The sequence below is a fragment of the Camelus ferus genome, chromosome 9, assembly GCF_009834535.1.
Source record: "Camelus ferus isolate YT-003-E chromosome 9, BCGSAC_Cfer_1.0, whole genome shotgun sequence".
Taxonomy (NCBI): domain Eukaryota; kingdom Metazoa; phylum Chordata; class Mammalia; order Artiodactyla; family Camelidae; genus Camelus; species Camelus ferus.
The window spans coordinates 70,150,805-70,439,162 of NC_045704.1; the positions used below are offsets into that span (position 1 = coordinate 70,150,805).

General features: G+C 38.1%; 1 protein-coding gene and 2 long non-coding RNA genes across 6 annotated transcripts; 2 read left to right on the forward strand and 1 right to left on the reverse strand.

The window, feature by feature from the left end:
• Positions 1-39,873: 39,873 nt before the first annotated feature.
• On the reverse strand, positions 39,874-138,466 carry LOC116665903. 2 transcript variants are annotated; one of them, XR_004322685.1, is made up of 7 exons: positions 138,335-138,466; positions 135,798-135,889; positions 132,393-132,534; positions 99,582-99,781; positions 78,255-78,352; positions 77,188-77,266; positions 39,874-41,994 (listed from the first exon to the last, which is right to left on the reverse strand). It is a non-coding gene; the product is annotated as an uncharacterized LOC116665903 (long non-coding RNA). The 2 variants fall into 2 exon arrangements; XR_004322686.1 differs by lacking the exon at positions 77,188-77,266.
• SNX7 (sorting nexin 7) lies at positions 138,458-226,169 on the forward strand. 3 transcript variants are annotated; one of them, XM_032487160.1, is made up of 9 exons: positions 138,458-138,928; positions 163,240-163,422; positions 168,626-168,736; positions 169,097-169,261; positions 171,297-171,495; positions 176,055-176,254; positions 179,063-179,149; positions 201,284-201,436; positions 225,567-226,169. In XM_032487160.1, the coding sequence occupies exons 1-9, from the start codon at positions 138,587-138,589 to the stop codon at positions 225,804-225,806; spliced, it is 1,680 nt and encodes a 559-aa protein (XP_032343051.1). In that variant the 5' UTR covers positions 138,458-138,586; the 3' UTR covers positions 225,807-226,169. The 3 variants fall into 3 exon arrangements, with proteins under 3 accessions (XP_032343051.1, XP_032343053.1, XP_032343052.1); XM_032487161.1 differs by lacking the exon at positions 225,567-226,169 and adding an exon at positions 217,131-217,559 and having other exon boundaries at positions 138,480-138,928; XM_032487162.1 differs by lacking the exons at positions 179,063-179,149; positions 201,284-201,436; positions 225,567-226,169 and adding an exon at positions 177,185-178,985 and having other exon boundaries at positions 138,465-138,928.
• LOC116665904 lies at positions 164,311-165,734 on the forward strand. Its single transcript, XR_004322687.1, has 3 exons — positions 164,311-164,341; positions 165,195-165,256; positions 165,697-165,734. It is a non-coding gene; the product is annotated as an uncharacterized LOC116665904 (long non-coding RNA).
• Positions 226,170-288,358: the final 62,189 nt, after the last annotated feature.

Sequence of the window (288,358 nt, forward strand, 5' to 3'; positions counted from 1 at the left end):
AGGTGAGGGGAGTGGAATCAGGTAATTGTCTCTCTTCTGAAAGTGGATAACACAGTGTGACTGAAAAGTTGATGTAATTTGATGGTAAATTTGCATTTTCATTGTGTATCTGATATTCAGGGGGTTATAGTCATAGTTTATACAATGTTTTAGGTGGATTATATTATTTAAATCATTGTTGGATTGCTGAAAAATACATATTGGCATTTGGAAATCAAAACCATATTTTACATTTATTTGGGTGGTTTTACTATTTTAAATAACTCTGGTGAATTCTGTCATAAATCACATCAACATTTTGTAACCCAAATTATTTCTCCCTAATTTATCTTAAATTTGGAAACTTGAGTTCTCATAAAATTCTTAAAAAGCAAGTGCTAACTCTGGATCTTCCTTCCTCCATGCTGTCCAATAAGCTATGATTTGTATTACTGTAGTATGAAATAGTGTGTAATTTTCTATATTACCCAAGTAATAAATAGCATCCATTAGCTGCTGTATGCATTTGTTCCTGCTCCTCTAAAATTTAATTTGTTTCTTGTATTTCAAGGAGGAAGAGCCAGAGTAGTATAATCAGCAGAAGTTTGGGGGGAAATTATATTTATTTAAGCCATGCTTAATCTTGTTGACATGTTTCAAAATATGTAGAAAAGATAATGTGAAAATTTAGTCAGATTAGATCTTCAACTTCCAAATGTTGCCAGAATTAAAGAGTTAGGATTAGAAGGCAGAATAAAGCCTCCTTAAGTTTCACTGAATCCCCTTTAATAGGACTATTTTCAGTTACTTGGTGGAAAGGAGAAGGAGGCAGTTTATGGGGCCGTCTGGGAAGACTGGAAAGATATTACAGTTAAGAAATCCAAATGTCAAGAGATGGTTTAGGCTAGGTTAATCTATAAACTTAAAGGCATCTGCTGACCCAAGATAGGAACAGAAATTTGTAAAAGGAGTAATTAACACTTGTATCTTTATTAACAGCTGTTAGACTGAAGGAGATAGGGCTGAAAGCAATGCAAAGGGCCTGAGAAAATAGTGGTCAGAAGAAGAATCAAGTCAGGATTTCTTAAAAGACAGACCCCTTGGAGCAGATGCTCACCAGCGTTGTCAGCAGGAATCCACAGAAGCAACTGCAGATAAGAAACAGTGGATGTCAGGAAGCTTGAGCTATCCCAGTTAGATAGTTACCCTGGCAAGAGCCTGGGGCCAGAATCAGACAATAGGTGGATGTCCAAGCAGGCTGGCTGGCCGGCCAGTCTCTGGGCTGAAACCATAAAGAATAGAGTTCTTGCCAGAATTATATACCAATTAGAATACAAGTTGTTTATGTCTGACCCTACTCCCTGGCTGTCTTCCCAGAGATGCGAACCTTACCTTCCCCTCAACATTCCTGTAAAAAGCTGCTCCTGTTTATTCAGTGTATTTCTCCAACTTTCCCATTTTATAGCTGCTCTGACTTTCCATACACCCACTCTTTGTGCTACAAGAACTTGGCTTTGTCTCTCGATTTTACTTCTTTGCTCTGCCTTAATTTAAATTTGGTTACTCAGCTCCATCCTATTTCATGATTGACTCAGAGTTCCTAGAGGGTGCTCTCTCTTGTCCCTAGACTCTGTGCCAAAAACCTGCAACTGAAGTATTATCTAGCACTGGGTACCACCAACCTACCCAACCTTTCATTTAAGGAAAAAAAATTGAGGATGGATCTAACTTAATTAGAACTGGCTCAGTTAACTTGAAGTGTAACTGCATCAGTTGAATACCATACAAAACTTAAAAAGACAGAGATGAGAATTTTTGTGATACAAAGAGCTCTATACGCATTATTTTATTTAATCCCTAAAATAGTAACACAAGGAATTATTACATCTGTTTTGCAGGGGTAAGAATTTATGATCAGAGAGAGTAAATAGTTGAATGTAGGTTGTGACGCTACTAAGTTGTGGAAGATGGGTATAAACCCCATGTTTATTGATGTAATCAAATAATCTTTTGTTTGTTTGTTTGTTTTTCCCCTACTTCTCTGTAGAAATGAGGTTTCTTCTATTAGGGCCCTTTGCTTTGGATTCTGGTAAACAGTAAAATGAATTCTTCTAGACTAGGAAGAGGGTGATCTGACATATTAATCCTTTATCATGTCTCTTCTGTTCTCTACCTTCAAGCGGATGGGAAGTTTGAGCAAAATGAAGAACTAAGTGCTGATCTCAAAACCAGCACTCTCACTTCTGAATCTATAACCAAAGGAAATAAAATCAGTGTCTTGAAGAGATACCTGCACTCCCATGTTCATTGCAGCATTGTTCATACTAGTCAAGATATGGAAACAACCTAAGTATTCATCAGTGAATAAAAAGATAAAGAAAGTGCTACACACAGACACACATGCACATGGAATATTACTCAGCCATAAAAAGGAAATAATTCCTGCCACTTGTAATAACATGGATGAACCAAGAGTATGTTACGTTAAGGAAATAAGCGAGACACAGAAAGACAAGATACCATATAATCTCACTTACATGTAGAATCTAAAAAAGTCAAAAAATTTATAGAAGGAGTGATTAGAATGGTGATTAGCAGGAGCTGAGGGGAGTGGAAGAAATGGGGAGATATTGGTCAAAGGGTACAAAGTTCCAGTATAAGATGAATAAGTTCTGGGGATCTGATGTACAACATGGTAAGTATAGTTAATAATTGTGTACAAGAAGGTTGCTAAGAGTGGAGACCTTAAGTGTTCTTACCAGACACCCCTAAAAGGTAAGTATGTGAGATGATGGATGTGTTAATTAGCTTGATTGTGAGAATCATTTTACAGTGTATGCATATATCAGCTTGTCACATTGTATACCAAAATATGTACATGTTTTTGTCAATTATACCCCAGTAAAGCTTGAAAAAAAACTGTATACAGTATATATAAAGAAATATATATAAATATAAAGAAAAGAGTGTTCTCATGCTTACTTGGTCCTATTCTACAACATTCCTGAAGAGGAAGCCAGGAGAAGGGGGATAAAATCTAAGGTAATTGAATTACAGTTTAGCTACTTAGGGAAGTAAGGCTGTGTATCAAGATGATTAAGAGCAGGCACTATCATCAAAGTCACTTGGTTTATAAAAAGGGGTCTGATTTTACCCGTTTAGGGCAGGGGATGCAAACTGTCATATGTCTGATTTGACCAGAGATAGGTTTTGTTTGGCCCACAGTGATTTATTTTATTTTTTATAAAAATATCTTTCGTAGGGTATGCATTCCCCAGTTCACCACAGTTTCCGTGATTTTCTGTTGCCTTACCCTGACTGCATAGCTTTTATATTACCCACAGGCTTGGCCTTAAAGGCATTTGGGATTGCATCTCTGGAATGCAGACTGGGTGGGGTAATGAATATAGAATCAATAAAGGGCTAGAAGAAAGTAAGATGCGCATTTGTATTTCTAAGCCCATGCAATCTCCTCAGTAAATTTATGAGGGAACGACTACCACCATTTTACAGAGCAGTCCAACTCAAGTCCACTCCATCCAAAATCAGTATTCTCGGTAATAACCCTGTGCTGCCTGCTTGTCCCCACCTCCCCATCGTCACACCTGGCCGTCAGGGCACAGCTCTTCAAAATGAAAGCATATGGCCTCTGGGGGAATGCGATATTCTTTTTTTTTTTCTACAACACTTCTCCAGCAATTTCAAACAGTTTTTAGCAGTGGTTCTCAAATTATATGCTACATAAATATCACCTGGGAAACTTATGGGAAGTGCAGATTCACCACATAACCACACTTGGAGAGACTGCAGTACAGAAGTTGAAGTAGAGAGTGGAGTGAAGCATCATCATAGGGTCATAGGCATAACGAAGCAATGGGAAAATCTACCATGCGTGTTAATGCCAATCCTTTCTCTGTGTGGGTGGCTAATGTTTCCACACTTCTAATGAGATATGTGTTGAGTTCGGTGAAACTAGAATTCTTTCTTCAGCAGTATATTATGAGATTTTAGAACTTCTCCTATTCAGCTGAATTATTTCATTAGTATATATAATTGCAGATGAAGACAGTGAGAGTCATGCCCAAATACATCAAAACTGATATAAATAAAATCATTGGAAGAGTTAAAGGCTTGAGCCAAATAGTGACTTTAACTGATTTTAATGAGACAATATGTGGCCAAATCAAGTTAGTATATATGGTAATGAAACCAGTCTATAATAAATTTATCAGAACATGCCCAATTAAATCCTATTCATCAAAGTACTCTCTAGGTTAATGCCTGACATGCAGTGGAATCTCTATACATTTTTGTCAAATGAATTGAATTTGACAAATATATTGAATCAAAAAGGTCATGCACTTATTCCAATATTTTTCAAACAGCAAACATTTAGGGACCCTCTAAATAATCCATAAGTCAAAGAGGATGTCTCAAGTGAAACTTAAAAATGTATTGAAATAAGCATATGAAAAGATGCTCAACATCACATGTCATTAGGGAACTGTGTATTTAAACAATAATGAAATGCCACTGCATCGTACTAGAATGGTGAAAATCCAGAACACTGGCAGGATCAAATGCTGGTGAAGATGTGAAACAGCAGGAACTCTAATTCATTAGTGGTAGAAATACTGAGGATACATATATTCATTTTCATATTCTTTTTTCACCATAAGTTACTACAAGATATTGAATATAATTCCCTGTGCTATACAGTATAAACTTGTTTATTTTATATATATTAGTATCTGAAAATCCCAAACTCCCACTTTATCTCATCCCATCCCTCCCCCTGGTAACCATAAGTTTGTTTTCTATGTCTGTGAGTCTGTTTCTGTTTTGTAAAGAAGTTTGTCTTTTTTTTCCCTTAGATTCCACATATGAGTGATCTCATATGGTATTTTTCTTTCTCTTTTTTGCTTACTTCACTTAGAATGACAATCTCCAGGTTCATCCATGTTGCTGCAAACGGCCTTACTTTATCTTTTATGGCTGAGTAGTATTCCATTATATAAATATACCACAGCTTCTTTATTGAATCGTCTGTCACTGGACGTTTAGGTTTCCATGTCTTGGCTATTGTAAATAGTGCTGCTGTGAACATTGGGGTGCATGTATCTTTTTGAATTAAGGTTCCTTCTGGAAATATGCCCAGGAGTCGGATTGCTGGATCATATGATAAGTCTATTCCTAGTCTTTTGAGGAATCTCCATACTGTTTTCCGTAACGGCTGTACCAAACTACATTCCCACCAACAGTGTAGGAGGGTTCCCTTTTCTCCAAACGCTCTCCAGCATTTATTGTTTGCAGACTTTTGAATGATGGAGATTCCGACTGGTGTGAGGTGATACCTCATTGTAGTTTTGATTTGCATTTCTCTGATAATTAGCAATATTGATCACTTTTTCATGTGCTTATTGGCCATTTGTATGTCTTCATTTGAGAGCTGCTTGTTTAGGTCTTCTGCCCATTTTTGGATTGGGTTGTTTGTTTTTTATTAGTTGTATGAGCTGTTTATATATTCTGGAAATTAAGCCCTTGTCAGTCTCATCTTTTGGAAATATTTTCTCCCATTCTGTAGGTTGTCTTTTTGTTTTGCTTATGGTTTCCTTTGCTGTGCAGAAGCTTATGGGTTAAATTAGGTCCTATTTGTTTATTTTTGCTTATTTCTATTGCCTGGGTAGACTGCCCTAGAAGAACATTGCTAAGATTTATGTCAGATAATGTTTTGCCTGTTTTCTTCTAAGAGGTTTATAGTGTCTTGTGTTGAAACCATTCTGAGTTTATTTTTGTGCATGGTGTGAGGAAGTGTTCTGACTGAATGACACTATAATGCTGGGTACATGTCATTTTTTAAAAAGTCAAAAAGAATTGAAGTGAAAATAACAACATATCAAGATCTGTGGAATGTAACTAAAGCAGTACTTAGATATTTATTGCACTAAATGCTTACATTTAAAAAAAGAAAGGCTTAAATCATTCATCTAAGTTGCCACCTCAGTAAACAATAAAAAAGACAAAGTAAACCTAAAGCAAGCAGAAGAAGGGCAAAATTAAAATAAAATCAGAAGTCAATGAAATTGCAAACAGAAAAACAATAGAAGAAAAGTCAGTGAAACTAAAAACTTGTTCTTTGAAAAGATCAATAAAATAGTAAACCTCTAGGGCAACTGCCAAAGGAAAAAAGAGAGAAGATACAATTTGTCAGTATCAGGAAAGAAACAGGAGGTATCATTATAGACCCCACAGACATTAGAATAATAAGGGACTTTTATAAACAACTCTGCACACATTAACTCAACAACGTAGATGAAATGGACCAAGTCATTGAAAGACACAAACTAACAGCTCATTTTCACAGAATTTTAGTCCAAATGACAAATACATTCAGAAAAATCATAGCTCGGAATGCTTGTTTGACTAACCAGGTTCAGCCTTTTCCTAGATCTAGATTTTTTCCATATTATTTCTCAATAATATATATGTTTTCTATATAAATACATAGAAACTATAAAAACTACTATGTGCAATTCTGAGGCAGTAAATTTTTAAATCATATATATGTATGTGATATGTGTATATATACGATGTATATATCGTATATATATATATATATATATTTATAAAGAAGATATTTTTATTATATGTCATCCAGAATCTTTAGTTGGTCTTTGTAGGATTATTTGAATAACTTATTCTGCCACATCTGCTTGAGCACTTGATTCTGCTCTATTGTGGATTCCTGAACTCAGTAAAGGCAGACACTGTGTCATATTTATCTGTAGATCTGGGAGCTAACTCAGTGTCCTGGCCACAGAGCATGAAGATGTTTATGGGATTGAATTTTTTAATGTTCTTGTTACAAATTTTTAATTGTCTTTTATAAGCACTGTACAAATTTACATTTCAACTAGAAGTCTATAAAAGTTGACCTATAACTGAATGTGCTCCAGCACTAGGCATTATCATTATTGGAAATTGTTTTCGATCTAACAGGAGAAAATAATAATTTTTTAAAATTTCCTTCATTAGCAGTCATGTTGAACTTTTTTTCCTTATGTTCTTTGTAAATTTATATTTCTTCTTTGATAGGGGGCCAATTTATATATTTTTAACCAGATGGTACGTCAAACTGATGCCAAAACATTAAGAACAAAATAAACAGGACAAGGATTAACAGAGAAACACTACTTACAATATACTTGACAGAGGTTGATGTCGTTAATACAAAATACTCTTATGGATCAATAAGAAAATGACACACAAAATTAATGGAAAAAATTGATCAAGAATATTAACAGTCTATTTTCAGAACAATAAATACAGTTTATAAATGAACATACTTAAAATGTTTAAGAAGGAAATACTATTAAGACAGATGTTTTCTTTCATTCTTTCTTTCTCACCATTTCTATGATTCTTTAATTCTTTTGTGTTTTCTTCTTTTACGTTTAGGCTTCACCATCCTGAAATCATAGGACATGTCTGCCTTTGATGCCAGTATGTTTTTGGCTTTCTGTTTTTTTTTTCACTTAACTCTTCAATCTGAATAGAATTTTTCTAGCATATAAATTATACTACTTTATAAATTTTATGTTTATAGTGTTGTTTTCTTCTTTACAATGACATTATTACCAGTGTCCTTTGCTTTCAAATAGACAGGATATAAATTAGAGCAGGTAAGTGAAAGTCAATGCTCTTTGAATTCATTTTAATATCTTGCACCATAATCCTAGAACTTAAGTATCCCACTTAACCCTTATTTGTAAAAATTGGATTAAGCAGCACTCACTATAGTAATAAATTAAATCACTGGGACGTCTTAAATAATCAGCACCTTTCTGAAGGGTTTAACAGCAGTAGTAAAATTTAGGTGCAAAATATCTCAGTTCAAAGCCCATCTTCCACCTTTCCCAGATGTGTGACCTTGGAAACTCATTAACTTTCCCTGGGCCTCTATTTTCTCATCTGTTATATGTAATGTAATATATTATAATAGCCTTAATTTTTTTGGTTATAGAACCGTTGACTTGCCATGATCTAGTATATCCTCCACGGAAGCAGAAGTTTTGTTTTTACTCTTTTTTTATTTTTGCCAATATAATAAGTAAAAATGGGTATTTTCTTTCTCCTTTAATTTGTATTTTATGACTAATAGTGAGATCAAGAATGCTTTCTTAAATTTATTGTCCTTTTAACTTCCTTTCATGTCAATTATCTTTTACTATTATTTGCCCAATTTTCTATTGGATTGTATCCTCTTTTTTTTTTTTAATTTTTTCTTTCAAAATTAGATTCAGAGAGGGCAGGAAGAAGAAAAGAGTTCTCATCTCACTCTTAGGTCATATGGATATGAAATCCTTTCTCTAATCCAAGGTTAGAGAAGTGTATTCCTTTTAAGTAACCGTCATTTCAAACAATTACAATAAATAAAAACATGACAGTTGCTCTCAAAATTGTATTTGAAGTCAGTTAGGTTATTTATATTGTTACATGAACTGCAATGGTCCAGAACAATGCTACTCAAATTGTGATGCATAAACCAACAGCGTCAGCATCCCACGGAGCCTGCTGGAAACGCACACTCTCGGGCTCATCTCTACTGAAGTACACCTTCATTTTAACAAGATCCTTGCTGATTAATATGTAGGTTGAGAAACACCAGTGTAGATAATGCAGTAAGATGAAATCTCAGTATAAGAAACACCACATATCTGTTAATATTTATATTAGCCCCTTCTATGTCATATGGGTGGCAAATGTTTTCCTAGTCTATAATCTGGAGGCATTTTTAAAATTCACCATGTCTTTGCCATACATTTAAAAATTGTTATATATTCAAGAATATTTATCCTGTTCTTTATGAATTCTTAGAATCTTGGCTCCTTTTTAAGAAGCTCACTCAACTTAAAATTATACCAATATTTTGCTGTATTTTCTTTGGATATTTTCATTTAAAAATACTACCTATACATGTAGGTAATTTTTTAATAAGAAGCAAAACATGATAAATTGTAAGAGATCTGAATGTGGAGTTAATTTATTATGCATGATAGGCTGCTTTATCACCAGGCAACTTTTTATACCTCATGTTCACTGGATTATTCAAGGATATTTTTCCAGATGCTTTCAAAGCCATTCCAGCCAAGAGCCTGAAGCTGTCTGGAGAATAACTGTTAAAATGAAGCAAAATATCTTAAATTAACAGATCAATGAATTAAATGTTAGCATGATATTAGTAGGATGGGCTCTGTCCTTTTTTTGAAGGGGGGGGAATTAGGTCTAAATGTGAGAATTTTACAGGTTTTTCAATAGTAACAAAAAAAATTGCAGAATCATGATTTTCATGTTCCAGGCATGGATGCACATCCATTGCTGTTTGGTCATCCTTGAACCAGTTGAGAAGACTATTCTGAGATCTGATCATTGATGGACCATGTAGGTCTGTGATATGTTTATCTTCAAAGGCATTATGTTGCAATATTTAAGAGCTCAGATTCTGGACTCCCAACTGCCTGGGTTCAGATCTCAGCTCCACCATTTAACCAAGCTGTGTGACTGGCCAGTTAGATAACTCCTCTGGTTTGGTCCTTCATCTGCAAAATGAGGATAATAATAGTACCAACACCACAGTATAGTTAGGAGAATTAAATCAGTTAATATTTATAAAGTGCTTAGTTCAGCAACTGGCACGAGTATAACCTAAGGGCTATTATTTTGTCTAAATATAAATGCAAACCATACTTATGGTTCGACAATATAGACATATGTAGGTAAAAAATTATTTAATATAAAGGAGAGTTTCAACATTCTGGAAATTTTTATATTAAAAATCAGCAGACAGATAAAAGTTTTTCCCCTTGGGGTAAATCCATATAGAAATAAAAAGAAGTGAGAAATTTCTTAAAGTATCAGTTACTAGTTTCTCAATCATTTCTATTGGTTTTATCTTCCTCCGTTCAACGTCCCTCCTTATGAAAAACAGGACATCCAAAAATATAACCTCCAATTAAATCTCCTGAACTTTGTTTGTTATATAACAAATAGGTTTGGGTATGCAGAGCATATTTGCTTATTATATTGTACAGTCACCAATAAAGCTTCAATAATAAAAACAAATGAGGGCTTCACTGTTAAAGTGAACATTACTTTTTATAATGAGGAGATATAGTCTTCCTTTGACTTTAACATTTTGTCTTGTTAACATCTCTGTTTCCCTTCCTTCCACTTGATCATAATAAAGCTTTTACTGGAAAGGGGGAAAAGAAATAACAACAACAAAGAATCACTGCTCTTAAGGGAAGTTGGAGACAATGACTGTTAAGGATATCAAACTGGATAGCATGTTTTATGTCCAGCCTCTTCCTGCTGCATTTTATTGTTGCTGAAATAAATATTGGCTGCTAAAGCCTGATGAAAGTATGCAAGTAGCCACATAAATCTGGCTATGACTACGTAATCCATCTCTTTAGAGAGAAAAAGAATGGTCCTCTAAGAGTTGTACAAATATTCTGCCTTTTAACATCTTCAGACATTGGTAGACTGCGCTAGCAACAAATTTGAAAATAGTTTTGTGGCTATATTTAAAGTTTGAAATTGCACCCACTTTTGTTCCATTTCACAGTAGTTACTGTGCAGATTGTTCCATTATTTCCAAGTTATAAAGCAATTTTAGTGAAAATTTTCAAAACACTTCATTGGCACAAGCTAAAACTGCATTTTGCTTACAACCAAACGAAGCAACATTTTTGCCATCCAAACCCATTATTACTTTCTTTCCTAACCTGTGAAAAAGAATCAGAAGGTGTATTTTCCCCTTAGAATATGAAACTTTTCCCTTAGGTATATGTCTAACGTTTATGTCTGATTTTTCAAGCAGAACACTCCAATTGCAGTCCCCAAACCAAGTGCAGAGCCAGATTATGTAATTTCTTATCTCTATGGCATGAGCACTACGCACACAAGCCCAAGCATAAAATAACAAGATGAAAATATTATGCACGTGGCTCATTTAGAGAACAGAAAACTCGTCTTCTAGTACCATATACGCTTTCATGGAAATAAAATTGAAAACGAAGACTGGATTTCTCATCATGTACTAATACAGAAATACCACACTGATACAGCGACAGAGAAAAATGCCAGGTTCCAATGCCTCAAATTTGCTAGTTGTTTGTTATGTGCCTTTTACACCATAGGTATGAAAGACTTAGCAAAATACATTAAAAACATAACGTGTTTAAATTTGGATTCTTTTGCACTGTGAACCCTAGAGATTCTTCTAGGTACAGACAGTTTCTCTAAGAACAATGGTTTTTATAGACCCTTTCACGCTTTCCTTTTTTTTCCCCCCTTTGTCTGGGTTATTTATTTTTTTTTTAAGTATTTTCTTTTTTTATGATTAGCTTATAGCTCTGAAGTTCCAGCTGTTTCATTCTGTAACTCTAAAACCCTATCACTGGGGAGTTCTGTGTAATTGCCCATAATATGTACCACATTATCCATTTCAGGAACTGTGCTGAAAGACAGCAGCAATAAGGGGTTTCTAAAGGCAGTCTGGTTTACACTAATGGACCTAACAGGAAGGAAATGCGATTTGAAAGAAGCTGATGCGTATGTTCTATTGCTGAATATAATGTTTGATTTAATTATTAACTGTCAGTGATGGAGAGGCAGATCCTGTTCAGACCTACTTAGAGTGCAATGCTTTGCAGTCAAAGAAAACAAATGACAAAAGTTTTGTCTTTCAATCCATGACTTAACAAAAGAATATGGGATTTCTTTCCACTAACAAATCAGTTTTCCAAATTACCTTTACTTTAGGTATAAATTCAGCAATAAACATTTCTGGCTAGCATCTTCTGTTTTATTTTATTTATTTTTCTTTTTTTCAGGGAGGGGAGTCTAGCATCCTACACAAAAACTTCCTGTGATAAGTGGTTTTGAATTGAAGACAGAGTCCTGGACCGAATAACTTTCTAAATCTAGTTGAGGATTCTGCCGCGTGTTGACTGGCAGAAGACATTTTAGGGAAGAGGGCTGAAGTGCCTAGTTCTCTTTGTCTTCCTCTTTTTCCCAGAATGAGTGATTTGGCACTCAGCTTCTGTCCATTTCTTTTAATTGGCATTTTGTGACTTCCACGAAGGCTGTCCCTTGCTTTAAAAGCCCCTGATTGTGTGTGAAAGGCAGAGGCAAGATGTAAAGAACAGAATCATTAGAGAGCAAACATATTCATGCCTCTTCTTAGTTACTTTGTGCCTACATTGGTACAAAATGACTTAATGCATACAAAGAAATGGGCATCAGCCCACTGAATTTGCAAGGGAGCTCGATGGACAAAATGCTCTGTTGGGTCAGTCAGCTGGAAAAGAGTGGTTTAGTCGTGTGTGTAAACAGAATAATGGGGCTATGTAATTTTAGTTGTGCATTTTATATCTATCTGGTGAGATTATTATCTTTGACACTAGCCTAGGCAGATGCGTAGCTGGGGCTGAAATGAAACAATAGTGCTGATATTTGGAGCTCCTCCAAAATGCTCTCTATTGTTTACATAAGTGGCTCCAACATCATTATTTGATCCGTAATTTCTCATTTTTTATTACACATATGTTCTTGCGTATAACAGTGCACAACATCAACTCAAGTGGGAGGCATTTTTCTTTACAATTTCAAAAGGAATTGTTTATTTTTGTCATGAGGATAATAGAAAGCAATGAAGCTTCCTGGAAATACAATACCACAATTCAAATGTCTAATTGATTTAGACAGATTAAGTAAAAAAATATAGGGCCATCTATATTTTTGTTCTCTCTAACAGCCCAAATGTCTTATTTGAGTGTTTCCATTCTTATTCTAGGCTGAGGGATTCACTGTTTTAGTTATGAATGACTGGGATCTGGCTGGCATAGAATTATTACTAAACTGATAGAGTTTAATTCAAATGTTCTCAATTCTGAGGAATTTAGAAGAATATAATTTATCCACCCAAGTGCCTATGAAAGCAGTGCTTGATGAACTTGAAAAGATTTGAAAGCTCAGCTCCTAGAAGCATATTAATCATAAATACTGAATTATGCTACTCAAATTCCATCATTTAAATCAAGCCATGTAATAGCCACGCTTTCATTTTCCTCCCCAAACTGTATAGTTATATAGGTTTGATACATTCTCAAAGATTTTAATTGGACCTGAACTCTTCTGCATTGTACTCCTGTAGAAAATCGTTTTCTGGTAGGCACTATTGTCCTTAAAAACAGCTACCTGATCCACATACATAATATAAATCTTATATACACTATAAATGTGTATATAATGCTTAAAAATAAAATCATTCTGAACAATGATAAAAAAGTAAAGTTAACTGCCATTTGTCGTATTTGAGTTGTCATTTGTTGTAATTTTAAATAATTACACATTTTTTACTTTGCTCTGAAAGATAACTATTTCATATTCATAGTTATAAGCTTAACCTTAATTTTCAAATGATAAATGTTTTAAATATTTTTAAATGTCCAAAGAGAAGTGCATATTTGGATCATGGTCTGATTGTCTTTTTCAACATTCAGGAATAGCATATATAGTATCTGTCTTATCCTGTTGCCAAAGTGGAATGTTTGTTCCCAGATTTGGACACTCACCCGTCCCGTGCACACAACACACAAATGCTGAATAATCCCTATGGAAAGTCTAGCTCACAATGCAGTTTTTTTTTTTTTTAATGGTCATGAAAATCAACAAAATGAGACTGAGGTCATTTCAGAGGGTATAGCTACATACCCTTGGACCGATGGGAAGTTGCTCACTCCAACACGAAGAGCGCTGTTAATAAATACAATGCACACATTTGACTGTGCAGGTGTATCTTCATTCACTTTGAATCTGATTCCACCAGGCAGCAAAACAGGTGGCCTGGCTGCATGCTAATCAGAAAGAAAGAAGGTCTGAAATATGCCTCTGCACACTGGCGTCTGGACCGAGACTGAGCGCATCCTCAAGTGCAGAGGCTTAGCAAATGGACCTCTTTTGCTTAACTTAGCACTGTGAGGTGTCTTCTGCATATGGAAAAACTGAAATGTGCCACCCATTAGGGACAGCTACTGCGCACGGTGGAGGAGGCAGCCAGGATGCAGACACAGACTAACAAGCTGCCTAAGTTTAAGACAACTTGTGAAAGTTTCCAAGTTTTCTGGAAGTTTCCGAGTGCTCCCTGACAACAGGATTGGATCTCCATGAAGGCAGAGGGCAGGGTTGTTGGGAGGAAATCACAGAGATGGGTGATGTTTGTGAAGAAGTTTCCTATTTTGGCTCTTTCATTTAGTTCTATTCACTTTTTAAAATTTTAATTCCTCCCTTTTTCCTCCTCAGGGACCCCTCTGCTCTTTTCTTCTTCAGATGAGAACTGAATTTCAGTTGATGGGATTTTCAGAATACAAGAATATGGTGAGTCGGATTAATTAGAATATTTCACAGAAAACTCACTGCCTTCCATTATCCTCTTGACAAAGATAAATGCAAATTCTTACAGGATACATCAACTCAAGTCACATTTCCTAGATACATTCCTATAGGTGCTAGACAGCTCAAGTAGCATAATAAAGAGGAAAACAGCTTTAAAAAATGAACAAATCGAAAATATGCCATAAAATGTATTCATAGCTCCTGAAATTTGTTCAGTTCTGAATTTTTATTTGGTCCATCTGCCCTACCGTATATTAATCCCACAACTTGTCTCAAAGATAGGCATTTCTCAATTTAAGTATTTACTTGGATTATTATGTTTCAAATGGGTATTTGTGCCTACTGAAGTTTCAAATGAAAATTATCCAGAAAAATAAATAATTGCACCCTTCAGTCCATAAAAAGAAGCTACAACTTCTGAGCAAATATTAAATTCTCTGACTTTTATTCATTAACGAAGGAGGAAGCTCTGTGGGAAACGGTCACAGCCATGGTCGTCTCTCCTTCACCAGAGCCCGGAATAGCGCTCCCCCTTCTCAGAGTCAGCCCCAGCTTTCTATCATTTTGGTGGCTGAGAAGATTCCGTGGACAGTAAAATCTACATTTTAATGCCCTTTGTTAGATTTACCCAAATCCATCACCGATTTTTTTTTTTAATTTTTAAATTTTTTTTAATTTAATTTAAGCACCATGTGCTCTAGCTAAAGCCAGTGTTTCCTCTATTATAAACTTTCACTGTTCAATTATCGAAGAAGAACATAAGATCTTAAAAGAAACACCTTCCAAGATTCTACAGTTTTCCAAAAGCCCGCTACGACAGCACCCATAGTAGGAGAGTTTAGACATTATAAGGATAATGACATCAGGGAAAGGGAAGCGCCTTGTCACTACCTTTCCTGCCCCCTCAGGCCCGGGTGGCAGTTCCCGCATCCGCGTGCCTCGATGTCTCCTCCTACTTCAAGACCCAATTCAAATGACATCAATTCTATAATTTTTCTCATGATAACTCTAGCTGGAAATCAAACCAATTCATCCTTATTTGAAAACGTATGGCATTTAATTCACAAGAAACATTGCTTCGGTGACTCTATAACATCCAAGAGAGAGACTTCAAAAGAAAGAATTTTAAAAAAGAAGAACCTGGCATGGAGTAAACTGAAATCACAATTAAGCTGGCTCAGTTGCTTCAAATCTTCTTCTTAGAAGAAGCTGCATAAAAAATAACGAGAAGTTTTCTTTCACTAATTTCATTCTGAAAAATGTCCTATTCTCATTATTTGATTAAAACGTGTAAAGAGGATTTGAAATGAATGGGCGTTAAGTTGGGAGCGCAGGCAAATCATCCCTACAGAAAGTTTGGTGTGACCTTCTATCTTGACTGTCCTTTCCATACAACTTCTGGACTGCTCTGCAGATGGCCAAATACCATGGGTATGTCCCATGTAAGTATCTTTAGATAGGTTTGTGGCAAGAAAGTCCTTTCCTATGTCATTATCTTGTAAGGGGGATAGTCACCTGAATTCTTTGGCAGCAGATGGAATTGGCATCTACTAAGTTATCGTCTGCAAGTGGAAGAATATTGACTGGGACTACTTTGCTGGTGAATAAAGGTAAAAGACACAACTGACATGATCAGAGCTCAAATCGAAACTGAATACAGTGTTTAGCTTCCGTATGAGGAGCTGAAGTTACTATGGTAAAGCAATATTAAGCTCGTTTGGGATTGGTTATAAGGTTCCTGAAATGAACTTTATAAATGAACATGTTCTGTGAAGGAACACATCACAAGTCGATAGATGCCTATGTGTTTTAACCATGTCTATTCTCATAAATTAATTTGAGTAGAGAGAGACTGAAATCAAGTAATCATTTTCTTTAAAATAGCCAATTAGTTTTCTGCTGAATAGCTTAACTTCCTCCGCCACCCCAGACTGCTTTACCTACTTTCCAGCAGCCAATTTAAGTTCAGAAAGAGAGTAAAGTGTAAGAAAAAGAGAAAAACAATCATCGTTCCAGAAATCCTCAAGTCTACGTGGTATAAGAAAATTTGTGTTGTTTGAAGCTTTCAAGAAGGAAAAAAAAGGAATAAATTAAGAGTCTCAGAGCAAAGGAAAAATGTCTCTGAGTGGTCCTGAACACTTCTTGCCGAGAGCAATGCTTATCGAGCAAGTGACCTTTATGGGATTATTGTTTATGACCACTCGGCGGGTGCCGAGAGTAGCAGGAAAGAATATTCCAATTTATTTCAAAGGTTACATATCAAAATTGAACACGCAATACAGCTACATTATCATATGATGTAAGTTTACATAAGAAGTTGGAGTTGAATCACACCATTGTTTCCCTTCAACCCAGTGTGTTTTGATTTCTGTTCCGCAAAACATGCTCCTTCTAATTCTTAAAATAGAATATAATGCAGTGATGCAGATAAAGGAAAAAAGGTTATTTTTGTTGTTGTTGTTGTTGTTTCTCCGATGGAGACACTTGGTTCTAGTGTGAAAGGTCTATGGAATTATTTCCTCTTTGTTTTCCATCCAAAAGTAATAGGTGTTTAGCAATAGAGTTTAATTTTACTTTAAATTTTTTTTAACCCAGTAATCACTGTCATCTCGCAAAGCACTTATAGTAGTTGAAATGACAGTATGAAAAAGTCACATGGTGGAGGGTGGGGCAGCAAGGGAGAATCCTGTTTCTAAGGGAGAAGGGAAATTGACCGACAGGGACATGTGTTTTCCCTGCCCACAAGCGGCTTTTAGGGAGAGGCAGCTGTACATTTTGCTTTCTTCTGTGTATGCAACTTAATGTTTTAAGTTCAGTAAGTCAGCTCATGCTCAACGTTATCACTCGCAGTGAGTGCAACATGAACCGGAGAGTCTCTTCTCTTCCTTTCTTCTCACTGGTCCAATTCAGTTGTCAGAGAAACTCCAGTATGAAGTGTCCCACAGCTAACCTCGTGTCTTTCTTTAAATTTGTAACTTGGAAAAAGCATATCATTGTCTCATAGGGTGCAGAAGCAATTCATGAAATCAGCATATCAGTCTGCAAATATTTGCTTAATGTCTTCTAGACCCACAAAAACACTTTGGTGTCAAAGTTCAGCACTGAGGCAATGACCTTATCCTAGGAGCAAGAAAAATAAATAGAGCCAACATCTCTCATTTTCCTTTTGTCTCCTGTCTCCTACATCCTCCCCAGGAATTGCAGACATGGAAGAGAAGCATGACATATGGCTCCTCAGGAAGGGCTGCTGCATCAGATTCCAGAACAGAAAACACTTTCCCCCGAAACTGGGAATTTTAAATCAGGACTCTCTATGATTAAACTACAAATACATTTCAAACTGGTAGCACAGAAGAGTCTAACACACCATCTTCTAGCATCAGAGCCCCTTTAAATAAGAGAAACTGAATAACTCCTGCAGCGTTTGCAATGCCCTCTGATCTCCACTGTCTCTAATGCCTGCTTTCACGTGTACTTCCGCGGGTTCTGAGGTAACTGACAACGCCGCTTCCCACAACTTCAAAGCCAAACTTTTCACTTTGGCGAAAGGGGATTTAAAGAAGGACAACAATGAAGCAGACATAATGCTGGAAACTGGATAGTGAGGTAAACAAACCCAGAGGACTTTATGCAGAAATAGAAAGTTGCATCATGACAGGAGAAAGCCAACACAGACACTCAAACTAAATGGCTCTTCCTACATGCGACTTGTAAGTTTCACAGGCCTGTCACTCATCACTGATCTTGTAAGAGATCCCTTATCAGAACGTTTCCTCCTTCTATAGCTGGAAAGCAAGGATGAGTGATTCCACTCTCCCCAGACAACACTTAGTTTGCAGCATCATTAGGGAATCCATCCATCTAGTTTTTTTCCTTCATTCATTCGCCTACTCAGATGTTTGTCAAGTACCTCCTCTGTGTCAGGTACGATGCTAAGGGCTTTCATACACTTTACCTCATTTAAAACTATCTTATTCCCATTTACAGGTTAAGAAACTGAGGCTCAAAGAAGTTAACTTCTTGTCCTGAATCACAACGAATAGGTGAGGGCTAATTGTGAACCCAGAACTTTGGACTCTAAACCCACTGCAAGCGCCCAAGTGAAAATAAATACAGCAACAAGCTGCTGCGGAAGCAGCGTGATGGGAGGGGTTAAAGGGGAAGAGGGAGGGGAGTCTGAGCAGAATCTGCAGATCATCAGCTGAAACAGGATTTGATGGACAGTATCACTGGCTCCACAGTTATCCAAAATGAAAGGGCAGGTCGTGTTGGTGAGTGAGAAGGCATTGAGAAGGGAGAGTGTGGACTGAGTTCTGAGACATACGATGTGTTTGCAACCAAGCAGGACCCTGTGGGGCCTTCCCGGGACAGACCCTCCCTCCCTTCCCCTGCATGTCCTCCGCTTACTTCTTGTTTGTAGAAAAACTTTAGTCTCCTAGGCTTCCCTGAGTTCCAAGGAATAAATCTAATCAGAGAAGTGACAACACGCAAAAACAAAGGAAAATAGTTAAGGCAAAATAATACTAGTTTAGCCATTAAACAAAGTCAAGGACCTTTAGTTCCCCCTCAGCAGCTATAGATAATATTCTTGGTCATGTCCTTTGAGCTGTTTTTCGGACACTGAAACCCCCACCAGGTGGAAGAAGTTAACTGTGTGCTGCCCACAAGCACACAGACCCCAGACTGGGGTGGACCAGAGGTGGGTGATGTTGGCTCCCGATGACCTCACCACCAACCAATCAGAAGATTGTCCACGAGCTGATTGCACACCCCACAAGCCCCATCCCCCAGCCCTAGTTTTAAAAATCCTTCCCTGAAAGCCTTTGGAGGCTCAGGTCCTTTGAGCACTAGCTGCCTGTACTCCTTGCTTGGCCTTGCAATGAATAAACCCTGCACTTTCCTTCACCACAACCCAGTATCAACAGATTGGCTTTACTGCGTGTGAGCGAAACGACCCCAGTTTGATTCAGTAACATGTTCAGAGTGAGGGTGAGGTAATGAGATGAAGGACTGGATGTGTGAGTTGGGTTCAGATCATCAAGAACCTTGAAAACCACACAAAAAGCTTGACATGCCTGACATCAGCACAGGGCGTGCCGGACGGAGTGTTCTGAGCAGGTGAGTCACGTTGTGCTTCAGGGTGATTTTGCAGCACCGTTTGGAGCTGGAGAAAGGAAGACACGGGAGGGAAAGACTACTGTGCTTAGAAAGCCACTGAAATTTTTCAGATTGGAAGGAAAGAAAGCCCAACCTCGAGGGAGGGGTGTGGAAAGAAAAAGGTACTCCAAGGATTTCCACGGAGGTGCTGTCCCTCTCCTCTGAAAATAGTCCTGCCTGCGCAAAACAGCAAAGGTCAGCGTAGATAAAGAGAGCTCAAGTGCAGGACACGTAGGATGTGAGTCTCCCTGGTTAGCTTCAACATCTGTAAAGCGGGACCAGTGATGCCCTCCTCCCCACACGCACACCTGGAGGCCCTGCTGCCACTCGCGCAGAGCTTCTGTTCTCAGATTACAGGCAGCTCCTTCTGGGTGGATGCACAACAAGACCCTCCTTCCAGCAGTGCTCAGATAGCTCCTGCAGGTGTCTTTTTTTTCTTTCCCTCCCCCTCGCTGCACTTCACTCGTTCCACCTCGTCTCCCTAGTCCCCAGATGCCCAGACATGCCTGCTAACTTCACTGCTCTCCTCCCTGCAGTCTCCCTCCCACAGCCAGTCACCAGAAAGCAGAGCACGCATCTTTGGTTGGCTGCGCATAGCAGCAGCTGAGTCCCAGCAGAGACGTAAGTTGGAATTGACTCTATCCATTTAGAACCTTAGGTATCGTTTCTGGACTGTCTCGGAGCACTTACTGGTTAGGATTGAATAAAATATATGCATATATGTCTTACCTACAGCCTTTCTTCAAAGCATCTTTTAAAGCCTGAATAACAGCCAGTCTTTCCAGGCTCTCCGTGATGAAGGAGGGGTGTGGTGACTCTTGAGAAGCCTACTTTCCAGAAAAGAATCCTAAAGGGAAGAGCTGTAGTGACTTGCCCAGAGTCACATGGTGAGTCTGTCCTCTGGGGAGGATCAGTGCAAGTATTTCACGGCCCTCAAGACGTGTTCTTGCTTTCCACACAACTTCAGAGGGCACGTTAATGTAAAACTGAGATTTGAACCCTGGTTGGTTGGGGGGGGGGGTCAAGTCACTACTTACAATCCCCTTTTCTTGAGGGCAGTGAGTTTCAAACAGTTGCTTAAGGAAATTCAAGGGTCCACAACGGTGCTTCAGGGGGAAATAATAAAATGTCTTCTGCTGAACAATGAGTATTTAAACTGTCAGGGAATTCTGACTTTCACCTCATTTAGATATTGAAGTTGTGTGTATGTAAGACTTCATTTTTTAAAAGTTTGAAGACCACTGTCTCATGCTGTTGCCCCAGGCAGGCTAGGGTACAGTTCTTGAGAATCGGCTCTCCAGTAACCTTGCACGCACAAGGAGCAGAAGAACGTGAAGGTCCAGGCGGACTGTGTGGCACAGAAATGGTTTCTCATCAAGAGAAGTGCAGCTTATTATGCTCTGAAATAATTTGAGATCGAAAGCTTTTCCTTTTTTTTTTTTGGCCATTTGCCTTTGATTCATATTGACCAAACAGGCAGGGAAAGAAAGTTTCAATCCACAGCACTTACTAATATTTTGTGTAAGGGTCCTTCGCTTTGTGATTTCATACCATACCTCAGAAAGGACACTATTTCCCACTATTAGTCTCACCTTGGATCTAACTGGAGGTGTTCAAACGGTCTTCTAAAGTCTCTAGACTGCGGGAGTGATTCTGCTGGTATTCACAAGAGCTTTAGGTCAGTTCCCAGATTCTCTGACCCTGTTACATTACTTTGCTATTAGCTCATGACAGTGAAAGCATGTTTGGGGAATCTTCTAAACAAGTAGACAAAGTCTACCTTTTCCAATCTATGTAGAAACCCTCCTGTCAGACTCTCTTCAAACATCGTTCCTTCTCTGGAGCAATCCAGTTCATCCGACTAGCGCACTGCTGCTCAGCCTCCAAGCTCTCGCTTGAGGGTCTCCTGCCACCGAAGACGTCTGCGTTGGCTCTATTTTGTTCACCTGGCCACACTGACTCATGGTTCTTCTCCCCTGTGCTCTGCCGCCAGGGAGGCTGACCTGTGTCGACTTTATCAGTGGATGTCCTTTGCCTTCTTTTGGGTTCAGCCAGTATGAGTACTTGCAGAAGATCAGAAGAGTGACTCGAGGGTTTTTATCTCCCCAGTTCTCTCCCTGGGAGCAAGCTGGCTAGCCAGCACCCCTAAACTGCACGGGCTAGCTGCATCCCCGAATTGAAGACCACAGCACCTGGTAAGCAGTTTGTTTGCTTGTTTGTTTTTTCCCAAACAGCTCTTTCTGTCCCAGGACCCAGAAATTTCTATCTCCCTTTACTCCACGAAGCCTGGGAGCATAAGGACCTCCAACATACTGCACTGTCTTGTTTCCCTACATTTGCCCACCTTTAGGTAAATAGTCACGTTAAAAGCTTTTTTTTTAAACCACCCAGTTTGAGGATGCCTGGGTTTCTTGCTAGGATTCTAACTGGGACACTTTCCCTGACCCCAGCCTCTCCGAGTGGATCTCTGTTTCCACTGCATTTCCACTACAGCTTAAGGACGGATGGCACTTACACTGTTCCAATGATCTGTTTATAAGTCTATTTCCCTTCCCAAATTTTGAAGATACTCTTGAATCCCAAGCTTTGAAGATATGCAATGTTTGGCGTACTCCAGGGACTTGGTGAAAGTCCGTAAAGACATTTTCGGCCACTGCTTATTCGTCAGCCTACTAACGTGCTAGCAAAGCTCTGAAGAGCAGAGCCTCCTAGCACAACTGCATTTAAGTACACATTGTCATTTTCATTCTAAGGCTCAGAGAAAAGAACAACCAAAGAGGCTTAGTGGTGTCTTTATCTCTCATTCTTAAATGTGAACTCTTCTGGGACAGAATTCTTTTTCCCCCCAGTATTTTGCAAGTGTCTGACATAGAACAAGCACTCAGCAAATGTTTGCTGGATAAATGAATGAGTCTCTGTTTTCCTTCTGTGTGAAATCCACATAGTCAGGAAAGAAACTAAATAGATATGATACCCTTTTTTATTTTCTTATTGTTAGTATTTGATAGATATATATATAGTTTTTGCAGCTTAATTCTGGGAACAAGAGTATACGGGCCCTGTTGTTTTCCAAATACTCAGAAGTTAGAGAAGAGAAACCCAGTAAAGACAGTGAAAGCAGAGATTCCTTGTCTATGGAAGATTTGCATATTTTTATTAAGTCAGTCATCTTTATTTATATTTAGGACTCACTGCCTTTTTTCATAGTTTCTGAGAATGTGGAAATAGGAAGGAATCTTAGAGAGGACCTCATCCAGTCTTTAATAGGTTAAAATATTTATTGTACACCTTCTATGTACCTGACACAATCTTAAGTACAGGAAATGCAGTAATGAACAACATCAGCTAAAATCTCTGCCTTCGTGGAGTTGATACGTGAGAAAGAGTGAGAGAGACCGGAAAACAAATAACTAAAGTATATGTTTGGTTAATTAGAGAGAACTATTAAGGAAAGGACAGGAAATGTCAAGGATTGCGTCTTCTGGATGAGAAATTTCACCACCATACCCTTAACAGAGTGGCACTGGCTCTACCATTCTAATGATAATGTTGGGACATTCTAATGATGGGATGCTCTGCCCTGGAAGGTAGGTACTCACTTGAATGGATTCCTCTAGTTGCTAGACTTTTTTTCATACATTGAGACCAATTCTTAGTTGTCCATATCAAATGAGAAAATGTCACCTTAATGGCAACCCTCTAAATTATTCATTGCAGCACTATATACTGTAGCCAAGACATGGAAGCAACCTAAATGTCCAGCAACAGATGATACAGGATAAAGAAGATGTGGTGTATATATACAATGGAATACTACTCAGCCATAAAAAGAATAAAATAATGCCATTTGCAGCAACATGGATGGACCTGGAGATCATCATTCTCAGATCATCAAAAAAGAGAAAGAAAAATACCATATGATATCATTCATATGTGGAATCTAAAAAAAGAAGAAAAAAAAGGGACACTAATGAACTCAAATACAAAACAGAAACAGATTCACAGACATAGTAAACAATCTTATGGTTTCTAGGGGGAACGGGGATGGGAAGGGATAAATTTGGAAGTTTGAGATTTGCAAAAATGTTAGCCACCATATATAAAAATAGGTTAAAAAAATAAATTTCTTGTTTAGCACAGGGAACTATATTTAATACCTTATAATAACCTTTGATGAAAAAGAACATGAAAACAAATATATGTATATATATGCATGACTGGGACACTGTGCTGTACACCAGAAATTGACACATTGTAACTGACTGTACCTCACTTAAAAAAAAAAAAAGATTAGTGTTTACCAGCAAAAGAACAAAAAGCCCTTTGAATTAGAAAATAAACTGTTGAGTTTCATTACTCACAATATCTAAGGGGATCCCAAAAGTGAGTTTCTTGTCTTTTAAACATAGTTGATCCTGAATATACACAAAGCTGTGACAACAACAATAGTATTCATGTGTGTTCCTGCTTCACCCTTTGAAAAGTACATTCACATATTTTATATTGCCCTTTACTCCTCAAAGTAACTTCAAAATAAAGCATCTTTAGACTCCAAATGAGGTGACCAAGCCTTCGATGTTGAGTGAGGGGTTTGGCAGATGTCTGAATTACATATCAAGGAGACTTGAAAAATCTGAATGTACACCAGTATATTAAAAAATCAGGCTCCCAGGCTGAGTAAGAAGGTGGTTATATCTGTTTTCCTGATGATCTGGCCTTTATGATCAGCATTTACCGTTGTCTTTTGATGGTGTCAGCATCATAATTTAGCAATTTATAGTCCTGTATGTCTTCTGCTGATCATTGAGGAAAAGCTTCCTAAACATTTCCTTCCTGTCCAAATTAAACCATCCAGTTACCAAGAAATTAGCAATATGCGTATGAAAGAGAAAGCAAAAGCTTTAATTTCTAAGATGTTTAAATTTTTTAAAAAGCACATCACCCATATGTTTGGGGGACAAAGACTTCTAGATGCTCCAAGTAGGACTGCTTACTCATCTGGGCCCTTGGGCTGCTTCAAAATCTTCAGCATTTTGCTGAAAAGAAAGGATTTTTCCTTCATGTAAAATCTGAATTCTCTGACAGCAAAGGTCATGGAATAATGTCAATCTAGCAAAGAGATGGAAGAACCCACTTAATGTCCTCGGGTGTAATCAGGCCCTAGAAAAGTCCCCCTTTAAACAGAGACTGTTCTTCCTGAACCGAAGGCAAAGCCATGGAATCCAGTCCTGTGAAATGCCTTGTTTAATAGAAAAGGGAGCTAAAAGCCTGAGTTTACAATGGAGAGACCCTAGCTGTGTCCGCTCTACATTCTAGGCAGCATCTCCTCCCCTGGGCTCAGCAGCCCAGACATCCTGCCACCTGTACTAAATTACAATTTTTAAATCTTAAGGGAACCTAAGTAGAAAATCATAGGTACCTGGGAACAGATCCACATCTTTTAGGATTTCCTCACTATCCATTTGCTGTGTCTTGTGACCACCTAGATAGGACATACGTAAAAACTTTCGTCAGAAAAGTAAGTGATCATAGATTGTAGGTAACATCAGAAGGAAAGGATGAAGAGGGAAATGTGAGTGGAGGCTGGAGGCAGGGAGATGGATTACCCAAGATATTTGGCTAGAGATAGAAAAAAAAAATGAAAAGGTCACAAATATCTATGAGCTTTTTTTCTCTCTCGCAATGTCAGTGAACAGTGGATTGAGAAGTGATGAGGCCTTTGTCACTGGGCGGTTCACGCACCGATCTCTCACCAGAGGAAGAATATCAGCAGGGCCTCACTTCCAGAGCCTCCAAGATGGAGGATGTCTTCATGAAAATGCTCTTCATATCTCCGGGCCCATCAGCTAATCTAGCGGACATGCTTTAGGTCCAAAATTTGGCACCAAGATCTATGTATGTCGGGGAAGAGGAGGAGTATATGTCCCGTTTCATAAACAACTACTGAATTCATGTTGCCTTTTTGCTAAACATATGACAGTAATTCAATGATAAGAGGTCCAGACTTCATATTTCAGACATGTCCATGCATGCTAGGACAGGGGACAATGCAAAGGCAGGTGTATTTCAGATCTCAGAGAGGACACTGCATTATTATTGGGACTAAATTTATTGTGTTTATGCATTTAATTGCACCTCTGAGTCTTACAGATACTGATGTAGACTTACACGTGTCTGCCGAAACATACACTAATTTTCCATCACGCTTGGTCACCCACCTACAAAAGCTCACAATGAGCGATGTATAGTGATGGGTGCTCCATGGTTCCTTAAATATTTGGGGAAACCCGTCCCTCATTTTCACCTTCACACACACTGAACCTATCCAAAGGGTGAGGATCAGAGAAGTGCCCTCTCACTGCTGTCGTTAAAAAGTGGTAAAAAGTGATGGAACTGGTCAAGAGTGGCGTCCCTTCCACTTCCTCATTTGGAATCAATTGTTTTCTGTGGACTCTCTTGCAATACCATAGGATACAGGTTCTGTAATCTGTAGATCAGCTACAGTCTGAATTAAATAAGCTTTTGATAAAAAAAGCTTGACTGAGGTCCAGCATTACAAACCTTAGTGCTAGAGAAGTCGTATTTGCTCTCCTTGTAAAGTGTTAGAAGAGAGACTTGGCCTAATGGCAGTGGAAAGTGGAACTTTAATAGGCTTTACCACTTAGGAGCCAAGGTACCCAGGACTTGACACCTGATGTCTGTGAGCCTCAGTGTCCTCCACTAGAAAAAGTAGATGCTAATGAAAACTCTTCATAGAGGTTTTGTGAGAATCAAATGCGAGAATGTATACACAGTGTCTAGCACCCAACATTCACCTAAGAACGGTAATTCCTCTTGTCATAATATCGTTCCTTTTTCATCCTCAGTTTTGCGTGTAACACCATTTCCAGATTCTCTTCCCTCCAGCATGGAGATATGTTTTAGTTTCTTTCAGTCCTGGTCCAGCATTGAATTGGATTCTTTCCTAACACCCACCTCCTTTGAAGATCCCCCTCCCTTTTTTAGGATGCTTTCTACAGATCAGCTTTTTCTGCACGTGGACGGTATGTCAAAAAACTTGCGTGTACTTCACAAATATTAGGATCTCATTTAATCTTCATAATAACATGTGTAGAATTACGTACGAGGTAAATCTGAGGCTCAGTGAGTTTATATAAAACACCCGGAGTGGAAGAGCAGGTGTGTAAAAGTCCTTCCATCTATAATATACTTTTCAGTTAAGAACAGAGGGGATAGCTTTCCCTTCGGAGCAAGCAGAGGATAAAATCAAAAGCAGAAACAGACTCTGAGAAGTGGAAAGAAAGGAGGGGAACTTAATCACGCCTGAGGCTTCACCTGATCCAGATTCCCATCGTCCACCAATTTAAGAGGATGTCCGGGAGTTGAAGGACTATAACCATGTCTTTGAAAACAAACTTTAGTCTGTGGGTCCCTTTCCTCTGCCTTGTCACGGATGCAATGGCAGGATGGGATGGTTTTGTTCACCAGCCACGCTGACAGCACAGTCCAAGTGGAAACTCAGCACCAGAGGCGCGGCCAGTTCCGGGGGGCGCAGATCCGCAGCAGGCGGGGGCCTCACAGGGGGCCTCTGCTTTCCTAGTTCCAGCAGGCCTGGCTTAAAAACAAGAAAGACAAAAGCAACAACATGGCCTGCCTGTCGCTTCCCTCTGAGCCATGTCACTTGCCATAAAACACTTCTATTGCCACGTGCACTTGGAGTAATTTCCTTTCAGGCCTGGCTCCTCCTCCGAGATTTTCAGGTAAACAGCATGAGATTAGCGTACGTACTGCGTAGCTGGGAGCATGACTGCTTTTCCTTCAACATTCTTATTAAATTGAAGCCACGGCAAATGAGCTTAATGTAACGGTGATTTTGAACGTCAGAGGAAGAACGAGTTACTAGGAAGGAATGAATCCTATCATCAGCAGAAATCTTACAACAAATCTCCCAATGTCGAATTTTACAGGGAGAAACCTCTGTGTGCAGAAGTGTGTGTACACTTCCAGGTGGTGGGGTTTCCTGTGATGGCTCTGTCTACACAAGTGTGTCTACACCGTGTCCGTTTCACCGGCTTTTCCTGAGGCTAAAGTTTCCCCACTTGGCAATGACGGGGCACAGAGGCAATTAGCTCTAGACAACTGATTCTTCTCCTGATTTTGGCGCTGCTCTGGAAGGGCTCCCAGTTCAGAATGAGGAGAGAGGAAAAAGAGAATTGAAGAGACAAGAAGGGAGGGAGGACACGGGCTCGGGGAAGGGAGAGAGAGAGAAAAAAAAAAGACTTCTGACAAAACACTACTTGAAAACCAGCATTATCAGTACAATCATTGTACTCGATGTGAAATGGCGCAATTTAAAATTCCTAATGAAGTCGATTTTAACTGTGAAATATACAGATTTGGAAAGATGTTTCTATTGTAAAAATTATGGACCCTGTGAAATAGATGTTTCTTTTTTTTCCCTCCATTTTAACCTTTGAGGGTAACTTTACTCTAAATTATGTGAAGTTATCAGCCATATCCAATTAAAAATGCTAAGCCAGTTTCGTCTTGAAAGAGAGACACTGACAATATCTAAATATATATATGATAAATTATTGTCAGAGCCACGGCTTCTCCCTACTGTGCTTATACAACAGTGTCATCTAGTGGACACTGGTCAGGCAAGTTGTAGCCAAGACCCTCGCAGGAGCCTATTTAAAATGAGCTAGTATTACACGAAAATATGCTTTGTCTTTTTCAATTTCCTGAAACTAAAGCAATTTAAATAATTATTTCTAATCCAGGCCATCATTTCATTTTTTTCTCCAGAATAGTCAAGGAACTGAGAACTTTCTTATGCCTACAGAAAGAAAAATAAGACAATTTTTCTTTTTTAAGATAGCAAAGAACAAAAGAAAATAACTAAATTACAGTAAAAGGTAGATGTCAGCAAATGGATAGCAATTAGGAGGAGGAAGTTGAAGCTGAAAGATTATTAGTGAGATTCCAGTCTAAATTTAAATGAATAGTGGCCACATCACAATGACAAAACAAAGGCAGGGTATGGGAGTTCTGTTGTCTTATTTCCAAAGCCTTGTCATTTTTCTAGTACTTATTTTGTGTATTGGTATAGAAAATGTATCTCTTTAAAACAAAATTTTTCAAAAGCCCATCAATTTCTTTTAAAAAGCATAAAATGTCATTCATTTTGAGCATGAAATGTCTGTTTTATCACAGCCGTTTAGCTTTTAATTTTTCTCTAAATAATCAAATCCTGGAAATACATAATGGGCACTGAAAGATATTCCTGTAATTTTGCTGATTCCCTACATGTTTTACTTGAAAAATATGAAAAATTGTACTTGCTTAAAATGGTACAAAAGTTAGGCTTTTCAGCATTTCATCAAGATAAATGTGAACAGTAATTTTTTAAACCACGGTACACTATCATGTGACTGTTTTTATTAGACAAGTGGCTTTTAGTACCGACATGCCCTTGTGCTTTGAAACTACCTGAAGGTAGGATTTTTGTGTTAAAGCTTTTTATTTTTGTTTCAGAGGAAGAGGGAAAAAAGGCATATTAAGCCTATGGTTGAGTATAGAGTTCTATTTTCCAAGTATCTAGCTCTAGTTTCATATTCTACTTCCTCTAAATGAAGGTTTCATGCCAATTTGGTATCTTTGATAGTATTGTGTTACTTGGTTTGAAAATGTTAAAGTGATGGTGTAAAGCAGATGCTGCTAAATTCATCACCCCTTGATTGGACACAATGTAGTTTTTGCTATCGCTTACTGATTTTTAAAGTATCGCTGGCATGAAATACCTAATACGATACAGTATGACCCAGTGCTCTATTGATACGTTACACTGGAAGTTCTTGCCCGAATCTTCTGCACATATTATTAAGAAAACGTTTGGTTGTTGAGATTAGTCAATTTGAAGGAACGTAAATGTTTAGCAAATTTGACCATTCATTTGAAACAGACTTTTTTTTTCCCTTAGCAAATGGAAAATACTCAGCCCTGCCTTAATACTGTGCAATTTTGCCTTTATTTTTTTTATGTGATACAAACAAATTAAGTGAAAATTCCATATACCTTCTGGTTGTAATTTTTATTGAACATTAGTTCAGAATTAGGAGGATGTTGGTGTTTCAAGATATAATATTTACCTTGATTGGTTCATAATCCACATGTAAAATTCACTCATCTTCTGTAGTATAAAACCTGTTATAAGTAAAAATGTCATATTTTAAAATATGTATGCAGGATGTGTTCATTTGAAATACTGAGTTTTTACCTTAAATTACCTGTAAATTAACTTGTGCAAATTATTTGGGCCTCTCAGAGAGAAAGAAAAATCTAGAATTTTGATGTTACCAGGAGAAGATAAATTATTTCTAAATATGCACCTTTTTTCATGTTGCAGAATAAGTGAGCACTTTGCACTCAATCAAAATTAAATTTGCAAGTCGTAGAATTGAACTGGTAGCTAATAGGTAAGGCTCAGGTTTGGTATTTTCAGCCCATTCTTACCCTATCCATCAAAATTTACTAAGTACCTGCCAAAGACTGTGAAAGGCACTGTGGGTAGGACAGAAAATGGCAAACATGTTCTATGACCTTCCTAAACCTTACGATTCAGTTGAAGAGATAAAGCATAGGTAAGTGAGAAACTCAATGGCAATGCAAGATTTAAATAACAGTTCAGTTCAATAATAGGCATGTGACAGAGAGGTTCAAGCTAACTTATCATATGAATGGGCCAAGAACTGAGAGTCCCCTACCAACAGAGGAGGATATTTTATGACAAATCCTGGAAAACAGATTCCTAATAAAGGTCTTTGGAGAGCAGATGTACAATTAAGAGGGAGCAAATGGTACCTGTGACTTCACTGGCCATTTCCCCTTTTGTCTTCCATGGATATTTTAGTGATAAGTAGAGGCCAACACTGTGGAAGCCAACCTTCCACTGCAGATGAATGGAATTTACTTGGTTTCCATGAAAATATCAACATTCTCAGGAAAATTGCTCTCAATATCTGTCCCTCTGGGTAAATGCTACTCAGTAGGTAAGTAGCATACTCTGTTGTTTTGCACTCAAAAGAGGCAAACTCTGTTTCCGACACCCTAACGGGCCACCGGCTACCAAGGAACCAGAAATCTAATGAACTTCAAGCAGTCATCCTGACTCCTTTTTAAGTCATAAACTCCTTGGAAGTATCAAATCAGTACCATGAACACTTTCTTTTTTTAAAAAAAGTTGACATCTTTATGAAATATTACGCTACTCAAATTGCTTCTTTCAGCTGTTGTTTATACTCTTGAAATACTAATATATAATTGGTAATGCTGTCTTCTACTACATGGAAATAGATAAATAAATTTTAAAAAGCAAAAACTCTGTGTATTATTCTATGTAAGTTATGTAATATCACAGAAATTTTCATATTATTTTTAGTAATTCGTAAGTTCTGTTCCTTGATGACTTTATAATTGAATTATCTAGGTAAACACACTAATATTTTATTAAAAGATTCGCTAACTTTTATATCACTACTTCACTGGATCTAGTTCAAGATAAGGTTTTATGATGAAATTTGGCTTTTTTTTCCCCCAATCTACACTAACCGTAGCTATTTTGATTCCATTGGGCTGATTGGATTTTATAAATAAGCTTTCTCAAGTGTAATGTCTGTTAATCTATGCTTTGTAGTACTGTATGCCTACCTAAAACTCCTGTCCTACAATAGAATATAAAAATAGATAATGTATTACAATTCCCAGGAAGGAATAAAGAAATTTTTAAAAAACCCTCACTTTGACTCTGTTCCCATTTTTCTAAAGCAGATTTTGAATTTTAATGGTGGCAACTAAAATTGTTAGAAGATAGATTGTAGAACGTTTAGAAAACCTCACGAGTGGTTGTTGGGAAATTCAGTCCCTCATACATGCTTTCGATTCACTCATTCCTTCAATCATTTATTCAGTGAATAGGTATTGATTTGTACCAGGTACTTTACTGGCTCTCCATGTTTACCTCAAGGTCAAAGACCAGTTGGACACACATCTAAGTCAGTACATAGACCCACGTACACTCTGTGCTGCACTCTGTACAGCAGCTGTGGGGGTGTCGGGCAAGGAGTCCCACCTCGCCCTGCCCCTCTGAGAATACCTCAGTCTCGACAGACCTGTGTTAGTGACGTCACTGTGAGCCAAGGGGGGCACACGCCACTGATCTTTCCCCAGACTGCAAATCAGAATCTCCAATGATTCACTGGTTCCCTTTTTAAAAATAACAGTTTGGTTTCACTTCTGGTGTCAGAAGTAATATTGCTTGATGTATAAAATTATAGATGACTTTAAGAACAAAATTCATATTGATTAACAACCCAGAAAGAAGAGTCAGCAGTCATATATTTTTCTCTCTATACTGTTTGTGTGTATGTATATATATTCCTTTCTCTGAAACTACATATAGCTTTTGTTTTGTTTTGTTTGGTTTTGTTTTCATTTTTTCCATTATTGAGACCATACTGTGAAGTTAGTTTATTTTCAACATATCCTTCAAATGAATCTAAGAATTAATGTTTTACATGATATCGGGCTTGGAGAAAGCAATCCTCCCTGAGGCAAATCCTGGGACAGATTATCCCAAAAGGCACAGAGGAAGCACTTTCTCTGAGTTGCTGAGGGAGCATCCATTTCCAGGACTCAAGGGAGAAGAGGTTCGTTCACTCTGCGCCATTACGTTAATGTCATCATATTATGTTACTTTAGTGCTTGAGCTCAACCGCATATGGGTTCTTTCTTTATTGTGCTCTGGGGGGCTCGTCTTAAAAGCACACAGTCCCCTTCCTGACCAGACCTCTCCCCCACCATGACTCGGGAACATGAGTCCTTTGGAGTTTAGATGTGATTCAGACTGTTGTTTGTTCGAAACCAAAACCAGGGTGCAGTGAGAGCCAAATTCCCCTGTTCTTGGAACGTCATGCAATAATAGCATAACCTCTGACCGTTCAGTTTTATGTGGGAAGCAGTTTTCTCCAAAACTGGTTGAAGTTTCTTGAGAATATTTGATGGGAAACTGTTCTGGTGATGGTGTGAGGACAGATAAACAACTGGTTTCCTGGGCTGATTCCACAGTAAAGTCAGGAATGGCCAGTTATAGGAACAAGGAGCCCGTAATAGAAAGCATGGCCTAATGAGAGCCGGCCTGAAATACAAGGCTCTGGCTGATGAGACCCAAGAGATGAAGCTGATTCTAAGGCAGGCAACTGTTTAACAGAGTGAGGACCACTCTGCTTTCAAGCAAGACGATTGACAAAGGGCATTACTTTTCCACTGAGTATAAAGCAAGACATTTCTGAGAAAGAAACAGTGTATCATAGTCACCAGGTCACATACATAGTCCTTAAGGCTGTTCAACCTTTCAGAGACAACTGTTGGACCTACCCCACCCAGCTCTGCAACCTAGAAGCCTTTTTTCACTCGGAAACTCAAGTCCAGGCAATCTGTAACCCACAAAAAATTGCTTCCTAGTGAAACTTCTAGTTTTGTGACTTCTCATCCACATGGAAGAGTAGCTTTAAAACTCAGCCCTCTGGTACACTTCTCTGCTCCATTGCAGTTAATTAATAGCTCTTCCTCCAAAAAGTAACCCAAGAGTGGTTAACTAGGAGCTTTACCATCATGGCCAAGGCCCAGGTCTTCTTCTTCAACCCATCTTTGGTGTGATTTAAGAGGTTTCCATCAGAGAGAGGATTATGAAGATCTGCATTTACCCATGAGATAAATTTATCACAATAACGGAAATATAAACAGCTTTGTTTCCACCAACCTGAAAGAAAGCTATTATTAGAATCATTTTTCAGAGCCTAAAAATCTTTTTCGGAGCCTCAATAGTGACTCTATCCTTTGTATGAAGCCAGATAAGCGCTTCCCTTTGTAAGACTCTGCTATCGTAACTCAGAATCCATTTACTATGTGCTGGTATATGTCCATATGTGGCATTAGGTTTTCGGTTATGTGTTACCTCTTCTATCAGATAAGCTTCTGCAGTGTCAAGACTGTATCTTTTCTACCTTTGTAACTCTGCAGAATTAAGAATGTCTATTTTTTAATGTGGTTATAATGTATGCATTATATAAGCAATAAGTTTTAAATATAGTCAACATTTCAATTACTGAAAACAGGCAAAAACTAAGCTGTGTTTTTAAGAATCTGAAATGGGGTTCAAGTTGCAAAAGGGCTCCGAACAGGAGAGGAAATAGGGGTTTTGGGGAGCTGGTAATACGGTATGTTTGAACTGGGAGCTTAGGTATGCTGGTGAGTTCAGTTGAGCTGCACACTTCAGTGTACTTCCCTTCATTAGGTACTATACGAAAGACGTAATTGTTTCCTTGCCTTGGTTAATATTTTAATGATACCATTTTTTAAAAGAATATGCAACTTTGGCAGGTGGCTAGATAGGGGGTATATCTGGTAACTTTTATAATGAAATTAAATGTTTATTTAATTATGTAATTAAATTCCACTCAGATGCTCTCCCAAGTGCCTCATTTAGTACCTCAAATGAAGAACATGTTCAACTAATTACAGATACAGAAATACAGATATGGATATATACATATACACACATTTAACTTCAGAATAATATCACAATTTTTATAAATGGAATTAATAATTGCATACGTAAACTAGCTATTTTGAGTGAATTTTAGCTCCTTAAAATTATGTAATTAGTGAATCAGTCAAGAAAATTTTAATATAATACCTTACTGAGCTCTCTTTTGAGAATGTATTTACTCTCTTATTCAACAAATATTTATCACACCGTGCTGGGAGACTGCGATACAGAGAGAAGTAAAACGTGAGCGCCTGCTGAAGAATTCCTAGTCTATACGGGAAGACAGGTATGTGGAAACTAAACTTCAGTGAGATGAAGTGTAATGAATGAACCCTATACAAGATATTTGTAGTAGAATGGGAGAAATCACTTCCTTTTTCTAAGGGGAAACAAGCAAGTTTAGTGAAGGATGAGCCTCCTGAACCACGTGTCGAAATGTAAGAGAAAATCAGTTGAATTGAAGGTTTGCAAAGAAGTCATTCCAGGTAGAGGTAAAGGCAAGAGCCGAGAAAAAAGCCTGGAATCCGTTTCAACAGAGGCCGCTGGGTGGATGGCTAGAAAAGGCCAAGCCTCCAAGCAATGCTTAAGGGTTGAGGAGCTATAAGCTCACGACTTTTTTTTTTTTTTTTTTTTTGCAAGATATCTAAGATGATACACTTAATTTTATTTTTTTTAATCTTTTATATATTTTAATTGAAGTATAGTCAGTTTGCAACGTTGTGTCAGTTTCTGGTGCACAGCACAGTGCTTCAGTCATATGTGAACATACCTCACAAATCTTAGTGTGCCTCCCTCCTTCCCTACCTCTCTCTCCCTCACTCCTCATCCTAGCCCTCTGCTCCATTTTATTTCCTCTGCTCAATCTAACTGCCCAGTTGGCATTTCCTTAGCGCATAAATTGTGTCTGCTTATCTGCAAATGTTTACACATCACACCCACAGCTGGGCATCTCAATGACCCACATCCTCTCCAGGTTTAGATAAATCAGAATCGTTTTGCAATAAATCATGTCTCTGAAAACCTCAGTAGCAGTGCCAACTTCAATTCCAGTTCCAGATCTCTTCTTTAGCTATTTGAGTATATCCACGGGACACCACAGAAGAGGGTAGCCAGGAGTAAATACTCTACCGCCATCTGAACGATGGATTCTGTTCTTACCTATCCATCTGAATCTCAAATGCCTGTTGGTGTCCTTACAAATTGGTGACAACCTCAAAAGCCTATAGGGGCCAGGAAAGTAATATATATAAGTAGACATGAGAAAAACAAGGACACGAGCTTTACAATGAATGTCAGCCCTCACTGAACTTCAGTGTGAGGGAAGAGTAGGGATGGGGAGAGTACACACCACTACTAAAGGGAAAATTTTCATTCAGCTTCAGCCAGTTGTTGCCAAATGGGAATAAGAACTTTGTGTTCACAAATATTTGTTGTTTTTTTTTAAACAAAGATTCAGATTTTATGGTTGAAATTAAACATGCCTAGGGCCACATCAATCATCAGGCTGCTAATTCATAACCTCTGTCTTATCGCTAAATATATATATATATATATATATATATATATATATATATATATATATATACTCACTTCTAAATAGATGAATCCCTGCTTTGCTTGTTGACGGTGTTCTCCTGGGTAACTGACAGATTCTTCTGGAATAGAAACTGGTGTTTCAAAAGTCCTTTTATACTTAGAGCATACACTAAGAGCTCTATAAATGCTTATTGTTGAATTCAGTTTGCAAAATGGACTCCTTTTTAAGGCACAAGAATCTCTGCTACCTCACCTCCTTAATCTTACCTGATTGGTTGTGTTTTGTAGCTTGGAAAAGGATGTTTTTACAGTAATGACAAAAAAATACAATTTTTCCTGGTTACTAGTAAATGGCTTAGGCATCCCCTGCTTCATCAAATTTTGACACAGTGAGTCCTGTTTAATAACACATTAAGATCTTGGCTCTGGGTTCAACAACTACATTTCCTTCTTACAGATGATCGACCTTAGCCCAGTTACATTTTCTGTGAATTTCCCCCTTTTCATGTACAAAATGGAGTTTTGTATCTACCTTGTAGGGGTGTTTATGAAGAGTTAAAGTGATATTAATCAGGAAAAAATGTTTGACACAATGCCTGCAATTAGATTCTAATTGAGGTTGTTTTTTAATAAACAATTGCATTGATTATAACCTCTGAGAGGACGGTCTATTTGGAAAGAAATGATGTTAGGGGAACTAATAAATCTTCCTTCTCCATCAGAGATACTCAAACCTGGGATTCTTTCACTTCTGATGCCTAGATTTAAATGATATTTTAATATATCGAACCTCTGTTGAATGTAAAACAAAACAACACAGCCACCACCACCACCACAACAAAACATATCTTCATTCTTTCAGGAGCCAAGGTCTTATCATCTTTCAGTTTAGACTAAATATCCTCCTTCAAGTTGTACTTGTGCTTAGAACCGTGGCATTGCCAATTTCCCACTGAAGCCAGAGAGAAATACATCCCAGGGTTTCAATGAAATCTCAGGACGACACCTCCCCAGCCAGCCATCCAAGTACGCTGGGGTGGCATTGCAAGATGACGCCATGTTCTCTCTTCTGGAGAAAGAAAGATGAGAAAGTTCTATCTTCTTGGCTTCAGCTATGTCTTCACAGCCACCACACCTTTTCATATAATTCTTTTTAGAACGTACTGTCAGGATGAAGCCAACAGAGAAAAGTGCCAGCGAACGGAATTGCCATAGCAACACCCTACATTTCTCATCAAGTTTGGCCTTGTGTGGATCATCACACTGAAGCTTGTTTTTCAGCTTGGTGAGAGCCATGGCTGCAATCTTCAGTGTGAAAAATCTCTTCGGCCCATCCAGAAGTTAAAAATAGAAGAGAATAATTTGAATTATTTCACGAAACCTCCATCTGGAATTGCAGCTCCTTCACAAATGGAATTAACTCAGAGAACACTGGCATTTGGGACCACTTAAATTTCCCCTACGGTTTCAGATTGGATTCAGTACTTGTCATTATGACTTATTATTTGTTGAGTGCTAACCAAGTACCCATTTCCTCAGTTCTGAGCAAAACAAAGAGTACAGTACTCATCTCGTTCAAGGGGACAAGATACAGAAGCATAACCCTGAACAAGGATATGGCCAAAGGCTGTGTGTGTGTGTGTGTGTGTGTGTGTGTGTGTGTGTGAGTGGGTGATTTAGTTTCTTTTGATAGCTAATAAATTAGTCTACCTGAGGTCTTCCCTAGACTTATTTTAAAGCATTATTTTTTTAAAAAGCTTTGCCTTTGAGAGTTTTGCTTTGTGGTAAATTAACAATGTTAAAAAAAAGAATTCTAAGAAAAATAACAATATATATACATTAAATACTTAAAAAAAAATGTTCTTCCAGGGTTGTAAAACTAGTCTTTATTTTGGAAGCCTACTTTTCACTTCAAATTCCTGAAAAAAAAGCAGGACTTCCGAAAATGTAGAGATTATGAGTATTAGAGATAATTTTCAACTTATGTTCTACAGAAGTTACCAGTAAAAATCAGATGTATTCTTAGAATAAATGAGTCACACACTCTTCATTTACCCCAATACGTCGTTTTGTCATGTGAACACTTTACATGTTGTAATTTAAGGTTATATACGGTCGTTAGTCACAAAAACCCTAAACCTATAAATAATACTGAAAATGTAATTTGCCGTCTTTCCTACAAATAGGATATTACAAATTCATCATCATTATCATTATCAAGCAGTATAAACTTGAACTACAAATATTAATTCAAGGACTAATCAAATACTCTGGATCATAGCATCGTTGCCTAGAATTTACAGAATTACTTAAAAAAGAACTTGCAGATATGCAACATTAGGTTGGTTGGCATAGGTTTTAAATAAAGAAATGACTGAAAAACTGCCTATCAGTTAGTACATAAAAATAAATGTATAATTAAAGTTGATCATTTTCAAAAGCAGATATCTGTAGAATTCATTTGTTGTTTGTTTCATACAAGAAAACAGAGCAATTATTAAACTTTAAACGTTCTTCCTCTGGCAGCTGAAACAGACATAGTCATGCAATTGACATATTTTCACAGCCCTTGGCAATGATACATGCAATTTTAATCATGGATATTAATTCTCGTCTTTAAACCACTAGCCCACCCCTTTAACTACTCTATTACTTCACCCTGGTATTTATTTCACTGCCACAAGCACTGATGCATGGAAATTAAACTACAGATATTCATTATTTTCGGCTTTTGCCTCAGTGCATAACATTTTCACTTGTACATTTTTAAGAGGTAAAAATTTCATCACAGGCTTACCATCATGTGACCTCGACCTTGTGGTGATTAAATGTTATGAGGGTTTGGGCATAAAGATATCAGCCAGCAAGGATGAGCTACAGAAACTGGTGACAGGGGAGATGGCTGTGTGACGATGACAGCTGTGAAATAACCTGTGCTCTTAAGGAAAAGTCAGCATTATACACTATAACCCTAACCATCACTTTGAAAGTTAAGGGTCCACAATGAAAAGACCAGAAATTCAATTGTTTTCAAATGACACATTGGGTTACAATATTTTTGTCAGCAATTACTTTGTCACAAAATCGTTTTCTCTTCTTCTTTTTTTCCCCCCTGTGGAGTTAGTGATTGGGACGCTGGATTTTCCCAAAATAACCTTTAATTATAGTGTTTGATCTTGACATTCTTGAGAAGTGCCCTACTGGCTCGTCTTCTGTAAGTACCATCTGTAAGTTTTGATCACAAACTAACTAGTCTTAGAATCGGCCTGGCAAAAAGCATCACGAGTCATTTTGGAAAAAGTCAGACATCGTCAGTGTTCACAGCCTTGAAGCTTGAAATGATTTCTTCCAGCTTTCAGAAGAAGAAAAAATACTTGCTGGCATGAGAGCCTGTGTTAAAATTTTCAAACAAAAATAGGGGAGAAAGCTAGAATATACCAAAAACAACAACAACAACAACAAAAATACAGCAGACATCTGAATGTACCAGACACTGCATTTGTCAAAATAAGAAAAGAATTTTCAACCTTATTTTCGTATTTAGACCTAATTATTTACACCTAAAATATGACGGATTCATCTTTCTGAAGCACACATCTAAGAGTGGAAGGAAAAGAAAGAAAATGTACAATGTCAGTAATGATGAAGTACGACACAGCCTCTTAAATCAATCAGTGCCTTAATAAGCAGCTGAAAGATGGCCTCAACTAAGGAGGGTGAGCAATACAATATTCACGCTCCTCTCGGCCTGTTAACGCTGGACGATGCCGACCTGCCAAGACCCGGCCATGGCTTGGAGTTGTTAGTGTCACAGCACCACACAGTCACCCTAACAATGAAACACTTAAGACATTAACTTCTTTTTAAATTTTTTTCCATTATTTTTGTGTGTATATATATATATATATATATATATATATATATATATATATATATGACTATTAAAGTATAGTCAGTTTACTATGTTGTGTCAATTTCTGGTGCACAGTACAATGCTTCAGTCAAACATGAACACACATGTATTCATTTTTATATTCTTTTTCACCATAAGTTACTATAGGATATTGAATATAGTTCCCTGTGCTGTACAGTATGAACTTGTTGCTTAACTGTTTTATATATATTAGTTAGTATCTACGTTAACTTCTTTGAACAATCTCAGTGCCTAATTAAGTTCTTGACAGAGGAGGGTGTAGCTCAAGTGGCACAGTGCGTGCTTAGCATGCACGAGACCCTGGGTTCAATCCCCGGTGCCCCTCTAAACATAGATAAACGTAATTACCTCTCCCCCTTAAGAAAAATAAATTTTTTTAAAAAGATCTCGGCAGAAAGTCCATCTTGCAAAGCTGCAATGGTGTCTGTGTTAGTGGCATTTATCATAGGTGGACTGCCGCTTGTGGTAAACCACTTCATGTGCCTTTATTCTCTGTTAACCATGGATTCCTGAAGGATAGTCTGATATGAAGTATTCTTTAAAGAGCAAAACGTTTCCTCTCTGCTGATGTTTTATAAAAACATATCCCCTGAAGAAGCCTGAAGTATTTTATGTTTGTGCCGATCCATGGAACAGTCCACATTTGTACTCATAGAGGGGCGCGTCCCTGTGGCAGGTTTTCCTATAGGGTCCTAGAGTCGTCAAGTTAGCATGGCCTGATTTCTTGGTAATTGTCCTAACTTGTACTTGCCAGAAAATTCATGTCAATGTTCATTATAAATAAATAAAGCTATTTTAGAAGAAGTAGTTTATACATTAAATTATCTTCTGATCTCAGTTTCCTAATGACTCCAATATATCTTTCCAGAAATGGACAGAGTGCTGTGACTATGGCCCCTGTTTCCAATGTGAGGTTTACTTCTAGTACTATTAAGTTTGCTAATTTAATGACATGGAAAAATAAATCTTTGTTCACTTGTACTTATATGTTGTCCCTTCTTGTGAACACATATCAGCATAAAAACCGTTACTTAAAATGTGAGTAACACTATGCTGTACTGCTGCTAACAATCGCTGTGCGGGTGCGGTCATCACCATGGGAGGCTCAGTCCGTCAGCTGCTGGGCTACGTGTGTTGTCATCACCTTCCTCGTCCTCATCAGTATCGTCATCACAGGTACTGGCGCTGCTTTACTGAGTCTGGGAAGTGTTCTACAGAGGCTGTCTATTTAAAATCCCACAAACCGAAGTTCCAAAAGGTCTATAACTGGCAAGAAGTAGAGTCCAGATTCAAATCCAGGTTTGCCCACTGCCTAAATAATAGTGCATAATATGTTTTAAAATTTAATGCATTTCCCAGACTTCCCAAATAGCCCATTTTCAAAACTGGACACACAGCCGATGTATTATGTACCTGTTATCTCATGGCTGTGTCTGTTTGAGCCCAGATCTCTGGATATAGGAGTCTGCCTCTTCTGAACCTCTCCCTCTTCTCTCTCTCTCTCTCTCTCTCACACACACACACACAAAATTAAAATGTGTACTAATGACTACTGATGAAGAAAAAGTTCACACCACACAAGGGCCTATTTTATCTGCCTTAGACTTTTCCCCCTCCTTCTTCCTTGTTCTCCACTCTTTCCTATGACAACAAAACTTTTTGCCCCTTATCTCTGGATAAGTAATGCTGAACACATGAGGAAACCTCTTTGGGGGCGCTGAGCTTTGGAGACTGTACCCAAGTCCCAAGTGGGCTTATAAAAGTTATTTCCATACAAATTCAGTGTTCTTCCTGGAAGAAATTATGGTGAATATCATTTTCTCTGCCTCTCATGTGTAATTCACTTGGAATTATTCGAAAAGTAATAGCATTTTAGTTTCTGAGATTATGTATAGAACACTTTCCTCGAAGATCATGTATTTTTAAGCCATGGTTGCTAAGAAGTTTTGTCCACATCTTCTATCAAAGGCTTGCCATGCACACAGCTTTCCCATGACGGGCAGGTGAGGAAAGCAGGAGGCTCCCAGGACCAAAGAGGCAGTGGTTGTGCAGGGTCAGCTCATCACTGAAAATGGCTACTGGCTGGGGGACTCAGAAATGTAGCACGTGGTCAGCTAGAAAAGAGGAAAGAAGTTGATCGTTCACCATTCTTACCCCTCGGTTTTGGTGGAGAAGTAGGATGAAGAATTTGAGAAACAGTCTTCTCAAGTGATTCCACAGTTTCTTTGAAGTTGAGAGTCAGGATGCTGGAGGGTCTGGGGTGGGACTAAGGAGTAGGAGGGATGAAAAAGCAGCTTCCTGTCGGCTTTGAAGCTCTTCTCTAATAATACATCAACAAACAGGAAAAAGAAAAACAAAATGAAGCTCAATTAATATAGGATTAAATCCAGCTTGAGCTGGAGGGGAAAGAGTAGAAAGCTAAAAGCATCCCATTTCTCAAAAAAGACTTGAACAGTCCTGTCAAATGTCCCCAATTTGGGCCAGATAGGAAACTGAGGACATCTTTCATTTCCTACTGCCATGGATGTCTTAAGGTTGTCTGACCAAAGGGTCAAAGAACAGAACAAAATCATACTGAGCAGAGTCTGAAGAGTTTATCTCAGCCTTGGGAAAGCAGCACAATGTGGTCATGGAAAACTCATTACAATTAGGTTTGAACATGGCTCATGGTCACCACGTCAGAAACAAGGCATTCAGTAAAAATCTCTAAATCCCATGACAAACTTTCTGCAAGTGGCTTCTTTGTGGAAACAAGTGAAGGGACATAACTGTGTCAGAGCTTTGAAGGCAAAACAGAGCTTGTCCGGGTGGACAGAGAGGAAGTGTAAACTTGGTTGTCTACGTTGTTGGCAAAAGTCCAACCAACTCTGGCAAAATTTAGCAGCACATCTCATTGTTGCTTTCTTTGTTTTCAATCACTGCAGAAAAATGCATTAGATTCATTCGGCCAGTTTTTTTTTTTCTCAATCCCATTCACTATAGCTGCCCCAGTAATTACTTTTCTTCCTTACATGTTAATTCTCTTCTCGACAGGTTTCACCTCCTCTACCTTGCTCCAAATGGCACCTGAAGAGTTTTTCTTCAGTCATCCTACTCTATCAAGCTTCTGTCCTGCCTCCCATTACCATCTCCTTCCAGTAAGTGTTCACTGTTTCCACTACTACAGCACTCTGTTCATCCCTTTGCAATTTTGTGACTCTTTATGTAACAATGGCATTCCTCTTTGAAGGGTAGCACTACCTTGCTATCCACTAAGCCCACTGGCTTTTAAAAACAAACAGGTTTATCAAGATAATTTACAAGCAATAAAACTCTCCAATTGCAGGTATACATTTTAATGCATTTTAACAAATGTATAAATTTGTGTAATCCCAACCACGATCGCAGTCTAGAACATCCCTGCTGCCTCAGAAAGTTTCCTCGTGCTCCTCTGCATGAAGAATCCTTTTTATTTTTAATTATCAAAATTCTTAAGACTATTTTGAACAACAGCAACAGTAATTCTTAAAATGTAGCAGTCCACAAGATTCACTTGGCATGCTTAGTAAGACTACAGAGACCTGAACCTCATTCCCAGAAATTCTGATGTTTTATAAACGTTCAGAAATCGGAATCTGACCATGACATGTCACTGATTAAAATAATGCAGTGATTCTCCGTTGCCTCCAAACCTCCAAACTCTGTAGTGTGGCCTGAATAATTTGTTTTGCTTATATTCTCAATTTTAGAACTCTCAGCATTCTCCATCTCCCCTACTCCTGAGGTAAGCTCCTGAAATATCTGTGTGTTTCGTATATCCTTGGCTTTGTTACTGTAGCTCCCTCCACTCAGCGTGCTCCTGTCCCACACTTCCTGAGTCCCAGACGTTCTCACGCATTCCCAGCCTTCAGCAGTGAATTGCTTTACCCTGTGGACTGTTGGGATGTAGTTACCTATCCCACTTCCGGGACCACCAGCCTAGGGTAGAATGGATCACACACTACTTGGGGCTGCCATTGCTTAATATAAATACTTTATTTCCTCTTATTTCACAATAAGCAACTTGAAGCAGAAATTTTAGGTTCAATTCCCTTCTCTTAGTTCCTTAAACCCACCAGGTCCATTACTACCTTGGAGCCTTTCTCCCTAAACACTTCCCTCAGCTTATTCTTCATTCTCATTTTAAATGTCACTTCCTTTATGAGGCCCTGCCTGACCCTCTAATCTCAATGAGTCGCACCGTGGGAGTTGCCCTGGCTAGGCATTGTAAGTGCTCTCAATTAATTAAAATATCTTAATCATGGGGACAAGGGCCTGAGGTGTGATTATTATTCCCGTCTTGCAGAGGAGAAAGGTAAAGTTCACAGGGGAAACTGCACAGCTGTTACGTGGCTGTGACAGGAGGCAGATCTGAGCGGTGTCACTCTGAATATTAAAATGATACTTTGCGTAATTTATTTCTCCGTCACCATTGCAGTAAAAACAAATGTATGTGCGTATGCTTTTTCGCCTCCGTTTCCGTATCTACGAGTGTCATGACCAGATCTTCATTGTTGAGCTGTGCTTTGGGAAACGTGAGGCTGAGATGCGGATGGAAGCTGGGGAAAGCTCTTCCCCGGCTTCCTCACCTACATCCTCAGCTTTTGCAAAAACTACATGTCTATCACTTTTGCCTATTGCATAGGTGCTTTTGATAAACAATTAAAATACTGGAGTAAAAACCCCACAAATCTCAGAACATAAAAGTGCTTTATGAGTGTGATAATATTACTGTCACTGTAAGTCAACCTCAAATAATTACTGCCAGACTATTCACCTAATAATGTACGCTTATACTCGATTCAGACACTTCAAGCATCTTTACTATACAAAAATAAAAAGTATATCCATTTTGTTTAAATAACCACAATAATATCAGATTCTTTAAAGAAAATCCTCCTTAAAAATTCATTAATTTAATTTTGTTAATTTAATTCAACCAACAGAAGAACAGAGCTTGAGAAATAATTAGATTAACTGCACAAAATGGCATTTTGGCCTTCTCTATTAAAAAAAAAAAATTAGTTCAAAATCCAATAATGCCTCCAGCCTATTTGAATTCTATGTTGTCTCAATGAATATAAAATCCAGTAAATGTAGAAAATATATTTCTAGAGAAAACAGTGACTTTTATTTATTTATCTGATGTGGCAACACTCTGAATTGTCGGAGACATTGTGACAAGCCACGTGGCTTGGCATGTTTTAGAAGACACCAAGAGATAGCTGATTGGCCATAAATAAACGTTAAAAATGTTAAAATGTTTATATTTTAATGATAGCTCCCACCGTTCCCCCGCTTCCTTTGGCCACTGAGGGAAATGTAATAACTCTGTGATAATGAAAGTCTAACCCACGGTGAGAAGTCCTATCTTTACTACACATTAGGGGCTAGTTTTTATATTGCTTCGATAACTCTAAACCTTTAAACTCCTCTTTCTAGGGCAAATTCTGCCCTCCAAAACTTAATTGGGCAGAATCCTATGTTGACTCAGAGGGAATAAAATGCTCTCCGTGTAAACCACTCACCCATTAATTTTTCCAAGGCATCAAGGTATCATTTAGTACCTGGAAGGAGGTAATTTACCACATGGTACTTTGTAGGCGCTACTGGCTGAGTGGTCTATTCCTAGGGAGAATGCAGCTCACCCAGGGTCACTATAGAAACAGCCTCCTATTATAATCAGGATTATTACCCTCCGTTTACTTCCCTTTTCTGCCCGAGTCTCTCAGTAACAGCTGGGGGCTTCATTTATAAACAACCTGTGCTCTAAAATGCCCGTGATGCTCACAGCATGAAAATACAGAAACACGGTCCATCCTTGGGCATATCATTATTTTATTATTATTTTATACGTATTCGGTGCATTTTCTCCAGGGAGCGGAAGGCATTTCATGAACTTTAAATAACCAATGGGTATAAATCTATGCCACCGTCTGTAAGTTATAGTTACTTTAATAATAACAAAAACAATATAAGGGTGAGGAAATGGTATTGTTTACTTATAGTTCACACATGAGAAGGATAAGACATTTCAAAAATCATAGAAAATGCTAATGTGAATCTCTTTCCTTGTTTCATTTTTTTACTGTAGAAGTAACTAAGTTGGTGAGTTCCAGACATTCATTATTTTGAGTACAGCAGTCTGGAATGAGTCCGTAATAAGTGTTATTGACTGATCACTGAAAGCATATTTTAATTGTATAAAATTGTGTAAAGCATATTTAACCTAGATTTCTACAGCTTAGTTATTTCTAGGTTTCCAGGCTTAGGAGAAGCATCTTTTCTTGAGTATTATAATAGACTTGCTGGAACCCCCTTCTAACTAATAGAAGCCATACCCACCCACTGCACCATCGATACCTTCCAAACTCACGGAGGGCTTGCATTCTTCCAGTTGCGTCTTTCTCTCATGTCTTGCTTCAGGTGAATTTTTAATTTCCACTAAGTCTTCACTCTTAGGCTTCATGAACTAATTTCATAATGCTTTGCCCATCACTGCAGGCAGATTTATGCTCTCATTCGTTCCTTCCCATCCCTCAATACTGTAACCAAAGAACGCTCCCAATTTTACAAAGGGTCGGGCACGCTGGATATAAACAGAGGCGGCAGCGCAGCAAAGTTTGGGTGACGTTTAAAGCCCTTATTAGCTGTAACTACCCCCTACCACTGTGAATTTCTGGCCAACCATGCCCCTCTCCCCTCAAACCTTGTCTTTAGGTGTTAAATTACTGTAATTTTCTCAAGTAATTCTGTCCATCAAAGGACTCTTCTTATTTCCACTTTTTAGCCAACTCGCATCCACTGAATTTCTGTTCATTTCTGCTGACCGCGGTGGTCCTCACTGACTGACTTGGCCTGATCCTAGCTCATCTCAGGTACCCTGTGCACAAGGCAGCACCTGCCTACACTGACTGCACTGTGGCCTCTCTGAAAAGCCACTTCACCTCTGTCACATGTCCCCTCTCTGCAAGCACTCTGCATACACTCTCATACTTCTGAGTTCCTTCTGTACACGCGGGAATAAAGGCACCCAGATTCCTAAATGGGGAGTCAAGTCAAGAACTTCCCATTCTCCTTCCCCACTGAGTCATCTGTTTGTTCCCCTTTGCTCCCCTTGTCCCAGCTTCACACACACACACACACACACACGCACACCTAGAAGTTACTCTGAGCAGTCACACACCTGACCACTCCCGTCTATCACCATCTACTTTGGCCATACGATAGAAAGGCCCTGGACTTGCCGTCTGTCCTGGGAGGTACTGGGACCTTCCCTCCATATTGAGAGAAGCCCTCCAGGCTTAAACTGTGATGAGTGAGATTAAAGAACTTTTGAAAATTTTCCCTCAGGGCAGTAGCCTTGCTTGTAAGAAAGCAGACTTCTTATATAATCTATTTTAAATGTTAGAGGGCGAATTCCTTCCTTCTCTTTGCATTGAAGAGCATTTCTCGTGTCCCTCCCTCCACCACACCCCACCTCACCTCCGTTCTCACTGTAGGCAGACGAGCCTTTGGGGAACAGCCTGTACACTGAGGCTGAGTTATCGATCAGATAATCCCAGTCTTAAATTCTTGTAGGGGAGCAGACTTGCCACCCTGAAGTATGTCTCTTTGGCACATTATTTTGAGCTGCTTATTTTCTAGGAAGCTGCACACATGCCCAAAACTCCAAAACCAAGTGGGAGTTGCTCTTTTGTAAGAAACTTTTACATTTGCAAGGGAAATCTCATTCCCAAGGGTGTCTCCCTCCGCGACCCGGACTAGGAAGAACCAAGTGTCTAGACACTCTTCTAAGTGGGGAAGGCAAGGCTGTGCATGTGCATCCCAACCGTACCTTCTACGCTGTGCGGTACCCGCATGGCTGACTCTCCCCGCCCTCAACATCCGCTCTGTCTTTGGCTGAGGACGGCAAGTGAGGTAAGGGCTTCTGCCATTTGGGTGAGTTACTCAGTGTTTCTGGGTCTCTCCTGTGCATACATGTTATTAAACTTCTGTTTGATTGTCTCCTGTTAATCTGTCTCATGTCAATTTAATCTTAGACCAGCCAGAAAAACCTAGAAGGATAGAGGGAAATTTCTCCCTCCCTAACGTTCTCATCCATTTTCCTCCTAGACTTAAGGAAATTTTAGGTCACAAGATCCTGGCCTGAACTGCCCCCAAAATTTTTTGTGCATCGCTTCCTAGATTGTAGAAACACTTATGAGAAGACTGCTTTCTAGACCTAGCAGCCAATCACAAAATTATCCATCATTAGGAACAGTATCAGCTCCTAAAATCATAGCAGTCATGATGTCTAACTGCCCAGAGAAAGAGTGAAAAAGTGAGTAAGTTTTGTTTTTCACCCAGTCCAGCAATCATCTATGATTTAAAAGTGTCATGATTCCATCCATAGTTCTCATTCTTCTTTAACTATAGAATTATTATTCTATACTATTATATAAATCTGCTGTGGAGTTTTATACCAAATCTTTCTGTACCTATCACTTTTTTTTTTTTTTTGCTATAAAATTGTATCCACAAAGCATTCTTCAGTTGATTAGAACAAATTCTCACACATCTTCAGATAGCTCTTATGACTTTCCCATATGAGAATGTCTGCTCTACTTAAAACTCTGGCTCGTCCTCGCCATCCACTGAGGAAGATGGATGGGGTCCTTCTGCAGCAGATGGCAGTGTATTTCAAAGGACACACATTCAGAAAATATTTGAAATAAGCAGTAGGGAACGGAGGGACGTCTAAACAATTTTTTCCAAAAAAAAAAAAAAAAAAAAGATCTAGAAGGCAAACCTGCAACACAGAATGGTAATTTTCATACAGGAAAACTAATAAATTGGGCCTTTTGTTTTTTTAAAAATACAAGAAGAGAGAGTAAAGATTAGCATTAACCTGAATGATAGATTCTTATGCCAGTTAGGTGAAAATAACTTTAGTTAACAAAAAATAGCAAAGGGAATTACATTCGATATCTTGTAGTAGCTTATGGTGAAAAAGAATATGAAAACGAATATATGTATGTTCATGTGAGACTGAAGCATTGCGCTGTGCACCAAAAGTTGGCACGACATTGTAAACTGACTGTACTTCAATAAAAAAGCAAAAAAAGAAAAACAAACAAACAAACAAACAAAAAGCAATTGAGATAAATTATTAAAGATATGTTATAGTAGGAAATGTTAAAATTCAGAAATCTAGGAGAAGACCCTACTGGGGACCAGATTAGGCCACCCCAAAATGTGCTTCAATGACACATTGATTATTTTTAATCAAAGTTACTTAAGAAATGGCCAAAGCAAGAGGGACCCTCTGATCCTTCCTTCTTTCTTCCTGAAGGCAGGAAATGAACTTCTCACATGAGAGGTACACTCCCTGCATTTGGAGGTGGGAACCCTTACCATCAAAGACAGGGAATTAGGGCCAACAGCCAAATAAACAAGTCTTGTTACTGTTGCTGAACACAAGTTCAAGTTCGTGTGCCCGATGCATTGAAGCCAAACTGACCCGTGGGAGTCTGGAGCAGAGAAAAGTTTAGTGCAAGGGCCAAACAAGGAGAGGGAGGAGAATGGGCAGCTCGTGTTGAAACACTTGAACCCCCTGAGAGTTCTCAGGGAAAGGTTTTTCTAGGGAAAATTTGAGGTGAGGGCTGAAAAGCGTGTGGCTTTCTTCTGATTGGTTAGTGGTGAGGTAAGAGTGGCGGATTGTTCAGGAATCTTGAGCTCTCCCTGAAATCACCATGCTCCCCCCGGGTGGGGGCCTCAGTCCCTGCAGAAGCTCTCAAAGATGCATTGTTACGCATGTTCCCCTGAGGAGGTACTGGGACCCTGCTCTATTGCTGCTCTGTTGTTTCTTAATGCTCCTCCTTTGTTTCTACATTCTCTCCCTTCTCTGATGGGTAACTGCCTGAAACTGCCCTTTGGAACTCAGAGAAGGTCTAGGAGGCTGCAGCTTTTTCCCTATAAATGGGGGACATGAAAAGGCTTTTGTACCTGGGAGAGCCCCACAGGGTCCTGCTCGGTTTCATTCTTTAATTTACTACCTCAAGCCCAAATTTAGATTCTTCACTAATTAGACACTCGGAACCTTTGTCCTATCAATCCCTCACAAATTTATTGTTTCTTTGTCTAAAAAGTATAAAAGCTGACTGCTTTGGTCACTTATTAAGTCCCATATCCATGGGACCTCCAAGCGTATGAATTAAAATTAGTTTTTTTTTCTCCTGTTAATCTGTCTTGTGTCAATTTTATTATTAGTTCAGCCACAAGAACTCAAGAGGTTAGAGAGGGAAATTTCCCCCTCCCCAACAACCCTTTATGTATTCGGTTTCTTTCAAGTTCAGATAAAAATCTACAACCTTCAGTAAATTAATGTTCTATTTTTCTTTTGGTATCAGGGTGCCTAATACAGGAATGAGCCTAAATTGGGTCCTTATGAGACAGGAGGGAAGGGGGCAGGGCACACCATTAAAACAATGACACAGCAATTGAGGACAGGACATACACTGGCTGGAACTAACTTGGCCCATGGCTGCAGAAGATTCGACTTCCAGTAGACCTTGAGCCTCATCATAGGCTCATTGTGAGACAGAAAGGGGGCAGGGCACAGCCATTCAAGGAATGCTACAGCAATTAACATCAAAATGGCAGCAGATTCAACCCCCAGGAGGCCTTGAGGCTCAAGATGGTGGGAGATTTAACTTCCAGTAGACTTTGAGCTTCATTATACACTCACTGTAATATATTAACATGGTGAATAACAAGCCCACAGGCACCATGGCAGTCCCAAGGCTGGCCACAAAAGGTCAAAGAGTGGGAAATGGCCAACTTCCCGGGAATCCCAGCCCCTTCCCCAGGCTACTTACACTGGTCCTTCCACTTATTAGCATATGAAGCCACCAAGCCCATAAAAACTAGCAACACAGCGCCTCACGGCCACTGCTCCTCTCTGCTCCTCTCTCTCCCTCTTTGGAGACGGCCCGCACTCTGTCTACGGAGTGTGTACCTACCTTTAATCTGAGCACCCGACCCCCACACCTCATGGCCCTTCTCTTGCCTTTCACTGTATCTCTCTGAATAAATCCACCTTCACTCAACTGTGGCTCGCTCTTGAATTCTTTCCTGCGCGAAGCCAAGGACCCATGCTTGGCAGGACTCGTCCCAGGGGCTCCACGGATACCTGGGACACAGCCCTCCTCATGCCCCATGTCTGTTTTCCTGCATCAGTTGTAATACACTAGCATCCTAAATGACCCACCCACAGGTGCCCTGACCGTTCCCAGGCTGACCACAACAGGCCAAAAAGTGGGCGGGGGCCTGATTCCTAGAAATCCCACCCCTTTCCAAAAACAGTTGGAATAATCACCCCACTTGTTAGCCTTTGAAATTATCCAGCCCGCAAAAACTAACCCCCCACACCTCGGGGCTGCTCTCCCTTCTGAGACGCCCACATTCTGTCTGTGGAGAGTGTATCTCCCTGAATAAATCTTTCACTTTACTACAGATTGGTCTTGAGTTATTTCCTGTGGGAGATGAGAACCTATTCTCTCGCAACACTTAAGCCATGCATACTTACTTAATTAAAGCAGGAGAATCTGAAATAAAGTTTAAGTCACAAATATGGAGGCTGCCTAGTATTTGTTTGTTTATTTTTGCTCCACTGATGCTCACTGCAGTCAAATGCAAACTCCTTATTAATATGAATGAAACATGTCGGAGGTGAAGCCTTTCTCTTTTCATCCACTCACTCATTCATTTATTCAAAACCATGTGCCTTTCTCATTTAGAGAATATAGTGATACTTTTTGCCTGTAATGTTCCTAAGGGCACTGAAATTTTGAGACTGAGGCATGCACGGGGAATTTTTTTTTCCAGAATTCAAGATTAGACTCTAGGTTGACTATATCATCATTCATACACCATGTCAAGTACTCATCATAGGTCAGATCTCACACCAGAAATGGAGATATAATGACAAGCAGGGAGACATCAGAAGGCTTGGTTCAGGGGGGTCAAGGATAACTTCTCAAATGTGGTGACAGCCAAGCTCACCAATTATAGAAAATACATTATTAAATAGTCCATTTCAGCTACATCATGGTGAAGTGCTAGAAACATTTTAAAAGATGAAGGGCCATTCAGGGGTGGAGTGTGATTTACATCCAAAGCTTAAAAGTTCACCCTTCATTCATCTGATTCTAAAAGGCTATTCAAAGTTTGGGGCAAGGAAGAAAAATGATCAGAGACGCGCTGCCTTCAGGAAAGCAGTTTAATCAAGTGGTGGGATGAAAGGCACGACAAAAGGGTGAGGAAGTCCAGGCAGTGTGCGTGGAACAGCTGGAAAAGAAAACAGAGACTTCAAGGCACTATGGACTTGATGATGTCGGGGAGCAGAATTGGCCAGGCCAAAATATGTCTCTTTGGCATATTAATTATTTTAAGCTGGTTATTTCCTAAGAAAAAGCAGACACATGAGAAACTCTGAAAACCAAGCAGGAGTTACCCTTTTATAAGAAACATTTGCACTTACAAGGGAAATCTCCATTTGCTGTACCTGGAAGAGGAGCATGACCAAGTCTCCAGAATTTCTTATCAACGGAGAAGGCAAGGACTGAAATCTGCAGAGCAGTCTTACCCTATCGACTGCCCTGTTGCTGGTAACCTCTCATAACAGACTCTCCATCCTCAACATCCTTTTGTCTTTGGCTGAGGATGGTATTTAAGGTGAGGGCTTCTGCCATTTTGGTGACTTACTCTGTTTTTCTGGGTCTCTCCTATGCATGTTACCAAGTCCAAGCTCGTACTGCTCGCCGTTTGACAGGCCAGTAAATCGAGAGATGAGTTGCTGGGGCAAGGAACAGCAGACGTAGAAGACGGTAGACTAGTGTCCCAAAGAACCATCTTACCCAGCTCTGGAGGCTGGTTTCTTTTAAAGAGCAAAGAGGGGGAGATAAGGAAGCAAACTGAAAAAGGAGAGATGCTGTTGCAAATATTTCCTCGCTCCAGCCACACCCCAGAGGGAATGAGTTAACTTCTTCCTTCTTGCAGCCATTCTCAGGCGGGCCTGATTGGGATTTTTCCTGGGAGCTAAACAAAGGTATTTTAGCCTAATGCTCAGGCATAGGAGGGACAGTTCCCCAAGGTAGGCTGTAACGTGTACTTAAAGCTATAGGCAACATTCCTTTAGTGATTAGCTTTAGTAATTAAAAGCAATAAAATACAAAGTTAAAGCAAAAGAATCAGATCCAACGTGGCGTCAGATTTGTTCTTCCCTGTTACACGTGTACATGTTATTAAACTTTTGTTTTTGATCTTCCCCTGTTGATCTGTCTCATGTCAATTTAATTCTTAGACCAGCCAGAAGAACCCTGAAGGCTAAAGGAGAATTTCTTCCCCCATGACAATGGGAAAGATTTTTTTTTTCCTACCACAGATATTACCCAAGTATGTATGTTAAGCAGATCAGAAAGTCAGTGGAGATAAAGAAATCGAGCAAATATAAAAGGATAATTGATGAAGATGCTCCACAAGGTAATGGGAGAAGTGCCTGACCCATGGCACTGGTGACAGTTTATCTTGGAAAGGAACAGTTCCTTTTACTGAGAAAGGGAAGGATGGTCTCAGGTGAAGAAACAGTGAAACACTCCACCCCATGTAATCTCTCACTGTTTTCACACGGGTCATGCTTTTCATGCCTCTGTGCATTCACACAGAATGTTCCCTCTGCTTAGAATTTCCTTCACTACCTTTTTCACTTAGCTCATAAAATTCTTCACTGAACTCTGTCCCTGCTTCAGTGCTCCCATATACTTTTTCCATGCTAAAATTACAGCCATCATTTGCTCACTCAGTTATTTAAAACTCTTTTAAAATGCTTACTGTTTAATAGGCACTGTTTCAGTCTGTGGAATCACAAGAATTTACACGATATGCATAGTTCCTGTCTCCAGTAAGCTTACATTCTGATAGGGAAGACACACGATAAACAAGAAAGCAGACAAATAAAGTACTCTCCGTTTTAATAAGTGCTGTGAAGGAAACAAAGGGAAAAGACAGAAAATAAAAGGGATCAGGGAGTGAAGAGCTTTCTACTTTAGATGGTGTGAATAAAAACTTTTGCCTGAATGAGGAAACAAAGGATGTTGCAGCCCTCAAGGCATCACACTGCAGCCGACCCCAACACCGAGCCCTGAGGGAGCTCAGGATGGGAAAGCACAGGATGCTGGCCCCAGAGAGCCGAGGTGCACACCGAAGGGATGACTTCAGTGAGCCCAGACCCTGTACCTTTCCATACGTAGAAAAATGCTAAATTCCTTAACTTGTGATATCTGATTTGCCTTAACAGTAATCTTTTGGTGTTCCGACTTCTTGGTCTTTGTTGCAAATCCTCCTATATATCCTGGCTCCTCCCTTACCTCTTCAGAGCAGTCCCTTAGAGCTATCTGAGAGGCTGTCTCCTGGGCTTGAAGTCCTCAGAAAGTTTGCTGAGTAAACACAATTCTCAACTTTTAGGTTGTGCGTTTTTTTTTCAGTCAACAATGGGAAGGTCAGGATGAGGAAGCCGGTGTCCTTAAGTCAAGCTCTAAAGGAAGAGAAATAAATACATGTGAACAGTTTTGTGAGAGAGTGCTGGGAAACAGAAGTCCCTCCAGAGAGAGAAAACAGCAGGTGCAAAGGTCCTGAGAAGGAGCATAACTTGCCACATGAAAGGAACACACAGAACTGATAAAACAGCAGAAGGGCTAGAGACATGCTGTCTAATACAGCAGTAATTCACACGTGCATTAAGTTTAAGTCTAAATTTAAATTAATATTAAATAAACTTGAAAATTCCGTTCTCAGTGCCACTAGCCATTCTTCAAGTGCTCGGGGGTCTGGGGAGGCCAGCGGCTATTGTATTGGACAGTGAGAAACAAAATGTTTTCATCACCCCAGGAAGTCCTGTTGGATGGCACATGAACGGTATCTGGACTAGGGCACAGAGAGTAAAGAGGAGAAAAGCAAGAGCTGTGGATGGAGAGAAAGACACCAGACAGAACTTACAGGGCTTTGAACACGAGTTACCAAAGAACACGAGAACATGATCCTTCTGTGAGCCTCTTACTGGCAGAGGTAATCCCTGTTGCTCTAGACAAAGGGACATCAAAACATTTTTGATAAATGAGCTAATGAATGACTGAGTAAAAGTTGAGGTCATTGTATCAAATTGGTTTAATCTGTTCCTGTCATTGAAAGAGAATGGCTCAAACAAGACTGATACTAGAAAAATGAGGGAAGCAAAAAAGGAAGCTATCTGAAGGAGCTCATTTGGATCTCAGCGAATTAGAAATCACCTGTTGAACGTGAGAGTGGCAGGAATGACTGCTGGGAACAGACGCTATAGGAAATGTAAGGGAGACTTGGGTGATTTAGAAAAGAAAGCTGAACTACTAATTTGAGACTTGATGGCTTAAATTTGTGGTACTCTCAATTGTCAAGATTTCCTCACTTTCTCTTTTAAAAAACCAGAAAAGAATATTCATTTGTTCATTTATTCAACAAGTATTTATTGACTACATATTTTATGTCAGGAAGTAGCCTAGATGCTGGTGATTCTATGTCAGATAGGATAAAGAGATACTGAAAAAAAAAGGAAGGGAAAAAAGGTAGTTTTAGACTTTGACTTACTATAAAGAAATACACTGACAAAAAGAGTAATTGTGGTTAAGATGAATACATTAGACTGTTGACAAACATGGAGATTGGCAATAAAATTAACATGCTGGGATGTAACATGACGCTGTTGTAACATGACATTGTTGACAATAGAAGTCACTTTTGAGTAGATAGGCAAGGTGAAAATATACATGGGTAATATAACAAAGTTTAATGTATGGAATTTGAAATAAGAACAAAGATTTGTTAACATAAGATGTAACACCATAAGAAGGTAATACGACAGTGGTCAAATGAAAACTTGGAATTGAGATGATGAAATTGGAGTAACACTGAATGGTAGCAAGGCATAATTTTTTTCTCTACTTTTTCCTGAGATTTTAGCTTAATCATGCTTTCACAGGAAAACCTTCCCCTAACCTCTCTAACTGGGTCAATTCCTTTATTATAAACAGTCAGAGCAGAAAACATTTACCTTTCGTGGCATAGTTGGAATTTTAAGTGGCTTTGTTGGTACTTTGACAGGAAGGCTGACGATACGGTCTTTGGAATTGAACAAAGATGAAAGTAAATAAGTTACATTGCAGAAGATGGAGGTTTGCAAGGAACGGTGGAGTCATGGTATTAGAAGAAATGATGAGAACAGTGATGTGAAAAAAGATGACGCAAGGAGGTGAGTTGGACAGGAAAACTGTCAGGGTCTAAAGTACATTAGCTAGAAATGTCATAATGAAGCCAAGCTTCCCGAGAAACTCAATCACAGTGAAAGAAATCAGTTTTAGGGAACCCTTTCAGGCATAGAAGGAAGGACTCTCAGTGAGCACAGTGGAAGAGAGCATGGAAAGAGAGAATTCTCAGTGGGCGGTATTCGGGAAATTGCCCAGAGATGTATGGAAAGGCATTCTAGTCGGCAATTTTGTTTTTTCAAAGGGTGAAGAATGGACTTCCCCCTGAGTTTCAATAGAGGCAGTGGTTATATTGGGGAGAACAGACCCAAAGTGAGGCTGAGCCTCAAGGCTGAGGCGTGACTCAGCCTGTCCTGGATTGACCTACATTTGTATCATGCTTTAAAATTAGCTAAATAAATTTCTTTTTTTATTATTTTCATTTTTAGGGGGGATGTAATTAGGTTTATTTATTTACTTTTAATGGAGGAACTGGGGGTTGAACTGAGAACCTCGTGCATAAGCAGGCACTCCAGCACTGAGCCATACCCTCCATCCCTAGCAAAATAAATTTTAAGCGGAGGTATATAGAAATCCAGTGGTTTGCCCACTTATACACAGCTGGTAAGTGGTCAAGTTTGGACTCAAACACCAATTCCATTTTTTTTAATACTATATTGCAAGACTACAAGCGGACAGATGGTCAGCGGAATGCAGACCTAAGAGCAGACCACAGCAAAGGCAATAATGAGAGGGGCCGCAATCATTACTATTTGTTGAGCATCCAGGCTGACCAGAACTGTGTTAGGAGCTTTTCATGAGATGGTGGTCATTTGAACTAGTTGCAAATATTTACTTCTCTCTCTCCTTCAGAGTGTGTGATAGGATTCTATTTCCCACCTTGGTGAACTCAGTACGGCGTGTCGCTGTTATTAGCTAACGACTTGTGAATGGAAGTGACATGTGTCCCTTCTGTGCCGAGCATTCACTTGTCTTGTGTACAGTCCTCTGGAGCTCTTTTTACCCTCTGCCACGTGCCTGGCAACATTCGAGATGCTGGCTCTTCCAGACAGTGAGGACAACAGTGATGCAGGCAGAAGCCCTAGCCACCTCTTGATAAGTCACGTACTGGAATAAGAGACACATCTTTGTTAACAGGCTTCTTGTGAAAAATCAAATGAGATGGGGTACGTGCAGCATTTAGGGGAGTTTAGACTGTGCTGCGGCAACAAACAACCCCAAACCTTAGTGGCAGGTGGAAACTACAAAGGCCTTAAGGAGACAATGAACACTTGAAAGACTGTGAGAACATTGTTACTGGAGGCTACAGAGGAGATCTTTTTTATTCAGTTACAAACATTTCAGAGCATTGCAAATGCTAGATAAACCTAAGAATTAGTGGATTTGGATAAAAAAGACTCTCCGGCACATGCTAAAAGTGCCAACTGTTTTTTTTTTTTTAGCCATATATGGTAAGGTATGGTTATAGAAGGAGTCCTATTCAATTTTCTAACAAACCTACAGGAAATATGAAAGATTTACGACTTAGTTTTAAAAAATATTTCTGGTCCTGCTTTTCTTTACAACCAGCAAAAGATTCTCAAAGTAAGAAATGCCTTAAGGTGTACATCAAATCCACGGCATTGCCAGTAAATTGTAGCCCCAGAGTCAAGTTCATATCAAAGGTATGGCTGCAAGCTCCTTTAGAACACATCAAAAAGAGTGTGGCATGCCTTAAAAGAATCTTAAGGGCACTGCTCCTCATTACAATGATTCTCAATCAAAGGTAGAAAAGAAACTATCTCAAAGAAATTTGTGAGTGAGGCTTTTTTTTTTTTTTCTGTTTGTTGTCCAGACTGAACCTTAATAAGATTCATAAAAAACTCATGAAATTTTAAGGAAATTGTATTGGCAGAAGCACCATCAAGAGTGAAGGGTGACTCAGTAAAGAGTGGAGAATCACTCCCAGGGAGTATCACTGATCTAATCAAGGAATTGATGACTTGTGCTTGCCTGGATCTCAGGATCGTGAAGTAGTGATAGATACTTCCATCTCCCACCCTCGTTCTGAATGTAAGTATCTCTCGTGGGTATCTCATACTTGTCACCATTTTGCGTCAGATGTGTATATTGTGTATCTCTTCCCCCAAGTTATTAGTGTGGGAGACAGATAACTTGTGTTATCATTTCACAAGGCTCAAGATCAGACAGAATGATGTTGTACCTCGACATAATTTAAATGACAAGCTCCTCAACTTCTCGCTGAGCCAACGTGGTAGTAGGACGAGACTTCGCAGGTTCTTGGTGGGGCATGAGTAGGCTTTACATGAATATAGGATGTGGATCACTGGGCAGACAGTGGTAGGTAGTTTACAAAAATAGTCTGAAAATGAGCCACACCTCTCAATATTCATAACCCTGTTAGCCCCCTCCACTTAAATCTGGCTAGCTCAGAACTTTGACCAACGGAGTGTACAAGAAATGATTTTGTGTTATGTCAAAAACTAGGTTTTAAGAAGTCTTGGAGTTATACCTGGGCCTCTTCGAACACTCACTCTTGGAATCCAGCTACCATGCTGTGGGAGGCTCAAGAAACATGGCGAAGCCATGAGTAGGCGTTCCTGTTGGTAATTTCTGCTGAACTCCCTGCCAACAGTCAGAACCAATTACTAGCCTTGTGAGTGATGCATCTTGGAAATCTAGTCCACTGGAACCTTCAGATGTCTCCAGTTCAACTCTTAACAGATTGTGAATGACATCAGAAATGCCAAGTCAAAATCTCCCAGCTGATCTCAGTTCATAAACATCACTGTCAGAGAGAATTACACATTTTTGCTTTGTGTTACTAAAAATCTCTAAGCTTTGGTGTGGTTTGCCACTCATAGAGATATAATCAGAACAGACACTTAACGCTGTCTCTATATGTGTTCTGATTTCCATTGTGGGTCATAAGCTCCTTGAGACTATGATCTGTATCAGATTCAGTTTTGAATCCACCGTAGCACACAGTGTGTTTTATGTATGTATTCAGTCAGTATTTATTAACTGAATGCACAGATACTCTCTACACAGCTATTATCCCACAGAAACTTTAGCTTTAAACAAAGCACAGCAAAATAAATAAACATAGTTAGCAGAAAATATACTTGTTATGTTATAATATCTTTGTTTCACTGTTTTCTAATGTGTGTTTAACTCCTCCCCCCATTTTAGATGTGGAACCACTGCTTTTGAGTAAATAAGCATCATCATACAGAGAATAAGATTTTGGAATCAGAAAGATTTTGGTTGTATCACGATATGAACTTCTAATTGTTTAACCTTCAGTGAATCATCTACTAAACTTTAGCAAGGCATTCAGCTGTTAATCATCACTTGTGAAATGGAGAAGAATCTATCTAGTTCACAAAATTGTTCGAAAGATTATGCAGAATTGACTGGGACATTGTGCTGTACACCAGAGATTGGCACATTATAACTGACTGTACTTCAATAAAAAAACAATGACAACCAAACAACACAAAACCTAGTTGGAAGGAAAAACACAACCCAAGGGATAGAAGAAAATTGCCAACCAGTGCATCATCTTATAGAAGAACTTAATAAACATTTTCTCATGAAAAATAAAAAATAATGATTATGCAAAATTATGTCTTAATGGAAAGTGCCTGGCATACAGCAAAGACTAAATATACAGATATTATTCTTAGTTTAGTTTTTTAAATTTGCAAATAGTAGAACTGACCTTTTTTGGTAAATAATTCTATGAATATTAGCACCTACATAGTTCCCTGTAAACACCACGACAATTTGGATACAGAACAGATCCATCACTCCCAAAACACCCTGGAGCTATCCCTGTACTGGTCACACCCTCCCTCCATTCCTAACCCTTGTAGCCACTGATCTGTTTTCCATCACTGTAGCTTTGCCTTTTCTAGAATGTTATATAAATGGAATTATACAGCATGTAACCTTTTGAAAATAGCTCCATTCACCCAGCAATGTTTTTTTTTAGTTGGTGTGTTTAAACCATTTACATATAATGTAATTATTGATATGTACTTTGAAATGTTAGAATTTAGGTATAGCATTTTTAGTATTTTTTTCTGCTTTTTTTTTCTGTTTTCCTTCTTCTGTTTCTCCTTTCCTGCTTTTTATGAATTATTTTATTTTTTAATTGCCATTCTTTACTTTATTGATTGAGTTTGTTTTGTTCTTTTCTGGAGAGTGGGGGCAGGTGATTAGGTTTAGTTATTTATTTAACGGAGATACTGGGGATTGAACCCAGGACCTCATGCGTGCTAAGCATACACTCTACCACTGAGCTATACCTGCTCGACCTTGATTGAGTTTGTATTACATCTCTTTGTAGACTGTTTTTTCAGTGATTTCCCTAGGGATTATAATACACAGACTTAATTTTTTGCACTCATAATTAATATTTATCACTTCAAGTGGAATACAGAAACCTTACCACCACATAGGTGGGACCCTTTAACCTTCCCTTTTATGATGCAATTTTCATATGTATTACATGTACATTTATAGAAAACCTTATCTGACCATGTGAATTTTTGTTTTCAACCATTATACATATTTTAAAGCATTTAAGATAAAGATAGTCTAATATATATCCCCAGGGATTTACAATTTCTTTCTTTGTTCCTGATGTTTCAAATTTCCCTCTGGTATCATTTTTCTCCCAACAGGTCTACCAGAATGGCTTCTTACTGTTTTCCTTCATCTGAGAATATCTTTATTTCACCTTTACTCCTAAAGAATATTTTCAGTGGACACAGAATTCTTGGATGACAGTTCTTTACTTTCAGTACTTTCAAGATGTTCCACTTCTTCCTCACTTCCTTCTGACCTGCATGGTTACTGATGAGAAATCCACTCATCAAATCATCAAGCACCTACATGTTACGCATCATTTTTCCCTGGCTGTTTTTTGGTTTTTCCGTCTTTTGTTTCAGCAGGTTTATTATCATGTGTCTGGGCAGTGGATTCCTTTGAGCTTATCCTCTTTAGAACTTGCTGAGTTTTTCAAATTTGTAAACTTAGGCCTTTCAACAAATTTGGGAAATGTTTAGCCATTCAAATATTTGCTCTGCATCACATCCTTTCTCCTCTCCTCTGTGACTCCACTGACAAATGCTAGATGTTTTGGTATCATCCCACCAGTCCCTGGGGCTGTTTCTTTTCTTTTTTTTTTTTTTTTGCTGTCTGTTGTACAGATTGGATAGTTTTTAATGATTTATCTTCAAGGTCATTGATTCTTTCCTGTGTCATTTTTATTTTGGTTATTTATTTTTCAGTTCTAAAATTTCCTATTAGTCTTCTTTATGTCTTATCTTTCTTGGCTGAGACCTTCCATCTTCCCATTTTTTTCAAGTGTTCAGCCTTACCTACCTCTTGGGGCAGAGTTATAATATAATAGCTTCATTAAAGTCTTTGATAATTTCAAGATGTGTGTCCTCTCAGCAAGTGGCACCTGTTGATTGTTTTTTCCCTTGTGAACTGATATTTTCTTGGTTCTTCATACGCCTGGTTCTTCATTTGAATTGTATCCTGGGCATTTTGCATATTAGGTTTGAAGACTCTGGATCTTGTTTAAATCCTCTGATGACGGTCTTTTTGTTTTTTTTGTTTTTTGGTTTTTTTTTGGTTAGTTTTGTTTTACTAGGCAATAAACCTATTTCAGTTCAGTCTACAGTCTCCATCCCACTTCCTGGGAGCTGTGGTTCCACAGAAAAGCTTTTCCATGGCTAACTCAGTGGCCAGTCTTGGATCTGAGAAGTGGTCTCGGCCATAGTTCTCAAATCCTTTGGGATGCTGTTGTGTACCAGATTCACACATGTGTAGCACAGGGATGTAAGCCCATTCATACACCAGTTTATGCAACAGCTCTCTAGAGTTCCCTTCTCTCTGTGATCTCCTCAATACTTTCTGGTTCTCTGGGTCCCCATTTCATGGCCCTCCAGTCAGAAAGCCAGATCTTCAGGTTCCCTATTTTTCTGCTTTCTGCAATCGATACTGTATCTGGGGCCAAGTAGCGGGAGGACAGAGGAGAAATAAAAAGCAAAGTAACTTCATTTCTTATTCTTTGAATCACAGCTCCTTTGGTAACAAAGGAAGTTCCCCCCCTTCAGCATTTTTCATACTACCCAGCCTCTGTGACACTGAGGCACTGCCTGGGGGCTGGGACAGGATAGAAAAGAAAAAAGAAAAGAAAACAGAGGATTTACTCTTTGCCTCTCTGGACCTTAGGAGTCTTCTCTCCAACTTAGTACAGAAAATGAGGCTTTCTCTGTCCCTGCTGAGTGGCACTTTTAGGTTTCAGGTTGCCTTTGAGTCCATGGCAGTGGGTAACAGAAGGGTAAAAGGAGATATTCACCTCTGGTTTAGTAGTACATCAAATTCTGGACTCCTCAAATCTATCTGCACCATTTCTTTAAAGTCCTCAGATAGCTATTTGTCTATGCCTTCTGTTCAGAGTTTATATTTGCATTCAGTTGGAGAGACAGGGTAGAGTATGCTTACTTCATGTTGCCTAGAACTAGAGTTCCTATATAAATTACTAGAGCAAATATTTCCATAATATAGAAATAACTATTTTATATGCTATAGCTAAAGCCTAAAAATAATTCTTAAGTTAAGTGATCATGTAAAATATTCTGAATATATTTGATACAATATAGAATCATTCATAAAAGTACTATATATTAATGTAGTCATTTTACATGATAAAAGCTTTATAGCAATCCTATTTTATATTAAACTAATCATATTCCTATGCTAGATTTCAAGCTTATATGTTGAAAGTATTTATGTTTGTTAAATGTCAAATTCATATTCCCCAGATGACAAATAGAACTATTTGATGAAATTAGATAGAAAAAGAACTGAAAAGAGAAATTAAAAAAAAAAAATCACAGGGAAAAAAATGGTAAACTAATAATAGCATCTAAAATGTGAAGGAAACGTAGCCATTCAACACATTTGGATACAGCAATCTATTAAACATACTGCCATTCGTTTTCCTCAATATCTTGGATTCATGATTGAAAGCGTCATTTTTCATTGTGTTGTGGGCATTGTTCCATTCCTTCAACTAGAAAAACGAGCTCATATATCAGAAAACAAATTAAAATTTAAGGAAAAATGGCCCCAACAGTACACTCTGGTGAAAGCCAAGAAAGAAAAAGAAATATAAGGAAATGTAAATCCGTCTGTCTTCTTAAGCAAATCTAAGGCACCACTTAAAGACTCTGCATAAGAGAAATTTAACTTTCATGCCAGCTGTGGTTTCTACCTATTGTTGAGTCTAATGAATGGTTATTTCCCTTCTAATGTTTATTCTAGAATAACAATAAAGGTCATTGATCTCAAATTCTAGGTTGTTTTTGCCAGTCATCCACCTACAGTTTTATATTGTTTTTTATATAACGTTTTAAAATTTTCTCCAAATTCTGCAAACAACAATTTTTTTAAAAGAAAGATTTCTTCAGTTTTACAGTAATCATTTGTCACCCTATAATCAAAGCTAAAAACCCAGGGCAGCACATTTTCTAGGTTTTCTTCTGACATTGTGTTAGAGAATTTTGTTGTTTTATTTTTCAGTCATCTGCTAACAATCTGTTTTTCTCTGCTACGTTTCAAGACATCTCTAAGGAGAAAAAAGTATGTCTTTGGAAATAACATATTTTATTTTTAAAAAAATGGAAGAAAGTGTTCTTTGATGATGATAGGTTGAAACCTAGTTCGGGATGCCCATAATAAAAAGCTTTTATTTTTGCTGTCTATTTTCCATCTGAATGCAAATATATGATATTCCTCGTAAGTGATAAAATGCTTTCATTGGATTTTAAGAAAAAAAGGAGATGCTAGATTAATCTGGGCCCAACATTCTTATCACTATCAGCTTCAACAAAACAGAAGCTCCACATCAGTAATCTAAGGAAAGTGCAAGAAGCTTTGGAAAAGGGTCATGTTGCTCAACCTGGCTCTGAATAAGAAATTTGTATCTACGTACACATTTTCTGTGCTCTATCAGCAAATGTTCCAAAATATCGCCATCTTAAACCTTTTTTCATCTCCTTCCTGGTACTGCCTTATCTTCTGCCCTCCACATCAATAAGAGCATTCTAATATACTGGAGCAGAACTTGTAAGCATCTTTGAATATTTACATCAAAAATTTTATGTCATCAGTACAAAGATTACATTAGTTTTAAAGTCAGATAGTGAATCAAAGGAGTTTGATTCCAATGTGGATCATATAAAGCTTGTTTTAAAAATTTACCCACATTTGCTGCCTGAGATATATATATATATATATACACACACACACATACACTGATATATTATAATTATATATATAATTTATATAAATATATACTGATACAATTACTATAAATAGATACAATTTTTAAACTCATTCAATAAGTATGTTTTAAGTACTTACTACATACCAGTCAGTATTCCAGGTATTAAGAATACAACAATGACTAAATCAGATATAAATGTCTGTCAAAACAATTCACATTCTATTTGAAGAAGACAGTCAATTAAAGATTATGAATATGTTAGAGGGCATATAAGAGGACTGGAGAGAGCCAGAGTTGGGGTTGCAACATTAAGGATTACAAATGTGAGAAGGTCACATTTGGGCAAAGACTTGATAGAAGGAAGGAAATGATTCTTTTGGTTATCTGGTGGAAGAGCATTCCAGACAGAGGGAACAGCCAAGGCAAAGGCCCCCAGACCAGAATGTGCCAAGATTATTGGAGAAAAAGCCCGGACACTAACGTAGAATAAGGAAGAAAGCAGCAGAAGATAAAATGAGAGAACTAAGAAGAGCCTGGAGGAACATGGCCCTGTAGGTCATTGACCAGATGGTGCTTTTTACTCTGACAGGGGAGTCACTAGTAGGTTCTGAGAAGAGGAGAGACTTGAGTATGGTTGCTTTTCTGAAATATTATTCATAGCTGCTCTATTGGATATAAATGGAGAAAAGTGATGGAGGAAAGGAAAAAGAATGAAGCAGAGGAGCCAGAGAGAAGGCTCTTGCAATAATCGAGGTAAAAGACAATGATGATGGTTTGGACCAGGATAGTGACAACTGAAGAAGTGAAAACTGTAGGGTTTCAGATATATTTCCAAAGTAGAATCCACAAAGTTTACCAACAAATCGAATGTTATTTGCATAGAGAGGAGTCGTGGATGACTCTACGACTTTTCAACATTAAGCCCGAAGGAATGAAATTCCTGGTAATTGAGATGTGGAAAAGTAAAGGAGAGTAAGCTTTTAGGGGAGAAGATGAGGAGTTCAGAAGTCTGTTTTGGATATGTTAAATTTATGTTATCTATCAGAAATCCATGTTGAGATGTCAAGAAAGTATTTGGACATGCAGTTTTACAGATAAGGTGAGAAGTCTGGGCTAGATACATGCATTTGGGCATTTTCAATATGTAGATGGTATTAATGCCCGTAGGCTGGTTGTAGTCACTAAGGGAATAAATGGATAGAAATTAGAGAGAAAGATGCTTTAGGAGAAATGCTTTATGTACTCAATGAATCTACTTCCAATCTTCTCATTCTTTCCTGAACCCACCCCAGTCTGAATTTTGCCTTAGCACCCAGCAGATAAGCTCTTATCAAGAATACAATGACCATCATGTTGACAAAGAAAATGATCAAAACTCTTCATCCTACTCAACCTCTTCATCTTACTCAACCTCTCAGCAGCATCTGGCTGCTCTCCTTCAAATGCTTTCCCCTCCTGGATTCCAGGACACCACATATTCTCCTGGGTTTTCTGTCTTACTGGCTACTTCCTCTTAGCTTCCTTTGCTGGGTTTCCTCATCTTCTAAACTGGGAATAATGGATGCCCCAACTCTGAGTCTTCATACGTCTGCTTTATCTACACTCATTTTCTGGGGGTTCTCATCTTGTCTCGGAGCTTTACATTCCATTAATATGTTAACAACTCAAAAGTTCTATTTCTAGACCTCTTTTCTAAACTCTAGACTTGTCTATCCAGTTGCTTACTAGACATTTCCACCTGGGTGTTGTCTTAGCTTGAGGCAGGGAGCTTGTGTTCCATTAGTTTATTACAGAATACTATCCTAGGGGTAAAGAATGAAGGATAATCAGGAAATTAGGGAGAGACAGAATAAGGGCCTATCATGGAGCTGACTGCTTCCAAGCCTGACTAATTATTCTGTACTTTGGGACATCCCTGCATCTCACGGAGAAAAGGAGAATGTATTCACCAATCCCTGCCTCTCATTGGTCAACAATTCGAGTGACAAACCATCACTCTCTACTCCCCACTCATAGATTTAATGTGTGTGGGAAATACCTGAGACCTTAACATCTTACACCATATTGTCTATAGAGAAACCCCAGGGAAGAAGGCAAAATACTTGAGGCAGTAAATGATACTCTGATAGGACGTGTCAGTTGATAAATGGAAAGGCTCTGAACAGCCTCCTGAGAGGATGCTGTGGTTTGTAATGGTGTCAATGGTGATGGTAGCCTGTCTCTAAGACGACAGGAATCGTTCAAGTCATGGCGTGGTGCTCTACCATCAAAAAATAGATATGCCGGGCTGTGCTGATCTGAAGGCTGCAGAAGTCAATCTAAGCAAGTATCTCTTGAGATCTCAAATGCAACATGCTCCAAACAAACTTCTAATTGTCTCCTTCCAAATCCGTTTTTCCCACAGTTAATTTCTGTTCCCTTTCTGAAGATGCTCAGTCCAAAACTTGAACTCTTACTTGACTCTTTTTCTCTCACATTCACATCTGATCTGTCAGTAAATCAGTTACAGGCAACTCACTTCTTTCCCTACATCTTCTCTCTTTTAGGTTACTGCAAAGTCCCCCAGGAAGTCTTCCTGCTTTTATCTTTGTCTCCCTTCAGTAACTCAGGTCGTCTGACAGGGTAATCCTTTCAAGATGTAACTCAGATCACACATCCCTTCTGATGAGCTTTACAATGGCATCCAAATGCACTCACAGCAACGTCCTCCAGACTTCCATGGTGCTCTGTGATCCACTCCCACCCTGATAATTTCTCTGACTACACTCCTCCACATTCTCTCTGCCCCAGTCACTCACACACAAGTCACATGGATTTCCTTTCTGTTCTTAAAATAGCTAAGCATAGTTCCCATGGTCTTTCTCGCACTTTCGTCAGCTTGGGACGTTATTCAAGATAATTTGCATCGTTTCCTTGTTTGCTCTCTTTAGACCTCAGCTCAAATGCACTACTTGAGAGAGGCTTTCTCTGACCACCCTATTTAATAGCAACTGCCTCCCCTCACCCGACCCCGAAGCACCCCCCTCCTCCATCCCCTCCCATGTGCTCATTCACTACATTCTCATCCAAGATATATGTCTATTTCTTTATTGTCGATATCTTTCACTAGAAGGTACATTTCTTAAAAGCAGAGAATCTTTCTGCGGTGTTAACTACTGAGTCCCTAATATGTTTACCACATAAAGGTGCTTAATGAATATACACGGAATAAAAACAGCATGGATGGCATTTTGCACTATGTGAACCATGTTTGTTTGTTTTTTTTTTTCTCATGATCTCATTAGCATCTCTAAGCAGGAGATAGAACCTGACTTCACCCATAGCCCTCCAAGAGACAAAAAATAAAATAAAGGAAAAGGAAAAAATAAGGCATCAAAATATAGTCAATTTCCTGTTAATACCCATTGTCTCTCTTACTTTAAATTCTCCCTGACTTTTTTAAACTCTTTAATGAGGTGGACAAGAACACTATCAAGTTTTCCTTAGTAAGTCGGTAGGTGAAACGTAGAGGAAAATTTAAATATACTTAAATAATTTCTCCAAGTAATCACTATCTTGCTGTTATGCCAAATGGAAGGCAGAAAACCATTACTACTGCTTGTTAGATTTTAAATTAGTCTAAAGACTCCTCTAAGGGATACATAAAAGAAATGTTGTACAGTATTCTGTAACTATCCAGAAACAAAACTGTGCTTTGCACTGTTGTAAGATCAGTTTTCATTTTTAGAGATTATTAATCCCTTGCATAGCATGGTCAGTACACAGATTCAGAGCATCAAATTGTTACGTCTGGATTTTCATTTTTCATCCATGTCAACAATCTGAACATACCAAATCATGAACATTCTGTACTCGACTTAATTCATTAGATAAGTTGTTGAACTCGAAGGGGTTGTTGAACAATCTGTATCAGTTGTTATCAAGATGATATAACAGCTATAATATATTGATGATTTAAAATGTAAACTATGTATTTCTCTCCTGTTCAAAAAATTCTAAAAGTTTTCCATAAAACCCATTTTTTTCACCTCCTATCAATACTCCATATGGTCAATCTTTCAAATGTTAGCCTTTATAATGAATATATGATAATATAACTTTGTGCTTTAAATTTCATTTCTTTACTGAGTAATAATGTTAATCATTTTTTCATGAGTTTAGTTTTTTTGTGAAATGGCTATTCAAATTATTAGCCTCAAATATGCCAATCTTAGTTACTGCTGTGTGTGGACTTACGAAGAAAGTACATCCCACTGTTCTTGGATGGAATGTACAATAAATGTCTAATTGATTTCATGTCTACTTATTCCATCAATTAATAAGAGATGTATGTTGAAATTTTTCAGTATTTATATTTATACAATACTGTATTTTTGACACTTTGTACAATAGAGATTGTAAGGTTTCCTATTTTTTCTTGTATTTTTTATGAGTTTTGCTTTGTGTATTTTCCTTCACAAATTTTTAAATACAGCATTTAAGATTATGTCCTGTTGATAAATTGACCCATTTATCATTATGAAATGACCATCTTTATCAGTTAATAGTCTTTGCTCTGAAATCTACTTTTTCTGATATTAATATAGCCACTCCAGATTTCTTTTGATTAATGTTAGCTGTCTCCTTCTTTTTACTTTTAAACTACCTCTGTATTTGTTTTTAAAGTGAGTTTCTGTTTTGCTGCACAAAGTTAGATCTTGTTTTTAAAAATCGAATCCATCAATCTCTGTATTCTAATTGGAGAGTCTGCACCTCACACATTAATGTGCTTTTGGAAATGGTTGGGTTTGAGTCTACTATCTTTCTGCTCATTTTCTACTTAATTAATCTGTTCTTTTATTCCATTTTACCTCCTTTTCTGCCTTCTTTGGATTAGTTATCTATATTTGCATGATTTCATCTTATCTCATTTGTTAGTTATTAAGCAATAATTATTTTTTCCATAGTTGCTAAAGGTATGTAGTATACATGTTTAACTTATTATAGCCTCCCTTCAAGTAATAGTCTATCATTTCACATATAAGAATACTACAACTTTCCTTCTTTCTTCACAATTCAGACTTTGTGCTATTGCTGTCATGTTTTTTACTTAAATATACATTGTAAACCCCATAAAACATTGTTATTATTTTTACTTTAAGCAGTTATCTTCTAAAGATATCTTAAAACATTAAAAAATGCATATTTTATATTTACCTGTGTATTTTCCATTTCCAATCTCTTTTATTTCTTTTTTATAGATTCATGTTTCTCTCTGATATTATTTCTTTTCTGCCTGAAAGACTTCCTTTAACATTTCTTGCAGTGATAACTCATGGTAATGGATTCTCTTAATATTTCATGCCTGATAAGTTCTGCATTTCACCATTGTTTTGAAAACATTTTTTTGCTGAGTGTCGAATTCTAGGTTGACAGTGTTTTCCTATTAATCCTTTAAAGTTGTTGCTCCACTCTCCTCTGGCTTGCATTATTTCTGACAAGAAATCGTTCTCATTCAGCACCTCTGGCTTCTACTTGATAGCGGTAGTAACTCATTCCCTCAGTTTTGACAACCAAAATTATCTGGACATTGTCCAATGTCCCCTAGGGAGAGCAAAATAGTTCCCAGTTTAGAACCACTGGTTTATGTTCATCATGCCTTTTGTTCTCTAGTTGTTTTGCTCTTTTTATCAATTTTATCACGAAGTACATGGCAGTAGTTTCCTTCATGTTTCTTGTGGTTGGTATCTTTGAGGGTCTCGGAACTTAAGGTTTATAGTTTTCATCAATTTGGAACTTCTCAGCGATAAGTTAAAAAAATGTTTTTCCATCCTCTCTCCTTTCTCTGCTCAGTCAGGAACTCCAGCTACATGCATATTAGTCTGCTTGAAGTTTTCTCACTTCTTACTCATGTTCTGTTCATTTTTTCAGTCTTTTTTTCGATCTGTGTTTTATTTTGGCCAATTTCTACTGCTATATCTTCAAGTTCACTAATCTTTCACTCCACAGTTTCTAATCTACTGTTAATTCCATCTACTTATTCACTTTAAAGAGTATTTTTCATTGGGAGTTTGATTTAGATCTTTGAAAATACCTGCCATGTATCATTTAATGTGATCAATCTTTTATCTACTTTTTTTTTTAAACGTGTGGACTGCAGTTATAAAAACTGTTTTAAAGTCTTTGTGTGCTAACTCCATTATCTGTTTCCTTTCAGGGTTAGTTTCTATTAATTGATTTTTTTCCTCCCCATTATGGTCTTTATTTTTCTTTCTCTGCATATCTAGTAATTTTTGGTTCAATGTCAAGCACTGTAAATCTTATTTTGAAAGGTACTGGATACTTTTGTATTTCTATAAGTGTTCTTGAGCTTTATTCTGGTGTGAAGTTACCTGAAAACAATTGATCCTTTCCAGAATGCATTTAAGTTTTGTCAGTGGGTCCAGAGATGCCATCAGGCTAGGGCACATTTTGCCCCACTCCTGCAACTACATCCTTCAGTACCCCATCCAATGTACCTTGAATTATGAGCTTTACTTCTCTAGCTGACGGAAACACAAACAATTCTGAGCCTTGCATTACCCTTGGGGATGGTTCCCCCATGCTCTTCTTGGGTGATTTTGGGTGATTCTTTACCCGTCCATGGATAGTTTCTTCACACCCATTTGCTGGTCAGTATTCATCCGAGGACTCAATGCAGACCCGGTGCAGGTCTCTGAGAGCTCTCTGTAAAGCTCTCTCCTATTTTGTACTCTGTCCAGAGAACTCTAGTTTCCTTAGTTTCCAGAGACTCTTGCCTTAGTTCCTTAATTCAGGGAGTCTGCTGATCTCTGTCTGGCTTCCCCTTTCATGTGGTGCTACTGAGAAACTCTCCAGGTGGCTGGCTGAGGCAATTATTAAGTTTACTTCCTTTGGTTTTCCCTTCTCAGACTGAAAATCACTATTTCTTATATTTTAATCTCTTTTCAGTTGTTCCAGATATAAGGATAAATCCAGCCCCCGTTACTTCTTAGCCAAACACAGAAACCCACCTTTGAAATATAAAAAGCTGATATGTGTTCCATGGGTGAGGAAGCTAACACTAGCTTTGCCTATCAAGGTAGTTACAGGGTTAGAGAAATGACGAATAATGGCTTTGGTGGTCGGAGAGTGCTACTGATGCAGTAAAACCCTCTTAACCTCATAAAGGTTTTGGAAAGAAGGAATTCTGTGATCGAGACATGGGGTATGTATGAGAGCACCACAGGCTATCATCTTAATTTATGTATCTGTGGAACGAGGTGAGAAGGGCGACTGCATCATTATCAGTGGACTGGAAAGGAGAACCAGCAAACACAAGGAAGAGATATGCAGCCTCCTGGGTAAAGAGTACTCTAGAATGGAATGCAGGCAAATTTCTTTGTATAGCCTATTAAATTGCTCCAAAAGATCATCAACTTTAACCTTTTAGACGTCTACTCAGGTATAACAACTCAGTCAAGCCCCCAAAGCATGAACCCAATCAGCCAGACAGGAAACCACTTATCCTCTTTACCTCTTCTCCCCTCCCCCAGCTTCCATCAAAGCAGCAGGTAATGAGGAGGAGGTGAGCAAAGAGAACAGACAGCAGAAGCACCATGCCTCCCGTCTCCACCACTCGCTCCCAAGCAACTGCACAAAATAGGAAAGAGAAGATTTATTTAACTGTAACTTAAGGAAAGAGTTTTGACCATTACATAGTGGAATACATTCTAAGTGTTGAATTGTGACTAGGTTGTAACTAAAATTGACCCAAAAGAGGTTAGCTGCCTCCTCAAGATGCACAGCCAGTAACTGACCAAGCAGGAACACAAAGCACAGATCAATTCAGCTCCAATTCCCATGCCATCTAACAGCCAAAGGATCCGAGTCTCTGTATTTCACATTAATAGCCACAGCTTAATAAGATTTCCAGGGCAAGGGACACAACCCTTTAGCTTTCCAACCTACAAGTAGGATTTATAATAACTGTTGGTTCAGTGCTCTAATAATCTTTCAGTCAAACAAAATTCAGCGCTATGCTTAGAGACCTTTATATTCTCAACATTTTAGGACAATTCTGTGTAACACATTCTTATAATTAAGTCAGTTTATTGACTATGAATTAAAATGTATATATTTTTATAATGTTTTACGTAAACAAACTTAGAAATCAAGAAAGTGATCCTTTCTGAAAGAATGCATCACATTTTAAAATTCATTCATTGATGCATATGACAAATGGGTACCTGAGCCCTCTCACGAGCCTGCATTAGGTTGGGTGTTGGGAACACAGCAGTGTCAACACAGACACCATCTATGCAAAGTGAATTGTATAACCTAGCAAGAAAAATGTGTAGGGACAAGAACCTGCAATTATAAATTATATTACAAAATATAAGTGCAACATGTTTATAACAGGAAAGCCAAATCTGCTTAGAAAGGTTTGGGATGGTTTTCCTAGGAAAGTGATGTTTAGTTTGAGCTCAAAGAAGGTGAGTGGGAACAAACTCAATGAAGACAGGATCAGAGATGGAGTAGGGGACTGTTTAGTCACTCACACGTTTAGTCACGTATCAGTCAGTATGGGCTAGAGGGCAGGTGACGTTGTTACATGGTTGGAATTTTACTTTCATATTATCATAAAATGATTTGTTTTTTTGTTTGAAATCCAAATAGTATGAAAGAGAGATACAAAATATAAAGTACAATCTCCCTACAATCTCCACGATTGCTGCTAACAATGGGGTATGTCTTACAACATTTTTTTTCAATCTATCAAATATTATGGACACACATGAACAGCTCAGATGGGATCATACTATAATAAAGTTCTACATGTACCGTAGAACTTCTAATGGACCTCTATTTATGTCAATAAATATAAATATAAACACACTTTATGTTTATGGAGTATCAAAGTTGATTGTCAATTCATATGTCAACAGTGTTTCCATTAAAAAAATATTACTAACAATGCTGGAATGAATATTCTGTGTATACAATTTATGCATTTTCCTGATTACTTCCAGAATAAATTATAAGAGTTGGAATTCTGGGTCAAATTTAAAATTTGATGTTTAGAGAAGGCAGTTCATAAATAATATAAATGCTGTAGTTGATATGCTGACTTTTTCGATAATAGATTATCACCCATTTATTACCGAGAACTGTATTAACATATGTCTTAAAGCCCATCAGTTGTATTCCATATTTATTCAGATTATCACCTCATTAGGACAGACAAATATGAGGTCAATCAGCTGAAATCAAACAAAGATGCTTAAATGTAATTAATCAACATTCACTTACTCCACGGGAATATTGTGGAGAGAAATAATGACACTAGATGCGAGCTTTGTTTGAGTGATAATTACTAACCAAAAAATAAAATGTGAATTTACTGCTTCAATTTTAAGATTTGCTTTTCTTGCATTTATCTTGGTGTCTGGTAGCTTGATCCTTGCAGTATAACTTCAGATAATATTGATACATGTTGGCACAATTTGGCATTCTAAATTATAAACTTACTGAGATTCATTGTGAATTGAGGTAACCTGCCATATAGAAACAAAGATATGGATACTAAGTTTTAAAAGTAATTATTTTGCAATTTGGAGAGATATCAGATCACTCAAACCTATTATTAGTTCCCAACATTGAGCTAAATTCTAGGTTTGCTAACAGATGGGATTGTTTGTGGATAATGGCAGCAGTTTTCTACAAAAAGGAATGTAGTTTGTTTTCCTTTAAATGATCTGAATGTTTGTGTCCCCACCCCCAATTAATATGTTGAAATGTTAACCCGCAAAGGTGATGGTATTAGAAATGGGGACTTTGAGAGGTAGGTGCCTTATAAAAAGGCTCCACAGAGATTCCTACATCTTTTAATCATGTGAGGACCCAGTGAAAGGTGCCGGCCATACACTAGGAAGAGGACCCTCATTCAAGAATATGACCATCCTGGTGCCTTGATCTTGGACTTTTTAACATCGAGAACTGTGAGAAATAAATTTCTGTTGTTTATAAACTACCAGGTCTGTGGCATTTTGTATAGTAGCCCAAACAGACTAAGACACATGTCAATTTTCACTTTATAATCTGATCTTAAAAACAGAATTTCACTTGCTTTTATTTAAACAAGAATTTTCATCTTGAATCAGAAACTGTGGCCCATAATAGGTAGAATTTTTCAGCAAAGTACCTGAACACTATGCTTTCATTTTAGGAATGGCCATCTTTTATGTATGAACTGCAATTCATCCTTTATCTCTGACAACACAGGCAGAGTTGAAGTCATGTTATTAGCAAAGATACCAGGATAAAAATGATCATTGTGATTGATTCCGGACTCATTGCTCCAGATACGAGGGAAAACTTGATGACCAGAGAGCTTTTATGGAATTAGGAAGGAAAATCTGCCAATCTATCCCTCAAAACTGCCTTTGTAAATTGGCCGCTGTCACATACTGGTGTTCTTTCTCTGGATATATTGATGGCTTTGGTTAGCTCAGGTCGAAAGATGACCTTATATGGAATAATTTCCAATATATATTTATCCAATTTATTTAATTTTCAAAGTAAAATGTTCAGCGCTGGACATCATTCCATACGGCCCTACTCACAGCGCTTGCTAGCTTTTTCACCGTGCATAAACCTTCACAATCTGTTGGGGTGCTCTTGTGGAAATGTGTCTTTTTGCCTATGGCCATTAGGCTCTCACAGGCTAGAAAGTGGAAAACTTGACTGATCACCATCCTGTTTCAATAAAATGGAATAGATATAAATCAGAAGTACAAAGATTCCACACGGCATGGTGCATTTGATTTCAGAGCTATGTTTTTCTCATTAGAAAAGTAATATTTAGTCATTGTCAAAACTCTGGAATATAAAGAACTAAAGAGAGAAATAAATAAAAGTCATCCATGCATTTAACTCCCTAAAAAATTCCCTCTTAACAACTTTGTATATTATCTAATTGTCTTCTTCTTTGCATATTTTTTTTTTATAGCTGAGATCACACTGTAAATTGTTTTCTGGCTGCCTAAACGTTTCCTCTTGTCACTGAAACTTTCTCATGACTATTTTTCCACAGCACTTAGATATTTATTGAGCATGTGGTGGGTGCTCAATGAATGTTAAAAAGATGTCTCCACCCAGACCTTCTTTAGCTGCTAATTATCTGCTGTATCTCTTCCTCTTTAATTGCAACTCCTCTTTGAACTCTTTGAAGCCTTTAGTATTGCTGTTTACCTCCCTCTCCCCACCAATAGTTTATTTTGAAAAGATTTCAAACCTATTATTTCAAGCCATAATAGTACAGTCAGCACCCATGTACCTTCACCTACTGTTCACTCACTGTTACCTGCTGCCACATTGCTCTTTTTTTCCCCATTTATATACACTTTTTATTCTGAATCATTTGAAAACAAGTTACAGACTTCATGACACTTTGCCATTAAATACTTTAGCACACATCTCCCAAGAACAAGAGCATTCTCCTGCACAACTACAAACCATTTTCACACCTAAGAAATGTATAATACGTATGCAATAATGATATTGAATATGGATAGGATTTATCCCCACATTTGCCCCACTGTGTAAACTATGTCCTTGATAGCTTTTTCTGTTATTTTTCATTCTGTTGTTGCAAGATTCAATCACGTATCACTTAACACATTTAGTTTCACGCTTTTTCCTGAACATTTTGGTTGCTGTGTAATACGTCACGCAGTGCCACAATTTTACCATTTCTTCACTGTTGAATAATTGCACTGTCATAAGTAAAATTTTAAATTCAAATACTTTTACCACAAAATCAAGGTATGTTCATAATAGAGAAACCAGAAAATACAGGTGAAAAACTAAAGAATAGCTCTGTTTAAATGTTGATACATATTCCTTCAGCAATGCTCTGTGCGTGGGTAGAGATTTACATAAAAAATGTTTACAAGAACATGATCATAAAAATACATATATTTTACACCTGTAATGTCATACACAGGTATGAATATATATATATATTTTGGAGGTTAATGGCATGTACAGAAGTATTTCAGCATTAGTAAAGATTCCTTGATTACATCATCTTAATGGCTGCTTGGAACTTCTTTTCTTATTTCATAATTATTTAGTCCATCTGCATTTTTATACAATTAAGATATCAGTATTTTTTAGAGAGTATTTTTTTAAAATTAGCATTATTTTAATTGTCAATTTAGCACATTAGTTATTATTTAAGATATACTGCTAACTTTGAAACTGATGAATTAAATACAGTCCTTTGTTCTATATTGCCAGATTGCTCCAGAGAAAGATTGTTCCCTATTTCTACTCCTACCAGAAATTTGTAGAGTGCTGGGAACTATTCAATAAAACTTCCTCTGCCATATGATTTGAAGTGCCTAATTTAGCACAGTAATTCTCAAATATTTTTGTCTCAGAACCCCTTCATGCTCTTAAGTATCATTGAGTGAGGACCTCATAGACCTACATGTGGAATTCAAATATCAAAAACAGGTTATAGTTCTCAGTATTTACTGCGTTTGAAGTGAAAATTCAGAAATTTGTGTAATATTTATTTATCAAAAAACAATAGACCCCTTTTACATATTAATGTTAATTTAAATAACATTTCGTAAAAAATATTCCAGAAGAAAAGCATTTAGTGAGCTGAGTGGCTTTGTCTTATATTTTTGCAAATATCTTTAATGTCTAGCCTCAGAGAAGATAGCAGGGTTCTCTTATCTGGGTCTGGGTTGAATCTGTTGCAACAGCACATGCTATGTAGCGTCTGGAAAACTCTACTGTATGTTGAAAGAGAATGAGAAGGAAAAGGGCAAATACTATTTGTATGGTATTATAAAAATACCTTTGATCCTTTGGACTTTGGAAGAGCCTCATGGACTCAAGGGTTCCCCAACACACACTTGCAGGACCTCTTCTTTAGCCTATAATAAAAGTGGTTTAAAGCAGTGTTTAAGAATGCGGGCTCTGGGAGCCAGACTGCCTAGATGCAAATCAAGTCTGAGTTGCAAATCAACTGAGCTGGGTGGCTTCGGGCAAGTTATTTGCACTCTACCAAGCCTCATCTGTAAAAGGGAGCTAATAACAGTGCCTACTCCACAGAGTTGTGGTGAGAAGGAAAGGAATTAATGCCATTAATTACATAAAACATACCTGGGTTAATTTTGTATGTGTGTGTGCTAGCTGGATATTTGAGTATGATTCTGTATTTTCCTTTCTTTCCCCTGGATCTGTCTATTTACATAGCAGTCCCATGCTGCTGAAATAATTATAGCATTAAGATGTTTTAATATCTGGTAGGGCACAGCCTTTATTAATCTTCATTTTCTGAATATCTTGGCTGATAACAGCATGTTTCCTCCTTCAGATCATTTTGCCAAGTTCTGATAATATTGAGAGTTGATCAGAATTACATAATAATTAAAATTAATTTGGCTGGATTTCACATCACTACAATTTTAAGCTTTTAAAATCTGAAATAGGGTATCATTTCCATTTACTTATGTAGACACTTGGAAATTTCAGTAATTTGTAAATAACTCAAGCACCAGAGTTGCAAGGTAATCACAGAAAAGTAACATGAAAAGATTTCCATTTTTAAAACTGAGAAATGAAACTTCATCTTAGAAAAGGCTTATTAAATCGAATAAAGCCTCTAATAAAAATGGTTTTTATAAACATTAAAATAAAAAAATGCTCAACGCTTTGGTGGGACTGGCTGCTCAGCTGCATGCTAGGCAGTGTTTTAATTTGGGTAGAGAATTCTTCTTTGTGCAATAATCCCACATTTCTATAATGAAAACTTTCTTATTACCAGCAATTGGAACAGATTTTATTTCACACTAATTTTTTTATTTCATCAGATAATCATAATTAACATTACATATAAATCCGCTATGTTTCTAGTCTTACCTGATCACAAGACCAGCGGAGAATGACATTGTTAACTGCATATGAGGTCAGCAGAAGTTGGAGAGTTGTCATCAATGTAGAAAACAGCCCAGAACCATCTGAATTAGAATAAAACTAAATCAGAATATGCAAGGGAGAGTTCAACCTATAGGATGCAGACATACAATTTTCCATGGATATGTATATGTAAACACTGTCTATTTTAAGTACACATTTATTGACTGCCTGCCATGTTTCCAGTAAAGATCAGTTGATATACATGTCTCCCCCTTGAGCTCTGAATGGTTAAGTCAGTTGCTAGAGATAAATTAGACAGCTATGAAGTAACAGAGACCAATTTGAACCTAAATCTATCTGACTTCAAAGGCTGTGCGTATCGTAATTACGTGCAATCTTTCTCCAGGGGGAGCTGGAGGCCCTTTGAGACTGCCAATATCCGAGAATAAGGAGGGGCTGTTCACAAGTGGTTACTCCTGTGTGACCCTTTAAAAACCCCTTCATTTCTGAGGTTCCCTCAGTCCTGAAAAAGCTCCTTCATGCCCACTTTAAAGCTCTCCACTTACTGCCGGTAGAGCCAGGATGGTGGTCAACATTTCCTCTCGTTACTTCTCAAAACACGTTTCCCATCAGTCCTCATGGCTACTCCCACAACCCCTCCCCTTTTCTTTTTTCCCTACTACTTATGCTTTCATTCAGGTCTTGATTCACTCGTACACAAGGACCTGCTGAGTGCCGACCACGTGCCTGCCTGCAGTTAGAAGTGTCCGTTACTTTTCCACACGCCCCTCTTCCTTGGTCTCCTCTTACTAGAGGCACATTTTTACTCTAAGGCCCTGCGGTTTACGGGTGATCTGAATCAATCAGCTGCAGGGAAGCAGAGGTGACACTCTTGCCTGGCACAGTCCCATGAGGGCTTAAAACATCGGCTTCTTTTAAATTATTCTGTTTAGTGACCTTGGTAAAAACTTTTTTTCTCTGACTTCAGATGACTTTTTTGGATTCTTGTGAGCGTATTTAACTGTTTGCTAAGGTTGGGTATCGGTTAACCTCATCAATGCTGGGTCACCTCCCCGTCCTGCAGTCTCCACTGGGGCAGGCACGCTTGCACTGTGTTAAACCGCGAGCCACCTCAGGGAGACTCCTCCTGCAAGATGAGCAGTAACATTGCACAGTTATTCAGAGCTTATCATTTCATTCTTCTCTATCAGGACAATCTGAATCATTTGTTCCACTATTAAACAGTACTCTTTAAACAGTAACCTCTTTGTGGAAAAGAAATAAAAACGGTTTTCACAGAACTTTTCCCAGAACTTTTCCTTCCATAATGCAAAGTAGTACAGGTTAAAATCTAACCCTTTTCACAGATGATAAAAATCCATTCTTTGACATAATGCCTACTTCCAATACCTATTAATTTAAGGATGCCATAAGGCATTCACTAGAAATTATGATATCGTATTTACTGCCAATTTTAAAAAAATGTCAAAAACCCTGGACCCCCAGCAGTAGCAAGAAAGTATTGCACTGAGAAAAGTCAGTCTTCTAAAAAGGATCAGGGGAAGTAGTCAATGTCCCCAGACTGCAAATACACATTTGACTTTATGAATACAATGTAGGGTGCGTTTCTATACACTCAAAACAGAAACAGTATGAGAGGATAAAAGGATTTATTCCTAAGAGGTTGAATTAATCATACACTTAACTTTACTGCTCCACTAAACTTGAATAAGGCTCATGGGTTTAATTTTGGAAGGAATATAAATCATTATACTTTTTTTCTGATCACCATGGTAAGGTATTTGTAGGGAACTAGTAGAGATGATTTTTCATGTGTTAAAAAAACCTCTTCAAAGGTGCAAAAATTCAGACAGCGAATGACAAATATCAAACCAATTGTTTGTTATAATATTTAATAGGAAGTTATCTTGGAATTCTGACAAATCCTAACATATTTTGCTGAACATCTAACTATTAAAAGGTAGCATGCTTTGAACTATGCAACACCAACCTTTTATCTGTGTGCCTACAGGCAGAAATAACACCAAGGCCATGACACTTGACCATGGAAACTGTGTCTGAGAAAGTTGTCTGCTGGTGGGAGGGCTTAGGGACCACTGCACGAACACTGATGACGGAGCCGTACACCGTAAGTATTAGGAAAGCCAATTAGCCCAGTCCTGCGAGAAGCGAGGACCTCTGGCTTCAGATGGAATCTCTCATCAGCCCTTTTGCCTCCAGGTTAATTCTTGTACTTCTTTTCCCACCAGGGGCTCTAGCCTGGCCAAGGCCTGGGACTGACTGATTTGCTGACTGATATTTACTTAAATGTTTTTGCTAGCAGTGAGTTTATATGAACTTTCTGTTTGGTTCAGAAAATGACCTCGCCTGCATTTTTCCGCAGCTTTATCTCACAGGCCCTCATGCTTCTAATGGACATCCCTGCCCTGCCAGCTCTGACCTCTAGTTAACGTTCGTCCTCTCAGTCTTTGCCTTGTCTGCCTCGATTCCTGAACCACGCAGGATCCTAAGTGCCAGTGTCCACCTCCTCGCCAGCGATAAGCTCTCATTCTGTCCCCTCCTACCATTTCAGCTGCTTCGAGAGTTCCTGGAATCACTTTGGCCTCTGGGTGCTCTGGGGTGTCTTGTAACTTTCGCACTACTGTTCTCAGTCTTGGCAGGTAGGTTGCCAGTTTCTAGGCCCTTCCAGAGCTCACTGGCCCAGCAGGATGACTGGATTAGACTTTGCTTCTGTATTGGACTTTCTTTCCCCTGACTACTTGTATTTAAAACTAAAAGTAGCACTGGGCACTTAAAACGGATGAAGGAACGACTAGCACACATGTTGGTAGAAGCCCCAGGATGTATTTGGTTGGTTGGTGATTTGCCTGTTTACAGCAAAAGGCCCACATCTGCCCCCCAACTCTCCCTTCCTAGGACTTAGCAACCTCACTTTGTTCTTCTTTTTGAGTAAAGTGTGAAGATCAAAATAAAATCCACTGTCCCCAGGACCAAAGTAGTCAATAGTAAGTGTTTGATAAATATTTATTATTGTTAGTATCGATTGCCACTTTGGACATCTCTAGAATCAAATAGTCTCATTAAGAGCAAATTCAATCCTATTTAAAACACTAAAAAATTTGAAAAAGATGTCACCCGATGTCCTAAGCGAGTTTGTTGTTTTTCTTATGGAGAAAAGAGAAAGAAATAACAGAATCGCCTTAAATCTCTTTTAGGATTTTCATGAACTTTCAGGTATAGCAACCTTGAAAATGGTACCGTTATGCTGTAACCTTGGACAAGCCACAAAATGTCTCAAATACTATTTTCTTCATCTGTAAAATATGAGAGATGGAAAGCAGGATTATAAAAAGTCATTTCTCCCTACATCCCACAGGTGTGTGATCTTACACATATAGCTATACTGAAATACACTGTGGTGGCAATTATGCCATATCAAATATATTATTCAAGGATTCATTGCTTTTTATGCAACATAAGTCCAGTTTTTCAGGAATTAATCATTCAGAATGACATTTATGACTTCAAGAATCCTTAATATTGAATGAATACCATTTTGAAATTTATAGAAATCCAACTGATAAAATGCCTTTGATGAGGTTTAAAACTTTAGGATGAATTTTGATATTGCTAAGGAAGTTAAAATAAAATCAAGCACAAGTTATCTGTATTAGGAGAAAATAGTACATTACCTGAATTTTATACAGGTCAAAGATCATAAATAAATACCTGAACTTTTAAAATGTACTCGAGCTGAAAGTTGAAAACCTAATTAATCTGTAAAGTTAAAAATATTTTTATAAATTTGTAAATTGAAACATGACCTATCTTTATAAGAATAAATTGAGTTTTTATTCTTTTTAGTTGAGATACTTGCCCTAACTATATTACTTTTCAAGCTTGAAATGAAATTCTAAAAATGAATGTAAACACATCCCTTGTTATTTTGGTAATTCTTGAATGACAGGGACAATTATCACAGAAAATTATCTCAATATTTAGGTTGTGTTCTGACCAAAGACTTCCTTTAGAATTTAACATAATTCAGTAGTGTTTTACATGAAACAGCACAGAACAAAGGGTTCCACTCCACTGTTTAGCTATTTTACTAATTTAATATGTGTCTTTCATATATCAATTTCTTTCTAAGAACCTAAATTTTACCCTATTAAAACAAATGTGTTGCCTTAGATCAGTGTATCCTAAGCTATGATTCTAAAATAGTCTTCCTCTAGCAACTTCAGGTTGTGTAAGATAACAAAGTATCTATCTCAATTTTTATTTTTAAAAACATCAGTAATATAGCCATTGAAACCTTTCCCTTTAAAATGGAACTGTATTAGAGCCAGGGTACTTGCACACTGGCAGAATGGCTCCATGTTAATGTCTTGGCAGGAAAAACATTGCCTTCTTGATTTCAATACCCAACCTCCCCACGATGTAAATATCCTTCCATAAATTTTTCACCTAATGTTTATACGGAAATTTTATGTTGACATTCTCAGAACTCAATAAAAAAAAAGTTCTATGGAAAAGTCTTGAAATACCATCTAATTATAATTAGTAGTAAATACAGATTACTTGGAAAGTGTCAAGAAAACATCAATAATGTGATTATGCATCTCTAATGTTGCTGGTATTAAGGGAGACCATGGTACTACACACACACAAATGTGGCACCGCATCTTTGTTTCCTTTTCTACAAGCATGTTAATTGTTTGATGATTTCAAAGTGATGGTTTCCATATTCCTAACATAATAGTTTTTTTAATCATATGTAGGCATTTTTTTTCTTTTTTCTTTCTTTCTGTTCTACCTCTGATGAAGAATTTGGAGTTGACCAACACCACCTTATATTTTTCCTTTTAAAGTAAAAGGAATGCTTCCTGACTAGATTTATTTATTTATATTTTGCACAGAATGTCTGAATGGATTCTGTTAAGCTAGAGATTCCCATATACAAATTTTTATCACGTTTTAATTAACATATACATATAATAAGACACTTGTTAAAGACAGAAAGTATAAGGAAACAAACATCAGATGGAAGAGTGACTAATCACCAATAAGGTCTTTTCCAGTTCACTTAACAGTAATTATTTTTAATAAAAGGTATGGAATACGCTTGAAATAGGATAATTAGGAATGCCAATAGTGAAGGGGAAAAAAAGCATGGGGGAGAACTTCATATTTATTCAGAGGAGAAGTGCCACTTCATTGCATACACATTCTCAACATGACGGATCACTGATGATACTGAGCTTGGTCATCTGGTTGAGGTCGTGTTTGCTAGGTTTCTCTCTTGTAAAGTTATATTTTCTTCTTTTCTATACAGTACTCATTAGAAGCAGGTCTTTAAGTGATGGAGAATTAAGCACCACTTTCTTGAAGGGGGAGTAATAAATTACTTGGCATTCTTCTGTGCAAAAGATGTGTCTCTTCTCCCCATAGGAGGTAAAATTTTAAGTCTTTCCACGTGTACCCAAAATATATTTATTCTGCTCTCACTCAATTGATTGTTTTATTTGCTACAGAAACCTGAGTTGAATTAACTGTCTCTCAATTTCGAAAACATTGCTTTCCAGTAAGAAATCTAACAGCATTCATGTTCCCATTCCTTCTGTACATTCATTCTGGAAGCCACTGGGATCTTCCTTGCAGTCTTGGTGAGTTGAACTGTTGCCATGCTGTACCTTTTTTGGACGGTGGGAATGACATGCAATGATATCTTTCAATCTGGTGGCTTTTGATCTTCACCTCTGGAGAATTTCCCTCTGTTATTCATTTGATGGTGCCCCCCGTCACTCCTCACTTTCTCTTGTCTACCTTTCTGGAGTCCCTCTTGGTCAAGGTGCTGGCAGACTGTTTTTTTCTCTGATGTTCCCCTTTTTTTGTCATTTCCTTTGTCTTTCTGAGAAAATTACTTAACTTTATTTCCCCTTTCCTTTTAAAATTTTGGTTTGTCTATCTCATGTTTTCTGATTATTATTCATGGCATCATATTCTTTGCTGGAAGTGATAATTTCTCTCATCTATCTGATACCATGGTGTATTGTAATCTTTATTTAAAATGTTTAGCTTTTCCTGTCTCATCTCTATTTTCCTGTCCGACCTCTATCAAGTCATGAAAACTGTTCATGTGGATCTTGACACTATAACAAGTAGCTAAATTACCAAAATTTTACAATGATAAAAATCAAATAAATGCAATATTATATTTGAAATGCCTGTTTATATCATATACTTCTCTGTTATAATTATTGTAAAGTAGGCAGGATGGAAATTTTTTTCTATAGAACAAATTTGAAGCTTTATTTATAAATTATGAATACTATTAAGTTTGCATTAAAACTAATTCTATAAAAATATTTAATAATAAATTGGTCTGAAATATTTCACCCCACGTAACTTCATCCTATACTAGCAAAATTTTTTTAAAGTAAAGATTTTTAAAACATCTCAGAATACATTTTATTATGAATCGAATTTGTGGCTCAGTACATTTTATAAAGGTTGAGCATCCTGCAGCTCTTTCTAATGTTGTTAAACTCTAATGGTTACATTATTTTTAAGTCACATTATAACATTTACATATTTCTTAAAATGCATGTGGAATGTGAGATGTTTTTAAATGATTTGATTTAACAACCATTTGTTAAGCAGTAATTATATGCCAGGAATTCTTCTAGCACCAGAGATATAACAGTAAAGAAGGCGGATACCCTGAGCTCACATTCTTGGAGTGGGAAGTGGAGATAACAGTAAACAAGCAAACATAAATAGGATCATTATAATAAAAACACATGAAGGAAATACATAAAGGGATCTGATAGAGAATTATCTGGCTGCTGGAGTAGGAAGCATTACTTTTCAGGTAGGTGACATTTATCCAATTCTTCAGGTTTTTTGAAAGGGTGTGGGACCCACTGTTGTTTCAATCGTTCTTTCACATTACTGCAATAGCACAGAGAAGGCACAGTGGCCAGGCAACTGTAGCACACGGGACAGTCAGGGTGGTCAGCCCTTGGCGGAGACTCAACACAGGGTGCAGACACCTTTTGGGATGCCTGCTCAGTTCAAGGTCATCTCCTGCATTGACCTTCTCCCTATTCCCAGGATTTGGCCCCCACAGTCATCCTTGTAAAGCAAGACCCTACTGCCCTGGGCATATTTGCTTAAACCAGGTCAGGACCAAGACCATTGTATTGAGTTCTTCCCCCAGTGTGGCTGGAAATGGACTATGAGCTGTGGGTGGTCAACTCTGACCTACCTTGTGGAAACCAATTTAGTAAGACAGAAGAATGCAGCAGATGTGCTGAGAGGAGCATCGATACTGGAGAAAGTTCTCACTCGCTTACTGGGTCCCAGTTGCCTTCGGGTGCTTTTCCAGCACTGCTGCCACATTACAACCGAAAGCCTCACCGGAAAAGAACATTTTAAACAATGAAGTCTAGTTCCCACAGGTTTCTTTTATCAAAGGAAACTATGTCAGACACAGTAAAAACAAAACCAAGAAATCATCTAATTCCAGCTACACAACATTGACTGTTAAAAGGCTCTAACAGAGATCTACGAGCTTTTGGTTTAAAGGAGATTAATGTTAAAAACGTTCAAAATTGAACCTTCCCTCTTGAATTAATCTGAATATATGAAGGAGAATTGAAAGAGGCATGATTTCTCACTATGTGATTCCATCTTATTTAAGACCATGTTAGCGCATCTTCCAAAATCATTTCGAGGACTACCTTTGGGACAACATCTCACACTTTAGCAAAGGGAGTCTACAGAATGTTGGTGGTGGAGAGAACAAATGGAGAGGAAAGAAGATTTCAAATATTTAAGGCCTGTGGGGCCCACCAACGTGGTTGTTAAAAATGCAGTAGAGATTACTTACACTATTTGAGAGTTAGGAAATGGGTCAGGCCTTAGAGGAGAAGTCGGGTTGTTAAGGGGGAGAGGAATGCAGTTTATGCAAAGGAAACTGCTCTGGCAGAGACGTGCTGCAGATGCCCCCCAAAATGTTTGTTTCCTGGGGCACTGGGGCAGGAGTCAAGAAGACCACAAGCGCCGGACCAAAGGAGAGGGTATTTGGAAGAAGTAAAAATCCATTTAATTAGAGAGGGTGTCAGTTCACACTGATTCTACCAAATTCAGCATTATTTTCTTCTAAAATCTGCTCCCCTCCTCCCTTTCTTCTTTCCGGGAACCGCGCCACTTCCTGGTTGTGAATTTCTCTGGCTGCAGGACCAGAAATGGTGATGAGTTTCTGCGGCAGTGAATTTGTTGCTGTCTTCCAGGCAGCTGCATGGACCTGGTGACTGAGCATGTTCCCCGTCCTGAGTAACCTACAAAACATCTTTGTGCTAAACTGGTTGGTGACCCATCGTTAGCAAGTTTACAGGCCTTCGTCAAATCCTTTTGTGTACTCATGCCATTTCTGGTTTTATCTATTTTTTTTTTAATAATACCATACTTTTCTATTTGCCTCTTTCTTTTCTTTTTCTTTTAATCTTTTTTCTTAAATTTTGCTATTGATCTTTAATCTTCTTAATTATAATTCTTTGTAAGCCACCTTAAAAATTTTTGAAAAACTGTGTTTGTATATAAGATAAAGAAATAAAACAGACTTCAAATTCTACTCACTTTCCCAAATCAGAATCTGTAGTCGCTTCTGTTATCAACTTTTTTTCTGTATCCCTGTATCTAATTAAACAATAAATGTTACCTACTGTAGTCTCTCTCAACATCTTTCCAATCTGTCTTTTTACACTAATTCATAGCTACTGCTTTCATTATGTGTTTAGGTTTCTTAAATAAATTGATAAAGGGCCTCCTAGCTGGTCAGATGGCCTCTAGTTTCTCCTGCTCTAAGCTTTTCTTCAAAGAGCTTCCAGAGTGAACTTCCACAAAATAGCAAAACACACAAAACAACAATTCATTAACATGTTCTCTCCTGCTCAGTGTCACTCAATGGCTCTCCTGCTTTCAGAATCAAGTATAAACTCTCCACCACAGGATATAGGGTGCCTAGCAATTTGCCTTACCCCTCCTTCAAACTGCTCCAGCCTCATCTCTCGTAATGAGCTTCTTGAATGCTATGTTTTAGTCCCACTGAGCTATTTGTGATTTCCTACCGTACCATGCACTGTCAACTTTCTCTGATTGGACCACTCTTTCTAAGCTGTGCAGTCAGAGCAAACTGTCCTTGAATTAGCAAAGTGTCAGATAGCTCTTGTTTAATTAATGAATATTGGCTAGTAGCCCAGGTCTATGAGCAAGACCATCTTAGGAGGTTGGTGTCAAAATAGATGAGTTACACCTTGTCCAGGGAGCTAGAAAGAGCTAAGAGAGAAACGGCCTGAGGCAAGAGAGTTACTGCACATCTATAAAGAATGCCTTCCTTCTCACCATTTACCATCATATATCTTAGCTTATTGGCAGGTAGCCTAGTGGTTATGTGACCAACAATGTAAGTGATTGGAACTTCTGGTCAAATGGGTACTATGACTTATTTACTCTCAGGATGCTTTTCATTTTTTTTTTTCATGAAGGTAGAATAAAAAAATCTTAATTTCTGACACACTGCAATCCCTAACTTCTAAAGAGAATCTGTACAAAGTGAAAAAAACAAAAATAGTGGACCTATTTGCTCCAATCTGGGATGCTATACCCACCAGACCTCAAAATATATAAAGGATGTTTACTATGTAGAATGAAGCTCAAAATTCCATGTTTTAAAAATTCTATATTTTAAAATTCTGTGACATGATTTTTTATAACAACTTATCAATTATTAACATTCAATTTCCTCTTTGTATTTTGGCATGGAAGACCAACATCAAATTTCCTTGAGAGAATATATAGATTCTTAAGCATAGTGTTATCAGTGGCAAAAAAAAAAAAAAAAAAAAAAAGAGAACAGTAATTACTTGGAAACAAGAAACTGCTCCTTCCACAAAGGAGCGGATGTTGGACTTAAGCGATGGACTCCATTTGAGAAAAGTGTACCCATTAAAAAATCAATACTTTTAGCTCTAGGGGGTCACAGAAAATGTTTTTAGATCCTGCCCCCCCCCCCAAAAAAGAAAAGAGTAGGGAGCATTTCACCAGGCAAACACTTTAGGCTTCAGATTTGTCAGAATTTCAAGCTTAAGAAGATGCAAAAAAGTAAGTATTGATTGACAAAGGATTTACAGAATCAAAATTTCATAAAAATGGTGACTAGAGAAATAAGCTGCTCCATCACATTAAGGGTAGGATTGCCTAAGTCAGAATGGAGGATGCAAATTGTTTAGAAATGTATTTTTCTTTATATATCAAAAGACTAAGTTAGAAGATAAATGAACTTAGTTTCCCCAGTAATACAGCTGGAATGAGCTCTTAATACTTACCGGCACTGATTTTAGGTTTCTGAGTTTTCAAGGGGGCAGCCTTGCCATTTTTGAGGGTAATAGAAACTGCTAGAGGTTTATCTATCATCCCAGCGGCATATTTGATAATTCAGTTCAAAATCAATGACAGTTCACCATTCCCCACAGGGCTTCAATGTTTCTATTTGAAATCTATGGAAGACTGAGCCAACTACAAACAGTAAATTTTATTTTGGACCTCCAGCTGGGGTAATTTTGTGGTAAACTAAAGAACGAAAAGTCCAATTCTTCTAAAGCACAATCAAAATATCCTGACTTTAGAAACAGAAAATCACCAATGAAAATGACCTATTTGGAGTCAGTTAAATGTATTCTTTTTTTTTTTTTTTTGTGCATCTGCATCACTTCATCATATATCAACAGATCTATCCCTCACAATAAAATAGAAAGGAACTTTCCACATTCTCCCATCCCACTATGTTATGAGTTATAGGAATAAAAACCAAACAGAACACAGATGTGAACTCTGCTGAGACAGTTGGGTCACAGAGGCAAGGTAGTGTGAGGAAATGACACAGAGTATCGGCTAGCGTGCGGGATTATTTTATTCTGATTGGACACCTGCACAACTGATTTGATCGTGAAATATGAAAGGGGTTATTAGCAACACTAATGATATCTTTTGCTTGTGAGTTAAAAAAAAAAAAGCAAAACTGAAAGTAGCTGATGTTTTTATTATATGAAACAATTAGCCTGGCTACGGGAAACAAAGGAAAGTGCTAGGTGGGTGTGGCTGTTTCAGTTACATGCAAAACGCCTTATTCAATCTGTGCATTTAATTTCTACTCTGAAATTACCAAAGAGATTCAGGGCCTTCAGTTCTTTTTTTTTTTCCTTTTTCTTTTTCCGTATCCTTTTCTGAACACTTGCAATCTCACAAATTTATATCCTTTCAAACACTTTTTTCTTTTTTTTTGTCTCGCAGGGGATTTTTTTTCTAAGCAGCTAGTAAATATTAGCTTGAGTCCTAAAATCTAAAATCAATTTGATTCCTGATGTGGGTCAATTTTATAAGTCACCTTTGTATTTCTCCTTGACTTTGCTTATCTTTCCTTGAGCTTTTCTCTCTAAATCACTCTTTCTTGGATTGCTTTCCAATAAACTGAGCTCTGTATCATTCTGTTGATATAAAGGGCTGCATTTTGAAGGCAGCAAAATGGCAGTTAGATATTGATTTGCTGTTGCGTTGGAACTTTACCACCACATATCCCACTAATCTCTGACTTCTGGGCCATGATGGATTTCAAATTTGTTGAAGCTGTTGTTCTGAATTATTCAAAAAGTAGCACCAACAAGAGCCAAAGAATCACATAGGATGAATGCACAGTGGGACCTCAGAAATCATCCACTCTAACCCCTCAGTTCTACAGACGAAGAAATGAACCAACAGACAGTAAGTTAAGTACCTAAGGATGCACATTTACTAAGAAGCAATGACACCACTTAAAATTGGGCCTTATGCCATCCTCTGCAGGGAGGAACATCACAGGCGACTTTCCCTACGCTGACTGTGGGCGTGGGTTAGTAATCTTTTATGCTTTCTTTATAAGAGTTAATAAGTGATTTGTTTTTAATAGTTCGTCCTTTATTAAAAGTAAAAATAGAGGAGAGTAGATAAAGAATTAAATATTGGTATTCCCATTACCATATGGAAACCCTGTTGTACTGAAGTCTTAAGAACACTCTCAATTTTAAAATAATGATAGTTTTATATTTTGCTCAGTGTTTTATATAGATGTTCTCACTTAGATCTTAAAACTATCCTATGAAGCCTGTGTAAATATTATCCTTCTATTACATATGATCAAACAGGGGCTTAGAAAGGTTAACTAACTTGCTTAAGACCACACAGCTATTAAAATTGTGGAGCCACTTAGAAGAGGCAGATGTTAGGTCATCATGATAGTCAGGGTTTTTCCATGAACCTTAATTTTGAGACCATTGCTCAGAGGGTATTATTCAAAGAAATCACAATAATTTTACCTCTTGGAGAATGCTTTTCACTAAACTGCACTCAGTGTTATGGCCTCAGTTTATATATTGCAGAAACTCTGCGTATAGCCAGGCAGTGTAAATCCTGCATAATGTCAGCCAGAGCCATTGGCACAGAAGACATCGCAAATGATGCCTGCCAGGGTCATGACCCACACACACATGTGGACACAGACACTGCTGTGTGATACCATTACTACATTTATTATCGAGAAGTTGTCAAGTAGCTCATTATACAATGAAGTGTCACTTTTATGAACTTTTTGGAGATGAATGTTTCCAGAATATCAGGGAAAACTTTTTTTCCTAAAAAAATAAGTTCACATTTTCCTCATGAGAAATTTAGATTAGTGTTCGCTCTATGTGTTTTGCCTGCTATGAACTTCAACTCCAGGACCACAGCTGGAATATCAACAGACCAAACTTTCTTTAATTTTTTCAAAATTCCATCTTTGTATTTCCTGGCCTCTCCTTGAGCCAAAAATGTATAAAAATGCATTTCTATAATGCTTCTTGAAGGTGGTTATCAAAAGCTTCTTGTTCATCTGACTCGGCATCAGGAATTTCATGAACGGTGCCACCTAAACTGTGAAAGTTTCCGATCTGTCTTTGCTGTGGCTTCCCTTTTTAAAAAAATCAAAATGGTTTTAGTTATCCTTATGAGAGTTGGATATATGTCTTCTCTCTAACAAACGAAGACAGGCACCGTTCTTTATACCGACGGCATGGACTATTTCTATAAAATGAAACCTAAGTATACAGCCCGTTCTCTTGTGTAGCCAGCTTCTGTTTCGACTTTGCATGAAGTTCCGCTCATCATGGCAAGTGCCTCTCTCTGGGGTGCTGCTGATTGGCTGGTGCACACCGAGTGTCAGTGCTGCTGCAGACTCTCTCCCCCTGGCCCACTCGACAACCTGACAGTCTGTGTTTGACTAGAGTTACTAGAAAATGCCTCATTTCTGGAAATGTTATGGCCCCATGCTGGCATGTAGAACCTTACTGACAAACCCAGTTGAAAAGTGGTGTGTTTTAAAGATTCTCAGAAACCAGTCGGCCTCCATTCCATGCCTGATTACCCCCTGAGGCATTCCGATCTTGAATTCAGTGTGTCACATTACTTCACTTACAGAACGAGTCTTTAGCCCCCTTTCTAGGAATGATTACTGACTTGCCTGTTTCTGTGGGCTGCTCCTGAGCTCCGGAGCACCCCGTCCAGTGCCTGCCAGATATCTCCATTTGAATGCACCCAAGATGACTCAACTGCATCTACTTCAGTCTGCCATTTATCTTCTTCCCCTTCGTGTATTCCTAATTTTGGTAAATGTGGCATAATTTACATGGTACTCATTCTATTTCCTAGTGCCTGTTTACACTGGCTGACGGAATCATCCATGGAATCTTTACAACGTGTAGACGCTTAGTTCCCACCCAGGCCGACTGAATCAGAATCTCCAGGAATGACATTTATCATGTGTAATTTTTAAAAGCATCACAGCAGTGACGCTGGGGAATTAAGTTTGAGAATCACCGTCTGTCTGTTATCTCTTCTCTCATCCCTTCAATCACCGCATTTAGACCCTCATCACCTCTCCCCTAGATCATTGCTGTAGTTTCCAACTGCATTTCATATATCCTGTTGCAACCCTTTAATACACTTTTATAATTTTTTTTTAAATTTAACAAATATTGATTGAGAGCCTTGATTGTCAATGAGTTTTCCTCCACCATGTGGCTGGGGTCATTTTTCTAAAACACTGGTCTGTTCCTTAAAACCCTGTGACAGTTCTTTCTTCGCCCTCAGGATAAATTCCAAAGTCATTAGTAGAGCAGTGATCTTGCCCCATTTCTTCCACCAACTCCATACAATGCCTCGGCCGTGGGATTTGCTGTTTTCTAAACAGCTAAAAATCTGATGGGATCGTATAATATAACGTTTAAGATCTCATGCATGGAATCACTTAGATCTGTTTTCAAAACACCCCTCTGGTACTAAAATCTGTGTGTCCATGGCAAGATGCTGAACTTCTGAAGTCTGCATTTTCTCCTCTGCAAAAGAGGTATAATAATAACTACCTCATATGGATGTTGAGATGAATAAATTAAATACTTTGTGGACATTCATTACAGAGTGTAAAGTACGCATTCAGGGGTGGTGGCTATTATATATAGGTGGCTATTGTTTGCACATGTTTTTTATGCTTATGGTGTATTCTTTCCTTCACTCTCAGCTGAATTATCTATACTCTAAGTATATGTTTCTCCAGGGAGAAAGCCACTCCTCCCAGGAGCCCTGATCCTTTGCTGTCTCAGGAGTCAAGAAACTACAGACTGAAAAGGCTACGACCTGCAGACAAATCTGGTCGCTTCTTTTTGTGAAACAAGCGCGTTAGCGCAGCAGCAGAGCTGACTGCTTGCAGCAGAACCCGTATGACCCACAAAACCAAAAATCTTAACTATCTGACCCTTTTCAGAAAAAGCCTGCTGACCCCAACTCTGTCTTATGATAGCTCCTAGCATCTTGTTCTGCTGTCTCCTCGCGTGTCTCCCTGCAACTGGTGACCTCCTTTAGGTCAGAAACCGTTTTTATCCTTTCTTCAACACTTAGCACATTGCCTGGCAAATAGTAAACTCTCAGCCTATCCTTATTGAGTGAATGAAAGAATTATCTTCCTAAAGGTTTTTTTTTTTTTTTTTTTTTGGTCAAAATGGCAACAGCGTCTAAACATTCTCTGTGAATTCAAAGTAGTAAGTTCCAAATTTTAATTAGGCCCTACTTATGTGCTAAATTTATAATCCCTAACAAAGATTAATTTCATAAAGAACAGTCTTATGAAATAAATCATAGTATTATTTCCTTTTTTATATGTACCTCTGATTTAGAGGTACAAAGACCTCAAGTAACTTGACCAAGGTCCCAGGATTAGGAAGTGATAAAGCCAGGCAGTCTGACCCAGAGCCATCTCAATTACTAAGTTGTAAAGCCTTCTTGTAGTAAAAATGAGGAGAGAGCTGAAATAAAATAAGGTTTTTGTCTGCTGTGAACCTGAAACTGTTCTAAAAAAAAAAGTCGATTAAAAAAATAAGGCTTTTGTTTTAATAAGCATTACTTTTAACAAGTTTTAAAACAAATTCAAACTAAAATGTAAAAATTTAGACTAGCTCCTTCCGGACAATCTGTCGTGGCAAAATGCAGGAGAGAACACGCTAAATCATAGTGTTTGCTTGAACCTTAATTATTGTTGTTCTTGTTGTTACTTTTGTGAGGCAAATGCTGGAAAACACTCAAAGAGCCTTATTATTTCTCTATTATATAATGTATCTTAAAAGCCAGACTATTGATTATGCTCACAACTAAAAGTGAATAGTAAGAATACATGATAAATGCAACCCTTTAGAAATATGATTCCGTCAGCCCCCGGAATACATCTCACATCTTAGATGAAATATAAAGAAAGAAACATTATTAAATAGAAACCTTCAAGAGTGATGTAAAAAAATTAATAAATAATTAAAGTGCTATAGCAGGGGAAAATTCAATTACTTTCAAGTACATTGAAAGCATTTGCTTAGACTGATAAAATATGACAAAAAAATAAGATCTTTAAACACAGATAAATTGAGGTCACATGCTGATATAATCTCAGTTTTTGACAATATATCTCAAGTTACTTTAAGTTTATTAGTTTGTTAATGTTTTAGCTGGAGTTCTCATTCTTTAAGCTTATTTTTCATAGCAATCATCACTATTATTACAACTTTTGTGTAGCCTAAGTCTATCTACACAAAAGGATTATTATACTATTTTCAACTCTTTACAACCAATGGTAAAAATAAAATAAAAACTGTAAGGATATATCAAGTATTTATAGAAATAACAAGTTTTTCTGGAAACCTTACCTTTCTGCATATTAAGTAGAAATTATTAAACAGAAATGATAAGTTTAATTTTCCACTAGAAAATAATGGACAAAGATGGTAGGTCTTCAGATGTGCAGAAAATTCAATCATTTCTAAACGCTTCAACAAATATTCAAATGACTTGTCTCACACAAGTGGAGGGGAAAATACCAAGCTTGGCCCTTTGGTCCTGCATGTTGGCCACCCTGGCTTCTATGCAGATGAAGTATAGTCTCAGAATAAAGTTACGTGAATGCAGTAGAATTACATTCTCATTCCCTCCTCAAAGAATAGGAGTCAAGGAACAAATGAAAGAAAAAAAAAGAAAAATACTTTCTTTGCAAAGAAATGAGAGAGTAAGCTTTGTATTTATGTAGAATTTCCTCTCTCTCCTCTTTTTTTTTCCCCAAGATGAAAGCTTAGAGGGTTAACTCTTTTCTTTTAAAACAGGAATTGTTAAAAAAAAAAAAAAGAGTTTAATTTTCCATCAGAAAATAACCATCAGTTCTATATACATGCTCATGTCATTAGTGAATGAATACATTTCTTTGCCTTCTTTTCCAATCTGTATGCCTCTTTTTTGTTTTCTTGTATATAGCACTGCTTAGATACAGTAATAAAGTTATAAATGTTTTAATAACACCATCAACTTTCTGGACTATGTATATGTAAAATTACATTATTACATAATAAATATATAACTTGATAAATATAATTATATATAAATAATCCACCCAATAACAGCTAAATATGAATTATTTTAATGGGTCATGGAATATTCATCGAGATAAACCATATTCATGCTCATTCATAAAACAAGTCACAGCAATTTCAAAAAGAATGAAATCATAGAGCATTTTTTTTAACTATAACAAATTAAGTTAAAAATTAGTAACAGAAAGCTTCCTAGAAAACCTAGAACATTTGGAGATTAATTAATACATTTCTAAATATTTTGTTGATCAAAGAAGAAATAAAAAAGGAAATTAGAATATATCTTGAAATAAATTAACTAAATGAAAATACATGAATAACCGTGAGACGCAGTTAAATCAGTAATTCGAGAGCAGTATATAACTATAAATGTTGACATTATAAAAAGATTTAAAATGGAGTTTCTAAGCTAAGCTTCCACCTTAAGAATCTAAAAAATAAATAAAATAAATAAAATAAAATAAAATAAAATAAAATAAAATAAAAACCTGAAAACAAAATGGAGAAGAGATAAAGAATTTTTTAAAAAAATAGCAAAACCACATGTTCGTCTTTTGAAGATATAAATCAGATTGGTAAAACCTTACTAGACTGATGAAGGAAAAAAAGAGAAAGAGAGCACATACCACCATTTGAGGAATATGTGGGGAGCTGTCATTACAGGTCACAGAGACATTAGAAGGGCAGTAAGGAAAAACCTCATACCAATAAATTCAACAACTTAGGTGAACATAAAATTCCCTTTGAAGATAAAATTACCAAGACTACCTCAAAAAGAAACTGAAAATCTGAACAGGTCCATCACTGTTAGAGAAGTGGTGGTGTGATATAAAAGCTTCCTGCAAAAGAACTCTCAGCCCAGATGGTCTCACTGGTGAATACCAAATCTTTCAGAAATAAAGAATACTAAATCCTAACTCTTTCAGAAAATAGGGGACGCACTGCCCTGATACCAAAACTAAACACAACAAGGGACAGAGAAAGGGAAAAAGAATAGCATACCGATGTATTACATGAACAACAAGGAAAAAAATGAAAAATTAGCAGTCATATTCAGCAATACTTATAAAGTATAAGAAATCTTGACCAAGTAGAATTTATCCCGGAAATAGTGTTTAATCCCAAGATTGGTTTAGTATTTAAACATCAATCATAAGTCACCATTTTAACAGAATAGGGAGAAAATACATAGAACCTTCTCAATAGATGTAGAAAATCATTGAACAAAATTTGGCGTCCACTGATGATGAGCTCTTGGGAAAAGAGAGGAAAAAGATGGAGCCTCTTCAACTGGACATGGGGTTCTATGTAAAATCTTTCTCTAACCTCCCAATTAATAGTGAAACATTGGATTCTCCCCCTTAATATTAGGAACAAAGAAGTCCTATTTAGTGCAATATGCAAGAAGGCAAAGAAGAGGCATATAAATTGGAAAGGAAGGTGTAGAAATCTCTTTATTTTTGTAAGGTCACAGTATACTAGGCCTAACATACAAAATGCATTGCATTTCTGCATTACTGATAAAAAATTGGAAATTAAAATTTTAAAAATACCATTTACACATTATCAGAAAACACAAATACCTTCTGGGTAACAATATTTGCAAGATCTACATAATCACAGCTGTAAAACATGGCTGAGAAGAGAAGGAAATAAATGAAGAGGTACATTATATTCAAAGATTGGAAGACTCAGTATTTTAAAATGTCAAGTCTCCCCAAATTGACCAAGAGATTTAACACAATCTTGACCAAAATCCCAGCGAGCTTTTTTTAAATAGAAATTGACAAGATGCTGCTAAAGTTTATACTGGAATCCAAAGAATCTATATAGGTGAAACAATTTTGAAAAAGCAGAAAATATTTGGAGGCGTTCCAACACCTTATTTCAACATTCCCTCTACAACAATCAAGACGGCACAATATTGGTGTAAACATAGATATATAAACCAATAGAATTGAGTTGACCATCCATACATATATCTAAAGATATAAGGTCAATTAATTTTGTTTAAAGATGAAAAGGTAATTTATGGGTAATAGATACTGGTTTCAATTAATGGGCCTGGAAAAATTTCATATTCACACGAAAGAAAATGAACTTGATATTGATGAAACTTACCTCCTTCCACATTCAAAAAAATAATTCAAAAAAGATTCATTGTTCATGAACATAAAAGCCAATAGTATAAAACACCCAGAAGGAAACAGGGTAAAATTGTCATTATGTTGGCTAAGATTCCTCAGCTAAAGCAAATAAATACACTTTAAAAAACTGATAAATTGATCTTAATCAAAATGAAAAACTTCTCTTCAAAAGATATGGTTTAAAAAATGAGAAGGTGAACCACAAACTGGCAAAAAGTTGTACATTTATCTGACAAAAGGCTTCTGTCCAAAAGATGACTGATGACGATGAATAAGACGGACAACAGATACAGATACAGGTGCAGCTATAAACTCCTACAACCCTGTAACAAACAACTAAATTTGTTTAAGTGAGCAAAGGATTGGAAATTCAGAATAGACGTCAGAATGGCCAATGAGTAAAGACGCTCAACATCCTTCATCACCAGAGAAACACAAATTAAAACTCTAATAAGGTAGCATTATAGACTCACTAAAATGGCAAAAATGTAAATGATAATACCAAGTGTTAGAAAGAATGTAGAGCAACTAGAACTCTCACTAGTGACAAGGATGCAAAATTGGAGAGAGAGTTTGCTCTAGCCAGCAATCTCTCACAAAGTTTGACCCAGAGATTCCCCTTTTAAGTATTTACCCTAAAGTATGGAGAAGATATAGACATATAAAAATTTGTACACCAATGTTCATAGTAACTTAATTCAAATGTCAAAAACTAAAATAACTCCAATATTCACTCATAGGTATACTAATAAATTGTATTTTTACAATGGAATACCGCTAAGCAATAAAATATAATAGACCACAGATACAAAAACATGATCGAATCTGGGAACAAAAGGGCACACGGTGTACAATTCCATGGATGAGAAACTCGACAAACACTGCATCTGATACACAGCAACACAAGCAGATCAGCGGCCTCCAGGTACTGAGGATGGGCGTGGGGATCACTGAGGTGGGGCTCAAGGGAATATTTGCGGTGATGGAAACGTTTTTATCTTAATTGTGGAGGCAGTTACACAGGCGTATAAATTTGTCAAAGCACATTGAAGTGTACATTTTAAATGGGCTGCATTTTATCATGTGTAAATTGTATCTCAACAAAGCTGATTTTAAAATAGTGAGTAAGACTTTTCACTCATCAGTACAAACATTTTTGATAATAGGCTATGGAAAAACAGGTATTTTTAAACATATTGCCACCTGAAATGTGTAACATTAAGCCAAGGTATTTTCACATTATTTTTCCAAAAATTAAAAATGTGTATGTATATATATATATATATATATATATATATATATATATATATATATATATACCTTCTGATTCAGTCCTTCCACAACAAAGAATTTATACTAGAGTTACACACTCCCACATTCAACATGATATATGCAAAAGGCTTTCATTTCATAACTATTTGTAATAGTAAAAAGAGAAAGAAGTAACTTCAATGTCTGTCAGTAGAAGACTGGTAAAACAAATGAGGCTATATTCATTCAGTGGAATACTATCCAGCTATAAAAATATGAAAATGTGCATTATATACTGGAATACTATCCAGCTATAAAAAAATGAAAATGTGCATTATATACTGAAGTCGACTAATCTGTAAGATTCACCATTTTAAAAAGCAAGGTGCAGAATTTTTATAGTATACTACCTTTTTGGCTTATAATATATCTGCTTTGCGTGTGCTTAAAGTTCTCAGAAACACAGCTGTTCAGAAAATTGACCCAACTGGGTGATCTGGATAGGAAACACTGTGATTAAAAGTCAGGAGTTGGGGGGAGAGTTTTTAATATACACTGTTCTAAACTTCCTGACTTTGAACTGTTCAAAAATAAATATAATCGAAAAGCAACACAACTTTAAAAAATGAGAATACCACTTGTAAAGGACTAGATAAAATAGACAAATGGATTATATTAAGAAAGAGATTCATAAATTTTTTCAAATTGATGTTAGAGTAAAGGAGTCATTCAAATCATAAAGGCAGAATTGGCAATTTCATACACAAGGTTAGGCAATTAAAAAAAACCAGACCTGAATGATGTGAGTAATGTTTTCCAATCAAGTACATATCACAAAAAGCAACGTGAAACTGGTTTCAGATAATTTATTGACTTACCCAACAGACGTTTAGGGCAGTGCTGAGTTCACCTGTGGCTTGATGCCACCATGACGACTGCATTACCAGGACTTGGTCTCTTCATCTCTTAGTTTTGTTCTGCTTTTCCCTGTGTGTTGGCTTCATTCTCAGACAAGGTCTTTGCCTGAGCTGCAGCAGCTCTAGACATCATATTTCTCTCTCTTCATATCCAGTGAAGTCTGATAATTATAAAATAAATTGAATTTCATCTATCAACTGTAATTTGTGACGTTAATAGACTAAAGAGACAAAATTATGTAATTTTCACAATTGAGGCTAGGAAAGGCATTTGATAAAAGGCAAGCTCTATTCTTCACAAAAGACAGCAAATTAGGAATAAAAAAGAACTATCTTTAACTTAGTAAAAGATATATACCAAAACCCACAGTAAACCTTGTAATTAATTTAAAAAAACATTTGATGCATTCCCTTTAAGATGGGAACTAGACAAAAAGCCCCACTAACACTGCTAATGTTTAACCTACTATTGGAAGTTCTGGCAAAGATACAAAGGAAGAAAAAAAAATAATGTAAGCATTAGAAGATAAGACATAAAGCTGTCATCATTTGCAGATAATGTGAACATCTACTTATGAGAGATTTGGTTCTCTACACTAACAGTACCCAAACAGAAATCAAGTTTAAGAGGATAACACTCACAATAGCAATAAAAATAATAAAGTGCCTAGGAATTCCTTTAAAAGAATATACAAGACCTCTACGGACAAAGCTTCAAAGCTCTAAGTAACACAGAAAATAATCTGATAAAAAGAGAGGCATTCCAGGCTCTTGGATGATGTGTCTCAATGCTGTAAGAAGTCACTACTTTCTAAATTAACCTAAATATTCAAGGAAACCATGAAAGAATTTTTAATCATTTTGGGAAAAAATATCCACAAATAGTTAAGTCAACCTTTAAACACTGAAGAGGGGAACTTGCTCTGTCAGATAAGATAGTCTACAAAATATAGTAATAAATGTAACATGCTATTGATGCAACCACAGATAAATGAACCAGTGACTATTCCAGTGAGTCCAGACAGATCCCCATAGGATGAGAACTTCATATACAATAAAGCCAGCACTACAACTCAATGAAGAAATCCGCCAAGATCAAATGTTGTGGAGAATCTGGTTCAGTGGGAATTCTTACACCAGAGGGAGTGTAAGTTGCTACGACCACTTCAGAATGCAATTTGGAGCACACATTCTCGTGCACTATGGTACAACAATTTTTGCACAGGTGCCCTGAGAGTCTTGGACTATTCACAATAGAAAGAATATGGAAACAATCCAAATGTCCGTCAGTGGAACAATGAATTTAAAATACTATGTTGATGTGAGTTGTAGTCATAAGACACCATACGCAAAACTACATGTGTACATAGAACAGATGAATTTTGGAAACAAGACGTTGAATGAAAAAAGCAAGTCCCAGAAAACTACACAATGTGTGACATCACATTTGTGATACCACAAAACTAAACAATATATTGCTTAGAGGCGTGTGTGTGTGTGTGTGTGTGTGTGTTAAACAGTAATAAAAAAGAAAAAGCAGGTTCTCTGGAACTTCTAGCCTGCCTTATCCAACCTAGAGAAATCCCCTCGGCACAGCTGCAGACACGTGCAGCGAGACTCCATCTGCTTTAACGGGAATGGCGAGTGCCAAGGGGACGTAGGTGGGGCATCGACAATGTCTGCTGCACAAAGAAACACAAATGCAAGCTGAAGACAGTGATTACTCCTAGAGTGGAAATAGGTACAGGTAACAGGGGAGAGCGCTTAGTAGGTATTTGTAACCTGTAGTTCTTAAATTATAGCTTGGTTTGTGTTGTTACTTTTATTATGTTTCATATCTTACACACATTCTTTCAACACTTCATTAAAATGATAAAAGGAAAAATAAAACATTTTTCTTGACAGGAAAAAGTAAGTTAAAAAAAAAAAAAAGAGCTCCCAATTAGGAAAAAGTTGTTCCCAGCTACAAAAAAAACCTGTTAATTGCACAGTCTGTTTTCTGTAGAGTACAAATATGAGTGTTTTATTTTTTCCTTCAAAAATTGTTCTGTTTACTTTTCCTTTTTGGTCTCTTAAGACATCTTGGGCAGAATATATAGCTATGCATGCATTTTCAGATATTAAAAATCCAGTTGATTGTCTCCCACGGATGATTCAGTGCTCACCTTCCGACTGCCAGTGCCTGCAAGGTAGCAAGTGGAAAGGAGGCGCCGGTGTGGAGGACATTTGCAGTCCTCTTGCCCCACAACACCTCTCCTCCTTCCAGAATCCCCAGGGCTGGGAAAGGAGAAGAGACATAAGACTTTCTAGCAAAAGTCTCCCTGACTGTGATAGCTGTATATTACAGAAGGGGTAAGTCTTATTAGCTCTTTCGGTCCAGTCTTGGTTAATGATGCCCTGGGCACAAGTGGGTGCCCAGTTGCTTCTCTCCGAGTCATCCTGGAAGCCCCAGGAGAAGAGCCAAATTGCCAGTGCTCAGCTCCCCCATGCGAAAGACGCACTCTTATCTCCAGCCCCCTCAGCTCAATTAGACTTTCGTACACTCCACTGCCTCTGGCTGCTGGGGTCTCTCACCTGGCCATCATCACGAGAGGGGTGCCAATTTAGGGTGCTATCTTTGGGGTGTTAGAACAGTGGAAACTCAGACATCTGCCATATCCATTTTACTTATGAGATGTCCATGTTAGCATACTGGACTCCATTATCTTATTTAATTCTTACATTAGTCCTATGAGTTAAGTACTGTTCTTAACTTCGTTTTACAAATGAGGAAACTGGAATTCAAAGATACTAAAAAGCCTGAACCTAACAATGGAATGCCGGGGCTGGACAGAACCAAAGCACTCTGACTTGAGAACCTGAAACCAAAGGATAATCAATAGGACGCTTGTAGGAAATGAAATCAGACAAATGGAGGTAATTTCACCCAGGCCAAGTTCCGATATGATGAATCATTCTTGTCTCCACCAGAAATCTTATTCATTGTCCTGAAGATTCAGTGTCCACCTTCCCTGAAATGTGCTGATTGTTTAATTACTAACCTACAAATGTCAACACTTTGATCTCTTGGCTTATCTTTTCTAAATACCGTATCTATTAAATTTTTCTTTAGATACTTTAAAAAATATTAGTTAGGCTACAGTTTTATGATGATCATAATTTTGTATGTATCTTTCTCTTAAAAAAATGGTCTCTTTCCATTATTTGAAAGACATATAAATTACCCACACAATTGCAATATTCAAACATATAATTATGTGTGTAGGAAAACCAAAAGAGTATACGTAACATCTTCTGGAACTAATAAGCATTTTTAAAGAATGGTGTCAGGAAACAAGATCAAGATACAAAAGTCAATCATATTCTTAATTACTAGCAAAATTGGAATTTTAAATTTTAAAAATACCATTTACAATATCACTGTAAAATATGAAATCGCTGGGAATAAAGTGAACAAAATTCATACTGAATCTATATGCTGAAAGCTAAAAAAATCATTAATGGAAGAAATCAAGGGACCTAAAGAAGTGGAGAGACATACTGTGATTATGGACTGAGGATACAGTATTGCTGTTATGTAAATCCTCCTCAATATAACCTATAGATTCAATGCAATTATAAGTCAAAACCACAAGGGTTTTTTTTTTAATTTATAAGTTGTATATACAATATAAACAGAAAGACAAAGGAACAGAGTAGTCAAAACAATTCTGAAAAAAATCAAGCTAGATGACTCACACTAGCTGATTTCAAGACTACACATATGCTCTAGTAATGAAGAAAAGAACGCGGCTCTGGTGAGAGAATAGACACATGGATCAATGGAACAGAATGGAAAGCCTAGAAATAGACACATACTATCCAATCAACTGATTTTTGACCTAAGAGCAAAGGCAATTCAAAGGAGAAAGCAGTCTTTTCAACAGAAGATGCTGGAGCAATTGGATGACCACATGCAAAAAAAGTGAACCTGGTCGACCTAACTGTCACATCTAACACAAAAATTAACTCAAAATGGAGTTACAGATGCCACTGTGAAATGTAAAACCATAAAATCTCTAGAAAAAGTCTATATAATCTTGGGTTTTATAAACAGTTTTTCAATATGACACTAAAAATGCAATCTACAAACATAATATATTGGATTTAATCAAAATTAAGAATGAGTTGGCAGTTTCTTATAAAGTTAAACATAAACTTACCATACAAACCCAGCAATCCTGTTGCTAGGTATTTACCCAAATGAGCTGAAATCTTTTGAGCACACAAAATCTGTATGAGAATGTTTATAGCAACTTTATTCATAATCACTAAAAACTGAAAACATCTGTCCTTCAATGGGGATGTGGTTAAACAGGGTTATACCCATGTGATGGAATAATACTCAGCAACCAAAATCAATGAACTACTGCTTCATGAAACAACACGGATAAATCTTAAGTCTATTTTACTAAGTGAAAGAAGCCAGCTAAATAGTCTACATGTATATATGACATTCTGTGAAAAACAAAACTATGAAGACAAAAAACAGATCAGTAGTTGGCAGGAATGCAGGTGGGAGGAAGAGTTGATCATAAGGAGCACGTGAGAAAATTTTGAGGGGAATAGAAATATTCCGATGGTAGATACACGATTATACATTTGTCAAAACCCTTAGAACTGTACACGAGGAAGATTGATGTTACTGTATGCAATTAAAAAAATAATTAACCAGGATGCCAGGATGCTGAAGAGAGCCTCAAGTGTATCGCAGTCGGTGACACATGAATCTGTGTGACAAACATACGACATAATCACACTGAAGGGGATGTGAAGCAAAGGAGCTGACCGTTGTCTTGTTGTACAACGGTGTTTTAAGTAGCTATTGTAAGGCTAAAGACAGAAAGAGCTGTGCACAAACACTTCCATTGGTAAGACTGTTTCTCACTGAGTAGGGGTTAGTAACTGTGAAACTATCACTGAGTAGGGGTTAGTAAAACTGAAACTACATTACATGTTGAAGAAGTCTGAAGAAGGAAGTAACTATATGCTAGATAATGGCAGCCAGGTTTCTCACCATCAAGAAGTAACAAGTAAGCAAGGTGGCTGTGGCAGGCTACAAGGAACCCTGTAATGTATTGGAGTCTTCGGAGATGGCAGTATGTTACTTTTGATTTCTAAGCACTGTTTTTTTTTTTTTTTTAAATAAAAAGTACTAGGGCTTCTTCTGAAGTAGCTGAATATAGGCTTTGAGCTGGAAAAACACAAGGTGAACTTGGAGCACTGTGTGATGTCAAAAAGGAAAGAATTACTCCAAGAGTGAAAAAAATTAAGTAAGAAGGAAGGACAGAAGGAAGGAAGGGAGGGAGGAAGAAAGAAGGAAGAAAAGGGAGTGAGGTAGGAAGGGAGAGAGAGAGAAATAAAAAGAAAGAGGAAAAAAAAAAAAAAAAAAAAAGAAAGAAAGAGGGAACGAGGGAGACATGTCAACCAAAAAGAGCCCCTTGACATCCAAATCCAGAACAACAATAAAAAAAAAAAAAACCATAGTATTGGATTATAACCCAAATTATAAAATAAATATTCATGAGCTCGTATTAAAATGAATAGATGATTAACTAAATAAATGGGTGAGAAGGGACAATTCTTCCTTTCAGAGGAATTCTAATTAATAAATGTAGAAGATATAAGGGAAATTGAAAATTACCATGCTACATCTAATTTTTACATATTGACCTGGTATTCAGGAACCTTGCTAAACTGATGTTTTATTTAGTTCTAGTTAATTTTTTTCCATAGAATCTTCTGCATATGTGACCATGCTGTCTGTGCATAAAGACAGATTAACTTCTTTCTTTACAGCCTGGATGCCTTTTATTTCTTTTATTGTCTATTTGATAGGCTAGGACTTCCAGAACAACACTCAGTAGGAATGATGAGAGCAGACATTCTTGCCCCATTACATGTCCGAGGGAAAAATAACCGTCTTTACCCATTAAGTAGGATGTTATCTGTAGGTTTTTCTGAAGACATCTGTCTTAGTCTGCTCAGGCTGCCGTAACAAAATACCATAGGCTGGGTGGCAATCCATTTTCCTTCTTTTTGTCTTCTTTTGGAGTATTTTTTTTTATTATTATTTCATTTCCTCTTCTTTGTTACTTATTAGTTCTAACATCGTGTTTCGTTATTTTAGTGGTTGATTCAGCATTTATGGAGTACATCTTTAACTCATCTACCTCTAGGTAATATTCCACCTGACCTTGAGCACACGTTTCTTACAATAATATCCCTTCATTTCTCCCTTCTAGCCTTCGGGTTGTTTTTCAACATTTGCTTCTACACATGTTATCAACCACGACACACAACAAAGAACTGTTGCCCTCAAATGCTGTTGTTTGTCCTGAAGCTGATTTTCAGAGTAGGATACCACACTTCTGGGAAAACTATCCTCTCTCCCTACAGATAAAAAAAGATGGTCTCTCTCTGCCTACAATTGTAGACATCCGGTAGAAGAGAACAAATTAAGGTCTCTTAATGCCCTTAGTAAACCACCCTCTATTTTGAAACAACTTCTTTTAACTTTGGGTCTGTTTTGCTAGTCTTCAGCCAAGGTTGTTCTCTTTTGATTATGCTAAGCAATAATTTCACTACCACCTCATAATCTTATGGGAGGAAAATCACATATAAGACTTACAGAATACAAATCATTTTATTTGCTAATATTGATAATTAATAGGTGATCACTGTTTATGAGCACATATAAATATGATCTTTATAACTCAGTGTTCAAGTTTCTACATTGTATAACATTTAACATGTCAGCTATTTTGCATCTTAATATAATGTGCAAAATGTTTATAAAAATTGCAGGCCCATCAGAATCTCTTGGTTCAGTTGCTTGATAAATTGGCTTATGGCTTCTGGAAAATGGATATGGTCACGGTCAAGTATATGGCAACTTCTCAAGCAATGAACAGTTGGGTTCATTAATTATTATATGAGAAGACAATGAAATAAATGGATAAGTATATAAATCATTTCAGTATTTTAGTGACTAGTTAGATCTAATCGAATGGAATATGTTGTACTATATACAGACATTTTAACATGAAAAATACAAGTTATTGAAGAAAACTATAAAATTTTATTGAAAGATATATAATATAATCTGAATAAATGCAGAAACACTCTATGTTCCAGTATTTGATAGCCTTGAAATATCAATCCTTTCCAAATTTATGTGTTATTTGTCTATATATGTATGCTTAATGCAGTTAAATTACATTAGATATAAACTTTGACAAATTTTTTGAACTGGAAAAAATCATTCTAAAATTCATAGGAAAGGACAGATGTGTGAGAATTTTCAAGGAAACTGCCTTAGAGAATAAATCTTATTAAAAGCAATGATGGAAAAGAATTTGAAGATATATATGTATGTATATGTATAAGTGAATCACTTTGCTGTACACCTGAAACTAATATTGTAAATCGATAATACTTCAATAAAAAATGATTAAATAAAAAAGCAATGATGATCAAAAGTATACAGAAGTGAAAAAATAGTCTACAGAAATTTCAATGAAAGAGAACAGAAGTCCTAATAATGCTTACATGTTTAAAAAATTCAATTACAAATTTTAAAAATTCATATGAGAAATGGTAAAGAAAGTATTGTTAAATTATTTTTGTAGGACAACTGGCTCTCAATTTAGAAAATAAATGTATAACCCTCTTTTATACTATTCATAAAAATAAATTCCAAATTTAGTGGAGATTAAAAAATAAAGAACAAAGTAACTAAGTATGAAAAATAATACAGGTAAGTATATTTATAACCAGGAGTGAGGAAGATCTTTCTAAGCATTTAGAGGAAATCAGAAGCCACAGAGATAAATAATACCTGTTTTGAATACATAAAAATAAAAATTTCAGTATGACAAGAAATCATTACCAGAGTTAAAAAGAAAAAAGAAAAAGAAAGCCAGGAAAATGGAGTAGCACAAAGGGATGGCATGTTACTATGTCTAAAATTGATTTTAAAGGGCAATAGGATAAAAAATGGGCAATGATTTTGAGTAGGTATTTGGTGAACAAGGAAATATAAATGGCCACTCAACATGAAAAATGCTAGATCAGTGTTCAGAGAAGGAAAACAGAAACCACTGTAGGTATTTCTAACAGGAAGAGATTTAGGATAAGAAATTAAGTGCTTACATCCTCACTGAAACGGCTGGAGGAAGAAGTCTGGAAAGGCCACTCTGGCTCTGAGGTTCATCCCTAGGCTTCAGAAAACCAGGAAGGCTGCTGTTGCCACCAGGGCTGGGAACCATGGTAACCCACATCCCTGGTAACCACAGCTGCCACAGGCACATGTGGGAGATTTGTACTTTGGTTAAAGCTCCTGTGTTTGCCTACCACTGAGAGGGGAAAAACAGCTTCTGCATGAAGATTCTAAACGACAGAATTTTAACTGGGATGCCTCTGGCAAGGGATTGTGAAAAAGATTAATTCTCAGAATTCCAATCCAGTCTTACGGGGAGAAAACAAGAGATGGTCAACTTTATGAATGGGTGATGAATCTGCATGGTAATATGGGTGAGGTTTTTAAATGGTTAGTTTGTAAATTCTTTTAAAAAGCTTGTTGGGATTGCAGTGACTTGGTTGCTTTTTGTGTATAATATGCTGCTGTTCATCTACTCCAGGCCCAGACTGACAGCATAATCAGAGAAACAGCGAGCAAAAAATACTTTCAAAATAACCCTTTTCTTTGTTTGCCTTTCTTGAAAACTGTGAAAGGCACACATAGATCAAAGTTACACTCTTTAAAAATCCCTTATGCTCCACTTCCTCAAACACAGATAATTCCATTTTTCTTCCTTTTAAACTCTTCCAGACCAAGCCAATGTGCAAAAAAATCTTGATTTTTTTTTATTCAAACAGCCACTACCTCACCACCTTCCTATACAATCAAACCTCAAAGGACCAATCTTGCAAGTAGTGGCTTTAACTAGTATATTTGATAATAGTTTCAAAATATTCATTCTTTACCCCCAACAATTACACAAGAGGCCACGTGACTTGTTTTGGCTAACGGGATATGTGATGTATCGAGGGCTTCAAAGGTACCCCCACGTTCCCGTATGTGCTCTGGAGTACTTCCATCTTTGACCATAGTAAGAACATGGCTGAGACAACTGTTGCCCCTCTGTCTGGGTCCCCACTGACCCACAGTCCTGCTGTGTTGCAGGTATTGTTCTAATTGCTTTACAAGAGTCATGCAGATTCTGTCCTCATCACAACCCTCAGAGGTAGGTAAGACTGTTGCCTCTATTTGCAGACGAGGAAGCTGAAGGAACAAATGCTTAAGTAGATTAGCCAAGTTTACAGCAATAGATGAGATTTAAATATACTCGAGCTTTAGACACTATTCTTTGACTACATGGCATATTTATTTTAGTACTTCTTTCCTTTTCCAAAATGTTACAAAAATCATTCTATATTTTATTCTAAAATGTTTTAAAAGTTTTATCTTTCAGTTTTAAATCTTTCAGCTATCTAAGAAAGATTTGTTTTTATATGGTATGATGCAGAATTCTCTTTTGACATGGAAGGCTAAAATTTCCTCAGTACCTGTTACTTACTTTTTCTATAGAAGGCAGCCAAATAAATCTCTGTAGAAGTAAAATAATTTTTCTTTAGATGTTTGCATTTTCTTTATTTTAAGGCCATCATTTAGAATTTAAATTAAAACACGTTGGCAGCTGTCCACTCCTGATTCTCTAGGGCACTACTGTCCCAATGTATATCCAGTGAGGTAAATAAATGGATAGTAATATTTATAACATAGAAACAAATACATCAAAACTTGATGCAGAAACATTTGTTTCAGTTGTGCTTTCTAAAAGCCACCCAGTAATCTCCATCCTCAAATTCATCATATAATCCAGACCACAGAAATGCTTTCCATACAGTTAAAAGAATTCCAACAAAAGAAACCAAAGAGTCAATGAACCTACAAGCTATGATCGAAGAGTATTAAGAACTTGGAATGAAGAAGAAGAGGTAAAAGAGAGTAATTGGAATTGCTGACGTGACCAGTGTACTTTATAAATCCCACTTACTTAAAGTTTATACGTAACCTATTTTATTTTTGGATGACAATATAAAAGAAAAGTATGACATATAATTGATTAGAGTGAGTTCATCCATCACTAAGTGTTAAAAATACATTAATCTAAAACTAGATTACAAGAAAAAATAATCTTTTGCACTTACTGTCACTTTTTAAATACGAAAAGATGAGCTTAAATACAACTTAGGTAATTTTTAAAAATCTTATTTTTAGAAGTGCATTATATGCAACATATCAGTTATTTTCATTGTGTCTGTTGTATATAAAAGATTAATGAAATTGTTCATGGGATCTTCAAGGCTTGAGGGAATACAGCTTTATAATCAAAGTACAAACCCGATACTCTTTATGGGTTATTTATTGTTTTGAGCTTCTCGTAGCATTTATATAAAGTTACATATTTAAGAAACCATGCAATTATTTCTAAATTTTGGCTTATCACTTGCTAATAATCTAGCTCAATATTTTCATCTCTATTTAATAGGAAGGAAATGTGAGGCTGGAGATTAAATGAAGTACTTCTCACACAAAATTAGAAGATGTGATAAGTTTATTATTTTTAGATTTCTTAGGCTAAGCTAAGAACTTCCTTCCCAAATTTATAATTTAGTAAAGTATAATATGCTTTCTACTAAAGTCTGAGTGTTTTGGATGTTGGCACAGCATGGTTTAAAAAAAAAAGATGCATTTTAGTAAGAAATTTTAATAAGTGGAGGCCAAATTATGCCTCTAAATTTTTTACATTTGTGTGTGTGTGTGTGTGTGTGTGCTGTATCAACCACCCACTCCCAAGGATTCTTTTTGCCCATCAAAAGCACTATTTCTAATATGACTGCATGTTCCAGAACACAATGCAGAACATAATGTTCAACCCATCATCTATTTCCAGCATTTGCTTCCTGGAAATCGTGCTCTCCTAATATATGCATGAATGCAGTGGATGCTAGCGCAGTTAGGGAGTAAAAGGAAGAGATTAGGTGTTGATGTGGCAAAGGGATAAAGGCTAGGGAAGGACACTTGCATGAAATGTCATCTGATCTGATCAGAATGATTTCTGCAACCAAATGCTGAATGCTGTCTCTGGAGGTCATTCAAAGTCTTTATACCTTTTTTTGGCCACTAATACTTTGCTGGTTCAGAATATAGAGCATACAGATTACTAGTTTATACTAACAAAACCATAATCCCTGATGAAAATGCTGCCAGTAAAAAACTTTCCAAGGAAGGTCTATTTTTACTCTTTCTTTTCAAGCACACATGCAAGGTTTCTGTGTGTGTGTGTGTGTGTGTGTGTGTGTGTGTGTGTGTGTGTGTATCTTTAAGGACATTCCTACGGAAAGTCAAGAAAAATGTTATTAAGTCTCCCAGTCTGCTGCTTGAGTAATCCCTGCCCTGAGGACTGCCTGTGAATACCAGCCTAATTTCTGGGACCAGATCTAAGGTGAACAAGAAGAATGTAAGGAGCTGTAAGAAAACTGCATCCACCTTGTCTGACAGCAAATAGGAGACCTGCATAGATCTCTTCTATTTGAAAATGAGTAATGAAGAAACAACAGAAAAACAGTAACAATACGGAGTCTTTGAAAAACATCTTGATGCCAAAAGAAAAGAATAATCACTGAAGAGAAAACACCCCAACTTTGAAATTGACTTAACGTAGGAAGCAGAAGGCAATTTGAGAAAATGCTTCATAGCTTCTGTAAACTCAAATGCACGTCTCCACAATGTGCCATCAGCAAGCAACAGCTGAAGATGATGGCAGAAATGAGAAGGAACAGGACTGGATGAGAAGCTAACACAAGGAAGTGAGAATGGGTTAACAGAACTTGGTCTGTACTTAAAAAGTAAAAACATAGACATACTAAAAACAAACAAACAAACAAAAAAACCTTGACATTAGAGGAGGTGAGAGACGGAGATAATTGAGAAAATACAAGGAAGCACCATGTTTACCAGAAAGAGGCTAGTGGAGTGGGTGGGAGGAGGTGAAGCGTGTGGAAAGATGCAACTTGCTGCCTACTCTTACCTTCTTAAAAGAAACAAATGCTCAAGACCAAATTGTCTCACATAAAAACAGTTATATCAGATTCACCCATGAGCAAGAGCTCTGTCAAACGGGGGAACAATGCTCCCTTTTGTTGTTGTCTAAACCCAGCTAACACAGTAAATGTCAGGACCAACTGTACCACTGAATATCAATGCAAAAAACATTCTAAAAATAAAATATTAGCAAACAGAATTCAAAGTACATATCTGCCATAATAAAAAGCTCTTGATAGGAGTAGATGATTTAATATAAAGCAACATATTATTATATCCACCATTTGGTATGCCCAATGGGGGAGAAAAATGAGTATCTTCAGAAGACTTAAAGGTATTAGATAAAATTCAAAACATTCATTTAAAAGATTCCCATTAAAATAGGAATAGAGAGATACCTCCTTATTATGGTGAATAAATACACATACGTATTTGTATACATAACGTAAACACTCTAACATGAATGTGTATGTGCTTGTATACACGTATTGGTTCAAAAGCTAACCTCAACTGAATGTTTCAACAAGAGAAGCAATAATATTGAAACCAGAAAGAAAAAAAGAATGCTTATTATTGCTACTATCATTAATTAGTCTAGCAGATCATGCCAAGGTAATTAGCAAGAGAAAGAAATATGAGGCATAAACATTGAAAAGGAGAAGGCAATATTTTCATTAAGGCAAATAACTATTATGGCGCACCTAAACAATTCAAGAGAATAATTTGTCCAGTTACTAGACACAGAGAATTCAGTAAGTATGCTGGATTTATACAGAAATTTATTGCATCTGTATATAAATAGCAGCCTGTTAGAAAATATAATGGAAATAAAAGTCAAATAAAAAACCTTCTGTATGAGACACTAAAGAAAAAACTTAATGAAAAAGGTCATATATTTATATAATGAAAAATATTAAATGCTACTAAGGGATATCAAAATATTTGAATAAATGCCAAGATTTATCACACTCTTGGATGAAAGAAGTCAATAGTGTAAAGACGGCAGGTTTTTAAACTTCAGCACTATATAAGCTAAATTTTAAAGTTTATTTGGAGAAAATAAATTAGTGAAAATAGCCAGACAACTTTGAAATATCAAATCAGCGTTTAAAATAACATTGATTTAATAAATATCAAGTGATTTGGTAAACCCATAAAAGCTCTAAAATTAAATATAGGAATATTTTCCCCCAATAATCTTAGAATTAGGAATACTTTAAAGACATAAAACCCAAAAACAATGAGGAAAAGATTGATAAATTTGACTCTGTGAAAATTAAAATGTCCACATACAAACATAAAGTCAAAAAACAAACAGGAAAAGGTACAACACACGTGACACATGGCTGATTTCTTTCATCTTCGTAGATGTACTTTAAGTCAATAAGAAAAACACTGGTAATAAAAAATGGGCAGAAGACAGTTCTCAGAAAATAAAAATTATTAAGCGTTTAAATTTTTTTTAAAAAGTTACTTTATCTTGCTTATAAAGATAGCTTAAAGAAAAATGAAGATACCACTTCTTAACCTACTTATTTTAAGAAATAAAAAAAAATTTGAAAACTCACACTATTAGAGAGGGTATGGAAGAAAAGCTCAGGTCTCTTCATCCCCTGATAAGGGCACCAGTCCCATCATGGGGCTCTACCTTTACCTCCATGACTTCACCCAAACTTAATTACCTCCCAAAGGCTCTGCCTCCAAACTATCACACTGGTGATTAAGGCTTCAACATGAGAGCTGGTGGAGGGAGTGGGTCACAAACATTCAATTAACAGTAACAGTTAAGGGGGGAGGGCAATGTCTCAGTTGGTAGAGCGCATGCTTAGCCCACACAAGGTCCTGGGTTCAATCCTCAGCACCTCCGTCAAAAAAAGAAAGGAAAAAGCAACATCATTGGTTAAACAAACTATGTTTCACCCACACAAAGACATCATTGGCAGTAATTAAAAATTTCTTTCAGCATTTTTACTCAGCGTTTTCCTTGGCTTACAGAACTCCCTTTAGTATCAGCTTTGAGTCAATCTATGAGAAAAGAACTCTCTCAGTTTTTGTTTGTTCAAAAATAAATTCACCTTCATTTTTGAAAAATGATTCCATTAGTTAGCAGTGGGTTTGTTTCAGCACTTTAATAAATACTCTGCTTCTGGTTTTCACTTATAATGTCTGTTTTTAAAAAGCTGAAGCTCTCATTTTTCTATTTTTTAGAAAAAATTTTTGAATGGAAAATTCTTTATGTTTTCTATTTTAAAGTAATGTGTCTGTTTCCTTTTGAAAGTTTATGACATTCTTTTTGTCTGATGTCTCTTGATGTAGTTTCCTTTGTAGTTTTTCTTGCTGGGAGTTTGTAGCAATTCTCAAATCCATCAGTGATGGCTTCGATTTTCAGTTTCTGAAATTCTTAGCCATTATCTCTTTCAATATTTCATTTTTCTCATTCTCTCCTCTATTCTGAGACTTTAAGTACAAATATTTTAGGTTTTTAAAAATCATTTCCATGTGTTTTTCAGTTCTTTTCTGAATTTACCATCTTATTCTCTCCATGTTTCAGTCCAGACAGTCCAGATATTTTCTATTGCCCTTCCTTCCTGTTCACTAAGGTTATCTTCAGCTGTCTTTAACCTACTATTAAATCAATCTATCGATTTCTTAATTTAATTATTTTATTTGTGCATTCTAGGATATCCATTTTGCTCTTTCCATGGATTTCAGTTATCAAGTATCTGTTTTGTCACCTATTGAAAATATATTAGTCAAAGTTATTTTAAAGTCTAGTAACTTCAAAATATGTACCACCTGTGGTTCTTTATATTGCCTATTTTCTCATGCTTTCAATTATTTAATACTGTAACTTATTTCGGAGGCATTTTGTTCTGCCTTGTTTGTAATGCCAACGTGCACACACGTATTTAAGCTAATATGAGGTTCTCGATGACATCTTTCTTCAGAGATGACTTACATTTGTTTCTGGCTGTCAGCCTGCTATGGGAGTGAGTCACCTTAACCCAGTGTGGTTTGAGCTCCTGAATAACTGGGTTTCGATCTTTGTGTGGGATAATCCATTTCCTTGTACCCTTATTCCTAGGATGTGACCCTTCAGGAATCCCAGTTGTAATTTCCGGAGGCCTCATCCTTGGCAGGTCCTGGACCGAATTTTGTCTTCCTCACACCACAAGAGCACTGAAAATTCTGCTGCGCTTCTCAGCTTTTTAGTTGCTGCTTTCTGCTTGACTTCTCAGACTCTTAGCTACAGTTGACAAACAACAAACACTTCAAGGGGAATAGTGACACCAAATGTTAGACTAAGCTCAATGCATTTTTTCTTCTCTCAGGGCTCCTGGTCTCTCAGGTTCTGAATGCCTTGGTAATTCCCTAATGTTTTACGAACAGTCTAAATTTTTTATCTATAAAGCCTTTTCAATTGTTCACTGCGAGAATATTGATCTGAGACAAGCAGACTTTTAATAGCCAAAACTGAAAGTCTGGATTTGTTATTTCTGAGATGGTGAAATTTTGAATATTTGTCTAGCTCTGTTGTAATCACACACAAAAAAATTCAGTTTATTTCATGTATGTTTTTTTTTATAGAAAATGTATTTAAATGTTAGATATAGGAGAAATACATTTGCAGATAACTAAAAAGGAATAGATGGAGGGACAGAAGTAAAACCAAGAAATGTGGAGTAATGAAAGTCAAGAAAAGATTTTTCAAGACTGTAGAGAGACTAATTTGTTGGCTGTACTGGGAGGTAAAGATAAAGAAAAAGGGAAATGAGTAAGGATAGCAATATTGATTCCAGATATTAACCATTAGGTCACAAATACTACAAGCATGGTATAGACATCAGATACATGAAATGAATAAAAGTAAAAGCTCATACTAGACACAAAAATCTATGTAACTATAAATGTCATTATTTTGTCATAATTGTGGTGTTTTGAGTCAGTGAAGATAGGAAGATTGATTAAATAGATAGCATTGCAACCCCTAAGTACTCTTAGTGGGGAAAAAAGAATTAGATCCTAAATCACACCTTATATCAAAACAAATTCCAGAGAGATCAGAGACAGAACCCATATAAAATACCATATGGGTATAGAGATAAATAGACTTCAATTATTTTCTTCCTAAACAAAAAAAATTCATTCATAAATACATATTTAGAAAGACATATTATTTAAAAAATTTTAAAGATTAGGGAAAATAACTTAAAAATAAATAATTTATTATATATATTAAAACTAGAAATCAGGAAAACATTGAAATTACTGACTCTAAGAAACAAGTATGTTGAAAAAGACAAATAGATAAATCTAATTATAAAAAGTGAGAAAATTAAAAGTAATATAAAAAAAGCAAGTAAGTTAACAGTTGGTTATTTTAATGTAAAAGAATGTCATATACAAAACTAAACCAATGACTCTCAATGGAATAGATGGTTTTTGTAGAAATTTTTAAGTTGCCATAATTGACACTAGAATATATCTACTAATTAAACAGACTTCACGTAAGAGAATTTTGGGGGAAATATTATATAATTATAATTATCACTGCTCAAAAGGTTCTGGGACACATAGGTTTTTGGATGTGGGCTTTCAATATTTTAAAGAATAGCTATTTCCAATCTTAGCATAATTTATTCCAGGTCAAGAAAAATGAAAAAGATCTCTCTAATTAATTTGATGGATCTAGGATAATTTTAAACTGAAATCAATAAAGGACACAAAAAAGAATTTTATAGACAATTTTATTTGCATAAAGATTCAGACATATAAAACAAATTATTTTTAAAAACAAATTCAGCAATTTATTTTTAAAGTAATTTTCTATAATCAATAATTTTGGCTTAAAGAGGTATCCAATGCCATTCAAAAGCCACTTCTTACTTTTAAAATGGTTTTAAGAAGTACTCAACATATTCTCAACATAAGAAAAATCTTGCACCTATGGTAAAATGATATTTACAAATAATTTTAATAGTTCCTACCACTTATTGGGCATTTATTTAAATTAATAGTTTCAGCAATACTAGAAGGTACGTTATTGGCCTGATTTTAAAGAAAATGTTATTTCATACGGATAGTCAGTGGAGAAACTAGGCTAGAAGACTCATTACAGCGAAATAGCAGAGGCATTCCCAGTCATTGTGGGCACAAAAGAGATTTGCTTCATAAGCAATAAAAATCTCACACTAGAGAACACCAGAAACCAAAGTGAAAGGTCAGTGCATTCTGGGAAAAATACTTGCAACTCATCTGATAGAAAATGGGTTAAAAAGAAAATGGGTTAATATCATTAATATAAAGTCAGAAAGCGTTTCTTTAAAATTTAGTGTATGTTTTTTGAAAGATCCATCAACTCAAATCTTTATTTTAGCTGTCATAACCATTTCCTCCTTGATAATAATTATAAATTTCTCTCCTTCTTTCTTAAGTTTATTGCCTTTTCTGGAGAGAGAGAAAGAATAAACAGTAGAGAAATTCTTTGTAAAAATGAGTCTGTATTTCTATTAAAATGCATTATCTTTGATAATTCAGTCCACTTTGACTTACAGCTACTTTAAAAATATTCATGGGCTTCATAGTAAGATACTATCACATTTGCATTTCTTGACTCTTCAAAACAAGCAATTAAATTTTCTCACTTTCATATATTGATTTCATTCTTAGCCTGAATATGTCCTAATTATGTATTTCAGGAGATTCTGCCTTTAGTCATTGAAGAAATTTAATTCCCTTTGATCACCTAACCAGGTTAAACAATTTCATTAGGAGACAAAATTTTAATTAGCAAGGAAATGCTTTGGAACTAAAAGTAAAAGTTGTTAAGACAAACTGAAGTCAAAACATTACCCATTTTTATTCATTCATGATAAAAATATTAGCTGATGGCTTATGAGGTATGAGGCATTAATACTACATTAATTACTACATTCTCATTTTTTTCAGTCTTTGCCCACTTCATTTATTTAAATATTACAAACGGTTGGCCAGAGAATTAAAGTGTACTTAATTTTTCAGGGAGACATTCCTAAAATTTCAATCTCATTTTCATGTAAATTACATATGTAATAGCCCAATACTGGTTATTGTCTATCTACCAGAGTTTCATGGGGCAGTAGGTCAATTTAGCATCTGTTTCCTCTCTTTGGGTGTAAGTACCCTGTGCTGGGCTGTCAGTCTAATGGTAAAGTCCCCTGGCTTCAGCTGCAACCTAAAACAAACTTGGAGCCAATATCAAAAGAACATTGCCTTACATTTTGCTCTCATGGTTATCCTTCCTGTCCTGGGCACTTCAATGTACTGTCAAATCACCATCCAGAAATGCTAGTTGACTGTTGGGAAACTGGTCATCGTCATCTAGTACACAGTTTCATTATGAAAAGAACCTCTGTTATCTGAGATCACAAAGTTGACGTTTGGGGTTCTGCTAATCCTCCTTTAGCTGTCTGGTTCCCTCAACTTTAATGGAGAGCTATAATCCTGTAGCCTCTCACAGCCTACCACCATCCATACGTTATACTATCTTTTGAAGGATAGCTCATTTATTCCATTATTCACCAAGTACTTACTGAGTGTTCACTATGTGCCTGACATTCCCTAAATTATTGGGGCTATATGTAGCAATAAGGCACAATCCTCTGCCTATATCTCTAATCCTATCTTTTCTCATTCCTTAGGTCACACTTTATGCTCTAATAAAACCACACTGCTCAGGCTGTTCACCTCTGCACCCCCTTCATCTTTCAAGATTAAGCTCAAGTCCCATTCAAACATCCTTTTCTCATGTCTTTTTACTGTTCCTTCCTGCCAGAGGCTTGACTAATAGCTTCTCTTCTGGGTCTCTTAGTAGCCAGGTAATCATCGGGTTTGCTTCATCGTATTGAAAATATCAGGTTATAAGCCAAGATTATAAGAACAAAATTGCATCGTATTCATCTTTATATCATCACCACCTGACTGGCTAGAAATAACAGCCACTCTTTAAGGGTTCATTGAACTCATGTCAACCATGCTGAACTGAGTCTAGCGGGTGAGTGATAGATCCAAACAGAGATAAAAATTGGCAAAGTAGAAAATATACACAAGGTAGGAACGAAGTGTTACAGAGCTAGAACATAAGGAAGGAAAAAGGACTGAATTGTGTGTGCAAGTTTTTTAGCTCTTAACTCTCAGCTCCAGATTCACTCTTTTATACTCAGCCTGGGGCTACATTCTGTCAAAGGAGAAAATTAAAGGAGACTGAGAGGCAAGAGGAGGAGTCGAGGGGCTTCCTGCTTTGTTCTGCCTGCAGAACTTGGTGCTTCTTGGCCATGGGCTGTTGCCACAGCAGCAGGAGCTGGTTTCAGCTTCCAGCTTCTTTCAAGACCCCTGAACCATCTTCATCTTGGTCCTTCACAAAAGCCATCAGCAGCCAGGCATGGCTCCATCCTTAGAGGACTCAGGCGCACCTCCACAAGACCCTACCTCTGAGCTTTTAGGTTCTGATAACCCCAAGCTCTTCTCTTTGTTTCGTCCGCCTTTGTGTGGTAGCTGCGTCCTGCAGGTCTCATTTCCTGGTCACCCATGTTCTGCGTTTTCATTTGTTGGCCTTCTACCACCTATGTAACTAGTTCTTTCTGTTAAATTCCCTGTACGAAACACTTCGGTTTGGTGTGTTTTTTGTTTGTTTATTTATTTTTTTATCCACTGGACCCTGAGACTAATATATTTTGCCTAGGTATATTCTACTTTCAGAAAATCTGATAGTGGAGCTAATTTTTAAAGGCTATGTAAGAAAGCAAGAGCATACTTTATGAACCTTAAAAAGCCAGTGAGCTAAACCGGCCCACTATAATCAAGTTACTTATGACATAGATTGATCTACTTCTAACTGGAGTTTTGTAAGATTTTATTTAAATAGGGAGTTCCTTCGCTTAAAAGAAAAAGTTGGAGAAAAAATGCCCTAAACCAAGCATTTAAGCCTGACTGGGAATGTCAGTGACAATTATATTCAATCCTACGGATAATAAAATCCTATGGGGTTCCTGTACATGATCCACTTTGATATTTTCAATAATACTGTAAAGTAACCTGTGTAGCTATTTTAAATAGGTTTTCCAAAGTCCTATTGTTTGTTAAGAGACAGATTCCAAGGTATTATAAAATCTAAAATTTTGTTTATTCCACCACACAGCCTTTTACTGCAGACAGAAGCTGGTGGCAGAGAGGGTTTGTAGCTCTGTCAGATCACAGCGTGCTCCCAGGAGGCCCTCCAAACATGGCTATGGCATTCCTTTCCATAGTTAGTAATAACTAGTACTCAGTTGGTACTTACTATTTGCAAGGCATTTTGGTAAGTGTTTCTCATAGGTTATTTCACTCAATTCTCACAACGATTATTATCTCCACTTTACAGATGAGAAAACTAGGGCTTGGAGGTGTTAAGTAATTAGCATATCGTTGGGAAGGGACACAGTCAGAATTCTGTAGCAGGCATCCTGAATCCAGAGCCCACACGCTTAACCACTACACTAGAACATCCCCTAAAAGGACATATTTTTAAAGCAATGTTATGGAGAAGGGTATTTTCACCTTAAATAATGATGTTTTTTCATTTTAAGTTAAAATGAATAAATATAGTCATCTGCATGTCACTGCAAGTTTGAAACAAAACAAATGTGCTATAATAGAACTTTTTTTAATTGAAGTATAGTCAGTTTACAATGTGTCAGTTTCTGATGTCCAGCATAATGTTTCAGTCAGATAGAACTTTTTAAAGCTGGAAGAAACAATTGAATTCTAACACTCAATTGAAATTGCTTCACTTTTGCTGTAGTGCTACCAAACCTTACTAACACTGGGAAATCGAGATTACCCATATATTAATTACTGATTAATACATGAATGCTCATAATGATTCTGCATGATTATTTTTCTTTTGTGAAGAAATCACATTTGAAATGTGACACCATATGGAAAAGTTAATTCTGTTGAAAAGATTGCTATTATTTTTCAAAAGACTTTAATTTTATTATATATTTGTATCCTAGAGCTTGTGCCATCCTCATATTGTGCCTTTTCCCATTTATCGACATTAATGAAAGGCAAAAACCACTTCACTTCCTTTCACACGATCTGTCCATATTTCAATTCCTAAAGCACTAACGTGAATTACTTTTTAAAAGCTACTCAATCGTCAACTGAACCGACAAATAAAATCAAGATAAAATGAGTCACTGCTTTTGCAGTCTAACCTGATTTTTTCAACACTAACAAAGAAAATATTTAGAGAAAGTTTCTTTTTGAAATACAAATGAATACCTGGTAATTGCATCAAATAATGTGTCATGAAAATGTTTTTTGATAAAAGTTATTTTACTAGCCACAGTGGAAACATTCATTTGGAATGTAAAAAACAAACAAACAAACAAAAAAAAACTTTAAAAATTGGTCTTACGGGGCATAAGAATAAAATGTGTTCATTTGACCTATTCAGTATGTTGACTTTTAGATCGCACCATATCAAGTGCTTTCAGCTACGTATCTTCTTCTAAGCCAGTGGCACTGCAACTGCTAAGCCTAATAGGGTTGGCCCCACAAACCAGCAGCTTTTGGAAACTGTCATCTCTGTTCCTGATCTAGAGCCTATAGCTTAAGCAACAAAATCAGGCAGCTCCTTTCAAAACTCCAACAGGGCAGCTGGGATGTCTTGGATTCTTTTGCTCAGGTCTTTGAGACGTTTCATTTTGCCGTCTTTCCCAGGACCACAGGCGAAGCCCTGCCTCAGCTGCCAGTCCTCTGGCTTCATTTTCTGCCTGCCAACTCTTGCTTCTTCTTTCCTTAGTCTTCTATCCGGACAGAATTTCTAGAATGACATCCCCAGTTCTGTATCTGACCCATTTACTATCTGTATTGAACAAATGCAAAGCTATGTTTTCACCAACTCCCAATCACTTCTCTGCAGATCATTTTGGCCTTTTAGCTCCCCAAATTCAGTTTTAAATATGTCATGATCACACGATCATATCCAAACATTTATAAGATTAAATATAAATCCCAAAGCCTATGTAAATAAAGGTTTTAAAAATCATTGTTTTATAAACTAAATTATATTTTTGTCAATTGGCATATTTTTATCTACTGACATAACAATGTTTTAGTAAATACTATGAAGTGAACAGGTATGGCTGGAATTCATTATTTGTACTCGCTGTAAAATATTCCAGAGTATGAGTATTTTGTAATTTATTCACCTAATCAACTAGAGATAGGCATTCAACTCCTTTCCAGTTTTAGCCACTATGTACACTGCCATAATTAAAAATTGTAATAGACTGGTTCTCTTCCTTTTAAGGAACAAAAGCCTTAAAATTTAATAGCAACCTTAATAGATATGCTTTATATTTTAGTATATGTCATGCGATTGCTTTCCCAAAGTGGGGCGATAATTTCTCTGTCCATCGGTAGCCAAGAGGGGAGCTTCGACCTGCACCCCCAGCAGCAGTAGGTCTAATTCCCAGGCTTCTTCTGGGTAGAGGAGAGTAGACACCTGACCCCAGGGCAAGGAAAGGGATCTGCACAGCTAACTATTCCTCAGCCCGCACATTTGCAGCCAAAGGTACCTGGGGCCTCCAATTCCTGAACATTCATGAAGTGGAAACTAGGTTGCTTTCCCCACAGTCCCCCCAACTCCCGAAGACTTGCTTTCCTCTGTATGTTAAGTCCGGTACTGCTCATCCACTTTTAGTGTCGCTTGGCTTCCTGTCTCATTTTTTTTGTTGTTGTTGTCTGCTCAGTTTATGCCTTTTTAAAATTCTTTTATGCCAGTTTTCTTGGGGTTTCAGAAAGGAGCAGAGTAAAAGAGGCTGTTTCTCCTGTGGGCTTTTTCAACTCATATACCTATTTAGTCAAATTTAAGATCATACGGTCTACTCAAGTTTGTTTTTTTTTTTTTAAATCTTTTTGGTTTTTTTGGCATTCTCTTGTAAACACTGATCATTTCTATTTTCCCAGGAACTACCCACCTTGTGCAGTTTTTCATACATGTGACCGTAGAGTTTATGCAACTTTCCTTTATAATTACCTTAAACTCGAATGTATTTCTGGTTATGACTCCTCTCTCATGCTTCGTCTTGCATATTTGGTTCTTTCTTTTCTCTTGACTTTCTGATGAAGTTACCCATTGTCCTTGTTCTTTTACAGAAGTAGCCTTTATATTTACCTTGACTTTATCCTATTGTTTTGCTTTTAACTATTTCAAATTTTATTATATAACTTCTTAATATTGTTATATCTTTTTATTGTGTATCTAATTTCTTAACTTGTGTTTAATTATTTTGTGTTGTTCTATTGTTCATCTCTCTTCTTTAGGGATGAAGATAAACAAACATTTCCTTACAAATACAGTTTCCCTGGGTCTGTAGGCTTTGGTGTGATGTCTTCTTGCATTGTTGTCTTAGTCAGTTTGGGATGCTGTGAAAAATATTCCATGGACTGGCCGGCTTAAACAACAAACATTTATTCTCATGGTTCTGAATGCTGGGAAGTCTGAGATCTAAGTGCCTGGTGAGGGGCCCCTTCCTGATTTGCAGAAGGCAGTCTACTTGTAATCTCACCTGGGGGCGAGCACGCGGGCAGCAAGCAATCTCTCTCAGGTCTCTTCTTATTAGGGCACAAATCCCACTTATAAAGGGTCCACCTCTATGACCTAATGACCTCCCAAAGGTCCCATCTCCTATCCATCACTTTGGAGGTTAGAATTTCAATATACGAATTCTGGGGGAACACAAACATTCAATCCATAGCAATTGTTTTCTAGAAAGTTTGCTATTTTCTTTTAAATTTCTTTTATCAGAATGTTGTAGAGTGTATTTCTAATTTCTAAGCAGTTATGATTTGGGAGTATCTCTTTTGTGTTTATGTCTAGTTTTATTCATTCAGTCAGAAATACTGAGTGGCCACTTTAAGCCCAGAAGGACATGCGATGCCTGAAATACATCAGCGAACAGATTCACTACGCAACCCTACTATTGTTTATCCTATAATCATTCTGAAATCCCCCTGCTTCGTTTCTAGGTTGATTCCAAAAGCTGAAGGACAATAAATAACATTTACATACTACGGCTATGTAAACGTGGTTCACCTCAAGGCAAGTTAGTACACTGAAGCCATCAAACTGCCAATAAAAGAAGATGCTCCAGCCCCAAAGGATTTTCTTTCCTCACACATTGTTACTTTTCAAATATTTCACCACATTTTACTTTTCCTCCTATCTGAACCACAAGTACATTATACAGTTTTACTTTTTATTCTTGTGTTTCTTCTTATTGTGAGAAGAGACCTATGGCTCACTGCTCATACCTCCTGTACCTAATGTTTTACTTCTGCTGTATGATTCTTGCGTCTACTTCACTGTGCTTCCTGGTCACATTTTTTTCTTGGAATCCAATGATTTTCTAATCCAATTAGGGTGGGTACTCTTGTAAGACTGCCATCCCTGGGATCCTTTCCACCAGATGCTTGGGTTAGTTTCATCATTGCTTTTGGTATGCATTCTTCTTTTCTTATTTTCTTCCTCCTTTTGTTCAGAGTCATCTCCAAGTAAGTAACTGATCTTGCATTTCAGGGAAGGCATATAATTGGTCCACCTATTTTATTAACAGTTTGGATACAGAATTCAAGGTTAAAAATAATTTTAATTAGAAGTTTGGAAGGAATGATTTTTTGCCTTCTGGAATTTAATTTTGCTGGTGAGGTATCGAGATGCCAGTCTGAATCACATTCTTGTACAGATGACATTTTTTTTCCTCTCTAGGTTAGCTTTTTAAGACTATTTCTTTATCCTTGGTGTTTTGAAATTTCATGCTGACATGTCTACCTCTGGATCTTTCTTCATTTATTCTGCTCATGGTGAACATCTTAATTGGAAGATCCATGTCTCGTTTCAACCTGAGAACTTTTACTTCCATTACCTCTGATAATTTCTTCCCCTCTATTTCTTCTCTCACTCATTCTGGAACTCTTACTTATGGGATTTAGAAACACCTGCATTCATTGTCTATATCTGATTGCTTCTCTCCAACTTTCTATCCCTTCGTTGTTTTCTCTGTTTTAAGGAATAATGCCTTAAAAGTCATTTTTAAATTATTCAATTACATGTTTAATTTCCAGGATCTTTTTCCTTTTTTCTGATTTACCTACTTTGAAGATTTTTTAAAAAATCTTCTCAGATACTTGTCAAGTTAATTAGAACAGTTGTTTCGTTTTTATTTTTATATTCTTTCCTGTTTTTCTCTGGATTACCTAGATGTTCTTCTTGAGGGCTTTGTCAGGCTGTCTTTTACTTCTCCTCTAAGCTACTGTATTACTCCATTCACTTCAGGTGAATGTATCTTTTTATGGAGGACTTGGTTTTTCTTTTTCTTTTTTTTTTTTTTTTTTGAGGTATAATTGACATATAACATTAGTTTCAGGTGTACAACATAATAATTCATTGTTTGTATATATGGCAAAACTCATCGGCTTTTCTAAGTAGCTGTTGTGGATTGTGTCTGTAGACTGGTTCATTCCTCTTAGGTCCCTGTGCTGAATGTTGCCAAAACCACACTCAGGTTTGGTGACTGAACAGCTCCAGAATTCAGCATATAGCCATACGCACAGTGACAGTTCATTACAGTAAAAGAATGCAAAGCAAAATCATAAAAAGGAAAAGGTACATGGGAGGAAGCCTAGAGGAAACCAGGCACAGACTTCCAGAGTCCTCAGGAGACTCACAGAACACACTTAATTTCTCCAGAAATGGGTTGGGACAACATTTTCAAAGTATTGTTTCCCAGGGAAGCTCAATAGAGCCTTAGCACCCAAGATTTTTCTTGGGGGATGGTCACATAGCATACTCTGCCTAGCTTGTTCCACAATTCCAAACTCTCAGGAAAAAAAGTAGACATTTAGCATAAACCATGTTGTTCATAAAGTCTAGGCACAATGAACCTCCTTTAACAGTTAACCATTGACTGAGAACACTCAGAGCTAACTTCTCAGATGCCAGGCAGGGCCACCCTGGCAATCAGGGCTTTCTAATGACAACAGTCCCACCCCTTCTATGTTAACTCTTTGCTCCACACTCCCTCTCAGGTATAGGATATCCACCTCAGAGCTGTGAGTTTGTAAGCTGGCTGTCAACAACATTCACACTATGATGAGTAGGTTGGGATGTGGCCTTCAGCTCAGGGAGGGTGTATATACACTCTAGAAAAAGGAGGCGGTGCCAGACCCTAGAGCACTGGCATTCACCCCAGTGCCCACACTTCTCCCCAGCAGTTCTTTGTATCTATGGAGAAGAACCCTATGTCAGACCCACGGCTCTCAGGAAGGCTCTGCATTTTCACACCTCTGACTCTGTGAGCTTTTTGTCTCTGCCTGGATGTCACAGCTCTCCCTTCTCCACTTAGAAAATTCCCTCACATTTCAGGAACCCGCTGATACCTCCACTAGAACCTTCTCCATTGCCACTCGGCAGGACGACTTCTTAAAGAATTCAACAAAGATGCATCGAGTGCCAGGTTCTGGACTAGGAGACGAGAACGTGAGCAGAGTTCCTGCACCCACAGAACTTACAAGTGCTATGATTTTATCACTAATATCACATGCTTACATCATGCTATACATCCACAGGCTTTTCTTAATAAGTAATGATTTCTTTGATGTTCCACAATTTGTTTTTATGTCTACACTAGCACAGAATGCATTCACACATTTTTGTCAAAGGCAAACACAGGCTAATACAGTTCAATAAGCATCTTGGGACATTTAGAATATTCCAATCTGACATCTATATATTTGGTTATGTGTATTAACTCTGAAACTGGAAAAAAAAAAGAAAGAAAGAGAGAGAGAATGACATGCTAAAAGAACATGAATACAGTGGACCATGTATTCACAACTGGGTGTGTATCATATTAACTCCAAAATTCAAGAGAAGATGAAAATTCTGCCCAGCACTCATTAAAAACCTTCTCCTAGCTCTGACATCAAAACACATCTCAACTCTGCTTTCATTTTCAGATGAAATGTTTCTAATGTCTTATCTTTAAATGAAAGACATCTTTGTAAGTGACAATCCAAACCAAACTGGTTTTGTGTAAGACTGCAATTGTGGTTTCTTTGTTGTTTCCACGACCATTCTGATGATACTGCCAGCTAAGATCAGAACTGAAAAACCTGAGAGCCTGAAACTGCTCGTATGAGTCTCCTCAGGGAACATACTGAGGAGAAAAGTTAGAGAAACTCAAGTTTCTCCCAAGAGGGAAATTTGGCAGCCCTCGTTAACTTCTATTTTTAATATTAGTTCATCTGACTTTTATATTTATTTTATTTTAGGCTTTTACTTTAATGTTAGTTTGTCTGCAAGACCCAGATTTGCCTTAAAACTACTTAGCACATTTTATTAACTTATCCAAAATAATTGGCTTGTTTCTGCTTTTACAGAAGCAAAGATACAGATATAGAACATTTTTTCCTCTTATGAAACTAAAATACTTGTTATTCTGCTGATTCCAATATTAAATATCGCATAATTTCAGCATCGGGATTAGTTATCCTCACAGTGCGTATCTGTGTTTGAAAATCGCAAGTGTTTTAAAATGATTGTCTTTAACTCACTGGCTGCTCTTTCCCAGTCTCTTTTGCTGGCTCCCCTTCATCTCCTCCAACTCTCAACACTGGAGAGCCACAGACTCAGGCTTCAGATTTTCTACACATTGGTGAGCTCATTAAATCTTACAGCTTTAAACGCCATCTATATATACCCATGACTCACATTTTTATCACCTGCCTGGTCTTTCCCTGAAACTCCAGTCATGATATCTCACTGCTTACTCAACACTCCCACTTGGATGTCTAACTGGCCTCTCAAACTGAACATATCCAAATCTGAACTCCTGAATCCCACCCTTCCTCAAACCTACCCGTTGTAGTTTTTCTCATCTTACTAAGTAGCAATGCCATTCTTTTTCATTGCTTATGCCAAAAACCTGAAGAGTCACCCTGGGCTCCTCATCTCTTGGAAACTAAAGAAGACTGGCCTTTCTTATAGCAATCCATTTTTTTTTTTTTTTTTTCAGTCGCCACTTTTTTCTTGGGCATGAATCCCTGGCTCCAGCAACTATGGTCAACGTACTGCGGTATGTTATTTCATGTAATACTCATGTAATCTCCATAGTATCAGTTCTGTTGTGCCGCATTTGTGTATGAGGTAAATGAAGCTTAGAGACTATGAGCAATGTGTCTCTGACTGAGCCAGGATTCCATCCCAAGCTTTATGCCTCCGAAGCCCATGTGGCTAACTACTCCACAATCCCAAGATGCATTTGGCTGTAGATTACTTCTCCTCAAGAACTTGCAAGAAACCTAGTGGACACAGTGGACGGTGTTGACTTAAAGAGAGCTGATGAAACAAATGCCACCATGGTTCCAGAGTTTTGGGAGCCTACCTCAGAATAATTTTAATATGGTTCATATTTTACGGTTAACAATTTGGCATATTTTTGACTCAATGTATTTTACTGCCATCAAACTAATGAAGCAAGAATTGTTAAGTTTCATCTATAGTCAGAACTACTACACTTTTCAGTTAAGAGAGCTAATAAATCCCCTTTATTGTTTACCAATTTTGTTGGGTTTTCTCTTAGTTTCAACTGAAAACGTACCAAGTGCTACCATGGAAATATTCTGAAATGTTCTCTTCCCTTGATACCTCCTTGAACAAAGCCTAAAATAGTATTTCTACATCTTAAATTTGCCTTCTTATCAAGGAAAAAAAAATCAACATTCAAATAACTTTTCAAATTTTAATCTGATAAGTGTTTGGTATTAGAATTTTAGAATTCTGTTCAGAATTGCTAATCAGTAAGGAAATTAAGCAATTCTATGACCTCTCATAAACGCACATGAAAACAGATTAAGCATAGGCAAAAATCTAAAATGCTTGGTTATTCAACTCCAGATTTGGAATTCAAAACTTGAATAGAAATTGCTTTTCATTCAATACAATAAACAATGTGTTGATAGTAAAGAAATTCTTTTAAATAATTAACTATACTCAATCACTTGTTCTTTAGCATTCTTTCTGGTTTTTATTGCCTCAACACAGACAAGCAAAGATTCTATAGATTCCTGAGAGACAGCCCTTCCCTGAGAGGAGACCCCTGCAGCCCTTCCTCCCATCCCCATCATCCCACCAGGCTGCCCCTGGAGCCGCTCCACACAAGATCCCCTTCTCAACCCATCCTCTGCTTCAGGAGTTTATAAGGAGGGAAACGGGGCCCAGAACCATGTGCTTGAGAGCTAACATTAAAATGTTTCATGGCCAAGTTGAAGAGATGGAGACTGTGACTGAGAATGAGAGATGAAGAAAGGGACGGATGAGAAGAGCAGCCAAGGATAGTGTTGATTCAGTTGATTCAGTTACAAGGGAAAACCTAGCTCAAGCTAACAAACAATGAAGGATGTATTGGCTCTCTTGGGTGAAAAGTCGGGAAACAGAGACAACTTTAGGCATGGTTCTATCAGGACTCTGGTTCGGTTTCTCAGAAATTCTCTCATCATTGCCTTCTTGCATGTGGTAGTGTTTCCACAGGATTGTGTCACTTTTACGACAAAATTGAGCTCAGCAGAACACAGGCTACAGGCTTCTCCATTCACTTGCAAGGGATGGTGAAGACCACTTACAGGGATCATTGAAAAATAAAAACCATCAACTGAACCATGTGGATGTTATGATCTGATAGGCACAGACCTTAGATCCATAACCAGTATTGAACCAATTACCATGGCAAGAGCAAGGAGACCAATAAATACCCACCCCTATCCTGGGCTGGCTCATCCTACCCAAATTTCACACCTGCTACTTAACAGGAGAGGAATGGTGTGGATACTGTACAACCAGAATGTCTTTTGCAGATGTTAGGAGTGTCAGAGTGGGTAACTGTACCAAGAAGGAAGGAGTTATCAGCTATATTTAATTTTAATAAAATTGAATGGGCAGAAGCCATACTGGAAAGGACTGAGGTATGGACGCATGGTACGAAAATGGGGACGGCACGTATGGCTGACGGTAGTGACGTGGCTTGGGTGGGAGCGCAGGGCTGCAGCAGTGGTTGCAGAAGCGTATGGGGGTCAAAGGATGACTTTTTAGAATAGGAGTCTTTACAGCATGTTTTATACTTTGGGAAGTGATCTAGTTTTGAGAGAAAAAGAAAAAAAAATTGATAGAGCTGAAAGAAAAGACCGTAACTAATTGTTATTCTCCAAATTCATAGACTGAGCTCCTAACCTCCAGAACCTCAGAATGTAACCATATTTGGAGATGAGGTCTTTAAAGGGGTAACTGAGCTCTAATGAGGTCTTTAGGATGGACCCTAACCTAATATGACTGACGGCCTCAGAAGAAGAGTAGATTAGGGTGCAGACGAGGCAAGACCACTTGAAGGTAAGGGAGAAGATGGTCATCTACAGGCCAAGCAAGAGGCTCAGGATGAAGTCAATCCTGCTTACACCCTCTCAGACGTCTAGCCTCCAGAACTGCGAGAAAGTAAATCTCTACTGTTTAAGACCCCCGGTCTGTGGTATTTGTTATGGCAGCCCTCACAAACGAACATAATGATGAATCAAAGCCAGTGAGACAATGAGAAGGGTTGGGGCAGGAATCCGTTGGGGGGGGGGGGGAGACTGACCTTTCCTAAGAGGAAGGCCCTTCTTCACAAGATATGGTACCAACACATCTCCTAGTGGAAGATGGTTAAGTTCCCATCAGACAGTTTCTTTTTTTTTTTTTTAGTGAAATATGATACCAATTACCAGGTTCTTTTTGTTGTTGAGGGAAAGAAAACAAGCTGTCAATATTAGAGATTTAAGAAGAAAAGGGAAGATCTGAGAGAGAATTGCTTCAATGAGCAGGAAAGCAAGAAGGGTCATCACCTGACACTCAGTTTAGCTGAATATTTATTTTTGAAAAATAGCAATGGCTCACTTTAGTTCTTACATAACAAAAACTTTTTGAATTTTTAATTTAAAAAAAATCCAAAAAAGGAAAAACAATACCCCAAATCTTTCACAAGTAGCCACAGCTTATTATGTGTTGGTATCTAGATAAATATGATGTCAGGACTGAAAAGGACCTTTTTAAAAAAACTTAGAGCAAATTTTAACGTTAAACAAGTTCTAATCTCTTCGAAATGAGAAAAACAGATTGCCTTTTAAGAATTGAACCGTAAATTTCAAAATTCACAGTCAATTGAAAGCATTACAAATGTCCTCCTTGCCAGCAATGCTACATGTTGGTCAGAGGACATGGATCAGCTATATCCCATACCCCTACCAAAAAAAAAAAAAAAAAAAATCTGAATGAGAGAAGCAAGTATTGGCTATGACCATCCAAGCACTTTCTAGGGAACTAAGGATCTCAGCCACCGAACTTCAAGTGTGTTAGATTTCAAAGCTGAGCGAACTTTGTTGTTGAGATGAATGTGTAAGAATATAACCAGTGACTTCTGGTTTTTCAGTGGCATCGGAAAGATCACCCTATCATAAGCTGGCTATGTGAGAGGGTCTCACCTAGCCTAATGCCATCATCCACTGCAGGGACAGGCAATCAAACAACAGCGACAGCAGAACACCCGTACCTTTCCAGCACCCTGCTTACCTTCAGAAAAGCCCACTTAACAGCAGGAAGACGGCCCCCACCTCACTTCCAAATCGCACGTGAACACACCTAAGTAACTGACCCAGTCTGTGCCCAGGAAGCAAAGTCAGCTTTCCAACTTTGAAGACTAGGAGGTGAATAAAATTTGAGTTGATCCACAATATACAGCACGGAAGAAGGGCACTCAGAATAGTTCAATTCTTTGCAATGACAAAAATGCTGTAACGAGCATTCCCGTGTGCGTGTCCGAGTCTCCACCTAGCGGAAAGCCCTGTAACTGGAGTTTCTGGGTCCGCAGGTACTGCGTGAGTCAGCTCAGCCTGCTGTAACCAAATACCAGAGACTGACTGACTCAAACAACAGGAATGTATTTTCTCAGGGTTCTGGAGGCCAGAAGGCCAAGATCAAGGTGCTGTCAGGGTAGGCTTCTTGTCAAATCTCTGTCCTCAGCTTGTAGACAGCCGTCTTCTCATTGCACCCTCACACGGCCTGTCCTCTGTGCACCTGGGGGCACAGAGAATGCTCTGGGGTATCCTCGTCTTATTAAAAGGACATCAATCTTACGGCATTAGGGCCTTACCCTTGTGACCTCATTTAACCTTTAGTACTTCTTGATAGACCCTGTCTCCAAATATTGTCACACTGGGGCTTAGGGCCTCACCGTGTGGATTTGGGGGGGACACAATTCAGCCCATGTTAAGTACGTACAATTTTTATTTGCTAATTGTTACCAAATTGCTCTCCAAAGAAGTTTTATCAAATTTAACCAAATATATCAAATCTCTAAGCAATAAACTTCGGAAAATTTGAAAACTTTGAGATCTTAATGATCTAGACAAAAAATTGGAACTTGTGAATTTTATCTATATTTTTACCATTGTGTTTGAGTGGCTTTTTATCTATTTAAAATCCATATTTCTTGTTTTATTTACTTACTTACTTTTTCTGACAGAAATGAGTGACTGAGCTGAAATGGTCAAGAACACCTTCAGAGGTGAAGACAAAGAACTTAGAAGATGTGATGACGACCAGATTCACTCGAGATGACTGCAGGATTCTGAATACCAGGAAGGACCGTGGACCTAAAGCCAAAAAACGTTTGTACTCAGAGGAGTGACAGAGCAGTAAGCGGATGGCATTACCAAGAATGAGAAGTCTGCTGCATCCCAACAGCATCCGCCTCGGTGGAGTTTGAGATGCAGTTTCACAGCTAACAGATACTCTCCAGATTCTCATGAAAGACTATATACCACTGTTTCCACCTTCAGAGAGTGTCTGGTCAGATCGTGCACCTGTATTGTCACGATTAAATCATTCTTTTGATATAACCACTCAAAAGAGAGAGAAACAATTTATCTGAGACTTCTAAATATAAAATTCTTCTTATATTTTAAAAAAACAAAACAGTTCTGCCATGGAAGATCAAACATTTACACAACATGTCTGGAGCAACATTTAGTCTCACAGTAATAACTGCAATTTTTTCAAAAGGATGAGGTCAAGGTTAAAATTGGTGTTTAATACTTATAAATATTCAACACCGTTGCCTCTGTTCTCAAAGGGTATTAATAATTCACTGCAAATTTTCTTTTTCTTGAAGATATTAAATGCAGGCGTTTTCATGTACTTACTTATTCCTCTTTTTTATGTATTTATTTTGCATTATTTACAGCCCAGGAATTTTAAAGGGTTAATTTTTTAAACAAGAACACTTCAATTTTCTTAAACCACATCTACTGTAGATCATTTAAAATACTTCTCCAGGCCAAAGTGTTGATACTAAGGAAATTGCTTGAGAAGTTTCTTTTTGAAACAAAAATGCAATTTTAATTAGAAAAATTTAAAGATGTAAAAGTTTTCCCTGAGATCATGCCAGATTACAAAAATTTTATCTTCTAAACTTTACATCGCAGTGAAAAGCGGTCAGAACTACTCTTGCTCTGAGCAATTCTAGACATTTTGTTATTTACATAAAGTAAGCTTCAGACAACTTGCAGGATGGCGGCACGAGGAGCTCGGCAGACCTGCTTCCCAGTGAAATGCCTGAGTCCATGCGTTGATTCCATCTCTGCCACCACAGCCACTTAGCTCATGGGACCACTAAGCAAAGAATGCGATGGCTACGAAGAAGGGATGACTGACATCCCCAGAGTTTGTCGTTTTGTTCACTTGATCATCAAGGGCCACCTCTGCACTAGTGGGAGACATTTTCACAACCACTAATATCTCCACAGCCTGTGCCCATTCTGAAAAGCCCACCCACACACTTCTTCCCTGACCTCTCTTTTCATCAGTTTTCCAATATTGTTCCTTCCAAATCCCTGACCATTCCAACCAAACCATTTGCGACCACCTGAGAATTAATACAGACCTATATTTCTGGACATTTCTCATTCCTGAGATGACAGATGACCAAATGTCACACTTGAAGTTCTGACCACTAGAAGGATTCTCCTTTATCACTGTCCTATACGTTGACCACTGAGTGAGGCTGCACTTTCAAGCAGTATCAGCATATCATGAAGAACCATCTGTAAACCAGACTCTGGGTTTTTCTTCCTCCGTCAACTGGTTCTAAGGAGATTTCCAGGAAGCCATTTTTGTAGGTTTTTCTCCTGGGACAATTCTTAGTACTAACTGTATTGTTTAGGGGTCCAGTCAGTAGACAGGACCACGTGGTCACTGGAATAGGGAAAGTTTAATATAAAGCTTTATTAATAGGGGGATTGGAGGAAGAAGGAATTGGCTAGTGAGAGTTAAAAAGAATTCTAAAGCATATTGGAATAGTAGATGTAAGATGTGACCACTACCCCTAGGGTTGTGGTAATTCCCCAAGGAAAAGCCTTCCCCTGCTATGGTTGAGATCAAGATGTCACTGGAAAGAGGACCACCTTGGCTTCCTGAATGGTGGCAAGGTCAATGGAGTAGCAGTGGGACCTGCTGGGAATCCACCCTCTGGGAGGTGCTGAGCCTCAGAACCCATTAGGCACCAGGAGAAGCTACTGGACACTGTTGGCACCTGGAGCTTGACAGATCCCTCCCTCCAGGAGCTTAGTGCTCCTCCATGTCCAGCTTATGCCGGGTCAGCTCTAGGCTGGCTGTGCAGGACAAAGGTCAGGGCATGGCTGACCTCCAGTGCCCCTGACGTGTGTCCGTGTCTGGGACTGAGGGGAGGATGTGGGGTGTAGTAACCTGGGCTGGGAATAGGCCCACAATATCTGGGTCTTTAGACCATGCCTCCATTGCTGCATGAGTTTGGTCAAACACCATAACAAGCTGTGCCCTTCGGGAACCTTACACTAGAGAGACTTTGCAGGGGCTGAGCAAAGGAGGGAAAAGAACTCTCCACAGGACGCTAGTAAGAGAGCACACCAGGAAACCCTCCTCCTCCAGTGTCCTTCCAGGCCCTCTGCTGATGCGGCTTAACATCGTACGGGGTATGGCTAAGTCCCAGCGCCATTATTACAGAGCAAGCAACGGGAGCCATTTTGAAGTGAAGAGGCAAAAAATCAACCATCAGCACAACGACCGTGTTTCTCATTTTTGGTTTTTTAGTTCTTTTTCGTAGTATCGCAGTTATTTTTATTTTTTTTATTTATCAAGTAATTTATATTTTTGGTGAATTGTTTAAAGTCCTTTGAGACTCTAATCCTTTTAATCGTTTTGTACAGCAGTGCTGGCACGTGGGAGATTGTTTCCTTGAACGTTTTTAATTTGGATCCCGATCTCATCCGCAGAATGACTTTATCTGTAGAGACTCTGCCGGAAGCGGGGTGAGAGGAGAGATTCTGGGTCTGCTCCTGCCAGAGCTCCCAAGGGGATATCACTCGCCCAGGGTTGCTTGCAGTTTTTTGAATTGCGACTTCCTGAACCATGGTCAAAATCTTGCGGGAAGAGATCTCTCCCACTTTGAGCTTAGGCTGATCCAGAAGAGTTTCATTATTGAGTGACTATTTTACAAATTTCCATTTCCATTACCCTTTCATGATAATTCAAACTCACACTTTCAGATTCCTGAGGCCAGTCCTACCCATCCCTTGCCCCACGCTGGAGGCCGGCAGGGTACCAGCTCAAATGTTTAGTGGCATCCTCTCACTTAAGCTGACTTTCTTTCTTGCCCCTGGAAGTCACTTACTTCCCTGTAAGCTCATCTATGCATTTAAAAGATTCTTGACACAGTTTGTCAGGATATTCAGTGGACGGATTATAGAATTATCTACTCTGCTAAATTCCAAGAACCAAGAATCCTCAAATATCCTTATAAATCCTCTTTTCTCTTTTTTAAGGCAACATATATAACACTTTCTTTCAGTGCACTTTGAATTACTTACCACTTACTACCTACCTTGAGTAAATTATGAAATCTCAGCTTGCCACAGCAGCAACTATTCCTGGTCCTCTGGCAGCCACATAATCTGAAGGATGTCATGATTTGTCCTTAATGGAAAAGACAGATTGGGTTTGCTTTCCCTGATCAACAAGTTTCTCTTAACACGATCAACCATGAACTTACTGGCTGGTTTATTTCCCATTAGTTTTCGCACATAACATTTTTTTTTTCTAATCAATTAAATCGCCTTCCAGCAAAAGAAGTAAAGCTACTGGACAATGCCAGTGGGGTGACTTGTTTTATCATGAATCCCATTACCAGGAACAATTGACTTTATGTATAGTTGAATTAAACACTCAGTTATGATCTCAGGAGATCCCACCTGGAAAGTGTGGGAGAGAGGGAGCTTTTTGACAAGGTGTATGTTCTGAGAACCAAAAATTAACATATGATACCATTTCTCCTACAATCAGAATAAGAGTCCAAAAACCAAGGGACAGAACTGGGTAGGGCTTTCCTTAATATTATACCTGTACTTCAAGTTGTGGGCGATGATGGTTGAGAGGCTTTAGTACCCAAATAAGAACTCTTCCATTAAAGAACCCAGTGATGATTCCATTTAATGGGAAGCTGGGGCTGTTAAATGGCAATTTAGTTGTTTTCAAGCCACTGAATAAGCAGGCATGGCATGTTGGTAATTAAAGTCAAAAATTTAGTCCATTTTTGTAAAATATCAACAGAATTACAGCAGAACTGCAAGAGGAATAGACACACTAGACTTGGAGTTGTACCAATAATGAATAGGTTTGGATTTTCTTCCTTTGGGAGCTGGGGGCTATATTCCCAGGTGTTTGAGACTGAAGTATATTTAGCAGGAATGGAGAAAGAAAAAAACAAGAAGTATGTGAAGAAATGTGATTTTAATGTTGGGAAGACAAAGGAATTACTTACAGTAGGGATTCTTTTTTTTTTTTTCCTTTCCTTTTTTTGTTTAGGCTGACCAGTATCAACATAGCCTTTCTATGCTTAGAAATCTAATTTGCCTTCAAAATCTCCATGGGAGTTGGCCAAATGGGCCAAGCAGATCTACCCTTCAAAGCTCTGCAGCTAGAACTATTAAGACAGAGAAACAGGACTGTGGGTAGTTTTGTGGTAGTAACAGCAAAGGCAGTTCTCAGAGGCAGCTGCGGTGCTGATGCGGTGACAGCACCGGGGGTCCAGTGACAGCAGGGTCAATGGCAGTATGTGGAAGGGGTGTGGCATTTCAGCGATCAATAACGGTGGCTGCGATGCCTGTATCCTTAGTTCTGGGTTTAGTAGGTTTAACTGTGATCCAAGCTGTATAGTCTTGGCTTGTTCTGCGCATTTTCTGAGATTGACTCTGCTTTCTGGGAATTCTGTGAGTCATAGTATCCTTAAGAATTTCCTGCTTCAGATGGCAGTTTGAAAACTTGCATCTGCCTCACCAGCCAGAATGAACTTAGGAATTAACAGTCTTTTCATCCCTTGTTTTCTTAGACACCTTAGCAGAGAGCCTTTTCAAGGGAGTAGATTTGCTACTGTGGTTTATTAATAAATAATGTCATCCCCAAGCTTAACAAGTTATAATTTACTAAGGGATGTATGGCATTTCCATGAAATACATACAATCCATAACATGATACAGAATTAAACACTAAATAGGGGAAAGACTGTGCCCATCAGAATGTCTTTCTGAAAGAGACGGAATTATCGTTAATTCCTGCAGGATGGGCAGGAGATGGCATTTTGGGTACAGGAAGCATAAAGCACAGGAAGGAGACTGGCTGTGCACTGTGCAGGAAGACCAGCTTGACTAAAGGGCGTATATGAACTGAAACCAATGTAAATGGTTAAGAGGGAACATGTAATTAAGGCCTTCTCTAATGGGAAAGGGAAATTCTCGATTTGATGAAACATCTTACACGTCTTTAATTTTTTTTTTCCTAGTTAAAATCTTTAAACATCAGGCTAAATATGTTGCCAGGAGAGGTTTCAGAAATCAAGTCTGAGCACGCCTCTTCTCTGGCTGTGTGCGAACTTCTCAGATATTCTTTCCTGGGTGGACAGACGGAAAGAGCTGGGGCTAAGGGGAGTTAAGCAATACAGCGTGAAGACAGTTCCAAATACATCAATTTGCATTCAATTTTCCATTATTTTGGAATTTAGTTTTTGTTTTTTAAACGTAAGCAGTGAACAACGAAATAATTACAGTTTTGCACTGGCAGCGCAAAAACGGAAGATTATGACTGGTGGCGGTGGCCAGTCCCGCTGGTTGTCCTCGGCTCTTAGTAACATTCTTGCTCATTAACTTCAGGAAGACTTCCAGGGGTAAAGATAGATTTGAAAGTGGCTGAAAATAGTTTTTAAGTCCAACGTCCCCTGCTTGATAGTGATTTGACCACACAGTCCAGTCACTGGGTCAAAAATCAATTACAAAACAGAGGCGTCCCTGCATTAGCCTTCGTAAAAGATGGACTCGAAAACCACAACCCAGAATAAAGGCAACCATTAAAACACAGGAAATACAGTACTGGCTTTTTCTCTTGGCGAGGTGGGTCGGCCGCCTTCCAGCCCCGCTGTGGCCCCTCTGAAGTTCACGGTTCACCCGGTGGCTTCTGCCCAGACCCCTGTCCCCGCGGAAAGCCTCGCCGGGGAGTCCCGGAGCCAGGCCCGGGCGAGGACGCCCTCCTCCTACCTTCAGGGCACAAGGTCCCCGGCCCCACCCTAGCCAGAGCCCGGGAGCCCCACCCCCGCGCCTCCGGCAGGCCCCGGGCCAGGTGGGGATGAGCCCGCGCCCCGCGCTCGCCCCGACAGTTCCGCGTCTGCGCAGCGGACGTGGGGCTGGAGCGGGGCTGGCCGGGGAGGCGCAGGATGCGCGGGAGCCAATGGGCACGCTCGGGGAAGCCGGGCTGGCGGCGGCGGCCGGCCGGGCGCGCACTCTCGGGATGGAGGGCGAGTGCCCGGCACCTTCGGCGCGCTCCTCGGGCCTCCCGGCTGGGGGCGCCGGCGCGGAGAGCCCCGGGGGCGACGCCCCCCTCCCGGGGAGCAGCGGCTCGTCCGCCCTGCTGCAGGCCGAGGTGCTGGATCTGGACGAGGACGAGGACGACCTGGAGGTGTTCAGTAAGGTGAGGGCGGCGGCGGCGGCGGCGCGTCCCGGGAAAGTTGCAAGTTAACTCCGGGAGTTGGCCCCGCTGCGCGGCGGCGGCCGCCCCGGAGCACGCGGGTCCGGCCCCGCTGGGGGCGGGCGGGTCTCCCCGGCTGCCCGACCCCGCCTGGCGGCTCGCTTTGCCCGCGGCGGCGTCCCGGCGGGTCCCGAACCGCAGCCGTGCCCTCCTCTGCACTTTGACCTCACGTTCGGCAGGGCCGTGGCTTCGTGGAGTCTGCGAAGTTGTAATATTTTCTCCCTTTCTCCTCTTCTCTGACGCGGATATTTCCAGGGACAGTGCCCGAACCCCGGAGGCGGTGGCCGAAACTGTCCCCGCCCCTGGCAGCTTCTTTTCGGGCGCAGCCAGCCGTGAACTCAGAGATCGCCCGAGTCTAGACAGATTATTCTTGATTCAGTGTTGCTGCTGGTTGTGGACGTGAGACTTGGGTGGCACCAGCGGTGGATCTCCAGTCCAGCGGGGAGAGGCGTGAGGGATCCCTCTTCAGGAGAAAAAGGCTCGTGTGTCCACAGGGAAGCGCCTTCGCCGCGGAGCTCAGGGTTTTTCAGACAGTCAGCTCCTGCCACCCAACGCACAGCCAGTTCTTTCGTTTTTAAACCTTACCCGGGGAGATCTAGGACCAAAGGGCTCTCTTAACTTGTAGGACAGTTGGGGAGAAACTGACTCGGGTGAGTGGCAGGCTTGTGCTGCGTGGAGGCTGGTGACTGTAATTTCTTTTCAGAAAAGAAAAATACCTTTCTTGCTGGCCGTTCTGTGCTACTGCAGCTTCTCTCATTGCTGCTGGTAGAAGACCTGAGATGAGAACATTGTATAAATTACCAAGAAGGCTGTGCAGTAGGTAACTGTTGCCTTGAGATGTTAGGTAAAGCAACGTGCTTCACCGCTGCTTCATTCTGGGAGCGCGAACTCAGGTTAGAAAGTGAATAAGCATACTCTGACCCCAGAGAGGACTATGTGAAACTCCCCTTCCCCTAATTTAGGGTTAAATGAAATGATAGGCCCAGCTGCATTCTAGATGTTCAGAGTATCAGTTTTGTGCTCTTGATAAAGTCATTTGACCTTTCCGTGTGTTTAAATTGTAAAACAGTGGAATTGTTTTATGTTCTCTTGTAAAAAGTTAACACTGCCTTTTTATGTTCCACACATTCTTTATGCTCCTATCAAGGACAGTCGGTCAGCTCTTGTTTACATTGCCTTCTCAGATCCATTAGTCTATGAATTTCAGTGCTTGGCTCTGCACTGTGAATCTTCCAACATGGGGGGGCAGGGAGAATGTTGGGAGTGGCAGGTGCATATCGGAATCTTCTGGGATGGTTCACATTTGTCACGTTGGTTTCTCTTTCTGCAGATTCTGAGTGTCCAGCCCCCATTAAGAATCACAGTTTTATTGAGTGCCTGTTGTCAGAGGCAGGTCTAAGGTGAAGCTAATGAAATTTAAGCTTCGGCCGTTTGTTTCCTTAGGCCGCTGAAAACGTTGAAAGTTATGGAGAGTCGTACATGTTCTAGGTGGGAAAGGAATGGCGGGCTGCAGCCAGAGACATTTCTAAGTAAGCATTTCTGGTGAATTGCCTAAAGCTATCTCAGTAGAAAGGAATCCACAATTCTATGGCTCCAATCCGTTTTTGAGATTTCTTTTCTCATTCTAAATAAAAATTTATTTTTCCACCCAATTTTTTGTTTGTAATTTTGTATTCTTTTTTAAAAGGATGTTAAGTTCAGCAACATACTTAGCCACTGCTTTATTAAGCAGCCCATATGATAATGTGCAAGGTTATATCTTAATCTATATGGCCAGTTTCTATAGAAGATGTTCTTAACTTTTCCTAAGTGTCCAACACATGTAGTTACACAGCACTGACAAGCAGGGTGGATCCAAGTGTGTGGGTCCTGCCTGCTTACATTTTATGAGTTTTTCAACCATTAACCACAGTTAATTAGATGAGCGATTTTAAGAAAATCCTCTTCATTCTACCCATTCTCTTTACTATTTTCCTTTTTAGCCTGCTCCTCTGTAGACTGCTACCACTGTCCAGCCTACCCTAGGATGGTACCAACCATTACTTCCGAAGCATACTGAAGTTACACTTTAGTACTTTGAGATGGACCACTTTTATCTTCAGCTTACATTTACTATTGTAGTCTCTTATTTCCTTAGATTATTTGTGAACATATATACTGTGCCCTCACCCAGAAGCTTTTTCTTTTGTTCATTTTTTAATGGAAGTATAGTTGACCTACAATATTATATTACTTTTAGGTGTATGACATAGTGATTTGACATTTACATACAGTATGAATTGATCACCGTGGTAAGTCTAGTAACCATCTGTCATCATAAACTTATTACAGTATTATTGATTATATCCCCGATGCCGTACGTTACATACCTGTGACCTATTTGTTTTATAACTGGAAGTTTGTACTTGTTAATCCCTTTAATGTATTTCCTCCTCCTCCCCCCAAACTACTAGTTTGTATGTATGAGTCTGTTTCTGTTTTGTTTGCTCATTTATTCTGTTTTTTAGATTCCATATATAAATGAAATCATAAAATATTTGTCTTTGTCTGACTTCACTCAGCATAATACCCTCTAGGTCCATCCATGTCATTGCAGATAGCAAGATTTCATTCTTTTTTATGACTCAGTTCCACCAGTCTACCGATGGTCACCTAGGTTGCTTCCATATCTTGGCTGTTGTTAATAATGCCGGAATGAACATAGAGATGCATGTATCTTTTTGAATTAGTGTTTTCATTTTCTTCAGATAAGTATTCAGAAATGAGATGGCTGGATCATATGGTAGTTCTATTCTTAATTTTTTGAGGAACTGCCATACTGTTTTCCATAGTGGCTGCACCAATTTAACATTCCCACCAACAGTGCACAAAAGTTCACTTTTCTCCATATTCTCATCAACGCTATTTTTTGCTGTCCATTTGATAATGCCATTTTGACAGATATGAGGTGAAATCATATTATGGTATTGGTTTGCATTTCCCTGCTGATTTTGAGCATTCTTTTCATTTGTCTTTTGGCTGTCTGTGTATCTTCCTTGGAAAATTGTGTATTCAGTTTTTCTACCCATTTTTTCATTGGATTGTTTGTTCATTTTATATTGAGTTGGGTGAGTTCTCTATAGATTTTGGATATTAACCCTTTATCAGGTGTATCACTTGCAAATAGCTTCTCTCTTGCCTTTTCATTTTTTTGTTGGCTTCCTTGGCTGTGCAAAAGCTTTTTAGTTTGACGTAGCCCCATTTGCTTATTTTTGCTTTTGTTGCCCTTACCTGAGGAGACAGATCCCCCAAAATATTGCTAAGACTGATATCAAAGAGCAACTGCCTTTGTTTTCTTTTAGGAGTTTTACGGTTTCAGGTCTTACATTTAAGTCTTTAATCCATTTTGAGTTTACTTATACGTATATGGTATAGAAAAGTGGTCCAGTTTCATTCTTTTGCGTGGAGCTGTGCAGTTTTCCCAGCACCATCTACTGAAGAGACTATCTTTTCCCCCATTTTATATTGTCTCCCTTTTTTGTAAATTAATGGACCATATAACCGTGAGTTTGTTTCTGGGCTCTGTTCTGCACCATCAATCTACTGATCTATGCTGGTACCACACTATTTTGATTACTATAACTTTGTAGCATAGTTTGAAACCAGGGAGCATGATACTTTGCAGCTTTTTTCTTCTTTCTCAGATTTCTTTGGCTATTCAAGTACTTTTGTGACTCTGTACAAATTTTAGGATTATTTGTTTCAGTCTGTGAAAAATGCCATTGGTATTTTGATAGGGTTTGCATTAAATATGTAGATTGCTTTGGGTAGCATGGACGTTTTAACAATGTTAATTCTTCCAGTCCGTGAACACAGTGTATGTTTCCACTTAATCGGGCTGTCTTCAGTTTGTTTCATCGCTGTCTTACAGTTTTCAAAGTACCCGTCTTTCACCTCCTTGGTTAAATTTACTCCTGGGTATTTATTCTTTTTGAAGTTATTGTAAGTGGAATTGTTTTCTTAATTTCTCTGATAGTTTATTAGTGTATAGAAACACAACAGATTTCTGTAGGTTGATTTTGTATCCTGAAGCTTTAATTAATTCATTTATTATTTCTAATAGTTTTTTGGTGGAGTCTTGAAAGTCCTCTCTATATAGTATCATGTCATCTGCAAACAGCGATAGTTTTACCTCTCCCTTTTCAATCTGGGTGCCATTCATTTCTTTTTCTTGTCTGATTGCTCTGGCTAGGACTGTGTTGAACAAAAGTGGTGAGATTGTCTTGTTCTTGATCTTAGAGGAAAAGCTGTGGGTTTCTCACCGTTGTATATGAGGTAAGCTGTGGGTTTGTCATATATGGCCTCTGTTATATTGAGGTACGTTCCCTCTATATCCACTTTGTGGAGAGTTTTTATCATAAATGGATGTTGAATTTTCTCAAATGCCTTTTCTTTATCTGTTGAGATGATCATACGATTTTTCATTTTTTAATGTGGTGTATAGCGATACATTTGCAGATCAAAAGCTTTTTAAAGAGTAGGCTCTTGGATTTATAATTATTCCTTTATTCCCTTTTTTCTCACTGTATGTTATAAGTACCTGATAAATACATGTTAAATATTTTTGTGTAAGTTGCTCTGCTAAGAATTATTTGGAAAAGAAGAAATGCAAGATTCAGTTCTTGTTATCAGAGTCTTGGAGTCCAGCTGGAAGATGTGACAGAAACTCTAAATGACAGTATAAATCAAGCAAGATGGAAAGTAAAACAAACAAAGTATTTTTCTGAGTTTTCAGTTAATACAGTTAGGATAAAATGATGCCAGATCTCAAGAGAGCACAGGGAATGTAGACTGTATTGACTTAAAAGAACAAGAATGGATGTGGAAGGTAGAAGAACATAACCGATAATTCAAAAAAAGGGAAAGAAAAAGGATAAAAATTATAACAGTAATGTAAGAATAGTTTTAGAACTGGGCCAAAATGAAATGAGCTGTCTTTGAGATGAGCAAAAATTTTACCTAGAGAAAAGGGGCAAACTTGTCTACATTTAAAGGAAAAAGTTCCCCTATTAGGGGGAAAATAATATGTTAAAATAAAATAAATTACCTTTATTTTTTATTAAATACTATAGTGTGTAGAAGAAACAGCAGTTGAAACAGAATGTAGGTAAATAGGTCACAGTGAAACATGAGATGCTTATTTGCTGCTCAGTAAATAATAGCTCTTTTTATTGGCCTTTAAAATGGTATTCAGGACCATAAAGTAAGATGTAGATCATCCAGGATAATCAGGGAATTTACAGGTGTAATTATCCTTATCACCACTAGTCATCTCTGAGAAGTCATGGATGCAGGTATGGTGCACAGAAGCTAGAGATAGGTAAAAGTCACTTTTAAAAACAACGGGGCAGAAAGGAAGTTCTGGAAGGTATAGACCAGTGAGCTTAATTTCAATCTCCAAATAAATCTATCAATGCAATAGAACTATTTAATATATTTAGTGTAAACAATTTGACAAGAAGGAGCTGGTCATTTTGTAAGAATGGTGGAAAACCAGGATTCTTTTTATGATCAGTCAGAAATGTAACAATGTATATATTTATTTAAATGAGGTTTTTTTTTTAAAGAATCACTTATATTTCTGTGGTAAAGGTTATTTTTGAAGAATGATGAGCTATTGCTGTTAAGACATCCAACTCTTATATATTGAATGTCTATTAAACTTGCAATTCAGTGTAATGATGGAGGGACATTACTATTCAACAATTCTATCAAATACTTAGAAGAAGATATTGGAAGTCTAGTTATAAGTTTTCACATTTGTTCACTGAACCATCTTTATTTAGTGCCTCTTGTGTTCCTCTGTTAGCCATGGCCATGATAAGAATCAGAATTCTCTCTAGTGATGTAAATGAAGACAGTTAAATGCAAGAACTATTTATAGAATTTTGGGCAAGTTTCAGGAAAGAAGAAAGGATACTGAGAAACTCAGAGACTTGTAGTAGCAAAAAGCTGTTAGCACCCCCAGTTCTAAAGGGAAGAGGAATGAAAATAGTGCTGCTGGAACCCAGTGAGTGCTGGAGCTGTGAAGGGGCCACTTCATGTATTTACCGAGCGATGTGGCTAGAAATGCGTGCCTGCCAGAAGTGTGGCGCCAAAGCAGGGAGGAAATCGGGAGCACAGCCCCTGAGCTCCTCTACTCCTGCTCTTGGATCTCCTGCTTGTGGCCCTCACTGGGCCAGCTGCTCAGAGGATGTGGCCCACAGGGGTCAGCCTCCCAGGGCACAGAGTAGACCGATGGGAGCTGGAAGGGCGAGGGTGAAAAGAAAGGATAACCAGCATAACACATCATAGTACGGAAGTGTGGAGAATAACTGAATACAGATGGCCACATCACTACCTCCCATCCCATAGGCTCTTCTCTAATGTGACCTGCCGCCTTCGTGTTGAGGGGGGGATCTATGCCCCTCTCACTGAATCTGTGTGGGATTGTGACTGCTTTGACCAATGATCATTTAAATGCAAATAGCCACCGGTGGCTGTGCCCTAGTCAGCTGCAAGTTCCAGGCACCATCCAGGATTAAGTGACTTGTGAGCGAAGAAGTCTAATATGATGTCGGCCCCTAGCACTGAGGCATCATCCTTTCAACCGAGGCCCCACATTTAATGAGACAACCCATTTCTGCTGTATCTTGTCAGAATTCTTGACCCAGTGAATATTGAACCAATGAGCATAATGAACTATGAAAACCGACTGTTTCATGCCACTACGTTTGGGGATGGTTTGTTACACGGCAGTAGAAACTGTAATAAAAGCTAATTGTGTGGTATAATCCGCTTTCCAAATCTTTTGATAAATTAGAACACTGGGTTTAAGAGCAGACTAGGAAATTTAATGGGGATAAATGTAAAGTCCTGAGGAAAGCTCTCCTCATCTTTGTAAATAGAAATGTCTTGGCTAAGACATAAGCTGAGTGCTCAACGCAGAGACGCTGTTGCTGCCCTGTCTGCATTTGGAACCCTGGCTCCACTGCTCACTAGCTTTGTTTCCTTGGGCAAGTTACTCAACCTCTTAATGCCTCAGATGTTTCATCTGTAAAATGAGGGCAGATAATAAATATGAGGCTTAGATGACTGACTGTATGTAAAGAGCTTATAAATAGTGGCTGGCCCTCAGTGATGCTTGTGAGTGCTGACCAGTCGTACGCAGCCGCCGGAGGACCCTGCTCTCCAGAAAGAACTGCAGTGATGGACACGTTCTAGATCAGCCACTGGCCACATGTGCCTTTTGAGCACTTGACTGGGACTAGTACATCTGAAGGAACTGACCTTTTCATTGCTTTTAATTTAAATGAATTCACATTTAAATGCAAATACCCACCTATGGCTAGTGGCTACCAGTTTAAAGAGTACAAGTCTAAACAAAGTAGTATTTTATTGCTAGCTTACTCAAGAAACATCCTTGAATGAATGAGTGGCTTCCTACCTTGGTGATCAGGACAGAAATATATGACACACACACACACTCTACTTACATATGTACGTGTGTGTTGTGTGGGCGTATATGAATGTGTACGTACATACAGAATGTGTAGGTATGTGTAGAGTGTGTAAGCATGGTGGATGTGTCTGTGTATATATATAGTATATGTGTTTGCAATTGTCAATTAAAATGTAGAATACAGGCCTACAGCAGGCAAGTCATGTACCCCCCTTTCTCTGACCTTCATCTTGATCCTGCCTCAGTGAGTCTTACCATTTTGATGGTTAAAAAAAAGACGAACCAATAAAGGAAAACGGGGCTGATCCAGGGCTATTTCTGTCCCTCCCACTAGACCTCCACTGTCTCCCCTCACAGCTTCTGTGTTAAGTACTCTTACAGCCCTCCCAGACGGGGAAGAGTGGGTGAGTGAAGTAGAAAGACGATGAAAAATCCTCACGTTCCCCTGATGAATGAGCATATATGGTGAACGATAGAATGAAAACAAGCAAGGAAATTGCGGAATAAGTTTGGGGAGACCTTGTTTAGGATGATTTTATGTACAAACATTCCGGCTGAATGAATGATCAATACACTCAAATAACACGGTATTGAGTCTGAACAAACAACATACTTTCAAGGTCATATGGAGTGTTGATTGTACTGTAATTTGAACTGTCCATGCAACTTGAGTTCCATCCCACCCTCTGTATTTTAACGGGGAACTGATAGTCTGTGTGAGAAAATGGCAGAGGGACATTATGTCATCTGCGGATGCCAGTGCCCTGATTCTTAGGAGTCCTGTTTTGAGCTAGAGCCTCAGATCTAGTCTGAGCTTAGCAGAAACGGGGCATGGCTCCATCAGCACTGAAAGTGGGGAGGGCTGCAGTCTCGCCCCGCATCTGCCATTGTGAAGGAGGATGAACGAAGGCGTTCCAGTGATGCTGCGCTCTGGCAACCATGGCCTGTGCAGAAAGGCTGGGAAGAGCAAAATGTAGCTCAGCTTGGAAAAGACTTGAGTTCTTCTTTATGGAGAGGTGTTATGATTCAGGTGGATTAAATGTCTGTAGCTTTGAAAGGCAAAGCTGGGGCCACCAGGTCAAAATTCTGTGGAGATAAGTTTTAGGTCAGTTTACAGAATAATCTTCTGATGGAAGGTTCCAGAATGGAAGGGGTTACTCAGCTTGGCTATGAATTCTGTCACTGAAAATGCACTAGCACGAGCTGGATGACTAACTGTCCCAGAGGAGAGGAGGGTGGGACGGTTGGGCTGTTCCTTTTTATTATTAAGAGGCTGTTGCAAATGGAATTTTGACTTTCTGAATTTAATTACAAGAGCAGTGGAAAGTCTTGATTAGGTGGTCCTACCTACTCATCTCTTCAACTCAATTCTCAAACTGAGCTACGTCCTGCCACTCCCTGATTCTTGTATTCCTCTTCCCACACCTCTTTTCCACTTAATTCTCTGCTGCTGCTATGACAATTTCCTAGATCTCCAGGATGAACTGCTAAGTCTTACCTTCTATCTATCGCTTTCACTAACTCTCCACACGCCCTACAGACCTGAAAAGTCCCCATTGATTTTTTTTCTTCTTAGGTAACTCTGGAATTAGTGCCTTCTTCCTGTTCCCACTGCTCCAACCCCAAGTAGTATTGTGGTTACCACTGAGAACCGTTCAGATAGCCTCATAAGTTCTTCATTCTTGTGATGGTCTGCCTGCAGTCCATCCTATGTGCTCACAGAAAGCTGATGTCCAGAGCACACAGCCCTGAACACGTGGTCACACTGTGCCGTTCGAGGTTCTTGGTGATCAGGCTGCACCCTGACTCTCCTGCCTCTTCCCTCGCACCTCTGTTTCTCTCTCTCACCTTTGTACTCAAAGTATGTTCCATGAATCTATTTGATCACCTGGGAGCTTGTTCGAAATGAATTTCAGAACCCACTCCAGACCCAATGTATCAGAATCTGTATTTTAGCAGGATTCCTCAGTGATTGATTTGCACCTTACAGTTTACTGTTGGGTCAACCAAACAAAATCCTTTCTGTTACTTATGGCCCAATGTAAAGCCACGTCTTCCCTGAGAACGTCTTCATTCTCCAGCGAGAATTAATTTCTCCCCACTCTGTGCTCCCCGTAATAGTGTTTCAAATCTCGTAATACTTAATACATTTTGCTTATAAATAGATATCTGTTGCTCTTCTCTGAAATCTTAATTGCTTGTCTATCTCCCATAAATTTAACTTCTTGAAGGTAGAAGAGTAGAAACTCTAATAAATACATTAATGAATGATACGGCCAGTTCCTTTTTTCATACATATGGACACAGTTATTACAGTCATTTGCCAATGATCTGTTTTCACTAAATTCAGTTTGTATTGTATTGGTTTTTCCAACTAGGTTCCCAGACCAAATAGAATTTAAAACAAATTTGTCTTAATAAATGGGGACTAAATGTTATTGATATATGACACAGAGCTATGTTAAGTGTCAGTCCTGGACAAAATCTCCTATTTACGTTTTAGTAGAAGAAATAAACCAAAGCATTAAAAAACCCCAAAGGAATCATTTAGAAGCCTTCTTTTACTTGGAAAAATAAATCCTTTTAAGCTAATAGTATCTGTCTGAATCAGGGGGCTTGACTGCAAGCAGTGGGAACCAACACCGGCAGGAAAGGAATGAAGTGGTGAATGTTAGGTAGCTCACAGAGTAGATTTGAAGGCTGGAAATGCAGATGCAGAAAGGGACAGGCACCAGCAGAAGCTATCCCCGATGCTGTGTTTGGAAATGGGACTGGATGTTGTATAGTCCAAAAGAAAAAAAAATCCTCGCGGACCTATAGGAAAAAGAACTATATCGTTCTATTGTGCAGATGACAGTATTTATTTATTGATCAGTGGCAGTGGGGAAGCGTCCTACAAGTATTTTGGAAAAATGATATTGAAAGACTTCAGATTTGAACTTAATAAAATATGTTTTGTTCTGTTGGGTTTTGAAGGCGGAGTTTTATTTTTGCCTTTTTGGGGTTCTGATGGGATAGTCTAGTATGACTGATAGCTTGCGAGTTTTCACTGCTGAGTGGCTAGTGAGATCAAAAGGAAACAGACTCAAGAGCTATGCAGTTGCAGTGCTCAGAAGTTATTTTATTCATGTATGTATTAATTGTATCCCACACTTGCCAAAGAGGAAATAGGACTAAAAGCTAAACATTTAAAGTTACTCACTTTAAGAATAGAATTTTAAAGTTTTCTCAATAAACAAAAGTTATATGCTTGAAGGATTTTGTCTGTTTTAAACAGAACATCTAATAACTCTGACCCTGTATAAATCCAGTCATGCTGGATAACATGGTGTTACTTGTAGTATCAACAAAAAGGAATCTAGTCAGATGATTAAAATTATTAGCAAATACTGATATAAAAATCAGTAAAACACACTTATGGTAAAATAGAACGGAAGGTTAAACCAGTAGTTTTAAAAAAGGAAACAAATATTATTTGACCTTGAGAAGTGCTTTAGTAAGACAGACTCTTTTTGAATTGTTTTAAACTAACTTTATTGAGGTATAATTATGTACCATAAAATTCACTCATTTGGGGTGAATTTTTTTTTAGTAAATTTACTGAGTTGTGCAACCATTACTATAAGACAGTTTTAAAACATATGCATCTCCCCCCTCCAAATCTGCCATGCCATTTACAATTAATCTCCATTTTCACTCCCAGCCATAGACAACTACTAATCTACTATTTTCTGTATCTATAAATTTGCCTTTTTAGGACATTTCGTATAAATGGAATCATACAATATATGTCTTTTGTGTCTGGTTCTTTCATGTAGCATAATATTTTAAAGATTAATTTTTGTTGTGATTTTATTATTTTTTAAACACTTATAATTTTTTGATATAAGAAATAAAAGTTTTATTTTACAATGAAAAACAGAGCTTACTCATTTAAAATGGAACATTAGGAGTAGAAATTCTGTTTCGATTAAAATGGAAACCTTACGACGTGTAATCAGAAACAGAAGGCAAACTCCTGGTAAATGAATTTTCAAAATTGGGGGAAAAGTGCTAAATTTTTTTTATATTAACTCTGAGAAAGTTGTGTGTGTGTGTACATTACATAATACATATGTACATATATACTTGTATGTATTTTACCGAATTGAACATGGAATGATATTTTCACTAGATAATGCTGTAGTGCAAACAGCCACAGCCTCTCGGTGGCTCACCTGCGGTAAAGATTTGCTTCCGTCCTGTGTACATGTCAGCTGTGACTGAGTCTGCTTCACGTGTCTTCGTTCTGGGATCAAGACTGAAAGAGTGATGCTCACTGGGACATGCCATTCCTGTGACAGAAGCAGCACTGGTGGGAACAGGCAGTGGCTTCCAAGTCTTCTGTCCACACACATGCCATCATCCAAAGCAAGTCACTGGTCACGTTCACTGGGGTGGGGAACAATTTTCCTTCCATGAGGAGGCACTGAAAGTTACCTGGCAATTGACCAGGAGGTAATTCCTTGCATAGAAAGACAAGGGGTCACTGGGAACAATCTTGCTATCTCCCACAGCAGTTTTTTGTTTGCAAAATTACAGGCATGTTGGACCTTTCCAAATAAGGAAGACCAATTTTTTTTATACAGAGTGTTAAATACAAAAAAGAAAAATTTCCACTAGATAAGAAATTACCCAAGCATAATTGAGATAAATGGAAAGGCATTAGTCATGATTAATAACCTGCAATTGGCCAACATTCATGAATAGTCTGAGTAAGCTCATACGGACCTTGAAACCCTTTAGCTGAGCAACAGATATCTTACTTTGGATTTTCAGGTGCAATGTTCATTTATCATGGAGTTCTCCCTTCCCTTTTTTCAAGACCTGTAAGATAAAAATGTGAGTACTTACAGTTCTGACACAGTAAATATCACAGTGAGTTTTGCAGGTCATGCCTCATCTAAAGAAATACCCGTTTGCCTCCTTTGTGGTCCCCTAGTATCCCAAGTCCTTTTCTGCTTTAGGCGTTATGGGCTCCCCTGACTGGAGTCCTCCTCCCTCAGTGTTTTTCATGGCTGGCTCCCTCTTAATATCACCTCCTTAAAGACACCTTCCCTGGCAGCTCGATCAACAGTATTCCTCTTGCTCCCTGCCTTAGCCCCTTACCCAAGCAATTCACTCCACTTTTTCTGGAAATTTACTTCCTTGTTTATCAACACTTAACTCATACCTGGACTTACCTTGTTTTTCTATATGTTTATTTGTTTCTTACCTGTCACCCTCCCCTGAAGCCCTCTCCCCAAACTGAAGTGTAAGCTAATGAGAGAAGGAATCATGTCAGCCAGTCTTGGCCACTGTTGTATCCCCAGTTCAGTGCCTGACACATGGCTGACCTTCAATGACCGTGTGTTAAAGGAAGTAACGCTGCTAAACTTAGGTGCTTTTTGTGTGTGCGTGTGGATGGTGGTGACGGTAGTGGTGGTCGAGTCTTGATTCTTCCAAATAAGAAATAAGTGACTTGAGGAGAATTATTAGTATCCTTATTCTTTCTTTTCTTTCTTTTTTTTTCTTTCTTTTCTCTCTTCCTTCCTCCCTCTCTCCCTTCCTCCCTGTCACTTAGAAAACTCTCCTTATTTGCTATTATAATATATAGATATTGATGTTTTTAACTTGTATAAACAGCCATTTTATGTTTGTAGTGAGGCTCTTCAGAAAATCACAAAAATACTTTTGTTCCTGTGTTTAAGAAGCTTCTACTTATTTAGGGGAGGGTGTTGTGGTGATGTATCCAGTTAGGTTAAAAGTTGGAAAGTACGGGAAAAAATTCTGTGGAGCTGAAGGAAGAACCAGGTGATATAAAATTTAGGAGGTGGGATACTTTTAATTTAAAATAGTTAAAGCATATGTTTTCAATTATTGTTAATGTTGTTACCAGAATTCTAGTATTGTCTCTTAAATGCCGTATCATGTGTGTATAGCTCCTGCTTGGGGGGTGTCATCACACACCGCCCGCCAGGCTGTTAGAAGAACCGGGGGAATAAGATTCTCGGTGTGGCTGTTTTAACTGTCAGTTAGTTTTCCTGATACATCATAACCTTTCTTAAGTCCCCTCGGAAACGCACTTAGGTTTGTTGGCATGGCTGGATATCGAGGCAAGCTCACCCTCCTCGGTGGAGAATGTCTGTGAGGAATGCGCTGGGGTTCAGGGAAGTGGCTGTAGTTTGCTGTGGGCCAGAATCCACGTCGGCCGAGACCGGTGTGCAGCCAGCGCGCGGCGCTCCGTAGCAGCCCTCTCATCGCGTCCCTGAGCTGCTCCGCAGCGCCGTCTGCCCGCAGGACGTGCTTGAACCTCTTCGGGAGCTCTGAGTAGTGTCATTAGTTTCCTGGCTTGCTCTGTTTGCAGTTAGTCGTGACAGCATCTACAAAAGGAGGCCAGTAGTAGTAGTTGGCTGATACTGCGTTTCATATGGGTACCCAGTACCCCAAACTTATCTTAAGGCGAGTTTAATAGACCCTTGTCATATGTGAACTTAGCATTCATGGCTTTGAATGTCTTTCACATGCAGTCATGTGACATATCTCTGAGGTTCACACGTAGCTGCACCAGGGGTTTGAAGGACACACTTTGTGAGGGATCCTTGCCTACCTTTGTCTTAACATTTGACTTCTTTTTGTACCTGTCCTTGTTCATAGATGCAGTAATCTTTGCTGAGGTGATTAAAAACATTAATTTGTGTGTGTGTGTGTGTATGTGTGTCCAAGAGTTAAAAAAGTAAAAGTCCAAAAAAGAAATGCAGATGCTAACAATCGGAAACTTACTTGCCTTCTGCCTACCTACCAATAGTTAAGAAGACTTTATTCACTTTTATTTTTAAGTTTCGTGAGAAAACTCTGAAAAGAAAATTAATGAACTATTTTCAATAATCAAGAATATATCCTTATCCTATTGAACATACCTTTAAAAAAAACTTTTTAAATGGTTTTACTATAGAATTTTTTCATGCATACCAACGAGTATATGGATATATGTATCTATATTATAACCTGTCTCTCTATGTTACATAACTATCTACATAATATCTACTGCATAAAGCAGGGACAAACTGTGGCCTGTGGGTGAAATCTGGTCTGCTCTGTTTTTATAAATAAAGTTTTATTGACATACAGCCACACCCACTCATTTCTGTATTGTCTGAGACTGCTTTCGCACTACAGCGGCCAAGGTGAGTAACTGTGACAGAGATTGGATGGCCCTAACGCCCAAATTGACTCTCTGGCCCTTTATGGAAAATGTTTGCAGACTCTTAGTAATAGAATAATAAAATCAGCATCTATGTACCCACCACTCAGCTTAAGAAATAAAGCGTAACCCCAAATTTTGATACAGGATGCCTCAGGGATATTACAGGCTCCCTTCCAGACCACCGCGGTAAAGCAAATACTGCAATAAAGTGAGTCACATTTTTTGGTTTTTCAGTGCGTATTAAAGCTATGTTTATGCTGTAGTCTGTTAAGTGTGTAATAGTGTTATGTCTAAAAAAGAATAATTGCATACCTTTTTAAAAAAATTTTTTAAACATTTTTTTATTAAGTTATAGTCATTTTACAATGTTATGTCAGATTCCAGTGTAGGGCACGATTTTTCAGTTATACATGAACATACATATATTCATTGTCACATTTTTTTTTGCTCTGAGCTACCACAAGATCTCGTATAGATTTCCCTGTGTTCTGCAGTATAATCCTGTTTATCTATTCTGCATATGCCTGTCAGTATCTACAAATTTTGAACTCCGAGTCTATCCATTCCCACCCCTCTCCCACTTGGCAACCACAAGTTTGTATTCTATGTCTATGAGTCTGTTGCTGTTTTGTATTTATGTTCTTTTTTTTTTCTTTTTTTTTTATTCCACGTATAAATGATCTCATATGGTATTTTTCTTTCTCTTCCTGGCTTACTTCACTTAGAATGACATTCTCCAGGGATATCCATGTTGCTGCAAATGGTGTTACGTTGTCATTTTTATGGCTGAATAGTATTCCATTGTATAAATATACCACATCTTCTTTATCCAGTCATCTGTCGATGGACATTTAGGCTGTTTCCATGCCTTGGCTGTGCATATCTTAATTAAGCAATACTTTATTGCTAAAAAACTGTTACCCATCATCTGCACCTTCAGTGAGTCATAATCTTTTTGCTGGTAGAGGGTCTCACCTCATTGTTGATGGCTGCTAACTGAGCAGGGCGATGGTTGCAGAAGGTTGAAGGGGTGGCGGTGGCAATTTTTAAAATAAGACAACAATGAGATTTGCTGCATCAATTGATTCTTCCTTTCATGAATAGTTTCTCTGTAGCATGCAATGCTGTTTGACAGCATTTTACCCACGGTAGAACTTCTTTAAAAATTAGAGTCAGTCCTTTCATTTAAAACCCTGCCTCTGTTCATACTGTACAGCACAGGGAACTATATTCAATATCTTGTAGTAAACCTATGGTGAAAAAGAATATGAAAACAAATCTATGTATGTTCATGTATGACTGAAGCATTGTGCTGTACACAAGAAAGTGACACATCAAAAAATATATATATTAAAAAGAAAATAAATAAAAAAATAAAACCCTGTCTCTGCTTTATCAATTAAGTTTATCAGTTTATATAATACCCTAAATTCCTTTGCTGTCATCTCGGCAGTCTTACCAGCATTTTCATCAGGGGTGGATTCGAATCCATCTCCAGAAACCACTTCTTGACTCGTCCATAAGGAGCAACTCCTCATCCGTTCAAGTTTCATTATGAGATGGCAGCAGTTCCGTTGCATCTTCAGGCTCCACTTCTCATTCCAATTTTGTTCCTGTTTCTTTCACATCTGCAGTTGTTTTTTTCTCCACTGAAGTCTTCACCCCCTCAAAGTCATCCATGAGGGCCAGAATCAACTTTTTCCAAATTCTTACGGATGTTGATATTTTCACCTCTTTCCATGAATTGTGAATGTCCTTGGTGGCATCAAGCATGGCCAATCCTTTCCAGAAGGTTTCAGATTTCTTCCACCCAGATCCATCAGAGGAATCACCATCCATGGCAACTATAGTCTTATGAAATGCATGTCTTCACTAATAAGTCTTCAAAGCCAAAATTAGTCCTTGATCATGGGCGGCAGGATGGATGTTCTGTGAGCAGGCACGAAAACATTAAGCTCACCATACATCTCCCTTAGAGCTCTTGGGTGACCAGGTGCGTTGTCAGTGAGCAGCCATATTTTGAAAAGAATCTCTCCCTTTTTTTTCTCTCTCTTAGCAGTAGATCTCAACAGTGGGCTTAAAATACTCAACAGACCACGTTGTAAACAGATGCACAGTCATCCAGGCTGTGCGGTTCCATTTACAGAGCACCGGCAGAGCTGATTTAGCATGATTCTTAAGGGCCCTAGGATTTTCAGAATGGTACGTGAGCACTGACCTCAGCTTAAGCCACCAGCTGCATTAGCCCCTGCAGATTTTTGAAGCCAGGCATTGACTTCTCATTGCGAGCTGTGAGTCTTCGATAGCATCTGCTTCCAGTGTAGGGCTGTCTCGTGTGTTTAGGGAAACCACCTTGGTTGATCTGGGCTAGACCTCCCAGCTAGCCTGCTGCAGCTTTTACGTCAGCGCTCACTGCTTCACCTGCACTTTTATGTCAAATGCTGGTTCCTCCACTGAATGGCAGTGAACATCTGAACCGGTGATGTAACCTGTTTCCTCATTTAAAAACAGGAGGTAAAGAACACCTCCTCAAAAGCATTGCTACCTGGTTTGAAAAGGGGAAAGAAGTAGAATATACTCTACGGGGCCATGGTAAGGTTTATGCAGTTTGCAGAGCACCTTCAAGAAGACGATGTACACATCACATCTACTCATCTCTTTATGTCCTCTTCTTAATCCTCTGTGATCCAAGGTGAGATAGGACCTCTCTGAGATTACGAGGGAGAAAACTGAAGCAGAGAGAAGTAAAGTGCCTTGACCGAGTTCACACAGCTAGTATGTCTAAACTTGAGTTAAGTTTAGCTCTGCGTAACTACAGAGAGTTTTTCTTTTAATATACCACTTTTAAAAAATTCTGTCTGTCCAGAGGGAAAAATTATGTCAAATATAATTATGTGAAAAATTTCTATGGTCAGTATATATCTTTAGAGTGCACAAAACCTGAAAAAGCCCAAGTACATTGGAGGCAACAGTGTTAGAAAATAGAAACCGGAAAATGGATAAATAAATTACGATATATGCATACAAGGGTATATATACACATAGCGCTGGAAATTATGTCAAACGAGATTAGAGTGTTGTATGCCCCGTTATAGAACACGGCACAGGCTGGCTTTTCCCCCAATCACATTTTCAGCAGTGTTCCACAGAAGGCCTTTCTAATTTTTTATTATTATTATAAGCAGGCAGATAGGAAGGAGTTGTAAACCAAAACACAGCTGGTAAGTCTAAATTTAGGCCCATCAAGATGAGTGTCCCTCCTAACAACATGGTTTCTCTAACCCCTTCCACTTTCAGTTGCTTTTTTACCAGATGTCTCTTGGTGTGCGTGTTTCTTGTACATCAGCGATTTTATTTGCATGGCCTTTTCATGCCCGTCTTCTGATTTATCACACTTCTCACATGGTTCTTCTCCCCCCTCTACTTGTAAAAAGAAAAATAGCTGTTTGGGCACAGATGGTGGATGCGGTTTAGTTTGATCAGAGTAATTCATGTTGTATTTATGAGATGTTCCTGAGTGGCGTTTTAGTGAAGTGTGTTGAGGAAGGACACCTCTTAGGGAGGTCACATTCCACCTTTTAACCTGTTTCTTTTGGAGTTTGCCTCCAAACTCAGGGACTCAAATATGGGCAAGTCATTGTTTGTTTTAAACTTCAGCTTTGTATTTTATTTATTTCCGTAATAGAACTCTGGAACCATTGAATAGCATTAAAGGAGAGAGGCAAAGACATTTCTCAGAAATTACCAAAGTGGAGTGTCAATCTGTAAACAAATGAATGGGGCAAGGATGAAATACTTTAATTATAATCCCCTCCTTTATTTCTACCCTTGCTTCCTTCCTTAAGTATTCATTGTGTACAACTCTGTCTGTAGAAATGCCGTTAGGTTACTCAGGCTCCCAAACGATGTGCTACAGACGAGGTGTCTAAATGTATGTTCTCATGGTTCTGGAAGCTGTAAGTCTGAAATTGAGGTGTCGGCAGGATTGGTTCCTTCTGAGGGCAGTGAGGGACGGACCTGTTCCTGGCCTCTCAACTTGCCTTGTAGATGGCTGTCTTTTCCCGTGTCTCATAACGTGTCTTCCCTCTACACATGTCTGTGTCCAGATTTCCCCTTTTTATAAAGACGCTAGTCTTATTGCATCAGGATCCACCCCAGGGATCTCATTTTAATTTGATTACCTCTGTACAGACCCTGTCACCCAGTAGTAAGGTCACATCTGAGGTAACTGGAATTAGGACTTCAACATACGAATTTTGGGAGGACACAGTTCAACTGATAACAGATGCTTATAATAAACCAAAAGTAACAACAAGGAAAACTTACCCTTAGTTTGTAAGTGATTTTGTCAATAAATTCCAGTAGCACAGCACTGATTTCCATTTATTTCAGTAAAATCACTTAAGTGGTTTCTCTTACAGTGAACATGCTAGTTTGGAGTAAGAATAAAAGACAAGGACTTCCTGCAACGACTTGGCTTACTTCTCTTATTATACATATGCAGATCTCAGCCTGAAATCATCCCAAGATTTTTTGGTGCCTGCCTGTGTGTGTGTGTGTGTTGTGTGTGTGTGTGCACACACATATGAGTTCACTATGCTAGCTATGGGAAAGGTATCCAGTGTTATTTAAGAAGTAGAGAATTACCATGCAGATAATTTCCCTTCTACTGTAATCTCTTGAAGAAAAGAAAATGAAAAGATGCATTTTCATTGTCTGAAATATCATAAGATAATGGACATGTATCCAAATGCTGTAAGAATGAACAAATGTGTAAATGAAGTTGAGGGCAGGAGGAAAAAGAGAGAAAACAAGGCAGAGAATGAGGCATGCATTACGGGGAGGTGAGATCTTTGCTTGGAAAGAACACATTTTAATGATCCATTTCTCCTGAAAAGCATCCGCAACAAAAGGTTAAAAGGAGTTCTTTTTGGTGAATTACTTCTTTGGATCTTTTCAAACACTTATTTTCTTCACTTATTTCATGTCCAAATGTAAATCCTTTAAGTATTGCCAGTATATTTTCTTTCCTTTTTTTTGAAGCAAATATGAAACTCTTTGGATAGTTTTATTGAGGTTTTAAGAATGTTTTGGAGTGATTCATAGTAATTTAAATTCTTCTGCTGAAATCTTGGATGTTGCTAAATTTCAGTCTGTAATTTTCTTCCTTTGCTAGATATTGAGGCATATTTTTATGACACCAAACTATACTCATTGGAATTGTGAGCCTTTGTAAATTCATGCAGATCTTTCCCACTCTACAAAAGGATGCATTTTAAGCAGAAGAAATAGAATGCTAAATTATGTAGTAGGTAAAAGAAGTGGGTTGTGGTGAGTTAAGAGGGTGACTACAAAGACTGTCAAAGCACGTGGTTGTATGCATTGCCAGTGAAATCTAAAACACATTTCCATCAAATTAAAGTTTGTCAGCTTAAAAAACTATTTATATGAAATGGTTATTGAGAGAGATTTTTGTACTTGCTGATTGCACATTTATTTGGAACCTCTAAGTTCTGTTTTTAACGGCTCCTTAGTTGTCCATTGTGTTAGCATTGCATAATTTATTTTGACAATCCCATTTTCATGTGACTCTAGATATATTTTTAAATTTCCTATTTAACTATGCAACTTTGATGAATTAAGAAAAAATGAAATAATCAAATATAATCCAACGTCTTCAGCCAAAATGGCCCTAGACAACTCTTTTAACTCTTATCACAATTGTTCTTAATGTTTCTGGGCACATTATGTACAGTGTTGATGATAAATAATTAAAAACTTTTTTCAAAGAATACATGTTTATTTAGAATATTTGGAGATACAGAAACTCAGATAGGAAAATATTAAACTCAACAGCAATCCCAACACCTGGCATAACTTCTGTTAATATTTTGATATAGCTTCTAAGTTTGTGAACGCAAACACATCAGGAGTACATGCTCTCTCTCTCTTAATTTTTCTCTCCTACCCTCTGGCCCTCCTCTGCCTTCTACATGCATAAACGCTCATATATGCATTAGAATCTAGTTGAATACAAATTTTATAAGCCGCTGTTTTCTCTTAATAACATACTGTGAACCTTTTCCCAAGTTACTTTATATTCTTCTAAAACATTAATCATGTTACTGTATTCTATTATATGGACGGATTTTATTGTAGCCTATCATAGGGACATGCCATAATTTATTTCACTAAACTTTTGTTGCAAAACACTTACCGTCTTCATGTTTTTGTGTGTCTGGTCAACCCAACTGTAATTTGTCTTCTATTCCTTGGCCTAAATCACACCTAACATTCTATGTTCCCTAGCATGTGTATCTTATTTTCTAAATACTAGTCTCCTATGAAAGGAACCAGAACTTCTTGGAGAAATGTCTGATTCCATGACTAGGGCAGGGACGATATAAGGTAAATCTGAAACATCTTGATGTATCAGAAAATAAAGTGCTTAAGGAATAATGAAGACATATCAAAAACACACGGATGCCAGCTTTAAAGGGCTCCTACTAGGCAAGTTTTGGAAACTTAGAACATCAAAATAAAGTATGATATTAGTGGATTATAACCCATTGAATAAAACAGGACTCTAGGAGTCTGTACTCACGTAATTAATTAACTGAATGAACAAATGCTCTTCATCCTCCTTAGTAGGAAACCTATTGATAATACCAAAATTGAACAAAATTTAAAAAGCAATATATATATATGTGTATATATTATTTTGAAATAAGGAGTGTAACAAGGAACACAAGTAGCTGATAGAATTCTGAATTTGCTTCTGAAGCAGGAACTGGTAGTAGCGATACTGGAGCAGAGGATGCTGCTTTTTTATTTTTAATATGTTTTGTTTAATTTTCAGCCCTGTCAAATGATTTGACTTTTGAAAACTATAAATACACTTTTTATTTTGAAATAATTTTCCAACTTGGAGAAGAGTTGCAAAGAACCTAGATTTCCCAGTTACTTTCTCAGCTCTTGCTTTCTCTCTCTCTGTCAGCTGAGTATGTTGGAGACACGTGTTAGTACCTCTAAATAGGTCTGTGTGTGCTATTTGAAAACAAGGATCCTCTCCTACATAATCACAGTATAAATATCCAAATCAGGAAATTAACATTGATATAATACTATATTTTAATCCACAGACCCTTTCATAATTTTCCAATGCCCCAATAATACCCTTTAGAGAGAAAAAACAAAGGTTCCCCTTTTTTGGTACAGAATCCAATCTAAGATCATAAGATGCATTTGGCAAGTGTGTCTCTTCGGTCTTTTTCCACCTGGAGCAATTCCTCATCTTCCTTTTTCTATCATCATTTTGGCATTTTTGAAGCTGTTTTATGGGCAGTGTCTCCTCCCCTCAAACATGTATCTTTTCCTTCCCATCATCTTAATGTAACTATAATCACTATTTTTAGTTAAATTCAGAATTAAGAACAATTTATTTCTATTCACAGTCAAGCCAGGTAGTGAACTATGATTACATTTTCATTCTTGTACCCTTTGTCTTCTTGAGAGTTCATCATTTATTCATTATTCATCCTTCTTTTTTATCCCTTCCTCCTTCCCTTCCTCCCTCCGTTCCTTCCTTCCTTCTTCTCTCCTTCCCCCCTTTCTTCCTCTCTTCCTTCCCTCACTCTCTTCTTCCTTTGCTTTTTCTCTTCCTTCTTCTTTCCCTCATCATCTCTCTGCCTCCCTGGAGACTCTTTCTGGCCCATTCTGTATCGGTTGCTAAGTCTACTGCAAACTACCAACCTGGAACATTCTTTCACTATCATCCAAGAAGTTTTCTTTAGTTCTCTTTTCTGTTGAGTCTCCTGCTTTTAGATCCTCTTTCTTCCTTCTTGGTATGTGCCCTTATTTTGGAAAAGCGAAGAGACTTCCAAAGAATAGGTGCACGGGAAGTCAGTTTTTAAATCTTTCTTGTCTGAAATGGCTCCATTCTCCCCGTGTATTTGAGTAACAGTTTGGCGATATAGAATTCTAGGTAGGAAATACTTTCCTCTCAGAATTTTGAAGATACTACTTTATTGTCATTTAGTTTCCAGTGTTACCATTGAGAAATCTGAGGGCATTCTGATTCCTGAGGTCCCTGTTGTGCTTTACCTGTTTTTATTCTCTCTGGAAGCTTTTAAGAATTTAAAAAGCTTTACTATTATGCGATGTCATGGTGATGGACGCTTGTGGGAGTGCTACCCACCCCACCACTGTCTGTTCATTTTGAGGAGGCTAGATAGGCTGTGTCAACCTGGAAATGTTTCAGCACAGAGGCCATTTTCTTGAATTCTTTTTATTCAGATCCTGCCTTTAATTTTTAAAAAACTGAAAATCTCTCTTCTTTTCCATCTCATGTTCTTTTGGTTCAGCTGAGTTCTTTAGTTTTATTTTTTGAACTTTCTGTTGCAATTTTATCCTATTATTATATTTTAGCTTTCATGAGCCTCCTTTTTTAAAATTGATTTTCCTGCTGTTATCTGAATTTTTTTTCATTATAACACCTGTTTTCATTCATGAATTTGATACCATTCTTATCTCTGCTGATCTCACCAGTTTTTAAAGTATTATGTTCTCTATTCTGTCTGCTTCCTGTGTTTTCTTTGTTTGTGGGTCTTTCACATCAGAGGCTTTCCACGTATTTAGTTGCTGGGTGGTTCCTACACCAGGCAATGAAAAGCTGGGTAGACATTCAGCGTGCACAGAAGGGGCTTCACTGTAGGGTGATTATGCAGAGACTTGGCTGATTCTCAGGGGACTGCAACTGTCAATTTTGTCTTGGAATGATCAGCTAAGAGAGGAAGCCTCCAGCCATTGTGTGGGGTTTTACATCTTGCTGCCCACGTTCTTGGGGCCAGATAAGGGGAAAGGGCTGGATGTCATTCCATCTAGGTGTGTAGGACTTCCCTTGATATCTGTATTTTCATAGGACCTCTCTCTCCCTCCATCCTATCTGGTGCCTTTGAGTTCAGAGACACTCTCCGGAAAGTAAATTTCTAGTTTTCTGCAAAACTGGGGAAGAAAAGTCATCTGATTGCATGCGGTAGGTGAAGGAATCTGAGGTACTAACTCCTTTTTGTTTTATTAGTTTTTCAACCAGTCCTCTGATTTAGCTCTATGTCCACAGGTTTCTGGTGCCTCTAATTCTTGAGTCTCTGCGAGTCTCTGGGATGAATGTGCCATCTCCCTCCTCGTTTGCCATTCTCTCCTCGGTTTACTCCAGCTTTCTCTGCATGGCTTTTCAGTTACCACTCGACTGTCAGATTTCCGGTTCCCAAAAAATCATTGACTTTCCTTATTAGTCTCTTCTTTTTTACCTGAGGGTTTATGCCTTTTTATGCCTTTTTGTCTTGTTTTGGTTTTGGTTGTTTTTTTACTATTATTTTTAAAGTGGGATTTTAAGAGGAAGCAGAGACAAAATACATACCTTATTTAACCAGGAGTCCAGTTATCCTTTCGGTTCTTGACATATTTGATTAATATTTGTGGTGTCTAAGAAAAAAGAGGGGCTTAACTTTTTTTTCTACAAATGTTAATTTTTGAATGTTTTCTTCCTAGGATGCCTCACTGATGGACATGAATTCCTTCAGCCCTATGATGCCAACATCCCCCTTGTCGATGATAAACCAGGTCAAGTTTGAAGATGAACCAGATGTGAAAGATCTCTTCATCACCGTTGATGAACCCGAAAGCCACGTCACCACGATTGAAACTTTCGTTACTTACAGGATTATTACTAAGGTAAATAACTAATGAACGTTTTCTTGACTACAGTTTCTTCTTTGAACTTGAGGAACTGCTTCTTGCTCACTCTGACACTCAACTTAGAGAATCTTAACTGAACTGACTTCTGGTTTTCAACCAAGACATTGCGTCTTATCTGTCCTTCACTTGTTCTGTGTGAAATCAGATTAACTTGCGTTAACAGTCATGTTTTAGCAGTTGCGTTTCTTAAAATAGGAAAAATTTAAGTTTTTAGTTTAAAAATTATAAAGAAATATATTTGGAAAAGCGCCTCAGTTTGCTAATAAAGAAAACAACTGGTTAAGAGCATGGTATAATATTTTGTATTCACGTTTCTTCTAAAGATGACAAAAAAATAATTCCATTTGTTTTCCCAACAAGAGCCAGTGGCCACTTTATCTTCTGTATGAGATACGGTTCGTCATTAATATTGCAAGAGCAGAGTAGATCTAGAACCCAAGTCTCCTCAATCCTAGGACAAGGCTCTGCAAAAAGACAGTATACTCTGACAAAATAAAGCAACCAAATAGTGTAGTCTTTTTTTTAAGTGCTTTGTGTCATAGAACCTTGAAGAATTCTGTCTGTGAGCGATAATATTTTGCTTATGAAGCCTCATCCTCCCTCTCTTTTGTAGCCGAAAAGCATCTGGACCCTTACCTATCATCACTTCTTCCAGTGTAATCTCAACCCTGCTGTTGGTTATGGCGCATAAAAGCATATTTATCTGATCTCAGCTTTTTAACACCTTCCTTGGCGCCTCCCTTCCGACAGAACAAAGATCAAACTCCTTTGTGCTGTGTACAGAGAACTTCTCAGTTTGGCGGCTACCTGCTATATCTGACTCACCTCCTTCTCCCCACTTCTGATACCCACGCGTTCCACTCTTGTGGAACGACTTTCATCTGGATAGTCTAGGGTATTTCTTGCTCTCATGACTTTGCATGCACTTATTCTGTCTGGTATGTCCTTCCCACTTTGAGACAGAAGAACTACTGTTTATTTTTCAAGATACAACTCAAAATGGTCTCCTCTGCCCCTGCAGCTGAGAGCCCTCTTCTGTTTTCTCACACGGTTCTAACTGAACTCCTGACATCAGAGTCAGTGTAGCAAAGAAATCAAAAGCCTGTATTTAATCCTTCTAAGCCTCAGGTTTTTTTTTTTTTAATCTATAAAAGTGAAACGATAGTAGAACCTGATTCTGCAGAGTTGCTGTAAGAATTAATTTAGGGTAATCAGTGTAAGACACTTAGCAAAGTGCCTGACATGTAGTACGTATTCAGTAATCGCCACCTACCTGCATGTAGGTCAGTAACTGTGTTTATTTGTATTTATTCCCAAATGAGCCTGTGAGCTTCTCAAGGAAGGTTATTGTATCTTAAGCTATCCGCAATTCTAAACACAATCCTTGGGATACAGTAAGCAAGCAATTCAATCTTTTGATGCCATGAAGGGAGGAAAGAAAATTATGGTATCACGGTCATATCAAGAGGCTGCAGAGCAAGGCGGCATGGAGCTGAATCTTGATTCCCCACCTTCCTTGCTACTTAATTAACCTCTCTCTGTGTACTCTCCTCATTTGTAAATAAGATAACGGTACTAACCTCATAAGGTCTTCGTGAATTTTTAACGTGTTAATACAGACATACTATTAGAATAGAGCCAGATTTCTCTTGTTACTACTGTTATAATTGTAGTCATCCATTGTTATCATCCTTTCTAGCAAAGAATTTGTGGAGCTGAATTATTTCCTCCTCATTTGTTTCTTTCAGGAAGACGCTTTATAAGCCATCCTGTGGATTTCATCCTAATCAAAGACATACAGTTCTGAAGAGTTACCCATATTTCCACCAGACTTTAAGCACGCTGCTCTCGCAGTAGTCCTAGCAGTAGTCGTGGTAACAGTAATGCGAGCAGCAGTAGTACTAGTGATCATATTGCAGGTGTGTTCAACTCACTTTTATCGTGGGACTACTTTGTGCCCCGCAGTGTTCTAACCACTTTGTACATATTAACCTATTTAAATCTCATCACAATCCTAAAACGTTTAAGTCTTATGATTTACCCCCATTTTGTGAGTGAGGATGCTGACACTCAATAACTTGCCGAAGGCTACATGATATAGTGATTAGCTGAGCTGGGATTTAAATCCAACAGTTTACTTTCAGGTGATATTTGTGCTTCTGTCTTTGCTTATGGCAAACTGTCTTTCTGCTTAACTATTATGAACTAACTCCCTTTGTTCTTCTTCTGGTTACTTTTATTGCGTCCTAGTACATAGACCTCGCCATATTTACTGAAATACGCATCACAGGTACAAATACACAGACACTTTAGTAGACGTGTATCATGCTGTCATACATAGTCCTTTCTTCTTACTCGCGTATTAGCCTTTGTTCATTTACTCATATAGGCATTGAAGTTTTGTGGAGTGCCAGTTGTGTCCTGGGCACTATGCTGTATTGAGGGAACACCAGCAGTCAAGGCGGACATATTGTCTACCTTCATGTAGTTTCCAATCTAGGACGGTGATGGAGGTTAAAAATTATATACTTAATTAATAATTACAAGTACTATGACAGAAAAGTGTAGAATTGTATGAGCCTGGGTACTCCATCTAATTTGAAGATTTAGAGGTGGTTTCCTGGGGAATATTTGTAGCCGCGGACACTAAGATTCTAAGGGTAGATGCACACATTCACGTACCCGCGTGTACACTGGCAGTCTCCTACTTAGGAATACTGAAGTATGACCTGACTGTAAATAATTGTATCAGGAAGCCCACATTCCTGGCATCCGTTCCCCTTACGGTAAATTACCCATTATTCTCCAGGTCAGAATATCTGCTTTAAAGAAGAGCTTTCTCTTTTGGAGATCTAGAGATGGGCGTCCTCTTAGGACATGTGGGAGTAAGAACTAAGTGACTTAATAGGAATCTGTCCTCTTACATCCTTATCATGAAGACAAACTCATAAATGCCTGCCAGTGTGCAGGTGGGGGTGAAAGTATATATATTAATTAATTAATTAATTAATTAATTAATTAACTTAATGGGGGCACTGGGGATCGAACCCAGGACCTCATTCATGCTAGGCATGCACTCTACCACTGAGCTACTCCCTCCTCCCCAATATTCTTGATTCTAAGATTCATTTTCCGTGGAAAACAGTTTTCTAAATCCTCCAAGCCTAGGGTCACTGTTCACCCTTGATCAAAGGTCAGTATGTGTTGAATAAACGCACATTGAGGTGTAGATCGCATGAGCCCATTAGTCCTCAACTTCAAGTGCCCAAGCTTTTATGGTCAGACATGAAAAATTAAATACCATTTACAATTTACCTTCCATGGAAAACTGTATTCTAGATTAGAAGGTGGAGATTAAGCCCCCAATCAGTAGAATAATAGGGTTTGATGACAAATTTCCAACTTAGAAAGAATTCGTGTTCCAAAAAGTTCATTTGGAACACAAATAATATTTTACTTATAGCCCTTGAGAAGTACAATGAAATCTTATAGTGGGAAGAAAGAATGCACTTGTACTTCTCCTGGTTTCTTCTGTTATTATAGTAGGTTAGAGAATTATTTTAGGTCAATGGCAGAGTATTGAGGACAGAATCAGCCAGTTATTTGACTTGATTTTGTATCTTCCTCTTGCCGGAGTTTACACAGGGTTCTTTTATGTTTTCTTAAAGTGTTGGAAATTCTTGAGGACATTTAAAGCTCAATCTTATTTTAACTGCCCAGTGTTTGAGTGTTTTTATTGTTAGTTATACCAACTTATTTTCCTCGAAATCAGGAGTGAGTCTGTTCATTTGTGCCTGGTATGAGGAGGTGGTCAGTAAGTATTGTTTAATGAGTGATTCTAACCGTGTTTTGTGTGCATATGTGTGTGTGTGTGTGTGTGTATTTACATACAGATATACACATACCAACTTGTATATATGTTGTTAAACTGTGTTTCTACCAGATTTAGTTTTCCTATTTTTACCATTTCCACAACTTATACCATTTTGCATAATAGTTAAGATTTTGTAATGTTTTTTGAACATGTAGTTCCTTAGACTTCTGCATCTCATTTACCTCCACTTTTTCCCACTAAAAAGGGAATGTTTTGCTAAGATATATTGTATCATATTCTAAACATTCATTTTAAAAGAATAAACTTTGGCAAGTGTAGCTTTTGTGAGCTTTATTTTATGACAATTAAGATTGCATCTTATTTTGGCTTGAACTGCTTAATTTTACACTTGTGTTCATCTGTGTGGGTGATTGGTACTTCTGGGGAGTGTGAAATGTGTAATGTGTTATTCCATATTGACTCCTCCAGGAAAATCTCAAACTTAATATTACTGTGTATAATTTTCTTAAAAATTTACACAAGTGACTTTTTAAAATGAGAGGTGAGGATGCATTATCTAGGCTATTTTTGTATTTGGCTTGGGATTCAGGTAATAGAAGTGAGGTTGATATTGTACCTGCGTTCTTCTTGTCATATGTGTTGGAATTCAATTTTGGTTTGTTGAAAACAGATATTTTAATGTATTTGCTTAATTTTTAGGCTTTTAGGCATATTGCTCAAAATAAAATTCCTTGAGAAATGACAGAAAGATTTTCTTTTCACATTAAAATTTTCATTAATAACATTTTTTAAACAGTGGTAATAACACTCCATATAATGTTAGAATTTTCATATACTAAAATCAAATTTTAGCAAAGCAATTCATTTGAGCAAATTCCAGGAAAACATTTTATTCGCAGTTATGTTCAGGTTCTTTTCCAAATTGCAAAAGTAGAACTTTCCTCAAATCCTGAATTCTGATCTTCTTGAGAAAAGAAATACATTTGAAACCTAAATTCAGAACACACTTTCTTGTTAGCGAGAAAGCCATGCCAAAGATAATAGTAGTTAAAATCTTGTGGAAGACAGATGGTTGCTCTAAGACAGATTTTTCAGTTTGGATTTAAATTTGAGCATGATGTTTGCTTTCTTTCTGGAAATACTGGAAAGTTTGCTTTGTTTCATCTGCTCCATCAATTGATGACTGCAAAAAGAAAAAAAAAGGATAGGCTGACAAACACTGAATAATTAGAATTTGTTAATTTTTCTTAGAGACCCATTTATTTCAGGATGTCTAAAATAACATTAGGCAAATGTCTTCTGTCTTCTATTCCATGTGCTGTGGTTTTCTCCTCCTTTCTTCAGACATCTCGGGGGGAATTTGACTCCAGCGAATTTGAAGTTAGGAGACGTTATCAAGATTTCCTTTGGTTGAAAGAAAAACTTGAAGAAGCACACCCCACTCTGATTATTCCAGTAAGTCTGCATGTTTCTTTTCATAGAGTAGCTGCCATTTTGTCTCGTGAATCGTTAACATGCCTAAAACCCAATTTCAGACCTTTAATTCTGTGTAATCCATTTATCTTCGAAACATTTGTTTATATAAACTGTTCAATCTCTATACAGATTTGTTCTTTTTTTTTTTTTTAAATCATTGTAATGTGTTAAGATTTTACAGTGTTTGGCTCTCACATTGTGAATTTTGAAACTATTATTTTTGTAAGAAATTATCACACGTTCAAATCGTCTTCCAAAAAGAAAAAAATGTAGAATTCCATATGATCGTGTGCCGCATAATGCTCAGATACCTTTAAAAAAGATTTTTTTTTGCCTTAGCCATTGCCAGAAAAGTTTATAGTGAAAGGAATGGTGGAACGCTTTAATGATGACTTCATCGAGACACGCAGGAAGGCATTGCATAAGTTTTTGAACCGAATTGCTGATCATCCAACTCTAACGTTTAATGAAGACTTCAAAGTTTTTCTTACTGCACAAGCTTGGGTAAAGAATTTTGATTTATCCTCATATAATCCTTTGCTATCTGTATGTGTAGAGGGTTATATGCTTCCTCTTACTTGCTTTTATGAATCAGGTAGCAGTGTCCTTGGATTAAGGTGGATTTTGAACACTGGAGATAGCCCTCAGCTATACCCCTGTGTCAGGTCTGCATATAAACGTTATGGAAATCTTGTATTTTTCTCACATATACATACTCATCTTTCTCTTGTAGCTGAATTTTTTTTTAAATGTCAGGGTACTCCTTCCATATATGGCCAGTACTGAAAATACATAAAATTTTAATTGACACTGTTTTGACTAATAATGGGTCAGGGCTTTTCAAATTAGGATAAAAGTTTTTATTAAATAGATGGATAGATGGATGGATAGATGATAATACAATTTCCTTGCTTTTCCTTCGGGTACCTAATTGAAGAGGGTCTGATTCTAATATAGAAAACTTATATATTGCTTTTCTTTTTCCTTTTCTTCTATGAATACATAACTCACCAAGAAAGATGAAGGATAGAACAAATGGTCAATATTAAACGCTTACTGACCAATGTCTAGTTTTATATCTTTCAGTTGTTGCCAAGTGATAGAAGCTAAGAAATGATGCATCTCTATCTTGGCAGCGCTTGCTGTCTGGAAGCCCAGGGTGACTTATGTGAGATGAGTATGTGGCCTGACTCCAGACCCTTAGTGCTTGTTAGAAGCGTTCTCTGCAGTCAACAGTTGCAGTAACAGCTTGCCAGTTACGACTCGTGCTGCTTCTGATAACGCTTACTGTACCCGTAGCGCTCCTGGGTAGACGTGTCACCTGGTCAAGGATGGCGTCTGTTAGTGCTTGCACACAGAATCATCCTGACGTGGAAATAAACAAGTTTATATTTTATTTTGTGTAAGACCTTCAGGAAAGAAGATCTGGAGAAAGATAATAATATTGTTTAATATTTGGGTAAATAATACTTAATAATATTTTTATCAATGGGTTTGAGAGTCAGCATTGTTGTTTATAGATCTGTGTGTGTGTTACTTTTCAACTTCTATGTAATCCATCATCAGAATCCCCTGTCCTCCTTCGTGGTGCTGTGTTTAGTATGCTGTGCTTATGAGGGGATACTTTTGTGGAGTGCATTTTTTTTAATAGCATTTCTACTTTGCAAGTCGGTAGCTGACCCTCCTAGGTTAACTAGGAAACAGCTAGTTACATATCTTATTAAAAATCTTTCTCCAAAAACAGCCAGCCAGTGGTAGGTGGTGTCACAGTTTACCCAGTTAAGTTGGTTGAAGAGCTAAGGTCAGGAAGTGTCTGTTTACCAACTCTCCAGTGACTTTAAGGAGACCAAAGTTAGTGCTGAGCAGTGAAGGCACAGGAAACGGGCTGCCAGGGCTCCGGTCCTTGTGCACCGCTTCATTGCTCCCCGGCCCTGAGGAAGCTCCTCGACCTCCCTGTGCCTCTATTTTCTCCTGTAAAATGAGGATAATCATAGAAGCTACTTCAGAGAGTTGTTGGAAGTTACGCACATAACAATGTAAGTGCAGCATCTGTTACATATTAAGCTCTTAATAAATGCTAGCTATTATTTTAACTAAAGAATTAATGACGTGTTCCAATTTTTTTTTTCCAGGGAGTAGATTAGACTCTGAGAAATCTTCTCTCGATCATTTTTCTATTAAATTTCTGTTCTTGAACACAGATGTCCTCTCACAGCACCCTTCTTACCTTCTCCGGCATCTCCTTAAGTGTGATGCCCTCTGTTCAGCCTTGTTCTTTGAGAGATCCATGCTCTGGGGAAACTTGTATGAATATCTGACCTGAGCACTCTGAAAAGGAATGTTGTCACGGAGACTGAGATTTAAAGGAAGAGCCATACCTACACTCACCGGCTTCAAATTAACATGAAAAAAAAAAAGATGGACACGAAACATTTTTACTATCTTTATTTAATTCTTCTAATGAGGTTTCTTTTTTAGTTGTTGGTTTTGGAATGTCATGGTTCACTTTATCACAAACATTTCACTTTTCTGTTTCTAGGAGCTCTCTTCTCACAAGAAGCAAGGCCCTGGACTGCTCAGCCGGGTGGGGCAGACCGTCAGAGCGGTTGCGTTTTCAATGAGAGGCGTTAAAAGCCGCCCAGAGGAGTTCATGGAAATGAATAACTTCATTGAATTATTTAGCCAGAAGATAAATTTGATAGATAAAATATCGCAGAGAATCTACAAGGAAGAAAGGGGTAGGTAGAATCCCTGAAATGTGATTTCAAGGCTGTTCAGCTGCTGGTGGAGCTTCCCGTTTGCTGGTGCAGTGAGCCGGCGTCACTTAGCGTTTCTTTCCGGTCCTTCCTGGGGTCTCCGTCTCTGCTTACAGGCCCGTCTGTCACTGCGTGCTGTCTGCTTCACCTGTTAGATCCCTTCGCGTATCAATCATAGTTGTTGTAAGTCCCTGGTCTGATAATTCCAACATCCCTGCCAGGTCGGGCTCTGATGCTTGCTCTTTCTTTAAATTGTATTTCTTGTCTTTCAGTAATTTTTGTAGCTTTTTTTTCTTTGTAGCTGGACACGATGTACTGGTAAAAGGCACTTCTGTAACTGGTCCTTTAGTGGTGTGGTGGTGAGGTGCTGGGGGAGGAGAGGCGCTCTGGAACCCCATGGTTAGATCTGGAGCTTTCAGTGAGCCTGTGCCTCTGAACTGTGAACGTCACAAAACGTCAGGTTTTTTTCCTCCCCTTTTTGGTTGGGATGGATTGGCCAGAGGGGGCTGGAGTTGGGTGTTTCCCTTCCTCCAGGTCAGTTAGGCTCTGATAACACCCCAGCAGGTTAGGCCCTGGTTAACTTGTCTCTCGTGAGGGCAGGCCTTGTTAAGACGAACAGAGCATTCTGGCTATTTCAGAAGGGTTCCATTTTCCCTCCCCTTGCAGGAGCAGAATAGTTTTTATCCAGTACTTACTGTGCATGCTCCTGGGGGTAAATGTCGCAGTGCTCTGGCGTGCCCACTGGCCCCCCATGACTCGGTTCCTCTCAAGGTTTTAACCCTGAGTTGTCCACATGGAGCCTCCAGCAGCTGGTCCCTGATGGTTCCAGTCCCCCTGCCCCAGCACTGGTTGCACAAGTGGTTTCTGCTTTTGCATCTCTGCTGCAGGAAGCCAGGATTCACACGTGTACTCACGTGTCTGCCTTTCCAGTCTTGCGGGCAGCGGTTTGTCCCATGTCCTCCCCTCTCTCCCAGATCCAAGAAAAGTTGCTGGTTTTTCAGGCTGCTCAGCGTTTTACTTGTTGGACTGAATGGTGACTTCCAAGCTCCTTACAGAGGAATCACATGACATTAAGTTCGAATTCCTCCTTCAAGGTGTAGCTTATTCTCCGATGTATTGTGAAAATTTCTGATTCCTCAGTGATTTTGAATGTAGTCATGGCCAGTTTCCATTTCCTTTAATTAATCACTAGCTGTTCTTGTTCCCGTTCACAGATAATAAAGAGCTTAGTACTTTGGATGTAGTTGGTCTCCAGTGTTCACGTGGACCATAGCTCAGAATCAAAGAAGTGATGTTTCAGGAAATAGCGTTTCTATATTTTCTTGTGATTTGGGGGGGTGGGGGGAGGACGATAAATATTTTAAGCTTGACCAAGAACAGCGGAAAGATTTATATATTGGAAAATACATCCCTTTTCCTATTTTCAAGTTAGGCTTTATTCCATGATGATTTTTTTCTAATTCTGTAATGACTTTTTACTAATTTTCTAATGGTATTTACCTACATTAAAAATAGATGGCTACGTCAGAAAATATATTTTCAAATGTAAATTGGATTTAGAGATGAACTGCTTAGCGTCCTTATGTTGATAGTTTATTTCTTTATTGTCTGTGTCCCCTACTAAACTAAGTTCCATCAGGACAAAAAGGGAAAAGGCTTGTTTTGTTTTAGTGTTTTAGATGGTGCTTAACACATCACATCGTAGGTTCCCAATTAAAACCTGTTCAATAATTTAAAAAATAAACGAATGAATGTAAGATTTGGTGGTAGGAAAATCTGCTTTATCAAGAATTGATTGGTTAGTAAGAGAGAGAGAGAAATGTATGAATGTATGTAGCCCTTTCTCTAGCTTCCTTTTCCTTACATGGATACTAGGTGAGGTCATTGTGGTGACTAAATAGAGCTTAATAATTTAAGCCTTCTTGGTCTGCCTTTGTATTTACCATTTGCCATTTTTAAAAAAAGTCAAGAAGCTAATTGTTTTAACTAGATTTTGTGATTCCAGTTCTATTAAGCAGATTCTTAATAGAACTGGATGCCTGGGTAAGTGATGTCGCAGTTCAGAGAGGCCCCTGCAAACCTGACACTTGAAGAGTTCTGTAGAATATCCGTGTGCTTTACATTTGCTGGTGCAAGGGACGACTTAAAATCATTGATATACGCCGGTGTTTGTGACATGCTCAGAAGGAAAGCTGGATTTTGTGGTAGACTTTATAAACGTGAGCTCTTATTTTCAAGGCGTGAATGCGCACTGGCCCAGACTTGAGGGACGTCGTGGTCTTTTGAATGTGAAGATGAGATGATGGAATCTTCCAAATGATGGAATCTTCTTTTCTTTTCTGGGAGTCTAAGCTACATAGGGCATTTCATAAATATTCAAATCAGAAAGAATTTGGTGATCATAACTGGAAGTTTCTCTTTCTCACTTTTTATTCAGTTTTTTTCCTTAAATTTTGTGTCCTTTTGTTTTTTCCAATTTATTTGGCAAATTTGTATTGATCACATGTTGTGCTCCTGCTTTGTGCTAAAGACGAATGGAAGGATAAGATAGTACCGGTCTTTGAGCTCACAGTCCAGTTGGGGAAACAGATATATGAACAGACAAGTTACAGTGCAACTCATAAGTGTTTGCACACAAATGCGACTTGAGTGCTATGTAAGTAGAGTTCAGAATTTCAGAGAAGCTCTATGTATAAAAACAAGTACTGCACAGGTTTAATGACACACATTGCTATATACACAAATAGAGAAAAGAAATGAAGGAGAACATTTTCTTTTCTAGAAATATTAGTTTAGTATGGCCATGAACTAAAATAAAAGCTAGGCCTAGATCGGGAATGTGCAACTTTGAAGGGCTCCAGTGGTCATTAAACCTAACATCTTCCTTAGATGACAACTGACATTTCTATTGTTTTTTAATTTTTTGAATCTTTTTCAGTTTACTTGATCATATAAACTTTTGAAATTTTAGTAGTTCAGTAAAAAGTTTATTTTAGAGCAATATGACATATTTCAACTAACCCTAATGAGTAGTACGATGGTTACACAGAGATTCATTGTATTTATGTGAATATTAGACATAAAGTGCTCTCAGCTTATACATTCTCTACCATAAAAAGCCATCTGTCATTCAAAGTTGATAGTATGAAAGCAAACATAGAAGAATATTCAGATTTTAGAATGAAGTCCAAATTTTTGAATAAATGGCTTATCAAACATTGAATAGTCTTGTGTTGTTCATTTATTCTTTTGTTGATATGCAAATATTTATTGAACACATTCTGTATTAGGCTATGAGATTAAAAAAATAATAAGACTCAGCCCCTGGTTTAAGGAGCATATGGCCAGGAGTATGTGAGTTATTATAATAGAATGGGCCAAGTACCGAAGTGTGCTGGGCACCTAAGAATCCTTTGGAACAGAAACAGAAGAGATGTACTTGTGCCAGGACTTAAAGGATTAGAACTGGTTTGTCGGGTGATAGAAATGGTGGAGGGCAAGGCATAAAGATCTGTGCAGTGTTTGAGTGAGAAATCATGAGATACTCATGAGTGAGCAGTTATTTTGGCTTCAATTAAAGTACCTTTGGGGGAGAACCTCGGGATTTAGACTTGGAGAGGCAAGGTAGGGACTGACTTGTAAAGGACTTTCTAATTCAGCTAAGAAGATTCAGTGTTTATATACTGTGACAAAAATTGAAAGAGGAAGAATTGTTAGAAGTCCCTTGCAGTAGTGCAGCTTAGAGGTTCTGATAACAGTGGAAGTGAGGGTAGCTAGGTAGATGGGTGGGTGGGTGGATGGATGGATGGATAGATCGGTATATAGATAGATAAAGATCAAGAAGTATTGAAATTGGTGATTGACTGCCTCTGTGGAGGTGTGAGCCTAGGATGACGCCCCCCCACACACACACACTTTTTTTTTGCTTAGCTTGCTAGAAGCAGTTACCAGTAAGTAGGTTATGTAAACAGGAGATGAGGGAAAAAGAAGACATGCTTTGATAAACAAGATTATACTGTAGAGCACAGGGAAATATATACAAGATCTGTGGTAGCTCACAGCAAAAAAAAAAAAATTGTGACAATGAATATATGTATGTTCATGTTTAACTGAAAAACTGCTCTACACTGGAATTTGATGCAACATTGTAAAATGACTACAACTCAACAAAAAAATGTTAAAAAAAAAAAAAAAAAAAGAAGACATGCTTTGTTTAGGTCATGTTGCTGATGAGACACCCAAGTGTAGTTTGTCTGATAGGCAGAAGGCCATGATGGAGATGGGGATCATATAATTTCTCAAACCAGGACGTTTTTGAGAATGAAAAAGGATGTTATTAATGACTACACCTGGACAGTAGTCATTCAGGGACTGAGCTGAGCAGACTGGGAAGAGTGGTCAACTGGATGAAAGATGACACCCGTATTCTTACATTCATGGACAAGAACACGTGCACAGCGAGGCAGATAAGGTCCTTATTGTCCAAAACATGAGGATTTTGAAAACTTCTGTAAATTGAAGAACTTAATTTTTTTTCTCAGAATATTTTGATGAAATGAAAGAATATGGCCCAATTCATATTCTCTGGTCGGCCTCAGAAGAAGACCTGGCTGACACTCTAAAAGGTGTTGCCGGCTGCATTGACAGATGCTGTAAGGCCACTGAAAAACGGATGTCTGGACTCTCCGAGGCCCTGCTTCCTGTCGTGCACGAGTATGTGCTTTACAGTGAGATGCTAATGGTAAGAACACCGCGTTTTCCTTTCACCTTAGTCCCTGATGTGATTATAAGCTTTGTAAAGGCAGTTTCCATCTCTGTTTGTTCACCGCTATCTTCCTCTCCTAGAAAGATGCTTTGCATATTCATGCTCGTAAACATTTGTTCACTGCAGGCGAGAGCTGATGAGTGGAAGAATGTGTTAATAAAAGACAGGAGTATTCAGCGGTAGCAAGAACAGCTTGTAAGATGGTACAGAGATTTGAAGCATCCTCAGTCCAGATTTACATAGGGGATAGGATTCTTTTTTCCAACCTTTTAAATTTTGCCTTTCAGAATTTTTAGCGCTTTAGAAACTTCTTTTCATGAAGGAGTTGCTTTCCTGCTTCCAGGTACCTTTGATTTAGCTGTATATTTAGTGTCATTATGTAGAAAGTGCTTGAGATTAGGATCTTGATGTTTGTTCTGTCTTCTGGATGCTTAAAAAAAATTCTTCAAATTAACACACTTTTCTTTCACTGTTTGAAAAGGCTTTTGTTCCTCTTACATCTAAATTTTGCATTTAACCTCCTCAGTGTAAGTTAAGTGTTCCCGATATTTGGGATTCAGCAATGCTGTCTGCAAAGCTAAAGTTTTTCATCCAGGATTATCCTCTGCTCACAGCGTCTCGCACAGGTGAACGGATACGCCTAGGTTTCTGATGTTTTAGGGGAGTGGTGGGGGATGGGCTCAGCTTACATTCAGTTATAGCCCAGTTCTTCTGTCATTTATACTGGAATCCATGTCTAGTTTCTATTTCCATGTACTGTTGATTTGGGGATTTAAAAAAAATGTTTTGTCTCTGTGCTGGTAAGAGAGCTCTCCTAGCTTCTCAGCCTGAAGTCTGCCTCTTCCATGTTTTTCACGTTTAGGCTTTTCTTTCACAGAATCACGGAATAGTCTCTTGCTGTTTCAGGTTTCCGCTGTTACTTGACCGTGTTGGGGTCCTCCCATGCACGGACCCCTCCTGCTTCCCAAAGACCTCTAACGGTTCCCTGCCGAGAAGCCTCCTCCTGGCCTCCATCCATTTCCTTGGCTCCGTTCCATTGTTTTACTTCACCATTGATCTCCCTCTTGTGTGGCTGTTCAGAGGGATCCGATTTTTGTCATTAAAAATATTATATTCTTTTCCTTTAATTAGATGTGTTTTGCTCTTTATTATGTCAAGATGGAAATTATGCAATTTAAATCACGTATCATTAAAGGTGTGGAAAAATTATCATAACAACCAGAATGAATTCTTTTATAGGTCCTCATTTGATTGTATTATTTTGTAGGTTCCCAGGGTGTAATCAGTAGCACTTATATTGCTGTTCTGGTTCTGTTTTATATTGGAATGTTTTCTTCAGTGTGAGATAAAATAATGAAAAGTATGTGCCTTGACAAAATGATTAAATTTGGGTAATTTTTACTAGTTGTATTCTGAAGCAACCCCTTACTTAAGATATTTCTACCTGTCTGAAGCACAGTATTTCATATTTATGGAAACAGACCTTAAATAAATGGGACTGTATTATAGTGTATGCCATCTGGGTTAGAGAAAGGGGGAGGTTCCTGATGTTAATGGCAATTCAACATTGAAGTAAATGTGAAAGAATGTGTGATAATCAGTTGACTTGTCTATTCATTTCTTTGAAAACTGGAGAAATGTTAATCTCTTTTGAATGTTTTAAGAGTGATTCCATCAGGCACAACATTAGAATTAGTTTTTAAGATGCTTTTTATCCTTAACGCCCCTCAGTTCTCATTCACGTACTATAGCGCCATCTTGCCTGGTTCCATTTAGCAGATTTATATCTAGGTTCTTCCTTTCCTCTGCAAACACCCAAAGAATACACCCTGTACCTCATTAAGGCCCTTCTCTTCTATGTCCTGCACGTTTGCTCTCCATGTTTGAATTGCCTGCTTACCCAGAGTTACTTTTTTTTTCCCTTAAACTGGTTTAGGCCACTTGCATTCATTATTATAATTTCATTATGTAATTAATACTATGAAAACCAACTCCAGATAAAGAGAGTTCTTGTTACAAAGTTTAAATAGACCAGGAAGGTAAGTGAGTCCCCAAGGGAAAGGCATTGTAAAAGGTCGGCAAACATTATAAAAGATACAGATGGATTCTGCACTCAGATTCCTTCACCAGGGTGTTTTAAGCTTAAAGACATGGAAACATGAAATCATGGTTATTCAAGAAGACAAGATGGGATTCCTATCAGTCAGAGAAGAGGCCAGGCTTTCTCATCACAAGCTTGGCTAATTAATTAATACTTATATAATTTAAACTAAAATAAAATCTTGAGATGTGAACGCACACTTCAGCTTTCTGATTCCTCGCTGTAATTGACTTTGGTTAACTATGCCTGTGGGGTCGATAAGGAGGCTGATTGCTGATATTGTCAGGTGATGGCCCATGTGACCTCTTAACTGCAGCCAGTTTACATCATAGCACATTTTTACAGTGCTTCTACTGATTTTTTTTTATTTGTTTTGTTTTTTTTTTGCTCTTTTTGAAGAGCTGTACATGCCGAGAGTGCTCCATCAAAATACTTGTATTTTGTACATAAAATACTTAAACCAGAAAGATGTACTTTGGGAAAACTAATAACAGATTTATGAAAAAAACTTGCTCTCACTTTAGCTTTTAGAGATTAAAAAAAAATTTTTAAGTCATTATATCCCCAGATGACTGATGGCTTTGGGAAGAGATGCTATTTATATTCTGATATGTATATTTTTGTTATACAAACATGATTAAAACTAAGTACAACCTATTTCATCCATATGTTTTAATATGAAGGGTGTTATGAAAAGAAGAGACCAAATACAAGCAGAACTGGATTCCAAAGTTGAAGCTTTGACCTCTAAAAAGGCAGACACCGATCTGGTAAGTTTTTAAGTTTCTTGATATAATCACATAAAATTCATCATCTGAAATTTTTTTTAGCAATGTAAAAAGCTCCATTACATGCTTAAGCATTTAGCAAATAATACTAAAATTTCTTCCAATAATCTATTATACGTTGAGTACCAAGTGAGTTCATATGCTTAAGATGCTTTACTGCCCTTCTGTCTTATATTTTCTCCTAAAATGAGTAAAGTATGAAGTTAATTTTTTAAAATTAGTGTTCAAAGAAGGTATGGAAAAAGGACCTAACATTATTCCAGAAGGTTTCTAAGTACTCAGTAAATAAATCCACTTTTTGCTGGTTTTGTAGGATATTTATACAGGATAAGCTGGTGTTTTTTTGTTTTTTGTTTTTTTAAGTTATTATAAAACTTTTTTTCTGGTTGTTATAAAAATCTCTACAAAGGAAGTATCTTTGTTTTCAAGTTTAATCCTTTCCTTAAAATACCCTTTTATGGAAAATTTTAAACATAAAGAAAGATCTAATTATATAATGAACTCATGCTCAACACTGGGCTTCATTGATTCCCAGCATTTTGCCTAGTTTTTTGCATCTATCTCTTTCCTCGTGTGTTTTTCTGAAGTATTCTAAAGCATTTTTCAGACATATATTCATCGACAGTTGGTTAGTATTTACATTTTATTGTCTTTGCATGTTTTCGTTAGTACTATCATATCAGAATTATTATTTTCATTTTGAAATTGAGGAAGAGGCTTGAAAGGTGGAGTAACTTGGCAAGTTTATACATTTTTGGAAACAGAAGTAGGACGAGAGGTGATGGTTATCTATCACTTGCCTCCCTCAGACCATGCTGCCTCTCGGAGAGCAGGTCTGAAAGTGAGAAAAATTGACCATAACCTTGTTATCCTTTATTGAGTTCTCTGTGGAAGAGACTTCCCTGTTTTTTTATTGAGTACACTTACGGCAGATGAATGGGTGTGTCCTTGGAAACCCCCTTGTTAATCTGTAGTATTCTAGCCCCCCACTCCAGCCTGTCTTGGGACTTGACCTCCCTCCTCCCTGCTTTAATTTTCTCCTTAGCTTTAATAATTTTGTAACACAGAATATGATTTTCTGACTGGCTTTCTTTGTGTTCTATTTCTCTCTCCCTCTCCCTGTCCATAATCTAAACACCTTAAGGGCAGGAGTTTTAAAATTTTTTCCTGACGTGTTCTCAGCCCAAAGAACAGTGCCTGGTACATGGTAGTCACTCAGTAAATATTGTGAACGAATGAAAATGGCAGTGATCGCTCTGATTCATAAAAACGTATTAAAAGCTTGAGACGACACATTTGTACAAAGTCAAACTTTGTGTAAGATGTTGAGATCTTACTAAAACGAGATTGTGAATTATCCTCATCTTTCTTAACTATGTTTATTTTTCAAACTTAAGTTCATTCTTCGGAATGGAATGTGAGTGGGGAGTGGTGGGCTGCTGTGAACAGAGTAGGAGAATGGAATCTATGAGGGAGACGAACAGAAAATGTAGAACCAGTGGAACTAATGCTCAAGGGGAAGATCATCTTTGCTTTTACATAGGAGGAAAAAAAGGAAATCCAAGATTAACCTTTTCAATACAATAAGGAATAAATAAATATATATATATATATATATATATATATATATATTTTAAAGAGTGAACTGGAAGGAATATAAATGGGTGAACTGATGTACAAGAAGTGTAATTGTACCTTTGGAACTGTAGAATTTTTTTATTTGTTAAATAATTTTTAAAGATATTGAAATTCGTGATTAGATAAAATTTTGCAATTGACTAAAATACTAGAAAAAGCACAGTATTTTAAAGTTTCAGGAGAATAGTAAAATGGCTTAAAAACCAAGCATCTGTTCAAAACGGTTTATATTCATATTTTAAGTTGAAAGGAAGAGTAGTTGGGATTGTTCCAATCACAAAAACACAGGAAAAAATAGCTTGGGCCCAGATATGGCTAGGCTTTCCCAACTCAACTAAAAAACACACTGTTAAAAGAAATTTGACTTGCAAACATTTTGTCTTTTGCTCTATAAAAATTTCCTTGATATCTCATTATAATCGGATCATCCATCTGTATTTATGATTTCATTTTGTGTGTGTGACATGTCCACTTTAAAGTGTTTTTTACCCAGTTAGTTGCCGTATTGTAAGATTGGAGAAACTTGAAACTTTAATTACCTGCAGGTAATTAAGATTTGAAACAGGGACACTTAATAGAGACATTGCAAATATTTTTTTGTTGCCCATCAAAAACAAATCTTTCCTGAAATGCATAAGGACTAATTTGATGATTTGTTAATAGTACCATAACATTTTCAAGGAGTTTTGTTTACAGACCTCACTTCCAAATCCCTCTGTGTTATGATGATATCTCTGGGAGAAACCTTCCAGGGTTACTCTCAGAAAGAACCTGCTATGATTGGTCACAAAATAGCTGAAGGGAAGTTGCTTAGAAATATGCAGGATAGGGTCACCATGGCAACGCGCCCTTGTGAGGTCCTTCTAAGGAGCCATCCTTTGCAGTCACCATGGCGACCCTGGCAGAGAACTGAATAGAGCAATCCAGCCTGGGTGTTTACCATGGCAACTCAAGCAAGGCCACTTTGGAGACAACCCTGGGGCCATTTCTATGGAGATCTGCTGGGGCTGCCTTCAGAGACTCCATCAAAGTCACCTTTGGGTGGGATGCTATATGCAAACCAGGCAGAGCAACTCATAATGAAAAGGTCAGTGAAATGAAACTGCCAGAAAGGGCAAAGACGAGGGGAGTTATAATTATTGGGTAGAAATAGAGCAGTGATGTAGCAGCCCACAGGTCATGTTAGACACATCAGGTGATGTTTAATGTGGGCTTCGTGTCGTGCAGACACAAGGCTCTTGTCTTTTTATCTTGCCTGTAACTTTGCATGTACTGTAAATTGGCAATCATGGCATTATTGTTACTTTTTCTCATCACACAAATATGCTTGCAAAAATTATGTATTTTCCTGCAAATTAAAATGTTTTACAGTGAATTCGTTGATTTATTACCTTAGTAGTTGTAAAGTGACTGCTTCTTAGAGTTTGTGGTTTATAGTTCTTGTCTCACGACAATAAAGTTCATGTTTTCGGAGTAACCTAAACTCACTAAATACCTTACTTGAGGGCCAGTCCAGCGGTTTGTTTTGTTTTGTCATTTAAGCTTTAGACTTAGGTAAACCTAGGCTCACATCCTAGCTCGTCTGCTTATTAAGTCTTAAAACACAATTCCTAACTTTTTAAAGCCTCATTTTATCATGTATAATTTGAAGAAGTTATTAGTACCTTTCTGGTGGCTTGTTTAAAGATTAAGTGATACAATGCAAGTAAATTATTAGACGTTATTTTGGTGACTTTACAGAAGTAGTACTTGAGATGGCTCCTGTAAAATGACTAAGGAGTTGTTCCTTGAAGACTAGGGAGGGTCAAGGAGAGTGGATAATATGAAAAGCAGTGAAAGCTCAAAAAAGCATGAACTGAGGGACCGGGTTGATGTGTAGAGAGCAGGGTGCAGCGGAGATGGGGGGTGTGGCTGTGGAGGTGGGCCCCAGTCAGATGGGAAGGGAGCCTTGTTTTGTGTCAGGATGAGGAACATGAGCTTTGTCCTTTGGGCTGTGTGGACCCAGTGAGAGCCTGAGCTGAAGAGATGGTAGTGGAGCTGCAGAGAAGAGAAGTTCAAGAGAGATGTAGGTGGAAGATGGAATCTGAAGCACTTAAAGGATGAGGGCAGTCCTTGTTTCAAGTTGCTAGTGACCATTAACATTTCTAGCTTGTAAGAAAGGCAGATTGTGGCTCTAAAAAATGAACTGTGGCGTATAAAAGGAAGAAGAAAATTAGAGATGTTCAACTTAATGTCATGATAAGATGACATTAAGGTAGAGGTATTCAGCAAAAACCTTTCAATAACTGTGGCTGGATACCTAACATGTAAGAGATGATGTTCCCAGCACTGGAGAGATGGTGGTCAAGAAGACAGGTCCTCATGAGCCTTATGTTCTAGGGATAGAGACAATGAGAAACAAACTGTTAATTAAAATGTATAGTTGTCATATAGTGGCAAGTGTGGAGAAGATGGAGTGTTGGGGAGCAGTGGAATTAAAAATTAGGGGTCAGGATAGGTCTTACCGAAAAGATAATTATGTAAAGCCCGAAAGAGGTGAGGTCTTGAGCCACATGAATGCCTGGGAGGGGAGCATTTCAGACAGTGGGGACGGTGAGTGCAATGTGGAAGTGTGCCTGCATTGTTCATGAAAAGCAAGGAGACCAGTATTGCTGGAATGGAACGAGTGAGCAGAAGAGTTGTGGGAAATGAGGTCGGAGATGTAAGCAGGGGTCATATCACGTAGGGCCTTATAAGATTTGGTCTCAACAAGATAGGAACAGGACTGTTGACCAGAGGAGTGACATGATCAGCCTTGTTCTAAAACGATGACTGTGCTTGGGAACGACAGAAAATAATGTGTATGTGGGGTGTGCACAGGATGGGAGAAGCCCAGAGCTGGAGACCAGCTCTTACGATCCATGTGGGACATCATAGCTTGGACCAGGGTGGAAGCGATGTGAAGTGGTCAGATTCTCAGGATATTTTGAAGATAGAGCTGTTTGTGAGTGGACAAGGATTATACCGAGGTTTTTGGACTAGCACCTTGAAGTTAAGAGTTGGCAAAGATTTGAGGAAGAATAGATTTAATGGGGAAGGTGAAGAAATGAGATTTGGATATATAAAGGCAATGTGCCTATCAGATACCCAAGGGAGATGGGGGTTACATATGAAAATCCATTTAAAAATCCAGAGGTCGGGGGAGGTATCCAGCTAAAGATACGTATTTGAGGGTTACTAGCAGATAGTATTTAAAGCCATGACATTTGTTGAAGTCACTAAAGGATGAAAAAAAAGAGGTCCCAGACTTAACGCAACTTAGCATCTTCCAACATTAAATTCAGGGAAGGAGTAACTGGTGAGGAAAGGAAAGGGAATTTATATAGCTTTTGCTGGTGGTAAATAATTGGACCGATAAGGTGAACTAAACAGATTTATTTAAGGTCGTTTGACTTTTTAAATCATTTCTCCACTTATGAGGTATTTATAAAACAGCTTGATACAGAACAGTTAAGATAAATGTAGACAATAAAATATTTTAAGAGAGATTAAGATGCATGTGCTCTGATGAAGAATTCAGTGAAAAAGATATTGTTCAATCAAAGTAAAGACATTTCTGCCTGTGGAGATGAAGGTGTAAAAATAAGTGAGATTATGAGGAAAACTCAGATATCTGGGGGACCTTGTGGTTTTTGCAGTTTAGTTATAAGTTTTCAGAGTCAGAGCTTCTGTTTGAAAATGCTTATTCACTTCACTGCTTAACTATAAGATAAATAAGGTTCATCTGTGGTGCTAAATAATGCTGCATATTTATTTTATTTTTATTTTTATTTTTGAATGGATGATTTATAGTTTTACACTCAAAGCAGCATTCAACTATAAATGAATATGAATACATTTGACATTTAGCAATATGTGCATAGAATCTGAGACTTGGATTCATAATGCCATAGCTGTTTAGCAGTATATTTATGTGAGCAAAAATAAAAAATGCATTTTCATAAGATCATTATAGTCTGGATTTGCATATAGCTACATTCAGTAGATGCAAACAGATACCAAATTGATTTAAGCTGGTCTTTGCTCTGTATGAGTTGCTATTTTTGAACCAGTATTTTACACTCATCCTCAAATAGTGGTTGTTAACCTTTAAATGTTCTTGATAGTGTACTAAATGCTGTACAGAGCAAGACTGCCTTCTCTTTAAGCCTTAAAGAAATAATAACATGGACATAGCTTGTGTGTGTGTGTGTGTGTGATGGAGGTGGAGGTTGACTCTCCCTTTTCTCAGATATTTGTTGTCTCACGTCTCTCCCCTGACCTTTTTACAAATTTATTCCTTTTTCTATGCCTCATTTTCTAATATCTGTTTTTCCCTCTCTGCTTCTTTTTCATCTGCATCTACTTGCCTCTCACATACACACGTGTACACATACACACGCTCAGGCAGCAGTGAAGGAGAAAGGGCTTTCTTCTCTTACGTTTCGTCAGTTAACCCTGGAAGGCTTCCAGCAGACTTCTCCTCACATCTCATTGGCCAGAGTTGTGAAAAGCCCATGATCAAACCAGCTACTGGGAGTGGGACTGTGACCATCACAAACAACTGACTTGGACCAGCCACAAGCTGCCCCCGATGCAAATACCTGGAAAATAGCGGGGCCTTTTCACATAGTAAGGAAGGGGAGTGAGAAGTGGATTCTGGGTAGACAGCTAGTAAACACGCGCCCCACATACACAGCGTAGCCGTGTGTTGGAGTTGTTGCACACACACCGCTGGCTGGGAACCTGGGTGAATGAGTGATGATGTAATCAAGACGGCCCTCAGCAGCCTCTCCTCCCAGAACGAAGTACCAGGCAGTGCCTAGAAGTCCCCTCCCTCTGAACCGTCGGGGCAGGCCTCCCACGCAGGGCATCATTGGTTTCAGGGGTTGGGAAAAAATTCCATGTACTGCTATTTACACAAATTTGTAAAGGATAATAATGAGTATTTGATTAAATAGCAAAAAAAAAAAAAAAAAAAAAAAAAAAAATCCTGTCTACCCTGTGAGTTAGAGTCTTTCGAGCCTGGGATCTCTGTGTGGAATTTTCTGTGTCACTTTTCCCCTCTGACGTTTATCTTACGCCTCTGGCATTGCGAGCAGAGCCGTCTCGGGGAAGCACTTAACACGGGTCTTAAACCTAGTTGCTGAGACGCACGTGATTTCACCCACAGCACCGCGCGCCTTTGCAGTTTAGTTTGAGGCAAAGTTACTTACATTCTCTTTGCTTTAGTTTCCTGACTGTAAAAGTTGTGGGTAATGACTTCCTTCAGGCGTTGTTAAATCAGCATATGAAACCTTTGGCCTCACCAGTGTTAGACTTTAAATATTTTGTATTTGAATCTATATTGGGAGCATTGTTCTTCTAGGTTAGAGTTTTCAAACTGGTAACTGTCATCCTGCTTGTCAGACCTTCACATTGTTTAAAACAAAAAAGAGGCAGCCATTGGCTTGCGTTGAATAGTGGCTGTTCCCATTTGCCCCACCTGGTCGCTCTAGGCATCTGAGTTTAAAAATGTATATGAATTTATACTGACTATTAAAAAGCTGTGTTTTGGATTCCAAACAATAATTTAAATTAAACAACACTCGGTGTTGTACCATTGATCCGTAATAAGGGACATTTTAAGAAAGGCAGCCGTAAATCCCTTTATGATAAAGCGTCAGAAGCACAGACCGCCTCCTAGTTTTCCTTTAGGAGGACCCCCGAGAAAAGTTTCCATCGTGTCTCGGCACCAGCAGTAGAATTTAATTTCTCCTGAGCTGTTAGCTTGTTTTCAGTGTGTACACATCTTGGGTTTTATACCTGTTCAGATTCCTCTCTTTATCCTGCTCTTTAGTTTCCAGACTGCCGAGAGCCCCAGTTCTAACCCACTTCTCTCTGGCAAATCTGTCCTTTGTGTGCCAGACTCACCACCGACTTACCCGTGCTTTTCCCCTACTCTTACTTTCCCGTGGCGCTCCTGTCTTTGTCTACTTCATACCTGGAAACTAGTTGTGGGGTATAATTTTGGAAGCCACCTTAAATCTGCTGTGGAACAAGTAAGAAACAAATTAATAAAGGACTAGAGGTAAAAAATTCCACACCACTCCAAAGATCAGCACATTTTTTATAACTTTTTTTTTAACCAAAAAAACCTGTGTTTGTAGTTATTTCTTTTGGAATCCACCAACGCCAGTATATCTGTTGTGAACACAAATCCGAACCCCGACTGACTCATGTTAACTGTTACCCAGAGAATTAATCAGGACGGTGGTTGAGGGTGAGGTGAAAAAATTCCAAAATTTTTACCCATGACATTTGCCTAGGGAGGTTATTGCATATTAAGATTTACTGATTTGAAAAAAAAAAAAGAACACATAAACTTACAGTCCTGATGAATAAGGCCTGTGTACGTTTGTGGTGGGTGAGGGTGGAAGCGGGGAAGAGACAATGAGACTGTAGAAAAAGAGAGGCAGTGTAACATTGTTGTAGATGAGTTTCTAAAGAAAGATTGTAAGCTCTGTGTCTTTCTCTAGGAGCACTTTTTTCCTCCCCCCACACCGTCTTAACTGCAACAGAAAAAGTAACAGATGGATAAGTGAAAGGGGTAGTTTAAAATTCCAGTCATCTCTTCTCAGGATTTAAGAAAGTCTACTTATAGTGTGTCCTTGTGGATTTGGGGTTTGGTTCGTGGAGTTCTGCCTACCGTAGATATAATGGTTTAAACAGCTGCCCCATATAGAAACTCAAAATAGATTCAATTTCCTTTTAATTTAGGTATTTTGTTAATAAGAAATGTGTCCCAAGGGTCTGTCTTCCATCTCTGTTTCACTCCCGGCCCCGCCTGGGCACTCCGTAAATATTTGATTATGCTCAGAGCAGGGACACGCTGGGAGCCTGAAGCCCAGAGACGGCTTTGGTTCACTTTTACTTAACTTGTGACCTTAATCAGACATTTAGTATTCTTTATCCACGAACATGCAGAAGTAATGCTTGCTTTGAAGAAATGTTTTTTTTTTTTGAAGATGAATTAAAGTTGATAAATCTGGAGCTTGTGTCAGTAAAAATTTTGGTAAGTTAGAAGAAGAAAGTTTAAAAGAGTAATGTACTAGGAAATATGCAATGTTACCATAAAACGTTATTTGAAGTAGGGATCGTTTAAATAGTGCTTCTGAAAAGAGCAAAACATTTATGTTTCTGCAAAGAATGGGATCGGTAGTTTTTCTTCTAGCACAGTGGCATATGTCTAAACTAAGTGTATTTTGACTTATTCTATTTCTAGACTTTGGAGAGTAAACTTTCTCTCTCTGCTAAATCTTGGTCAATAGGGAGTAAATTTAGGGGGAAGTGCCCCAGTCAAAGCACCATTCAACTTTCAAAGAGGTTCTAGACCCAAACTAGTGCTTTCCTTTCTGAAGTGTATTTAGCATCTATTTTGCACCTATTGTATGCCAAGCACTGTGCTGATAATTTGCACATACTACCCAATTAATAATACTGTTTGGTAGGCATAATTCCCATTTTTGTAGAAGAGAAAATTGAGGCCTACAGTGTCAATCATCCAAGAGTTATGAGTTACTTCCCTGTCTGAGCACTTCGTGGTGGGCAAACTGCAGTGACCGAGACTGACAAAGCCCCTGTCCCCAAGGAAACTGTGGTCTAGTTGAGGGGGGAAGGGTACTCAAAATGAAGGAACAAATAATAAATACTGGTAACTTTAGAGAGTTGTCAGTGGTCTGAGGAAAATAAAAGAAGGTCACGTGAGAGGGAACACCAGAAGGGGAAGAGAAGGCCTCTCTGAGGAGGTGACACTGAGAGGAGAGCGGCGTGCTGAGAAGCGGCAGTCGTCCCACGATCTGGGCGCCCGTGTTCTCGGAGGAATCCACATACAGCTCTGAAATGGGAATTAGCTTCGCGTGCTCCAGGCACTTAGCTGTAACTGGTGTAGCTGGGATATAGAGAGCGAAGGGGTAGTAGCTGGGCCTGAGGCCTGAGCAGGCAGGATGAGAACACGTGGGCTGTGGGTTTCATTCTGGTTGTCGTGGGAGCCACTGAAGAATTATGATTTGATATGTTACGTGCTTTAATTTTTTTTTTAATCTTGAAAGTGTCAAACCTATAGAAAACTTGCAAATACAGCTCAAAGATCTTTTTTTTCCCCTTGAACCATTGGAAAGTAAATTGCAAACCTTATGCTCATGACCCCTTAATGGTGTGTGTTTCTTACAAACGAGGACATTCTCCAACGTAACCATAATACAACTATCAATATCAATAAATTATCATTGAAACAATACTGTTATCTAACACTCAGACACTTGGATGATTTTGCCAGTGTTCTGTTATGTTCTTGTTAGCATTTAGTCAGATGTCGCCTTCAGTCAAGAATGGTTCTTTCAGCTTTTCTTAACTTTCAGGACCATCACACTGAAGACTGCAGGCCAGTTATTGTGTAGAGTACCTCCGATGTTATTAACCTGTTTGATGTTTCCTTATGATTAGATTTAAAGTGTCAGCCTTTGGCAGGAATAGTACCCAAGTGATGCTGTGGTCTACCTGTCAGGTAGCATGTGATTTTATTTGTCCCAATAATGACAGACTCTTTGAGCACTTGCTTAAGGTGATGTCTGCCCAGCTTCACTGTAAAATCACTCCTTTCCCTTTGTAATTAATAAACATTTTGTGGAGAGCTACTCTGAGACTGTGTAATTATACCATTCCTTACCATACTTTAAACTTTAAATGGATTGTGTGTGTATGTTTGTGTATTTGTGATTTTTCTACCTTAGTCATTGGGGTTTTGTGCATTACTGTCACTATGCATTTTGATATGAAAATTGCCTCCAAGTTGACTAGTAGGATGATCTTCCAGCTGCTCCCCCCTCCTCCTTTGACATATTCCCATCATTCTGTGCTTCTTTCTGGTACAACAAGCCATTCTAGGCTCTTCTTGTATTTTTCTTGCCCCAGTCCTGAAATCAGCCATTTCTCTAACAAGCCTTGGTTAGGTTTAGTAGAAAAAATTATACTCAGAATATAGTATCTTGACATTAAATATATTCATTGCTATTTAGGTATCATTATTCCAAGGCCTGATTGGACATAGATAGGTTTATTTATAATCACACACACATTTTAATATCTATATTGTCTTGTCTGTTTATATATATTAAAAACAGTGATTTCATACCGTTGCCTCCAGTTTGAATCCAGTATCATAAAGGTTGATTCTAGTTTGCTCTCTTTCCATATATAGTTCCCTTTCTGAAAATGAGAACCAGGCTCCCATTCTCCTTCACATATCTACTTCTTTGATCAGTCCCCAGTTTGTAACCAGTCTTGCACAGTTCACGTCATCTTCTTTCCCAAGCCGTGGTACTCCGCACTCCCCTCAGGTTTCCACGCCTGCCCTGGACCACACCCAGGCAAGAGCATCCTCTCTCCTGCTCTGGCATTCTGTTTTTCCTCGCTAGCCTCTGCTCCCCAATGCTGCCCGCACACAGCTCGCACCCTTCTCACCCTGCTTGAGCTGTTACTTCCCACTCCAGACCGCTCTTCGCAGGGAGCACCTCATCATCTTGCTAATGCTTTGACATCCTGCTCGGGGCCACCATGACGTGGACGCCAGCGTTGCTCTGCATTACCAAGTAAGCTTTAGGATGGAACAACAGGAAGAGAAAAGGAAGAACTGACAGTTGCTTCCAAGTGCTGCTCACTCTGTTTCCTGCGTGGGAAATAAAAAGACCGGTTGAGTCCAGTGCAGTGGAAAGGAGACGATGACGGCATAAACTAAGGTGGTGACAGTGGGGATTTTGATGTGAAAGGTTAAGTGATTCCTTCACAGCTATGCAGTTAGCTGAACAGCAGAGCCAGGACTGTGACCTGGCACTGTATTCCCTGGTGCCTTATAAATACTTTTTTTTTTCCCCTCAGACAGGTTTGAAGCTTCAAGAGGTGTAAAAATTTGATGGCAAATAACAATTATCTTCTACTAAAATCAAAAGCGGAATTTAAAAGCTTAGTGCTTTTTAAAATCCCTCCAAAGATGTATGTATATGTATGTGTGTGTGTGTGTGTGTGTTGCCTCCAATGTCACAGGAAATTATGATTATTTCTTATTTTGAAGAATGTTAACGGTGTTGGAGGTGCTGACTTGGAAAGCGATGCGTCAGCTACATTTGTGGGTGTTTTATGACTTAATTTGTCATTTTGAGAAAGTGCATTGTGTGTTACTGAACAAGTTACATTTGGATAACAAAATTGCAGCGGAGTTCAGGAAGAGAGGTTTCTACTTTTTAAGAAAAGTGTGTATTGTAAAGTATATTTAAAAAAAAGCATTACTTAGTAATCACATGTATGCCTGAGCAGCATGGTACAATCAAGCATCTAATTTTTCAGACACATCCTACCTCTCTCATGAATCAGAAAATAATACAGTTTTATTGTTAAGAGCCCTCTTATCTCTCCCCTGCAATTTAATTAATACTTGTTAAGAAGAGGTAGCTGTCAGATTAAAATTGAATTTTTGAATTTTCTATTATCTTCTGATGGAGTGGCAATCTAAATCTTTTTATTTAGGTACATTATTTTCAAGAACTTTTCGAAATGATAATTTCCCAGCTTTTCTGATTATGAAGAGAAATTTTTAGCATTTGAATAAATAGATTGGACGGTTATTTTTTTCCATAAAAGGAAATAATAGAGAAGCCATTTTAAAAAGAAAACAATAAAGATATTTTAAAGTAAGAATAGCTATTATCCTCAAATTGTACTCTTTTGCTCAAAAATTTTTGTGATAGTTGCCTTTAGGGTCAGGTACAGACACCTTGTAAGTTTCTGTGGTATTTCAAAATGTAATAAAATAATCCTTGGAAAAGCAGTAGGATTATTTTATCAAATATTTATCAAATTCCTACATCGTGTAAGTAAGTACTTGAGAATAAAATGGTCAAAAGATAGACCCGTGGCCCCTTATGTTAGAACTTCCATTCTAACAGGAAAGCAAATAAACATACATAAAATAATTGTTAGTTCTAGTGACTATTAAGGAGATGAACAGTGGACTGAGAGAGATTAGCAAAAAAATACCTGCTTTGTACACAAATGCTGTTCTGAGAAGGACTATCTGAGAAACTGGTATTTAAACTGAAATTAAAAGAGAACTAGCTAGAAGATTTAAATAAAATAGAATAAATTTTAGAAACCTCACCATTTGTTTGTCTTGATATTGCTCAATTCAGTTTAAAAATGTTTTTTCCTAAAAGATCTTTTACATCTTTTCATAAATTTATTCATTAGTACCTTATTTTTTGTTTGGATTTATCATGAATTATATGTTTTAAATTTTGTTATTTTCTAACGTTTTTGGCCAAGGTAGAGAAATGCAGTTCACTTTTGCATATTTATCTTATATTCAACAATTTTCTAAATTATTTTTTGTTTTAATAATTTCTTTGTACACTCTTTGGGATCTTCTATGTAGAAAATCTTATGGGTTCATATTGATAGTTTTGTCTCATTTATTTGGTCATTATACCTTATATTTACTTTTTCATTTCTTATTGAGCTGGCTAAAAAGTGCATTTATAATCTTATTACTGACAGGACATCCTTGTATTATCTCTGATTCTAAAGTAAATGCTTTTAGGATTTATTTATTTATTTATTTATTTTAGTAATGATGTTTGCTATACTCTTTTAAATGTATTTTTTAAATCAGGTTCAGGTAGTTTTTGTTTACTTCTATGTGATGAGAGGTTGATTCATAAGTGGGTGTTGAAATTTATTGAGTGGTTTCCTGTACCTACTCATGTAATTGTGTGATTTTTCTCCATTATTTACCTAATGTGGTGATTTACACTAAGACATTTTCTCAGTTTAACCATCTTGGATCCCTGGGATGAATTCAATTTGGCCCTTGCTGGATTTGGCTAGCTCAACTTTTAGGATTTTTGTGCTTACATTTCTGAGTAAGAATGATTTGTCATCACGTTGTACATTTCAAACATACAGTTTTATTTGTCAGTTATACCTCAATAAAGCTGGGGGTAGGGGAGATTCTGTTTTGTAAGTACCATTGCTTGTGCCAGAAGTGTCAGTTTTTGTATCAAGGTCATGCTACCCTCATAAATTTCTACCCACTAGACTAATTTGTGTGAGATCGCCATTATTCATTAAGAAAAGAACTCTTCCAATAATGTGTTAGGCGCAGACCCCCTTGTAAGTTGTTCAGATGTTTGGAGCTCAATCATGATATTGGAGAGACTCTAAATTTTAATCGTGCTACCCACATGAGCTTTCTGCTGTACTTGTAAATAGAGACGGTCACAGGGTGAGGAAGAGGGTGCTTGGTTAGAGATTATAATGTCAGGAATAAGTGATGAAGGGTGGATGATTTATAGTCAGCGAGGCTGGGTCTTTCTTAGGTAAGTGAAATTTTCCCTGGACCGCTGTTTAGCAGTGATAGATAAAATTGAAAAAAAGAAAAAAGCGTGACCTGTATTTTCTTCTGTCATCCTGGCAGCTATTTCTGGAGAAATAGACTGTTGGGAAACTGCTTTCTCAGTCTGTAATTTTTATAAGTGATACTTTGATAAAGCTGTTGGTAATCATGGCCATTAACTCCCCTAGAATTATCATGCCAGAGTGTATTAATTCTTTATTAAATATGTAGTTCAGCAGTCAAGCAGATTTACTTCTAATGCATATTTTAATGTGGTGCATAGGTCAAACGTGTTTATCAAAAGAGTTTACTTTCTTTGGTAAAGGAAAGTTGTAATGTTACTCCAGTAGTCTGAGAGACCCACCAGGGGCCAGTGCAAGCTCAAAATTTCTTTAAGGTCTCCTGTGTTAAAATTTCATATGAATATCACTATTCCATCCTGTATTTATGTTTATGTTAATTTAAAAATATTCTTCTCTGATCTGCATAAAATATGCATGATACTTTGCTGTGTTTACTCATGACATTGACAGCCCTCTAGGTTAGCCCTGAGTGTTGATGTGGATATAGGAACCCAATTTGAGAAACACACAGTATGGCATTCCGTCCTGGTCTCGTGATGAAACTGTAGTGGAATTGGGAGGCCTTTCTGACGTTAAGTAAAGATTTACTCCTATGACATCAGTGTGCCCAAGACTGAGCGAGAAAAGAAGGAGACTGTTTCACACGGGGCACCGTGCCTCGCCCGGTGCTCTTGGCACATAGTAAGTGCTCAACAAACAGTCCTTGAATGAACTGATATATTTTCTGAAAACGAATGTCTGGTAAATGAGAAAAACTAAAGGCCTAAGAGAATGTTCAGAAGTCTAGGGGATTTTCTTGAGTTACTGGATGGGTTTTCAGTCCCTAGGAAGTGTACTTTAAAGAACCTCCAGAGTCGGGGAAAAGGTCCGTCTGCATTTTTTTGTCTTAGGAGTTTTCATCCCTTAATGAGCAAGGTACCAATATTTCTTGGGTTAGGGTGGAGTAATTTAGTGATGTGATGTGACAGTCCAGTGCCTCAGAATGGAGGACATTTCTGGGCTTCCCGGCCTCGTCCATTTGATTTGAAGGAAGGCCTGATGGAACGGCCGTATGTAGACTTTTTGGCCTGGCTGCGTTGTCCATTCCAGCTCCCAGCACTCTCAGGCGTTCTGGGGCTTTGAGGCAGCCTTCTGAGCTGTTAATGTCCCTTTGTTTCCCCTGTGGCTAACGTTCCTTTTATAGGCAGGGCCTCAGTAAGGATTCCCCAGCGCAGTACAAGTGAGCGGGGAGACGGTCATCAGACCGTTCCTGCGACCCTAACAGTAACCCTTCCGTCATCACTTCGGGTGCCCTCCAGCCCTGTCATGTCTTAAATGCTCAGGTCCCGGCACTTGGCTAACACAGGATTCAGAACAATCCCGTGAAGCATGTACTTTCTTTCTCCTCATTTTCCAGATCAGGAAGCTGCAGCCTATCAAGGAACTGAACTCAGCTAAAGTCACAGTCAGGATTCCGACCCATGCATCTCAGAGCCCAGGCTCCAGATTACTGACCGATAAATGTGTGTGATTATGAAATTTTTAAAATTCAGGGGGAAAGGTGAGGAGAAGCCCCGAACAGCTTACTGTTACCCTGAGGCAACTGAGAAAGAGGAAATGGTACTTCTTCAGAGCGGAGCCATGTCAGTGAACAGTGTCTGTGGAATCTGCGTCTTGCTCTAGAGCCAAGAGCATCTTGGCTTTGGGAGGCAGGGAACGTGTCACTGCAGCAGGTGCCGCACCTTCCCGCGTAGCACCTGTCTCGTGCAGCAGAGCACTGGACATGTAGAAATGTCCTGGGAATGCGGATATTGCCCCCTGAGTGGATTACAATGTGACTGTTAACTTAATCTGTATCAATGCTTAGCTTAACTTCATCAAGTCAATATTTAGTGCAGTAAGGATATTTATTGGGTATAAAGGCACATTTCCTTTTTTAGGGAAATTTTTGAATCTAGATGTTCTGGATTTCCTAAAATTTCATTTAGAAGGTACTTCCTTATTTTATGAAAAGAGAGCAAACTCACTGATACTCTTAAGGCGACTGGTAAGGTGACAATAGAGGGACAGTGCGGTGTGGATCTGAAACCCCTACTAGGTTGTAAGCTCCCAGCAACAAGGACCATCTCTCTTATAGTCACCCTGTGGCCTTGGTCATGGGCCTGGGCCAATGCCTGGCACATAGAGAGCACTTTAAAATAAAGATTTGTTGAGTGAATGTTTACTTTTAGCCTCAGTTGATATGTTCTTCCATCTTATGAAGGTAATAAGAAACTGTATTTTGGAGGAGAATGGAGGCTTAAGGAGCACAAATTAAAGTTAAAATTTGAGGGGCAGGAAATGTTAAAACAAAACAAAGTAAAACTTAGATTGAGTTTTCCAAACAATTCAGGAAAAGAAAATCATAACAGAGAATTGCCTGAAGAACGTTGAAAGTGTACCGACAGGGGTCTGCGTTCATCATGTGCAGAGTCTACTTTGTTAACAGTACTGAAAACTTGGACCATTTATTATATTGCTGCCTTGGCTTGTGGGTGGGGGTGGGGGAGCTTAGTTCCTGCAGAAGACCTTAAAAGTATTTCTCTGTCTATTCCTTAAGGAGGAACCAGGCCCCTGCCCCAGGGCTGCACTCTTATTTCTGGGCTGCTCCTCCCTGGCTTCTGCATTCCCAGATTAGCAACTGTTTGAATCTGCCCTCCGGAAAGGGCAAAGAGGCTGACTGAAGCCCATTTCCTACAAACCAGAAACAGGGGACACAGAAAGATTTGTATCAAGGAGGACTCCACAGGGCCCTGCTTGGCGTCACCTTCTCAGGGAGCAGGACTTTTTTTTACTTTTTTTTTTCCTCACTCTGTAAAAATTATAGTAAGAATTTTTAGTGAGACATGTCACAAGGCTGACCTCCCAAAGTCCTCTGATGAGTACCTCACTCTGCAGGACTGTTGCTGTTGCCTTCAGGCCTCCATTTCCTGTCTCACCACCTTACCCCCCAGTTCTTCCAGGTCATCCCAGACAGTTACAAAGATCAGATAATTCTATGTTTTCTCCCAGTGCCCACACAGAGTCAACTGCTAGTGATTCTGCCTGCCAGCGTTTTAGTCTCTTTCTTTCTCCTCCTCATCCCAGCGTCTGGAATCTGCTTGTTACCGCTGCCCCCCTGGTCCTCTTCCCTAAACTCCTTCAGTGATTCCACTTGTTCTCTGTTAAGGTCCAGGCACCCCAGGGAAGTCCCTGTAGTACTTGGCAGCAGCCTGCCTCTCTTGTTTTTTTGCTTTTCCCCTACTCGTACTCTAGGTCCCAACCTTGAAAACCACCTGCAATTTTTAGAAACTTCAAAGTAAACATGCTTCTAGGACTGTACACCCTGTTTGCTTTACATGAAATGTTTTTCACATTTTCTTTACCCAGTTTTTGTTTTGTTTTGTTTTGTTTTTTAATTTCTCCCCCTAGGCATGAGTCCTTGAGGACAAGGTCTGGCAAGTTCTGTTCTTCCTCCCTCCATCATTGTTCCGAACACAGACTAGATGGGTGCTGGGTGGATGCGCTGGATGAGTGAGTGGGAAGGAACCGGATCCTCCCTGTCATTTTTACTGCTGTCTCCGTAGTCCCCATGCAGCTTAACTGGTTTCCTTTCTTTCCCTCCTCCTTCCATCCTGCTTTAAGCATCTCTGCATATCTCTGACTCAGGAATCTATGTGAAATGAACCTCAGCCCTGGTCAAAAACTTTTGGTAACTTACCATTTCCTCAGAATCCATTTTTTGCTCAATATTGTTTACACCCTCTAGTGGCCAGTCTTCTATCAGCCTCTCCAGCTGCATTTCCTGTGTTTTCTCCTTGCCCACCTCAAGCCTCCAAACCTACCTCTTGGCCATTCTTCCTCTGTAACATAACACCTCTGCTGTTTCATTTACGCCATACCCTCATCCAGGTGTCTCCTTCCCCCAGTCACTGCTTAGCAAACAGGCTGGTCAGAATGTCCCCTCCCCCAGTTAGAATTAATCCTCCATTCTGTATCTTTCTACCTACTGCTTGAATTTTTTCCCCCTCCATTATGATATGTATCACATTCTGCTTTGTATTCTAGCCTTTGGCTTTTGTTTTATTTCTGCATATCTGTCTTCCAATAGATAACAAACTCCTTGAGGTAAGAGCTGAATCAGTTTAACCTTAAAAGCCACAGACACGCTAGCTTGGGGCTCTTCAGTCAGTGTGGAAAGAGCCTGTGCTTTGACTCAGGTGGATCTTGGTTTGAATCTCCAAGGTGCCACAAAATGCTATGTGATCTCTTTCACTTCTTTTCCCCAGTTTCCCAGCTTGTGAAGGGAAGAGAGTATTCCCAAATTTGCAGCATTATTATGCAGATTAAATGAAATAATGTATGTAAAGTACAGAGCTTAATGCAGCGCCCCTGGCAGCAATACAATAAATGGTCATTAACACGCCGCTGTTCCTGGTGTCAGAGCAGGTACTCACTACTGAGGAAGGATATTGTTTTGTTTACCAGACTGTTAATATTAATGATTTTCATTTGATTGTGTGGCTAATTTCTAGCTGAATGTAACTGAAGCTAGAGGTCACCCATTAGCCTTGCAGTTAAATGTAAATCTTGATTTCTCGCTATATGACAACCTTTTATTACTTATTCTGATATTACAACATTTTCCTGGCTTAAGAGTCTGCTTGCTTCTTTGGTGTTTCCACCAACAGAGGGCCAAATTGCTTCTGGTATTTGTGAGAAGAATTTTTCAAGCTTTAGGCCTTTTAAACAGTCTTTTCTGTGCTGCTTCGCAATAGAAACTATGAATTGAATTTCTGACTTTTAGAGTTATTGAAAACCGCTGTGTTGTTAGAGGGGTGCTGAAGCCCTGGGGGGCTGCTTTGACCTGCCGCGGTTACTCTCCCATTTTAGTTAAATTTTGTTGAGTGTTTGTGTTCGGAGCCTGGACAGCACCATCTAAAATGCATGGTTCCTTGTACCAAAGAACTTGCTAAAATCAAAGTCAACTGAGGGAAGGGAAATCTAATGATTTGCCTTTATAATTGGTAGGAAAGATATAGTCCAGATCATTCTTAATTTGAATTAAGTGTTTTGTGCTTATTCTCAACTTGAGTTTCTTTGAATTAAAATTATAGGAAGATGATTCAGTGTGAGGAAATACGTAAGGTCTCTTTTGATCTTTTTCTAAAATAATGATGAAATCATCAAAGAAAGAAAAATTAATATATACATAGCCACAGAAAAATGACAAGAATTGATCGTATGTATTTGGAACATGTGTGTCATCTTCTGTACTGGTGAGAGTAAGTCAAGAAATAGCACCAGAAATTAACTTAAGACCTAGACCCTGACGGTGACGACCCTGGTGGTGGTGGTAATAGATAGCATTTAGCAAGCATGTTGTCAGGCACTATGCAAATCAATGGGTGTTCATAATCTCAGGCAATTTTCATAAAAATCCCTATGAGATAGATTTGTTATTTTTATATTCGTTTTACAGATGAAGAAACTAGGGCTTCACAAGGTAGCCTTTCCCAATGTGTCATAGCTTGTAAAAGACAAAAGGGGGGTCTGAGGTCAGTCTAACCTGTCGTTCGTCTTCCTCATCCCAGTGCTGTGCTGATAAGGCTACAAACCTTTCTGTAGGTGAGAATGAAGTCAGAGAACAGGACGGGACTTCTTCAGCAATGCAGTCGCTCTTGGCCAGAGCAGAAGCACCGACCAGCCTGACTACCACCAATAAGGGCTTTAACGAGGGGGAGCTGCAGACTGACAAAGGGAAAACTTTGTTGTAAATCCCTTCTGGCAGCAGGACCAGTTTAAGTTTCATCAGGAAGGGAAGGAAGATAGAAAATGTGATTTTGACTCTGTGTTTCCTAAATCCACTTTCAGTAAAGCCCTCTGCCAGTAATCCTACTCCAGTGTGTAGTAATTTTAGGCTACAAACCCCAAGCAGAGGAGAGTTAACAGTGCATTACAGTTGGTGAAGGTACCTCTTCATCCTAGATGTAAAAAAGACATTTTGCTAAGAATCTCAATCTGGCTATATAATGGCAGGATTCCATCCAACAGTCCAGAGGAGTGAGGTTCTCTCACTGACCCCTAAGCTTTTTCCAGATCCTCTTTGAGTTCGGCCTGTCAGCAGTTTTGCCGTTGCTCACCCCTCAGCATCCACAGTCCATGGTTAGACATCCCATTAACATCCTTTTAGACAAATTCTAAGATCAGCAAAGTAATTACCCCAAAGAGTCACACACACCCATAAAGTAATAAATATCCTCCCTGAGATAGTTTACAAACAGAACAAAGTTAAAGAAAAGTTTTTAAAAAGTTAAGTTAAAAAAATTAAACACATCCTCCCGCCCCACACACAAAACATGAAAATCAGCTTTACTACTGACGCAGCTCTCCCATGGGTAACAGAAGATTTATATCGTACCAAATGTCTATTCTTAGGGAAGTAAGAGCAAATATGGCTGCAAAGAAATAGAGTCAGAAGTGAAATTTTATAGCAAAATAAAAAGGAGTAATATTTCAAGCAAGCACTGGAAGCAAAATAACATCTTTTTTTGATGCTGATATACTCATTTTCACACTTTATCATCTCTGTAACGAGGACTTTCTTAAATGACAGCCTCTTCAGATACTCTAAGCCAAGCAACAGTGGCGATTTGTAACGCTCCTTTTAAAACATGAGAGTCATTTCTGCTCAAATCGTCCTGGCTTTGGATCTCAATGAAATCTCAGAACTTTACTATGGACGGCGTGGCCCAAGAAGATCTGGTTACCCACTGCTTCTCTGACCTCATTGCCTAGGGACCTTCTCTCTTTCTTCACTGTGCCTCCCGCTGCAGCCATGCCTGTCTCCTTGTTCTTCTAGGACTGTCCAGGCACGCTTCCACTGCTGGACCATTGTCCTTGCTGTCTCCTCTGCCAGGAGTGCTTCTCCTACTGAGAACCCCGTGGTTCACTCTGACGTCAACCTCAGAATTGCTTTCAAATGACACTTCCCTGTTTAGACTTTCCCCAGTCATCTTATCTAAAATTGCATCCTTCCATTCCTTTTCTACCTTTCTGCTTCCTTTTTCTTTTTGGCACTTATTATCAACTCATAGTTCATCTCTCATTTACCTTGCTTTCCGTTTGTTTTTCCCCAGCAGAGTAGAAGCTCTGGTGAAATTGGGATTTTTGTCTGTTGTCTTTCCTATTGAATCTCCCAAGTCCTAGAAGAATGGCTGGTCCAGAGAAGGCAGTTAATAAATATATACTGAGTATATGAATAAATACGTGTGTATAAAATATGTATGGATATATAAATATGTATGTAAACATGCCAAATGTAAACCAGTAAGTTGCTGGGTTCCACGCTCAAAGGTCGGTGGGTGAGTTGGAGGAGGGCGACTGTCTAGTGGAGCGTGGACGAGGTGTCAGGTGTCTTGAGATATGAGCCTGCCTCTGTTATCAGCTGAGTGGGATGTGGCAGGTTAATCCCCTGGGCCTCCACGTTGGACTACGTCATCTGTACAGATGTTATAGCATGTCGGTTAATTGAGTGTTCTGCTGAAAATGGTTGAAAAACGAGGACCAGGAAGGGAAAGCTGAAGGTGTGAAATCATGTCTTTTAACATAAATACTTTCACCACGAACAGGGATAGTGAGAGAGTCATTGCAAAGGAGTTTTGAGATAACTTGGAGTTCAATTTCCTGTGTTTTATCAATAGTGAAACTGAAGCCCACGGTTTCAGAGATTTAGGCAAAGTCAAGCGCTAGTTGGTGGCAGACTTAGATCTCCGACTGCAGCCCCTGTCCTTTTTACTTAAACTAGTTAGTACTCATGGTAAATCCTGGTGACTTTTCAAAAACATCTGGTTTTGTTTTTTTTTTTTTTTTTTTACAATATTCAGCTTAGATTTGAAGAATTCACTTAGTGGGAGGATAGTAGGTCAGCTGACCTCTCTTTGTGATCTAATTCAGCTCACAGAAGAGATTGGGAAGCTGGAAGATAAAGTGGAGTGTGCCAACAATGCCCTGAAAGCAGACTGGGAAAGATGGAAACAAAACATGGAGAATGACCTCAAGTCAGCGTTCACAGATATGGCTGAGGAGAGCATCCGCTATTATGAACAGGTAATGGGCCACGTGTGGGATGGCGTCGTTTTTAGAAAGTTAACCTCTCTCTTACTTCCTGTCTCGTGTTGCAAGAGCCTGTTAAGGAGCCAAGTGTCACGTTCAGAAGCCTCTTCGGTGGCTCCCCGCCAGGGGAGCCGCCAGTGAATAGAGTCACGCGAGCCCCGCCCGCTGACACACGTGTCTCCGCGGAGGCGGGGGTGGGGGGTGGGGCGGTCCACACCGCAGGCCCGAGCGCCGGGTGCGAGCTGAGCTGCCGGGAGAGGGCGTTGTGCTGCAATCCGTTTTGTTTGTTTTCCCCTCAGTTTCTTGTTTGGGAAGGGTTTGAATTCTTCAGATGCACTTGATCATGCTTCCTAATGATTCTCCGATCTTACTTCCTTTTCGTCTCCTTGTCTTATGCAATGAAGGGTTTGCGAAGTGAGGAAAGGAACAGAGGTTTGAATGGGTAGAAAATTAGTTCAGTCCCCATACTTTGTGTCCCTGCCATGCCACGTTGCCTTTTGGAGCCGTTCAAAAAGTCAAAAAGGGAGCGTGCTGCTTGGTTTTTGGTTTTTGTTTGTTTTGTTTTGGGTTTTTTGTTTTTGTTTTTGTTTTTTTTTGGAGAGTTTGTTTTGTTTTGTTTTGGGGGGGAGGTAATTAGGTTTTACTTATTTATTTTTAGAGGAGGTACTGGGGATTGAACCGAGGACCTTGTGTACGCTAAGCCTGCACCCTACCACTTGAGCTATATACCCTGCCCACTTTTGTTTCATTTTTTAAAATTTATTTTATTTTTTTATTTCACTTTAGTTCAGTTTGTGTGCTTGTTTGTTTTTTTGGTTCAGGAAAGAGCCTAGTCAACGTTTTGCTTTTCAAATGATTATTTTAATTTTGGGTTGTTTTTTTTTTTTTTCCCACAACTAACAGTTCTGCAAAGTAGTTATTATTTATAATGAATTTTATACTATCACTTTCTTCATCCAGCATATTCTGAACTAACTTTTCCTAGGAAATGTATTTTGAACATACAAGTTTAACCTTATCTCTGTCTGAATTAATGACTATACAAAAATGGATACATTAAGAAATTTATGCTATATACTCTGTAGTCTGTTGGGCTTGCCAGTTTAAAAGTACTTTAAACTGAAATATTTTAGATTTTGGAAGATTATCTAACTGATACTGAGATTTTCATTCAACAAGAATTACTTGAGATCCTACTACCACTACACACTGCCGGACCCTGGAGAAACCACAGTGTGCAAGTCAAACACAGTCCCTTTCTCAGGCAGTTACAGTCAGCGAGAGAAACAGTTAAAACAAAACATTGTAATAATACAGTTTAGTAAGTTCCAGGATAGAGACACATTGCAGGGGCATCTCACCTTATCAAGAAGGAATGAAGGAGATTTCTCAGAGGATATGTTTAAGCTGAGACCTGGATGATGAGTAAGAGGAAGCCAGACAAGGCTGTGAGAAAGCCAGCTCCAGACAGAGAAGAGACGTACACAAAAGCCTGAACGTGAGAGAGAATGTGTTCAAATAACTGAAATTCTGTTTTGGAGGATGGTCGAGTGCAGGTAGTGGTGAGTTGAAAAGTAAAGCTTGTAGAGGAGGAAAAAGTTTTTCTGAGCCCTCCAAGAATGCCTGGCTGGGTCTGAAAATTCAACTGACAAAGGTAAATTAACAGGAGAAAAGCATACAAGTGGATTTAATGTAAGTTCTTTGTGGCCCAGCAGCCTTTAGAAGCAAGAGGAGACCAGAAGAGCCAGATCTGGCTACTTTTCTGCTAGGTTTGAGGAAGCGTGGGCTGTCCTGTAGAAACAGGGTAGATTAAGGAGTGTGAGGTGAGTGCAGTAAACTGGGGGAGACTTAGCAGAGCCTTCGTGTTAGGAGTCTTCTCTGTGTCCCTTTGCCTTCAGAGGTGAAGATGCTCTTTTCCTCAGGGCATTAGGGTTTTATGACCTGCCTCAGAGGTTAAGGGTTGGAAGAAGGTCAGAGTGACTTTTGTGCCCCTGCCGTGTTCGCAGACGTCTTCAGCTTAATCTGCCAATGTGCCATATTTTACATGAATATGTCCTGAACCCTGTTAGGCAGAAAAGGGCCTTTTAAGCTTGGTCTTTTTTTCATTCTGAGGGAAATGGGAAATGCCATTGAAGAGTTTTCAGCAGGGAAGGGGCAATATCTATTGGACTTCCCTTTCGGAAACATCGCTTGTGCAGTGTGTGGGTCTGAGTGGAACGAAACTAAACGTGCTGAGACTAGTCAGAAAACGTAGCGACAGAGACACGAGCGGACGTAGAGGTTTCACGGCAGTGGGCTGTGGATCGGTGGACAGATTCGAGTGACTATCTTTCTAGCAGGTACGATTAGAAAGATCATTTTCTCTCTCTCCTGTTTTTTACTCCACATGAACAACCTTCAGTAGATTCAAGTATCTAAAAGGAATTTCCCATGAATCTCATATTTTGAAATGATTTCAAGTATTTCTGTTGAATAAAGCACATTTATCACCATAGGCTTTATTACCACTTAACTATTTAAATCCACAGAAATACCTTCAGCTCTCCTTTACAGTAGGACCTGTCCACGCTGACATTATAGAGTGTGTGACAATCAATTGAAATAATTTATAAGAAAATGCCTTGAAAATTAGAAATATTCAATATACTGTAAGTGATTGTGATTATAAAACCTAAGTATATTAAGATATAAAAACCACATGACAAATACACCTACTGTTTTCCTTTAGATAATAAAGTCTGCAAAACTTTTCTAAGTTTGGATTTTTTATTTTTTAAGAGAAAATGTTCATAGCAGTTCCACTGAACTCCAACTGAACTGTTTGGGTTCCAACTATACCTCTCATATATGTTGTCATTCTCATAGCTTGAAATCAGCTTATACAAAATATTATTTTCTTAGAAATACTTGTTAGCATCTCTGTGCCATATTGCAAATTTTCTTCTTCACAGCAGTTTATATCAATATGTGTTTAACTCTTTCCTCCAAGAGAATTATATTTCTAAATGTTACTAAAATTATATCAAGTGTACTGCATCTTGTTTATATAAACTTGGAGGAATCATTGGTTTTCTTTATTATTACTTTGCAAGACTCCTACGGCTCTAGTTATTTATTCGTTGTTTTTTTTTTTTTCCGAGTGAATGATTTTTAACTGATTTGGCGCCTCAGTCCAAGCGTAATCAGGAAGTTGGAGCCTTAGATAATCAAGGCTTCCTAATTAACACACAAACTGTGTGGCCTGAAACAGCAACAGTGTGCTGTTACCTGTTAACTCCAGAATATCTCATATACAAGGAAGACGAATGTTCCAGAATCGTTCCATTCCCCCTTTGATTTAATCATATTCTTATGGAAATACTTCTTTTTTTCATCAATATTTCCAAAAAGAAATCCCCAAAGGCGTTTGTTCCTAGTGTGATAGAAGAAATGGGGTATACACATTTGCCTTTGGACTTTTATGAAGTGAAATGGTCACAGCTTGTTTATAATTCAAAATTTAAATATCAAAATGACAGAGGAAAATCAGGCTGTTAATATGAGGTACAGGGCTGAATCAGAGCGAATTTTTGTCATATTGAAATGTTGTACTTAGACCTGTGAATTTACTTGGAGACAGCTGACACCAAATATAAGATAGGTTATCTCCAAATAACCTTTGAATAGGTGAAATGAAATTCTTCCCCATTTTGTTCTAAATGACCGATAATTAAGAATACACTTGAGTCTTTTTTAAAAGAAAAAACAAGAATAACAAAACGATAAAACCAAAACTGTAGTTGAACAATTTTGAAGTATATTGGTATCCAAATAACCAAAGAAAATTATTTCTTGCTAAAATGTGAAGGGATGCTAAAATCATAAAATATGACATGTTGGATAAGTGCAGGGATGTTTTCTAATTGTTCTTTAGTAGGTACAGAAGAGTATGTTTTTGTCATGAATGATGATGATGATGATGGTTATGATGATGTTGAAGAGATCTGAAAGGAAGTAGTCCTTGGGAAGTATTACAGACTGAAAGAATAGACTCTTTGAAAGTCTAATTTTAATATAATCATGAAAAGATCACATGATGTTAATTTTTGCCAAATAAAACCATTTGTGGTTAAATGAATGTAATACTTGAAGTAATATAATTTATTCCTTTGCATAGTTTATTTTAGAATTATTAGAATTCTAAAATAATTATTAGAATTAGAATTATTTTAGAATTATTAGTATGGAAGTCTTTGTTTCATAGCCTAAATTTCTGGTTATAAATTTAATATATGCACACCAAAAACAATAACAAAGTACACAGACATATAAAGAAGAAATAAAGAATGCCCCTCACCTTATCTCCTAGAGCGGAGTATATTTAAATGCAATCATGGAAAAAGAACTTGCCATATGCAGATCAAAATATTTTAAAATTCCTGCATGATTCTTTCCAAATATGTCAACCTAAAAACATATGTTACTTATTTGTGTCATGATAATTACTGTGGGTATATATTGAGTTCTATATTTTTCATTTGTTTAAATACTTTTTCATATAATGATATAATCTTCTATACTACTTCATGTTACTATGCCTTTTTTAATGAAGATTATTAATAGTTAAGCATTTATGTAAATTTTTGCTCTCATAAATAATACTATGAAAAATAACTATGAAAATTAGAGTTAAAATCTGTCTTGGTAAGAATTTCAAGAAATAACTGGTTAGAGGTCACTTCATTTCAAATGGTGTCAATCTTATTTAAGAATGTCAATTGCCTCATGTAAAATCATTTATTTAAGATTCTGTTAACATCAGAACCTTGTGCTAAGCACTAAGCAGCATTCAAATTCAAAGTTAAATCTTACCCTTAAGGAAAAATAAGAATAATAAGTATATGTATTTTTCACTTGATTAATACAGCTTTACGATGTTTTTTTTTAATGGAAAAGTATTTAAATTAGGTTTTTTTTTTTTACTTGAATGGTAATGAACTGACTAAATAGAAGAGTTCAATCATTCCTAAGTAATAAAAGTATATATATATATATATATATATATATATATATATATATATATATATATACATCGAAATGTAGGAAGCAGAGAAACAATTATAGAGCAGGACGTTTTCTGTAATATAAATGAAAAAAAAAAGTCATTACGAGGGTTCATCATCTAGCCAAATCAATAACACACCTAACGCTTTTCTAAAATCCAAGTCCAGCTACACATGGACCATTTAAAAATTAAAGAAATTTAAAAAATACATTTCATAACAGTTCTTGTACAAAGTAAGTAAAGATAAGCCTTGAATGTCCTAGAAATTCAAGTATAGTTGTTTTCATTCGGAAATGTATTCCTTGTTATGTTGGGGATGGTAAAATAAATTCCAGTGGAAGTGCTGTTTGTTTTCTATTCAGTGGGCACCACATGCTTTGGAACATTTTTTAAGTTTTTGTGAATATTGAAAACACTCTGGTCCCAGTAAAGATAGCTCCCAAGCTTACTGTGGCTTTAAAGGTTAATCTTATTGATATAATGATTATAAAACTGCCAGCTAAGCAAGATTCTGATGAGTGGCATTAAGATTTCTGTTGAAAATGTCATTCTTTTTTTAAAAACATTGGGAATCAGATAAATTATTGACTCTCTGTTGATCTACGTGAATTAAAAGGAGCAAGACTGCATTTCATCCAACAAAGAGGTACTGTTACATAACATGACAGAAACGTGGGGAGAAGTACCATTTTTAAAATCTGGGCGGCAAAAGCAAAGGAAGGAAACCCTGGCCATTCTCAGTCATATTGCCTAGAATTTAGTAAAGTGATTTGGAAAAAATTACAGGAAAGTTAGTAATGATTTCAACATCATAGGACTAAAGAGAGAATATGACATAAGAGGAATGAACAATTCTAAAAAGTAAAAAGAGTGAAGCAGTTAACAAACCAGATATGATTACACCTGTGGGCCATGGACTATGAAAGGCAAAGATACAAAGAGAAGGATACAGTCAAAGATGAATACAGAAGAAACAGACAGTGTCAGGGAGGGCACGTTGCAGGAGGAAGTGAGGTTCTGGAACAAAAACGTGAATGACCTTCCAAATGATACCCCAGTCAAATGGAAGCGAGTGTGAGGAGCCTCTTTCAGAAGCAAGAGAATTAGGAATTCACGAGCTCTAGTGAAATAAGTAAAGTGACTCTCCGATGGAAACCATGTTACAGAAACTGAGAAAACAGTACTGCTTCATTTCTATTTCACGCCTGTTTCCTCCATCCAGGAGAATGAAAGTATAAGTTGCAAGGTTTAGGCAAATATAAATAAAAGATAAACAAATTCAGTATATTTGAAGAGATAATAAAGTATTAGCTATCCATTGCCACAAAAAGAGAAGGCTGGCATGTTCCTTTCTCAGTGACCAGTGCCAAAGCCCTTCCTTTACCAGCGCTTAAACAGTGCTTACAAAGCCCCAGTGAAGCTCTGAGTTCTAAACTGACTTATGTCGGGTAGGTCGGCAGACCTCTGCTCACCTAGGAGATGCCCACACCACTGTTCTTGCCTCGGTGAACACTCAGATTAGCTCCAGGGAAGGTTTTGGGGAATACTGGAACAATGACACCTATTTCCAAAACAGTCAACCTCTGTAATTTGTGACACACACCATACACAATACACATACACAATACACTGCTCAGCTCTTCGTGAGCAGTCTTCCTGGTAGAGAGAAGGATGCACGGATGCAAGGGGTTGAGGATTTACCCGGCTAGCGTTATTTAGTGTCATTTTGGTCCCAAGGATTGACCTGTAGTTTTTTAGTTTTCCTTTTTAAAATTGGGACAGACGCGTAATAGTGGGTCTGTGTTGAACCATTTAAATGACAGTCTTTTAGGATGAAACAGAGTAAACAGACACTTTCTTTAAGGTTAATGTGTCTCTACTCCCTTCCCTAATCATAGGAACAAAGAAGCTGGCTGGAGCCAGAATAATTCAGAGTTCTCTAGGGCAGGGATTTTTGAATGCGTGTCAGGGTACTTTTCTCTTTACAATTGTGCCTCCTAACGTTTACTAAATGTGGTGCCTGACCTGCCCTCTGGAACCCAGGAAGACAGGTTTCCTGATAGTGCTAAAACAGTCCTTCAGAAAAGAATAGCCTGTCTCTTTGGAACTGTTTGAAGAATGTTTAAGAACTGTGTTACAGACCCTAGAATTCAGTAGAGTGCTATTAGTGGGTTGACTAGATTTCTTGGAAAGCAAGCAAGCCACCAGCTTGAGAGGCTAAGACGCTTACATGTTTACTCAGCCTGACCGTGTTTATGTCGGTTAAAATTCCAGTTCGTTACATTCTTTTGCCCACATTGTCTGCTTTTTGGCTCAGTGGGAGGCACTCACTAGAAGCCTGAACGTCTGGATTAGCAGATTCAGGATACGTTACACCACTTTGCTATGGACCATCCAATTCATTTAGGGATGGTCATCTTCATCAAAAACAAAACAAAAAAAATAATTTGAGAAGTGCTGCTCTAAAGTTCCTTCTGTTTTCTAAGAGTCTGTTCATCTCTCACACTTAAGAAGTGTAGTGTCCTTTCTCATGTAAAATTTTATAATCTTATTAATATTCAAGTATTATAACATGTATAAAAAGCAAATATAGAATTAAGTTTAAATGCACCAGCACCTGATTTTTATTTATTCTAAGGAAATGTTAAAAATCAAGTGTTTATAATTTTTAGAATTCTGAAGTATTATGTATTAACTTACTTTTAATTTTATTAAGTGATGATTTCTTTTCTGAATTGTGTATTCTAGAGCCATAGCTACAGCTTTTATTTGCATATAACCTTACGTTGTGTGTGTGTGTGTGTGTGTGTGTGTGTGTGTGTGTGTGTTTTATTTGTTTGGTTTGTTGGTTTTTTTGTGTGTGGGGGATGGTGGTAATAAGTTTATTTCTTTATTTTTAGAGGCGGTACGGGGAATTGAACCCAGGACCGCATGCATGCTAGGCATGCGCCCCACCACTTGAGCTATACCCTCCCCCACTCCACATAACTGTGGACATCTTTTATTGTGTTGTATAAGTCTTAAAGCTTTTGTTGTTTTGCAGGTTTCTGGTTTCTTAAAATTTCCCTTAAAAATATTCTCACCAATCTTTTATATCCTGTGATGTAATTATTTCTCAATTATCCATACAAGTGAAGTTGAGCTTAGGTGTGAGATGAACAGTTTGGGATAGCATAGACAGTTTATGCCTCTTCCCATCCTTTGGATTAGACAAGATTTTCTGTAGTTAACAGTCAAAGATTTGAATAGGAGACTACACAGTGTAATGAAATAATTTCTAAAAATATCTAGATTCTGAATCAGGGAACTTTCATTCTATTCTTCATAAATGTCAGACTGTATTCTATAGGGCAATATAATAGTTCCTGTCAAAAGAAAAAGGAAGAAATGATTTAAAACACACTTGCACACACTGCATGATGTAACACCTTTAAGAAAGAAGATGGGTTTACTCATGAAAAAAATTAAACTTGGAAATCAGGATGCCTGCCACTAACTAATTATGAAATCTCAATCTTCTCTATACCCAGTTTTCTAATCTGTCAAAAAGTGGGGCTTTTTTTTTTTTTTCACGTGAAGGCACTGGGGATTGAACCCAGGACCTCGTGCATGCTAAGCATGCTCTCTACCACTAAACTGTACCCACCCCCCAAAAAAGTGGTTTTAATAGTCCTCTCCTTCCCCATCCCCTACCCACACACATCCCTCACAGGTCTTTAGGAGAATTAAGTTAGAAAACATATGTGAAATACTTAAAGCAGTTAAACATCATAGCTGTGCCTTGATAATTTTCCAGTAATCCCAAAGTAAATGTGCTGGTTTTAGTTTGCTGTACTTTACGTGTATGGTTAAATGAACACAGATAAGCTTAGTGTTTGAAGAGTCAGGTACCAAACTGGACGGACTTCATGTAAGTGGTTTGTTAGAAGTACAAAACAATGCTGTGATGGTATAGAAAAGTATGAGTTAGAAAGATAGGACTTCAAATTTTGGCTCTTATATTAATTATTTCTGTAAAGATGTCTAGTGTGTTTGATCTTTTGGATCCGCAATTTTTTCATGTGTAAAAATTAGAGAAATGGAATTAGTTATATCTAGGGCGAGTCCTACCTTAGCAGATCTTGAGTTAGAGATCTACAGGCTAATAGTACAAAATAAATTTTTAAATGGACCACAAGGTGGCGTTTGGAGCTAATGAGTCTTTTTTTTTTTTTTTTGCATTAACTGTTTTGTGGTCATTTAACTATTTGCAGTATTTACAAATACAAACGTATTAAACTCTTGAGAGATAAATAAAAGTATTTTTTAGAAAAAATATGCAAATCTTGTTATTTTGAAATTACTACTATTTCTCAAGTTATAAATTGACACGATTCTGAATTTAGTCATTTCTAAAAATGAAATTTAATGAATAATTTTGAGCTATTGCAAAATAATAAATGTTGCTTTCCTTTTTCAGCATCATCTCTAATTTCTTTGTGGATTGATTACATTTCAGAAAAATGTTTAAATCTGCAGCTCCTGGAAGTTTTCATTCCTGTTTTGAATCTTAAGTTTAGGTGATCAAAAACAATTACTAAAATGCTACACACCCCATTGCCCTCATTTTAGGCGTGGCCTTTAATTTTCGTACTGTAATTTATTTTGCAGTGATATTGACCTAGTATAGAGATGCTGACGTATTTGAGCTTCAGTGTTTCCTCGAATGTAGGTGATGTCGCCTGTGTCCAAAGTCGTTTGAGACAGCACTGAAATTCGTAGAGGACACTCAGCCCTGTCTCTCAGTTTTAGTTTATTAAGAGAGATGCAGTTATTATGGCATTGTCTAAGAGGTGCTTTTAGATTAGTGGGAAAACTAGAAGCACACACACTTTTGACTTAATACGGACATTTCTGGTTTTAAACAGAGAACATGGTAAGGTTTGGCGTTTATTACATTTTGTCATAACAGGTATCATTGTTACTGTTTTAGGCAGATTTATGGTTAATTTACTTTACTAGCATGATGTATAGATAATACTTTATTAATTTGATTTATGTGATAATTTGGGTGAAACCAGGTTTCCTCCTAGCTGCTCCGTGGACAGGGCGGTGACGTTCCCTGTGGCCACACCCAGCTGCATGTTGGCATTATCACCTGGTGGCCAAGAGCATGGGCTTTGGACAGGCAGGACTTGTGACTTTAAGCCGACTTAAAGAGAGACTTTGAAGACCTTTCTTTATTTCAGTGGGCCTCAGTATCCTTACCTATAAAACGCTAAAAATAATAGTATATAAATCATAGATTTATTTGAGTATTAAAATATATATGTGCCTGTGTATGTATGTATGTAATGGGGTAAAGAAAGATGAAAGAAAAGTCCTAGAAGCAAAATTGACTATTCCCAGTAAGTCACTAAAAACACATGCTTTTGAAGCTTTTATACTCGTAAATACCTTTCCAGGGGTCTCAACCAGCTTATCGCTTAAGCCGGTACTTAACTTTACTTGAGCCTGAAATTGCCAGTATAGAAAATAAATTTCAAAGCTGCTGGATAGATAGATAAATAAGTAAATAAATAAAATATGTGTAAAGTTCTTGATCCAGTGCCTAGCACGTAGTAAGGTTTCAATAAATATAGATTATTGGTAGCAACAGTAAAATATTTCTTATTTATTTCTGAATCTTAGCTTTAGAAATTATTTATGACAATTACCTTATAAATACCAAGTACTGAGAGGAGAGGTAAAATTGTGTTTGTTGCATTTACGCACTGTGTCAAGCCAAACAGCGAGGCGTATTCCTCAATTCTGTGTAGACACAAATAGTCCAAGCCCCCTATTCCATGACTAGGTGAATAGGCCCAGAGAAAGAAAAGACTTGCCTGAAGTCACAGTGTGGGGCAGAAGCTCTTTGCATCCCACCAGCTTGAGAAAGTATTGATTCTTAAAGGTGGAAGCTTCCACTGGAAGCTGTACTGTATCTGCAGACACACCATTTTTGTTCTTCATTCTTCAGAAAACTTGATCACATCTGCTTGTGGGATCATGACCCATGTACGAGAACCAAAGGGACCGTTAACCTTTTCTGATGGCAGAATGTCATCATCACTACTGTTGCTGGGGTAGCAAGGGATTTACTCTCAAAACTAGTTTTGGAATTAAAGCGTATTTTCTAAATACTCTGTCTGTATATTTGAGAACTTTTCAAGCTTTTGTGTCGGAACAGAAGGACTTTCGTTACCTGTGGGGTCCGTTTGCTCTGTTCCTGGCTTGCTTTCCTGACTGTAGCAGCCTGTCTCCCAGTCCTGCCCTTCAAAGAGAGACTACTTTTTGATCTTTGGCTGCAAACTGGAGCCACTTAGGAAGAAATGTGCGCTGGATTCTCAGTTAACAAGGATTTGTGATAAACTTGCTTTCTGGCCACCCAGCATCCTGCCGAATAGCATGTTCAGCGTATTTATTGGTTTGCTTTTACTGCAGAGGAGCGTGGGGCACCAGGGGAGAGTGATGGGGTCCATGATCACAGTTTTCTTAATGATAAGATGCGATTATTTGAGTTTGTAGAAGTATTACTGTATCAAATAAAATAGTATGTATGGGATATTGTGACCCATTATTTAACTAAAAGTGGAATTCTTGTTGTTGATCCTCAGATGATAGTACGACAGTCTAACACTAGAATGAGCTAATGAGCGTGATTAAAGGTTAGGCCAGCCATGATGCTGGGGGTTTTCAATTGTTATTCTAATTTTGATAGTTACTAGCTTGCTTCACTAATTGCAATGATTTAAAAGTGGAAAAAAAATCAATTCCTTGATAGGAAGCAGTGAGAAGTCAAATAACAGAAACACCTTTTTAAAAAGTGTAAGTTACAATTATAAGCAAAGTCTCGTGCTGGTTTTGAAATTTTTTGTTGTTTTTTTGATAATTCTTTATGTCTTCCAATTATCACAGTCCTGGACACAGTAGGTACTAAACTAAATTGTTATTGTTAGATTCTGCTGTATAAACAATCCGTCTCTTGAGTTTTTGCTTCGTGTTTCATACTCAAAAAAAAAAAAAAAGCAAGAAAGAGTCAAGAGATTTAAGGAGCATTAGAGATTATCTTTTATTATTTTTGTATAGATTTATGTACGTTTACTGGATAAATGTGCAACGTATCAGGTAACAGTTTAATATTAAACATTGTCAGGAGGGGGCAGTTAATATGTTTACTTAGTCAAAAACGTCTGCTGTCAGAATTCCAAAAGAGGTTTGGTAGCCGCATCAGGAGATACACGGGCCAGGGTCGTATCCTCAACCTTGTAGACCCAGAAACCTGATTGGTGAGCAGCCTGAGTGGAGATCAGGCTTGTACAGCAAAACTTAACATTAACAAACTTAGACAGCAGTAGAAGCCAGGGTGTCAATTGATTAATGTTCAGATTGAAAAATGCAGTTTTTATGCATGTTTGCATCAGTAGTTCAATACATTCCTTCTCTATAGTCTTTGCATTTACTGAGCACTTACTATATGCCTGGTGTGTATTAACCCAGTAATCTTTAAAGGGTATGCATACTCCTGGCAATGCATGAAGAATCAATTTCCACACACTCAACCTGCATGTATACCCTTTTCTAAAATTGGATCAACCTCATCTCCTTGCAGTCATGCTTTTTTTTTTTTTTAACCCACCTCCCCTCCAAAACGGCCCTCTTCGACTGTGTAAAAGAAAGATATCTCATCTTGATGGCCCAGTGACTTATTAAATGTACTCTGACGGTCATTCAAGAAATTGGTTCTTTTCCATTTCCTCATGAATAAATACTGGCTGTACCTCTTATCAGCTTCGTAATATCACCGTTTGATCTGCAGCTTTCTCATCTGTAAAGTTAGACTCATAATTGTCATTGTGAGGTTGAAGAAGGTGATACGTGATAAAGCAACCAGAGTGCCTGACCAAGGACCCGTATAGACGGTCGGCGGCTGTCAGGACGTTCCTGTTGTTTTCTGTGCTTATACTCTGTAATCTTTATTTCAAAATACGTAAATTGATTTTCTGCCTTTCATATGGTGGATGGGAAGGAGATAGTTAAGTAACTACTTTGTTTCTTTTACTATTTCACTGTCCCTTTTAGGATTTATTTTAGAAATGAAAATACTAACTCACAACGCTAATCGGCATGGAGGGCCCCTGAATGTCTTCCTTAGACATTTATTAAACTAGGAGAGTTGAAGAATATGACAGTGATGGAAATTTCTTCACATGAGGATTAATACCATCTTTGGTGCAATCTGGATTCCTCGTTTAACAGGAATTCTAAATAGAGCAGACTGCTTGGGTTCTCGTTTTGAATTTTACCTGAGGACTCTAAGAAGTTTATTTAAATGATAGTTTGGCAGAGTTATCAAAAAGATATGATATCTCCTGAAAGCAGTAATTGCTTTGGGCTGCCCTGCAGGGTTACTAGATAGTAGATTACGTACGTAACAGACCAGGGAACACGAGAAGAAATGAGGTGCAGGAAGAAAACAGGGCTCTTTGCAAAGGTGAAGTGTGGTTCTGCTCTCTGTCAGTCCTTCAATCCCAATTAATGGTTTTATTTTGTAAACATTATGGGTCGATTTTAAAATATTACTTGTAGTTAGATATTCTTGTGTTTCCTTTTTATACTCAAAATTTGGTGAAGGAGATTTTTGAGTATAAAGCTGAGTTTTAAATTTTTTTTTCTTGGCATTGAAAAGAAATAAAATACTAATAACAGCTAATATTTAATACATTTCTGCATACAGTGTTAACTGTAGGTTTTTTGTAGATGTTCTTACTCAGGTTGTGGAAGTTCCCATCTCTTCCTAATTTGCTGAGAATTTTTTTTTTAATAACAAATGGATATTGTAATTTGACAGATATCTTTCCATGTCTATTGAGATGGTATTGCATTTAACACAGTCAGTTACATTGATTGATATTTGAACATTAATCCATTCTTACCTGTATTAAACTCCATTTATCATGATGTATAATACTTTCTATAGATTGCTGGATTTGATTGCTAAAATTTTGTTTAGAATTTTTGCATCTTTGTTTATAAAGGGTAATGGTCTGTAGTTTTCTTTTCCTGTAATGTCTTTGGCAAGTTGAAAAGAATTCCTTTCTCTTCAGTTTTCTGGAAAAGTTTGTGTAGAATTCATATGATTTTTTCTTCCACGTTTGATAGAATTCACCAGTGAAGCCACTGGGAGCCTGGAGTGTTCTTTGTGGGAAGATGTTTTAACAACAAATTCAAATTCATTTGGGTTGTCTGTTTTTTCCTAGGGTGAATTTTGGTAGTTTGTACCTTTTCATTTAAGTTTCCTTTAAGTTTTCAAATGTATATAGGTATAAAATTTTCAGTAATATCGTCTTTTTTTTCCTTCAGTAGGACTTAAAGTGATGTCACCCCTCTCATTCCTAACAGTTGGCAGTTTGTGTCATCTCTCCTCTTCTATCAACAGTTGGCTAAAAATTTATCAATTTAATTAGCCTTTTATAGATCCAACATTTGGTTTTATTTTTTTTTTATATTGTTTTTCTCTTTCATTGATTCACACTTCTGTCTTTACCGTTTTTTTTCTTCCTCTGCTTACATTGGGTATAATTTGTTCTTTTCTGGTTTTTAAGTTGGAAACTGAAGTCATTTATTTAAGACCCTTCTTTTCTAATGTAGGTGTGTAGTGCTGTAAATTTCTCTTTATGTCATGCTTTACTGACATTCCAAAAATGTTTGTATGTTGAATTTTTATTTTCATTCAGTTTAAAATACTTTGTAGGTTAACTTTTGATTTCTTCTTAGGGGTTTTTCAGTTATCTTTCATTTGCTGATTTCTAATTCAATTTCATTGGGTTCAGAGAACAAACTTCATATGACTTGATTCTTTTTAATGTATTGAGATTTCTTGTATAGCCTGGAATTTGGTCTCTTTTGGTAAATGTGTTACGTGCGCATAGAAAAAATACGTTCTCTTGTTCTATAGTTATCAGTTATAGATCACCTTGATTCATTTCCTGGGGCCTATTGATGACTGCCTCACAACCTAGTACCAGCAGCCCATCACAGTATAATAATAGCTGACTTTTGTGTGTGTGTGCATCCTTACCTTAAGCCAGGTATTATGCATAGAGATTTATACAGATTTATGCAGATTATGTAGATTTAATTTTCACGATTGCTTCAGTGGTCAGTATTCTCATCAACCTCATTTATGGCTGAAGAACTGTAATAGAGATTAATCCACTTGCACAGACTCACACTTGATACAGCAGGATTCAGATCTGATTGAGCTGTGTGTGTATCATCACCCCTCTGTCTACATGCTTAACACCTGCCTCCTCAGATCCAAATGGCCCATCTTTTCCTCTACAACTTAGAGCTCTTTTCTTCCCTGTCAAAAATGGGGGAATGGCGATCCTTTCAGCAAATTAATCCACACTACTTTTTTAACCTTTAATATGTTTTCCCCTTGTTTAGCAAGAATTTCCCTCATTAAGAATTAAAACGCGTGGAAAATGGCAGGGATTTTGGCAAGCTGATGGGAGAGTAGGGCAGGTTGCCGTGGGAACAGATAGGTAAGGATTTATTACTCCTTCTGACAGTGAAAGTGAACCCCCGTTGATCTCCTCGTGGTGTGTTTCCATTGTTCAGTGCCTTGCCACGTGGGAGTCCTTCCTGACATCACAGACAGGTCACCACCTGGAAGAAGCCTCTGAAGATCAGTTTTAGTCGCCTGGAAGACTTCTGTGTGATCTTTGGGAGATAGCGTCTATTAACCAAAGTTACTCTTTCTGGATGGGCTGTGTCCTTTATAACGTGGATAAAAGATGTTTCACGCTATCTGGAAAACCATCAGCTTGAAACTCAGGTATTCCAGATCATTGATTTGAATTTGGATACATATACATATACATATACATATATATACATTTAAATATTTAGCTTAATTTTGACTATGTTCTTAAATTTTTATGCCGATAATTATACATAGGAAGTTTTTTTCTTAAATATTTGTCCGTGGAACATGTCATTTTAAATATATTGTAAAGACTCAGTTTTAATAAAAAGTTTAATATTAAATGAGTGACTATTGTGTTTTCTTTTTCTACTCGTAGCTCCAGCCTCTGAAGCAGATTCTAATGTTTTTATAAAATAGAGCTAAAAACTGTGTGTGAGGGACTCTGTGTATGTGTAAATCTGCACAGGATGCTATGAGCACAGAGCAATGTAAGACATACTAGTTAATATGTGTTACCTGTGTGGGTGTGTGTGGTGTGGATGTGTGATGACAGCTGTGGACAGAAAGTAGGTGAGAAAGGAGGAGAGGCATGCAAAGCTAAAGTTTTATTGACATATATTTGATGTATAAGTTTAAGGTGTACGACATAATGATCTATTTCTGCATTGCCAAGTGATTATCACATTAAGATTAGTTAACACTGATCACCTCATAGTTACAACCAAAACCTTAGTTAGAACTTTTAAGATCCACTCTCTTTGTCAACTTCCAAATAGACAACACAGCATTAACTGTCGTCATCACGTTGTAGATGACATCCCAAGCTGGAAGTTTGTACCTTTTGACCGCCTTCACCGAATTCCCCATCCCCACTTCCCTCGTTTCCCCATTCACGATACCTTGTGGAAATCCTTCAAAGTCAAGAATAGCTCTTACACACTTTTTAAATGGCTGCACAATTCTTCACGTTGCAAATCTGTAGTAATTTGTGCATCCATTTCCTTATTTATAGATATTGACTTTGCTTTTAGTTTTTCATCGCTCAGAAAGAAGCCCCGTGCCTTTTGGTTAACACTCCGTACCCACAACCCCTTCCCCCATTTCCCCAGGCTAAGGAACCATGAAGCTAATTTCCAGCTCTATAGATTTGCCTATTCTAGATATTTCATATTAATGGAATCATAGAATTCGTGATCTTCGTGCCTGGCTTCTGTCACTTAACATAATGTTTTCAGGGTTCACTCATGTTGTAGCATTTGTTAGTACTTTATTCCCTTTTACAACCAAAAATATTCCTGTGTGTGTGTGTGTGTGTGTGTGTGTGTGTGTGTGTGTGTGTGTGTATCTTCCACATTTTGCTTATTTGTTATATTTGTTTATTCTTTCATTGATAGACATTTGGGTGGTTTTCTGCTTTGCCTATTACAAATAATGCTGCTACGAAAACTGGACTATAAGTTTTTGTGTGAACATGTGTTTTCATTTCTCTTGGGCCTCTACCTAGGGTTAGAATTACTGGGTCGAATCACAGCTATATTTGACCATTTAAGGAGCTGCCAGACTGCTTTCCAAAGTGGCTGCACCGTTTTACATTCCTGCTAGCAGTGTATGAGGATTCTGATTTCTTCACATCCTCACCAGCACTTGTTATTTTTTTAATTTTTAATTGTGTTTTATTACAGCCATCCTCGTGGGTGAAGCGGTATCTTGTTTTGATTTGCTTTTCCTGTTGCATCTTTTCTTGTGTGCTTGTTGGCCATTTGTATATATTCTTTGGAGAAAAGTCTGCTCAAATCCTTTGCCCATTTTTAATTATTGAGTAGTAAAAGTTATTTATATGGTCTAGATGCAAATCCCTTATCAGATTATGATTTCCAAATACAATTTTTACTTTTCTTGATAATACACTTTGAAGCACAGAAGTTTGAAATTTTGGTGAAGTTCAATGTATTTTTTCTTTTGTTGCATATCTTTTTGGTGACGTGTCTAGGAAGCCACTGGCAAATCAGAGGTTAGGCAGATCAGCCCCAATGTTTTCTTCTAAGAGTTTTAACTTTTTAGTTCTAGGCCTTTGACGTCTTCCTTGAGTCAATTCCCCTATGTGATGTGTGGGAAGGGCCCAATTTCATTCTTTTACATGAGACTATCCAGTTGTCTCGGCACTATTTGTTGAAGAGACTATGTTTTATAATTTTCACTCCTGGGAACGGGTCCTCGGAGTTCCTTGTGTTGTCATCCTGGAAGTGGAAGTCCCGGTGTACCTTTCTTGAACTGGTGGTTGTGATGTGTGCTGTGCTGGTGGCTGTTAGTAATATGGAAATATGATTACTGGATGCTTCCTAACAAATTTTTGTTTTATTTTGTTTTTTGGGGAAAAGGTAGTTAGGTTTATTTATTTTTAGAGAAGGCACTGGGGGTTGAACCCAGGACCTTGTATATGCTAAGCATGCGCTCTACCGCTTGAGCTATATCCTCCCTCCATAAAAAAAGACGTTTTAACAACAACAAAATAGCATGTTTGACTCTTACTTAAAGGAAAGATCTTCCCTAAAGTTTGCAGGTACTTTTCGTTCAACACTTGCCTTCTTTCAATAACTGCTTCCCAAAACACAGGTTTCCTGCTGTTCAGTTACTTTTCCCCCAAATGCATAGCCTTCAAAAAAAGACAAGGATTTTAAGTGGGACAGGCCAGTAGCTGTTCTGTGGAATTGATGATAGACTTAGCACATTTTGAAAATGGACAATTACTTCTAACCAGTTAATACTATTTCTTTCTTTCTAAGGATTCCACTCCCTCCTTTCATTCCAGTTACCTGGAGGGAAATTAAAAACCTTTTTACTGCAATTGGCTGTTTTAAGCAGAAACGTTAATGATGAATTTCTCTGTTGGTTTGACCTGAAACCCCAGGAAGAAAGAAACTTATCTCCTGTGTCTATGGGAAATGAGGTTGTATTTGAAAGAAAGTCATCACCACGGAGGTTGACTCTTGTGAATTTTATAGTCAGTGGGCTCAGGTGTAAGATCTGATTTGGGGGTTTCACTTAAGTTGTCTGGTTCACAGTTTGTACTTCCCCTTCTCTTTTTTATTACTGGCAGTTGATTGAATAGGAAGCATTGTTCCTTTTTAGAGAACGGCAGACACACAGACACACATTTTAAATGGGAAATCATCAGTGAAGATGTGTACAATGCCAAGAAGAGACAAATAAGAGTCTGGTTTCCTCCCTTTTCTTATGCCCCATCCCAAGACTGCTGCCTTGAAGATGGTTTTATATTGCTCTGGAACCTCTTAGGAGTCTACTTATGGAGTTGACCATCTATTTCATGATCAATTTCTTTATCTTTTCTTCACTTGGAACAGGTTTATAAATTCTTATATTTTTTTAACAGTTGAATCTGCGCCTTGATCAAACACTATTACTGATTTTTTTATTGCCTTTGGCTCAGTTTCCCCTTCTGTCTTTTTCTGATACTGTTTGAGAGTTCTTATCATTCCACCTGACCAAAGAATGAAACTACCTTAGGAAAAACGGAAATCATGGGTGTAAATAACCCTGAAAGGAAAAGGGTGTTTGGGCATAGCTGGTTCTGAACAAGTATATTTCTCTTTTTTTTTTTTTTCTTACTTTGCTCAGATGGGTTGACCTTACTTCCTCCGTTCCTGCCCTTACATGAGGCTCATTCTGTGGTTCTCAAATGAAGGCCATTTAACAGAGTCAGGAGATACTTTTGAAAGCCACACTGTGGGAGGAGGGTGCTACCAGCATCTAGTTGACAGAGGTCAGGGATGCTCCCAAACATCTTGCAATGAACAGCCCAGCACAACAAAGAACTAGTCTGACCCAAAATGCCAAGATCGCTGAGGTTTGGAAATCCTAGGTTAATGTCTCCTAGGAACTCCTGGTTCACGAGTTCCCAGCTTTGCTGCTAGGAAGGAAGAAGCTTTCCCTTCCAGCTTCAATTCAGTTGAAAATCCCCAGGCAAGCACTGGCTTGGGATACAGCCAACTCTTCCCCCTTCCCCATGTCCCTGCCCCAGGCCAGTCTTTGTGGCCAGGAGGCAGGGTGCTATCATCAACGCAGCCTCGGTCAACTTCTCACTTTTATAGAAATCACAGCAGGCAGGGAGGTTATGGCCAAAGGAAGACAGCAGCTTTTCATTCAGACCCCACGTTGGATGTTCACCCTCCCAGAGAAGAGGGCTGCTCTGCGCAGAAGGAGGAAGCGTTTGGGGGAAGACAAGGTAATACATTATGTCCATACTGTAATTTAAAAGAGAGCATACCTTTGTATTCATTTAGACTTGCGTGAGTTCTATACACTTAAATAATGAACAATATTATGTTCTTATGCCTAAAGCTCTTCAATAAGAAAGGACTCATGTAAAAATAGCTCCTCAAGGAACATGGATTAGCAATTACAAGGACAAATAAACCGTTAGTCCAGCACATACAATTACATAGGACGTCAATCATCATTTTACCGGCTAAGAAATAGCACAAGACTGTGAAATCAGACTTGTTAGTGCGGTCATCTGTATTGCAAATAGAACCTTTACATTGGATTTGATTGAGCACAGTGTATAAAATATATTCCTGTACTGAAATATGACACTGAAATCCTATGAAAGCACAGTGATGTGAAATACACATTGAATGACAAAGCTGTGATCTTTTCCTTTATAAATTCAACCAACTACATGATTATCTTAATGTGAATGGAGTAATGAGGGGCTGCTACACCCCATTTCATTAAAGATCAAGTTCAATATTCTCACTGTTTCATGAAGATTTGAAAGTTAAGAATAATGAAATTAGTCTGTGATGTGGAGATTTCCAGGTCTCTTAAGCCAGGTTAGCACCTGAATAGTGGCATTTGCCCATAATTAACCTTGTAATTAATCAGCCTGTTCCGGACTCCTCTACCATGTAATGTTTTGGCCCCCTTTTGCAATGTACCTCTTAATTCTGGCAGCCTGTGACAGAGAATGAACTTTTGTCCATTTGAAAAGCAACTGTTTTTCCCTAACACGTCAAATGAAACTTCCACCTTCATGCAGTCCCTAAAAAGCATTCAGTCAAAGCAACAGTATCGTGTTCGTTTGTTCTCCGCAGGTGTTTTACAAAGGACTTGCTTTGCTGTTTTATTTTACGTTGCTTTGTTTTTAAATAGGATTAGTCCTTTTTTTCCTTCCGGAAAGGAACAAATCACGAGTTTCTTACACCTGCAGAAGGACTGGCGCAACCTGGCAGGCGTGCTGTAACTTTCTGATTTTCTGTCCACAGCACCGTATTTTGCCCAATCTCTGAGATTTAAGCTCTTGACAGATTGTTTTAGTTCTGTCATTTCACAGATCTAATTAGGCTGAACATCTAGAATCATGCCATTTGACAACCAGTTCTTAATGTTATCTCCATCAGCCTTTGTCATACGAGAAAAGCTCAGAGGGACGTAAGGACCCTTAGTTGGTTGCCCTCTCCTTTTTGTCACTCTGCTTCATCCTCTCGCCGGCAGAAAAGCTGGGCTCTGTCACACCAGCCCTGGATTTCAGCAGAGACTCCCCCCTCAATATTTCACTCCCTTGCAGAGTCTCTCCCTGTGGCCTCCAAACCTCAATTTTCTGACTCATTTCATCTTGGCAGAGTTTTATTTGCTCCACATTAAAAGGAGAAGATGAAGGATAATGTACTCTAGATTTTTTTATATATATATAGCCAAACTTAATTCTCTTTATGAATTGTTTTGAAATCATGTCATTTTTAAAGTCACATATGTGTTTCTTCCTTTATGAGGTAATGATAATTGTGATTCCCTACTTACTACAATAAAAATTTAATTTAATGTGTAATTTGACTGGGCCACGGGGTGCCCAGATATTTGGTCCGACATTATTCTGAGTGCTTTCATGAGGGTGTATAGGGTGAGATCAGCATTTAAACCCATACACGGAGTAAAGCAGTTGCCACCCAGCCCCCCACCCCATGTGGGTGGACTCATCCAATCCGTTGAATGCCTGGATAGAACAAAAAGGCTGAGTAAGAGGAAACTCCTGCTGCCTCACTGCCTTTGAACTATTGGCTTGTTTCCTGCCTTTGCCCTTGAACTGAAGCACCGGCTCCCCCTGGGTCTACGGCTTGCCAGCTGCGGGTCTCGGGACTGGTGGGCTTGAGCCTGCTGGCCTTCGGACTGGAACCACACCATCAGTTCTCCTGGGTCTCCAGGTTGCTGGCCGAACACCTTGGCACTTGGCAGCCTCCATAATTATCTGAGCCAGTTCCTTATAATAAGTTGTGTATTCATTATATATAATATCTATTCTACTATATATAACATTTATTGTGTATATTATTTATATACAATTAATTATACACACACACGCACATCCTATTGGTTTTGTTTCTCTGGAAAATCCTGGCTAACGCACCATCAATTCTCCTCCCCATATTTCTTTTGAAATTATACTGGGGCTGAAAAGCAGAAGTCCAGATTCTGCCCTCCTCCACCCTGCGTTACCTGTTTTATAAAAAAAGCTAATAATAGCGTTTAATTAATGTAGTGCTATGTAAAATAATGTATGGCGAGGTCTGTACATATTAAGGACACAGGTTAAACATAAAAGATAAAAACAGGATCTTAGGAGGAGCTTTCCCAGAGAGACCTACCTGCCGTCATAGACTTCTTCCTAAGACTTCTTCCTATGATTGCTGCATAATCTGAACCAGAAACATGCCCCTATTAGGTACTGATCAACTCATAGGTAATATAATGATGAAAAAAAATTTTTCCTAATTTCTAGCTTTTTAAAAAACCAGATGTAGGATTAAAACGTGAACGGTGAGCAGCCTAACTTCGGAGAGAAATAAAAGCTGTCTGGAAACAGTTTTTTTTCTGGCAGCCCAATTCTGACATCTAGCTTATAAATGTAGAAATAATGTTCCCGTGTGTTTAATAATGGCTTTGGAAAACTCCTAGAGTTGTTAGAGGGAGAATTAAGTTCTGGGTATACTGTTAAAAAAAAAAAAAAAAAAAAAAAAAACGAGGCATTTTAACATTTAAAATTCTAAGCTTGTTGGTTAAGTATTCTAGGCCCCAATTTCCCATCTGTGGAAAGGGGGAATTAGCCTGCCAGAACTACATCTCTGGGAAGGACAAGAATAAATTTTACACAGCTGACTTTGACTACTTACTTAAAAAAATGATTAAATTCTACATCAGCTTTCCCTTGCTACTCCCCTAAATACTTGAAACTTCCAGTCCATCCAATGAATTCAGGGTATCCTGAGATAAAGCAAGCTGATAATCAGAGTTACTAAGGCATGTTACCTAAAGAAAGGTTCAGAATATGATGCATGTGTGTGAATATGAATAGATACAGATGCACATTTGAGTTCATATTTATGTAGACAATGTGTGTGTGAACGTATGGGTGTGTACACGCACGTTTGGTGTGTGTATAGTGCATAGTGCATAGTATGTAGTGGGAAGACATATGAACTAAAAATCGTTGGAGCAGAAGCCAACTGCCTGCATACTGTGACTTACCTTTCTCTCTACTTTTCATGTATTACAAATTCCCCAGGTTTGAAAATGTGTTTATGTTCATGTTCGTAAGGTTTTGTGCAATGAGATCCTTTACAATGGGGCAGCTGTTTTGCATGTGTTTCCCACCACTGTGGCTCCTGCAATTCTTTAAGGCTATAATTACGTATGTTCAAAGCAGAAAACTTGAACTTCCACAGTTCCTGTTTATATTTCCCTTAATGTAAGTCACCAGATTGAAGAGATTGTTTCTATTTTTTATTCTCAACATGACAGTTAGGGTAATCTTTTGGTAAGATCGGAAAACAATGCTTTCTCATTTTAAGGGAAATCATCCCAGAACATGCAATTAAATAGCTAATCAGAGCTGGTTAAATGAGGCATTTGTTAATTATGGATAAACAATTTTCTCTTCCTACTTGAAGTATTATGATTGCCAGTTTTAAGATTAAATTATTATAGCTTTTAAGTGGTTTATTTAAGCAATCTGAGATTCTAAAATCTTTTGAAACACTTTGCATTCAAATATCCATCATCCACACATCCACTCATTCAGCAATTCACTAATTCCACAAATATTCCACTACGAATAGGCACCAGATACCATCATCTGTGCTGTTGTAAATGGTCGTGGTAAATAAAATAAACATAACCTGCCCTCAGGAAGCTGAATGTCTAATGAGGAGACAGATATCGTACATAAATAAAAGTTAAATCTCAATTTAATGTATGTTTTAGTCTCTAGAGCTGCCAGAATAAAGTACCAAAAACTAAGTGACTTAAAACAACAGAAATTCATTGTCTTTCAGTTCTGGCGGGCAGAAGACGGAAAGCACCGTGTCACCAGGGCCGACCTCTCTCGGAGGGCTCTAGGGGAGCATATAGCTTCTGGTGTCTGCTGGCAGTCGTTGGTGTTCCCTGGACTGAAGACTCACCTCTCCAGGCCCATGGCTATCTTCTCTTCGTGTGTCTTCACACTACTTTCCCTCATTAGTGTCTGTGTGTCCAAATTTTCTCTTTTCACAAGGACGCTAGATGTAATGGATTAGGGCTCGCCCTCGCGAACTCATTTTAACTTGATTACTTCTACAAAGACCCTATTTTAAAATAAGGGCACAGTCTGAGGTACTGGGGATTAGGACTTGAACATACCTTCTTTGGTGGGGGTTGGGGGGGACACAATTCAACCCCTAACAATGCACAATTACAAACTGTGACAAGTGCTATGATGTAATCTGAACGCTCACGGAGAGAATAATATGGAACATCTATTTTAAGCTGAGTAAACAGAGAAGGACTACTGAGGACCCAGAAAATAAGATTTAACCAAATAGGCAAGGGGGAGTAGATGGGGATGAAGTGAAATAGCACATGCAAAGGTCCTGAGGTGGGGAGAGCTTGATGCATTAAAAGAAGTGAAACACAGCTTGTCTGCCGTGTGATGAATGAGACAAAAGGGGCCCTCAGATACGTTGCTTAACTTCATCCTATTTTTTTAAGGAATTTTGAGCAATTACCAGAAATGACTGAAGTGAGATAGCATGAACTTAGGGATGCAATCAGTACAGTTTTGTGACTTCCTTGATAGGAAGTGAAAAAGGTGGGGACACGAGGATATTTGCAGGCCAGGAACAGCAGAAGAACAGGGAGAAGGCAAAGGCTGAAGTATAAATAAGAACATCAGTGGAATTGTTCACAACTTGAGGAAACAGGCTGCAAATTGTCATAACCCGTGTTGATGTTTGGGACAATCTGACCTAATCCAGCCATACTGGCCATTATAATATGTGAACACTTTGATAACAATTGGTAAATAGCCACTCCTCTAGGCTTTCCAATCACCTTGCTGGCCCCTCTCTTGGAACCTTTCTTGGACTGCCCCCCAAGTTTCAGAAATGAGGAGTTAGCTCAAGGGATAGCTTGGGGCCTGGAAGTTACCTGCACCCACTCTATTGCTTGCTGTTCTCCATTCGGACTGGTCTACCCACAACGTACTGGGCATGTCATAGTGAGAAAGGTTCACATGTGATAAACGGAGAGACACAGATTTATGTGTGTGTATGTGTGCAGGTGCACAATATGTAGTGTGAATGTGTTTATACACATGCATTTATTTGTGCAAATTCAGTAACTGAGAGAATGAGCGTAAACGTTATTTATTTTATATGTCTGCTGTAGCCAGAATCTCAGAAATCTTAACCATCCAAGGAAACTCGAGGTGTTGGTTGACGGAGAAGTTGCAGCTGGGAAACGAACTCGGCAGCAGAAAATCCAGCAGACGATGACTCAGTCGGCCTTGATTCAGGCTGGTATCTGCATGCAAGCTGGCCTTACCCCATGGAGCAAAATTAGAAGTGGGAGGCTTCAGAAAGAGGCAATGCCCAGGAGCTAGAAAACTTACTGCATGCCAGTTCCAGGAGAGCAGCCCAGGGATGAGGGACAGGATTCAATCCAGGCAGGAGGGAGCCGGCCCAAGTTGGACGCAGGACAGGTTCTGACTAAGTAGAGGAACGGGAGGCCAATGTTGACAAAGGAAGTAGGAGGCATCTGGCGGTAATAAATAGGGAACTGACCCCAACAGATTCAAGGAGAAAGGAAATACATCACCACTTAGCTAGGAGGTCCAGAAGAAGGGAAGGGCTTTAGGATCAGCCTAATCAGATCGCCCCACCTGTGCCCCGCTGGGACTCACTTTGTCCGTGAGCACTTTGCTTGCTGGCCTCTCCTCTGCTTGCTCTCCTCACACTATGACAATGATGGCTTTTGATTTCATAACCCACATACACAGGATCCAGAGGACACTAGAAGCTGTCTTCCAGGGGTTACATCTATTTTTAAGAATAGGAAAACTCTTTCCCAGATTACCCAGCCAGCTTCTCCTTGTGAATCATTTCTCCAGATTGGAACGTATGCCCATCCTGAACCAACCCCTGTGTGTTGTTTAGTTACGCAGCAACTGGCCTCAGTCGAAGTTCCCGAACTCATCCCAAACAAGAGGAATGAGATTACTCTTAACTCCTAGCTCTGCTTTTCTCTTTACCGGGTATGAGGCCTTAGATAAGAACTGAACCTCTCTGAGCCTCAGTCCCTTGGTCTGAGTGCTGGGTACCTAGTCAGTGTTGGGTGCTAAGTAGTTACTAGTATTATTGTCAACATTATCATCACTATCATTATCATTATCATCACATCATTATCTTCACTAAAACTATCATCTTGAAATGTACTGGCTGGGGGGGTTCCTTACCCCAGACAGTTCCTACCCCATCTCCATCCTGCCCTTTCCTCCAAATTTCCCACCAACTCTTTTTTTTTTTAATTGAAGTATAGTCAGTTACAATGTGTCAGTTTCTGGTGTACAGCACAATGTTTCAGTCATAAAGTGGGCCTTGAGCCCACTTCTGGATTTATCACCAAAATTTATTTTTTAATTATTTGGGAGGGGACCATTTGATTAGTTCTTTCGCTTTTTGTTTTTTTGAAAGCAAAGAATCAAAAAAGGATTGGATGCCCCAGTATGAGAGTATGTCAAGTAGGGATGCAGACACCAAGACAACATTAGACGCGTGAAAGATTTACAGAGGATACACCTATAAGAGATAGAGGGGCAAGGAACAGAGACAGGCTTCAGACTCCAGTGCAGATATGAACATAAGAGATGGAAGGAACGGACGGTGGGTTTGAAGGGCCAGGGGGTACAGCACAACCCTGAACAAGTCTGAGGCCAGAAGGGAGCCCCAGAGCAAAGACATTTCCTGGAAGAGCCTCCTATCAGCAGAGATGTCCCGTCTCCATTCCCTCTGCCAGGCTCAGTCACCAGCTGTGCACAGCCCAGGGGAACCACGACCTCCATGTCACATCGCGGTGGAACCAGAGATGTGGCAGCTGGAGGCGTGTGCCGACGCCACTTCTCACACAGGTCTGCTCTTGGGAGCAGGTCTAGCAGCACGGTTAGCTGCTGTCCACGGAGCTGCCCCATGGCATCTTTCTTTACTTTTCAATTTCTGGAATGTATAGAAAATAGATTTTACCAAAACTTACTCCATGGCAATTACTAGTTCTTAGAGGATGCCTGTTAGACAGAAAAGTTTTGGAAAATTTTAAATATTTCTAACTTTAATAAAACTCAGCCCTTTTAATACATTTTGATAAAGTACTTTTCATCTTATGTATTTTAAATATAATTTTGTCAAAACTTTGGAGTTACAGACTTAGCTCATTCAATTTTTGGAAAATGTCTATCATATGACCTGATTGGCAAAGCCAGCCCTCATAGTCAAATCAGTTAGACTTTCTGTAAGGAATCCTGTCTTTTTTTTTTTCAATTCAATTAAACATATAAATTCATATTTTTATGACAATCCTCTCCTTTCTGAATTCTAAGGTAGTTACATGAGAGATAAGTGGTAGATGGAAGGATGGGTGCACAGATAGATAGGCAGACCAGTCTTGCTACCAGTTTGTCACTCGGAAAAAATAAAGCATCACAAGATTCAGTATTTCTTATAATAAACTCTTTGCTTTGCTCTCATGAGACACAGTCACTGGAGCAATGCCTTCTTTCATGATTGTCCAGAGGTGGATAAGATGAGGTCATTAAATAAAAATTAAGTAATCTTACCTCACCCAAAATTCTGAACATCTCAGCATTGACAAGAATATAGCATTTTTAATTACACACACACATACACACGCTATATATATATATATAGTCTCTTTACTGATCAGTGGATTTGTACCCCTGGGCAGAGAGCCATAGCAAAATTCCAGTTGTATAAGAGATATGCCTCTCTTTGTAACATGGGACAAGGTCTATCATGAAAGGAAGATGAGAAAGAAAATTGGACATGACTTCTAGAAAACAGAAACATTCACAGAGTGTTTTAGAAAGGAGTATGTTTAGGAGTTAAGTATCTAGAAATGGATTAACAAAAGGATCACTCATGCAAGTGCACCTTTGGAGAAGTTCCTTCTGTAGCCACAGGCTAGTTTGAAGCCAGCTGGCCTCCACGACCTTCCATGCTTTTGTTCATTCGAAATTCCAATCACATGGACTTGCTTTGCATTCTCCTAACACTGGTGCACATCAATGCCTCTGCAATTATGCTCGTCTTCCTCTCTACTGATGAGTTCTTCCCTTCCGCCGTTCAAACTCATGCTCATCCTTTATGACTGACCTTTATGTTACCCAATCTTTAATACATTCTCCTATTATCCTATTTTCCTATTATCCCCAAGAGTCACTCTTCTCTCTGTCCTCCCATGACACATTATAGCTAAGTTTATTTCTTCATTAAATTTTTTCAGCTCTATTAAGGTATAATTTACACATAAAATTGTTAGATATTTAATGTGTATATGATGATTTTGATATGTGTGTACAACTGAAAGGGTTCCCTGGTCGAGTTAATAACACAACCATCATCTCACATATTTACCTTTTTCTTTTCTTTCCTTTTCTTTTTTCTTTTCTTTTGAGGAGGGGGTAAGAACATTTAAGTTCTACTCTCTTAGCAAATTTCAATTATACAATATAATGTTATCAGCTATAGTCACCACATTATACATTATACCACCAAACCTTATTTGACTTATCACTGAAAGTTTGTTCCCTTTTGTTAACCTCTCCCTGTTTCCCCCACCCTTCAGGCTCGGCAACTACTTTCCACTCTATTTCTATGGGCTCAGCTTTTTCAGATTTCACATGTAAGGGATACAATGTTTGTCTTTCTCTGTCTGGCTTACTTCACTTAGCAGAATACCCTCGCGCTTCATCCATGTTTTCACAAATAGCAGGATTTCCTATTTTTTAAAGGCTGAATAATATTCTATTGTATGTCCATTCATCTGTTGATGGACAGTTAGGTTGTTTCCATGTATTGACTGTTGTGAGTAATGCTGCAATGAACAGAGGGGTGCGAATGTCTCTTCCAGATAATGATTTTGCTTCCTTTGGATATATACCTAGAGGTGGGATTGCTGGATCATATGCTAGTTCTATTTTTGATTTTTGGGGGAACTTCCACACTGTTTTTCATTGTGGCTGTATCAGTTTATGTTCCCACCAACAGCACAAACATTCCCTTTTCTCCACATCCTTGCCAGCATTTGTTATCTCCTGTCTTTTGGATTAGGTAACTCAGCAGATGTGAAGTAATATCTCATCGTGCTTTTCATTTGCTTTTCCCTGATAATTAGTGATGCTGAGCATCCTTTCATATACCTGCTGTTCATCTATGTGTCTTCTTTGGAAATATTTCTACTCAGGTCCTTTTTTTTTCTTTTTTTTTTAGATTTATTTTATTTACATGAAAAGACCAGTAGCAGTATGTCATGCACCAAAAGCAGCAACAGCCTTTCCAGTTCTGCAGGCATCTGAACAAAATTATAGAGACATCTAGCACACTCCATTAAAAAAAAAAAAAAAGGTAATAAACAAAACCCCAGAAAATAGCAAAATTCTGTTACTGTTGTGGTACCTGGCACCATTTTTTTATTAGCTTCTCAGTCATCATCTGGAAAGAAAACATTCTAGAATAACATCATTAAAAACAGCTCTGGTAAAGCATGGTCACTACTACACATCACAAAGCAGGTGCAAGATATTTTACATTCACAGAGGTATGATACGGTACTGTCCTACATCTATAATACTAGAGGATAGAATTACAAAGGCATTATTTGGGACTTGATTCTACTTTTCCAGCAGAGGGCCCAAAGGATGGTTATGACACAGCTCCAGCACAGAAATGCACCTTCTTAGATAGGATTTCCTTTCTTTAGTGGCACAGTTCTAGACTTTGCCCATTTTTAAATCAGCTTGTCTGTTTTTTGGCTATTGAATCATATGGGTTTCTTATGTATTTTGGATATTAACACCTTATCAGATATGTGGTTTGCAAATATTTCCCCTTATTAGGTTGTCTTTTCATTTTGTGGTTTACTTTGAGGTGCAGATACTTTTTAGTTTGATATAATCCAATTTGTTTATTTTTGCTTTTGTCATCTTTGCTTTTGATGTCAGATGCAAAAAGTCATCGCCAAGACCAATAGCAAGAAAATTATCCCGTGTGTTTTCTTCTGAGTTTTACTGCCTCAGGTCTTATGTTCAACTCCTTGATCTATTTTGAGTTGGTTTTTTGTGCATGGGGTAGGATGGGGTCCAGTGTCCTTCTTTTGCATGTAGCTGTCTAGTTTTCCCAACACCATTTATTGGGGAGGATATCCTTTTCCCATTGTATAGCCTTGACCCCTTTCTCAAAAATTAGCCATATATACATGGGTGGGTTTATTTCTGGGCTGTCTATTCTCTTCCATTGGTTTATGTATATGTTTTTCTGTCAATATGTTGTTTTGATAAATATGGCTTTGTAATTTAAAATCATATACATTTTAAAATTTTTTGTTCTGTTTATGTGAAAAATGTCTTTGGGGTTTGGATAGGGGTTTCACTGAATCAGTGTATCGCTTTAGGTAACATGGACGTTTGACAACGTTGATTCTTCCAATCCACAGGCGTAGAGTATCTTTCCATTTCTTTGTGTCTTCTTCAATGTCCTTTATCAATGCCTTATAATATTCAGTGTACCAGTCTTTCACCTCCTTAATATTTATTCCTAGAGTAGAACTACCCTGTGATCCAGCTATCCCACTCCTGGGCATTTATCCAAAGAATATGAAAACACTAATCTGAAAAGAGATCTGCACCCCATGTTCATCAACCCAGTATCTACAATCGCCAAGATACGGAAGTAACCTAAATGCCCATTATGAAATGAATGGATAAAGATTATATATATATCTATATATAAAGATGAAATCTTTGTATCATAACATGGATGGACCTTGAAGGTATTATGCTAAGTGAAATAAGTCAGATGGAAAAAGACAATTACTGCATGATTTCATTCGTATATGGAATACAAAAATGGACACAGAAGTGTTAACACTAAAATACACCTCAGAGAAAAACAGGCGTGAGATATTAAGATCTGAGAAATTTAAATAAAAATGTGATATTTGATTTTGCATTTTGGTTTGTGTTTACATTACACTCAAAAATATTTACTTTAATAGGTATTTTGCAGCTTGCTCTTAGATACTACCATAATATTTAGCCAAGAGCAAATATAACTATACAGCTCCAAGAATCAAATGTAACTTATGTAACTTTCAGTGTCATCCTTTTAGGATGATGTAGTGGTCCTGTCCTTGATGGGTGTTAACTGTACAATCATGAAAATATTATTAACCATCAGATAGAGAAAGAAATTTTATCACAGATCTAGCAGAATTAATTTATTCCTTTTAGTTTTCAGAAATCTTTCATAAAAGTAGATAGCACAGAGTCTAATGTATAATCTTGTTGTGAGTGGGTGGTTATGCATTGAGATACGTGACACCCAGTTGTTAGAAGATCAGAAAAATGCAAAGCCCAACTGAAAGGCTAATTGTGTTTTTGTGTCACATGTGGCATCGCAGAAAAGAGAGGCACACTGTGCGGGAAGAACACACTTTTCTGAAGCCTGAGAGCCATTCATTCTGCAGCATGTCCAAACAAATCTTACAGAGAAGACTAAGTTTGTTCCATCTTCCTTACCTTCATTCAGTAACTTAATAATTCATTCATCAAAAGATCTTTCAAAATGCATGAAAGAAAAATAATTTATTTATATACTATTCCAACATACATTTCTCTGGTTCCAGTACAGGAAGCAGAGACACTTGACATTGACTGGTTCAGTGATTAACAGACTTTTCTCTGTCACCACCTCACGTTCCCTGATTCAACTGCTACATTGAGCTTTCAGGAGCTGTTATCAACTGAGTACGTGGCTCCGAGTCCTTTGAATCTGGCTTGCCTGAAAAAATAAACAAAGAAACAAACAACATAGTGTACAGAGAGAGAGGGTTGAAGAGGTGGAGAAAGCCATCTCGCTAACTCCAGATTCCTACGCGTCGCTGCCATCACCAGTACACTGGCAGTGGAAGGCCACTGCTGCTGCATTTTTAAGCCCATGATTCTTGGAGGAGCCTGTGGCCCCAGATAAATCTGATACAGACCTTGGGGTAACAATATGGTATTGATTCTGATGTGATGTGCTTTAAATGTATTGCATTTGATGCATGAAAACATGGTGGCCTCACCAAATTTGTATACTATAAAAATATCCCTTTTTTTTCCTATTGTGAATCTTGAGAAAGAGAAAAAGCTACCAAATCACAGTGCTTTTCCAGGAAAAGAAACATTAGGGTTGGGTAATCCTATTTGATTACATAGTAATAATGGATAATACTTTTTTTTACTTAATTTTTTGGGGTAATTAGGTTTATTTATTTATTTACTGGAAGTACTGAGGCTTGAACCCAGGACCTTGGGCTAAGCATGTGCTCCATCACTGAGTTACATCCCCCGCAGAATATTTTTTTTTAACAGGTGACATGTCAAGCAATTTACACGTGTAAAATCTTTACTTAATATTATGAGACCGAAACAATTATTACTTTTTTTTTTTTTTCAGATAAGGTAAGGAAGGCTCGGAGAAGTGAAGCGCTCACACAACCATCAGTATGACTCACACCACAGCCTGTGCTCTTAACCGCTCCCCTAAGGTGCCCTCCCCAGCTAAGAACTCCGGGCCTTTTTTTTTTTTTTTTGAATTATAGTCGGTTTACAGTGTTGTGTTAATGTCTGGTGTACAGCATCGTGATTCATTTATACACACATGTATGTATTCCTTTTCATATTCTTTTTCATCATAGGCTATTACAAGGTATTGAATATAGTTTGTTTTTGATGAGCACAAGTCACTCTGCATTTCCCTGAAGCACTGGCTCTACAGTGGTGACGGGCAGTGGAGTTGTCCCAGCAAAGTCCCCTGGAAAAGGACAGAGTGTCATGCAGGGAGTGGAGGAGGTAGTGCTGATGCCACAGCGAGTGTCTCTCCCCCTTGGAACCCTGCTGAGCAGCGGAGGGACAGTGATCTCAGTGGCAGCCAATTTGGTGATCTACCAGGTTAGTCAGACTGAGAACTAACAACAGACCTGCCTGGATCGGCTTTTATCTTGTCTCTGCGGGAAGTCACTTCACTTCCTAGAATATTTGTACGACTAGGGGATGTAATAGCCGGCTGTTCAAGTATTTTCTTAGATTGTGTGAGTCTGAGAAACACGGCATTTAGATTGTAATTTCTTCTTACCTTTACCCCAGCCCCCGTCTTAGACCATATTATTTCCATTCTAATACTCAGTTCCGTCTGTATTGTTTCTTTCTTAACAAAAACACGCAGAGTTAGGGGGACACTGGGACACGGAAGGTGCAGTTGTCAATGCCACTCTAAACGGCAAGATTTCAACGAAACTGCTGTTCTTCCGAGTTAGTCTTTATTGAAGTCTCTTAATCCACAAAATAACATGCTAAGAAAAAACCTCAATTCTGGCTATTAGGAAGAAGTCTGAAGCAGGTCTGTTGATACTGTAACGCTTAACTGGCATTTCATAACAAGGAATGCCAAGATATACTTTGTAAATCCAGCGTAAATGTACTGATCTATTTATTGAATATCATTCGAGGTTTCTACTTCAGCTTTGCAGCAGTCACTTGGTAAATATTAGACCAGTTCCTTATTAGTGTATGCTTTTTTGTTTTTGTGTTTTTCACTGAGGGAAGGTAATTAGGTTTATTTATTTATTTTGATGGAGGTCCTAGGGATTGAACCCAGGACCTCATGCATACTAAGCATGCACTCTACCCATGAGCTATACCCTCCCCTCTTTACTACTGTATGTTTAATTTAGTTAATATGAGTATTCTGTTTATGATGCCGACAGGGGGTTATTCTAAATTCTAGCCATGATTTCCTCACCCAGCACTATTACACAAAAATGCATGGCATAGACTATTCGCAATTATGACTGTATTTCCTCCAGTAACAAAGACACCTCAGCTCTCAGGGACTTTAATATTGTTGAATGCTCAAAATCCTTTGATAAAAATATTAGGAGGAAAAGAAATGATTCACAAGTGTTTTCTAGTGCTCTCCAAAACCCATGGCACCCAACAGGAGACTGTTCCCAGATTGTCCATGGCTCCATATACAAGTTCAACTATTTTTGATTGACTCCATGAGTCAGTTCAGTGAAACAACCTGTCAGTTTCATACTATGTAATGGTCCAGCCAATTTAACTGAATTGCCGGGGACTTTGAAACAACCAAGCAATCAGCTCAGGCAAAGCGGTTAAAGTGATTTAACCTGTAGGTAAAGTCTAAGCATTTGATCTGAAGTTCCATAAGTAGCTGTGTTTTATCTACACAAAAATTATGTTTTGTTTATTAAAAAATACCCCTATTGTTTTTATTACATTTTTACCTGTATATTCTTCTAAAATTAAGTTTACATGGAAACATCCTGATTTAAAAAAGAAATAAATAATTTCTAGATTTCTCTCTATAGTCTATTGAAAAGGGTTTTAATTTGGCAGTGAAAAACAAGATTAACATATGGCACTTTAACAAATATTACTACCCAAGAATACTATAAAATATTCATCTAAAAAAGCAGTTGTTAAAAATATAAAGTGCAAAATATTTACTGAAAGCAATGCGCATTAAACAACAACAGTCAGGTTAAAGCCGTCTTTTTTTTTCTTTTGTGTGGGTTATTTCACAGAGGAATAGCTGAGACTCCATGATTGCACACATGTTCCAGTTGATTATTTACTACTCAAGAATGCTGAGACTTACAGGTTGCCATTTAGGATGAGAATGAATACACTTTAGGGATAGATAGCCATTTCCAACTAAGATGGAGTGACTGGGAATAGAATTTCACTGAACTCAGAAAAAAAATGGACAAAATATATGGAATAAGAGTTATCAAGACACTGGCATCAAGGAATATAGGAGAGTAATCCCCAAAAGATGGGGAGAAATGTGTACCCAATGATTTCCCTAGATTTCTGTGTTGAAAAGGTTTCCAGGCCATTAAATATGGAGACAGAACCCAGGCAGAGCCTGGCCAACACCCTGAGTTGCCGGGAGAGAGTTGAGAGTTTGAGGACAAAAAGCTGCCTAGAGTTGACCTCCCCAGAATGCTTCAGGGGACAGGGCAGCACACAGATCTGTGCAGAGATCTGAGCTGCTTCCTTCTTCTCTTTAACAGAGCGCTGATGAGTGGATGGGGGTGAGGAAACCCAAGGCCAGAGAAGGAACTACCTGAATGGATTAAAGGAGACAGTGGATGGCAGTGACACAGGGCTGAAAATAGCCTCTCTCCCTACCAGCCAGATGGAAAATCCCCTGATTCACAGAACATCAGGTGGCGCTCAGTGAAGTGTCTTCATCACTCACGGAAATAATTGGTCTTAAACACATCTCCAGTCTTGTCTGACAAATCTTAAAAGCAAGATCAAACAATATCCAAATAAATTAACTGTGACCCCAAACAAACTCAAGAATATTTATGACAATATGAAAATATCCAGCATCTAGCAAAATGAAGTTCATGATGTCTGGGATTCAATACAAAACGATCAAACAAGTAGCAGAAAAGCATGACTCATAATGAGAGGGAAAAGCAATAAATTGCAAGCCAGAGCGGACAGAGGTGTTAGAATTAGCCAATAAAAACGTTAAAGTAGTTGTCAGATCCTATTTTATGTGTTCAAAAATTAAGTCTAGCCATGGAAGATATAAAAAAAAAGACAAAAATTGCATTTCTAGAAATGCAGGGGGGAGGGTATAGCCCAGTGGTAGAGCGCATGCTTAGCATGCATGAGATCCTGGGTTCAATCCCCAGTACCCCCATTTAAAAAAAAAATAATAAAATAAATAAATAAACCTGATTACCTCCCCCAAAAAATAATTAAAAAAAAAAAAAGAAATGCAAACTAAAATGTTTGACATGAATAGTACACTGGATGGGATTCGTGAAGTCAACATTGCAGCTGTAAAAATTAGTAAGCATAAAGCCTTGGGAATAGACACTATTAAGATAAAACAGAGATAAAGGAGAATTTTAAAACATAAACAAAGAATCAGTGAAATATGGAAAAATTTCAAGCGACTAATATACTTGTAATCAGAGTGCTCAAAGAAAGGGAACAGGGAAAGACGAAAACATTTAAAGAAGTAAAAATCTAAAAGAAATTCCAAAATTGATGAAATCTATAAATCCGCAGACCAACAATCTCAATGAATCCCAAGTGCAAGAAACCAGAAGACAAAATTGCAGTTCACGTAATGATCCAACTGCTGAAAACTAATGAGAAAGAGAAAGTTCTTAAATCATGCATATGATGAAGAATTTATATCCAGAATATACAACAACCTCCCAAAACTCAATAAAAAGCGAACAACTCATTAAAAAAAAATGAGCAAAAGATTAAATAGGCCAAAAAAGATGTACTGCTGTGGCAAAGAAGCAAATGAAACAATGCACAGCACAGCTCGTCATTAGAGAAATTCAAGTTAAAACTGCACTGAGATCCCACCACACACCTAAGAGGATGGCTACGTTCTAAAACACTGACCATCCCAAGCGCTGACAATCCCTGAGGTTTGGAATAACTGAAACCCTCATATAACGCTGAAGAAAGCATAAAACTGCACAGCTACTTGGAGAAAGAGTTTGGCAGTTTCTTAAACAGTTACACACACCCCTACCGTGATCTAGACATTCCACCCCTAGGTATTTACTCCAGGGAAATAAAAGTCTATGCACATACAAAGACTAGTGCAGGACTATTCATAAAAAGCTTTATTTTTGATTGCCAAAATCTCTAAACAAATTGAGCAAGTAAGTTGATAAGCTTTTGTATTTCGTATATGTATATAATATATTTTTACATAATAAACTGTTTTATAGAAGTATTATTTATATAATAAAATTAATATAATTTTATGCATGTATATAATTATTCTTTGGAATAATTTATATAATGGAATTCCGTTCACCAATAGAAATGAATGAACTGTTGAGACATTCCACAGCATGAATTACCCTCCAAATAATTTATACTGAGTGAATGAAGCAAGTAAAAAATAAGAGTACTCAATATAATTCTATTTATATCAAATTCAAGGAAGTAGAAACCAATCCAGAGTGACAGATAAGTCTATAATGTACAGCGACAAACTAATTTAGGGACAGGGTACGTGGGTGGAGTGAGGGGAGGTGGGAAAGAGGATTTATTTTAAACATTAAGGAAATCTTTGAGAATGATGGACGTGTTCATTGCTTTGCTTGTATGAATGTTTCATGCGTGCATACTTATGTCAAAATTCATCACATTGTATAAATAGGTGATGTTTGTTGATGCTAATTTTACATCAATAAAGCAGTTAGTAAGTAAGCACCCTTAGGAAGGCACACCTTTTTCTACCCCTCAGCCGTCCCTGTTAACCCTCCAATTAGGAGTGCGCTGTCTTGAAAGATGAGGTGTTGCAGTAGCAAAGTAAAAAAAATATGCATTTTTCTTTGACATGATTATTATCTCATTCTCTGACATAAATTATTGACTAAATATCTTTCTATATAAATATTTTCATCATTCTGAGTTTCCAAAATGGAATGCTTCTGTTGGAGCTGCTGTTTTGCCAACAACTAGGTATGTTACTGGCATAACATATCCGGTCCCTCCGGGTCTCAGCCCCGGAAGCCAGCAGAAGCAGCGCCCTCTCCGCGACGACTCACCAGTCAGACTGTATTGTGCAGCTAGCTGTTCAGCACTGGAATCGTTTATTCCGTGCTTCTTACCAGAGAAATTATTCTTTGGGAAGTTTAAAACTTTATGTGGAAACATTTTTCTCATTAAGAAAGCAATTCGTACTTCTTATAGAAAAATCTACAAATACCGGTTTTACGTATACTGCATAGTTACAACGGCTATTCATATCTAGCATAATTTACCTTTTTATGAAAAATCACGTTTATATGTTATGATAATACTATATAAAGTCATGTATCTTGTTTTTCACTTGATATTAAATAAGACTTTTTTTTAAATACTAAACCTTACATTTTATTATAAAAACACTTTATGGGAAAGTATGCTGTTGGAAATACCTGAGAAATCATTAGTGGTTTTGGGTAGGCAAGTATGAACCAAATAGTAAAAGATACAAGAAGAGAGAAAAGAGTGGTCAGAGGCAAATGAAAACCCTGGCTGAACACACACATTATCGGTAATAATGTCGTATTAACATCAGTCAAAAGACAAACACAACTTACACTGAGGCCCCCTTGGCTCACTGTTGTGAAATGTTTAAAAATGCGTAAAAATGGATCATTCACTTTGAAAAACTCAGAGAATTTGGGTGACGCCATGCAATTGGTGAAACGATGTATGCTTATTTAGAGAAGGGCATGATAGAGCTAAGAAAAAATGCTATGCCTTATGCTGGAGTAAAGTCCTGGAATTACCCGGATGAAAAGACGTACGAAAGACCACTTAGCCTTCAGCACTGAGAATATAGCAGGGAGCTACGGAGGAGTCAGTCCCACCACGAGTCTTTTAAAAGCAGCTGTGAATAGGATAGAAAATGATTCATCAACAGGACATTGGTTCCGCGACTCCATTTCCCATGAGCCCTAACAGACATTCTCAGTCAGTTGCGGACCCTTCCCGTGAGACCCAACACGAGCTTGGAATCCTTCCCGATGTAACACCAGGTGTGCTCACGACCCACATATGACCTTTACAGATCTTCCCCATGACTTCCCAGACTGAGATACACTGCAGCATTAGTTTTCTTATCACCTGCTTATTTGATAGAACTGTTGTGAAGGAGACATAAGATAGTTCACATTAAAGGACATTGTTAATAAAATGCAAGAAATCGTTAACACAGAGATGACAGTTGTGATGATTACCTATTTATGGCTATAAAAACGTGGCTAATGCGCTAACAAGTAAATTCCTTTGCCTACAGCCTAGAAGTCCTTACTGTACTCAGACTTTTTTGTTGGAGTCATTACTAGACTCTAACGCATGGGTGTTTTCCATTAGACTGTGTGCTTCCTGTTGGCAGGGCATGTATCTTTCATCTTTGTATTTTGGGGACTTGGTGTAAGATCAGGAACATAGAATATAGCCACTACTTGTTGCACTGAAATTAGAATAAAAATCTGGCTAATTCACTATGTTTAAACTCGCAATTCTTCTATTAAAATCTTAGGTAAGGCCAGCAGTTCAGAATTTTACCTTCCATCTACACTAGGCATTTTCCAGTCACTGTGAATTTGGATTTGATATAGTTTATTCTGGAAGTTTCCCTCCAATTCTGTAGTGATATTTATAAATCAACACATATGATACTCTTCTGAATTATGGAATAATGTGCTTGCATTTTGCTGGAGATGGTTTCCGAAAGGAGAGTACGAATCCAACTACAAATATGTTTACTTCTTGAGATTCAAGGACCTAAAATGTGATAGAATCTTTGATTTTCATCTCTGTTCTGTCTTGCTCCCAACCGCCAACTGACTTTGAGATTCCAAAGGAGAATCTGTTCATACGTGCCCTCTTGAGCATCGTGCACTTTATTTCCTAAGAATTTAGGATTTAGACAGCGCAGCATTGGCAAATTTGTATTGGAAGGAGAGATGAATATTTCAAGCCCACATTCATCCTGCCTCGGGAGGAACTTGTCATCTGGATCCCACAGCTGTTGCTGAGTGAACCTGTGGGGTTGTTTTCCTCTGGCTAAGCCAGTAGTGGGTTTCCAATGCCTGTCTCTACTGCAAGATGCTCCCTGCATTTTTATTACTTGCTGTCACCTTAACAACTGTGTTTGGAAATGCATGAGTCTTTAAAAATCCCCTTATAAATTATGTATGTTTTATTGACTTGAAAGCATGCTCATTCACAGGCTCTGTATTTGCGAGAAAACAAAGAGCTTTTGGGTAGGGCTGGGGTCCTAAAATATTTTTCAAGAGAGGGAGCTAAAAGGAGAAGCTAATTATTCTGATTATCTTAAAAGATGGCTTTTGGGATGATGCCATAAAATCTGGTGTGGGTGTGTGTGTGTGTGTGTGTACGTGTGCACGCATGCACAAACATGTCCCTGAGGGCTAGGATGAGATCCAGCCACAAAAGGAGGGGCAGGTGGTTAGTGCCAAATTTTCAACACCGCTGTGCACCTCAGAGCAAAACAGTGTTTTGCAGACGGTAAGTTGTAGCAAATACTCGTCAGTCTGATATCATATTCTATATTCTTTAAGGAATCCTTTGAGCCTGTTTAATAAATACACTTTTGGAGAAAAAGAACATAAAGACATATTAACGATATATGGTTTCCATGATATAAGTGTACCAGCCTCTGAAAACACTTGCTGCTTTTGTTTTCATAGAACTTACTTTAGGAAGAAAAAAATTGTTTTCAAGGTTTGTCCTTGATACTGATGTTCTCATTGTTTGAGAATCTCGCTTCAGTCTGAGAGGAGGCACTGAGACCTTTGGGCCACACTGTCCTTATCCTTGACTCACTTGATTTATAAAGTTGATTTCCCATTTCTAAAATGCATATGACATCGTCTGTCTGTGGGGATGATGGCACAAGAATGAACTCCTGGTTAAAAATTACTTGTGATTCGGAAAGGTTGGTTCCTACAGCTTTTAAGATACAGAGTTGATATACATAATGAGTCATTTTTTTTTTTCATTCAACAGCAAGATGTTTCCTTCACTGAGCTTTGAATGGGTCTTACGACGAGGATTTTCAAGTGGTGCCTGGGAGAGCAAGGCAGTCACTACTGACTTTACAAGAGCCACTGTGGCTATACGTTGCCCTATCACCAACTTTGCTGGTGATTTAAATTCAGCACTAAATTGGCCATGATAATGTTAACCAACAAACTGGATGCAGTTCCAGGAGCACATATTCTGGCATCTCATCTAGGGGATCTCAGATGTCCCCTTGCAGAGATGGGTTTGGAGCAGGGCTGCAACCTTAGTTACGGGGCAGACAGACCAGCTACAAATGGATGTTGCGCCGCTAGATGGTCTGTTCCAGAGGAGGATGCAATCAGCTCAAGCTGCTTTGGACTTACATTTCAGGCTGCGGTCTTGTAAACAGGTCTGAAAATAGCCACTTTTTAAAGACTGTCAATTCCTGTAATTAGGGTATGCCTTAAAAATGAACCCTAAAAAGAGCAAGCGTTGGAGGATGAGTTTGCTTTCAGTTTCGAATTACTGGCTGGATGGCTGCAGCACTGTTCTTAAAAGAGGAGGAAGCAGGTCATTAGAGGGGATGCATCTAAACGCTGTGTGTCAGAAATGAAAGGAAAATGGAGTTTCCTTGGTGCTGGAGAACTGTGTAATTAGCTGGGATAACAAGCGTTGATATTTATTGTAGTGGAATGCAAGGAAGAAGCTGAAGAACAAAACTCGATGCCTCTGCTCCACATCTGCCAAACTAATTTGGGGGTAATTTTATCATTTTAACCTGCATGACGCTCTTCCCCAGTTGCTAAAGTACCCTGGTGTACACCAGATGTCAGACTTACTGAGGCCTCTGAGGCTCAGGGTGGGTTTGACTGCAGGTGTTTAACGCTTGCCAGGCCTTCAGATAAGCCCACAAGCTGGTTAGCCTTGGTTCACAATACTTGGACCCTTTAGTAAATGTTAATGGCCACTGTAGCCACTAGGAGGCGCTGGAGGCTACTCCATCCACTTTGCTTAACATCACCCAAGACTGGTCCAGATGTGAAGGGCTTCAGGTTCCCGGGAACTAAGGAGCTAGAATTAGAAAAGATGGAATTAAAACTCTCAGCCTACGGCTGAAGTGACTAAGAGTGTACAGTTCCTAGAGTCTAGAATTTAAGTCCTGGCAAAACACTGAATTTCTCTAAGTCTCAGTTTCCTCAACTTTAGTATGAGGATAATATTAGTATCTATCCCTTAGATTTGTTGTGAGCAAAAAGTGAAGAAAAAAAAAGGTCCAGATAAAGCATTTAGCTTAATGTCTGGTACAGCTTTTATTTTTTTGCGGGGGAGGGGGGGAACTGTTATTTAGGTAAGTAAATAAACCTAATCAGTTTGTTTATTTTTAATGGAGGTACTGGGGATTGAACGTAGGACCTCATGCACACAAAGCATGTGCTCTACCACTGAGCTACGCCCTCCGTGCTTGGTGCTGCTCCACGAACGTTATTTATTTTTGATATTATTATCTGATCTCTTAGGTATTCACTTTATCCTGGGAGTCCTCTTCTGTAGAGCCTGGCTTCCAGCTGAGGGAGGTGATGACACAGGTCACCTATGCTAGTCATTAGTTCTCCGTCTAGAAGTAGGTTAGCCTGCGAGCTTGAAGCACTAGGTCTGGAGTTGTACAGACTCGGGTTAGAGTCCTGGTTCTAACATTTAGCAACGCGATGACCTTGGGGAGTTTATTTAACTTTGTTAAACCTCAGTTTAATGACCTCTTTTTGTTTCCAGGTTTTTTGAGATATAATTGACATATAACTGTGTAAACTTTAAGGTGTACATGACAGAGACACAAAAATATTGTGAAATGATTACTATAATAGGGTTAGTTAACCCCTCCATCACCCCACATAATTACCCTTTTTTTTTTCCTTTTGTGGGGAGAACATTTGAGATTTACTCTTTTAGCAATTTTTTAGTGTGTAATACAGAATTGTTACTAAAGAAGTTTGTCCCTTGGCCAGCATCTCCCCCACTGGGTCCACTCGCCAGCGCCTGGTAAACACCATCCTACATCTCACTGGCCGTAGGACTTTTTATCAGACAAGTAAGGGAGTCTTCTCAATTCCATTGAACTCACATTCCACCTACTTACAACTTTGATTCTGATGATAAGTTCACCTCAGTCATTTTAAGATGATAGATTTTGGGTTCAACGTCTCTGATCTTCATACTCTTAGTCTTAGAGTATGACTAAATATTTCTGGAGTTGACGACCAGCTAGATGGGACATTTTAAGAAAGAATCTTTCTAAGCATTAGTTTCCTCATCCTTAAAATGGGAATAAAAATCTATATTTTTTGATACCACATTTTAAAATGAGCTTATGCGAATAAAGCCCAGTGCCTGGCACATGATAGGCTGTCAATAAATGAACCAAACTAGTGCAAAGGGTGAGGGAGTGTTGGGGCAGAGAGGGGCAGAGGGGGTCAGACCACCGAACTGTAGCTTGGCGCCACGATCTGGAACTTATCAGAGGATAGGTTTCAAACTTTCACTTAAGTGTAACCCTTTCTCTCCCTTCTTTGGGCATAGACCCTTTTCCCTTTATCCACTCTTACTTCTCCCTTTCCATGCCACCAGACCCAACTTCAAGTCAACCAGGCATTAAGTACGCAAATGCATGTTGTCGCCACTTACATCGTCGACAGTGGCTAAATGCATTGCTCAGATTCCGGAGAAACTCAAGCATCAGGATACCGTCAGGCTAGAAAGATAATCTCTGGACACTTATGGACCCAAGGTCAAGGGCTGATGGTCGGGGCCACACAGAAAGATGTACCAGGGACTCTAAAACAACTGTGGTGAATTGAAGAGGCTGTGCCGGTTAATTCAGGTTTCTGCACACAACCCCTTTTGCAGTTGACCTTTTTAGGAGCTTGACTTCTGCCAAACTGCACCTTGGAGTAAAAATGAAAACAAAACAAAACCTTCTTTGCCACCACTGATGGATCTCTCCTGAAAATTTTTTCAGCATGTGACAACCACTCTGAGAACAGCCAACTGACAGCTGTCTGAAGTCAGCAGTCAGAGCTGAAACTGAAAAATGCGTGTCATAGGGCTGCTCAGTGAGAATTTGAAATCACCGCCCCCGCCCCGCCCCGCCCAAATTTTAACCCTTAATATACCTATCATGTTTTCTGAATGAGAAAATTGTGAGATCAACTAAAAAGTGACAAAGAGCTACTGAGAAGGTGAAAATACCTTGATGACATAAAGGACAGGAAAAAAAACCAAACACAACTTTCATTGATTTTTTGAACAGGACCTTGTACATATAAGTTATTTTTATATTGGTGCATGTAAACTCTAAGTGAGGAAAAACTGTATAAGAGGATTCCAAATTAAGTTAGAATATTATATTACATTGAGTGCATGTGATTGAATTACCTTAAATGTAATTAATGAGGTATCAAAAGGCCTTTTTTTCTTCAATAAATAATTATTGGGCAAATATTTTTGAAATTCTCCTTAGTTGTACCTGAAACCATTAGCCTGGCTGGCATATGCCTAGGGGTGGCCCTGGCAGGAAGTTCAAGTCTTTCTACTGTGGAGTTAGATAAACTGCCTTTGCTTTTAATTTTAAGTTTGATGTGAAATAAATCATTTCAGGTGTCTGGAAGCAGAGATGCTGATAGTCAATCCTAGATGAAGGGAGAGGGGAAGCTAAGTGGGAAAGACAGCAACGCTGCACTCCGCAAGGATCATTCTGCTTCCGGCACGCGCCGTGACGTCCTCCTCTTTAACACGTCCTCCGAAGTCGCTGGAAGCCCCCGTGACTGTTTTTAAGGGATGTGATCACAGACAGAAATTTTGTTTCTTAAGTTTGGTTTGAAGGACCAAACAAATGTGTTCTGAGGACCTACACTGCATGCTTTTATGGATTCACAGAGGGACCAGAGTGGGGAAGTCAGTTCAGCCAGGTGCTAGGGAACTGCCTCTGAGGAGGTGACTTTGTTTTCCCTTTTTCGTAACAATCTTTGTTTCTTAATTGAAGTACAGTCAGTTTACAATGTTGTGTCAGTTTCTGGTGTACAGCATCAAGTTTCAGTCATACATGTATATACATATGTTTGCTTTTATATTCTTTTTCATTATAAGTTACTACAAGATATTGAGTGCATTTCCCTGAGCTATACAGTAAAAACTTGCTGTTTATCTATTTTTTTATATAGTAGTTAGTATCTGCAAATCTCGAACTCCCAGTTTACCCTTTCCCACCTCATTTTCCCCCTGGTAACCATAAGTTTGTTTTGTATGTCTGTGAGTCTGTTTCTGTTTTGTAAATAAGTTCATTTGTGTCTTTTTTTAAAAATTCTTTTTATGGCTGAGTAGTATTCCATTGTGTAAATACACCACAACTTCTTTATCTAGTCATCTGTCAATGGACATTTAGGTTGTTTCCATGTCTTGGCTACTGTAAATAGTGCTGCTGTGAACATTGGGGTGCATGTATCTTTTCTAATTGGAGTTCCAGGAAGTGACTTTTGACCTAAGATGTGAAGGATAAAAATTGACCACACATGAAGATCTAAAGCAGAGGAAACGGCTGGTGCAAAGTCTTGAGGGAATGAACTTAATCTCTCGGTGCATTGGAAGAGAAGTTTCCCTCAAGAATCCTTAACCACAAGCCTGGATTCAGTGTGAGGACCTCTCTTGTATGACTCCCCAAATACTAAAGCAAGACTTATTTTAAAGTGGCCATGGTTGGCATCGCCCCAGGCATTTGGCAGAGGAAAACATAAATTTCTCTGCACAGAAACACCTCAAAGTGTTGTCATGGTAAAGTTCCCCTAAACATGCAAGGAATCAAGTCACCATGATTGGGAGACAGCAGAAACTGTAGTCTACATAGTGAGAGGCCCAGATAATGCTAAAATAATAAGAGTCAGAATTTTAAATGAGCATGTTTAATATGTTGGGAAAATAAAAGAATATTGACTATGCTTAGAAAAATGAAAGCGTAAATAAGGTGTGTCCTGGCTGTAGATCTTAAACTTTCTAACATCTTATAAGGTCTCCATTCAAGATCATTAGTTATTCCAATCGTTCAGCTCTGGCTCTGGCACACCTATGTGTCTGCTCCTTCTCTGAGATATTCCTCTGGGTTCCATTCAAGATAAGTTTGCCTTATTTTTCAAAATGTTTATGCACTCTGTCTTTTGGCCCCTTGTTGTAGAGGGTGTTGTGAGCATCCTTTCGAGGGCACCCCTGTTTTCCACTCTGCTTGTGACCTAAAATGAAAGCATGCTCTGACCTTGAATCTGACACAAGTGGGCAGTTTGAGAAATAATGGTCAGTTCAATGGTACAGTTCATAGATATGAACAGAGAATTGGCAAGTGAGAATTATAAAGGATTTGAATCATTTGGACCATTGGAATTTTCAATGATTCCAATGAAAGGCTTTGACACACACACACACACACACACACACACACAACACGCACAAAGATAAAAGAAAAAGGGAAGGAGAGAAAGAAAGAACATTATTATGTTGGCATTTGAATTTAAATTTCATGGATGTTATAACTTACACTCAATCTCTCCTGGAAATGACAGAAAATGTAGGCATGAACTGATGGCATTGATGACAATAGAATAAAAGTGTTTTTTACACATGGTTGAGAGATGTTGATCTAATATAAGAATCTTAAACCTTTATTAAGAAATATTATGGCCTCATCTACTCTGGAGATGCTTAAAAAAGAAATTATGGGATTCTTATATTCCTAAAACTGTAAAACTTTTTTTTTTTTTTTTTTTTGCTGGCTAAGTGAAGCTTTGTTTAACAAGAAAAGAAGAAAACGAATGACCTATTCAATGTGGTTTCAGTATTCTGGTTTCATGACACTGTCTCACTTAAGAAGGCCCTTTCTTGGGTCTCCAGCCATGGATGGGATTAAACTAAAGAGGGTGTTTGTGTTTGTATATAGTCACGCACCTGTTTTTTTTAATGAAAGCGTAGGCACCCTCCTCTTCTTGATAGGATCGACTAATTACATAGGAACAATAACAGTATCAGTAGAAATCCACTATTTTAGTTTTTTAAAAAGAGGTGACACTGAGCAGGAAATGATACTATAATAATAGTTAATAATGAAAATGTTTAATAACATTTTCAGGAGTGCTTGATCTTTTACCATGCATTATTTCCTTAGAGTCTCATAACTGTGTGCTTAGCAGGTACTTTTTCATCCTGCTCTAATTAGGGACTGTTTGGTAGCAAGAGACCTGATGTACTCAAGCTAGATTAAGTAAAGAGAGACTTGTTACAAGGAGAAAGGAGTTCTAACATAACCGAAGGGCAGGGCGTTGGCTCGGTCTCCGAATGTATTCAAATGCAACAGGAAAGACCTTGGTAACCCACACATCTCTCCACTGCCCTCTTGTTCTGTATGTTTTTCCTAGCTTTTAGTTTTCTTTAGTCTCTCTCTCTCCCCCCTCCCTCCCTCCCAACTTCCTCTTTACTTGCAGAGAGGTCATTACGTCGCCCCCAGTTTTCATCCTCAGCCTTGGATCTCACGTTTTTCCCTACTTCTGGCAGATCCAGCTGTTTACTAGAATCTCTGCACTTTAGTTGAAAATCCCTGGAGGTACACGGAATGGGAGTAGGGAGCAGGGAAACTGAGATGCCCTGTGGGGATAAGGTGGAACAGGAGGTGGGGCCACAGGTCAGATAGATCTCAAAGGGTAGTTCACAGCAGGAGCCAGCTCAGAGGAGCTGGATGGAGCAGGCTAGACACTCAGCCTCGAGTGTGTCAAAGTCTATTCTCTTTACAGATGGGGAAACAAGGCTCTGTTTCCTTAACTACCCGGGGTCCAACTGAGATCTCGAAGATTTCAAAGCATGGTAATTCAAAGTGAAAGCAATAGTGGTCATTAAAATACATGTGGCAAAGCCCATCAGTGTGCTGGTGACAACTCTGATACCTTCTGAAATATTAAATTCTTCCAGAAGGCTTTTATTTTTTATGTTTGTGTGTGTCTGCTCTCTTGTTCTCTAAACACATAAACTAGGACACAGGCAAGCCCTTCACCACTTAGAAGAAAATTCCACGCCAGACCGGAAGCTGAAAAACGAAGGGACTGACCTTCAGTCCTTTGCAGTTTCCTAAGCACGGACTTGGTCTTAGAAGAGCTGCTGTGAATTGGAAGTCTTCGATTGCTGTACGGTAATCTGGGGCTTCTTGCTTTCTTATGTAATGCTCAGAACCTGTATTTGATGAGAAAAATACAGTGTGATTTGTAATCCATTCTAGGGCATTCAAGTACAGATTTGTGTTTTGTTTTCTTTGAAAGTTGTTGGGTAATTTTTGTGACTTAAGAAACAGAAAGTAGTTTCTTTCAAATAAACTGCAGTCTGGCGCCTGAGTGGCAAATGCACGAGTCTCACCCCTGTTTGAGGACCCCAAGTCTTCTGACAGACCTCTGTCTGAGTAACTCGTAAGTTTCCAACGGCAGGCTCTTGGGGCTAAGAGGATGGGGAGAATGAGATGCCGGCTCTTCCGTTCCTTTCCTAATCTGCTCGTTAAGCCAACAATTCCAGGCCACACCTAAGAGCGAGAAGGGCCTGGGGCTCATCCTCTCTATTCTACCTGGGCTTCTCTACAGCGCCTCCCACATAGTAGGGGTTAATTATTCTTTATTAAATAACATTAATTCTTTCACCTTAAGATTTCACCTGAACCGGATTCAGTTGGAAATTCCCATTCTTGGATGGTGTTCAGATTAGGCCTAGTCAGTAGTCCAGACTGAAAACAACTGTAAGAGAATCCAGAGTGAAAACAATTCTGAGTGACCCAGAGGCCGTCCGACGTTCACCGTGGCCATTTCTCTGGGGTATTCTGGAAACTGACATCGTATTCCATATTGGCTCAAAGCAAAAACTATTTTAAGCCAGCACTGCTTACTTTTTGGCTAGAATACAGGAAGGAATTAATAAACAGCAATGAAATCTTACGGATGCTCTGATAAGAGTTTAAGGGATTTATGGTTATAGATTAAAAAAAAGAATTATTTTCATCTTGAGATTCGGGGAGTGGTGTCATGATGTTTTCATGATGTTTAAATACAGATGGCAATTCTTTGGCTAGTTCTTAAAGTATATTATTTCACTTTGGAAGATAAGGAAAAGAAAACCAGATATTCACCTGTAAATGGGAATTTTCCACAAAATATGTTTAAGGTTATCCCCTTTGGGAAGAATAATTATTAAGTGGACTATGAGGCACCAGCGTTTTCTCTGGCACAAAGGAAGACAGGTTGGCGTCTTTGATGGGTGGTGGTGTCCGCTATGACGCATGCGTGGGGGCAGGGCCATAGATGACGCTCGAAATGTGTCCCTCCTTTGCTGATATGCAAATCTGTGATTTTCCTCTGTCAAGTATTGTTACTGCGTATCTGGTCCTGGCGTTGAATTGGAAAGTTTTTGAACATATTTAATGACCATTGACTAACATACGGCTATATAAAAGTTTAAGGAGGGCAGATGAGGCAAAGAAGAGTAGGATCACAAAATGATAAAAGAAAAATTACAGAGATAAATTTATTAGATTCAGGTGCTGTTTTCTAAATCTTAAAAATTTTCATGGGATTTCAGACCATATGGTTTTAATTAATTTTTTTTTCCCTAGCAGATGTTCAAAGACAATTTTTACATGCCAAAGACTGTGGGAAATGTTCAACCAAAAGGGTACTGGGATGATAAATCTGACAGGTTTTTGGTGATGAATGTAACAAATACAATTTACATACTTAGATGCTTATTTTTATTGCAAAAGCCTTTGGAGAAAATATTTAAACCACTATTTAAGGTCTCTAATATCATGGATGTCTGTTCGTTGGCTTGTATCTACCTCTGCCCATCATCTCACTCAGCCTGTTCCATAAACACGACATTTTCTAAACCCATTTCATGAAGTCTAAACATTGAATAATGTTTAAACGAAAAGATGGAAAGGGAAGACAGATTTGGTTTCCCAGATGCTTTTCCCCCACATTCTAGTATTTTCCTTACCTTTGGAGGTCTAGTAACTCAATGACATAATTATAGTTTGATTGGTCATGACGACTAACTCATACTAACGAAATTTAAGTAAACTGAATGGCTATTTTACTACCTGACACTGAGGGATTTTCATTTCCAGAAACCAAACAAACCTTCTTCTACCCAAATCAATTCCTCCACAGTAATAGAATCTGGGGTTATTAAATTGGCAATTGGAATGTTCTTTGGCAGGCACAGAATCAGAGAAAAGAGAAGTGGGACATTTTGAGGATGGTTTTTCTGATTCATGGTGAGGTGCTGTGAACCTTCCCTGCTTCATAATAGGTTCCCCCTCTTCAGTGAGTAAGAAATGTGTTTGTGAGATTTCATATCGGTTTTTCTTTAGAAAGTGACGGAGAAATTCTGCCAAATTCATTTTTTTTCTTTTTCTTTTTTTTAATGTGTCTGGCATAGGGTAATTTTTTTCTTTTATTGAAGTATAGTTGATTTACAATATTGTGTTAGTTTCGGGTGTACAGCATAGTCATTTGGTTATTCATATATATATATACACTCCATTTTTTTTATTATAGGTTATTACAAGATACTGAATATAGTTCCCTGTGCTGTACAGTAGGACCTTGTTGTTCATCTATTTTATATACAGTAGCTTGTATATGCAAATCCCAAACTCGACAAAGGAGGCAAGAATATACAATGGAGAAAAGATAGTCTTTTTGGCAAGTGGTGTTGGGAAACCAGGACAGCAGCTTTTAAGTCAGTGCACTTGGAACATTCCCTCACACCATACACAAAAATAAACTCAAAATAGCTTAAAGACTTAAGCATAAGACAGGACACCCTAAATCTCCTAGAAGAGAACATAAGCAAAACATTCTCTGACATAAATCGTAGCAATGTTTTCACAGGTCAGTCTACTAAGGCAATAGAAATAAAATCAAAAATGTACAAATGGGACCTAATTAAACTTGTAAGCGTTTGGACAGCAAAGGAAACCATAAACAAGATGAAAAGGCAACCAACAGACTGGGAGAAAACATTTGAAAATGATGTGACTGACAAGGGCTTTAATTTCTAGAATATACAAACTCATTTCTGCTTTCCATTTTTTTGGTGACCCTTGAAGGTATCTTCACTTCTTTTAACACATTTTTTTCTTTAGAAAGATTTTTATCACCTAGATTTGGAAGTCACGTAGTGTCACTTCCACCATACTCAGTGGGTTGAGGCAATCCCAAAGGTCTGCCCAGGTCCACAGAGGAGACATAAATCTCACCACTCAATGAGAGGAGCATCAAGATGACACTGTAGGAAGACCATGTGGGACAAGAGATACTGATGGTGGCCATCTTTGCAAAATACAATTTGCCACAGTCCATTCTCAGGCTAAAACAATTCACATTGCTTTCACATGCAAATTATGTCTACTCCTGCCTCAGGATTTTCAAAGTTTCATCCCATTACAGCATCTGCTTAAAGCTGAGGATTTCATCATTTAAATAAGGTTTAGTTTCCCCCTGAGCATTTCCTCAAGCACAGCAACTTCAGTACACTTCCTCCCAATCCAAAGACTTATACACTAAAAGACATAAATTATCTGTCTTTTAACTCCTTCTCCCCTAAACATACAATTCTGCTATAGGAATAAGATAATGGCTCAAAAATGGGATCATAGGTAAAACACACGTTCACTGGCTCATAGCAGTTCTGAAGTCCAGTAAGACGCATTTCTCCAGTTCCTTGATTGGGACTCAACCTCACTCTGTGGAATGTCTCAGTTCTACTTGGTTCTGTCCTCTGAGTTCCTCCTTTCCCCCAAGAAAAGGCCTGTGGTTTCAGTTGAGAAGGCTTAGTCTGCTTCCTGCCTGTAAAATGTTGTAGGTGCAAAGATCTCTTTTCATTTTGTATTATTTCTGCCCCTTTCAATCTATGATAGCAATGCTTGTGCCAAAATAATTCTCTTAAAAATGTTGTGACTTTTCTATGGATCTTACTGGCGTTCATGCCCATAGACAAAAGCATAAGTACAAGCACAAAAGTACAAGTATCTTTAAGACTGGCCCTTTTCTGTCTTGGGTTTTCTGAAAGGAAGCTAAATGACAAAACACTTAATATCCTTACAAGCCCCATTTTTTGTGGAATCTGCAAGGCATTCTCTTAATAGCTTTAAAGTGCCTTTCATTTATCTGGAAGTTTTTTATAAGGCACTTATATCAGAACTTTATAAAGTCAACAAAAGAGTTTATAATCCCATCCAGGATTTGATCTTTGGTGTGACAATAATTTGAGAATCATTTGCCATCTGGAGAGACTAGAAATGAGAAATAGTTTTGAGCCCAGCAAGTTCCAACTCTGATATTTAACAGTTTTGTCTTTAGCTCAAATTGTTCCTTTCACGTTTTATCGAAGCCTAAGAGAAGAAGCCAGGTGGCAATTCTTAATATTTTGCCTGGAAATCTCCTTAGCTGTGGCATTATTTTCATGAGGCATATTTTCTGTTTTTCACATTACAGTGGGCAAGAGTGCTGCCAAGCTTTCTGCCTCTGCAAGAAACCCATTCCTGTAGATTCCAATAACATTTTTCTTATTTTCCCTTAAGCTCTCACTGACAGCCTTTGGGCTTTGAGGCCCTTTGCATATCTAACACTCTCCTCAAGTTCCTTTCAGACTTCACTAATAGTCTTCTCCAGCTCCTCCCAGCTTCTACCCACTGCTGTAGCCCTAAACCAGTACCAAATACTTTAGCTTTCTGTTATGATGTCACCCATTTTGGGACATCAAATTACGTAGCTGGTGTCTATTATTATAAAACAAATCCCTCCAAATCATAGTAGATTAAAACAGTAACCTTCACTTATTTTGTTCATAACCCCAGCTGTATGGGCAGGGCTCTGTAGGGACAGCTCATTTTTTGCTTGACACAGAGTCAAACGGGACAACATGCTTGTGGCCTGGATGATCCATTTTTAGGAGGGTTCACTCCCTAGAATCTATCGACTGAAATTCAACCAGGGCTTTTGGTCAAGGGCCTTGACTCCTCATCACATGGGTGTCTTCCCATGCATTTCTTGGACTTCCTCACGTTGTGGTGGCTGCGTTCCCAGGTTGAGCTTTCCAAGACAGCAAGGTGGAAGTGAAGGGCATTTTTATGACTTGGTCTCAGAAATCACATAGCAACCCTTCAACTGAAGTCCATTGGTTGGGGAGTGTCAAGGTCATATTACTTGAAGAGCATGTGGGCAGGGAAATACTGTTACAGCCATTCTTGGAAAAAAACAGCCTGCTACAATGGATATTGTTGAGAAAATGTTCCTGTATGAGCCATCTGTGAGTTCTTTTTTGCCTATTTTTAAATCTGCATGTTTGACTTTTTATTGATTTATGTATGTTCTTTGTACATTAGTACTATTAACCTAGTGTCTATCATATCCATTGGCAATACTTTGTTTTTCCCCCAGAACATCCCTTTTTATGTGGATTCCAATGGTTTTTAAGTGGATCACATTGGTGTAGCCATCTGTAGTGTGGCCAAGCGTGCTGTGGCCAAGGCGTAAAGACATCCTCAAGTCCTCTGGGCCCTCATTTGCAACACATATGGAAATAAACAAAAAAAAAAAACGAAGCAAAGAATTTATAAAGTAAAAGTAAGATTATACTTTCCCTGCAGGTGTAATAGACTTCGGCTGAGAGTCGTCTGCTTAAAAGCACCTCTTTAAACGAAACAGAAAAGGCATTAGAAAAGAGAATGCTGGTTTACTACAGAAGAGAGATGAGAGTTCTGGAAAAAAATGAAAAAGCAAAATTGAACAGAAATTATCTCCCCCGCCCTTTCCTTCCTTCCTTAGAATGTATAATTCAAAGAGAATATTGTTGAAAAATACATATGACCAAATATAGACTTAGCCATCTCTATCTTTACTTTTTATGTCACCCTGGACCCTCCAAAGGTAATGACATGCTTGTGATGAAGTGTTACTTGTTGTTTAGTATCTATTTGGCCCTTAGAAACCACCTCCTCTTTACATTAGCTGCAAGCTGCCACCGTCTGATTATCATTCAGTACTGATCTCCCAGCGAATGATAATAGAATTAACTTAACAAACATACAGAGTAAAATGAAATGTCAACTTTTATTACATACTTTTCTTCCATCTGCCAGAGCAATTTAAATGCCAGTTTTAAAAAGTAAAGAGACAACCAGCCGGCCTTTCAGTGGGGCTTGCATATGGTGGCCCATGGCGTATGGCGCTTGGTGTTCGGCACGCCGGCCCAGAGCACCGCTGAGCCCTGGCCTGGTGGTGGCACTGGGCGGCACACGGCAGTAATCCCCTGTCCATCTGTGTCCTTTCTCTGCCTGGGATAAGCTGTTATGGTTGAACAGCTCTGTTTTGTCCTTCCTTTTCTGAAAGTTTCTTGAATTTTGCAATCTTGGCCGTTGCCTTGGCAAGAGTTCTGCTTTCCTCTTTCGAGAGGGATGTTGCACCTTCTCTTGCTTTCCAGACTGCTGTCCTTGTTGACTGTGAGCCAGCAAAATGCATGACTACTTTTGGGGTTTTGGTGGTAACTGTCTGATGAAATATGTTAGCTTGTGAGACAGATTCTGGGGGATATGAAGAGTTTAATTTCTAATCTCCCTGGCTAAATCAAATAGCCTAATCCAGGATATTAGTAACCCACCCAGAATAAACTAGATACTTCAGATTCTACTATAAAATTCTGTACATCTCCTGCACTTGCTTATCAATACTTACTTATTATATATTTCCCCTACTTACTTATTTTCCATAGTCCCATTAGAAAGTGAGTTCTCAGAAGGGGAGAACTCTATTCCTTCTGTGCAGACATACGTCCAGCCTACCTGGTACATAACAGGTGCTCAGTAAATGCATTTTGAATAGCTGAATGATTGTCGTCTTGCTGCCTATCGAGCCCGTCCATTCTGTTTATTTATTTACTTTTCCAGCCCATCCATTTTAAAGTGTATTTACTGAATTAAGGATCAGTCAAATTGGCAAGAACTGAGCCTGCTTTCTCAAGAAGATGTCAGCTGGAAGGGTAGCTGCAGATTTACCTGGGAACAGGTCTTCCCTTGTCACTGCAGCATACAGTGGGTTAAAAACGAATCAAACAGAAGCACGGAACCATCTCCTTTGCTGCTTCTGTCAGGCAGTGCCCAAGTTCATCTGAGTTTGAGGCTCTGAGATACAAGGTCACATTGGTAAAGGTCCAAGGTTTGCGACTGGGAAATCCAAGATAATGAGGGATGGGATCCAAGGATGGCAGAAATGTAGAAAGAGACCAGGTGCTGATTAGAAAGGCCAAAATTAGGAGCCACGAGCACTGGTGAAGGGGTGATTGGAGGGCTCTTTGGGGCACTGCGGAGGTCTACCAGTTCATCAAAGGAAGCGATGAAATGACAGTTAAACAGCTTGGTCGCGGCAGCTTCCCAGAGAAGTGGCTCATATGCATATTCTTGCTGCCTTTATAAAGCAGTAACACAGGCCTTCCCGGGCAGCCTCGCCAGGGGTCATTCCCCTTCTTAAAAACTATTGCTTCTTCCAGAGCAGTGTGGCTCTCTGCAGGAGTTCTGGTCAGTCTTCTGTGAAATGCTCCGACCCCCTCTCCAATGTTCCTACAGTGTCCAAAAAACCAGCAGTGCTTGTTTTAAGAGAGCCAAATTCAACTTTGTGTAGTTCTGATTGTTAAATACTTTTTTTAATTAAAAAAAATTTGTTTCTAAATGTTTTGTACTTGGTTTTAATTCTATTCGTTAGGGACTTGTTACTTTTTCACATGACTAGATTCTCTAAATACTTAAAGGCAGTCCCTGGACTAGTCAGGGTAATTAACTCTAGTGGCCTTATCAGCTAAACCCTGAAATCCTGGTAGCATAACACAGTGAAGGCTTCTTTCTTTCTCATGTGGGTCGGAACACCTTTCTGAGTCTTGTAGCTATGCTCTCTGGGATATGCCACTTTCGGGGTCACTTTGTCAGAGGAAAAGAGATTTGGAAGCAGCAAAGCGACTGAAGTGACTCAAGTCCCTCACTCTACTGACGAGAACTAGTCATGTGACCATCACCTAACTGCAAGGGACTCTGGGTAATTTAGGAGAGCACGTGGATGTTTGGTCAACTCTGTGTTGCCTTCTGCTGGGAAACAAGCTGCTGGAAAACAAGCCACTGGAAAATAAGCCGCACCTAAATTTCCATGAACCCAAGATACTATATTCACACTTACTTGCTTAAAAGGCACATGCTTGCTTTGTGTTAATGTTTTACGCAGTAGATGACCTATAACACGTATTGTGCTAAAGAAAATTTGTGAGGGGCAGTCCTGAGATTGACCACAAGGGCACGAAGAAGGGCAGATATTTCCTTAGGGTAAAACAATGGACAGTCCTGGAAAGCCAGATCATCCATTAACAGAATTTTGTTCTGGCGTGAAAGCATGCGGTATAACCCAGGGGAAATGTCCCGGAGCAATAACAGGATAGACTTAGAAATTTTGCATACCCCGAGGAGGGTGATCGCTCCTGGAAGGGAGAAGCCTGAAATTAATCAGTGAATCAGCAAGCAGAACTTAGTGCTTATCGCATGGAATATCTAAAGCCCCACCTCTTTGATGGCATTTTTTTCTGAGTTGTATAATCCTAATAAACATGATGTCAACCATGAGATCTTGAGTCCCCTGGTCCCATCTTTGCTCTTTACTTTGTCTCTTTGTTTCTTAAGTCTTACGTTGCCCGTCCTCAGACACAGTCCCGAGCTGCACTGGACGCAGCAGCCTTCTACATGCTACTCCCAAAGTTTTTAAATTTTTTAACTGGCTAAATTTCCCAGAGCCTTTGATTCTTTTCTTTTTTCTTCCTCACTTCCTTCATTCCTTCCTTCCTTCCTTCCCTCCCTCCTTTCTTCTTTTCTTTCTCTTTCTTCTTCTTCTTCTTTCTTTCTGTTCTTTCTTTCTTTCTTCTCTTCTTCTTTCTTCTTCTTTTGCTTCCTTTCTTTCTTTCTTTCTTTCTTTCTTTCTTTCCTTTCTTTCTTTCTTCTCTTCTTCCTTCTTCCTTTCTTTCCCCTTTTCATTCTTTCTTATAGGACAGAACTTCAGGTACCCTCATCACTCACAATCTCTAAGGTCAACCATACAGTTCATCAGCTGGGCTACACTTCCTGTATGGTATCATTCTATCCAGACACCTTTCTTGAATACAGCTTAGAGACTTGTAGGCAGGTAAATAGAAAATTAAGATAGAAAGTGAGACATGCACTGCTTAGTAAGTACAGAGGTTATAGCCACACACAAGATTACCTAACTCAAGTCTTTTCTGAATGAAGAGATGTCTAAACTGAGTTCCAAGTAATTAATCAGCATCAGCCAGGTAGGAGGAGAACTGAGGGTGGGACGTGTCAGGGCAGAGGCAAGGGCATATGGGAAGCCAATGGTTCAAGTACAAAAGTGAGCATGATGCGTTCAGAGAACTGCCAAGTCTTCCTTTCTGTTTGACTGGTAGACTGTAAAAGGGGACTGAGTAGGGATGAGCTGAGATACAGACAGTGCCCAGATCATTCAGAAGCCTGTGACTTTATTATAAGAACAATGAAATTCACTGACACTTTAAAGCAGGGGAATGCAAGAATCAGAAGTATTTTAGAAAGACTGTGTTAGCTTCAGTGTGGAGAGATCATATTCAGAATGGAAATGGATGGATTTAGAAGCAGAAAATCAGATGCTGATCATAATAATCCCAGTAAGAATGCGCAGCATTTGGTCGAAAGGTAATGTCAGAGCAATCGGAGAGGTTAGAAGATAGCTTTAGAGATATCTTCCACCTGCCTCATCTAGAACTCAACTCCACTGGGGTTTCTAACTCAAAGAAATCATGACCAACTACATGTTTTCAACCCATCAAGACAGCAGATAACTAAACTTGCAATTTGGATTTAAATAGGACACCTGGAGAGATGTGTATCTATCCTTCTTTCAACTAAAATTTGAGTTTATTTTATACTTCATTTTATTTCTATCTGGAGTTCTAGATATGCGATAAATATTAATTTGAAAACACAAGTACAATGTGACATCTAAATAAAACAAATTTGGAATCATTATTATTACAAGCACATCTATCTCTCAGATGATCTATCCAGCAATTCCTCATCTTGTAACACTGCTTTGGAACGTATTTACAGTTGAATGTCTTACCAGCAAGAAGAAAAATAACAATAAAATGGATTAAGTGGATGAAGGGGTCCCCAACAGTGATTTTGCTTGGAGGAAGATTTTCATGTGATTGCCTCTGTAAGCTACTAATCTGTCAAGAAAAAATACTCAAAATAAGTGTATTAGGTTCTTCCTTTGAAGACAGACCAAAAGTGTACATATTTGAAAGGAAACGGAGCATATTTATTATAGGAAACACTGCAAATAGCACAGTATCTTTTGACATGAATGGGGAAAGAAAACATGTGTATTCTGATTCCCAGACCTCAAAGCAGAAGATGCCAACATCTCAAAAGAAGATATTATTGACTCCATCTTTACTACAGATATGGACCGTTCTTGCTCATAGTTGGAGGGTCAACATTGATACATCCATAGGTGAATATCTGTTAAAATTGCAAAGCATTAAATGTGGCGTGCTAGCAAAGCAGCCTCTTTTTTTAATTGAAGTACAGTCACTTACAACGTGGCAGTTTCTGGCGCACAGCACAATGTCCCAGTCATGCATGATTCATACATATATTCGTTTTCATAGTCTCTTTCATTAAAGGCTATTGTAAGGTATTGAACAGTTCCCTGTGCTGTACACAAGAAACTTTTCGAAAACCTACTTTCACATATAGTGCAAAGCAGCCTTTTTACACACATACCTGCAGACGAGATACACTCACCATCTGCCCGATATGGAGCCACATCGTGCTTGCGTAGTCAGAGCTGATCGCTCTGGCACAGAAACGAGTACCTCAGTGGGAGCTGAGCACCACCCCAGAGTTGAACTTCTTGTTAAATTAAGACTATCCAGTCCCACTGAGGAGGATAATCCATTTACATGTTTACACTCCAAGCTCTTAATTTTCCAGGCAGGCCTTAGAAAGAAGGACTGAGCTTTGTACAAGAAAACAAGGAAATTAAATATGTATTGTATTTCTTCCTTTTTCCCACCTAAAATCTAAAATAAATAACAGAGCAATATGACTGCCGATACCCCTAACAGCTTTCAATGTCGAAAGAGTTTCAATTTGAAAATGTAAGCTTCATGATGGCAAGGATTCAGACAGTTTTGGTCTTTTTTTTTTTTTTTTTTTTTAATAGTTTCACTACATACAAAGAAAGTGTTCGGTAAATATTCATGGAGTAAATATATGAATGACTGGTTTACACTGATTTTATTTTATTTTTTATCTTCTGTAGACCTCTATTGCTAAATAGCTAATTTTTTGATGCTTTTATTCTAGTTAGGGCTGGGTTTAAAAGGCCAACATTATGTTTCACAATCAGTAGAATACAAGAAATTATTTTAATTTTGAAATATTTATAAAGTCAGTTACAAAACCTACACATTTTTGTGTCGAGAAGTTTTTGACAATACTCAACCATTCAAAGTGCTTCTACATTTGATGTTTTAAGGAAACATGTTCAAGGAAAGCTTTGCTTTTTTGTTGTTGTTACTGATTCATACCTCAGCTGTTGACAAAATAATTCTTATCAGCAACATTGTAATTCAAAACATGTATTCAAAGCATTTCATAAATATTGAAAGATTATGAAGAGACTTTACGTAATAGGATCTCCTTTGATCTTCACTGGGCTTGGGTTTACATTGCAATATTTACTTTTAGGGACCCCTGAGAAGACAGGAGTGTGGCATCTGTAATTACAGGTACTGATTGAAAGAAGTTCCAATTCTGCCCACACAACTCAGAATTTTAAATTCCACCTGCCTAAGTCTTCATCATTCTGGCAGGCCTGCATCATTCATTTGGTAGCTAATTGGCAATGACTGTACATTTCTTTAAGTATTCGAAAAGGAAACACAAATCCCTTAGCTATCAAAATAAATAGTAGTCTTCTTTGAAAAGTTATACTTACTGGAAAATGGTAATTTAAGAGATTATTCAAAAACATGGAGAAGTGTATAGGACATAATTTTCAGTGGAATATACATTATATAAAAATATAGAGGCAGAAAGATAAGGATTAGAATCTAACACTGCAGAAATTAAAACAGCTAGTTAGGGCTTGGGGTTATGGGTGACTATTCTTCTTTTTACAAAATTATATTCAAAACTGTTGTAGCATTGTCATTCTTCTTTTTTAAAGACGAGAAAATATATTCTTGTGTCATTGTAAGACAGAAAGATTATCCTGGAAATGTGAACACAGCCTGAGATTACTTTACAGGAATGGGTGTGACGTCTCTGGAATTTCTACAGAATTCCATGTTCCCAGTACAGGCATTTAGTTCATACTACCTTTATCTTCTCATTAAAAAGCTAATATTCTTCATTCATGTTATGACAAACTATTAAATCCAGGAAAGCCTAATTTTTAACAATTTTAAACAAAAATAAGCTATGGATTATAGATATTCAGATACATTACAAGATTGGAAGGCACTAAGAGAGGTATTTATTAATGAAAAGGAAAGAGAAATAGTCACATTCATATCTATTAATCCAATGAAATACTAAATAATGTATTGATATTATTTTAAAAATTCTTCCATATGCCATATTTTTACATTTTATAATGTTTATGCACTTACTAATATGTTACACAGACAAATTATAATGTTTTGTGATTATAAACCTTAAACTCATGTTATACAGTGTTCAATGACTATCTACTATTGGTTATTTGGAACTGAGAAAAAATTAATAATAGACGCATGATTTATTGATAAGTAGAATAAAACTATTTTTCTTGCAATTATATTTTTCTAGAACTGCATGAAATAGTTATAATGGGAAGTAAATAAAAGCTTTACATGTAAAGCGAGTTTCTCATTTTTTTGCTGCTCTCTTGTCCACATACAGATCTTCACCTTCAGGCAACAGTGTAGTCCTGCATCACCCAGAACATGAGATCGCCCTGAAGCTTTAGTCTCAAGAAAATTTGCAAATTACCTTTATACCAAAAATGGTAAATTCTTCTCTCCATCCCAAATCACCGAAAGAACATTATACATTAAAATTTCTATGGTAGTTACCTGTAAGGTATATTATAATGTGATGGTCACATAAGGAATAGAAAAGACAATTGAAGTTGATGTATGATTGCTTAATTTGGACATACTAGGTCCTGCAAAGAAGAGCTCTTTTGTGAGAAATACACACCAACAGACACACACAGCCAGTTAGAAGGAAATGTTGATATTATTAAATATACAAGGGCGCCAAATCTGCTCGTGTTCACCAAGCATCAGAATGACATTCTGAGCGTAAAAGATTTAGAAAGAAAAAGAATCGTGCCTCTGGAACAAGCAGTCAGTAATATGACAACTATAAAAAGCTTACTTTGGGATTCAAAGATCAAAAAGGAGCTGTAGTCTTTGCAGCTCCATAAGGAATTAGACCCAAACTACTTCGTTTTTTGTGACAGTATTCAACTGTGCACTTTAGATCTTCCCAACAGAAGGCCTAATGAGCCCTGTGGAGGCCACACTACCTGCCAGGAAGGGAACCAACCCATCCTCCCAAAGCCCCGGCAACAGTCTCCAATGCCCAGAAAAAGTGCTGAAACGTTGTCATCAAAAGCCCTTCTACACTCCTCCCTGGCAACCTTGGAGAATCTAATGACAGAAGAAGTACACAGAAGAATCATCATCTCCAAATTAAGAAGAAAAAAAATACCCGTAAGTTTCATAAGTCAGAAAATTAACAACTGACTGTCAAAAATGACCTTCTTTGAGGCTCCGACAATGCCTGTCACGGCTTCTCAAATTACGCAGCAGGAAGGCCCGGGAACTGAGGAGAGACCTCAGCGCACTGATTCGCTGCCCTGCTAACGTGCAAGCTGTCCCCAGCATTTTTGTTTCCATTTCATTTTGGAGATGTATTTTTAAGACTAAATAATCCTCCGGAGAGTGAGTGAGCAAATCTGGTAACCAGAGTGTTACAAAGAAAAGAATTGCCTTCTTTTTTTTCCTGTCTTTTTCTTACTTCTTTTTATACCTCTCAGTATAAAAGTTTTTTTTTCCCACTCTTTCAAAAAACCTCAATGTAATTTTTAATTTTTATATTAATAAGTAAGTAGAATGCTCTCAGAGCCTCCTCCTCTGCATGGGGCCCACAGTCATGGGATGGACCTGGAACCCCTTTAGTTTCTCCTCCAGCCCTTGCTCTGTTTCCCCTCTTAAAGTTAATATCTGTTCCTCACTTAAAAAAAAAAGATGGAAATCAATTATTTCTGATTCAGAGGTAGGTACTTTCCAGTGGACTGCTAGGGAAAAAAAATGGGCATGCAACCATGACTAAAGCATCATATCTGCCCTCTAAGAGCTGGTATCATGGTTATTATACAGACAAGTACAACTTCAGTTACAACACACAGTAGCAAGGACTGTAACAAGGCAACAGTGGAGACCTAAATAGTACCAGAGTGTATACCAACTTTAGCCTTGGAGAATTGGGGAAACTTTCCGGAGAAAATGATGATTACGCTGAGATCTGAAAAAGGAGCAGAAGTCGACCGCTGAATGTGCCACTCTTTGATTCCACAGTAAAGAATTTAGGACATCAAAGCTGTGATTTCAGCTGACAATTCGTGTAAGCTCTTTGTGTTTTGATTTTCTCTTTTCTGAGGCAAGTTTCGCCGTCCCGATAAGATTATTGTGAGGATAAGGATGTCTGAGGCCAACAAACTGAAAATGATTACTCAATGCCAAAATGTTACTATACGTTTTATTAATTACAAAAGCTTATATGGTGTGGTAGCCAAGCACTAAGATGGCCCCAAAAGATTCCCGCTTCCTGGTATTCACTCCCTTGTGTAACTGTCTTCTTCTGAAGGATGGCCTGGATTAATTGACTCACTTGTAAAGACAGAATATGGCAGAAACGATGGGATGTCATATCCAAAATCAAGTTGAAAGATACCGGGACGTCTGTATTGGGGCTTGGCTCCCTCTCACACTCTCCCTTGAATTCCTGACCCTGGGGGATGCAGCTGTCACGTGACGAGGCAGCTCTGTGCAGAGGCCCATGTGGTGAGGAACCAAGCTCTGACAATAATCATGTAAGTGAGTTTGGAAACGGATGCCCCCACACCCACCCAGCTGAACCTTCCAATGAGACCTCATTTTTGGCTAAAAGCCACCTCATCAGAGACCTTGAGCCACGCTTGGATTCCTGACAGTCTTGTTAAACACCTTGGGATTTCCACTGAATGCAGAGAGGCCATGGGTTTCAAGAAAAGAACATGACCAGAACTAAGGGATTACTCACAAGCTTTAAGGCAAAACTAACATAGTTCCTCGCTAGCAAAGTGCAAAGTGAGCCTTCATTTGATCAAGGTAATCTGGCAGTAATTTAACTGTGTTCCCAGACAAATCTCAAAACTATTTATTAACAAATAGTTGTATATCAGAACTCACACTCTCCACAGGTATCATCTGCAGTGTCCAATCTCACATTTAAAAAAATGTAAACATGGAAAAGAACAGAAAAATATAACACATAATAAAGACAAAATTCAATCAATAGAAATAAACCCACAGATGGTGAAATTAGCAGACAAGGACTTTAAAATAATTATGATAACTGTCTTAAAGAACCTACAGAAAAAGGTATAACTAATGAAGAAATGAAAAATATCAGAGGACACAGAACTATAAAAAAAGAGCTAAATGAAAATCTCAGGACTGAAAAAATACAATATCTAAAGAAAAAAATCCATTGCCTGGAATTAACAGTACACTGAAAGAAAACAGACAAAAGTATAAGTAAACCTGTAGATAGATCAATGGAAATCATTGAAGTGAAAACAGACAGAAAAAATATAGAAAAAAAATGAAAGGAGCCTTAAAGACCTGTGGACAGCATCAAGCTTCATAATGTACTTGTCATCCAGAAGGAATGGAGAGGAAGAAAGGAGCAGAAAAACTAGCTGAAGCAGAAAATATTAGGTAACAAATGTCGACATTTGATTATTAAGGAAAAAATAAACAAACAAACCTACAAAATCAGGAAGCTAAGATAAATACAGAAAGAACGTCATGTTTAGGCATTTCAAAGTTAAACTGCTAAAAAGCAAAAAGACAGAGAGAAATTTAAAAGCAGCCAGAGGAGGAAAAGGCTGAATTTTCATCAGAAACAATAGACACCAGAAGACAATGAGATAATATCGTTTAAAAGATGGGAGAGAGAAAACCAAATCTGTCAACCTAGAATTCTGTACCCAGTAAAAACGTATTTTAAAATGAAGACAACATAACAAGAGCTATACAAATTTGTCACTAGCATCCATAATACAACAAATGCTAAAGGAAGTTCTTTAGACTGAGACAGATGACATCAGCTGGAAATCTGGATCCATGAGAATAAGTGAAAAGAATCAGAAGTGGTAAATATCGGGGGTAGGGTACAGCTCAGTGGTGGAGCGCAGGTTGAGTGTGCAGGAGGTCCTGAGTGCAATCCCCAGTGCCTCCATTAAAAAAAAAAAAATTAAAGAAACAAACCTAATTACCTACCCACCTCGACCCCCACCAAAAATGTGCTGTGAAAGAAGTGGTAAATATCAAAGACTAATTTTCTTACATTATTTAAAAGTAATTAAATGCAAAAATAATAATACATTGTGGGTTTATGGCATAGGTAGAAGTAATATATGTGGCAAGAATAGTACTAAAATGAGAGCAGTTAAATGAAATTATACTCTTGTAAAGTTCTTACATCATAAATGAACTGTTACAGTATTAGGTTATGTTAAGGATATCTACTGAAATCCTTAGAACAACCATTGAAAAAAATGAGTATAGTTACAAAACTGATAGAGGGAAGAGAATGAAATGAAATTTAAAAAAAAATCAATTTACAATAACAAAAAAGCCAGGAAAATAAGAAGAAAAAGATAAAGAAGAGAGGGGACAAATACAAACAAATATCAACAGTTCCTAAATACAAAGTCACATTACGTGGAAATGGAGCAAATACTTCAGCTAATTATTAGACTGGATGTAAAAGCCAGATCCAATTGTCTCAAATATTTACAGAACAACAAATGAATTTAACAAAGTCAGTGTAAAAATCTATTAGATTCTTGTACTTTGTACAAGTGAAATATAAAATAAAATCAAGCAATGCCATTTTCAATACTACCAAAATCTATAAAGTATTAGGAATAAATTTAATTTAAAAATCTTCAAGATCTCTACAACGAAGAGAAATTAAAGAAAATTTAAATGAATGGAATAATATATTTATTCATTGGATTAGAAGACTTAATATTGGTGTCAGTTATTTTTATATTGAGCTACAGATTCAATGCCAAACACTTAAAATCAAAGCAGGATTTTTTTAAAAAAACAAATGGACTACTTGATTCTAAAATTTGTATGAAAATGCGAAGAACCTAAACCAACCAAAACAATCTTGAAAGTCAAAAATAAAGTTAGAGGGCAATGCTATTTGATTTCAAGAGTTTCCATTATAGTACTAGTTTAAAGGTAAAATAAAACAAATAAATAAGTATGTAAGCAAACAAATAATTAATAAATGTGACAGCAAAGAGATTTCAGAAATAGATCCACTCATATACGGTTATTTACAAAAGTGCCAAGGTAATTCACTGGGGAGGATTCCAAATATTGTTAGAACAATTAGATATAAATGAAAAAAAATTGACCTTGACCCGTATTTCACACGACTCACAAAAATTAATTCAGAATGTACAATATACCCAAACATAAAAGCAAAATTTATACAACTTTAAGAAGAATATATTAGAAAATTTCTTCACAACTTTGAGGCAAAGATTGCTTATGCCACAAAAATCACTAATTTGACTTAATAAAACTAAAGACTCTGCTCTCTAAAGTCACTATTCAGAAAATGAAAGACAACCTTGAGATTGAGAAGAAATATTCACAATATGACTATTTGACATTGTATTGGTATCCAGAATATTTAAAGAACTTTTACAATTTGATGATAAAAGACTAAGAAGTCAACAAAGAGTGGACAAAAAAACTTGAACAGAACTTTCACACACACACACACACAAAAGTTATGTGAATGACCAATGAACACGTGAAAATATGCCCAGAATCTTTACCCATAAGGTAATGTAAATTAAAATAACAATTAGGCACCACCACACACCGCTTAGAATGTCTAAAATAAAAAAGGCTGACAATACCAAACGTTGGCAAGTATGTGGAGCAACTGAAGCCTTCATACATGGTGGTAGATAAAATAACACAGCCATTTGAGAAAACAGTTGAACATTTCTTGTAAAATTAAACAAACACCTACCTTACGATCTAGAAATTTCATTTCAGATATTTTTCCAAGATAATTCAAGGTGCATGTCTACAAAAAGACAAGTGTACAAATATTCATGGCAGTATTAAAAAAACTAGAAACAATCCAAATACCATTTTATAGAAAAATTCATAATGTGTCATACAGCACACCAATGAAAAGGAATGAACTACTGGTTCTCTCCACAATTTAGGTGAATGAATCTCAAAATGTTATGCTGATTAAATGAAGTTGGACACAAAAAGACTCTACAGGTGTGTGTCAGAAAATTCTAAATCAGGTCTTACCAATCAAACTGAAGCAAGTAAGAACAGAATGCTGAAATAGTCAACTGTAAACTGGGAGGGACATTATCCTCAAGACCCTTCCCTCCCCCCTCCCCTTCTCCTCCTCCTCATTCTCTCCCACCCCTTCCCTCCCCATTCCTTCAACTTCACCTTCTTCTTTTTCTTCTCTAATGAATGAAGAGACCCAGAGAAGTACATAATTTGATACTTGGCCAAAGTCATTTAAGCCACCCTACTTAGCTAAACAATTTAAACACATACTAAGTATGAAGCTCTGGTGATAAAAATTAGAGCAGTGGTTACCATTGCGGATGGGAGTGAATTTACTGGAAAGAAGTAGGGAAGTATGATCTAGGGTGACAGAAATATTCTGCATCTTGTTTGGGATAGTGATGACAAGAATATAATACATTTATCAAAATTCAACAAACTGCAGGCTTAAAATTGTGTATTTCATTGTATGTAAATTATACCTAAAAATAAAAAATGAATAAAATGAGTCAAAACTGTGAACTTGTTAAAGATAAGCATTTGTTTATGCATTAAAGAAAAGGTTAACCTGTGAGGAGCTATCTACAATAAAATATATTACTTAAAAAAAAAAGTTGAAATTGCACCATCATACTGTTAATCTCTGCAGAATTGTTTTATGCCATTTTTATTCACTTCTTCTATACATTTGTGTTCTCAAATTTAAAAAAAAAGTTCATTTATTTTTATTATCAGCCAAAAAAATCATTACTTTGAAAAACTTAGGAGTATTTATTAGAATTGTTTCTCTTGTGCAAAAGCATGATTGGTATATCATAAATACGAACGTTTATGAGTGTGAAAGAGTTAAGACCAGAAAAGAAAATCAATAGAAGGATTGAAAAATACAAGTGTGCATTAAAGTATTTAGAAGGTATGTATGTGATCAGTTGGGACCTTGAGCTTGTCAACGTAGAGGCTAAAATCCATCGCTATAAAAAGCTATCATTAAAATCTAAGATCAAATGAGGGAATGAATGAGAGGATGTGTTATAAAATAAACATTCAGTGTTATTTTTTAACTGAGAGTCACGAATCACAGCAGTTTATAAAAGCTGTGTCCTGATTCTAGCTAAGAAGAGTTTTAGCAAGACACTACCTGGCATTTTCCCTCAGAGAATGATGCCATGGCAAGGGAAATGTTCTGTTGATAGCAACCAGTATTCACAAATGTTGACCTTTGCTAATCAAAATTGGGTTCCACCTGAAATTTGTGGACTTGGAAATGAATGAGGGCAAATGTTTCTCAGCTTCTAACTGGATCTCCCTCTTCATGCTGTTTGTAAGGGAATATGATCTGACAAAACAAATATTTGGTGTAATTTATGCACAAGAGCAGTATATTTTTACCTGACTTGAGAAATAAAGCACAGCATACTGAAAAGCCTCTAAACATTTTTGACTAGTGCACAGTATTTTACTAACACCATGCATATCAACTTGAAGGTTTGCAACAGGGCTTTATACCCTCTTTTAGCCACTTTTCCCCCCTGTGTTTTTGTTGTTGTTGTTGTTTTTCATCCAGTGTGGCATGCTTTCTCAGCTGCATGGACTTTATAGACATGTGTCAGAAAATTCTAAATGAAGTTTTATCAACCAAACTGAGACAAGTAAGATTAGGATGCTGAAATATTCAACTGATATATCATAGAATCACAGAGTATCTAGACCAGAAGGACCTGGTACACCTTATAGATCTTCAAATTCAATCTTCTCACTCTTCCCAGTGAAGAAACAGAGACCCAGAAAAGTGAATGCTTTGTCCAAAATCACATAGCCAGATGAAAGGCAAGAATGGAATCTTGGTCTCCTTGACACTCAGCTCAAATTAATTCAAGAAATAAAGTAACAGTTAATCAAATAATTTGCCTTTTAGGGATGCTTTACAATTTAAAAACAGTTTTAAAATTTATCTTATGTAACCCTTTCAGGTAGGAGAGATGTAATGTTTTTATTTTACAGAGAAACTGAGGCTCAGATTCTTTCTAAATAAATTTACTGGGAGACCCTGTGCATAGACTCAAGTCAGTATTTAATTTGTCTACTGAACAGTTAACATGGCCTAGGCATCGTCTTAGGTCAGTATTTTCACCCCTTGCCACATATCAGAATCACTTGAGAAGGTTTTAAATTTTACCTATAGCCTGGCTACAGCCTTAGAGAGTCAGACTTAGTATGGTAAAAATATTTTTTAAAAGGTCCCCAAATATTTCTATGTGGAACCAGTTTGAGAATCACTATACTATAAGAGAAGAGTACATTTGTTCATTTTACAAATATTTATTGAATGCTTGTTATGCGTCAAGTGCTGTTTTAATTGCTAAACAGTGAATACCACAAAAATATCTGTGCCCGTTGTATGTAACTTCAAGTGCAAGAAACAAATAACAAACACATAAGATGTTGAATATGGTTATAAGTAAAATGAAAAAAAAAAAGAAACAAAGGAGAGGAAAAGAAAAGGAGATAATTATTGCAATTTTAAATAAAGTGGAATTCTAACGAAGACACTAAGGAGATGCCTTTGGAGAGAGAGAGGTGGGGAGGGAGAGAAAAAGCGATTGAGATGTTATTTTTGAATAGAGCTTCTGGATAGAAAGAAAGTCAAATGCAAAAGCTTTGAGGGAAGTGTGCCCGGTGTACTTCAGGAACAGCAAGGAGGCTGTTAGAGCTGATGCAGTGAGGGCAAGAGAAACACAAGATGAAGAAGGAAGAGGGCACAGACCACGTAGGGCTTGTAAGGAATTTGGATTTTATATAAGAAAGATGAAAATTGAGATAAATATTTTGAATAGGGGAGTAAAAAGGTCTGATTTTCATTTTTAAAGGATTACTGTGTACAGAATAGACGGTAAGGTGGCCAAGACAGAAAACGAAGGGTCAAGAGAAGTCTTTACAATGATCCAAGTGAGAGATACTGTGATTCAGATCACATTGATAATAGTGAAGGCGCTGAGACATCACTGGACCCTGGCTTTATTTTGAAGTTAGAATAAACAGAATTGACAATTTGGATGTGTGGTATGAGATAACCATATTAGCCTAAGATGACTTCAAGTTTTTGGTCTGAAGCACTGGAATTTCTAAGCACCTAATAAAACTTCAAAACAAATGAAGCAAAAAGGATCAAACTGCAAGAAGAAAGACAAATCCACAATTACAGATGGAGACTTAGCGATAATTGACGAACAAGTAGACTAAAAATTCAGTAGGAACATAGAAGACGAGTAACATAACCCAATTAATATTTATGGAACATTACAGCAGCAGCTGCAGAATACCAAGTCCTTTCAAATGCACATGGAATATTCACCAAGATAGACCATCTGCTGGACCATAAATAAGTCTAAATAAATTTCAAACAATTGAAATCTTACAGGATGTGTTTTCTGACATCAATAGAATTAAATTAAAATCAATAATGATAAGGCATCTAGAAAAGCCCCTAAATATTTGTAAACTGAAGAGCTAACTTCTAAATAATTTATGGATCAATTACTATAATATTCCTTATAGGTATATGTACAAAATTTCTTATCAACATATTAGAAAATTAAATCCAACAGTGTTTATAAGAGGTAATACATCACAAAAAACTGAGGTTTATTCCAGGAATGTAAGGTTAGATTACATTTTAAAAAACTAATCAATATATTTCACCATATTAACAAAACAAATAAAAAAAATCTTATAATCATTTCAATAGATACAGAAAAAAATTTTTGAAAAATTCAACACCAATTCATGATTTTTAAAAAATTCTCAGCAAATAAGGAATAGAAAAGAATTTTCTTAATCTGATAAAGGAAATATATGAAAACTCCACAACTAATTTTATACTTAATGAAGAACAATAAAAGTATTCTCTCTTAAAATTGGGGAAAAAAATGCACTTCTATTTAACATTGTACTGGGGGGCTCTAGTCAATATAAAAAGGCATGAAAAAGAAATACAACCATAAAGATTGAAAAGGAGTGAGTAATGCTAGCTTTATTCCCAATAAATATAATTGATTATATAGAAAACCCTAAACTGCATTTTAGACACAAACACGTTTACACATGCACAAACACATACACTGACTAGAACCAAAAAGTGAAGTCAATTTACAAAAATGCTCTTTATTTCTATGGACTAGCAGAAATCAATTAGAAAATGAAACGTAAAAACACCATTTACAATAGTTTCTCACAACATAGAATACATAGGTATAATTTTAAAGGAATAGATCCAAGTCTTCTACACTGGAAACTACAAAACATTGCTGTGAGAAATTGGAGACTTAGATGGAAAGATACTGTGTTCATGGAATGAAAGACTTGATATGGTTTAGGAGTCAGTTCTCTCAGCTGATCCACCAACTCACTGTAATTCCAAACAAAATCCCCAGATTACCTTTTTCTAAGTAATATTTGAGATGATTCTAAATTATACAAGAAAATAAATAGGACTTAGAATAGCCAAAAGAATCTTGCAAAAGAACAAATTTGCAAGACTCAGGCTGTGTGACTTTAAAAGATTTACTGTACATCTTAAGTCATTGTAAGTAGTAAGATTTTGTCAGGTAAGATTGCATTTTGGAATGCCATACATCATTGTAATGACATAGATTTTTTTTCTTTTTTTTACGCATTACCAAGAACCAGTTTTTACCCCTTTCAGGGTGACATCACCTCTACCGAGAACATGTGCTATCCAGCTACAGTAAAACAGACAGTAGAACTCAAGTTACAGAAGTTCTTGAACAGGCAAAATTAACCTATATGATGATAAAAATCAAAATAATGTTTTCCTGTGGTGAGTAGGGTTTGACCAAAAGTGGGCACAGGTAACTTTCTGGAGTGATAGAAATATTTCATATCGTCATTGGCCTATTGTTATAAGGATGTCTCATTTGTCCTATCCTGATCAAATTTATACAAGATCACTGAATAAAAATTTTACCCCAGTTAAAAGATTAATATGAAGATCATAACTTCATTTAAAAGAATGTATCTTTACATTTGTCATCCAATATATATGCAAACAAATTAGGCAATAAATATATTTTGCTAAGTTATGTATTATGTATGTAATATATATTATATATTACTTTATTGATATTCAATAACAAGCAAAATCTTCTCATTCAAATTTCTAAGTCATTTGAAGATTAAATTCAAGAAAGAGAAGCATGGCAATATGACACCTATTGTCTTTATACTGTTGTAAATCGTCTTAAACCTTTTCAGGAAAGATATCTTCTGGTCAAAAATGCTGCGTAACAAATTACCCCCCAAATTTCTGTACTAAAACAACCATTTTCTTCTTGGTCATAATTTTGTGGGCCATGGCTTTGAGGAGGACTCATCTGGGCACTTCTTGCTTGGGTGTCTGATGTGGCTGCAGTCAGAGGTGGGCTGGGTTTGCAGTCGTCTGAGGGACCACCTGGGCTTGGTGTCCAGTGATTCACTCATATGAGTGTAAATTGTTGACTGCTTGCTGGGACCTCTCCCGGCTGTCAGCCAGCGTCTACAAGGGCCTCTCCAGCACAGATCTAAGGGTAATAGGATTTCTTATACAGCTGCTCAAAGCTCCAAACGCGAGCGTACCGGTGAACAAGACAGAAGCTGTGTTACCTTTTCTGATTCAGACTTGGATGTCATACAGAGTCACTTCTGCCTTCTGTTAGTTACCAATGAGTCACAAGCTTACTCAGATTCAAGGAGAAGGGACATAGAGCACAACCCTCCACAGAAATGTCCATTCATTTTTTTTTAAATAGCCACTGATGAAAAGAAAATAAATGAATAAAACACATTTATTGTTTTGTTTTGTTTGATCTGAAGAGTTGAGATCCATTGAGATCCAGCACATTCTAGCCTGAGTGGACAATATTTTTGAGAAATTTCGATTTTATCTATAAGTTGAGATCAAAGTTGTTGTTCTCATATAATCTCTCTTAAATAGTTTCACCTAATCAATACCCCTATCAATTCAGTAGTTGGGGATGGGTGGTCAGGATTTGGGAGGAATTAATACAAATATGTCCTTTTTGGTTCAACAACTTCTCAGGGATGGAAATACAAATGACTTGTTAGCTCATCTATATAGGAGCAGGGTTAGGTGAAAACAGAGCTATTGAAGATTCAGAGGACTTAAGGAAGGAGATTTGTTTTTATTCATTCATATATCCACTCATGATGAATCCATTCATTTATCAGTCACCTTTAATTCCCATCTCTAGGGAGCGAGAGGAAGTTGCCTAAGCTGGAATGGCCAGACTCTGGTTCTGTGAACTTGAAAGGGGCATCAAGGCTCTTCTGCAGGAAAGAAAGTAGCCCTGAGGCTTGGCTGGTAATCGCTAAGAATGCTTGTGATTGGACAGAGAACTCAATAATGTAGTGTCGACCAGTCAAGCTTAAGAGAAAAAGCTGAGCTTCCTGACACATTTGCAAATTTTTTTATTGGCTCTGCAAAATCCATCTCATCACATAACAGGCCATGGGCTGAGTGCCAGCAGAGCCGATGAGTGCCACAGATGTGCAGTTTTCATTCAGTTTATTTGCTTCAGCCTCTTGAAACATGTTGAATTGGGAAAGAGGTGTGGGATCTATAAGCTTAGTATTTTTAAAATTTTCTTTTAATTTGGGGGTGGGTAATTGGGTTTATATGTTTATTTATTTTTAGAGGAGATCCTGGGGATTGAACCCAGGACCTCATGCATGCTAAGAATGCACTCTACCGCTTGAGCTATACCCTCCCCCTACATAAGCTTTGTCTCTATCTTAAACTTCACCATTGATTTTGGAATGTGGCCTGAGAAAATGTTTATTTAAGGCCAACTGGATTCCTTCATTCAAGCTGAATTTTGTAGTAGAATAACTGTTTGTTTAGTTCTCTTGGCTCTGACATGACAATGCATCGGGTAAATATGAAGCCATATTACTCTATTGTGCAAGAAAAAATTGATACAACCTCAAATGATTTTTCTCAGACTCATTTTTCAAACAGGTCTCCTGGGTTAGTTGGAAACTAATGGCTTACACACTGGAAATATGTAGGAAAACTGATATTTTATGATTGTGTGCAAAAGTAAATGAGATGTCATATAAGCCAGTCAGTCAGCTCTGTAAAAAGCATCATCTGTTCCCAGTAATAAATGGTTTCCTTTCAACATTTGGTTAATTTTTCTTCCTCTGGTCTACAAAGTCTGTCTTGAATCCAAACCACAGAATGATATATGGGAGTAGCAGCCACATCCAATAATGTCATCTTGCTGCTTTCGAAGTTGGGCTTCGGGTACCACATGGTTTTTAAAAGGCTCTGCTTTAGTGATGACTTTGCTGCCAGCTGATGTTCCTTCTCTTTCATTTCTGGACCATAAATGTAGCATCTTTGGGAAATCTCGACAGCTGGACCAACCCTAGCTTGAAAGAGGTGCCATCTCCCTCTTTATGTCTTTGAACTGGGAGCCCCAGCATTAGAATAATGAAATAAAGAGGCTCGGAACACTGGAGCAAAAGAAAGATTCTTAGAGTAATTCAACTTAAAGCTTTTGTTTCACCACTCAGGTAATGGAGGCCAAGAGTGCATTAATGTCTTTTCTAAAGTCACATGGCATATGCCTCCAGATCAGCACTCAATCCCTTTTTCATTGAACTCTACTGCTATAAAAAATTAGGAAATTTGGAAATTCAGTACTATAGTATGATGACCATGAACAATCATACACATTTTTTGGTATTATTTTTAGTTACTAGCCCCCAGGAACCAAATATTTTGAATATTTGGATCTCTTAGGATAAATTACTGGTTAACGTTCTCCTGACGGTGATAATAACTTTTGTTTGTTTTGTTTCTCCTTTTACTACTGGACAAATGAATCATTCCCAGACCTTAAGTTTTCTTTCTTGTAATTTATAAACTATCACGTAGATTTTCCCTATTGATAAAATCTCTTCTTTTTTTCTGCCATGGACATGGTAGCTTTTCACTAAATGTCCGGGCCCATTTGGGTATGATCCTGCTTTATTGCTTGAACCTGTATCTTCCTAAATATTTAAGCCTTTAGTTGCATAAGAGGTAAAGAACACTAAATAAATTGGATGCATCTCTTTTGACCTAACAAATGGAAGAGCTAGCTATTTGCTGCAACTTATAAAACATTATCTCCAATAAACAAATGTCTCACTACAATTATCTTAATATGCTAATTCTTATGTATTACTAGCTACCTTTTTGTACTAAATTATAGTGCTCATATTTTTCTTTGATGAACTTTAATGGAATATTTAAATAGCTTTAGAATGGGAATCAGTATCGCATATATCAAGGATGCCTACCATTAAATAAGAAAATATTTTGTAAAGCAAAAGGAATATGCAGAAGTTTCATGTGTTTTTTTGAGTGTAATTTGACTCCTGGACTTAATATTTGCTGATAAAATTAAAGATATCCTTTTTAAAATCATTACTCCAAAAAATGCTTTAAAGAATACAAGTGAAAAACACTTTACCCATAGCAAGTGTATGCCAGCCTGTGACTTCATCACTTGTTAAAGATATTTTAAAAGAAACACCTGTATATTGTTAAATCATGTAATTTTAAGAATTTACTCATGGAATAAGAGTAAACTTTCCTTTCTGCTGTGGACTTAATTCTTAATAAAATAATGCAATGAGTGATTTTTGAATTGAATGCCAGTCTAAGTGCTTTAGCAAAGCATTTTCTATTGAATCCCTTTAGTATAGAAGAGCTGACTCACAGATAAATTAATGCTGGTCAGTGCACATTTCCCTTCAGATAACCTTTTTTTTTCCCCCCAGCCTGATACCAGCCATAGCCATTTGGTTGGGTTTATTAGTTCTTAGAAAATGCTTTAACAACCTGGGAGGTTTCTAATATATCTGCACACCATGCATGGCATCTCAGTGAATAGCATCCTCAGCACTGGAATCTGGAATCTCTTACTGTGCAACAGCAAACTGTACAGAAGCGCTGCTGACCTAGCTCGTTTAGGGGAGAGGTCTTCTGAAAAGCTATGTGCTGCTAACTGAATGCTGCCTTTGTTTTAATAACCTTCTAGTAAGCAAAATAACAAAAATCAGAAAACGCAGTCATACCTATGAGATCAGACCCAACATACATAGGAATTCATATGTGTGACTGAAGAATGGCTGCAGCAAGTAATTATATTCTATCTCGTTTATAGCCTCAAACTATCAGGGACGAGCAGAGATAAAATTAGGTCAAAACTCTTTGACCATAAGCTTAAATTCTTTCTTTAGAATTTCACTCCAGAATCCCGTAACATTAATCATGGTCCTGAAATAGGTCTTAACAGTGTTCCCGTCACTCTCACTTCTCTCCTGCCCCTACTACTAAATAGGATTTTCTTCTGTTGATTATACAACAGACAGTGGGTTTGAAAGTGGCTCAGAGCTCCAGAGTCCCAATCTGGAGCCTTGAGAATGGCTGGTTTCACATCCAGACTACACTCCATACTTCTCCATCCTGGGCTCCCTCCATTTTGCCATTGTGTATACCACACCTCTGTGACAGACAGAGCTAAGCTGTACCTCCCACTTCCATAGTGTGAATTGTTACTTGGAGTTTTATTAAGCCAGAGACAACATTTCCTAGACTGTTTGCATCCAGGTTAAATGATTTTCATCTATGGAACATGAACTGAAGTGGGGTGGACACTTTTGGACCCGGGTTTTTAAAAAGCAGCTATGCCTTCTCCAGTGTCTCTCATACTCACACCCTTTCCCCTTCTGCTGGCTTCAGGCTGACAACACAGAATTCCTAACACAGAATCCAGAGCCACAGGCAAAAGGAGCCTGGTTCCCAGGATCCCTGCATAAAGGCACGTCACACCTGCCAAAACCTTGGTCTTCTACATAAGTGGGAAATGAACTTCTGTTGGGGTTAGTCATTGAAATTGGGTGGTTTATTTGTTACAGCAGCTAACATTTCTTAACTATAATAGTTCAATATGCTTCTATGAATTTACTAAGAAGTAAAACTGTCTTGTTCATCTTTGAAATTTCTTATGTTCCCAATTCCCACTCAGTATCTAGCACAGGGTTTTCATACTCAATGGGTAATAATGAAACTCTCTCTTACTGAGTTCTTGCTTTCTGGGCATCACTATGCTAAGAGATTTTCGTTTATTATCACAATCACCTTTACATTATATTACAAAATTATTCCAAGGGAATATGAAAATATATAACCTCTCCACGGACACAGAGGGATTGTGCAACTTGCTGAAGGTGACACAATTAGTAAAACTTTAAACCCGTATGATTTCATTTCAAAACATTTCTTTCACATCAAACTAAACTGTTATCTTTACCAATTTCATTTATTGATGGCTTTCTCTGGGCCATCTTTGTATGTTGCACAAATCATCCCATTTAATCCTCCAACAAGCATATGTAAAAGTTACTTAACAACAGAAGAGACAAGACTATTTTATGGCTTGTGTACACTTAAGCATCACTTGAGCACTCACACTGTGCACAGTTTTACGATAAGTGAAATCCAGAGAAAGTTGTTTATTTACTATTGTACAGAGTGGCTAGGTAGCCAAATGCTGATATAAACAGAACTGAAGACCTTAAGCAAGTCATAGTGAAACATTAAAATCAAGAAAACCTGTAACTTGGATATATAAGACTTGACTAGAAAGACACTGCATTGGTTTGCTAGGGCTTAAACAATTGGGTGGCTTAAATCCCAGAGATGGGTTGCTGCACAGTTCTGGAGGCTATAAACCTGGGATTACCTGTCAGCATGGTTGGTGCCTTCTGAGAGCTGTGAGAGAGAGCGAGTTCCATGCCTCTCACCCAGCTTCCGGCGGCTGGCTGTCAATCTTCCGTGGGCCTTGGCTTGTAGAAGCGTGACTTTAATCTCTGCCTTCATCTTCACACAGAGTTCTCACTGTGTGCATATCTGTCTCATTTCCTCTTTCTGTAAGGATTTCAGTCTTACTGGATTAGAGCCCACCCTCAGGACCTCATTTTAACTTGATTACCTTTCTAAAGACTCTATGTCTGAATAGGTCACGTTCTGAAGGACTTGGGGTTAGGACTTCAACATAATGGATTTTGGAGGGAAAATTTAAATCATAACAGATATTCAGGGATTCACTCAGTGAACACATAGTCACTCAACATCTCCTGGGTGCCAGCACTCTTTCAGGCTGGGGAGGGAGGGGTTAGCAATCAACTAAACAAATAAGATCCCTGCTCTGATGGCATGTTGTCTCACTTACACCGGCCTAGTGCAAAGTTCTTTTTGCTGTATACCGCTGGACTCCTTGATACCACATTTTAGGAATTTTCTTGATACTACATTTTAATCCTGTATTTTAAATAGCTAATAAAGTACAAATATCTGCCATTTTTCAAACACTGTGCAATAAATAAATACTTCAGTTGTATTTAATTAACTAATTTATTCCACCTAGGGATAAAGTTTGGCTGTTAGAAAAACTATTGATTTTTTTAGATCCTCAGCATGACTTTCAGTGAATCAATTCTGGCTCTGTGTTAAATGACACAGCATACAACACTGTAGGCAAATTAATTGTTATTCGACGCAACATTGCTTTGCATCAACGATGCATTTCTAAGCTATTAAGATGCTTTATATACTCTAAGCCCCAAGCTTCTGAAGTTAAGAAATTTGAGAAATGGTATACTAATGGTCTATTAAAGCGTTCTGACAACATCTGCTCTTTCCAGGGCAGGGAAGCTGGCAGCATTCAGGAAAGGAGACCCTCATGCACAAGAGCTAACAGGACTGATGCGCAGCCTGGGAAGACCTAAGTGTGCTTTAGGAGTTCTCCTAGAACAAATTAGGAAATAGTCCTCTGAGATATGAAGTACACAAGTGAACATTTTGGTATCAAAAAGACCCACCAATTTCTGGAGAAAAGAAAAAACATCATCCTTCTACTCAGGAGGCCTCCTGGACCAGTGAGACCCAGCGCTGTGCAGTTGGCCTCTGGTTAGCACCTGTTGCTGTACTTTCCACAGTGTCCAACTGGCCACCCAGGCCAGCCATGAATCATCACGGGAGGGGACGACCCACGGGCAGAAATACAAAGAAGGGAGACTCTTTGCGAACTCCTTGGAGCTTGGCTGCCGCGTAAGTGGCACCTGTCTACCATGAAGGTGTATGTAAGTAAGTGTTTTCTTGGTGTGGTTAAATGTTGACTGACTGTGAGATTGAAAGAATGATCTTTATAAAATCAGCTATGTAGTCTCTTAGCATGAATCAATAGAAGGCAATTACGAGCTTTTTCCCAGACATAAGTAAGAGGTCCAACCCACAGCAGAATCAGCGTTGGAACTCCAATACTCTGACTTGAGTTTCAGTAATCACATCTCTAATCCAAGTCAGGTGAGGAAAGAAAATCTACTGTATGAGCCACTATAAGTTATTTCACTTCATTTCATCAGATAAATGTTGGGAATTGATTCCTGACTTGTAGTCTAATGATCTAGCACGTTAACTCCCAGAACAGTTTTCCTCTGCTGAAAAACCAGCCTCAAAGGAAGAAATGTTTGTAAAAGTATCAGAGAGATGAGAATCTGGCCATTGATAGTTTTTCTTCTTTAATACAGGCTTCTGACATTTTCCCAGCTTGGAAGATTCACCTTTCAGAACACTCTGGTGGCTTTCGGAATCCACCACGTCCCACGTGGGGTGTTACAGCGTATTAACAAATTGCATACTTCGCTTTTATATTTAGTGTTTTCTGACAGTGTCGTTTTCCTACCTTCTGCTTCTAACAGTAGCCAAAAGTGCTTTAAACTGTCCCATCATCTCTTCATGTTTCCTCCCCCTCCAAAAGACAGAGTGAGGGAGAAGTGAGGGGGGTGCAGAGAGGGAGGGGGAGAGAGAGCGTGAGAGAAACCTCTGTCTCATCACATGGAAACTAATTTTAGCATCAATAGGCGTGAGATCTTCAGAGTTGTCAGTGGCTTGGGGGTTGGTGGAGGCTGCCAGAGACGCAGCAGTAACACTTTCTGGTGGCAGCAAAGGAAGTGTCAAGATGGAGCAGACACTTCAGCAGCCAGGAAAGCGGATTTAGTGACAGTCATTCTCTCCTAGGCTATTTCTAGAGACCAGGATTGTTTTGTCATTACGGACACATTTGAAACCAGAGTCCTTCTGAAGACGGTCCCTTCCCTGGGCGTCTCTGTTGGGCTGGCTGTTCCCCTCCTGCACTCGTAGTCCGTAAGGTACCAGGGGTGAGGCAGGCGTCACGCTTGACCCCACTGTCCCTGCTGGACCCTGCTCCTTCCTCTCTAAGCTGACAGATAACACTGACTGCAGCCCATCTACCAACCCATCTGCCAAACCAACACCTCCTCACTCCTTGAAGATGTTAGCTCCTGGCTTACTGTCATCTCTCCAGCACTACAATCATAACAGTGGATAATTTCAATATTCACTTAAGTCATTTTTCCCAACCCCTAAAATCTCAGTTGAACTGCTCTCCTCCAATGACTTTTTTCTTCTAAAACACCTCACATACCATTTCCACTGATACTCCCGATACTGAAATCTCTTCATAATCTTCAATCCAAGTATCCTAGTTTTTGAACAGCATCCCTTAGCTCTTCTGCTCACTCATACTATTGCTCAGACTTCTATTTCAATGCCCTTTCAGAGTTAAAATCCACGGATTCTGCCACCTTTTTATTCTCATGTCCTTCCTTCCTTCCTTAATTTGCACTATCAGTCAGAATAATTTCTTTAAATACACCTTTACCTTTCTCATACTTATTTGGCAAAGCCCTGAACCTGATTAGATCTAAATCTCTGCCTCCCTTATCCCTGTCCCTGCTCAGGTGGAAATGGAGAAAAACAAGCAACCTTGATGACTGGTCTCACTTCAGTTCACAATCAATGACTTTAATTGGGCTTTTAACACTGCTCAACAGTAATACTGTATCTCCTTCTCCATTCATTTTCCAGTTCTCGTAAATAACTACTTTATACCTCATTTTTCACACTTCTAATCTCTCACATCTTCCTCACCTTCCTGATGAAGCAGTGAGAAAAGGAGACCCCAAGTTCTTGCCACGTCTGTGTACTCTGTATTTCCTTGTGTTACAGTGGAAGAATTGCCTGTGCTCTGCGGTGGGGCCAGCCTCTCTCTCTTTTGTGCTGGATCCCATCAGCTTTTGCTCATTCAAGGACATGGCTTCAACCAATCCTCTCCTTTTACATCCAAACTAATAGTAATTTTCTCCATCAGATTCTCTTCATTGGTATACAAGAGTGCTACCATTTCTTCCATCTTAAAGAAATCCTCTCTTAACCCAACTTTGCCCTTCAGCTACTATTCTATTTTTTTCTTGTCTGAGAACAACTCTGCCAAAAACAGTTGTCTCTCCACACTGGTTCACTCTGGATTGAATTCACTCTAGTCAGGCTGTCTCTCCTGTCACTCCACCACAGCCAGTCCTCCCCAGGTCATCAGCTGACTTGCCTGTTCTAGACAAAGATCAATGTACAGTTCTCGTCTTACTTAACCTTCAGGTAGAAGTTGACAGATCTGATCATTCTCTCCTCCTTGAAACACGCTGACTTGGTTTCCAGAGCATCATTGTCTTGGTTTTCCTGCTTCCCTGCAGTTTCCTTTGATGATCCTTTCTTTCCCCTCTCCCTGGCCACTTATCGTTGGAGTGCCTCAGCGATAAAGCTTACTCTGTCGGTGATCTCAGTATGTAAGTATAGAGTATTGAATTTATTTCAGGTATAAATGATGTATATAAATAAATATAATCACATATATGAATATATATAAATAAGACTTGTATCTTAGTTCCAGCCTCTCCCTTGAATAACAGACTTACACATCCAGCTGTCAAGCGGACAGCTCTTAAGTAGATAACAAGCTTCTGAAACTAGAGTCTGTGGTCAAAATTCAGGTCATGCTCCTTCTCCTCAAAATCTGTTTTGCTTTAAGTGAAGCAAGTCGGAAACAGAAAGAAAAATACCATATGATATCGCTTATATGTGGAATCTAAAAAAAAGGTCACAAATGAACTTATTTAGAAAACAGAAACAGACTCACAGACAATAGAGAATACGAATGTTAGCTGTCTTGATTGTGGTGGTGGCTTCACTGGTGTTTACATCTATCAAAATTCATCAGATTGTTAAAAAAAAACAAACAAACCTGTTTCTCTTTCAATTTTCCTTGTTTCAGTCAATGGCAGCTCCATCGTTTTGCCAAAATTTCAAATTAACCCTTGAGACCGCTCTTTCTTTCAAACTTTATGTGTCCCTATCCCTAAACCCCATTGGGCATCTTCATTCACATCCAGAACATAACCAATTCTCCCGCTCTGTCTGGTTACCACTCTCGCTACTGCCATCATCTCTCACCTGAATAAATGTAATAACCACCTGACGGTCTCCTTGTTGCTGCCCTCGCCCCTTGCCCTCTCCCCCCGTCTGTTCTTACACAGCAGTCAGAGAGATGCTGAGTATCTTCTCATTTCTGTTATAATTTATTCTTTGATCCAGGTTTATTCTAGGTTATTTAGACGTGTGTTATTCAAGTTTTGTTTATTAGGAGATTTTCTGTTTCTCTAAATTGATTTCTAGTTTTAATTCCGTTGTGCTTAAGAAACATGCTCTGTGTGAGCTCAGCTTTTAAAATTTACTAAGACTCATTTTCACTGCCCAGCAAATGGTCTGTTTTGGTCAATGTTCCACATCCACTTGAAAATAATGTATTTTCTGTGGTTGTTGGGCACAGTGCCCTATAAATGTCACTTAGGTCAAGTTGGTTAATAGTTCTCTTCCAATCTTCTATGTCTTCACTGAATTGTTTCGGTCAGCTTCAGCTATTAATTACTGAGAACAAAGTGTGAAAACTTCCAAGTACTTATTTGTGGACTTACCTGTTTTTTTCTTTTCCTTTTTTCTCCATTTTTCCAGGTACTTTGAAAATGTGTTGTTCAGTTAAATATATTTAAGGTCGTTATAACTTTCTAATGAATTGACCCTTTTATCATTATGAATTCTCCCTCTTTATCTCTGTTAATAATCTTATCTTTAAACCATCAAGCATCTGCTTTATCTAATATCAATATAGACACACTGGATTTTTTATTTAAATCAGTGTTTGCATGCTTTTAATTCCTGTCCTTTTACTTTCAATGTATCTGTGCCCTTATATTTAAAATAGATCCCTTGTAAACAGCATTTAGTTGTGTCTTTTTTTGTTTCCAGTCTGGAAATCACTGTCTTTTAAATAGAGTGGTTCAGTCTACATTGGTTTATTGTAATTAGTGATATGGTTGGGTTTAAGCTTATCATCTTGCTCTTCGTTTTGTCTACGTCCATCTGTTATTTGTGTTCTTGAAGGGAAAATTAAAAAACGATTTTTTACACTTACCGTCGTATTTACCATTTTCAGTGCAGGGCCATTTCTCCTCCACCCGAGAGCTTCCCTTGTACTTGTGCAGTGTGGGTTTGCCAAGGCTGAACACACCAAACCCTTGTTTCTCAGAAATGTCTTCATTTTGCTTTCATTTCTGGGTGGATATTTTTTATTGGTTGTATGATTCTGGGTTAATAGGCTTCCCCTTTCTAAGTGTTAAACATGCCATGACATTCTCGTCTGGCTTCTATTTCTTTCCGTTGAGAAGACAGCCATCATTTTTATGATTCTACTCCTAAATATAATGCGTGCTTTTCCACTTCCTGGTTTGAAGATTTTTCTCTTTGTCTTTGCTGGGCTTCAGTTTTCACTTTTATGTGCCTCAGTGTGGTCTTCATATTTATCCATTCTCCTGAAATTTGCTGAGTTTCTTTCATCTGTGGATTAATACTTTTAATCAAATTTGGAAAATGTTTGGCCCACCCTTTCAAATATTTTGTATTCTGCCCCATTTTCTCTCTTCTCTCCTGTATTCTAGTTGCACATGTGTTCAACTGTTTGACATCAGTCCATACTACACGGGAACTTTGGCCTGCATTTTTCATTCTTTTACTTTTCCTCTGTGTATCAGGTTAGATCATTCCTATTGATCTGACTTTGCAATTACTAAAACATTTTCTGCTTTTTTCAAGTCTATTAAGTATCTCAATAAATTCTTTGTTTCAGAGAGGTTTTCTTTTCAGTTCCCATTTGGTCCTTTTCTTAGAATTTCGACTATTTGCCAAAATTCTCCATCTGTTCATACCTCTTGTCCATGTTTTCTAAACTATTTGATGTATTTATAATAGCTCCTTTAAGTCCCTCACTGCCAATTCCAACATTGGGATCACTTATGGGTCTTCTATTAGCCAATTTTCTGTTGAGATGGGTCTCAAGTCTCATCTTTTGGTATATCTAGTAATTTTATTTTATGCTGAACACCGTGAACGATGAATTGTAGAGCTTCTGGATTACATCACTTTAAAGAGGGGGTTTGGTCCTGACAAACAGTTAAATTTCAGCAGGTGACTTTGCTCTCATTTGCTCTTAGTTCTAATGTGTTACAAGAGTAAGGCCCTAGGCTGCATTCCTGACCCTAAGCCACAGGCTTTCTAAGTTCTCAACTGATGCTCAAGTCGTTCATCAGGTTCTCAACATCCACTTGGCCAATATTTCCCCAGCACTGTAAGGACTCTGGAAGCTCTGTTCACCCCTCAGTCCTCCAGCAGCTATTTTTTGCTTGTCCTGGCAGACTCATGTCCCACACACGCACAACTTAGAATTTAGCCAACAACTTGAGGGGAGTCTTTATGCCAATTTCTCAGACTTCTTTTTGGTGGTTTCCTTTCTCCAGGTCCTTGCCCTAACAACTCCAGATGACTTAAAATCCCCAAAGTCTAATAACCATTTCTTTCACCCACTTACCTTTTTCTGTATCCAGTCACATAGCTCCTTTGGCTTGTTCAGTCTTATGAGAAATAGTTTGGAATGCTCTCCCAGACAGAAAGCCAGCATGAATGGAAAATTAACCTCATGAGCTTTCTTTCTTTCAAGGCTCACAGCTTTGTACTGTTCATTTTTTGATGTTTGAAAACAGTTTAAAAACCTTTTTTTCTCCAGTATTATAGTTTTTTATTACATGAGAGTAAATCTAATACTAGCCTCTCAATCAGGAATTAAACCATAATTTTGTTATTTTTAAACATTTTCAATAGTTTTAAGTTTTTCCTTATGGAGAAAAATTTTAAATGGCACGCTTTTTTCAGTCCTGGGAAAATGTGTCACAGATATTATGAGTAATTAATATAGTGAAATCACATTTTAAGTGCTGATAATAGTAATGGTGGTGGTGATGTGTGTGTGTGTGTGGAGAGGGTACGTTCTAAAGTTGACATCTAAGACAGCAACTGCTTATACTCAGAATTATGATTGAAAACCCCTTGGAATGGATATTCACATACCGTCTTTCAGAAAGTTCAAAAGATATTTGCTCAGTTTCTTTAAACACCAGATGAAGAAGTTGGTGATGTTAAAATAAAACTTATATCCTTAAGCACTAGACCCCACTGAGCACTTACACTGGGAGAAGAGACTAATGCTAACTGAAGAGACATCAGACCCACCTTGACACCTATCTTGTACTTTCTTTGTGGAGTGTGCTTTGTGGTAGACTCGGTTTTTCTCCATCTTTTTTTTTTTCCTATAGACTAGTAAGTTGTAGTCTCTTTGCTCTATTTGCTGCTTCTCTCTGTCTCCCTTACTCTGTCTCTCACTCAAGCACGTCTAGTGGTATTTTTCACAAGTTCAATATGCAGAGTGTTCTCCAGCAGAGTGTATGTATGGCCAGAGGGCTGGATGGCAAACTTGGTTGTAACCCTTAGTTCCTTTATAGCCTAACTAGTTTCTTTTCCTTGGTTGCCTGACCATAGACATCATTCTTACCCTCAGAACTGTACTCAGTTGGTTTTGCATGAGATCTGTAGAAAATCCTTCATGACCAAAAGAACTATCCAATGCATGTGGCATGCTAAAAGTCTTCACTTGTAAAGGATGTTGTGCCAGTCTCTTCAATATTTTGCACATTATGTCATTAATTCATTCTGTTTGGCACAGACAGCCATTTATTTCTCCATTTGTCGTAAGTAATTGGGGAAGAAAATAATTAAAAAGAGGAAGTAATTTGAAAATAATTCTTTTCTGTCAACTCTTTTAAATTTATCAGCTTTAATTTCCTTTTAATGTTTTAGTTAATGACAGTAACTCTTTTTTAAACAACTTTATTAATATAAGATTGAAGTACAAGTACACATGTAGAAAGCATATAACTTGGTAAGTTTTAACTTCTGAATACCCTTGTGAAACCACCATCACAATGATAACAGTAGCTATACCCGTCAAACCTAAAAGTTCCCTCATCCACTCCCATACCCAGGAAGTCACTTGTTTACTTTCTGTCACTATAGATGAGTTCGCATTTTCTAGCGTTTTATATAAATGAAATTACAACAGTGTACTTCTTCCACTTGGCTTCTTTCACTCAGCATAATGATTTTTCAGTTTTATATCTGTTGCTGCCTCTATCAATAATTCTTTACATTTTTTGTTACTGAGTAATTTTCCATTGTATGGCTCTCCTGCAATTGGTTTATTTAACTGTTGATGAACATTTGGATTGTGTCCGATTTTTGACTATTACAAATAAAACTTCTCTGACTGTTCATGCACAAACACGGGAGTGGACATATGTTTTTATTCTTCTTGGGTAAGAATCTGCGAATGGAATTGCTGGGTGTATAGTGAATACACGCTTAATGTTTTACAAAACTGCCAAAATCTATGCTGAAGTTGTGCTGCCATATTATATTCTCAGCGGTAGTGAAAGAGTGTTTCCTTACTCTACATACTCAGCAACATATGATATGGTTAGACTTTTAATTATTTTATCATTTTAGCCATTCTATTAGGTATGTAGTAGTATCTACCTCATTGTGGTTTTAATTTGCATTTTTATAGCATCTAAAGATGTTAGACACTTACTCCCATCCTTATTTGCAAGTCATATATGTTTTTGTGCGAAGTATCTGTTCAAATCTTTCGCCCGTTTTCAACTGGGCTGTTTGTCTTTGCATTATATTCAGCTATCAGGGGT

What these genes read in the sequence shown, in the direction of transcription:
- SNX7 (XM_032487160.1), top strand. Translation starts at nt 138,587, where the DNA reads ATGAGCCCGCGCCCCGCGCTCGCCCCGACAGTTCCGCGTCTGCGCAGC. An exon ending in TTTACAGTGAGATGCTAATG is followed by an intron (nt 176,255 to 179,062) that starts GTAAGAACACCG and finishes TTTAATATGAAG; the next exon opens with GGTGTTATGAAAAGAAGAGA. An exon ending in GCATCCGCTATTATGAACAG is followed by an intron (nt 201,437 to 225,566) that starts GTAATGGGCCAC and finishes ATTGTCTTTCAG; the next exon opens with TTCTGGCGGGCAGAAGACGG.